The sequence below is a fragment of the Chiloscyllium punctatum genome, chromosome 17 (genome assembly GCF_047496795.1).
Source record: "Chiloscyllium punctatum isolate Juve2018m chromosome 17, sChiPun1.3, whole genome shotgun sequence".
NCBI lineage: Eukaryota > Metazoa > Chordata > Chondrichthyes > Orectolobiformes > Hemiscylliidae > Chiloscyllium > Chiloscyllium punctatum.
The window spans coordinates 64,332,508-64,620,865 of NC_092755.1; the positions used below are offsets into that span (position 1 = coordinate 64,332,508).

The 288,358-nt window shown below is 39.3% G+C and overlaps 1 protein-coding gene across 2 annotated transcripts; it reads left to right on the top strand.

The window, feature by feature from the left end:
• Positions 1–3,678: 3,678 nt before the first annotated feature.
• On the top strand, positions 3,679–243,532 carry LOC140487907 (mediator of RNA polymerase II transcription subunit 13-like). 2 transcript variants are annotated; one of them, XM_072587324.1, is made up of 31 exons: positions 3,679–4,325; positions 5,635–5,872; positions 124,891–124,975; positions 149,336–149,419; positions 164,339–164,484; positions 166,407–166,598; positions 169,537–169,722; positions 176,885–177,047; positions 181,976–182,077; positions 186,189–186,923; positions 189,619–189,856; positions 194,912–195,014; positions 195,140–195,261; positions 201,162–201,255; positions 201,536–201,756; positions 201,959–202,164; positions 202,576–203,516; positions 220,277–220,453; positions 222,437–222,660; positions 224,011–224,203; positions 224,483–224,945; positions 225,643–225,862; positions 226,118–226,306; positions 226,956–227,179; positions 228,636–228,778; positions 229,988–230,146; positions 230,286–230,453; positions 235,842–236,017; positions 241,047–241,220; positions 241,823–241,929; positions 242,016–243,532. In XM_072587324.1, exons 1-31 carry the CDS (start codon positions 4,257–4,259, stop codon positions 242,146–242,148), a joined length of 6,675 nt encoding a protein of 2,224 aa, XP_072443425.1. In that variant the 5' UTR covers positions 3,679–4,256; the 3' UTR covers positions 242,149–243,532. The 2 variants fall into 2 exon arrangements, with proteins under 2 accessions (XP_072443425.1, XP_072443426.1); XM_072587325.1 differs by having other exon boundaries at positions 3,680–4,325; positions 176,888–177,047.
• Positions 243,533–288,358: the final 44,826 nt, after the last annotated feature.

Sequence of the window (288,358 nt, forward strand, 5' to 3'; positions counted from 1 at the left end):
TCCTCCCACATTCCAAAGATGTGCAGGTTAGGTGATGTGGCCATGCTAAATTGCCCATAGTGATCGGTGCATTAGTTAGGAGTAAAATGTAGGGGAATGGGTCTGGGTGGGTTGCTCTTCAGAGGGTTGGTGTGAACTTGTTGGGCTGAAGGGCCTGTTTCCACACTGTAGGGAATCTAATCAGAAACACTAATATAGCAGTTTTAAGTATAGTGCAAAGGATGATTCTAAAGTAGGTAATTGTTAAAGTAATTTAAAAAATAGATTTTGTTTTACCCTGCAGTTAGATAGATGTTATACAAAAATAGTCTGTTTTGTATTTTATAGATCAATTGTTTGCTTATACTTATACTTTATTGATTGAAATTAAAAAACAGCAATTACTATCACTGCATGTGGATAATTAACCCCAGGGGTTTCATAACTGAAATAAAAATCTTCATTGTGTGGAACAAAAATCACCAAAAGCTCTAATGAAGAACATAATTTGAATCCAACTGAATGAAAACTCGAAGTTGATTTAAAAATTGATCTTAAAACATTTAAAAAGTATTACTGAACACAAGAGGAGACAAAAATGTAGTTTCAATATTGTGCATTTGTTGTCAGGTGGCCCATCTTTTAGATTAATCATCAAATAGCAACAGCATCAGTAACAATTGAAGCATAATGGCATCACTGATTACTTGTTTTATTATAGTTGTAGTTGAAAATATTTCTGGATGAGTAATCACAAATCCATTTTGAAAGAACTAGAGTATGTTGTTACAGATGTTTTTTATTTAGCCGTATCAATATATGTCACTTTATAAAACATCATTACACCATCATGATTCTGTTTAAAATAGAACCTGAAGGAAAATGCACAATCTAAAAATTGACATAACACTTTCCATAAATATATTTCAATAATTTGTTATTTCTTTTCACCTCATAATAAAATATGATACTAAGATCCAGTACAGTCCTAATTATAAAATCATGCTCTTTCATATTCATTTTAACTGTGAGATTAATAATATTGGGTAGTTTTTATAAGATGCGGTTTAAGATGTTTAATGTAATGAAATATGATTGAGTGGTGAAAATATTCCCAGCTCTGATATTAATATGCCTGTAGGTATGTAATGGCCTTAATGTAGAAATAGATAGTTAACTTTCCATCAAGAAGCTGCTTGAAACTGAAATATCATCATTCAGCATACCACTCTATGGTTCATATATATGATCACTGAGGTGTTCAGCCTACAACTATTCTTATATGAAATATGGTTGATATGTTTCTTTTAACAGGGTGCAAAGATACCTCAGTTCATTGACATATCCAATTAAATGCACTCAATAGAAACAGACAAGTCGCTGAGTGATATAATATTTACAAGCTGCAAAGTTTCAAAGATATCAAGCTTAATGGATACAGAAAAAGTACCATGAAAAAGTAAGAACGAAGTTGCTAATATGTGGTTCATAATGACATTGAGTTGTTTTTTTCTCAGTATTCCATATTTGAGGAATTAGTTCCAAGATTAAATCTAGATGGATCACTATAGACATTTAAAGTTAAAAGCTTTCTGCAACATATGTTCAATCCCTCCAAAAAATAAAATTATACCATTGAGTAATCATATTGTTTTCCCTGGTAATTGCAAATCCACTTTCAGGTGAATATATGCCGATATGTGTTTCTATAACATTATCATCTGTGCTGGTTCAACAATTGACAGGAACCTAAGAGCAAAATGTATAGGTCAGCAAACTATACACTTTTGACATTGATCTACACCATAAAACCTGAATATTATCATCAATTATGGGACAATTCTTTACATTTTGTAATCATGAATTATTTTCTATTTACTTTTAAGCTCATTTTTTAATGCCTCTCCCCATGCATTGCATTATTCCCTACTGTAAAATCTGTCAAGTCTTCTCCCAGGCATCTGCCAATGGCACTGTGTAACTGCCTGCTCAAAGGTACAAAAAAAACCTTAGACTATTTGCCCTTTGATGTTGTCTTCTCTGAGAGGAATTGCCTAACTGTTTTCAATTCACTTATCGCACTTTCCATATAGGAAATACACTTTAAAGGGAAAATGCAGTGGTTCAGTTTAAAAATGGAAATAAATATTTATATTTTAAAAGTTCCAATTTTAAACCATGGAGGTACTGAGGACTGCAGATGCTAGAAAGTCAGAGTCGATAACATGTAGAGCTGGGAGAAGCACAGCAGGTCAAGCAGCATTAGAAGATCAGGAGAGTCGACATTTCAGCAGGACCCTTCATCCTGCTGTGCTTTTCCCATTTTAAACCATAACTATTTTGTGTCCAATATAAGCCATTATTGCAAAGAAACATTATCTGAATTGTCTTTAGGAATTAAATATTTGGAAATAGCATTGTTTGAAGTAAAATATTAAAAACAAGACAGCTGTTATCTCTGTAAAAGATATTACTTACCATAAAGTCTGGAAAGTTTAAGCTTATTAGTATAAGTCAATTTGATTGTGTTATTGGGATTAGATTGATTGAAATAAATGCAAAGTACTTTGACAATTCTTTCCTACAAATATCAGGGAGTCTCCTCATTAATACATTGAATTATGAAGATACCTCCTCTACCCCGTCTCACTGCCAAAATTGACTTCTGCTGACGTATCTGGCTGTATTCCAGGTCAAAAAAGTCAGGCTCCTCATTCTGTTATTTCCCAAACTACTACCTGTGATCCTAGATATTATTACTGACATTCAATTTCCATAAATTGAGGAACATATTAAGTAATTCATAGGATGGATTTAATATTATAAAATAGATGTAAAATTCTGAAAGCTCCAGAATATCTCAGCAATCTTTTTGAATTGTTTAACCATGAAATAGACGCCCTCACTCCAAGAATGAATAAGAAAAGACTAAGTATTAGGTTAAAAGGGGAAGGATTGACTCCCATGAGGGACTTCTAAACGATCCATGAGAACTGTGACAATGTAAACAAAGTAACAACACGCCTAAACATTATTTTGGGCTTTGATGAAACAGTGAAGGAGGTTGCACAGAGGCACCGTTTTCAAAGAGAATTTATCTTATTATGCTGTGCATAGATTCAATGTTGTTACTTATTTGATGTACAAGTAAGGGGCTAGGTGCTGGGTGTTCACCTGCTGACACAGTTGGAGCCAGTGCACAGCTACCATCAGCGAACACAGGCCCGGCCAACTCTCCAGTTGGCAAAGGCGCTCATGGGCGCCACCAGTGGGTTGGCAACAACATTGCAACAAGCTCACCCCCTCCCTTCCTCCCTGTCACCCTTGCACACCATCACATTTCACTCCCCGCCCCCACCAAGCCAGGACACCCTCCGCACCCCACATCAACATCCCTTGCGCAGGCGCGGAAAGCGAGGCGAAGGAGTGTGTGTGTATGTGTGAGAAGTACGGGTGGTGGCAGGGGAACGAGACTCGAGTCCGGCAGCTCGTGCCCGACGCGAGGCCACGCCCCCTCTGCCCTCGCCGGGGGGAGGAGCGAGCGGTGAGCGAGGAGGGGGGGGGAGGGGCCTAGCGGTGAGTGAGTCTGTGTGTGTGTTTGGAGAGGGGGGGGGAGGAGTGAAAGCGCGTCGCCCATGTGACGCGGGCGCAGCCAATCCTTGGCGGGGGAACGGCGCCCGCCTCAGCGCTGTCGCCATTACGCTGATTGCCTGTCTCTGTCTCTCTCCGTGTGTGTGTGTGTTATGTATGTATGTGTGAGTGAGTGAGTGGGAGAGAGAGAGGAGGGAGGGGAGCCAGAGAGAGAGAGAGAGAGAGAGAGAGAGAGGAGCAGCAGCAGCAGCCTTCAGCGGATCACTGGCGGCGGCAACAGCAGTAGCAGCGAGTGATTTTTTTTCTCCTCTTCTAACTTGGGAGGCGGACGACGACGACGGGGAAGGACAACAACACACGCCGAAATTATCTATCTCTAAGTCATCATCATCAAAAGCTTGGGGGAGCCTCCTGAAATAAAGCGGCGGACGTCACTCCTTCCATCGCTCTGGAGAGATTTTTAGTTATCATTTTTAAAACCTATTTATTCGTTATTTTCCCCACATCTCTCCCCCCCCCCCCCCTCCTCCACCTCCTGTGGGCGGAGAGGAGGGTATTTTTTTTTGGTGAGGGGAGGTGATTGTTTCATCCCTCCCGGTTCCATCGAGATATTATTTTTCTTTGCAAGGGAAAAAGCAAGACGGAATCTTTAATTCGACCTCCGGAGAGAAAGTCATGCACGGAGCATGACTGCAGCAAACTGGGTGGCCAACGGTGCTAGCTTGGAGGACTGCCATTCGAATTTATTCTCTCTGGTGAGTGAGAGAGAGAGACTGGGGAGAAAGAGAGAGGGGCCTTAGGCTGTGTGGGAGCAGCCATTTTCTACTAATGGTTTAGCATAACCGTTTACATGGCCTTATTTTCCTGTCTGGAGTTTATTCCCTAACCCCCCCCCCCTCCAAAACTATTTTTGATTATGCCCCTCCTCTCCTTCCCCCACCCCCTCCCAAAAGCCGACACTACGTATTGCATATTATTATTGTCTCTTAACAGAGCTGGAAGCTTTTAATCCACCATCTTGAACTGGAAAAATGTCTGCATATTGCAATCCGAATTAAAGCGTGTCTTTTTTTTTCTCTCGGGGTGTTTATGGGGGGGGGGGGGGGGCGGTGGTGGGCAGCGGTGGGAGGTTTGGTGGTGGCGGCGAGGTGGAGTTCAACGTAATCTCTACCTCACATCTGATACTGTTTGCCGTTTACAGGGCATTTATTTGGCATTTTGTCTTACTACCACCACTACCTTCAGATTTTCCGGTGCCCGTCTTTTTAATGCTCCCATGTGTAGTGATAAATCATGCCCCTTGTCTGAAGTTTTAATGTTATGTACTTTTTCTGCAATTACATCGTAGTTGGAATTTTCTCTACGCGAATCTCTTTTGATTGCATCTTTTAATCCATGGTTAATTTTGAGCTTGTCCTCATAATCAAAATATTTAAATGTTCATTATGCATTGCATACAACATGCAATAAGGAAATGTAAATTTTGTAGAAAGGCATTGTGCTCTCGTTTGTTAATATTTTGTGAATTACATATTTTAAAAATAGTTTGTTTCATTCATATAAAAGTACTCAGTAGAAGCCCTTTAAAATTGGTTTCGCAATGTGAAAGTATTTTACATTTTTCTAATGGAAGTATTGCTATACTGTTTAAATAATACATTTTTGATCAGTCAAAAATTGATTATGATAATCAGTTTCCCTTAATTTATATGTCGTAATTGTTTACAATTGTAACTGAAGTTTACAAAAAAACTTCAGAGACTGGAAAACAAAAACAGAAGTTGCTGGAAAAATTCAGCAGGTCTGGTAACATCTTGAAGAGAAATCTGAGCTAATGTTTTGGGTTCTGAAATGTTAACACTGATTTCTGTTCACGGGTGCTACCAGACCTGTTGAGATTTTCCAGCAAGTTCTGTTTTTGTAGTCATGTTTTGCAATTGATGTGACTGTTTATATCTAAGTTCAAAATATCATTCTCAACACAATTAATAGATTTAGATTTAATTGGTGGTCCTTCTAAAATATTTCTTTCGGACTGTTTTTGATATATTTCTCAACCAACAGGCTGAACTAACTGGCATCAAATGGCGTAGGTACAGTTTCCAGGGTCTAGGGGGCTGTGGTCCCATCATCTCAGCACCAGCTCAGGATGATCCTATTCTGCAGACCTTTATTCGATGTCTACAAGCCAATCTGCTATGTGTATGGAGACGAGATGTGAGGCCTGAAGCCAAGGAGTTGTGGATTTACTGGTGGGGAGAGGAGCCGAATTTAGTTGATATAATTCATCATGAATTACGAGGTGAGTTCCATCTATCTTATCCTATAAAATGGCAATACTCCTGGAGTTTCCAAGATTGATTACTGTTGTTTTGGCGTACATGGTCTAAACAATTGAAGAGGGATGTGAAGTGGATCAAATCTTTGAGAATTTTTGCCTCCTTGCAAAGCCATCTTAAATACTTAGTTATAATTTCCAGACTTTTTTAAAAAGGCTTTCATCACTGTTAATTCCTGATAGGTTCCTTTGCAAATGTATGAAATGTTTTTATTAATGTAAATGAAAAATTCCTACTAGGATTTTCACCATAATTTACCTGAACTAGAACTAGTAAGGACTTTGAATGATATCCCTCCTCTGGTCACTATGAAATCCAAAATTGACTTTGGTTGTGTTTTGACAGATATTGTGAAGGAATATATTATAATATGCACATGTCTCGTGAAAATATTTTGTATTATTTGTTAAAAATTGCAGAAATATTGAACACTTGAATAAATGCGTGTTGACCTCCACTGTTTGGAATATTTTGGGTACTTGCAGTTCAGGAAAGGATGCATTGATTCAACAGTGTCAGTGACTGGTCGTTTACAGCTTTTTGGTCTCTGGAAAGATCCAGAGAGGCCAACTGCATGGTAATTTGACTCTGTCAGCAGGATACTTGTATACTATTTACTAAGAAAATTCTTAGGATTCTTAACTATTAGTTCACGTTCTCCTTTTGTTTTAAAATGTTACAGTTTACTTGTTTCGCTTACATAATTTGCTGTTGCTATAGGAAATTATGTTTGCAAGCCAGAAATAGTTAATGCTTTGCTTAATTTCTGTGAAAGGGTGAATATGCTTATTTGCATATTTAAACAGGTAGCAAGCAAAATATGAATATGGTCTGCTTTTGTGAAGATTTTTTGGATAGTGAATTTTGCAACCTGAAAACACATTTTAGCTCCTGGGGAGCCCCCATACCCAGAGATCAAACACAAAACCTGCCAAGATGATGCGGTAGACAGCAGCTGTGAATTTTTGTTGTGCAGTGGCATGTCATAGCTGTGTGTACTTAAATTTGTTGAACACTGCGGTGAACAATATTAGAAGTAACAATGTAATCTAGTTGAATATCCTTGAGTCAGATATTATTAGTCAGTAAAACTATTCTATCACGGGAACTTTTTTTATAAAATACTTAGTTCTTTGTCAACACTTAAGTACTTGTTGTGAATTAAGATTTCACATGTTATCTATGTAATCTGGTTGGAAATGGCTTGGGTGGCTATTTTTAGTTTCGTTTTGATCTTTGAGTTTTGTCTTGAATCTTTGTGGACTTGGTACTTTTGTTCTCTATATTGGAGTTAAGATTGAATGTTTACAAAATAAAAATGATTGCATTATATCCTTTTTTGAATTTTGTGTAGTTTCCGCTTGTAGCGTCATCTACAGTTAGTTTTGTTTTCATATCCGTACAGAAATCTAGGTAGAGGTAAGCTAGTTTATATGTCAGCTGAGTTGTGAAGGAACTTCTGGGAAAAAAAAGCTGAAAATTGATACGTTGGCTTTTATTTGTTATGATTCTTAGCAACTTGGTATCAGTTTTAAAATTACTGCCATAAAACCCCAATGGAAGTATGAAAACATCTGAGAAATAAAGATCATGCTCTCATGAATGATAACCGTTGTAGGAATTTATAATAGGATTTAAGCATAAATAATAAAACCACAATTAAAACTGTTCTGGTAAATACCATCTTTGTCATTAGAATGACACTGACGTAAGCATTTTGTGGTTGAGGAAATATGTCTTTGCTCTTTTCCTACTGTAAACTAGTTTGACTTGGTCTGCATATTTAAAAAATATTAAGGGTCTGCTTTTCAAACTCTATCATGTGTCATTTCTTTACTTGCTCCATACTATGCAGGGTTATTTTATATTTATACTGATTACAGAGTGAAGAGAAAATACTTTTTTCAAGGCTTCAAAGTGAAAGCTTTTTTTAAAAAAGTGATAATTAAAGTATTGGAAGTAACTGCAATTTAGTTTGAGGTATCAAAATTTGTATTATAGTTGCAATATATATATATTCCACTATCTTCAGCCCTGTAGTGTTTTTATTGATGTAGTGTGTGTGATATATATTATATAACAGTCTGACTTAACTATTTAATGGAATGTTATGAGTTGCAAATTAATGCACAGCATTGTAATGTATTTCAATTAAACAAATTGTGCGACTTGATAAATTGGGTTAAATATTGAAATCTGGTTGTATAGATCGTTGTTTGCTTAAAGATGTTGGAGTGAATATTTTTGAGAAGCTCTTTAGTTGTTCATGGTTTGAATTTTTTTTTGAAAAAGTAATGTGTGGGAACCCTTCGCAAAATTTCTTCTTCTCCTCATTTATTACTTTCCAACTGCAGTGAAAATATGTTTAATATTTCCTGAATGTTAATTAGAAACAAGCCATCAACTCTACCCTGTAATACTTATCAGATTTTTGGTCTCGTTAAGCTTTGCACAATAAAATTGCAATTATGGAAACATGGTTTGCTGCAATGAAATATTATGCCTGATTATACCATCTTCCTAAGATTCACAAACCTTACTGCCCCGGTCAACTTTATTGTTTAGCCTGTACCTGTCCCACCGAACTCATCTCTTCTTACCTGGACACCATCCTGTCCCCCTTAGACCAGGAACTCCCCCACCTATGTTTGTGACACCACCCAAGTCCTTCACCTCCTCCAAGATTTTTGTTTCCCCAGCCCCCAGAGCCTCGTCTTCACCATGGACATCCAGTCCCTGTGCGCATCGGTCTGCTACGATGAAGGTCTCCAAGCCCTCCGTTTCTTCCTCTCATGCCGTCCCAAATAGTACCCTTCCACCCTAATCTGCCTGGCTGAACTGGTCCTTACCTTCAACAACTTCTCCTTCCAATCCTCCCACTTCCTACAAACCAAAGGGGTAGCCATGGGCACCCGCATGGGACCCAGCTTTGCCTGCTTGTTTGTCAGATAACAGTCCATCTTCTGCAGTTACACCAGCACCACCCCCCACTTGTTCCTCCGCTACATCGATGATTGTATCGGTGCTGCCTCGTGCTCCCCCGAGGAGGTTGAACAGTTCAACAACTTTACCAATACCTTCCACCCCGACCTCACATTTGCCTGGACCATCTCGGAAACCTCTCTCTCCTTCCTTGACCTCTCAATCGCAGTCTCTGGCGACCGACCATCCACAGACACATACTACAAGCCCATCGACTCCTATAGCTACCCAGACTACACCTTCTCCCACCCTACCTCCTATAAAAACGGCATCTCTTATTCCCAGTTCTGCCTCCACTACATCTGTTCCCAGGACGACCAGTTCCACCTCAAAGTCCCAGGTGGCCACCTCCTTTCATGATCACAACTTCCCTTTCCACGTCGTTGATAATGCCCTCCAGTGCATCTCCTCCACTTTACGCACCACCGCCTTTGAACCCCACCCCTCCCAATGCAACAAGGACAGAACCCCTCTGGTCCTCACATTACACCACACCAACCTCCGCATACAATGCATCATCCTCCGCTACTTCCAAACAGACCCCACCACCAGAGATATATGTCCCTCCCCATCCCTATCAGTATTCCGAAAAGACCATTCTCTCTGCAACTCGCTCGTCAGGTCCACACCCCAATCCTGGCACCTTTCCCTGCCACTGCTGAAAGTGCAAAACCTGTGCCCACACCACTCTCCTCACTTCTGTCCAAGGCCCCAAGGGATCCTTCCACATCCGTCAGAAATTTACCTGTACCTCTACCAATGTCATTTACTGTATCTGTTGCACCCGATGTGGTCACCTCTACATTGGGGAGACAGGATACCTTCTCGCGGATTGTTTTCAGAACATCTTTGGGCCACCACCGACCCCACTGCCCCGGGCTGAACACTTCAACTCCCCCTCTCACTTGGGCATACAGATCCTGGGCTGCATCCACTGCCAAAATATTACCACCCAACGCCTGGAGGAGGAATGCCTCATATTCTGCCTTGGGACCCTGCAACCACATGGGATAAATGTGGATTTCAACAGCTTCCTCATTTCCCCTTCCCCATATTATCCCAGTGCCAAGCCTTCAATTCAGCACCAACTCTGGAGCTGTCAATTACTGCCCCCTCTGACCTATCATCTTCTCCGTCACCTTCATTCACCTATCACTTTCTCAGCAACCTTCCCCCAAACCCCACTCCCTCCCATTTATCTCTCCGCCTCGACCCACAAGCCTCTTCCTGATGAAGGGCTTATGCCTGAAACGTCGGTTCTCCTGTTCTTCAGATGCTGCCTGACCTGCTGTGCTTTTCCAGCACTATACTCTCGACTATAATCTCCAGCATCTGCAGTCCTCACTTTGTCCCTGTTATAATAGCTGTTTGTACTGTTGGTGGAGCTTTAAGCATGTAGAACTGTATGTGTGTTGTATGTCTGTGAATTCTTATTATTTTATTGTCATTTGTTCCAAAAGCCACTTCAGGGTTACTTAGAACAATTGGAGATAGCAATAGTTTTTTTTCTTTGTGAGCTTGTAAAGTAAACCTGAGAAATGCAGTAATGAATCTTTTAATTTCAAGATTTGTTTAGTTTGTGTAGCTTTTTTACTTTTTCATTTTTTCAAAAGTCAGTCAACAACTTAATGAATTTACATGAATCTTGATATTAAGGATAATTGTATATATTGACATTAGCTTCAGGGGACTTAATAACCCTCTTGTATTGAAAGCAAAATCCATTTTGTATATCGTTTGAATTTAGTTAGTAAATCATCTGCAATAATGCATGCACCAAGTCAACATATTCTCACTTTCTGACTTATTTTGCTGTTACATGCTTGCACTCTCGTTCTCCATTCAATCCCTTTCATCTTCTATCATTTTCTTTATTCCTTGTTTACTGTTAGCCACTTCCACTTTGAGCCACCCACCCTATGTTTTTTCTCAGTGCTGCACTTTCACTGACCCCCATTTTAACACTCCAAATGCCATCTTCCACTTGCTGTCTTCATAGGTGGGTGTAACAAGCTTTAAAATTGAACTAAACTGCACAGACTAAAACCTGTATCCATTTCTGCTCTTGAGTTTCACTCTAGCTACTGATGACAAAGATAGCTTTGGTGCCATCAGAAATATTCTGTGGGAAGGGCAATTTCTGTCATGGAACACATGATTATTGCTTATTTCCAGAACACTCTGCAGAGCTGTCAGTTCTCTGTTGGTTAAAATGTATGTTGAATCCATTTCAAGAGGGAATGTCATGAATTGCAGCAATGTTGTAATATTATAGTCCAATTATTGGGAGAGATTTTCTTGCCACCAGCTACCAAAAAAATACATAGTCCATATCAATGAGTATCAAAGTTTTTTTTTCCTTTTCCCCCAAAGTTCAGCAAATATTGTGATTATTTGGCTCCTTCTCAATCTGTAACGTCGTAGAGTTTAAAAAATAAGCAATTCTTGTATCTCTTTCTTGGTGAGGGTGTTGTGTTCTTGTATATAAAGAAAGAAACACACATTTTCATTTGGTGTAAAAGTGGTTGACCTTGGCAGTTATTTCAGATCTAAGCAAGTGTTTTGACAGCACACTTTTTGTATCTACTTTTATCTATTGTGGTTTGAGAGATTTAGATGCTTCATTCTGCAGCTGAAAGGGACTCTGATTTTTCTCCTAAATGACAAAGATTGAATGCATAGCTTCGGTAATAATGTTTCTTAAAAATTTCAAAAAAATGGTTTTGTAGTGTTGTAGCAGATCATTAGCACAGTCTTATTTAGTAGCTTGTCGTATTTTTTCCTTATTTATATCTGATTCCTCTACTTCTAATCCGTGATATACGATTCAAAATTCAGTAATGCAGCATTTAGACTGGACAAGTGCTTTCTTAACATGCTGTTCTAAAGTCATACCTTTCAATTGGCACTTTTACTCAACTGTCAAGGCAGTTTTCCCTCATCTTAGCTGGACTATTTATAAAATTTGTCTTGAATACAGAAATAATCTTTTGTAGGTAATCTAATCATTTTTGTGAAGAGCATCATTAATATCTTAAATTCTGCTGATTTTGTATGCAGGTACTTGACTGCATCCTTAATACATGCTGGTTTTAGAAGAATTTCACTTGTCTTTCCAAACAAAAAGAACAATAGTTTGTAGCTAGTTAATGAGTTTACTGAACTTGGTTTTAACAAGTTGTATCTTGGTACACTGTAAACTGCAGTTATGTTGGTGTTACACACCACAATTTTAATTGTTTGCATTAGCAAAATGTTTATTTCTCACTCTTGATTAACCTTGAAAGTTCCCAAACTTGTAGAAATTATTTGCAAAGGATTTCTGAAATATTTTTAATGTTGAAGAAAATTAAATTCGTTACATTTATGTTGTTAATACCAGATTCTGGTTTTGTATAATATTATTGTATTAACTCACTGACCTTTTGCTTTGGTTTTGTTTGTAGAAATGTTTTGAGAAAAGTAGTTTAGTGAAGTAATTCATTTGTAATTAAGTCTTAATAAATTTACGGTTGATAGAGGAATGCTGCCCAGGGCATTGAGAATTAAGGGGTGGGGCTACCTTTTTTGCTGAAAGTAGCACTTGAGAATTTTGTTAAGCAAAAATGTTGCAAGGTGTGAACTTGATGTGAATGTGGCATAATGTGAAAGTGTTGGTTTATGAAGGTAACTTGATGCATTTTCAGCCTTGATCAGTTTTTCAAAAATGGAAAGCCAATGGAATCTGGACACAATGTACAAATACTGAAATGTTGGCCGGTAAACTGTTTTTTTTTGTTAGCATTGTGCATCGTCTTGTGCATCAAGGACTTGTACTGTCAGCTGTCATAGAGTCATAGAAATGTTTAGCACTGAAACAGAGACTTTGATCCACCTTGTCCATGCCAACCAGATATCCTAAATTAGTCTAGTCCCATTTGCCAACACATAGCCCATTATCCCTCTAAACCCTGTCACTTGAGAAAATGCTGATTGTGTTTGTAATCTATTTCCCAAGTTCAGATGATCAGTACACACAAACCCCTTCTGTGTGTCTTCAGTGATTACTTGAAGCTGTCTCCCAGATTTCTTTATTTACTTCAAAATATTATTTATATTCGCTTTGATGAAAATGATTTGAGTTTTCTGTAAAGGTTATTTTCAAATATTTTGTATTATCAGATAATGCTCCATTTCATTACAATGTATAGTTTTCTTGGAGTGCACTTTAAACAGATTATGTAAACCTACAAGATTTACTGAAAGTCTTGAAGGATCTTAGTTTTTTGCTTACGTTCTGTATAAATTTGATGAAAAGGAAATAGCATTTCTCAGTTGTTCACATGTTCCTGTCTACATATTAGCTACAATAGTTGTTTACTAATTTCTGATTCCAGTGAATAAAGTCCATATGTCAGAGCTGATGGTGTGAAGTCTTAACTAGATTACAATATTGTTTCCAATATAATTTGACAAAAATTGGTCAAACCAGCTCAAAAGATCGAATTTCAGCCACAAATTGAGTTTGTTTTCTTTGCAGACATTGTGTTGAAAGTTAACCTTGCCTACAAAATTGGCCATGCCCTCAGATTAAGTTAATTACCATAAGAAGTTTCTGCTAATAGCATCTGTTTGCTGGCATTTCAAAGACTTTTAAAATTGAGCCTTTCTGGCACAGACAACAGATGCTTTTTTTTAAAAAAAAACTTTGTTCTAATTTATTGAAACATTTACAGCACTGTAATTGGTGAGTGATTTTGTACTGGTTTAAGGACATTTCAGTTATTTAAAATTTACTTACAGCAGGTGGATTGAACATGGATTAAGATTGCTGATTTATAATTAGCCCACTTCAGCTATATTAATAATATTGTACTAGATTTTCTTCAATAAATATTTCAGGGAATTTTTTTTATTATGGACTTTTATACTTTGGTACTGGTTCATAGCAGATTTTACACTTAGCAAGGACCGATTAGTCAAATTGGAACTTGTGAAAGCTTAGATCCCTGAATCTTCCCAAATCAGCAACACGTGGCTGATGTGCTTAACTAAGTTGAATTTTATTTGAGTATTAGACTACAGATGCCTACAGCTTGGTGAGTATTGCGTGAAGTAACACATTCTGACAATACATGGTTGCCTTTTTTGCTGCCTGTTTGTACTCCTTTCAGTCTGTCTGCCTGTTTGAGTATATTACTGTTTTTTTTCATACTGTTTGCATCTTTCTCTGTATTACTGTAATTCTGTCTCACTTGCTACCTGTACGTCTTGTCCTATTGCTCTTAACTTTCTGAATTTTGGCTCTGTGTCTCTTGGTTATGACTGTAATTTTGTAGCAGCTACATGTCGGAAACTTGTGCTTTTTGATGTTGCAACTGGTCTCCTGTCTAGATAATGTACACTTGTTGGAGAAAAGTTGGATGATAGAATAGAATTGCTACCAATGGAATAGTGTGCATGTGAAATGTTAGGTTTGGCTATAGATGAATTAGAGGGTTTTCATTCCTGTCCCAACAACGTGCGCTGCCATGAAGATGGGGCCTTGCAGTATAGAACAGAACTGTTTTGCAATATCATGGGCGGCTAACACAAATTGAAAATGAATGTTGGATGTTGTTTTGGAAGTATAGGTCGTCCTGCTATAATGCATGTTTCATCAACATGAATTTGTTGTAATGCAATTGACGAATAGGGAACGTTGTTTCTAAAGCACAGACTTTTAAAGTTTGTTGGCTAAAGCATGATTGTATCGCCTACACTTTAAAATGGTTTGTATAGTGAGATTTTTGTGTAGCGCAAGTTTGCACAGGAATGCAACTACCATGTAATAGCAGAACTACCTGTCTTGAAATGATTTAATTTTGAATGTTTATTAAATCATTGTTAGTTCTGTTGTTTACAGTTATTTCATAAAGTTTGTGTTAGTTTTTAAACTTACTTGAAGAAAGATAAATGTATTTTTGGGCAGCAATCTTACAAATTTGCAAAGGTTCCAATGCATAAATGTCTAGTCATTGAAGCTTTGAAGTTATTGGAGGGAAGGAAGCAATACATCACTAGAATTTCAATATGATAGAATAGTAGAGCGTTTGTGTTAATTTCATTTGAAGGGCATAATAGCAAAAGAGAGGAACAAACTTCAGGGGAAAAAAACTGAGATGGAAAGCACAATGAAGACATTAGACTGAAAAGTGTTAAGTCCACTTTACCTATGGCCTGCATCCTGGAGTTTTCAAGGAAGTGACTGCGGTGATAATGCATATATTGGTTGTAATCATCCACATTTCCCTGGATTTTGGAATTTTCCAGCAGATTGGAAAACCGCAGATAGAGCAAGTTGATCCAAGAAAGGCTGGATACCACATTGGAAAGATATGGCACTTAGTCTGATGTCTGTCGTTGAAGAAAATGTTAGAATCTGCTATTAAAGAAATAGCAGCAGGACATTGGGAAAATCATAATGCAATCAATCATAGTTTGTGTGTGAAAATGGTTTTTGGCAAGTTTATTAGAGTGCTTTGAGTATGTAACAAGCAGAGTCAATTAAGGGTAAACAAGTGGGTGTAGCATTTTTGGGTTTCCAACAGACATTTGATAAAGTACAGCATTAAAAGTTGCTATCTAAGAACATGCAATATTTGGGTAATATTGACTTCGATCTGTTAACCAGCAAGAAATAGGATAAATGCCTGTGTCGGCAAACTAAAGTGAAATGTCACAGTAATCAGTGCTGGTGCGTCAATTATTTATAGATTATATTAATGACTTGGATGAAGGGGTTGAGTAAAATATTTAATTGTATCATTTGGACTAAGTGCATAGGGGGTGAAGGGTATTGCTTGGAGGGTTTTGTGAGCATTAGAATTTAGGAAATAAATGGTGACCTTGAAACATGTGAAATTCTGAATGGAATTTCATGAGCAAAAGCTGAGACAATATTTTAGCTTGATGGGAATGCTGGAACTTGGGCACTCTTCAAAAATAGTCTATCAAGTGCGGCACTGGAAAAAGCACAGGAGGTCAGGTTACATTAGAGGGTCAGGAGTGTCTTTTTGGGCATTGCCATCCTGCTGCTCGGATGTTGCCTGACCTGCTGTGCTTTTCCCAGTGCCGCACTTTATTGACTCTGACTCTCCAGCATCTCCAGTCCTCATTATCTTCTATACACTTCAAAAATAGATCAATTAGTACACTACAAAGCTTCACCACCTCGTGTTATCACATTATTGTAATTTATGTAACTGTTCCTTGAGGATTTTTCCTGCTAGTTTCAACTACAAAACTGGAAAAACTTTCAGGGCTTTTTCCATCTTACTCTGGTTTGGCCTGAAGTGTCATCTTCAGGCAATCTGTTCTGAAAGTTCTGGGCAGGTTTTGATGGGCGCAAATTACATCGCAACAATTATAAGCAATCCACAATGCGTTAAAACAGTCAAATTGCTTTGTCCTGTTTCCAAATGTTAATGGATCCTTCATATACAAAAAAAACACTAGGGTCTAAATTTGTATCTTCACCAAAATCTAATCTGTTCTTCCTTGGTTCATGTCTATCTGGGTACGACATTTCATTGAAATCTGTCCATTAGGTTTTGAGAGGGAGGATTTCCTAGCAGATTAACAAACAAATGAAAACGTAATGAAGGGACTCCCACTTCTTATTTGAGGATTGTCAGTTTTTGGAGTCCTGTACTCCATAGAGCGGGGTTATCTCATCAAAAATGTTCAAGGCTGAATTAGATTCTTGATCTGCAGAGGTGGTAGGAGGAGGAGAGTTGAGAAAAAATGTTAAGGTCATGATTGGAGCAACAATGATATTATTAGTGGAACAGGCTCAAGAGCCAGTAAAGCTTGCTTTGGCTTCTATTTATTGTATTCTGCGCTCATAATTATAGATGTGTCCTTTGAGCACTTAAAGACTCAATTTTGTGCTTTGGGGCATGAGGTGAAATAATTGTGATGGCAAGATTATTTTTTATTAATAAAGATCACCAGAGGAAATGTTGGCACAATTTAAATGTAATTTGGATTTTTTAAAACTAAATCTTATTCCAGATAGGTATGGTTGCAGCAGTAATGAGCATTGATTTCAGGGGATTCTAGGGGAAATGATGTCAACCAGACTGTTTAGTTAGGGTTAGGAACTGGCAAAAAAGACTGGTAAAATGTAACATTTTCAAAGTATGAGGATGTATACTTGAATGCCATAATCTACAAGGCTGCAAGCTAGGAGTGGGAAAGTGGGATCAAGATGGATGGCTGTTTGTTGGCTTGTGCAGACATGGTTGCTGAAGAGTCCCTTGCCGTGCTGAGATTGCTGATTTTTGAAAGAGGCACATAGCAATGAACTCTCTGGTCCAGTACATTGTTCTATTTTCAAGTTTGATTAATTAGGTTCATGCTCGTGCAAAGTATCCGCCTAACTTTCAAGTTGCTGTATGTCTGAGACAAGTACTTGAGGGCAACATCATATACTCCTCGTGTTTGCTGTTACATTCAGTGCGTTGAAGCTTCACTTGGAATTCAGTTGTGGTTGGAAACTCCTAGGGAGAGTGGAAACGTTCGGCTAGGATTTCTTTAACCATCTGTAGAGGTCAACCTTCCTGGCTGATTCGTTGGTGCCCGAAGCTCCTGACTAAAATAGAGAAGATAAATTTGGAAAGGCACTAAATATATTGAGAAACTTTGAGACCACAGACATATCAGATGTTTTGATGAGTGCAGACAAACCACCCAAGAACACATCTACCCAAAGTCTGACCATCGTGCATTTGGTTCCAAAATGGCCGATAGATCCAATTGACCTGAAACGAAAGCAAGTCATTCTCAATTGTAGGGGACTGCCTCAGTATAACATGTGGTAAATGTGAAATGGACTTTAAAAAATGATCAGATTTCTGTTTCCTGAGCTGAATTGTTTTGAAAAGGTGTGATAGTTTATGTTTACTCAAAATGCCCTTTTGGTCTTTGGTGCAGTTTTAGTTCTACCCAGCCAGTACTGAAAATTGATTTTGCATTCTCAAGTCAGTAGTATTGTTCACGTTGTTTGGTCCTCCATCCTCCCTCCCTTACTTGAGTGTATCCCTACATAGTTGTTGCTGTACTCCTGAGATTCTTAGATGGCAGTGATTCCAAGTAGAGCAGTTGCATCTGATGCCAAATATCCTACCTAACAAAGTTGGTTTTAAGTGATTAGCACCTCATTTTTAGGACAGTTGGTTTGGGAGAGAATAGTGCTGTTAGTTTGCCTTTCTTACCTCTGGCTTGGAGCATCTTTACTACTGGTGGTGTGATTTCAGTGCTTTGTGCTGACTGTTGTCCCAAACTCAGAGCCCAAGGATTGCTGTCCTGGTAAATGATGACCTTGGTCTTGGGTTTGAAATCCTGATTTTCAAATACTGCGGAAAATAATCAAAATAGTGAGAGATTTAGATACTAAAGTTACTTCCAGATTTATGTGGATATTTTTAATCTGCCTGCTTCAGATGTTGCTGGAATACAGTAGCTAGTGCTGAAAGAGTTGGACAGATGGGCAAGGTTTGTGCATATTTGACTCCAGCACTGCATGTGGTTTTGTTGGACTATATATGTTGTTATGCATCCTTTGTTAGTCTGGCTGGAAAAATATATTAAACCTTTTTTGTCTGATCTGGATTAGAAGCTAGGATTCTGACTTAACTTGACCCAAAACTTCTAATGTAACTCAACTGGGACAAAAACCAAACTCTCTTATTGTGAATAACTTAGTGATTATAGTTTGAGCCTTTGAGGCATTTATAAAGATCTTAATTTCGTGTTTAAGCTGTGTTTAAAATTGGTTGTTGTTATTAGTAAGTTTCATGATGCTATGTTAGTTTGCAAGTGCTTACATTAGCACATGTTGGATTGACAGTATATTGAGCTGTAAAGACTGTGACTTAGTGTATTTCATGGTGCAGTGCAACATTAACTTGTCCGAATAATCCAAAATTTGGATGAGATCTGAAGTTCCTGTAGAAACAACATTAGACAACTCTGCATTCAGTTATCAGTTAAACTGCATTATGGCATGTATTGTCAGATAACCGGCACTCATAAATTACCACTTGTTTACGATCAGCTAATTATCCAAACAATCAGTTATCTGAACAAAATACTCCCTGTCCGTCTTGGCCAGATAATCACGGTTGCACTGCATTTCCAAGCTATTTGATTCTGGTGAGGATAAAAGGAAAAAAGTCAGTAGTAAGGAAAAGTGAGAAATTACGAAAGATGTGGTAGAATGTTGAGAAAATTTTGAAGACCAAGGCAAATACTGTGAAACTCATGACTGAGGAAGAAAATTTGGAATAAACTGAACATCACACTTCAGCTGGCTTTGTCATTAGTTGCAAGTGATTGGAGAGTGGACAAGTGACCAGTTTCAAACTGAAGGGTAAATTGCAAAGTGTGAAGGGAAGCCGTGAATACTTTGCTTTGAGATGGGCACCAGAAGATGTTGGTGCTGGCAGGGTTGATGGGACTTGAACAGACTTTTTGGTACTACACTGAATGTACTGCAGCAGGAAGGCAGGTAGGCACCATCACCTCCAAGGGCAACTAGGGATGGGTAATAAATGCTGGTCTAGCCAGGAATGCCCGCATCCCATAAGTGAATTTTTAACAATCTAACGTTTCAAGTGAGAAATTTTCTCTGTTTCATCTTGCATATGATGGTAACAAAAGTAACTAAAGATCACCATCGATATTCTTTTTGAAAAAGTTTGTGTTTACCTGAAGTCATTTTAATTCTGTATAAGCTTGTATCAATTTAAGTTTTGGTGGGCATTGTTTTAATATCGAGATAATTGTAAGCAGTGAATTTAAATTTGAAAGTAATGCTGTGTTGCTCTGTTGATCTTTCACAAACAAGCAAACCGTGATTTTAAATTCCAAAGTTCAGGATCTCGAGGCAAATCTTGCCTCTATTTCTGCGCACTTAAATTTTGACCAAGTCAGACAGTGCGTTGCAAATAAACTATTATGGTCAAAATTGTTTTCTCTGTTCATTAATTACCTTTTAATCTAATTTTTTTCACATCACAATAGCCTTCACTTGTACTTTAGTCATGTCATGCAGTACAAAAATATTCTGGTCAATATTTTGATCCAAATAATGACGACTAAACTTTAAATACTTGGAAGAAAAATAAGCTATAGATGATTTGGTAATTGTAAATACAAAAATGTCTTGAAGCAGGTAGATTTTTTTGAGTCCGTTTTCTACCATGGACTCCCAGCATTTGTAAAAAATACAGCTCAGTAAATGTATGGTTTTCCAGCCAACTTTGCATCTTCTCAGATGTCAGAGATCAATAAATGTTTACCACAGCAAACTAATGGTAAATATATGACCAAGATGAAACAGTAATAATCTACTTCATATGATTTACTAAAAAAATTAATTGACCAGGGCAAATGTGTGCACATCTGTGCCTGTGTATGTCTGTCTATTTACGTGCTTGTGGTTGTAATATTGCTCTTCTGTTCCTGTATTCTTTGTTTAGGTTTATTAGAATCCTATAAAATTCATGAAGGTATATTTATGGTTCTTTTGTCTGATGAAAGATATTATTTTGTTAAGGGTCTTCCTGAATTTTATGAAGTCCTAAAGCACTTTACAACCAACCACTACTTAAGTGCAATCTTTAACATTGGTACTGTGGCAGTTGATCTGCATGCAAGACCATACAAAGATCAATAAAATAAATGACTTTATGATCTATTTCTTTTTTTTTCTTATGATCTATTTCTTAGGTGTTGATTGAAAATTAAACGTTGGCCACAGTCCTGGTGGACCTCTCAAAGTATTCTTTGAATAGCACGTTAGAATTGATAACATTAAATTGATAGTAGTTGGGGCTTCCATTCTAACACTTTTTATTTAACATCTCCAACCGGACACCAGTCTATCCGTGCTGCTGTGGGATGTCAGCTGAAATTATGGTGCACAAATTCTGATAGCCAGATAGTAGTTTCTGCACGATAAATTGATGTGCATGGAGGCTAGGCAGAAATCCTGACACAGTTGACACTAATTACCTAGGAAATTGAAATTCCCTTGGAGCAATTATCTGATGTTTGGAATCTTCTGACAAAGCCTGTCAGAGTTGGAAATTTTGGAAGACGCTGAACTGCTTAACCTTTTTGTTACTCAAGTTACAGGCTTAAAGACCGAACCAGTAAGAATCTCCTAACCACAGTTGATCCAAACGCACATTCTCCTCTACCTTTTCTGAACACTTGCCCACCTGATACCTTGCCTCCATGCTTGCTTTTATTTAGTTATCAGAGCATTAAGCAACAGAATACAGCACGCTGTTAGAAAGAGTAGCTTCCTCACTGATTCTCTTTCTCTGGCTTTGAATATTACTGAATTGGACTCTATTGTTCTGTAACAGGATGCTCAGAAAATTTGAAGGCAGAATTACTCAAGATGCGACATAGGGTTTCTGACCCTGATTGGAAAATCCTTGAGCACGTGTTTAAGATTTGAGTGGAGTTTGAACCCACAGCCTCTTGATTTGGGCAACATCAGTGAGCTGTGACTGAGACTCTTTGTAATGACTTTATGATTAGTTTTTATGCTGTATTTTAATTGATTTAGTAGCCTGTGATCCTGACTAATATTTTTTTTGTTGCTTGTTTTGGTTCAGGAAGTTTGCTGACATCATAAGGATTATTGAAACTATTAGAAAATACTCTGTACTAAAATTGAGCTTCTGTTGAAAACAAACTGTTACTTTGAGTCAAAGTAAAGCAAGTATTTGTGTATATAGTTAGTCCTTATTTAAAGTTACCCTGTTCAATGTTGTTCATTTTAATGTTGGACCTTTTAACCCTGCTGAGTGTTGCGATATTAGTTGTATGAAGTGATGTGTGCCAGGTTGAAGATGATTGGACTAGGCTGGTAGAGGTGGGAAATGAGATTGACAAAGCAGAACCTCCTCTTTCCAGTGGTGTCTGTGTTTGCCCCGTCCATCTGTCTGGCTCCTTCCAGTCAACCTGTGGCCCAATTGGAAGCCTATGCTTTGCGGCTGAGGCTGCTGTTGTGCCTGTTCTTTCCATTCCCACCTGCTGCTCCCTTTGTTACTGTTGAAGGCTTGATTCACCTTCTTGTTTAGATGCCACATTGACTGGTGCATGCACTGACAGGGCCACTGACATCAACTGGTAATGTCAGAGTTCCTGCACATGTATGTTGATTGTTCTACCTGGTGGAAGATTTCACAATAAATGCTCTTTATTTTAATGTTGCTTCCTAGTGATCTGATTGGCAACTCCCCTACCCCTCGACCTTTTTGAGTTGTGACCTCTCTCCACTTTTGAACATAATGACAAATTCAAAACTATAACATTCTTATGTTAATTTTAGCTGAGTAGAGCACAGCCCAATGATTATTTACTTGTTCAATCACAGCCTGTGAATATAATCTTGCATTGTCTTCCAAACTTAAAGTAGCTTACCTGAAATAGTTTTTGATATGTATCTTGGTGATTTTTATTTAATTTTATCACAGTAGAGCAAGTTGTATTTTAATTTTAAAATCTAATGCTTCAATTATTACTCATTTCTTGTGTTTACTAAAATGAGTTTGACAATTTGTACAATATAGGAGAAAGTGAGGACTGCAGATGCTGGAGGTCAGAGCTTAAAAATATGCTGCTGGAAAAGCGCAGCAGGTCAGGCAGCATCAAAGGAACAGGAGAATCGACGTTTCGGGCATAAGCCCTTCTTCAGGAATGAGGAAAGTGTGCCAAGCAGGCTAAGATAAAAGGTAGGGAGGAGGGACTTGGGGGAGGGGCATTGGAAATACGATAGGTGGAAGGAGGTTAAGGTGAGGGTAATAGGCTGGAGAGGGGGTGGGGGGGCGGAGAGGTCGGGAGAAGATTGCAGGTCAAGAAGGCGGTGCTGAGTCTGAGGATTGGGACTGAGAAAAGGTGGGGCGAGAGGAAATGAGAAAGCTGGAGAAATCTGCATTCATCCCTTGTGGTTGGAGGGTTCCTAGGCGGAAGATGAGGCGCTCTTCCTCCAGGCGTCTTGTTGCCATGGCCTGGCGATGGAGGAGGCCAAGGACCTGTCCTTGGCGGAGTGGGAAGGGGAGTTATAGTGTTCAGCCACGGGGCGGTTGGGTTGGTTGGTGCGGGTGTCCCAGAGATGTTCTCTGAAACGTTCCGCAAGTAGGTGGCCTGTCTCCCCAATGTCTAGGAGGCCACATCGGGTGCAGCGGATGCAGTAAATGATGTGTGTGGGGGTGCAGGTGAATTTCTGACGGATATGGAAGGATCCCTTGGGGCCTTGGAGGGAAGCGGAGGTGGGAGGCGTGGGCGCATGTTTTGCATTTCTTGCGGTTGCAGGTGAAGGTGCTGGGAGTGGAGGTTGGGTTGGTTGGGGAGGCGGGGGATGTATCTGACGAGGGATTCGCAGAGGGAGTGGTCTTTCCGGAACGCTGATAGGGGTGGGGAGGGAAATATAACCTTGGTGGTGGGGTTTGTTTGGAGGTAGTGGAAAAGACGAAGGATGATACAATGTATCAGGAGTTTGGTGAGGACCAGTGGGGTTCTGTCCTGGTGGTGATTTGGAGGGGTGGGGTTCAAGGGTGGCAGAGCAGAAAGTGGAGGAGATGTGGTAGAGAGCATCGTCAACCACGTCTGAGGGGAAATTGCAGTCTTTGAAGAAGGAGGCCATTTGGGTTGTTCGGTATTGGAATTGGTCCTCCTGGGAGCAGATGCGGCAAAGGCCAAGGAATTGGAAAAATGGGATGGTGTTTTTACAGGGGGCAGGGTGGGAGGAGGTGTAATCTAGGTAGCTGTGGGAGTCAGTCAGTTTATAGTAAACGTCTGTGTTGAGTCGGTCGTCCGAGATAGATAGAAATGGAGAGGTCTAGGAAGGGGAGGGAGGAGTCTGAGATGGTCCAGGTAAATTTGAGGTCGGGTGGAAGGTGTTAGTAAAGTGGATGAACTGTTCAGCCTCCTCGTGGGAGCTTTACTTACACCTTACACCTTCCACCCCGACCTCAAATTTACCTGGAAATCTCTTTCCAATCCAAACCAAAGGAGTAGCCATGGGTACCCGCATGGGCCCCAGCTATGCCTGCCTCTTCGTCGGATATGTGGATCAGTCCATCTTCCGCAGCTACACTGACACCACCCCCCACCTTTTCCTCCGGTACATTGATGACTCTATCGGCGCTACCTCGTGCTCCCACGAGGCGGTTGAACAGTTCATCCACTTTACTAACACCTTCCATCCCGATCTCAAATTTACCTGGACCGCCTCAGACTCCTCCCTCCCCTTCCGAGACACCTCCATTTCTATCTCGGACGACCGACTCAATACGGACGTTTACTATAAACTGACTGACTCCCACAGCTACCTGGATTACACCTCCTCCCACCCTACCCCCTGTAAAAATGCCATTCCGTATTCCCAATTCCTTCTCCTTCGCCTTCGCCGCATCTGCTCCCAGGAGGACCAATTCCAATACCGAACAACCCACTTGGTCTCCTTCTTCAAAGACCGCAATTTCCCCTCATATGTGGTTGACGATGCTCTCCACCGCATCTCCTCCACTTCCCGCTCCTCCACCCTTGAACCCCGCCCCTCCAGTCGCCACCAGGACAGAACCCCACTGGTCCTCACCTACCATCCCACCAACCTCCAGACACATCGTATCATCCTTCGTCATTTCCGCCACCTGCAAACAGACCCCACCACCAAAGATATATTTCCATTCCCACCCCTATCAGCGTTCTGGAAAGACCACTCCCTCCATAACTCCCTCGTCAGATTCACACCCCCCCACCAACCCAACCTCCACTTCTGGTACTTCCCCTGCCACCGCAAGAAATGCAAAATTTGCACCCACGCCTCCCCCCTCACTTCCCTCCAAGGTCCCAAGGGATCCTTCCATATCCGTCAGAAATTCACCTGCACCTCCACACACATCATTTGCTGCACCCGATGTGGCCTCCTAGACGTTGGGGAGACAGGCCACCTACTTGCGGAACGTTTCAGAGAACATCTCTGGGAAACCCGCACCAACCAACCCAACCGCCCCGTGGCTGAACACTTTAACTGCCCCTCCCACTCCTCCAAGGTCATGCAGGTCCTTGGCCGCCTCCATCGCCAGACATGGCAACATGACGCCTGGAGGAAGAGGGCCTTATCTTCCGTCTAGGAACCCTCCAACCACAAGGGATGAATGCAGATTTCTCCAGCTTTCTCACTTCCCCTCCCCTCCACCTTTTCTCAGTCCCAATCCTCAGACTCAGCACCGCCTTCTTGACCTGCAATCTTCTCCGCCCCCACCCCTTCTCCAGCCTATTACCCTCACCTTAACCTCCTTCCACCTATCGTATTTCCAATGCCCCTCCCTCAAGTCCCTCCTCCCTACCTTTTATCTTAGCCTGCTTGGCGCACCCCCCTCATTCCTGAAGAAGGGCTTATGCCCGAAATGTCGATTCTCCTGTTCCTTTGCTGCCTGACCTGTCTATCTGTAGACTAGAAATATAGGTTATGCCACTTTTATATTTCAATAATGTGACATGACAAGAATTGGAAAAATTGAGAGGGTTAAGGCTGTTTGTTTGTAATTCCAGTTTAAAACTGCCTTATCACAGTATTTGTTTGTTCTGCCTGTTCCTTGTACAGCTGGTGGCAACCTTAAAATGAATTTGTTAGGTTTGGAACCACATCCAGAAGCACCTGTTGTTAATATTGTGTAAAAATAGACCTCTTGGGCACTTAATGAACTGAAGCAGAGCTAGTTTATATGTTGATAAATGTTTGGACACTCCCTCCCATACGCTCAATCATTTTAAAAGTTACCACCCAGGAGCAATGACCTTAATAGCAAAACAGTAAATTTTATTTGTAAATAATTTTGTTGCATTCAGCAGTAAATTTAAATTGCTGTAGTTGACCATTTTACTTTTTTAAAAAAAATTACTGAATGCGTTTAAGTTATGTAAAATGTGTGAGTGAGAGAAAGTATTCCAAGTTGCACTTGATTTGCAGTCAACTAACATAACTAAGTTGCTGTACGCAGGAACCTTGATTATCTGGCATTCGATTATCCAAATATCGGATTATCCAGCAAGATCACAAGGTCCTGAGGCTCGGCTAAACTATATTATCTGGAATTTGATTAACTGAATGAAATACAGCCTACCCATGTCCTTCGGATAATCGGTTTCTCTATCGTGGAGACTAACTAATGATGTAATCTGTAGCTACAGTATAAAGATAAACTTGCTGTTTTGGTGGTGAACGTCTGATTTAATCCTTCTGTAGACAAGTGAAAAGTTGCATAAAAGGCTATTTGAGATAATTTTTGCCTTACTTAGTTTAATAAATTTCCACTTCTATTTTTAAATATACTTTTATTGAAAAATAGATTTTTTATATTACAACAGATGCAAAACAATACAAAGAATACGCAAAATGTAAAAATCCCAAACCGCCCTCATGTACAAATGTATAAATGTATAAATATGTATAGGAAAATACATAAGAGAAACGCCAACTAATTAACTAAATATCTAATAACCAGCAACAAACGAATAAATGATAATAATTCAACTCAGCCAAACAAAACACTCCCTCTCGATATTCGGGAGTATTAGTTTTCACACATTCATACGTTCGCAGTTCCCCCCCTCTGGATATTGGGCTTGTAAAGCACAATCATTACAGCTATATAAAAGCCCTTATTAATGTGGTAGACAAATCTGTGTCCAGGTATTCCAGAAAGGGCCACCTTGTCTTACAGCAATTCTCAGTCTTGTGGTGTACCATACTTGTGAGAAAATCTAAGGGGATATCCTCTATGACAATCTTCCGTCGACTTGACAGGCCCCGGGGATTTTCGGATACCAACCTAACAAGATATTCTTTCTTGTGCAGAAAGTGAGGATGTTGAAAAGTTTTTTCTTATGCGCATCTATAGGGGACACTGGGCAGGCCAAGATTCTTCTCAACCCTTACACCCAAAAGCCCCTCCATTGCAGGTACCACAACACTCCAATATGTTTGAAGTCTACCACTGGACCAGAGACTATGGGTAAGAGTGCCTGTACCAACCTTGCACTTGGGACATCTTGAAGATACCCTCGGTTTAAATTTTGACAAACGATCCTGCGCCAATCAGACCCTGTGGAGAATCTTCAACTATAAAGCATGGGACCTACTGCAAATTGATATCTCTCTTGTGTTTACCCAAATATTTTTCCATGCCTCTGAGGAGACCTCAATGCCGGGCACTCTCTGCCATGCCCTGCAGAGTCGATTGAACTCATCTGAGGGGGCACCCCCAATTGATGATATAAATGCTGACAGAAAGTGTACTCTTAGCACTGAGCCCCCTCCTGTCTCTGTCCGATTTGTAGGGATCAGTTAAAAGTGGTCTATTTTTGAATAAAATCCCTAACTTGGAAAAAAATGAAAGAGGTTTCTGTTAGCTCGTATTTCTGCGCTAACTGACCCCTAGCTGCCCAGTATTTGAATGCTGAATCTATTATTCCCAGTTGAAAATCCAGCATGCCCATTGCAGGTGTAAGAGAAGATGTTTTGCCTAGATTGCCTTCCCTCTGCCGAATCGTCCTCCATGCTTTAACAATATGGATAACTATTAGGTTATGGCAGGATTCCCAAACTGTCCTCATTTTGTCCAAAAACAGCAAGCTAGTAAGGGGGCACCCTGTCTGAGATTTTGATATCTAACCATATTGAAAGCTCAATCACTCATGTCAGATAGAAGCGAGCTATCCGACCTAACCACAAAACCTGAAGTGCCTCCAGCTTTGAAGGTCTTGTTTGCTTTTGTCGAATAATTGAACAAAATTAGCTTTAAACAACTGATCAAGAACTGGAGTGATGAATATGCTCAAATACACACAACCCCCCTGTAACCATTTAAATGGGAATCGTTATTTGACCTCGAAACCTAGCGTTTTCATAAGACCACCCATAGGCATAGCCTCTGATTTACCAAAATTAATCTTGTACCCTGAAAAGGTGCCGATATATTAGGATCCCTATGAATGACCTCCGTCAATGGTTCAATCACCAATGTAAAAAGCATTGACGAAAGAGGACAGCCCTGCCGGCTACCCCTAAAAATGTTAAAATTGCTTGATCGTACTCCATTAGTGATGACTGCAGCGAGAGAGTCACTGGAGATAACCTTTACCCATCTTATAAAGACTTCGCCCAAGCCAAATCACTCCAGAGTATAAAAAATGTACAGCCACTCAGCTCTGTCAAATGTCTTCTCTGTATCTAGAGAAATCACTAATCCCTGTATTGACTGCTGTTGATGTGCTGAATGACATTAAGCAGCCTCCTAACATTATTGGAGTCTCTGCGGCCCTTTATGAACCACATCTGGTCCTCTGTAACAATAGAAGGTAACACAGTCTCGAGCCTTAACGCAAGAGTCTTAGACAGGATTTTGAAGACCACATTTAAGACTGAAATGAACCTGTATGATGCACAGTCCTTTGGGACCTTCCCTTTTTTTTTCAGAATAAGTGAAATATTGGCCTCTGAGATGGCAGGAGATGATCACCGACTGTATGTTGTGCATTGGGCATGACTGGGTTTATAAATTCTTTATAGAATTTGCTGGGAAGTCCATCAGAACCGTGCCTTTCCACTCTGAAGCTGCTTCACAGCCTCCTGCACCTCTTGCTCTGATAAGGGGGCATTGAGAAAAGACTCTTGTTCGGGGGTCACGCCCAGGAGCTCCAAATCCTTGAAAAAGGACTCCACATTGGCCCGTTCCTCCTCCCATCCCTCAGATTGATATAATTCAGAGTAAAATCTCTGGAATGCCACATTAATCTTTTTGGGACCACATGTTAGGTTCCCAGACCCTTCTCTAATTGATGTAATGGCTTGAGGGGCGCTCCTGTTTGTGGCAAGATATGCTAGGTACTTTCCTGGCTTGTCACCACACTCATAAAGCTTTTACTTTGCGAAAGTAAGCTGCTTCTTTGCTGTCTGCATGAGTACAGAAATCATTGCAGCCTGCAGTGCCGTAATCCTCTGTGGTGAGCCTTCTCTGCTATCTTCTGCCACTTCCTAATGGCAGAGTAGGAAATAACTAACCCCCTGGCATAGGCTTTGGCAGTTTCCCAAAGGACGGACTGGCTACTAACTAAGCCCGAGTTGATGTATAGGAATGCCTGAAATTCCCTTTTGAAGTACTCCACAAACTTCTTATCACTAACGATAAAGGAATCCATTCACCAGTGCCTTGGCCCCACTGTAAAGTTCTTAATCTTAACCAGCGGGTATACTGGAGCATGATCGGAGATCGTAATATTGCCAATCGAGCAAGATGCCACCAAGTCCAGTATTGCCACAGGGGTAAAAAAAAAATCAATCCTGGTGTAACATCTATGTGGATTGGAAAAAAATGTAAAATCCCTGACTGTAGAGTGGAGACTCCTCCAGACGTCCACCAACCCTAGCTCCACACACAGATCCATCAATTGTTTAGTTTGTACAGAGGGTATTGGGAGGCCTTTGGGCAACCTGTCTACTGTGGGATCCATGAGACAATTAAAATCTCCCCCTATAATGATATGCTGAGACTCGAGACTGATCAATTTAGAGAACGTGTCGACCAGAAATTTGAGGGGATGGGCCGGAGGGCAATAAACATTTAAAACAGCATATTCTTCCCTGTTTATCAGGGTTTGAGAATTACAAACCTCTTTAACGCACTTTAGTAACTTAAATGGGTGATTTCTCCTAAGCAATATAGGCACTCCCCAACTACTGATATTTAAAAGATGAAAAGCCATTCTGCTGTAGTTTCAAGTGCCGTATCATCCAAGTATGTCTCCTGTTAAGTAGCAATATCCACCTTTTCCTTTCTCAGACTCGAAAGTACCTCCTTCCTCTTAATTGGTGAGTGACTCCCCTTGATGTTCCAGGTACACAATTTAATAAAGTCATTAACCATAACCTTCTGCAGTAACATTTAGATTCCAGGGAGGAGGAATTCGAACCACAAATCGCTGAGCCTTCGTGTCGCAAGATCCATTGAACATAAAAACTACATCAACTAAAACCACTACAATTAACAAACCTACAAAGCTATCAAAGACTATATACGACAAAAAACAAGCCAATGTATAAAGTGCCAGTGGCACTGAATAAGAGAACTTATTCCCTGCCCAAAGGAGGCAGCTACACATCCCAAAGCCCAACTTTCCATCCTGTTGCTACCACTACTGCAGCCCGGGTGTTCAAGTACCTGAACTGGCATAAACTGCCCGTAAGTAGGCATCTAGCTGTCCCAACCATTTTCCTATCTCCTAACTAGAGCCACACTGCATACTCAAGCAGAAAAGAAAGAAAGTGCGTCATGGAATAACGATGTGAATAAAGAAATTTAGGGGGAGAAAAAGGTAGGTTCCCCATCTATCCTTTGGTATAACTTAACATTAGAAATTAAAAGTACACATCTCAACCATCTCCAAACATAGTTTAGAGCAGATTATTACCAATTTAAAAAAAAGGAAAAGAAAGCCCGGACCAGACTTCTTTTATTTGAAGAGAAACCAAAGACTCCCTAAACAACACTACTATTTGTGCATACTAAATTGTTCAGATTAAGTTAATTAGTCCACAAAGTCCCTTGCCTTCTCTGACATGTCAAAGAGATGTACAGATTCATCCAAGGTGATCTGAAGCACTGCAGAATACCTCAGAGTACTGGATCCTGAGCGCTCTCAGTCTTTTCTTGACTCCATCATTGGATTTTCTTTTCTGGATCACTGCCACTGAGAAATCCTGGAAAAGCATGATATTAGAGCCCTTATAAACTAGTGCCTTCAGATCCTTCCCCTGGATTCTGGAAGCTTCCACGATTCTCTCCTTATCTCTATAATGATGAAACCGCGTTACGATAGGGTGAAGACGTTGATCCAGACCTGACCTCCGCACCATGACCCGGTGAGCCCTCTTCAACTCAAGCTTCCCATTCCAGCCTCCAAGTTAAGGAATTTCAGCAACCAGTACTCCAACAAATTCCGCCAGCCGCTCCCATTCCTTCTTCTCTGGCAGACCGACGATCTGAATATTTTTCCTGCCCCTGTTCTCGAGGTCATAAACTTGGTCAAGCAAATTACGGACTTTCATCTCCAGGGCTTGGATTCTATCCTTGGAGGACCTGGTATCAGCTTCCACCACTGCAACTCTGCTTTCTACCTCATCCGTCCTTTTCTCCAGGTCTCCCAGCTGCTGTTCATGCTTCTGCAGCATGATAGAGATCGGGGCCAGCTTCTCCTCTATCTGCTTACCCAATATCTCGTGAGATTTTGCGAGCTCCTTCACTGGGGCCTGGTAAGAAATAGAGTCAGAGGGTCATGGGCCCGGCCTTGGATTCTCCTTCTGTCGTCTTCAGCATTCCTGAACGGTGAAAGCCAAGGTAAGCTGAGTTTGAAGAATTTCCAGGGACTCCACGACCTTTCCAGAGTCCCAGGATATCGCCGCGGTCTGGGTCGGGCGGGTTAAAAGTTTGTCCCTCTTGTGCTGCGGTGTGGAGCTCTGCAGCGTGTTCTTCCTAGATCGCCACCACCTTGGATCCACCAGTTCTATTTTTAAGAACAAAAAGTTTATATATCTCTAATCAGTGTTTCGTCATGCAAATTTGTGCATCACTGAATGAGGGAGTTTCAGCTGTCAAGTCAGGCAACTGTTCCCTGATAGGTTTGTTTCCTTGGTTATATGAACAAACGAATAATGTTTTGAAACCCAAATCTGAACCTTTACACTCGTTGATTACATTTGTTTTTCGCAAAGATACTTTTATGAGTTAGTGGAGGCATTGGTTGAAATAATATTAGAGAGATCTCTGGATTCCTGGAGCATTCCAGCAGATTGGAAAACTGCAAATGGTATGTCCCTGTTCAAGAATGAAAGCAGATGGACAGAAACAGCCAACTATTAGTCAGTTGCTCCAACTGCTCATGTTGGGAGAGTACTCGAATCCATTATTAAAGAAGCAATACCAAGTCATTTAGGAAAAACTCAATGCAGTCAAACATCCAACAAGGTTTTGTGAAAGATATTATGTTTGATAAGTTTCCTACAATTCCTTGAGGATATAATAAGCAGGGAAGCCAGGCGATGTTGTTGAATTTCCAGAAGGCATTTGATCAGATACCACAAACGTTTAGAGCACAATAAAGGAACTCGCTGTGTGGTGGATTTTGTATTAGCATGGAATGAGGATTGGTTAACACGCAGAAGGCAGAGTTGGAACTAATAGATCTTTTTCAGGTTGGAAAAGTTTGACTAGTGGAGTGTTACAAGGATGAACCCTACATTCTGATGTCATTTACCGTTATTTTCATGGCTTGGAGGAGGGAACCATGTAATGCAGACATATTTGCTGCTGATTCAAAAATAGGTGGAAGGGCATGTTGTGGTGAAGACATACGGAATCAGTTGTGTGTGTGGACCAACACATGGCAGACAGAATTGATGTAGGAAAGTGTGAGGTCATGCATTTGGTAAGAAAAATCAAAAGGCAGATTACTTAAATGGAAAGTAACATCAGAAGTGAAACACCGGGATCTGATGTTCTTGTGCATGAAACGTGTAAGTGCAACAGGTGATTAAGGAGACTAATGGAATTTGGCCTTTATCGTGCAAGAATTAGAGTTTAAAAATAGAGAAGTTTTGTTTTAAATGTACAGCATGTTGGTGAGGACACGCCTGGAATGTTGTGTGCATCCCTGTGCTTAAAGAATATGTCCTTATTGGAAACAGTGCAAAAACAATTCACTTAGCTGATTCCTGGGGTGAAGGAATGGACTTACCAAGAACGACTAAACGGTAACAACTTTATTGATTAGAATTTCAAAAAATGACAGTGGTCTTCTTGAAAATGAGATTCTTAGAGAGCCTGAAAAGGTAGGAACAGGAGTAGGCCATTCACTCTCTCGAGCTTGTTTCATCATTCAATGAGATTATGGTTGATTGGTGGTGTAACTCCATGTATCTGCCTTTGACCCATATCCCCTTTATACCTTGCTTAACCAAGCATTATCTGTCATTTAAAATTGACAACTGATCCTACATCTGCTGCTGTTTGTGGAGGATAGTTGTAAGCATCTACCACCCTTTGTATAGAAGTGCTTCCTAACATCCCTCCTGAATGATCTGGCCATAATACTCAGACAACGCCCTCTAGTTCTAGAATTCCCAACCAGTGGCAATAGTCTAACTACCCTGTCCATTTCCATTAATATCTTGAAAACATTGATCAAATCACCCCTTAACTGTCTTAATTCTTTAGAAAACAGGTCTGATTTGTATAATCTCTCTGCATAGCCTAACCTCTGAAATCCAGGTATCACTTGTCAGTCTGTTATACTCCCTCCAAGGTTAATATATTCTCTTAAGGTGTGGGTCCCAAGATCTGCGCTCTCTGCTGCAAGTGGGGTCTAACCAGGATTTTGGTTAATTGCAGCATAACCACTACATCCTTGGACTTCAGTCGCCTAGGTGTAAAGGTCAGTATTTCATGAACTTTCTTATTGATTTTCAGTATGTGTTTGTGACATTCTGAAGATCTATGCACCTGAGCCCCCACTCTCTGGGCATCCACTGTATTTAACTTCAGAAAGTACCCTGATTTCTCCTTTTTGGTCCAAAATGGGTAACCTCACATTTAGTTTCCATGCCATTATCCAAGTTGTTAATAAATAATGTGAATAATTGAAGTCCAAACACAGATTCTTGTGACACATTACCAGTCACACCCTGTCAGTTGAGTACCTACCTGTTGTCCCTACTTTGTAGCCTGCAATCCAACAATTTCCCAGTCGTGTGAATAATTTGCCGCAAATTCTGTGGGCTCCTAAGTTAGTTAGTGGGACTTTATTATTAAATGCTTTCTGGAAGTCCGTGTAAACAGCATACATAGAAATTACCCTGTCCACTACAGTGGTCACTTCTTCAAAACAAAAATTCAGTAAGGTTTGTCAGGCGTGACCTACCTGTCACGAATCCATTTTGGCGCTCCCTGATTAACTAAAATTTCAAGTGTTCAGTTGTCCCTTCCTTGATTATAGACTCCCATCAATTTCCTGACTGCAAATGTTAGGCTAACTGGTATGTAATTGTCTGGTTTTCCTCTTTCACCCTTAAAAAGCATAGTGAGATATGCAAATGGATTGATGTGTGTACTAGTGTTGGGGATGTTGAGATGCATCCACTCGTGGAAGAATCTTGAACTAGAGAATATAGTTGCAGAATAAGTAAACATTCTTTTGAAATTGAGGTAAAGGAATTTCTTCTGAGGGTAGTGATTGTCTGGAATTCGCTACCCCCAGCGAGTTGTGGAACCCAGATCATACAGTATTTGAAGAGGCGATAGATTTTTTTTGAAATATCAAGTTGCGGGCAATGATGTGCTGGTACAAAAAAGTTGACCCCTGGTGCAGATCAGCTGTGATCCTATAACATGATGGGGCAGGCTCAAGGGGATGAAAAACCCACTCCTATTTATGTTCTTGTGTAAGGAACCACTGTAGCAATAACACTCCTCTTAAGGCGTGCGTGTGTTTATGGCTCTACTTCCCTCTGGAAAATGGTGTGAAAAGTGAAACTTTTGGAACTTGATGCTGCATGGACTCCCCATGCCTGGATAAGAACAAGATCCACCGTGCTGCCCATTCAACAGTTTGCTGTGGCCGAGGATTTAACCAGAAGCATAGAAAGGTGATGTTAACTACAATTCACAACCTCAGCTGGCACAGTCCACTGGGAGAAAGTGAGGACTGCAGATGCTGGGGATCAGAGCTTAAAAATGTGATGCTGGAAAAGTGCAGCAGGTCAGGCCTGACCTGTGCTTTTCCAGCAATACATTTTACAGTCCACTGGGACTCAGTATAGACTTGCTGTCTGGGATAAAGTTGACCAGTAGATTTCTCCCAATAAGCACCAAATAGTTTATGATGCCAGGTTTATGATGTAGTTTAGGGTAATGATCATGCAGAAGAGAGTTTCTCACTTTAATATTGATTCAACATCATACACTAGTCTAGAAATGACAGGTTAATTGAAGTGTAGATAAATGGGTCAAATCAAATTATGTCTGATTCACTTTACTGTTTGATGAGATGAATGAATTTTTAAAGTCTGTTTCAAATCTAAGCTCAGACTTTTCGGGCTGTCTTTATCCTCTCCACACATTTTTGAATTTCATCTGTTCTTCTGAAAATGTGAACACTTCGTAGAAAAGAGATGCTAAGAATTCTTGCAAGACGTATGAGGAGAAGATAGTGAAACAGGTGGGTTATGCAATAGTACAAATGTCTGGGGAAATGGAGAATGTAACGAGTAAGCAGAGAGGTAGCATGGGACATGCTGTGAAGAAATGGGAATGAAACTAGGGTTTTTTCAAAGGTGACCATGTGAAGAACATTACAATAAACAGGCTTTATGAATGTTTAATGAGTTTGATTATAAAGCTGGCTACAAGCACATCTGAACAAAGATGGAGTCTGTAGCCAGCCGTGTGCAAAAACTGTTTTTAACAGTTAGCACTGTTTTTGCAATTTGGTCTTTGGAGTGTACAGTAGCAAGGGGTAAGAACTACTTTTTCATGCTTAGTGACAGCATTTGTTATTTCCAACAACTGTTCCCTCTGCAGTGTTAGTATTGCAGGTGGAGTAGTTGCTACTGTGCAAAACATCTTCTGTACAGATTTGATTGATGTGTTAAAGGCAATTTGAAATTATTGAGGCCGAGTGTGCCCGAGGTTTGTTTTTACAAAGAATTATTGTGTGGAATCAACTTGAGGGTTAACTGGATTTTTCTTTAAGTTGCTATATTATCAGAATCAATTGTTAGTCCTTATGTAGTCGTACTTTGGTCGCAAGCTAGCTGTGAAAGTGAATGATTTCCTTTTGTGATAGGATAGCATGAATATTTACATTTTTGGATGTTAATCTCACATTATATGCATTTATTGGAATTTCTCTAGTGAAAAATGTTTGATTGTTTATTCCCTTCCATTCCTTTGTGATGTTCAGAAGTATATTACAAGCAGTGAATAAGTTGAGATGTGCAGCAACTGTTTTTATGTAGTAAACATGGAAGTTCAAGTTATGCATGACAAAGTTCCAAACTTTGTATAATTCATGTTTGACAGTTAGTTGATGAGTAACTATTGCTGAAGACTAGTGAGCACCATGGTACTCTTCAAAGAGTCTATGCAATCCTGTGTCCATCTGATTTCGAAGGTGTGTCTTTGGTTATTGTCTCATTCAATACCAGCTGTAATGTGATGCTGCATACTTTGTATTCTAGTGCTCAAATTTACAATGGACCTCGAACTCCAAAAGTTCTGAATATAATGGAAGACTGAAGTTAGCTGAAATAGAAATATATATTTGTGCATTTTTCCTCCAGATTATGTTTTCCGTCACAATTTTATCTAAGCTTTCCCATTCAGTATCTACAAACAGTTCATAGCAGTGTTAAATGGAAGAGGTTTTTCCATTTGGGGTTCTCCCTCGGAGAGTCCAAATTTGTCTTCAGTGCTAATTTCTAGAATCACTTGTAAAACTAATATCAGTCCTTACCATTATACTGTTTTTGCTGCATTGTGGTGCAAGAGAAGAGATCCAAATTGGATCTTCGCTGATTTGGAAAATGGATTTGAAATTTCGATGAGGACTTTAATGAGAGAAGAAAAATGATGGCATATACTAAGGCTAGTGTTGGTTTGGTAGTTTAACATGTAGTTACATCTGCAGACGCTAACAAATATGTATTCAACTTCATGCTAGATAGGTAAAGGGTCAAAATAATGTGTTCAGATAACTACAAATGTTGAGATGGGAGATGTGTTTAATATTTTACCTTGCAGCACTGCTCAAGTTATTGCACAACAGTTACTACCACCTCTCCTCTTCCCTCCCCCCCCCCCCCTCTGCAACACATTGTTCCTGTTTAAATGGGAAAAAAGTCCTGTGACGTCTTTTTGCAATGTAATTGGACAACCTCTAGTTTCCTTATTTAGGCTAGATCCAATTTCTAATAAGTATTAACAGCTAGAATATGTGAAGTTACACACTGAACAGAGAAATGAGTATATTCACACAATGCATTATCATTTTGCATCATCAGATCAAGTTATCAGTTTGGTTTTGGCTCATGAGTGGGCTATTTTCTTCAGAGTTGCTATACCTTGCTGAGATAAATTGTTCAGTAATGAACTGCAGATCTTCTATAGATCACTCCTCTGTAAAGTAAACATTCATGTCTCACCTTTCTCTGCGCATTAATCTCCAGATTACTCTTGGTATCGTACATTAATGTATAGAAATAAGAGGATAGAGTAAATGAATTTGGGAATAGAGAGTGATCAGAAATGAAGGCTTCATTCATTCTGCAGCATTGTGATTACTTGGGAAGATGGAATGTGTATAGACTGGATGAGTTCTAGAATAGAGGTGGGACTACTGTCTGTATGTGGAGGTTTGCTAGTGCTGGTGAGGAAAGTTTAAAATTGACTTGGCAGGGAATTAGAAATAGGAGGTAATGTTAGATATGAAAAAAACAGCAGAAAGAATTGGGAGAGACAAATAATAACAGTAAGAAATTATTATTAACTGGAGTCACGGTAGGCGAGAAGTCAAGAGGTCTACATTTTTGTTTACAGGAAGTGTATGTATCAAGTGTGGTAAAAAGATTCAGCTAAAGGAACCAAGTGGATTTATCATGGAGATCAGGCTTGTAGAAAGCCAGGACTGTGTTAAATATTTGTAGATAAATGCTAAGGATCAATGTTGTATTCACCTGTTTCCTCATCTCCTCACGAATGCCCCCCCCAAACTTTTCCCAGATCCAACCCTCCAACTCGTCTTAACTGTCCATCTTCTTTCCCACCTATCTACTCCACCCTAATACTCTGAACTATCACCACCACCCCACCGTTACCTACCTATGGCATTCCCAGCCCCTTCTCTTCTCCCTCTCCCCCACCCCACTTCTCGTTTATCTCTCAGTCCCCTTGGGCTTTCCCACATTCCTGCTGAGGAGCTTCTACTCGAAAGGTCAACTCTGCTGCTCCTTGGGTGCTGCCTGAGTGTGCTTTTCCAGCACCACACTTTTTGATTAAGGGATATGGACCAACGACGGGTTTTTTGGAGTTATGCCACAGATCAGCCATGATTTCATTGAATGGTGGAACAGGCTCAAGGGGCTGAATGACTTATTATGGAAGTATTAATATGAAAGTATCTGGAGAAGAAAGATTGAGGAGCAGCATGACCTGCTAAGCCAAAATGGTCATTTCAGAAAATTCTTTGAATAGGGCCCAGGATTCCAGTTTCCATTAGTACTTTCGGTAATACAATTGAAAATCAGATTGTATTTTTTAAGTTCAGAGAGGAAGTGAAATGAACACTAAGTGCAGCAAAGGATAAGTATAAAAAAGAATGGCAGCCAGCATAGGGAATTCAAACAGTGTTTAAAATACTAGGCAAATTCAAGATCAGATTAACTTCGAGGTAGACAATATGGGTGAGGTATTAAAGGAATAGTTTTCGATTGTCTTTACCAGGGAAGATGATGCTGCCAAAGTTTACAGTGAAAGATGAGAGTTGGGACATGGCTTGTGGCAAAAATTGTTAAAGAGCAGATATTAGAAAGCTGACTGCATTAAAAGTATATTATTCCTTTAATACTGCGTAACACATTTAAGTTTATTGAGGGAGGTGGAAGTGGAAATCACAGAAGCACCAGATATAATCTTTTAATCTTTCTTGTGTGCAACAAAAGGACTGGAGAATTGCAGACCTTGTACAAAAACTTTGGCTTTTAATTTACCATTGCAATCAGTTTAACCTTGTTTTGAGAGTTTTAAGAAATAGTGCTTTCGGGTGAAATTAGCAGTCTCTTGGAAAATGTCGACTTAATTCATAGAGTCATAGAGATGTACAGCATGGAAACCCGTCCATTCCGGCCAGATATCCCAACCCAATCTAGTCCCACCTGCCAGCACCCAGCCCGTATCCCTCCAAACCCTTCCTATTCATATACCCATCCAAATGCCTCATAAATGTTGCAATTGTACTAGCCTCCACCACTTCCTCTGGCAGCTCATTCCATACCCGTACCACCCTCTGTGTGAAAAAGTTGCCCCTTAGGTCTCTTATATATCTTTCCCCTCTCTCCCTAAACCTATGCCCTCTAGTTCTGGACTCCCCAACCCCAGGGAAAAGACTTTGTCTATTTATCCTATCCATGCCCCTCATAATTTTGTAACCATCCATAAGGTCACCCCTCAACCTCTGACATTCCAGGGAAAACAGCCCCAGCCTGTCAGCCTCTCCATGTAGCTCAGATCCTCCAACCCTGGCAACATTCTTGTAAATCTTTTCTGAACCCTTTCAAGTTTTACGACATCTTTCCGATAGGAAGGAGACCAGAATTGCACGCAGTATTCCAACAGTGGCCTAATTCAGTGAAGCCAGTATAAATTTAAGAGCAAATCATACTTAATTATTTCGATTTAAGTTTTTAGATTAAGTAAACGGTTCATGTGGACCAAAGACAGGCAGAAGGGATTAGTTTAATTTGGTGTCGGGTTCAGCATGGCATTATGGGCCGAAGAGCTATATAGCACAGAAACAGGCTCTATGATGTTGGTTCATTCTTTAAGAATTTGGATTTCAAATGAGGACTATGTAGGTGTTAGTCTATTTTCATGAAGGGGTTTAAAATGAATTAGGTCAGTCTTTCTGCAACCATGATTTTAAACTGATGTGTCAGAAAACAGATGACTGCAGGAACCTATGGAGTGTTCATCGAAGTTTATTTACATTGTGGGAGAGTTTGTGACAGGAAAGAGAAAATATAAAGTCACTAGCTGGAGCAGAATCTAGGATGAGTGACCTTTTTTTAATAGTTAGTTAAAAAGCTTTTGGGTATAACTGGAAGGAAATCTGACTAGGATCAGAAGTATATATAGTCCCTCCCAGAAAATGGGGTTTGTTTAGAACAGCTAAGCCAGTAAGTTATTTCAGTGGAAGAATTTTTAAGTTGTGAAATTTTCAGGTCAGGGATGTTTGGATAGAACTCTGCAGATTTTGTTTTTTATTTAAAAAAACAGACAAAATGTGTAAGCTGTCTGTTGTGTGGGTATTCCAGTGAAAAGACTTCACAGCTCACAGGATAAGAACAAAGAAGAAATATTTAAATCCATACCTAAACTTTGGACAGGAAAGGTGATCTCTGGTCTTTGATTAATTGTTAAGTGATGGTTTTGGGCAGTAGTTTTGATTTATGTTTGTGTGTATTTTGGAATCCTTCAAACTGTTGTCTTTAGATATCTTGGTTTATTTTATTTCTAGTTTGTTTATGTAATAAACTGTATTGTTGAAACAAAATCTGAAATCTTGTGTGCTTGTTCCAGTGAAAAGCAGCCACGATAAGTTAGAAATAAAAGGAAACTATAATAGGTTAATGCCTGGTTTCATTCTGGCATATGACTTGTTCAAAAGTAAAGTCAACTGTCATCGTAACATGGGTAATATGATTGTTGTGTATATGAACTTCCAAAAGTGCATTTAATCAGCTTGTGAAAAAAGTTGAAACCTTTGGAATAAAAGGATCTGTGGCAGCATGGATTCTAAGTTGGCTGAGTGACAGGAAACAGACTAGTGGTGTAAGTTCTTTCTTAGACTGGAAGAATGTACATTGTGGGGTTTCTGGGCATCAGTACTTGAACCACTTCTTGATTTAGAGTCATAGAGATGTACAGCACTGAAACATCCTTCGGTCCAACTTGTCCATGACGACCAGATATTCCAACCTAATCTCGTCCCAATTGCCAGCACCTGGCCCATGTCCCTCCCAACCCTTCCTATTTATATACCCATCCCGATGCCTTTTAAATGTTGCAATTGTACTAGCCTCCACCACTTCCTCTGGCAGCTCATTCTATAGACATACCACTCTTTGAGTGAAAACGTTGCCACTTTGGGATCTCTTTTTATATCTTTCCCCTCTCACCCTAAAACCTATGCCCTTCAGTTCTGGCCTCCACCACCCCAGGGAAAAGACTTTGTCTATTTATCCTATCCATGCCCCTCATGATTTTCTAAACCTCTATAAGGTCATCTCTCAGTCTCTGACACTCCAGGAAAAACAACCCCAGCCTATTCAACCTGTCCCGATAGCTCAAATCTTTCAACCCTGGCAACATCCTTATAAATCTTTTCTGAACCCTTTCAAGTTTCATAACCTCCTTCCGACAAAAAGGAGACCAGAGTTGCATGCAATATTCCAAAAGTGGCCTAACCAATAAAGGAAAACATACCAAACGCCACCTTCACTGCCCTATCTATCTGCAACTCTTCTGAAGGAGCTATGAACCTGCACTCCAAGGTCTCTTTGTTCAGCAAAAAGATTTGCTTTCCCAAACTGCAACACCTCTCATTTATCCAAACTAAACTCCATCTGCCAATCCTCAGCTCATGGGCCCATCTGATCAAGATCCCGTTGTAATCTAAGGTAACCTTATTTATGTTAATAGTCTAGACTTGGTGTACAGGGCACAACGTGGAGCAGATTATAATGCACTATTCAATGAAAAGGATGAGCAAGGATCTCTTGCAAGCAAGCTCTCAATTGATGCTTAAAGTCACTGTGTCCTTTCATTTGTGACATCCTGGCTGCGAGAGGTGACTCATGTTTTGCTGCCTCGGGAAGGATTGCACCAAAATTACCGATCAGAAATTTATGAACAATAGGAGTATTGAGGTGAAATCTGTGGGATTATGTAATCTACTTGGTGTATGTGCTGCGCATGTCTGTTGTAGGTGAAACATGCAAGTAGTGATATACATTATTGAGAAGTTGCAAACTAGATGTTTTTCATCAACCTGATCAGGGGTGTTACTACACCCCATCTGGAACAGGAACCCAGGCCTCCTAGTAGGGACGTTATCACCATGTCTCAAGGACTGCAGACTACTGGGGTTAGAAGATGGATGACATCTGAAATTAATCCAGTGGGAAACTAGATTTCAGCAAATGAGAAAAATGGCAAGGGTAAAATTTGATATGATATGTCTAATTTGTGTAATGCAACAGAATATGAAGTTTTTATTTATCCCTTCATGAGATATGGGTGTTGGAAATGCTTGTATTTGTTGCCCATCTCTAGTTGTCCCTTGCTAGTCAAACTATAAAACATTCTCAGTTTTTTTTAAATATAGTTGTGATTGCATTCCTGAAAATTGCAACTAAGTGAATTTTTTTAATGAAGCATTGATTGCCATTGGAGTTAATGCTAAAACTGAAGTTGGGTTGCATAGGATCTTCCTTAGCAGAAAGAAAGCATTTACATGTTAGTCTTGTACAGTCATTTCCATTTCTAAATGTTTACATTGGTTAAAAAAAATTATCGTTAAATTAATTTTTTCTGCTATGCTTATAAATTTAACCTTCCACCTGCAGGTTGGCAGTATGGAGTCCAGGATGCCACTACCTGAGGTCTGTTGCTCGCGCAGATTTGTTTTAAAATCCCAGATTTTATTAAATTTTGTTTTCATTAAATTCAAATTTCACTATCCCACCATGATGGGATACAAACTTGTGATGCTACAGCATTACCCTAGGTTTCTGGATTAGTCCAGTTACATTACTAAAATGCCACCTTGCTTTTTTCCCATTTGTATTCCCTTTCTCAAGGTTAAAATTCAGTTCACTTTCCCAATTGCTTTCAGAACCTGTCTGCTCGCTTTTCATGACTCACTAGGACACACTGCTCCACACTGTCCCACAGACTTATGCAGTCTCACTTGATTCAAATGATATTCTGCTCCCTGCCAAGGTAGGTAATCTCCCTTTTCCTACATTCTATTCCAACTGCCAATTTTTGCTTGTTCAACTTGGAAATTCTTTATCCTCACATCTTGCGATCTTTTCTGTCATTAGCTACCATGAGCTAAATTTAACCACCATTCACAAGTCATTACAACAGATTGTAAATAGTTGAGGCCCCAGTGCTGATCGTTATGGATTTGCACTAATTTCTAGGGTGTCACACTGTAACGAGTCATTTATCCTGACTTGCTGCTTCCGTAATAATCAGTTCTCTATCTATGCTAATGTATTATCTTCAACATTGTGGGTTGATGGTTAGTGCTATGGAAAAGTCACAATGGGCAAAGGAAGCCACTGTGCCCAGTGTTTGTGTTGGCTGACTGAACCAGCTGACCATTCTCATCCTACTTTCCAGCACCTGGTCCAGAGCTTTGCGGGTTACAAGTTCCTTTTAAAGGATGTGAGGATTTTGGCCTCAACTGCCAACCCTGGCTATGAATTCCAGATACCCATGAGCCTCTGGGTGGAAGTGTTTTTCTCTCGTGTCATCTTTAATCCTTCTACCAATCACATCATATGGAATGTAGGGAGAATTAGCCATTTGGATTCAGAACTGGCTCAAAGGTAGAAGGCAGTAGGTAGTAGTGGAGGATTGCTTTTCTGACTGGAGGCCTGTGACCAGTGGTGATCAGAACGATCAGTGCTGGGTTCATTGCGTTTCATCATTTATGTAAGTGATTTTGATGCAAATATGAGGAGGTATGGTTAGTAAGTTTGCAGATGACGACAAAATTGGAGGCTGTGAAGAAGGTCAATAGGACCTTGAATGGGTTGGCCAATGGACGGAGGAGTGGCAGGTGGGAATTTAATTTGAATAACGTGAGGTGCTTCGTTTTGGAAAGACAAATCAGGACAGGACTTAGACACTTACTGGTAAGGTTCTGGGGAGTGGTAGACAAGATAGTGAAGAAGGCATTTGGTATGTTTTCCTTTATTGGCCAGTACCTAGAGTATTGGAAATGGGCTGCACAGGACGTTGTTTAGGTCACTTTTGGAATACTGCATGCAAACCTTCCTGCTCTAGGAAAGTCATTGTGAAACTTGAAAGGGGTCAGGAAAGGTTTACAAGGATGTTGCCAGGGTTTGAGCTATGGGGAGAGGCTGAATAGGCTGGAGCTATTTTCCTTGGAGCGTTGGAGGCTGAGGGCTGACCTTAAAGAGGATGATAAAATCATGAGGGGCATGAATAGGGTGAATAGTCAAGATCTTTTCTCCAGGGTGGGAGAGTCCAGAACTGGAGGGCTCAGGTTTAAGGTGAGAGGGAAAAGATTTCAAAGAGATCTAAGGGGCAACTTTGTCACACAGAGAGGGTAGAGTGTGTGGAATGAGTTGCTGAAGGAAGTGGTGGAGGCTAGTACAGTTGTGACATTTAAATGGTATCTGGATGGGTATATGAATATTAAGGGTTTAGAGAGATGTGGGCCAAGTGCTGGAAAGTGGGACGAGATTAATTTAGGATATTTGGTTGGCATGGGCAAGTTAGACTGAAGGGTCTCTTTCCACGCTGTGCAGCTCTGTGACCGTAAATATACGCCCTCTGATAGTTGACCATTCTGTTACTGAAACATGTTTTCCCTGTCCACTGTATCCAAGCCTTTAATATTTTGTGTCCTTTATATTAGATCTTCTGTTCAGAGGAAAACAACTCCAGACTATTCGGTCTGTCTTTGTATCTGTAGTTTTAAAGTTCTTGCAGCATTCTTAGAAATTCCTCTGTACACTTTGTGTAGCAATAACCTTTTCAAGTTGCACCATATCGAATTCTTTTTAGACATTCGCAAACACTGCATCGACTAGTTTTCCATTATCTATCCTGCTTGCTACTTCCTCAGAACACTCAAACAATTTCCTTTTCACAAAACTGCAATAACTCGATCTGATAATATTATGATATTCTGTTTTATCCTTTTAACTGGTAGTTTGTTTAAAGATTTGTACCTCTTGAATAATTTGTAGTTGGGTTTTAAGTCTGAGAAGAAGTGAAATGCAAAGGAATTTGAGTTTCCCTGAGTTTGGGTTCTGGAGGCGAAGAGCGAGGCCTCTGGTGGGGTAAGGGACAGAGGGATAGCAGAAACATTATACAGCTGGGTTGATTTGGAGATCGGGATTGGTAAGGTTAGACAGGATATAAAGATATGTTTGAGAATAATAAAACTTGACCTGATGGTTCATGTTGGCACAGAAAATTGGTAGTTGAATTTTGGATGAGCAGCAGTTTCTAACAGAACAGATGATGCAAAGCTGACCACGAGAAAATCGCATCTCGGGTGATGAAGGCATAAATAAAGGTTTCAGTAGTATGTCTTGAGGCAAGAATGTGATACATTGGTTTCGTAATTGACTGGTGATTGCTGCCACGGAGGACGTTAGAGTTCATAGAGTTCATAGAGTCATAGAAATGTACAGCATGGAAGCAGACCCTTCGGTCCAACCCGTCCATGCCGACCAGATATGAACCTGCACTCCAATGTCTCTTTGTTCAGCAACACTCCCTAGGACCTTACCATTAAGTGTATAAGTCCTGCTAAGATTTGCTTTCCCAAAATGCAGCACCTCGCATTTATCTGAATTAAACTCCATCTGCCACTTCTCAGCTCATTGGCCCTTCTGGTCAAGATCCTGTTGTAATCTGAGGTAGCCCTCTTCGCTGTCCACTGCACCTCCAATTTTGGTGTCATCTGCAAACTTACTAACTACCTCTTATGCTCGCATCCAAATCATTTATGTAAATGACAAAATGTAGAAGGCCCAGCACCTTGTGGACCTCCAGTCAGAAAAACAGCCCTCCACCACCACCCTCTGTCTTCTACCTTTTGAGCCATTTCTGTATCCAAATGGCTAGTTCTCCCTGTATTCCATGAGATCTAACCTTGCTCATCAGTCTCCCATGAGGAGCCTTGTCGAACACCTTACTGAAGTCCATATAGATCACATCTATGCTCTACCCTCATCAATGCTTTTTGTTACTACTTCTAAAAACTCAATCAAGTTTGTGAGACATGATGTCCCACGCACAAAGCCATGTTGACTATCCCTAATCAGTCCTTGCCTTTCCAAATACATGTACATCCTGTCCCTCAGGATTCCCTCCAACAACTTGCCCACCACCGACGTCAGTCTAACTCTTCTATAATTCTCTGGACTGTCCTTACCACCCTTCTTAAGCAGTGGCACCATGTTTGTCAACCTCCGTATTCCGGCACCTCACCTGTGACTATCAATGATATAAATATCTCAGCAAAAGATGCAGCAATCACTTCTTGAGCTTCCCACAGAGCTCTTGGGTGCACCTGATCAGTTCCTGGAAATTTATCCACCTTGACCTCTTTCAAGGCATCCAGCATTTCCTTCTCTGTAATCTGGGCATTTTGCAAGATGTCACCATCTGTTTCCCTACAGTCTATATCTTCCATATCCTTTTCCACAGTAAATACTGATGCAAAATACTCATTTTATTATCTTCCCCCATTTTCTGCGGCTCTGCACAAAGGTCACCTTGCTGATCTTTGAGAGGCCCTATTCTTTCCCCAGTTACCCTTTTGTCCTTAATGTATTTGTAAAAACTCTTTTGGATTCTCCTTAACTCTATTTGCCAAAACTATCTCATGTCCCCTTTTTGCCCTTCTGATTTCCCTCTTAAGTATACTCCTACTTCCTTTATACTTCCCTTAGGATTCACTCGATCTATCCTGTCTATGCCTGACATATGCTTCCTTCTTTTCCTTAACCAAACCCTTAATTTCTTTAGTCATCCAGCAATCCCTATACCTACCAGCTGTCCCTTTCACCCTAACAGGAATATACTTTCTCTGGATTCTTGTTATCTCATTTTTAAAGGCTTCCCATTTTCCAGCTGTCCCTTTACTTGCGAACATCTGCCCCCAATCAGCTTTCGAAAGTTCTTACCTAATACCGTCAAAATTGGCCTTTGTCCAATTTAGAACTTCAACTTTTAGATCTGGTCTATCCTTTTCCATCACTATTTTAAATCTAATAGAATTATGGTTGATGGCCCCAGTGTGCGCCCCCAATGACATCTCAGTCACCTGCCCTGCCTTATTTCCCAAGAGCAGGTCAGGTTTTGCACCTTCTCTAATAGGTACATCCACATACTGAATCAGAAAATTATCTTGTGTACACTTAACAAATTCCTCTCCATCTAAACCCTTAACACTATGGCAGTCCCAGTCTATGTTTGGAAAGTTAAAATCCCCTACCATAACTACCCTATTATTCTTACAGATAGCTGAGATCTCCTTAGAAATTGATTTCTCAATTTCTCTCTGGCTATTAGGGGGTGTATAATACAATCCCTATAAGGTTGTCATCCCTTTCTTATTTCTCAGTTTCACCCAAATGATTTCCCTAGATTTATTTCCAGGAATATCTTCCTTCAGCACAGTTGTAATTCTGTCCATTATCAAAAATGCCACTACCCCTCCTCTCTTGCCTCCCTTTCTAACCTTCCTGGAACATTAAGCTGCCAGTCCTGCCCATCCATGAGTCCTGTTTCTATAATTGCTATGATATCCCAGTCCCATGTTCCTAACCATGCCCTGAGTTCATCTGCCTTCCCTGTTAGGCCCCTTGCATTGAAATAAATGCAGTTTTAATTTATTAGTCTTACCTTGTCTCTACATGTCGCTTCTGTTCTCAACTGTACCAGTCTCAGATTGATCTCCTTCCTCACTGTTTCCTCCCTCCACCTTACTAGTTTAAATCTTCCTGAGCAGCTCTAGCAAATTTCCCTGCCATATATTAGTTCCCTTCCAATTTAGGTGCAATCCATCCTTTTGTACAGGTCACTTCTACCCCAAAAGAGATTCCAATTATCCAAAAACGTGAATCCTTCCCCCATACACCAGCTCCTCAGCCATGCATTCATCTGCTCTATCCTCCTATTCCTGCCCTCGCTAGCTGGTAGCACAGGGCGTAGTCCAGATATTACTACTCTCGAGGACCTCCTTTTTAAATTTCTGCGTCTGTAATATCCCTTCAGAATCTCCACCTTTTCCCTTCTGATGTCCACATTGGAACCAATGACAATGACCTCTTGCTGGCCCTTCTCCCCCGTGAGAACATTCTGCACCCTTTCTGAGACATCCTTGATCCTGGCACCAGGGAAGTAACGCACCATTCTGATTTTTCGCTGCTGGCTACAGAAACGCTTGTCTGTACCTCAGACTAGAGAACCCCCAACACAATTGATCTCTTGGAACCCGATGTACCCTTCATTGCATTAGAGCAAGTCTCAATACCAGAAACCTGGCTGTTGTGCTATGTTCCCCTGAGAATCCATCACCCCCTACATTTTCCAAAACAGCATACCTGTTTGAAGTGGGTATATCCCTAAAAGACTCCTGCACTAGCTGCCGACTTCTTTTACCTTTCCTGTTAATGAAGGGAAAACTGAGTTTGCTTGTGTTGTGGGTTAAAAAGTGGTTTGGCACAAGAGTTTAACTTGAAATTGTGATTCTACACGTTGGAATGTTGAACAAGCATTGTTGATGGGGCAAAGCTTTGGGAAGATTATGAGATTTGATTGAGGAGTGTCATCAGTGTTCATGTGGAAGCTGACCCTATGTCTGTGGAGCAGAAGTCAAGTACTATTCAGATCGGCTTTTGTCAAGGTAGTATGTCAGTGAGGAAGGATCCAAAATTAGGTCCTTGATTTGGAGAGTCATGGAGTCAGAAATGTACAAAACGGAAACAGACCCTTTGGTCCAACTCGTCCATGCTGACCAGATGTCCCAACCCAATCTAGTCCCATCTGCCAGCACCCGACCCATGTCCCTCCAAACCTTTTGGATATACCCATCCAGATGTCTTTTTAAATGTTGCAATTGTACTAGTCTCCACCACTTCCTCTGGCAGCTCATTCCATAACACACACTACCCTCTGTGAAAAAGTTGCCCCTTAGGTCTCTTTCATATCTTTCCTCTCTTACCCTTGACCTGTGCCCTCTAATTTTGGATTCCCCCCAACCCAGGGAAAAGACTTTGTCTATTTATCCTATTCATGCCCCTAATGATTTTATAAACCTCTATACGATCACCCCTCAGCCTCCAAGGAAACCAGCCCCAGCCTATTCAGCCTCTCCCTTTAGCTCAAATCCTCCAACCCTGGCAGCATCCTTGTAAATCTTTTCTGAACCCATTCAAGTTTTACAGCATCCTTCTGATGGGAAGGAGACCAGAATTTCGTGCAATATTCCAAAAGTCGCCTACCCAATGTCCTGTACAGCTCCAACATGACCTCCTAACTGCTGTGCTCGATACTCTGACCAATAAAGGAAATCATACCAAAACTAGCCTTCATTATCCTGTCTACCTGCGACTCCACTTTCAAGGAGCTATTAATCTGCACCCCAAGGTCTCTTTGTTCAGCAACACTCCCTAGGACCTTACCATTAAGTGTATCAGCCCTGCAATGATTTGTTTTCCCAAAATGCAGCACTTCGCATTTTTCTAAATTAAACTCCATCTGCCACTCCTCAGCTCATTGGCTCATCTGATCAAGATCCCATTGTAATCTGAGGTAACCCTCTTCACTGTCCACTACACCTCCAATTTTGGTGTCATCTGCAAAGTTACTAACTATACCTCTTCTGCTCACATCCAAATCATTTATGTAAATGACAGAAAGTAGTGGACCGAGGACCGATCCTTGTGGCACTCCTCTGGTCACAGGCCTCCAGTCTGAAAAACAACCCTCCACCACCACCCTTTGTCTTCCACCTTTGAGCTAGTTCTGCATTGATTTAACTCTCTAACTTGCCTCAAAATTTTAAACAACAATAAATATCATTTTTTGATAACTTCCAGAGCAAAACAGGAATGTTTAAGATTCCTGTAACGACTTTTGTGCATTTTATTCAACACTTCTAGTGGAGTTGTGGTTGAATTCTTTTAAAGCACGCAATAGCCTGGAAATGTTTCGAGCAATTCACGTTTAAAATACTTCGTGTTTTTTTAATGCAAGCTTTGTTGATTCAGTTTGTAAACCACGTTTAGATCTGACTTTGTGATTAATATGCTGCACTTTTACAGCATGGTATCCAGATTGTACCTTTTTCAAGTTTTCCGCCCTTATGCTATTTCTCTTTTGTTCTTTTGTTTTCTGTCTCCCTCTCCCCTCCCAGGTTCATTGTTAAGTTTTGAACCATAATGCTCCTGTGAAACGACTTGTGGCATTTTGGCAAGTTAAAGATGCAGTATAAAATTTGGGGTGGCACGGTGGCTCAGTGGTTAGCACTGCTGCCTCACAGCACCAGGGTCCCAGGTTTGATTCCAGCCTCTGGCAACTGTCTGTGTGGAGTTTGCACATTCTCCCAGTGTGGGTTTCCTCCGGGTGCTCCGGTTTCCTCCCACAGTCCAAAGATATGCAGGTTAGATGAATTGACCATGCTAAATTGCCCGTAGTTAGGTGCATTAGGCAGAGGGAAGTGGGTCTGGTTAGGTTACTCTTCGGAGGGTCGGTATGGACTAGTTGGGCTGAAAGGCCTGTTTCCACACTAGGTAATCTAAAAGTTGTTGATTTGAGATGAAATGTCAAGTGTAAATTGCCAAGCTATTTAGGTAATGACTAAAGAAATGTGAAAATTTCACTTGGGTATTAATTATGTATATAAAGGCCAAATATAGCTGTTAACTCCCATTTGGCACTTGCAAAATAATTTAATCATTTCAGTGATCCAAATAAACCCTTCATCAAGATGGTTGTACGATTGAAATTATGCTACCAGCTAACAAATTGGGTGTTATTTTAAAGAAAAATTGTAATCTGCCTAGTGTGAAGTTTTAGGGTCCATAGTGCAGTGATTTGTAGTACTCCTTTCCTTCTTGCTGAAGTACATGAAGACAGTATTTGTTTGTGGACTCTAAAATTATCTTAATCTTTTGGTTCTTTGGCATTAGGCCCCTCTTAAAGCATGGTTGACTTGCAGCCTGTTAACAATGCCCAGTATCACCAGATGTAAGAAAAGTAGAGGGAGACAATGGCCCAGTCATATTGCCACTAGATTATTAATCCGAGACCCAGGTTCAGATCCCACTATGGCAGATGATGGTATTTGACCTCAATAAAAATCTGTGATTAAGATCTAACTGTGACTGTGAAACCATTGCCGATTGGCAGAAAAACTGCCTGGATCACTAGTATCCTTTAGGGAAGAAAATCTGCAATCTTTACCAGTCTGGCTGACATGTGACTCCAGATCTGCAATAGCATGGTTGACTCTTAACTGCACTTGGGCAATTAGGGATGGGTAATAAATACTGGCCTGGCCAGTGACATCTCCAGTGAATGAATTTCAAAAAAAAAGTAGATACCATCAGATGGATTTCTTGCTTAAAGTCTATTTATCCCTGTATTAATTTTTAAATGTTATGGCCTCCATTTGGTTTCTAGCCCCTCACTGCATCTCTGATCAAGCACTGAACTGGGCATGGATTGAATCCATATTTGCCCTTCACAGGTTTGAATGTGCTGTAATGTTCCTCATGTGAGGAATCTTTAATCGGAGTGAACCACTGTTCAAGAAAGATGATGTGCCAGTGGGGACTATGACTAAGGTCATCTGTTGATTTGTTTATACTAACTTTTTTTCTCTCTGAAACAGTATTAAGCAGTATTAATGAGTGGATAAACGTGCAGCATGAAGTATTTACTTTGAGCAAATCTAATAATTCAGTTCACGAATTTTACAATCATTGCCAGCTGATTAACTGTCTAAAAATGAACCCGAGTATCTGGATTTCATTTCATTGATCTCTTCAGTCTTCAGTATAATATAACCTGATGCAAACCTTTGTGTATAAACAATTGTGTGCCTTGACGCTAATGCAATTAGTGCAATCATTTATTTTTAAGTTTGAAAAATTTCTGGTTAATTTGGTGATCCAGCTTGCTAGTGTTTTAGTTTTTTTCCATGTTAGTTTATCTCAGTAGTGGTTTCTTTTTGAAGTTTGATACTGCATGTTTGTAGTTCTTGTTATTTAGTGCACATGCAATTTTGTTGAATTGTTGAAACAACATCAGTCTTGTCGGTTGTTTTCATGGCTCGATAACTGAAATGGTAATGTGGTTGTTTAAGCTTGATTCAAAGTTTCTTCTCGGCAACTAAGCTAAGAAGTTGTGGTTTTAAGGTAGAGGCAATTTTGTAAGTTTTTGTGACTTACTTTATTTCTGTTTTTATATAAATTTGTTTGATTATTTGGTCTGAATTGTCTGCAGCAATTTGACAGAGCCAACTCCCCATGATGCATTAATTTGCATAATGCTGGTAATGAGCAAAAACAGCTGCGTGTATTCAGTGTTTTCACATCTTCTCAAAGGGAGAGATTAACGATTTTATCGTAAACGGCATGATTAGAGTAGCACGGTTTAATATAAAATGGCATTTCCCATCCAGCAATAAAAAGTTTACTGAATTTATCTTGGAGGTGCTCTTTGCACTGCATGTGAATGTTACAAACTGCTTTTAAACAACAGTAATAATGTTTTTATATGTTAATTGATATTTGAGTAATTTTGTTTCACAGTTGTATTCATCTGACCTTTCAAATGTAATGGAGGGGATGTTTGTCCTATGCTAAATCTATGAGAGCAGTGTTGAACAAATATTGAATGATCATGGAGTAACCTTAAATCAGTCATGAGTGACAGTCAGAATCTTGGTGTAGACCTTTTGCTTTAAGATATAGAATTTTAACCAAAATGTTTGATGCTTCATTGATTAACAATTTTCAGATGGCTTTTAAAGGAGATTTTATTTTGTACAGTACTCTTCTCATATGTATTCACTGGAAGATTAAATACAAGTACCTGACTCTACTCTGCCAGTGGAAGGTTCATTTTCTAAAACGCAACACATGCTAATTGTTAGTCAGTTCTTTGACACTAAAGATAATGTCAAAAGCGTTCAGTTATGCCTGTGTTCAATTATTCTTAAATAGAGCAAGATTAAACAATCCAAACAGATTTTGTTAGACATGCTGCTACACTCCGAAAAGGAAAGGGAAAAAAAGCACAAATCTGCTTTTCTTGTTACAATTCAATCAAACTCCCTGTATTTATTTTCATAAACATCTACTTTAAAACCATAAATAAATGCTGCAATTTAAATATTGTATGTTTTTGAGGATGGTCCAGGTGGAAGGGTACATTGAAGAATTTTTTTTCTCATGGTAACGAAAGGACCTAGCCTAGTGATATTTCATTTTTCTTCCCAGACGTGGCCACAATCCCAACAAGTATCTTGCTTGAAGTCAACTTCTGGGAATTCAGGAATTCCATGCTATGGAGTGACAGATTGTGACTTTGAAGCTTTTGCTATTTTCAATGCAATGAATCTTAATTTTTCCAACACTTGCTGCTGGATGGCTGTCAGAGGCTTAATCAATTCTGCTCTTCAGTGACTTCAGCTGTGTTACTTGTATGCCAGTGATACCCAAGACTCCCTCTTGACCTAGTCATATCTTTGACTTGTTACACTTGCTTGACTGACAAGCAGCCCTCCAATTATTGAGTTTATTGAAGCTAATGCCTTCAGTCTATCACAAGTGCTGTGCCATGGTCACTGGTTCCATCCCCCTCCATTTGACTGTCTGAAGATGCACATTAGTTTGGTGCCTTATTTGACCCTGAGATGATCTTTGACCACATATCCAGTCGATTAACAAAACTGTCTATTTGCTTGTTTGTACCATAGCTCGTGTTTAATTGTGCCTTAGCTCGTCTGAGATCATTAATCTTGCTTTCGATACCTGTAGCTGTTGTTTTGAGTAACCACCTAGTTTCTACCGTGAATAAATTTGCTGTTAAACCCGCCTGTGCCATAGTCCATCCATTTGTTCACCTATCACCTTTGCTGACTGACATGCATCGGCTTTTATTTCAGACGTACTGGATTTTAAAATTCCCCCGTCCTTGTTTTCAAAGCACTGTGTCTTCGCCCCTTCATTTTTTTTTTAACCATCTCCACTGAAATTTGTGTGCCTTCTGTATGTTCTCAATTTCAATCATTGCACCACTTTTTGATAGGTCTCGAGCTGTGAGAACCCTTTGCTCTGAAATTCTATGCATAAACGTCTTTGTTGTTTCATCACTCTTCTTGAAGCCTTCGGTTTCTCACCTCTGCCTGAGATTTTTGGATCTCCGCCTCATTACTACCTTTTATAGCTCTGTCAAATTTTATTTGATAATGCTTCTGTGAAGTGTCTTGTTACATTTTACTATTTTAATGTTATAAATACTATTGTGAACCAAAAGATAGGATAAATAGTTCAATCATGAACAGATCCTTTAATTGCTTGGTAGTAACTGAGGTAACTTGTTTCCTAACATTCCATTGATTTTTTTTTCATTTAGAATAAGAACTGGTGTAAGAAGCACTGCTCTGTTAACAACCCATGTTTGAGTAGCAAATCTGACTAACACCAAAGTTGGAAATAATGACCAAAATACTGTTATACGCTCAAATGTTGTGTCGGTGCGCAATATATTTTAGTCCTTTTTACTACCAGCTTCTTTAATCCAGGCTACTCTATAAGCAAATGTTTATGACTTTTTTATTTATCTGACTGCACCCTCTGTTGTGCTGGGAGACGTTTGTGGAAAATTTTCATGTTTCAAATGTTTTGAACGTTTAGAACCTTGTGAGTTGGTTTACGCTGAAAACAACCAAGTTATAAAATCCAGTTGTGGGTTTCCATCTTTAATCTGGATTTGTGAATTTATGAGTGCATCATTGACAGGAAAGACACCGCTCCGCAGTGCAGTCCTTTTATCCTCAAGTCTGTCAGGAAAAGTTAGGATCAGTTAATGAGAAGTCAGTGTTTGTTCTCTTGAGCTTATTTGAGGCGTTGAGAAGATTTTTTTTTGAATGGTTAAAGTTAAATTTTACTGTGCAGAGAATATGTAATGCAGCACATCTATATTTGAAGGGATATTCTTTTTCCATTCCATTTGTGCAATGTATTGCGCATCTTGTCAAAGATTAGATTGCAATCTTGATTCAGTCTAGGGTATCATTTTAACAGCTTATTTTTGTTACCATTTGCATGTCAATTATATAACCACTATTAGTGCAATAGCATTAAAAAGCCAGCAGTGATAATTGTTCATTGCTGGGCATTTGCTGCTGTGACAAGAGCTGTTTTTGTGTTCTGTTTGCAACACAAGTGATTGGACTCTTGAAGTGCAGTAGCAGTGTTCTACCTCTGGGCCAGAAGGTCTGGGTTCTAGTCCCTCTTGTTTCAAAGGTGTGTCATAACATGTCTGTACAGGTTGATTTTAAAAATATCTATAACCCAAGTGCTAAGAACATGTGAAAATTGTACATGACAAAATTAAATTAATTTTCAGAAATATACCTTCTCCTTGATGTGTATTTCTCAGTGTAGCGTGTAGCTAGTTTGGCATTCAAATATCTTGATTTGGGGCATCTCTATCTATGAACTTGATCCCCCAGAAGCTTTAAAAGCGAATTCTCCAAAGCATTTTATTTGGATAAGTTTTGGGACAGCACTTTGCATATGGGATAGATATCCTTTGTTACATAGGGTGTGTCTCAAAGGCAATTATGATGGAAAACAAATACTGGTTTTGTCAGCAGCATGTCCCAACTGAATGAGTGAAAGTTAAACAGGCAGCCTGAACTTCTTGTAATTCTTTTTCCCCCAATGTGGAGAAGTAGAACCTATCGACAATCCTTTTATTGAAGTTTTTATTGTAACACCTGAGGTTTTGAAATAATTCATACTTGAGGATTTTTTTCAGTAGACTTCCTATTAAATAGGAATTTTGTTTTGGAATTGACACATGAAAGTATGTCATGGAGTCTTAAAGATGTAAAACACAGAAACAGACACTTTGTTCCAACTTATCTATGCTGACCAGATATCCTAAATTAATCTAGTCCCATTTGCCACCATTTGGCCCATATCCCTCCAAACTCTTTCTATTCATATACCTATCCAGATGCCTTTTAAATGTAACTGTGCCAGTCTCCACAACCACCTCTGACAGCTCATTGCACCACCCCCGTGTGAAAAAGTCTCACATCTTTCCCCTCTTGCGCTGCACCCTCTAATTCTGAACTTGTCCTCCCCAGAGAAAAGAGCTTGTCTCCTTACCCTTATCCATGCCCCTCATGATTTTATAATCCTCTATAAGGCCACCCTTAAACCTCTGACACTCCAAGGATAACTGCCCCAGCCTATTCAGCCTCTCCCTATAGCTCAAACCCTCCAACCCTGGCAACATCCATGTAAATCTTTTCTGAACCCTTTCAAGTTTCACAACATCTTTCCAATAAGAAGGAGACCAGAATTGCATGCAATATTCCAAAAGTGGCATAACCAATGTCCTGTATAGCCACAATGTGATATCCCAACTCGTATACTCTGTGCTCTGAACAATAATGGAAAACATACTAAATGCTGCCCTCATTATCCTTTCTACCTGTGACTCCACTTTCAAAGATCTATGAACCTGCAATCCAAGGTTCAGCAACATTCCCCAGGACCTTATACACTAAATGGTAACTCCTGTCCTGATTTGCCTCTCCAAAATGCAGGACTTCTCATTTTTCTAATCTGCCACTTCTTGGCCCATTGTCCTATCTGATCAAGATTCTGTTGTACTCAGAGGTAACCTTTTTTGCTGTTCACTGCACCTCCAATTTTGGTGTCATCTGCAAGCTTACTAACTATACCTCCAATGTTCACATCCAAACCATAAATGACAAAAAGCAGCAGACCCAGCACCGATCCTTGTGACACACCACCTTTCTTAAATTGTGGCACCACGTTAGCCAACCTCCAGTCTTCTGGCACCTCACCTGTGATGATTGATGATACAGATATTTCAGCAAGGGACCCAGCCAGCACTTCCCTAGTTTCCCATAGCGTTCACCTGATCGGGTCTTGAGGATTCATCCACATTTTATGCATTTTAAGATACCCAGCACCACCACCTCTGTAATATGGACATTTTTCATGGTATCACCATCTATATCTCCACATTCTGTATCAACCATGTTCTTTTCCACAGTGAACATTGACGAGTAATACTCTCCTGTGGATCCATACACAGGCTGCCTTGCTCATCTTTGAGGAGCCCGAATCTCTCCCTAATTACCCTTTTGTCCTTCATGTATTTATAAAATCCCTTTGGATTCTCCTTGTAATCTGGCTAAAACATTTTCTTGATTGAGTTCTATTTGAAGATTTGAGATCTTTGAATTCTAATAGCAAACTTTTAGGTGCTGTCCACACCATGAATAACCGGTATAAGTAGCATTTTGGTACTTTTATCTTGTGCACAACACTTTGCCACACTTGTCTGTGTAAGCCACAGATTCCGAGAATTCATGAATAGTGAAGTTTTTCTGAGTTAAGAAATGTCACCATTTCTTTTTAAATGAAGGTCTTTGTCTTTTTTGTCACGCTGCCTTTCTGGTTGAAGGGTGGTCATACTTTTCGTTACTTCTCAAATTAGTTACAACTGTAAGAACTTTTTTGCACTTAATTTCTGACTCAACTAGAGACACCACTGAACTACAGAGAAATTAATTAAGTGCAATGTATCTAACTAAAATGGAAAGCTTTACTTCTCAATTTTCAACTGTTCTGCGAAAATAAATTAAGTATAAGATAAGCTGATTGACCTGTGAGCATTTGGTCTAACGATTAATCAGCAGATAGTGGGCTTCAAGCTCAAATGGCCTTTTATCTTTGTGTTGTACAGTTTTTGTTTTTATATACAATTTTTGCTTTTGTGAGTTTGGTGAGCAACAAGAAAACAATGGTGAAGGTATGCATTCAAGACATTTTTGCCTTTTGCTACTATAATTTATTAAAATTACTTCTAGGGTTCTACACCTAAGTTAATATTTGTTGAGTCTAGCATGCTCTGCTATGAAAGCTATTGGAGTTGTATGTAGTTTAACAGCTCCTTGATCTCTGACCTCACCACAATTGTGACTAGACTTTCCTCAAAAGTAAATAATTTACAGCTATGATTAGATTAGACTCTGAAATTTTTTCAGTTCTTTTTCTCGACCAAGAGCATCCTGTAATTACTGTAAATACTCGAGTAAAGGTTGATCTCATGTGAAAGTCAACCCTCTATTTTTGGCCAAAAAATCTGTCATTATCCATATAGCTTGTGTAAAAGTCAACCCTAGTTCTTCACGTAATCCACACCGACGTCAGGCTTCAGATTTCTTCAGTTCAATATTGAGCGAGCACTATAATTATTCACTTTTTGTACGGCTGTCCCACTCTGCTCTGGGACTCTGTTCTGTCCCTGTCCCACTCCAGTCTGGGATTCCAGTCTTTCCCTCAGCTGCACCAGTCATATCATTTGTCACTCCACAGTAAGTTTTTTTTTAAACAAAAGAGAGACTAACAAGAAAAAATCAGGTGGATGGAATAATCATTAATTCATTTTATTTTCTATTCTGTTTATCTGGTAATTACTATAATTCATTGTGTCTTTTTCTATATTCATTTAGAGATCAACTGGGCTTCTAATGGTACAGAATCAATTTTGATGGGCATGAATTTCAACCCCTTAAAAGTAATGTCTATGTGATAGTCGACTCTATAAATTTCACCTTAAAACAGTCTAAAAAAATTGACTGTTACACGAGTATATATGTTAAAATAATAGGCCATACATCTCCTCCTTAAGCTGCTCCCCATTCAGTATGATCTCTCAACCTTCAGCTTCAACTCTGTTTCGCTGACTGCTCCCATATTCCTGAGGGAATGCTCCAAGTACATTTGCACTGAACTCTGTATCAGCAGCCAACTTGGATAGATTAGTCTGTCTTGTGTAAGTCTCAGAATAAGGGAAATGTTATTCAAAAGGAGGCTATTCAGCTCATCGTCTCTGCACTGGCTTTTCAAATGAACATGATTACTTATGTCATTGTCCTGTTTTTTTTTCCACATAGCTTTGCTAAGTATTTGTAGGCGTATAATCATCCAGTGCCCTCTTGAATGACTAACTCAATTGAATCCTGCCTCTACCACACTTCAGAGCAGTGCTTTCCATATCCAACCTACTTGCCATGTGAAAAAGATTCTTTTTCTGTTCAGATTTGCTAACTTAGTGAACTGTAAGTACCTTAAAGCAAGCTTTTTTTAAAGCATGAAACTAGTTGCAACTTGCTGATACAGAAATTGATTGATTTATTCCTCTCTGCTTCCTAACTGTTAACTATTCCTCTGTCCATGCCAATATATCACCCCTAAACTCCATGAGCTCTTATGTCTATTAATGTTTTACATGGCACCTTGTTAAAAAACCTTTTAGAAATCCAAATGCACTACTACATTTGATTCCCCTTTTATATCTGCCCTATTATTTACATCCTGAAAAGACTCTTAATAAATTTGTCAAGCACGATTCCCGTTCCATGAAATCATTTTGACATTTTGATTATATGCTAAAAGTCTCCATTATTGTGATCCCATGCAATGGGTGTCTGAGTCTAAAGGGGGAATGCCGGGTGCTTAGGATCTGGACAATGAGATCTTTATTATTGGAAAGGAATAATGGATTAGATGCTTTATTCAAGCTATTTGAAACTGGTTTCAAGGCGGCTTCTTGGTGCTAGCAGTGAGCATTCCCAGATTCAGATGAGAGCTGTTGGTTTGTTCTGCCCATTAAAAAAAAATACATTCGTCCTGTGGCAGTGGTGAGTTGAGTACTCCTTGTCAGCACTAATATTTCTTAAGCAACCAGCAGATTTAGGTAGTGAGTGTTTGAGCGCGTACATACTATTTCCATGCATGCTGGATATTGGAGGAAGATTCCTTTATTATGATTTTGAAGTGTTTTTAAGACTTCAATAATAACAAATTTCATCAATTTTCTAATGAACCCACTATCAGGCTAGCTGGCCTGTCAGTAATAGAGCATGATGTCAAGGAGCCCATAGCAAAACTGGAGTTAATAAGAATTGGAACTAGGTCTAGCATGAAGGAAGACTAGGTTCAGCACCGTTCTCTATTCAGGTTACTGAAGCAGTTTTTGTCCAAATGCCACCAGACCTGGAATCCTGGAACTCCCTTCTGAACAGCACAGTGAGTATGCCTACATCACAGGAACTACAATGGCCCACTACCCATTTCTCATTAACAGATTTTGTTTTAAAGAATTGCTCGGTTCTAGATCCTAAATAACTTTTATCTGAAGTTTCCACAATGTGTTTCAAGCAATGCTTCAGGAATTTGTCGTCCAGAGATCATTCCACAAAACCAAATTTGACACTGCCAATGACAATTGGACTTGTCCAGTCTGTCTGAAGGTTCAAGTTCCTGATAATGTTGTGGCCACTTGTGGAGGTACAGTTACTGTATGAATACATCTTATGCTTTACCCATGTTATAAAAATTACAGTCAATAAAAGGCCAGTTTTCAATGTCATGTGCTTTTCGTATAGTAAATATATTTCTCGTGGGAGCTTCTGATTTTATAACTTAAATTTTATTTGGCACCATTCTTCACCACATATTGTGCCTGAGCATTTGTGTTTAAATTAGCGTTAGAAATATTTCAATCATGAAGCATTTAATTGTCTGTATGCAGATTTAAGAAATTATTTTTATTTGGGACTTTATATAGGTAATTTAACAGGTGATGCTTCACGGAAGGAATGAGCTTGTTTGAATTATTAGCTTAGTGTTTCTCAAATATTTTGTACTGTAGTTGCTGTTGAATGTTGGCAAACTTGGCAGACATTTTGTGTGTAGCCCACAACCAATGATGAGATGAATTACCAGCTCATCTGTTTTTTGTATTAGTGGTTGAAGAAAAAATGTTCAGTAGGAGACATTAATTTGTTTTGGATAATGCCACTGTACCTATTATTGTCCCTTTTTTCCCTTCAATCATATTCAAGTTGTCAGTCTTAACATAGTAGTGCACTCTTAATTTATTTCAGTTCTTGGAGTGGGAATTGTTGCCACAGCCTTCTGAACTTGAGGGAGCAGTACTGATTTTTTGGTGTCATTTGTGTGTTTTGATTATGATTTTCAAATTCGTAGCAGCTAATGGTAGAATATAAGTTAAAACTTCAAATTCAATAGTTTGTTAGTAGTTTTTGGCTTCCCACTATATTAATATTATTAATTTTGGGGGAAAAAAGTCTTAAATTGCAGTTATTTGCTGTACTTGATATAATTACAAAATGTATAGTGCATTGGCATGCGCAAGTGTTAGTGCTCAATGTAAGCCCCTTTTACTCGACTGAACTTTATCCTTTTACAGGGTATTCCTTTCTCCTTCATGTACCTATTCTTTAAATGTATCAATTATATATTTCAGCTGTGCCATTCAATGGCACATTTTATATTATGGGCTGTCTGTGCAGCAATGTTTATCCTGAATTTTTTTTATTGAATTTATTTGGGACCAGCATGTCCCTTAGGTTTGGACTCCAAGTAAAATATCTTCCATAATATAAATATCTTTAAAATATCTAACATATACCATGTCAAACCTATTATCTACCAAAAGGTCTCTATTAGATCTTCCCTCACATTTGTTAGAAATAAAAGTCTTCCAGCCATTGAATCTTTCCTGATTAGTTTTAAGTCTTCCATTCTGCTAATATCCTTGTAAATTGTCTCCTGCAAATGTATATACTTATTTAATATGAAGAGAGAACTGTCCACAATATTCTGACTGCCTCCTAACCAAACCATAAGCAAATTTTAACATGACTTTTGTAATTTCTCAATAAAGAGTTTCCCAGTTTTCACATTTGTATTTTTAAAGGCTTGTTAAGTTGCATTGCTACTTTCACTGACTTGTCATTTTTACCCCTAGGTGTCGTTGTAGTACAGTTAGACTAATTTTCCAAAGCATATGTGGTGGTTTTGTTATTTCTACCATAGTGCGTCATTATAAACTTCAATATTTTCCTCAAAATAATTTTGCTATTTTCTGTAATGCCATTATGTATTTGAGAAAGTTTGTTCATTTGCTTCCTCCAGAAAAGTACTTGATTGAATTATAAAGCACAACTTGACTCATTGTTTGAGGAATTGCAGTTTAAATTACACGTAGGTATGGTGTTTTCATTTTGCAACATATGATGTCTAGCAGATATGTGAATGTGTCATTTTTAGTGTGCCATGCCACACTTATACATTTTCCCCAGGGATACTTTCTATCCTCTTAATTGTCTATTACAGGTACTATATGTGTTAATGCTAAGGGATGTCAATTTGCAAAAGATAGTGACATCTGAAGGTAACTTTGATTTGTCATCCAATAGTATCTCTTTTCAGGCAGGCTTCAGTGATTTGAATTCTCAAAAGTTAACCTTGATTTAGCTTTATGTCCATTCATTGTCCAGTCCTAATTGAACTTGAGAAAGTGGTCAGTTGCTGCCTTGAGCCTTTATGGATTTGATTGATTTATTGCTGTTATGTATACCAAGATACAGTGAAAAATGTTGTTTGGAATGCCTTACAGGCAGATTGTACCACACCATGTCCCTCAGGGTAATAGAATGGGGTAGAATGCAGTATTGCAGCTGGAGAGAAGGTCCAGAGAGAGAGAAGGATCAGAATTAACGTTTGAGGTCCGTTCAAAAATCTGACAACAGTGGAGAAGAAGCTCTTCTTGAATTTGCTCATAGATGTATTCAAACTTTCATATCTTTCGCCCAACAGAAGAGGGTAGAAGAAAGGATAATCTGGTTGGGAGGAGTCTTTGATTATGTTGGTTGCTTTCCTGAGGCAGTGGAAGTATAGGTGGAATCAATGAATGGAAGGCTGGTTCATGTGCTGAACTGGGCTGTGTTCACGACTCTGTTTCTTGTGGTTTTCGGAAGAGCAGTTGCTATACCACACTGATGCATCCACATAGGATGCTTTCTATAGTGCATCTCTAAAAATTGCTGAGTCCTTGTAGACATGCTGAATTTTCTCGGCGTCCTGAGGAAGTATAAATATGGTTGTGCTTTCTTGACAATCCTGTCTATGTGAATGGATCAGGGCTGATTGTTGATGATCATTACTCCCAGGAACTTAATGCTCTCCACCATCTCCACTTCAGTACCATTGATGCAGACAGGGTTGTGCACTCCACTCCACTTCCTGAAGTCAAAGACCAGCTCCTTTTGTTTTTCTGATGGTAATGTAGAGATTGTTGTTGTTTTTACATCATGCCACTAAGCACTCAGTCTCTTTACTATATTCTGTCTCATGGTTGTTTGAGATCTGACTTGCAACAATAGTGTTGTCAGTAAACCTGTAAACGGGGTTCTGGCGGAATCTGGCCACATAGTTGTAAGTGTATGAGGATTATAGTACGGGGCTGAGTATGCTGCCTTATAGGGCACTGGTGTTGAGAATTTATGGCAGAGGAGATGTCACCTATTCTTACTGATTGTGGTCTGTGGGTCAGGAAGTCAGATCCCGTTACTGAGGGGACAGCTGCAACCTAGGTCTTGGTGTTTAGAGGTGAGTATGTTTGGAATTATGGTATTGAAGCTGGAACTGTTGTCCATATATAGGAGCCTGACAAATGTTCCAGGGATGAGTAGAGGGCCAGGGTGAGGGGTCTGAGTGTGGACATGTTGCACTGATAGGCGAATTGCAAAGGATCAAGGCAGTTTGGTAGGCTGAAGGTGATGTGAAATTGACGTTTCGGGCAAAAGCCCTTCATCAGGGCTTTTGCCCGTAAACGTCGATTTAGCTGCTCGTTGGATGCTGCCTGAACTGCTGTGCTCTTCCAGCACCACTAATCCAGTATTTGGTTTTCAGCATCTGCAGTCATTGTTTTTACCTTGAAGGTGATGTGAGCTATGACTAACCTCTCGAAGCACTTTATAATTATGGAGGTCAGAGCTATTGGGCAGTAGTCATTGAGGCATGTTGCATGATTTTTCTTTGGCATAGAGATGGTGGGTGATCTTCTTGAAGTAGGTGGGGACTTGATACTGTAGTAAGGAGAGGTTAAAGATGTCTGTAAATATTCTTGCCAGTCGGTCTGCATGGGATCTGAGTGCACGGCCAGTCACTTTCTGTGGGTTCGTTCTCAAGAAAGCCAATTTAATGTTTGTGACATTGGCCATGTGCATCTGAGGCTTTTGGGATAGCTGACTTGCTTACACTGACCTTCTGTTCAGAGTGAGTTTAGAATGCATAAAACTCATTGGGTAGAAATATACAGTTGCCCACTATCCTGTTTGACTTGTTATGTTGTGTAAGCCTTGCCATAAATGAAGGGTGTCATGTGGTTGGTTAGGGTGAACCGGATACAGTCTTTGTGGTGTGGGTACACCCACGGTACTACTAGGGTTGGAATTCCAGAATATTGACCTAGTATCAGTTAAGGAATGGTGATATAGTTCCATGCTGGAATTGTACATGACTTGTAGGCAATTTTAGATATGGTGGTATTCCCATGTACCTGTTGCCTTATTCCTTCTCGGCGGTAGGGGTCATGGTTTAGAACATTCTTTCTGATGAGCCTTGGTGAGTTGTGGCAGTTATTAAAACTCACTGGAGTAGCATGCTCGTTATCAAGCCCTGCCATTCCCAAAGTTGGACATTTTATATTTTAAAAAAAATACAAAATTCCTCCACTGAGCTGCCTTTTTAGATCCTGGGTGACAAAAGCAGGGGCTAGTTTTCAGTACTTAAGAATTGCTATTTATTCCAATTAAATAGATCCTAGCTGCAGCTAAGCAAATATAAACTATTGGCATATAACTATTAGTTCAAGCTTGAACACCTCATAGAATTCAGCCTAACCACTCATACAGACAGACAAAAGCAAAAGGGTGTAATGAGCTGAGAGACTGGGAAGGGGTTCAATGGTCCTGTCCCTAAGATTCACGGAGTTGATCCTTTTGGTTTTTTAGGACTCTATCCTCCTCAATCTTCCTGCTGGAGGTACTTTGACTTGTTTGTCAGGAGGCACAGGGTGACTGGTTCACACTTAGAATGTTTCTGACTTATTAGTTTGAAACCACAGCTTACTGCAATTGAAAAGAGGAAGTAAACTGTCTCTCTTCAGGATGGAGTTTTTTTTACTTTAAAAAGGGCAGCCCTTTCCTATTGGAGATCTGACAGCGTCTGACCAACATTCACACCCATAATTGTTCAGCTATCTGTTAGTTGTTTGCAGGCAGAAGGTTTTTGTCGTTGACATTTAGTCGTCATTCCACAGACCAATTAACTACTTACTGCCAAATGAATCTCTCTTTGTTGATATCCATTGGCTCCAGCTCTTCTCTAGTAACTTCCCCCAGTACTTGAACAAACGGCATTGTAAAAAACACTTGCAATCAGTGTTGGTAACCTGCTTTTAAAATTGCAGCAATACTTTCCACAGTCCTTGGTTCTTAAAACTGTCATTTTTCCCACTTCAGTCCAGAATCAAAAGTACAGAAAAGTTAAAAGGTACAGTCTTGACATAATGCATCTTGTAGTTGGTTCATATTGCTACTGTGGTGGAAGTGGGAGTAACAGGTTAAAAGTGTTATGAGGTGTGAATTGAGTGGTCTGTTTAGCTCTGGATGGTATTGAGCTTCTTGAATGTTGCACTCGTCCAGGCAAGTGGAAAGTGCTCCATTGCATTCCTGACTTGTCCCTTGTGGTCAGGCTTTATGGAGTTGGGAGATGAATTAATCACTGCAGAATTCCTGGCCTCTGACCTCCGTTTGTAGCCATGGTCTTTATATGTTCCACTTCTGATCAGTGGTAACTCTCAGGATGTTGATTCTGGGACGATTCAGTGATCGTAATACTGTTGAATGTCAAGAGGGGAGGGTCGAGTGTTCTATTGCTGGAGATCATTACCTGGCGTTTGTCTGGTGTGAAAGTTACTTGCTTTTTCTCAGCCCAAGATTGACTGACTGTTGATCAGATCTTACTGCATTTGGATATAGGCTGATTCAGAATCTGACAAGTCATAAATGGTGCTGAACATTACGCAAAAATCCGTGAACATCCCCACTTCTGGTATTAGAGGGGGAATGATAATGAAGCACGTGAAGATGGTTGGGCATAGGAAACTAGTTTGAGGGATACTTGACCTCCAGCAACATCGACCACTTCTGTTGTGACTCCAGTTGTGCTCTGGCTTCTTGATGCAAATCTGAGCATCTAATGGTGTGCTTTTCCAATTCTCCAAGTGTTGTAGGCCTCGGGATTAACCCATGATTTATAGCCTCCCCAAACTGGTTCCTTCAAGTTTCTATGTTTTACCCTTCCAGAAATGGAAATGGAAAGGAATAAAATTGGTCTGCAACCCTGGCCTGTGTTTAAATACAAGTGTGCTGTAGAGTTTCACAGTCATAGACCCACCCAGTAATCACCTCTGCATTTCATGTAGGTAAAAACAATGACTGCAGATACTGGAAACCAGATTCTGGATAAGAGTGGTGCTGGAAAAGTACAACAATTCAGACAGCATCCAAGGAGCAGGATGAAGGGCTTTTGCCCGAAACGTCGATTTTCCTGCTCCTTGCATGCTGTCTGAACTGCTATGCTTTTCCAGCACCACTTGAATCCAGAATCTGCATTTCGAGTGAATGGGCTTTCTCAATTCGCATCTGAAAAGCCAGCTAGTTAACAAGCTATTCAAAAGGAAATAGGACAGCAGAAGCATTCCTCACTGAGTGCTGCCAGCCAACCAGTATTAAATGGAAACAGCGCAGCAGGATTTCAACAAACCTGTGAAAACCAATAATCCCAAAGTTGACTGTTCAGTTACCAACATTTCCACTGTCTGCTCTCCTCAAACAACGAAAGATACTGAGACATTAGGAATAAGCCACACTTAAGAGTAGTGCGTATAATTCTGGTTGTCTTGCTACAGAGGAACCTCGATTATCTGAACAACACAGGCGGGGAGTATTTTGTTCAGATAATTGAATGCTGGATAACAGTTTAGCCAAGCATCGGAACCTTGCAATCTTGTTTGGATAATCCAAAATTCAGATAATCGAATGTTGGATAGTTGAGGTTCCTCTGTAAATGAAGGATGTTATTAAACTGGAAAGGATGCAAAAAAAGACTTACAAGGATGTTACTGAGATGAGAATGTTTGAGTTATAAGGAGAGGCTGGGATTTTTTTTTTCCCTGGGTTGTAGGAGGCTGTGGGGTGACCCTGTTGTGGGTTATAAAACTGAGGGGTACAGATAAGGTGAAAAGCATAGGTTTTTTCCTTAACATAGGGGAGTCTTAAACTAGAGGGCATAGGTGTAAGGCGAGAGGCAAAAGATTTAAAAGGGGCCTGAGGGGCAACGTTTTCACACAGGGTGTACATGTGTGGAACAAGCTGCTGGAGGTAATGGTAGAGGTAGCTACAGTCACAACATTCAAGTCATATTTGGGCAGGTACGTGGACAGGAAAGATTTTCAGGGATATAAGCCAAATGCAGACAAATAGGATGAGTTCATTTTAGGAAACCTGGTCAGAGGGCCCTGTTCCCGTGTTGTATGCTTTTGTGACTCTGAAGAAATTTATTAACTAATAACATGCCTTTTCTTTTAAACTGAAGCCCAGTAGCCTCCTTTTAAAATATAAGTCCATTTGGTCTGGCAGTAAGTCATCCACAAGAGAGGAATGTTCTGTAAAGTAACATTGTTGAGACCAACCAAGAGGACAGGTGAACAAAGGGGAGCTAGTTCAGTCCTTGATACGTAAGAGATTAATGATTTGTGTATCCTGATTGGGGCCATAATAACTTGGGGAATCTTGCCTGAGGTCGGCTGTACCAAGGGGAAGTATAATCTGGTAGCTGTAGGCAACTCACTAATTAAAGAAACAGGTGACCTCTTTTTTTATAAAAAAAAATTGAGGATCATTTTGTAAATCATTGACCGGAAAGTAGTGTCAGATGAAATATTCCTAAACTGGCTGAGACCAGCAACAAAGCAGAAACAATATATAAGCAATCAAGAAGAACTTAAGGTAAATTTGGATGGGGCAAATGTGAAGAAAGGAGGGCTAAGGTGAAAAAGTTTGTGTCAATTATAGTTGTATAGAAGGAATTTAAGATCTTAAAGTTTAAGACTAATGGAAATTGTATATAGGCACCCTGGTACTGAAGTGATAGGTTATGTAATGCATTTGATTAGACCAGTATGTATGAATGGGAGAATGGTTTTGATAAGATGACTGGGAAGGATTTGAATTTAACTTTTATAAATTGGAAGTAGTCGAAACCATCAGAAAGGTAGGAAGTTTCTGGAATTTATCCAGAATGATTTTCTGCAGTAAAGTACCTTGGAGTCAACAAAAGCACGCCATATTAGATTTATAAACAGAAATTGCTGGAAAAAGCTCAGCAGGTCTGGCAACATATGTGAAGAAAAATGAAATTTTAATGTTTTGGGTCGAGTGACCCTTCCTCAGAACTCTTGCACCATTCGCAATTCTTTCGATTTTTATTCCATATTAGATTTAGATTAGATTATTTAGTGTGGAAACAGGCCCTTCGGCCCAACAAGTCCACACCGACCGGCCGAAGCGCAGCCCACCCAGACCCATTCCCCTACATTTACCCCTTCACCTAACACTACGGGCCATTTAGAATGGCCAATTCACCTAACCTGCACATATTTGGACTGTGGGAGGAAACTGGAACACCTGGAGAAAACCCACGCAGACACTGGGAGAATGTGCAAACTCCATGCAGAGTGTCGCCTGAGGTGGGAATTAAACCCAGGTCTCTGGCGCTGTGAGGCAGCAGTGCTAACCACTGTGCCACCGTGCTGCCCAGTTGTTAATGAGTCAGACTGATATTTTATAGTAGAGATCATAATATGGTTGGGTCCAGCATAATGTCTAAGAGCAAGAAATGCAAAGAAACGACTAAAATTTCAAACCGTGTTTAGTTAATGCGGACTTATTTCTGATGAGATGGAAATGGCCATTGTAAATGGTCCATTTATCCATTCACTTTATGGGTAAATTCCTAGATGATCAGCTGGAGATGTTCACCGTTTTACCAGGCCACTTTGTATCCCAAAGGAGTAAAAGCTTTACTTGCCGAAAAGACTATGGGTGACAACTGAGCTGAAGGATGACGTAAAACTAAAAGGAAAACACCCAAAATAATTTGGCGAGGAATAAAGAATGAATGATGTGTTGCAAAAAGGATTGTAAAATTAAACATGAAAAGAAAATCAAAATCAGCACTGTGAGCCTACGCAAAATAATTTTATTGCTATTGGGGATGGAGAAAAACAAGCAGCAGACAAGGTTGGTTAATTACTCTGTGCTAGTATTTCTGATCGAAGGAGAGGATAGCTTTCTTAGCCAAAGGAAGCAAATGTTTGAATCAGGAACAGGTTTTGACAAAGTAGGTGGACTAAAGATTGATAGGCTCCCCGACTAAGTTGTTTCCTTTCCAAACACCTGAAGGAAGTAGGGAAGAACATTGCAGATGCCCTGACTAAAATTCTCTCAGTTTAGGAGCTGTTTCATTAGCTCAAAGTTTTGCACAGCACTTTTTCCAAAAAGGAATTGTGCAAGGAATCCAAACATCTGTTGGAGAAAGTTCAGATGACAGAACACCTTAGATTTTCAGCTGCTTAGAGAGCTAACACTGAATTCTGGGGCCTGTTAGAACTATTGTGATTTTTCATAATTTTCTTCTTTTATCAATTTTGATTTGGGGCTGTGAGCTGACTGCTGAAAAGCACCTTGGACTGTGGGCAGCAGCTTGTTTCTCTTTCCAAAAGAAAAGAGCAAACAAGCTGTCTGTTTGAGAGGCCAGGTCTGGAAATTAATTGTACGTCCGTCCTTGATCGAAAGGTTCCAAACATACTGTGCTCCCCCAGTGTCAAAGTATGTTTAAACAGATAGTAGATGTTGGCCATTAACAAGATCAGGATCTGAGAATTGGTTCCAGCAAATCTGGGAGAGACCTACTGCTCAATGGTGGATGTTGACTGGTAATTGGGATCTTTTTAGATTAGATTAGATTAGATTAGATTAGATTAGATTACTTACAGTGTGGAAACAGGCCCTTCGGCCCAACAAGTCCACACCGCCCCGCCGAAGCGTAACCCACCCATACCCCTACATCTACATCTACCCCTTACCTAACACTACGGGCAATTTAGCATGGCCAATTAACCTGACCTGCACATCTTTGGACTGTGGGAGGAAACCGGAGCACCCGGAGGAAACCCACGCTGACACAGGGAGAACGTGCAAACTCCACACAGTCAGTCGCCTGAGGCGGGAATTGAACCCGGGTCTCCGGCGCTGTGAGGCAGCAGTGCTAACCACTGTGCCACCGTGTGGGGAAATGATCTGTCGAATGGAAAGGCCAGAGTTTGGCTGGGTTTTGGACTCTTTGCTCATTGTGAAGGAGTTTAACTGTTCATGCTACAGCATGAAGATTTGAAAGCTCCCTATCTAACCTCTAGTTATCAACTCTTGGAAGTTTTAGAGAAGACAATCTATTACTGACATCTGAGCTGAAAATGTGGTCCTGATTTGATTTTTCAAATGTAAGCCAAGAAATAATCATCTGTGCCTGTGGAAATACACATCATAAAAACCACTGTTATTTTTTATTTATCCCTTAACTGTGTTGTCAGAAACTTCAAATTTAGTGGTTGCAAAGTTATATATGCAACTCGAAATCACAAAGACAGGCAAGCATTTGTTTCACTCTATTTTATTCCACGTAAATGCAAATAGCCTCCCTACACATCACCACCAGGAGCAATGATCATAAGAATATGAATAGAGACCATCACCTACCCTATTAATATATTCAGCTAAGTTGGTATTTGGATGTGATCTCTTTTGACATGGGATTCTGGCTATGAGAGGAATGCAGTCATCTAAGCTGGACAACTGGAAACCCCCTAGCCATCATCAGTATTTGGGTTTACTGGACAGTTGAGAGAAGGGTCATGGGGCAAGCCAGCTATTCTTTGTGTTTTAAGCACCAATTTTTACTGCAGACAGGGCAATCAGTGCATTCTGCTGACTAACATCTCCGCCTCTTGTCGTCTTGCTTACCCTTCCACAAACTCTCCCGTTGCCCACTTGCTCTCTATTGCTTTCTATTTCACCGTCTCCCACTCTCTCGTGCACACACTCTGTCTGTCTGTCTCTCCCTCCCCTTTTTCTATCTCTATTCCCTTCCCCTTTTTCTTTTTCTCTGACCCACCCTCTTGCTTTGCCCCCTTCCTCAATCTCACTCTCACTCTCTTCTCCCCATCCGTCCCTTCTCTCCTTTCCCCCTCTAACCCTCACCCCTCCCTCCATTGTGCTTGCTCTCTGTCTGTCTGTCTCCCTCCCCTCCCCTTCCCAACTCTAGCACTCCTCATCCAGCTTGCCTCCTTCATGCCTTGTTCCCCATAAGCCCTTGAAGTCACGAATATTGAAGACCTTACCCCCTTTACATTTAGTGGCCATCTGTCCCCTTTGTCTATAAACTGCGTATTTGCATTTAAATCTTTTACTTAAGCAAGCTTGATGCAATTGAATTTTTTTTAAATCTCAAGGAAACTTGTAAACACCTTCGTTGAATGGTAAGCAACTTCCTTTAAACGAAAGCCTGATGTGATTAAGTGAGGAATGAGAAAGAGGGAAGCCTTCCTATCCTATCTCACATGACCAAACCAGTGCTGACAATGAATCTAATTCAATTTTTTCTCACTAAAGAGGTGACTGAGTTAGTGGAAAGGAAATTGTTTGTAGATGTTTATCTGGATTTCCAGAAGAATTTGATTAACTGCCTCCTGTAAGCCACCATTAGCTCAATTTGAAGCTTATGGAATTGAAGGCAAATTTGTGATTCGTTAGGAGTTTGGTCAATGGCAGGTGACACTCAGGTATAATGAGCAGGTATTCTAAATGGTAGAATGTGGCAAATAATGTCCCACAAGGACCTATAGGAACTTAATTGTTCAGTTTATTAATTTCATGACTTGGATAATGGGATACAGAGCTGCATATTCGGTTTCACTGATGTCATGAGGATTAGCAGAATTGAAACCATGTGGATGGAAGTATAAATTTAGAAATTTAGATGTCAAATTAGAGGTAAAAATGGTTTAAATGAATGAGCAAAACTGACAAACTTGTTTTAAAGTAGGCAGGTATGAAGTCTTGCCATTGGACCGAGAAAGGACATCAACAGATATTTCCTAAATTATAAAATGCTAGAATCTTTGATAGACGAGAGACTTGGGGCTCCATGTGCATCAGTAAAATTAATAATTAGATTCAAAGTAACAAAGAAAACCTATGCATCAATTGCCTTTTTGGTTGATCACATTTTGGTCAGAAAATCAAGGAGAGATAAAATGAAAGATACAGTTCTAACAGCGACACAGAAACAGAGGGCCCTAGGATGTGGGCATTCATTCGTAATCACTGAAGATAGCAGGAAAGATTGATCAATAAGGCATTGGTGATCCTGTTTTCCTAAATAGAGGCTGAGAATGCAAGATCTCAGTATGATGAGCTTTTTATGTAAAGTCTGGTTTGGCTTCAAGTAGAGTTTTGAGTTTCAAGTATCAATCTGAGAAAAGATCTAACAGTTATGGAGAGGGTCCAGAAAAAATTGTGGAGAGTTGTCATGTTTAAGTGACTTTCAGTGATCAGTATTATTTTGACAAAGTGGGTTATTGCTTTTAGATGAATTTGAAAGAAGATTTGTTTGTGGTGATCAAAATCTTGAGGGGTATGAGCAGAACATTATTGTTGTGCTGCAGATCTCTAGGAGTCTGGGTTGTTCAGGCAGCATGCAGCTCTCACATATTGCTGTCTAGAGCTATGGATAGTGAGGATAGAAGCTCTAGCTCTTTGCCGTCACATGCCAAAATCAATCTGCCTTTCTAAAGGGATTGACTAATTATTTCTAAAAGAGGTTCGCAAACTTGTGGAGGGAAAGATGGGAAATTGTGACTGAATTTCTGTTGCTTGTTGCTTCTTCCTATGCTGTAATGATTCTGAAGTAGCTTCATTATTTTTAGTTAATTTTATAGCAAACGTTTTTTAAGCTGTTAATACATTGATTTTTGTGATCGGTATTTTGGTAAGACGTTTGACAGAAAAAAATCACTTATTGTGTATGACAGTTTTATGAACATTTACTGCTAAAGCAATTTTATTAACTTCAGGGAACAGCTTTTTAATCATTATTCAGGTGTTTTCAACATGAGTCTATATTGAAAATGTAAATACTGAGAAGAGTTGCTTTACAAAAATCTTTGTGCAGACAGAACTAATAATAATGTAGTTTCATTCTTAGTGCTTAGTTAGCCATGACAAAGGCTGAAGTTAGAGTTCTTGCTGTGTTAAAGATGTAATTCAGTGATTTTTCTGAAAAGGAGGCTTCTCACAGCGAAGCTTTCAAGACCTGGAGGATTATCAAGCTTTTTTTGATACAAAAGATCTTTTTGTGGTGCAAGTTGTATGTAACAAGGAATACTTCCTTTAGAAAGATTGACTTAAGATTAGTAGTCACAGTTGATGTTTGTGATAAAATAGACGTTGCAATTATGAAGTTCAACTTGCTTCATTCCATAACTGATCTCTCTCTCAACAATTCATGTCAGAATCCTGAGCTGTTTATATAAATAATCAGCAGTAGGAGGAACAAGTTATATACAACTTCATTAGCTTTTTATTAAACATTTACATTTGTTTTTCCTGAATAAATTGAAGATAGCTATATCAGTACCTTTTTAAATCCAGGGTTTCCAAATTGAGGTTAACCAATAGCGGGTTCACTAGTTTGAGACAACAATAATGACTGCTGAGCAGCGACTGCCTGAAATGTGACCTTTTTTTTTGTCTGACAATTTCTCAATGAGAGAGAGCATTTTTTTCTACCCTGATTGGTTGTTCTTTAAATCCTCTGGCTGTTCACTTCAGCACCAATGGGACCATAATGGAAGAGATACTTTGAGTGCTTGTTGCAAGCTTGGATGGTCTTGGGAGCATGTATATATGCATGTTTATTAGCTGTAATGTGGTCCTCAAAGCTGCTATGAACAGAATCATTTGCTCCCACTCAACACCCATGCTCTTTCCCCAACAAAAAATACCCAAAGCAATAATTTGAAGTTGTATGGAGTGCCAGATTTGTCTGGATAGGTTTGTTTACTGTGTTGCCAAGTGTTGTCCTTTGTTCCAACATTAAATTCAAGTTGAATTCAATATTTGTTCTCTGATTGCTTATGTTAGCAAGTAACTTTGCTTTTTAGCACAAGCTTTTTTTTAAATGGACACTTGGCTTCTGAGTCTCATCTGTATGGCTGTGGGGATGGTAATTGGGAAGTCTAAATTACATTCTGAAAGGGTGCAAGCCAACAAAGCTAATTGACAGTGAAGTTTAATTGTTGTTCTGTCTCCAGGACAATGAGCAAATCGCAGAATGAATTGGACTGTTGCAAGGATGTTGAGCTTGAACTTGTTGACCTGTTTGGCTTGGAGGTGTGTTGGTAGCTTTACATGTCAGATTCTTACTAATAACCTTATACAGCAACTATATCTGTAGAAATTTATGGATGTTTTGTGTCAGCTTTTTAACCAATACAAGCCATAAGAAAAGAAAAAAAGTGACTCCATGTGAAATGTCAGTGCTGAAAGGATTGACTATGTCAAGCCAATTATTGCCATATTTGTTGGGGAAATAGGAAGTTGGAGTTGTCTTCAGGAGACCGTTATTACTGGCTGTATGAGAAATGAGTTGGAAGCTGGTTGAGGGTACAGTGCTGGAAAAGCACAGCTGGTCTGGCAGCATCTGAGGAGCAGGAGATTTGACATCTCACGCATAAGCCCTTCATCAGGGATGAGGCCCTGATGAGGGGCTTACGCCTGAAACATAGATTTTCCTGTTCCTTGGATGCTGCCTAATCGGCTGTGCTTTTCCAGCATCACACACTCTACTCTGATCTCCAGCATCTGTAGTCCTCACTTTCTCCTGGGTTGGAAACTATCTCGATCTGAGGGTAAAGCGGATATGGAATGGGTGCTATACTCTGGTGAGCCTATTTGAATGGTCTGGTCTTACCATACAATTTTTTTGATCCTAAGTATGAATTTACCATTGTTTGAACTGCCTAGAAATGCTGACCTCTACCGATTTACTACAAAAGCTGTGGTTGGGTGCAGCTTCAGGAGTAGCAGGTATGGGCTCAATGAATCCACTCCAAGTGAATGTGCAGTGTGTGCTGGCTGATGCTGGATAAGTGTCATGGCTAAGGAACCAAGTGAGAGGATATGTAGGTTCTCTTTTTGGGAAGGTGTGGCACATTGTGGGGAGGGGAAGGTTATTAGAGCTGCTCTTCCTGACTGCTTCCTTTGCAGAGCAATAGGTCCCTCAGTAAGATGCCCAGAATCATGTATTCCCTTTCTCCTGTTGATTCTTATCACCCGAATTTACTGAGAAGCAGCAGTGACATTCAGATTGCTACTTTTTTTGCATTAAGAAAGATCTCTTTAAATGTGGCAGGAGATTCCTATCACTTATTCAGAAATGTGTAGCATCCCTTAAATCTAGCAATTCCTCATAGTGCAGGATACTTGTGACTCTTCTCCCCTCTTTTCCCCCCCCCCCCCAAAAAAAAAGACAGTAGCAGCTGTGTTCAGAGTTTCAAGTGTCTAACTTTGACAGCTTCTGTGAAAAGATGTGTATGTATGAGTGAGGTTAAAGTATCAGGTGGGTTGGTAAGGGCACAAGGTGGAAAAGGTGCCTGGTAAGTGACATAGCAGTTTAGTGTAGGGTGGGTATGGTCATATCTGGCAATGGAATGAAGTGTTGCCAGTTTAGGTTCTGGGAGGTGAGGCACCTGCCCACTGATATTGTCGTTGGACAATTAACCCAGAGACCCAGGTTTGAATCCTGTCAGGGCAGATTTGAATTCAGTAAAAAGAAATCTGGAATCAAGAGTCTAATGATGACTAAGCATCCATTATTCATTGTCAGGAAAAACCCATCTAGTTCACTAATGAACGTTAGGGAAGGAAACTGCCATCCTTACCTGGCCGGACCTCGATGTGACTCCAAACCCACAACAATGTGGTTGACTTTAATTGCCCTCTGGGCAATTAGGAATAGATAATAAATTATCGCCTAGCTGGTGACAACCTCCGCATTTCTACAGGGTCCGAACAATCCTATATTCACTGCAGAAATGATTATCTGGCTATTATGAAATCTGGGTCAGTGTGTTCATTAATGTTGAGCAATATTTCTCTTTCTTAATGAAGTCCTTGAGTCTTTTGCTTCACAAAGAACTATTAAAGACTTGACAGTGTCCCATAATGTTTCTTGATGTACTCCCAAAATTACAAAATGGTATTGGGAAGTTTGCCATCTCCACCAGTAAATGAACAGCAAGAGGTGATAAATCTTTAATCCACCAAAAGCTTGTTTACTCCTCAGCAGGTTGCTGTGTGGAGATATCGTTGAGCAAAACACTATTCAGCAAAATGCTATGCATCCTCATTAACCATTAGTAGATGATGTCCCTTCATTCCTTAATTATCCTTTGGTTGTCTGTTCCTCATGCAAGCCTCAATTCCACCTAGACTTCCTAGCTTCTTGCCAACGGTGTTTTCAGTTACCAATGTTGTATCCCTTGGATTTTTTAAGCCATCTACCTCTGTGGTACAATAAATCCACTCTTAATGCTTGAATCTTTGATCAATTGTTCAGTCCATCCTAATACATCTCTTGCATGTTTCATTTTGTCTGCACATCATGTGAAGCTTTTCTAAATTCTAGCGAGTTTTGAGAGGATTTGTAGCTTTGCTTGCTGAGCTGCAAGGTTCATTTTCAGTTGTTTTGTCACCATACTAGGTGACATCTGCAGTGAGCCTCCGAATGAAGCACTGATAGTGTAGCCCGCTACACTACCAGTGCTCCATTCGGAGGCTCACTGAAGATGTTACCTAGTATGATGACGCAAAGTCTAAAAATGAACCTTTTCGAAGTTCTATTTGAGCTTCTGCTATTAGAAGTGGGGTTGATGCAGTGCTGGTTAATAATGCTTCATAACCACACTTTTGTTTAAATTTAGCAGGTGAGTGATCTTACAGCCAGGTGTCCTTCTTCCCATTACCTGTCCCATTTGTTTGCACTGGGTATCAGCTCTATTATATACTGTTTTGCCTGCAGCAACTGGGTCATACTTTTTTTTCTAAAAAATGAAAGGCACTGTGCACATCATCTAAGTGCTATTAGAGTGAGAAAACTATGCTCGACTTTGCCAGAGGAGCATTGTTTAGTTGGCACTTTAGCTAATCAGAAAGAACCACTGGAACACCAGAGGCTTCCCAGTATTGTTCTGATTAAAAGTAGAACTTAAATTCTTGCCTCCTCAAACCATAGGACCTGGCATGGGTAAGAACAACTTGGCCTTGTGCATGGACTGCCACCTCTCATTGTTGCAGTTAAGGAAAGAGTTATGAAAGGAAAATTTTGGATGACTGTTGAAATGTAGTTCAATGAATTGAGTGGAGCAGTCCTACTTTGTGTCATGCTTTCTTATTGGAAAATACTTTAAAACTTGGTGTTTTTAATATTTATATTTCCTTTTACTGCAGTCACGGAAAATAATAATGTTGACAGCATTAACAGTGGAAAGCAGAAATTCTTCATTTTAATATAATTGTACTTGATTTGTGTTTCTTTTGTAATTGAATAAAGATGTTCCAAAATGTTTTCTCAAGAATGGGATTAGAGATGTCACAAACTGATTGCTTAATAGTGAAAATCATTCAGATATATCTCTTCGATCAAAATAAGTTGATGCCTCATGTCATGGGGAAGACACAAGCAATCTCCCTGAGGTAACAGTGGCTGGAGGACCTGAACTTACAGGAATTTATATTTGCCAGGATTTCGTGTTGGAGAGACTGTTAGGTCTGAAGGTTGATAAGTCTCTGGGGCCTGATGGTCTACATACTACGGTACTAACGGAGGTGGCTTGGGAAATCATGGATGCGTTGGTGATTATTTTCCAGAGTTCGATAGATTCGGGTCGGTTCCTCAGGATTGGAGGGTGGCTAATGTTATACCACTTTTTAAGAAAGGTGGGAGAGAGAAAGCATGAAATTATAGACCAGTTAGTCTGACCTCAGTGGTGGGAAAGATGCTGGCGTCTATTATAAAGAATGAAATTACGGCACATCTGGATAGTAGTAACAGGATAGGACAGAGTCAGCATGGATTTATGAAGGGGAAATCATGCTTGACTAATCTTCTGGAATTTTTTGAGGATGTAACTTTGAAGATGGACGAGGGAGATCCAATAGATGCAGTGTACCTGGACTTTCAGAAAGCTTTTGATAAAGTCCCACATAGGAGGTTAGTGAGTAAAATTAGGGCGCATGGTATTGGGGGCAAAGTACTAGATTGGATTGAAAATTGGTTGGCTGGTAGGAAACAAAGGGTTGTGATAAACGGCTCCATTTCAGAATGGCAGGCAGTGACCAGTGGGGTACCGCAGGGATCCGTGCTGGGACCGCAGCTTTTTACAATATATGTTAATGGTATAGAAGATGGTATCAGCAATAACATGAGCAAATTTGCTGATGATACAAAGCTGGGTGGTTGGGTGAAATGTGATGAGGATGTTAGGAGATTAAATGGTGACCTGGACAAGTTAGGTGAGTGGGCAGATGCATGGCAGATACAGTTTAATGTGGATAAATGTATGGTTATCCACTTTGGTGGCAAGAACAGGAAGGCAGATTACTACCTCAATGGAATCAATTTAGGTAAAGGGGCAGTACAGAGAGATCTGGGTGTTCTTGTACACCAGTCAATGAAGGCAAGCATGCAGGTACAGCAGGTAGTGAAGAAGGCTAATAGCATGCTGGCCTTCATAACAAGAGGAATTGAGTATAGAAGCAAAGAGGTGCTTCTGCGGCTGTACAGGGCCCTGGTGAGACCACACCTGGAGTACTGTGTGCAGTTCTGGTCTCCAAATTTGAGGAAAGACATTCTGGCTATTGAGGGAGTGCAGCGTAGGTTCACGAGGTCAATTCCTGGAATGGCGGGATTACCTTACACTGAAGCGACTGGGCTTGTATACCCTTGAGTTTAGAAGACTGAGATGGGATCTGATTGAGACATATAAGGTTATGAAAGGATTGGACACTCTGGCAGCAGGAAACATGTTTCCGCTGATGAGTGAGTGCCAAACCAGAGGACAGCTTAAAAATGCGGGGTAGACCATTTAGGACAGAGATGAGGAGAAACTTCTTCACCCAGAGAGTGGTGGCTGTGTGGAATGCTCTGCCCCAGAGGGTAGTGGAGGCCCAGTCTCTGGATTCATTTAAGAAAGAGTTGGATAGACCTCTCAAAGATAGTGGAATCAAGGGTTATGGAGATAAGGCAGGAAGAGGATACTGATTAGGAATGATCAGCCATGATCATATTGAATGGCGGTGCAGGCTCGAAGGGCTGAATGGCCTACTCCTGCACCTATTGTCTATTGTCTTGCAGCACTAGCTTTCCTGTGCATGGAAATTTTTTTAACCCAGTTTGAAATTTAAGCTACATTTCAGTTTCATTTTCTTGATTTTATTTCTCCCATACTTTAAAAAGGAAGCTACTTCTGAGATGTATAATGTAAGAATGTTGTATATTGAATTAAATTGAAAAGTGTAGAATCTGGAGTAAATCATTGGCTCGTCACTATATGTTTAGATCATTGTGGAAAACAGACTAAAATTGCTGACTGTACAGATATGTAGCTTAAAATGTTGAGTAGAAATCTAGAAAGTGGTTTTCTGGTTTTATTGACACTAGTGAGCACATTTTGGAGTGCTTTCAGATCTGCTATAATGGTGTATAGCTTTGTAACGGTAATGAAACATGAAAATGCCGCTGAGGAAATGGGAAATACTGGATGTTCGAAGTTTGTAGGTTAAAGGGAAAGCCTGTAAAGCTATATGCGCTAATTAGTCCACACAAAATCGGAAGGATGTTGCTAAAACCAAATTAAATCTGGTGAAAATGAATCTAGAACTAATGATACATGAAAAGTTAGTTTACTCAAATTTCTGGAATACCTACTAAGCAGGATAATAGAAATGTACCTTTTTAGAGTTGTTTAAAATAAGCTGAGGGATAAACAACGAACTAAATTGACTATTAATGATCTTGTTAATAGTGGTTTGAATGCAGTAGGAGGACAATTGCCAGTAAATTCTAATTTGAAATAAACTGAAATGAGAGATTAGTTATCAGAATTGAGATGTTGTCAGTTTAGTTCTACAGGAAAATAATTGCTTTCATCGACACCACAAACTTTCCCCGTTATGGGGAATAACGCAAAGAACTAAGTTAGTATAATGCGGCAGTACGATTATTTGCCACAAGAGGGAACTATAGCATTATTGTAAATTGCAGTACTTTTGTGGACAATCTGATACAGCGACGTAATACCTGGGGGCAGATCTTCCGATTAAGTTTGAAAACCCTACTTCAAAAATACGATCTCCTTGAAGAGGAGTCCTGAGTCAGGATTCTTCTCAGCTGAAGCTGTCAACGCAGTTAGTTCCAGCAACGAATTGAATCGGCATTTTAACTGGGACCATTTTTTTAGTAACACTTCGAACTCTATGGGACTTAATGGTCTAGAAACCACTTCGGTACCGAGGGAAGGTAAATGAGACGGCATGGGTGCTAGGTGGTAGGAGGATACGCGTGCCAAAGCGGAAAAATCGGGTCTGGTAGTTAGGGGTGTGTATGTTGGGTTGACATGTGGTGAATGCTGAGTGGCGCGGTTCCAGTTTTAACAGTTATCTAGGAGTTAAAACAGGTGCTAATTCCTTTACCTTTTCCGAGTTAACGCTCAGTCTCTCCAAAGTCTCAGAATTGGGTTCGAGGGTACCCAGCACAAGATAATTTCCTGGCACAAGTTTCAACTTTTGAGTTTTGCCTGGGGAGTGAGCTGCGTGGTCCCGCCACTCAACTCCAGCCTACCCTGCTGCACCTTACATAATATAAACGATGAAAAGTAAAATAAACGATGAAAATCCAACAGTCAAACTTTTGTAAGATGTATGAAATTTATGAAGGACGATTATCTGCAAATAAGTCTCTTTAGCAAATGTAATTTGTTCATGTAGGTAGAACTGAAGAAATCATCTCAAAACTGATATTTCACGGTCATCAAGCATTAATCAATATAAATTTTGTTTGACTGTAGTTGTAATCTCCACGATGGTTTGTTTTAATTAATGGCATTTAACTGCAGGATGCACAAACTTGTGTTCCAATGGCAGCTTTTTTTGGGCAGCTCAAACTGTCTTTTCAAGTTAGTATAGGACTAGACCTAATAATTGTACAGTGCTATGAAGCTGCTCAGTTAGTTAAAATGTATGAGCATGAAGTCCTTGTTCCATAGGACCAATTTAATTCCAGGATTATGAGAATTCTTAAGTGTAGCATTAGCCACAAGTTGGGCACAAAGCGAATTCTATATTTTCTATTGCTCACCTAGCCTTAAACTACAACATAATTCTAATAGTTGAGAATGTCCCGCTGGAAAAGCACAGCAGGCCAGGCAGCATCCAAGGAGCAGGAGAATTAACATTTCAAGTATTAGCCCTTCACTAGGAATTCCTGATGAAGGGCTTATGCCTGAAACATTGATTCTTCTGCACCTCATGCCTGACCTTTTCCAGCACTACAGTCCCACCTCTGATCTCCAGCATCTGCAGTCCTCACTTTCTCGTAATTCAAATAGTGCAAGTTCTACTTTTGAGGATTCAGTACAAAAATTGTTAATTTAAAATCACAAGCTTTTGGAGTTTCTTCGTCAGTCCACCCCAGTCTAACACTGGCCTCTCTACATCAAAATTAGTGTTGATGTTCCACTTCTTTATTTATGAATGTTGCAGTGTTTGAGGTGCTGTCTTATGGATGGCGCATTAAACCAATTCTGCTTCATAAACTGGATATAAAAGATCCTGTGGCAACATTTCAAAGCTAAACAGGCCTGCTATCCCATTGTTGTGTTCTGGACAACATTTATCCCTTAATTAACATTATCTAATATAGATAATCTATTCATTATCACTTGCTTTTAGTGGGGCCTTTCTTTGCGCAAAATTGGCTTTTGTGCTTATCACATCATAACCGTGACTGCAGCCAAAATTACCTTATTGGCCGCAAAGTACATTGAAAGTGTCTATGGTTGTGTAAGATATAGTATAAATTTGAGACTTTTAAAATGTTAACAGCTGAGTATTTGAGACATCCGTGTAATGAAAGGAAAAAGAAAATTAAACCAAATTTGATTTTTAAAAAAAAGTTCAAATGTAACTTGTCACGCAGCCAATAACTACTTCTACAGTCTAAAAATGTGTTGGAGCTGTAATTGATAGCTGCGTAGTTTTGAGCCAATTACGTTTACCAACTAAATTTGGATTTGAGCAGCCATTGTGGAAAGAAAGGGATGACAAGTGATAACTCGATTTCCCATTTTGGTATCACTGTTGATCACTTCTGTAAATGGACTACACCATATAAATAGAGTAGTATTTCAGATGTCTATCAGGTCTTTTGGCAGGAACTGCTCTACATTCATCAGGGAGTCTGAGTGTAACTGCTACAGCCTGATCCTTTTTAAATAGGGCTTTGACAGGAGGCTGTCACTTTATTTGATATGTTACTAGTGCTTTCTCTTCTCACCTCATTACATCTGAGTTGGGCACCTTGATGGAACTTTGCAAAGCTCCATAGTTAAACTGCTCCTTGCCAATTATTCAAGACTGTGTTCTAGTTTCTGTGGGGAAATTTGGTTTGTGATATGGCTCCTTTCACAATATTTGATCTGTCTGGGAAAATAAAATCACTTAGCAATATTTGTAATTATGCTGTAAACCTTTTCCAGACCGTTTTTAGCTTCCAGGCAAAGCACGTTCATGTTATATGCCAAGATTCTGTAGAATTTTTTATTAGTGAGTTTTGAAAGGATTTGTAGCTCAGGTTGAAATTCCAGATGCAAGTTTGCTTGCTGAGCTGGAAGGTTCGGTTTCAGATGTTTTGTCACCATGCTAGGTAATATCAGTGAGCCTCTGGTGAAGCACTGGTATTATATCCTGCTTTCTATTTATGTGTTTAGGTTTCTTTGGGTGTATGGTGATGTCAGTTCCTGTTCTTTTTCTTAGGGGGTGGTAAATGGGATCCAAGTCAGTGTGTTTGTTGATAGAGTTCTGGTTGGAATGCCATGCTTCTAGGAATTCTCATTTGTGTCTCTTTGGCTTGTCCTCGAAAGTTGGATCTCTGTTCAGAATATAGGGACACTGCTGAATGTTGGACGAAACAACTTGTGCAAACAGTATTGAGCTATTTAAAATAAAATCCCAAGCAACAACTTGAAAGGTAATTTGCAATATTCTTGTATCGCTGGTATTCAGTGGGGCATGTAATTTGTCTCTTATCTTTACAAGTAAAGACTGTCAATAATGTTTACAGTTTTGCATTTCAGTGCACATTAAAAATAAATGTCTAGCATGTTCACGGTGTCCTCTATAATGATTGCAGCATTTATTCTCATTGTATACTTTTTAAAAATATTTGGCAAGTAAAAGCAGAACTTTCCAAAACCCTTGTGTATCTATCTTGATGCACAAGTCCCTGTTTAGTTCCTATTACGATTTTAAAATTCAAATCTTCTGCCATTGCCCTGGGCTCAAAAACAAAGCAATGCAGTAAAATGATAACACACATTTGGATATGTCTTTTGTCATCCAGCTATAACTACCAATGCTTTTACAAGTTTGAGAGGAAGGAAGTTACACAACGTTGCAAAAATATTCACTGTCTTCTTTCCCCCCTCTTGAATATCTGGTCACCATTGTTCACCTTGACCACTTTGATGTTTGCAGCTTGAAGGTGTTTGAGAAGCCCACATTGTCCACTTGTCAAAAATTAAAATCATCTAATCATCAGCTAAAGCCACTTAAAGTGGAGCCAGGTTATGCCATTTTATTATTTTTAAGTTAGACTGTCTTTGTTTTTTTTACATTGCAGCAAGATGTTATTATAATTGTTATGTCTTTCCAAAGTTTAAAGAATCGATGGAAAAACAAGTTTTCAAGCTGGCAGGAGCTCTAGAGGACATGAGAAGGTACGAGGATGGCAGAGGGGAAAGGATTTAATGACAGATTTGCATTTTAGCTTCCAGAATCCTATTCAGAATGGGGCAACTTCTGGTCATGACCTGCTCTGGCTATGACATTACATTAATGTTATTTGCTGATCTATTTGACTATCTGGCTAAGTGAAGGAAATGTGTTCGAATGGTATTCTTATACACTTCCAAAACCTTTTAATTCACAAATTTCCAAGGCCTTAAGTTTTTCAGTCACACTGAAAACTATTTCCGCAACTCTCTGCAATTTTTGTTTTGGTAATCGCTGGATTTTGCTGTGCTCCTATTTTCAAATTTCCATTTCTTTTAATATTGCAATGATGTTTCAAAAAACTAACTGCTTTTAAAGTTCTATTAAAATAGACAATCTCTTAAGAGGGCTGCAGGTTAATTGAAATTTGGATTACAATTATGCGCTTGGCTAGGCCCTTTTAAATCTAGCCATGTTATTATCTGGCGGATGTTGGTGTTCAGCACAACTACAGCAAAATGCTTGATTTGGCTAAGAAGTAATTCAGCATGTAGCACTGTAGTACCTTGAAAAGCAACAGAATTGATTTTTTTTTTGTTTTGAATATTTTATAGTAGCAACATGTTGCTTGCAATTGGGTCTTTACCTCTCCAGGTTTGTGACTTGTGTATGTAATTGAGTTGCCGTATCTGATTGCACTGGTTGCCAAGAAAGGATTAGAACTATTTGGAAGTTAAACATGATGTTGTAACATATGTCAGACCCCTTTTCAGTTGTGTGTTACAGAATGCGTTCTTGGCATTATTAGTCAAGTAAGGAGAGGAAACAGTTTCTTCCAGTGTTGTCATGTGGACAGTATACTGAAAGGTGCTTGAATCAGCTGTTGGAAAAACTTTTTAAAAAAAAAAGTTTGGATTAATAAAAATGTGTTTTATGGCTGCTGTGTGGTACTTTTTTCTTTTGTTGAAAATGATCTAACCTAGCCAAATATATCAAGACATTAATGTACCTCTCTGCAATATGTATAAACCACAACATAAATAGTAAATGAAATAACTGGTACCATATTTCCCATCTCTTTTAAACTGGTGAAATGATGGATGTGGTGGGGGAGATGTGTATGTCCATTAGCCTAGTTGGCTGGATGGCTGGTTTATGGTGCAGTTATGCCAGCAGCGTGGGTTCAATTCCTGCATCAACTGAGACTGTCATGAAGGACTTTCCTTCTCAATGTCTCCCCTTCTCTGAGGCATGGTAATCCTCAGGTGAAACCATCATTAGCTTTCTCTTTGAGAGAGCAGCTCTATGGTCAGTTGAGTCTGTGGAGATTTTACCTAAACTGGTAGGCAAGCAGTTAAGTTCTCAGTTGTGATATAAAAATCTGATATTGCTTTTGGACTTCAGTTGTCCCTATTGTCTTTAATTTAATTAATTGTTGCATGAAAGGGACAAGTTTGTATATACTTATGAATATAAGCTACTGGAATTTAAAGCAGTGCTATTTCAAGGGCCAGTTTCTCTGGATTTTACATTCCAGCCATTTTTATATCTTTGGAAATGAATTTAATGGATATATTTTTGTCTACTAATGATAGGTAGGAGCAAGACTGGAATTGGAAGCCAGTGATATTCAAATACAACTTTAATAATATAAAGCCATGAACTTAAATGAACTGCAAGATTTTCCTGTACTGAGAATGGGGGCATTAAATGCAAGGCTATTGAATTTGTAGAAGCTTGCAATAAAATGAAACCCAAGGCACAATGTTAGCTTGCTTAATTCGTCAACTCTGAGAAGCATGTAGGTTCTTGGACTTGAATACACAGCTGGCATTTTGGTGTGAAGTTCTGCAGTTTTGGCTGCATTATATTCAGTATTAAACCAATAACTGCATGAATAGTTTCAAGAAAATATTTAAGAAAGAAAAGCGAGTTTTGTAGTTCAGGTCAGAATTAGTCTGAACTATCATCTGTTATTCACTTTATCAGCTTCTGTGTTGTACATGAACCTGAACTTGTTTTTGAAATCATGATTAAATGCAAAATGTGTGTAGATGCAAGTAATTAAACTACTGCAGATGTTGAAAATTGGACATAAAAACAGAAATTAATTGTGGAGATAGAAAAAGTTGATGGCCAAGGTTTACTGCTAGTGTGTTTATATATGTGTGCCTGTTTTGAGGTGGGAAGATGTTAATCTGTTTATTGCTGTTTTGGAGCTGGCCATCCTATTTTCCAGCATTTTCTTATTTTATTTCAAGTTCTTGCTTATCTTATCAAGATGTGCAGTAACTGAATATCATTGGTATTCTGTGTGACAGGTCAACAAATCTTACATTGTTGTGTGTACTCTAGCAAATAGCTTACCAGAATGCATTCTGTTTCTAAGCACACTTTAAATTATTACAACAGTAAAAATTTTGAAGTCTAAAAAGTTTTGATAAATACTAAATTCTCCTTTTTAATCTCGTGTAACAAAAAATGTTTTAGAAGATATATGCATTGCTTCATAAAATCCTGTTTTTATTAAATTCCCTGCTGTTGTTTTATCATCAATAGGCAGGACTCAGCAAGTAAACGCATGGAGGCATTAAGAGTAGATGCAGCAGCCTTGATGTTATTTGGAACCCATGCTATCTTTTCTTGGGATTCCTGATGATTGACGTACGCCCGAAACGTTGATTTTCTCTCCCTCTCCCTCTCCCTCTCCCTCTCCCTCCCCCCCGCCCCCGATGCTGTGTGACCTGCGATGCTTTTTCCAACACCACACCTTTTTAGCTCTGACTTTCCAGCATCTGCAGTCCTCCCTTTTCTCCTTAGTAAAATATTTGTCACAACATTTCCAAGTAGGATTTAATTCTTTTCACAACCATGCATTGAAGTTTAAAATAAATTTCAATTTTCAAATAACTACTTAATCACTGCTTCATTTTGGTGTCGGCCAGCAGTGAGCATGATTGAACTCTGTTCCATTGCCAAGACAGATCCTGTCTGTTTGCTTGCTCATGATTGCAGTGCTGGGCCATGAAAAAGTTTTCTCGCCCCTCCTGACAATTTTAATACATTTGCTTCCATTCTTTCAACTCCATAAGACTTCAGCGGTAATCAGTGTCTTGCATGCATTGCTGAAATGGTGTGAAGCCAATTGTCTAAACACTATCTATATGTGAAATAATATGTACATATTTACTGCCTGCTGGGAGAAGTAAGAGCATGGCACAAGATGTTCAATTTCTGCATGCTGCTGCCTTTTTGGCTTTGTTGTTTTAGATCCAAAGCTGTATTTTAAGAGTAGTTTTGTCTGGCATTTCATATGAGTAGCCTTCAATTTTGTGTAAAGGTTGTCAATGTTCTATTCAGCTTAAACCATTTGTGCAAGGGCATATACTCAAGAAAAGGTGGCATAAGGATGTGTTTCAATTAATGTCAAGGCTGCTGAATCTACTCTGATGCCTCCCTGTTTTTACTTGCTGAGTCCTGCGTGGTAAAACAACTAACTTAATGCCTTAGCCATGGCCTTGTTAATGATTGAGTGAGTACTGCAGAAACGCCAATAATGAAAATTGGATTGAATATGAATGTGCTTGGGGCAAATTATATAAGAATTCAAAAGACCAGGAATATATCCAATTTTGGGGGAAGTTGATGAAGTAAAATGATGGAAAGATTTGCATGCTACCTATGTGCAGCCATGTATGCTTACCTTGGCTGAAGAAAGTCAGGGCGATTTTGGAGAGAAAATTGGCATGGCTTGTCAACGTGTTGAAAATGAGTGTTCGATGAAAGATTGGGTGAAATTGGGTGGATGCTTAAAGGAGGAGCAAGTGCAAGAAGAATTGGGTGAGCATCAAGCTAGTAACTTGGTGAGTCATGTTGAAAATATGCATGCAGGTGAAAGGTTTGGTGCTTGTATCCTAAGTTTGTCAGATGAATTTGACTTTAGTCGACTTAAGCAACAGGATTAGTCTGGTGTTTAATCATTTGGTGCTACATTAACAATCCATTTGTAAATATTTTCCTGATGTGTTTTCACTTCAGTGAATGAAATGAGACATTTTACTTTATTGGAGAGAATCATGCCTATTCAAAGGCCTTTAACATTATGTTGTGGGTAAATGACTGCAAGCTACTTTTTTAATTTGGCTACTTGTTAAGAATTGTCTCAAATATTGAAACAATGATTTAAACTTTATTGCATGAAGCAACCAAAATAAGATCCCTCAATTTAAGCAAGTTTAGTCTCATAACCCAACTTGGCTATTGCTTGATGAATGGTAGAATTTAGCTACGATTCCAACCATATCTAGATCTCTTGAGTTCGATCCATGTGTAGTGCTTCTGCTGAATATTGCTGGAGTTGAATTCTTATACAGTTTTTCTCTTGTTCATGTTTGTAGTGTGGCATTGATCCTTTAGATTCTTTCATTTATAATATTGACTACCCCTTTGGAGCTATCACGTCTGCAGTTTGCCTCCTTATTAGAAGTAGCTTTCCTTTTCCTTATTACATTTGGCATTGACGGTCTGTTTGAAGACTCACTGCTCCTACGATTAACTCCTTAAATTCTTTTCCAGGGCAATCACTTGCCCTAGTGGCATAAGACAGGCAGTTATCAAGCAGCTGTTAAAATTCCTTCACTTCCCTGGCATGGATTTCAATTCCGGCACAACAGTTTATTCTTGTTCCATAACGGTTTATTCCCGAAAGAGTTATTGCTGCTGCTTTCAATCCATGAATAGTTACTAAATTTGTGAAGTTTACATTAGAAACAATTTATGAGAAGTAACTATCAAGTCTGTGTTCTACCCTTTCCCAAAAAAAAGTATGAATTATGAATCTTTGAATGTTACTTTTCACTTTGTAGTGTTGTTGGTAAACCAGCATGTATTCTGAATCCCTAATTCCCTTGAGAAGTTGGTGAGCTGCTGCCTTGAACCAATCTTGTCTATTTGATACAGATGCACCAAGTGCTGTTCGGCAGGCAGTTCCAGCTTTTCTAGGTAGCGGTGGTAGAGGTCATAGATTTAGAAAGCGTTGTGCAAAGCATTATAACATGGAGACGAGCTCCTTAGTTAATTAATCCAAACACCCAGAAAAGCTCGCCTTTCCTTGTAATCTGTTAAAATATAAGTGACAGAGAACGGCTGTTTTCCCAGGACCGTCAGAGGCTGAGGGGTGCCCTTATAGAGGTTTATAAAATCATGGGGGCATGGATAGGGTAAATAGGCAAAGTCTTTTCCTTGGGGTGGCGGAGTCCAGAATTAGAGGGCATAGGTTTAGGGTGAGAGGGGAAAGATGGAAAAGAGACCTAAGGGGCAACCTTTTCATGCAGAGGGTGGTGTGTGTATGGAATGAGCTGCCAGAGGAAGTGGTACAATTGCATAATTTAAAAGGCATCTGGATGGGTATATGAATAGGACGGGTTTGGAGGGATATGGGCCAAGTGCTGGCAAATGGGACTAGATTAGGTTGGGATATCTGATCAACATGGATGTGTTGAACTGAAGAGTATGTTTCCATACTGTACATCTCTATGACGCTATAACTCCCAAATTTCATTATTTAAAGAAAATAACATCAGTTTATTTTCTAACTCTAAAAGTGAACATTAAACAAAATCTATCCTCAAATCTAAGCCCCCCCTTGCTCTTAACTGCTTACTATCTGCTTCCAGCTCTATAACAGTATCCTGTTCCAGTAAGACACTTAATAAAATTACATCAACTTAATATCAAACCCACAAAGTTTCTGTCATCTTCTGAGTTATCACTCTTTTGGCTGTTGGTCTCCCTGGGTCGTCATCTTTCTTTTTACTGTGAGTGTGTTTCACGTGAAAAGCTACATTTGATAGAGAGTGTTGCCTAATTTCTTGGAGAGCAAGATGTTACATTGGCAGTTGCTCTCTAACCATTTTTCACAATGTCAGCATTCTTATAACCCTCAACATCAGATCGTCTTATTGGTTTCATGTAGGAAAAACCATAAGTTCAAACTCGATTTGGCTTTTAGTATCCTGGGGCATAATTTAAAGTGACTAAATTTGAATTGCTGCCAAAACAGCAACCAAAATTCAGGTTTCCATTTCACAGCCAAATGTTACATATTTCTAACTTTCCAATACACTCTAGGGCTGCCATCTACTCATAAACTGGCTTGTAAGCTCTCCGTTCAGAACCACATTCTCTTTCTCTTAAAACCTTCACCTTCATAACAAAAGAGACTTGATGGGTTGCTGCAGTGCATCTCGTTCTACTATCTGCTTGTGTTAGAAGGTTAGAATTTTTAAAATAGTGGATAGTTTCCAATCCAGTGGGCTACTTTTTCCTGTGTGAAGTTCTTGAGCATTGTTGGAACTGCACTTATTGAGGCACACAGTTTTTTTTTTAGATTGTACTTCTGACTCTCCAGAATGATGAGGGATTCAGTAATGGTAATGCCATGGAATATCAAATATTATTCCCCACTTTATTAGCCTGTTCCTGAATGTTGACTTTTTTTACATGCATACATTGACCTCATTCCGTGAAAATTTGAACTAACGCTGCAATCGTTAGTGAGCCCTCCTGTTTTTGCTCTTAAAATGGACATGAGATCACTGAAGAAAAAAACTGAAGATGATTAGATCTAAGATATTGTGTTGGCAGAGATTGGACTGCCAACATCATTCACAATGTCCACGAAGTATGAGTCCAACCGTACTGGAATGTGTCCCCTTGATTTTCGTTACCTTTGATTTTGCTCAGACTTCTTGACCAAGTGTGACATCAAGTACTGCCCTGATGCCAAAGGCAGGCAATCGCTTCTCTTCTGGAATTCAGTTCCTCTTTATGTTGGACTAAGCTATACTGATGTCTGGAAGCAAGTGGCCCTGATAGAGCCCAGTCTGAATGAACATCAGCGTGCCATGTTACTTGAGAGCACAGTTGCAACATCTTCCGCAGTAGTTCTGTTTTGTAGGTTAATAGGTGACACAGCAAATTTTTTTCATCTACTTGATGCTGTTTCTAAATATAAACATTGTACTCCTGTTCAGATCAGGAGTAAAGATCATGAAGAGTAGCAGGCTAAGGATTGATCTCTCAGACACTCCACTAGTAACATGTGTCCTTTCGTGTATGGAATTGGGGCTGCTTTATAAGCCAATGTTGTTACTCAAATGCTTTCTGAAAATCCAGATAGATGTCTAACAGATGTTCCTCACGTGCTACTCAAGATTTCCAAAATAAAAAGTAAACTCAGTATTTGTTATACATAGCCTACCTTTTTCTAAATGATCTTTTCCATTTCCTGTTAATCATTAAATGCATCTTGTCCATTCTAGAAATTTTCCATTAGTAAATTTCACTTTGTTAGGTCAATAGTTCCTTGTCTCTGATTTATCTATCTCTTCAGTAAGACAGTACACCACCATGAAATCCAGGACAATTGGGATGGACAGTAAGTGCTGGTGTAATCAGCAATATTACATCCTGTGTATGAATTTTCAAAACACATAATTTGACTTGGAGGGAAAGTCCATGAGTTCCTTAGTATGGCTCAAGTATTGAAGATGGGGTAAGTGACACTCAGAGCATCAGCCCATCTCTTATTACTTAGCCTGACCAAACAATTTAATTCCCCCACCTGCATCTACCTGTTGGCTTGGTAGCTATTCTAGCTCCTGCGTGTGTGCATGCGCGTTTGCTCTCTTCCCCACCTCCTCTTTCCCCCGCCCCTGCAGTCAAGGGCTTATGGCTAAAATGTCGTCTCTCTTGCTCCTCGGATGTTGCCTAGCTTGCAGTGCCTTTCCAGTGCCACACATTTCAATGGCTAACAATTTAAATATCAACAAAATTATCCAAAACATTACCTAATAATGCTCGTAAAATGCTACCTTTAAACTGCTTCTGGAATGATGAGAATAACAACCACCTGCGCAACATAACATAAAGAGATGTGATGGATTTACTAAGCAGTTTTTCAATAACCTTGAGAATATTTCAGATATGCCCTTAGTGGCCCTATATAGCTGTAAGAGACAACATACATTTTCTATATGGCTATAAACTGAACTAAAAGTTGCACTGTTATATAGCTGAAATATGAGGAAGGTTTTGCAGCTTGGAAGATTCAAAGTGGTGCACATTTTTAACTGTGTAAGATGATACTGCTTTTAGAAGCAGTGAAGGGTATCGTTTGAAACAGAGTGGTGCAAAGAATCTGAATTAAGAAAGTTCCGTCTGATAACAGCCCTTGGATTGGCAGAGCTGCTTTTTTTAAACAAAGACCTCAGTGCAGAGCAGGAATAGATGCAAACCTCTGAACGAGAACAGACCCCCTCCACCTAATAATCCAGAAATTGACACTAATACTCTAAGTACATGAGCTGTGGGCCGCACAGTGGCTCAGTGGTTAGCACTGCTGCCTCACAGTGCCAGAGACCCAGGGGTTCAATTCCCGCCTCGGGCGACTGACCGTGTGGAGTTTGCACATTCTCCCCGTGTCTGCGTGGGTTTTCTCCGGTTGCTCCGGTTTCCCCCCCACAATCCAAAAATGTGCAGGTTAGGTGAATTGACCATGCTAAATTGCCCGTAGTGTTAGGTGAAGGGGGAAATGTAGGGAAATGGGTCTGGGTGGGTTGTGCTTCGGCGGGTCGGTGTGGACTTGTTGGGCCGAAGGGCCTGTTTCCACACTAAGTAATCTAATCTAAATCCCTCCATGGAAGATAGCAAAATTTTGAATTTAATAAAAATCTGAACTGATTTTTAGGCTGTGTACACACAAGATTGGCATTTACTACAAATTCTTAGTTGTCCTCGACTTGCTATGTCACTTGAAGCATCAGTTCAGCATCAGCCGAATGGGAGTCACTTTAAGGCCAGACAGGGCGATTGGTAGGTTTCCTTCTCCAATAGGCATTAATGAGCTAATTGGGTTTTTACAACTATTTGACAGTTCTAGGTTTTGTTTGAATTGAGAGCCAGTTATTTCCAGTTTATTTTCAACAGATTGTATTCAAATTCTTAAAACACCCATGATGAAATTTGAATTAGTGCTCTTATGCTGTTACTGGACTAATAATCCAGTACATTACTGTACTCCCACACCACTTGAGAAATGCTCACTAACTATTTCTGTTTAATCATTAAATAATAGAAGCCAAATACTCAGCAAGAATTGTTATCTCTGCAATGGTGCAGTGTAGGTTACTTTTTATGTTTATTTCAATTTATATAGGTATTCCAGTATTGTCGCTTTTACAAGTTGTGAATCAGATTTCAAAAGACAGCTGAATGGAGAGTTGCATTACTGTTGATTGAAGAAAAGTACAAAAGGACAACAGACTTCATTCTTAGTTGCGCATTGAAGCTGATTTGTGTAATAGCTGCCAGACCAGCTAGAATGAGAGTATAGATTCATGTAATCTTTCAGGTTTCCATCATGTCACCTTTGGTTCCTCAATATATTTTGTTAACTATTTCCAGTTTGAAGTGAACATTGATTTTAATTTGTTTTTGTGCTGAATTTATTTTTGGAAATTGTACTAAATTTGCAACCGTTGATGTGTTTATGTTTTGGCGTGTATAAAGAAGAATTTATAAGTTGCTTGTAAAATTTACACAAAATACCAGAGATCTTTGAAAAGTGTGACCATGTGTTTTGTCTAATTGATTCTCAGATTTGATTGCATGAAACATTTGCCTGATCTGATGGGTGACAACAATGCAAAACACAATATTACTTTTTACTAGTGGTTGTTCTGCTGCCTCAAACAATCCATATTTAATTTAATACTGTTGGTCAAGATAAATGCTATTGAGCAGTGTTTTATTCTGCCATAAATCAATCTGTTTTAGTAATGATTGACTTCTTAAAACAGCCAAGAAGTAAGTTAGGTGGTATTACGATCCAAGTCCAGACTGTTCAATTTATACCAAGCGTAGTGAGAGGTCAGAAGACTTATTAAAGCCACAGATACCACTGTTTTGAACAAGTACCAATGAAGTTTACAAGTTAGAACAGAAATGTAATCTACGTGTATGCAGCTGGCTTCCTAACACCTAAAACTAACTTAGTAAAAGTGGGTAGTACATTGTGGTTGAACACCACAAAGCGCACTTCAAATAGCAGATATGATTAAGACAGTTCCCAAGATCTCTCAGCAATTCTTCCCTCCCCCCAATTAATGACAGTAGATCATTAAATCTCATGAGGCTTCAGGGCTTACAATTCTTCACTTTTGCAGAAATTCCCACTCGTGGCTCAATCATGAAATGTCCTCGCAACTGATCTGTTCTGGACGGTTGCTCGCCTTTCCTCGAAGTATAATAATTTGAGTATAAATACAGATTTGATTGAAAAGCATATAGTTAACTAGGTCGGATACAGAAGCTTAAAGTTTCATACAGGAGTTGAGCATAAAAGTGTCATCACAGCTAGCAAAAAATGGAGATACTAAAAGGTATCTAACAGATACTAACAGACATAATACACGTGCTGTTTATTATATAATCACATCCAACAAACAAACATAAACAATAGTTTAATTTTTTTTTAAAAAAAAGCGTAGAAAGATGCACAGCAACATCAAATGTGGACATGAAGTTAACCTTATTTACAGAAGAAGAAAATAAACCAGGATATTGCAATGTCCATAAAGACTGGGAAATGAAACCTCGTCATTGCTAAATCTCTAATGAGGGATCATTTTAAGATTAAAAGAATAAAGAAATGATGAAAGGAGTATAAATATCACAAATGAGTGGATAAACCTCAACTTCATAAAAAAATGAGTAGTTAAGAAATGACGTTCAATGATATAACATCACGTAAAAGTGGGAGGAACCTAAATGCCCCTCAAGACCCATGACCTTTCTGCTTTTAACAAATCCGAAGATCTCGTGTGTTCTTTAAAGTGAAACTTTTCTACCAAGACTTGTGTATGTAAACCTTGAAGTGTCTATTCTTTAACCCTGTTGATGATAATCAATTTGTAATCTCTTTGCATTCTTTCTGCTGACATGTACCATTTTAGACTTGTGTAAAAATTTATCAGCTGCTTCTCCCAATTCATCAATGTTTTAGTGAACTCTGTTTCTGTGCTCCTGGTTTATTACAACATTAAATTTTCTGTCTTATGTAGAATTTAAACTTGTATCCTCTATATACAAAACCAATTATTAATACATCCTTTACAAGAACACCAAACAAAGAATTAAAATAATTGCAGATGCTGGAATTCAAACAAAACCAGAAATTGCTGGAAAAACTTAGCAGATCTGGTAGCGTCTGTGGAGAGAAAGCCGAATTGACGTTTCTGGTCCAGTGACGACTCTTTAGAACTGGTGATAGTGAGGAAAAGTTAGTATTTATGCAGAAAATGTGGGGGCAAGGAAGGGAGAAGAAGTACATGATGGTGGAGATAAAGCCCAAATAGAGAGAAAAGCAGCTGGACAGACAAAGGAGTGGATGAGCATCAGCTGGGGAGAATGAGTAATTGCTAATGAGTCATGTCATCACATGAGCTGCTACTATACAAGTCCTGTTGTGTGGAAGTTAGGGCAAGGATCTGGGAGAAGGTGCTCAAGCCCTAAAATTGTTGAATTCCACATTGAGTGCGGAATTCTGAAGTGGAAAATGTGGTGCTGTTCTTCTAGCTTGTGCTGAGCTTTGCTGGAGCACTACAACAAGGATGAGACAGAGATTCTGGCCAGGTAACACAGTGGTGAATTGGTCAGCAATTGGAAGCTCAGGGCTATTTTGTAAAGTGAACATAAGTGTTATGCAAAGCAGTCACTTCATTTCCCCAGTGTAGAGGAGATCACTTTATGAGCAATGAGTACAGTAAACTAGGCTGAATGAAGTGCAGGTGAAGCACTGCTTCACCTGGAAAAATATGCTTGGGCATTGGTTAGGAGGGAGGAAGTGAACAGACTGGAGTCGCATCTTTTGCTCTTGTGGGAGAAGGTGCCGTGGCCATTAGGGAAATATTATAGTGAGGGAGGAGTGGGCCAGGACATCCCGGAGTGAATGGTCCCTGCAGAATGCTAATAAAGGAGTGGAGAATATGTTTTGATAGGGACATTCTGCTGGAGGTGGTGGAAAAGGCAGTTGATGATCCTACGGATGTGGTTGCCGGTGAGCTGGTAGGTGAGGATAAGGAGGAGTCACAAAATGTGGCTGTGGAAAAGCACAGCAGGTCAGGCAGCATCTGAGGAGCAGGAGTGTCAGCATTTGGATTGTGGCTCTGTAGTATCTGCAATCCTTGCTTTCTCAGAGAGGATCGGGGGTAGCTGCTCTGAGAGAGAAGAGGGGGATGAGGGCAGAGGTGTGAGCATTGGGTCAGACCTGTCTGAGGGCCCTTCAACCAAGGTACTAGTAAATCCTCAGTGGAAGATGGCAGACATTTCAAAGCCCCTTGTCAAAGTAGGCATCATCAGAACAAATGTGACAAGAGACGAAAGAACTGGGAAAATGGAGTATGGAGAAAGGGATGAAGGTGATAGGTCCGAGAGGAGGGTGGAGTGGTTAGGTGGAAAGGATGATAGGCAGGTAGGACAGGTCATGAGGGCGGTGCTGAGCTGAGGTGAAGTGGGGGAAGGGGAAATGAGGAAACTGGTGAGATCCACATTGATGCCATGGGGTTGAAGTGTTCCGAGGCGGAAGATGAGGTGTTCTTCCTCCAGGTGTTGGGTGGTGAGGGAGCGGCAGCGGAGGCGGCCCAGGGCCTGCATGTCCTCCGGCAGAGTGGGAGGGGGAGTTGAAATGTTGGGCCACAGAGCGGGGGGTTGATTGGTGTGGGTTTCCCAGAGATGTTTCCTAAAGCACTCTGCTAGCAGGCTTCCAGTCTCCCCAATGTAGAGGATACCACATCTGGAGCAGCAGATACAGTAAATGATATTGGTGGATGTGCAGGTAAAACTTTGGATGTGGAAGGCTTCTTTGGAGCCTTGGATGGAGGTATGGTCAGAGATGGACCAGGGGAAGACGAGAGCTTGGTAGAAATTGGAAATTAAGTAGACAAACTTTTCCATTCCAGACAAGAGAGATAAGTAGCACTGATGATGTCATTGATATACCGTAGAAAGAATTATGGGTTGGCATAGGAGTTGGACTTGAACAAGAAATGTTCCATGTACCTCAAAGAGATAGGCATAACTGGGGCATGGTCACACCTTTGACCTGAAGAAAGTCTGCGGAGTTAAGAAAAGTTGTTCAGTGAAACGAACTCGGCCAGGCCGAGGAGGGTGATGGTGGCTGGGGACAGTTTAGAATGGTTTAAATGATTTGAGGGCCTCTGTGCTCATGGCTGCCTAACTACCTTTTCTGGACTCGTGTTTTGTGTATTTTACATAGCTAAGGTGCTCACTAAGAAAGACACTCTCAAAGTAGAAAGTCTTTGTGAAATTCAGTGGTTAACGAAAGTTAATGGGAATCTGAAGAAGTTTCTAAGTATCAATCATTTTGACGACCTTATAAAACCTGGAAAGCTGGCCTAGAGCTACATTTCAAAGCCTCGACTCCAGGGTAATTACCATCAGAATTGAACATCTTCCAAGACTATAATGGCTGTTGGCAGTTCAGTTTCATTGCTAGGAAGCCGAGCAGACCATGAGTCGTCATATTCTGGCCTTTTGCGTTCTAGACACTTGGTCAAAAGGGCTTATTTTTCCTTTAGCTTTTCTTAAAAAAGACCTTTTGCAGAGACTCTGTTCTCTACTTGTGTTGAGTGTATGTGTCTGCCTTTGGGGTTAAAGTATATAGCTTTAATTCTGGATCATAGTTTTGAAGTGTTTGCCATTTGCTTAAAGAAGTTTCTTTGATAATAAATGTATTATTAGGACTTCATTAAAGAAACTGATGAAAATGTTTTTTTTTGGATACAAAAAGAGGCAATTGGACATTTTGGTAATTGAAGCAAAACATTTATGCTGATAGTGTGATTGGTAGATTAGAGGCTTCATTTTCAGTATTGCTACAGTTCCTGTTGTGTCGCAAGATCAGTCTAATATTATTTTCCATTAATTTCTGCTTTTTGTGCCTTACCAGTTTTGTGTCTAAGCTGCTACTGCCTGCTCAACCAATAAGAGGTTTCACTACAGGAGAGATTAATAAGATTAATAAACCAGTATAGAAATGAAAAAATAGGTATGATTAACATGTGGCTTGAGAGATGGTGTAGGAGGGAGGGGTTCAGATTTGTTGGACATTGGGACCGGTTCTGGGGAAGGTGGGACTATTACAAAAGGGACGGTCTACATCTGAACCAGACCGGAACCAATGTCCTTGGGGGAGTTTTTGCTACTGCTGTTGGGGAGATTTTAAACTAATGTGGCAGGGGACTGGGAACCAGAAAGGAAAACAAGTAGGCAGCGAGGTGGAGACTGTAAGAATTATGAAGATAGCATTAATAAAGGGAAAAATAGGCAGAGTGCAGGTGAGCACAAAAGAACCGGTGGCCTGAAATGCATCTACTTTAATGCAAGGAGTATAGTGTGTAAGGAAGATGAACTTAGGGCTTGGATTGGTGCCTGGGAGTATGATATTATTGTCATCACAGAGACTTGGTTGAAGGAAGGGCATGATGATTGGCAACTAAATGTTCCAGGACAGGGAGAGAAGTAAAAGAGGGGGTGGAGTTGCATTGCTGGCGAGGGACGATATCACGGCTGTGATAAAGGAGGACACTATGGCGGTGTTGGATAGTGAGGCATTACGGGTGGAGCTGAGAAATAAGAAGGGTGCAGTTACACTGTTGGGGCTGTATTACAGACCTCCCAACGATGAACATGAGGTAGCCGAACAAATAGGTAAACAGATTATGAATAGATGTAGAGGCAATAGGGTAGTGGTGATGGGAGATTTTTATTTTTCCAACATTGACTGGGATTCACTTAGTGTCAGAGGTCTGGATGAAGTAGAATTTGTACGAAGCATCCAGGAGAGTTTTCTAGAGCAGTATGTCAATAGTCCAACGAGGGAAGGGGCAATATTGGACCTGGTACTGGGGAACAAGCCAGGACAAGTGGTAGAAGTTGCGGTGGGGGATTTCTTTGGAAACAGTGACCACAATTCTGTAAGTTTTAGAATACTGGATGACAGGAGAAATTGTACGACTAGCCAAGAGGAAAAGGAAAGCGTACGTCAGGTCTAGGCAGCTAAGAACAGAACGGGCCCTGGAGGAATAGCAGAAGAGTAGGGCAAGTCTTAAACAATGAATCAAGCGGGTTAAAAGAAGTCATGAAATAGCTTTAGCAAGCAGAATTAAGAAAAATCCCAAAGCATTTTATTCTTCCATAAGAAGCAAGTGGGTAACTAGAGAAAGGATTGGTCCACTTAAAGATAATGAAGGAAGGCTGTGTGCCGAACCTGAGAGAATGGGTGTGATTTCTGAATGATTACTTTGCATTATTGCTCACTGAGGAGAGGCCCATGATGAATGTTGAGATTAGAGATAGAAGTTTGATTTTAGTCTGGATCACGTTGGCATAAGTAGGGAAGATGTGTTGGGTACGCTAGAGGTTATTAAGGTGGACAAATCCCCAGGATCGGATGGGATCTATCCCAGGTTGCTGAGGGAGGCGAGAGAGGAAATAGCTGGGGCCCTGACAGATATCTTTGTGGCATCCTTAAACACAGGTGAGGTGCCGGAGGACTGGAAGGTTGCTCATGATGTCCCCCTGTACAAGAAGGGTAGCAGGGATATTCCGGTTAACTACAGACCAGTGAGCCTGACGTCGGTGGTGGGAAAGTTGCTGGAGAGAGTACAGAGAGATAGGATCTATTTATATTTAGAAAAGAATGAGCTTATCAGTGATGGGCAACATGGTTTTGTGCGAGGGAGATCATGGCGTACCAACTTAAGAGTTCGTCGAGGAAGTGACCAAGTTGATAGATGAAGGAACGGCTGTTGATGTCATATACGTGGACGTGGAGAAAGTGAAGTCACATGGTGTGCAAGGTGTTCTAGCTAGGTGGATAAAGAATGGTTGAACAACAGGAGACCGTTGTAGTTGAAGGGAATTTCTTGAAATGGAGAAAGGTGACCAGTGGTGTTCCACAGGGGTCTGTATTGGGGCCACTGTTGTTTGTAATATACATAAATGATCTGGAAGAGGGCACTGTTGATATGGTCAGCAAGTTTGCAGATGACGCAAAGATTGGTGGAGTAGTAGAAAGCATAAGGGACTGTCAGAGAATACAGGAGGATATAGATAGACTGGAGAGTTGGGCGGAAAAGTGGCAGATGGCTTTCAATTCAGACAAATGTGAGGTGATGCATTTAGGCAAGTCTAATTCTAGAGTGAATTATACAATGAATGGAAGAGCCTTGGGAAAAATTGGGCAGAGAGATCTGGGAGTGCAGGTCCACTGTATCCTGAAGGTTGCTGCACAGGTGGATAGAGTGGTCAAGAAGGCATATAGTATGCTTGCCTTCATTGGACAGGGTATTGAATATAAGAGCTGACAAGTCATGACAACAGTGTACAAGACATTGGTTCAGCCACATTTAGAATACTGTGTACAGTTCTGGTCGCCACATTACCAAAAGGATGTGGGCGCTTTGGAGAGGGTGCAGCGAAGGTTTACGAGGATGTTGCCTGGTATGGAAGGCGCTAGCTATGAAGAGAGGTTGAGTAGGTTAGGTTTATTTTCACTAGAAAAAAGGAGATTGAGGGGGGACCTGATTGAGGTTTACAAAATCATGAGGGGTACAGTTAGAGTGGATAGAGACCAGCTTTTTCTCAGGGTGAAGGATTCAATAACGAGAGGTCACGCTTTCAAAGTGAGAGGTGGAAAGTTTAAGGGGGATACACACGGCAAGTACTTCACACACAGGATGGTGGGTGTTTGGAACGTGTTGCCGGTAGAGGCAGGTACGGTAGATTCATTTAAAATGTGTCTGGACAGATGCACGAGTAGGTGGGAGCAGAGGGATACAAATGCTTAGGAATTGACCGACAGGTTTAGACAGTACATTTGGATCGGCTCAGGCTTGGAGGGCCGAAGGGCCTGTTCCTGGGCTGTAAATTTTCTTTGTTCTTTATGATGCGAAAGCCAAGTTAGTAGTGGATCTTGTAAGGAGCTGAAAAGTTCTACCCAGATAATGTGCGAATAGCTGTGTAGTAGCCATCTGAATGCAACAAAAAGGGATTAAAAAAGAAGAAACCAGCAAAATTAAACAAGGAAAACATCAAACAAAAATCCTGTAAAACCAAACTCAACAAACCTAGAGGCAGAGGTTGTCATCAAAAAATTTTTCTCAGTCCAGAAACTATAACAGTGCTGAGATGACAGATGAGTTGCTGTTCCTGGAGCTTGCATTTGGAATACTATAGCAGACTATAGACAGAAATATCAGTATTCAATGGCTGCAGCTTGATTGCTGTTCCTTCAATCCCCCCAAAAAAGTAGTCATGTGCTGAACATTTTGCCTCAACCACAATGCAATTCTGAACTGTTAGTGACTTCTGTTTTTACTGTTAAATGGATGAACATGTAAAGGTTTATTTAATGTTGTTTTGTTTGTAGTCTTTTATTTATGAGAATTGAGTTAATTATGGAATTATCAGTTTTTTGGTGTGTGGGTATAATGGGCAAAACTGACATTTTATGCTAATTCTATTATTGATAAAAATGTAAAATGCCAATAGATAAGCTAGCGAGGCTGAAGTTGAATTATGATGTATCAAACTGAATGTACCCACCTGTAAATATCTCATCTTTGTTATTTATCTTGATTAAATTAAGTATTTCCAGCGTTGTTTTTCCAGATTTTCAGCATTGGCATCTTATTCCCTCTTTATTTCACTCAGTATGCAGCAAGGCATTAGGAGTAATAGGGTTTTACAGTTCACTGTACTGATGGAATTCTTTGAGAAGTACAGCTATTTCTCATTCGAAGCTTTTAATGTTCCCAAAAAGCATGTACTAAAACACTCCCATAAGAAAGCACGTAATAAGGATGGGTTATGTCCCTTACCAGTAATTGAGTTAATGTGTTTCAGGCAGAGAACTTAGACTACAGCACAGCAGATATACGATTTTTAGTCAATGTTGCTTAAGATGTTAAGTAAGTGAAACTAATGCACCAGCAATATGCAGTCTTCCACAGAGCAGTGTGTTTCTAACCGTGTTTTGACTGTAGACGATATTGGCACACTTATTAATGCAGACTCAGTGATGATTTTACCAAATGTTTTTGTTTGGCTATGTACAACAATGCTTGAACAATAAAATGAAAATGCTCAGGAGATTGTCAGGAAAGTTCCCTACTTTTAAAACATCTGTGAAACAAAAACATGTTTGCAAATTGGAAGTTATCGGTAGTTTTAAAAAAAAGATAATGGATAAAGGCGCATCAGGTGTTTTTCAGACGTCATTTCACACTCTCAAGAATGGTTTAATCACTGAGTTTGTCCAAATGAGTTAGCTCATCAACAGAAGACCGTGTGAAAATTACAAACTTCACCCGAAGTAGTAATTGATGGTAGCTAACAACTGGTTACTTGCATTTTTTTGTGATAGATCTGAAAAATGATGACTGGAATAACATTAAATTTGCTTGAGACCTGAAGTTATTTGGACAAATATTACATTATACCTTGAAATCTTGAAATCTGTTTAATAGATGTACTGAATTGTTCAAGTTACAATATAGCTGGTGAACAATTTTGGCTGTTACTTAAAAAAAGAAGTGGCTGAATTGATTTTGGGTTTCACGGAGTCCAAGTTCGGAAAATAAATTGAAGACAATCTGTATTAAAGACTTGAAATTTAAGTGACAAGTGTGCAACTTGATGAGTTTATTAATTTATTTAAAATATCTAAAAGTATTGATATTCGAAATCATTCTCTCGATAGTGAACATGCAGTGCTGTTGTAATTATGACATAAGTTGGACTGTTATCAATTGATAAGGGTGCTAAAGAAGGAAATGAAGACTTGCATTTATACAGCGTTTTTAATTACTTCAGTGTGCCAGGGAAGGCAGGTGATGTTGATAAGTCATAAAATGGGAATATTCTGCCATCAGATTTTTGTTCAATCCTGGGATGCTACTGAGAGATTTGTTGTCCATCTTTGAGTTGATATGTAGTAGTATCTAGGATATGTGAGCTATTCTTAAACAGCCAGTACTGGTGTACTAGATGTATTTGCAATGTGCTGTAAATAAAATGAGGTATTTACTTTAAGGATATTCATAGCAGATGATATGATAACTTATTTTAGCTTTCATAACATCAGAATGAGATGTGAGTAAATGCCACTGATGGATTCATTGGATTTTCATTACAGCTCCTTGTATCTACATATGTTACAGTCACAGACATTTGCGTCTGAGCTCAAGCTAAGCAATTTTAAAATGTAAAATTTTGTAGCACACCTTGCTCAGTGTGTTTTGTAAGATAGAATTTGAGACATCAGATTACCTACTGTAATACAATGACATGAATAGCAAAAGCTTTTTTTGTTGTATATAATTATAGAAAGAGTGGCTAAAATAAACATTGGTCCTTTATGGGATGAGAAGGGGGATTTAGTTATGGGATACGTGGAAATGGCTGAGGCATTGAATAGGTATTTTGTCAGTCTTCGCAGTGGAGGACATGAGTAACGTGCCAATAATTGACAAAGAGACAAAGGTAGGTGTGGACCTGGAAGCAATCGTTATCATGAAAAAGAGTGTGTTGGGCAAGCTAATGGAGCTAAGGTTAGACTAGTCTCCTGTCCCTTTTGCAATGCATACCAGAATGTCCTATTCATACAATAGAAATAGCAAACACACGTGTGGTAATTTCTCAAAATTCACTGAACCGAGGCAGTTCCAACAGATTGGAAAACAGCAAATGTGACGCCACTGTTTAAAAAGGGAAGTAGTCAAAAGATGGGCAATTATTGACCAGTTAGCTTAACTTCTGTAGTGGGAAAGTTTAGTGGGAAAGAGAGTGCTTGGGTCTATTATCAAGGAAGAAACAGCAAGGCATCTGGATAGAAAATGTTGGGAAGGGCAGGTCATCCTGAACAAATCTTCTGGAATTCTATGAAGGCATTAAGAAAGCAATGGACAATGGGGACCCAGTAAATGTGTGTCTAGATTTCCAAAAGGCATTCAACAAGGTTCTGCAGAAGACTAAGATGCAGGGTGTTATGGGCAATGTATTAGCATGGATAGAGGATTGGTTAACCAACAGAAAATAAAGTGTGGGAATAAATGATTGCTATTCAGGTTGGAAATTAGAGACTAGTGGTGTGCCTCAGGGATCAGTGTTGGGACCACAATTATTCACAGTTTACATAGATGATTTGGAGTTGGGGACCATATGTAGTGTGTCAAAGTTTGTGGATGACACTAAGATGCGAGGTAGAGCAAAGTGTGCAGAAGACTGTGAAACTTTGCAGAGGGTTATAGTTTGAGTGAGTGGGCAAACGTCTGGCAGGTGGAGCATAATGTTAATAAATGTGAAGTCATCCATTTTGGTAGGAATAATAGTAAAAAGGGCTATTACTTGAATATTAAGAAATTGTAGCATGCTGCTGTGCAGAGGGATCGGGATGTCCTTGTGCATGAATACCAGAAGGTTGGTCTGCAGGTGCCACAGGTAATTAAGAAGACAATGGAATTTTGTCCTTCATTGCTCAAAGGATTAATTTTAAAAGCAGAGATGCTATGTTGCAGCTGCATAGGGTGTTGGTGAGGCCACATCTGGAGTGTTGCATTTTGGGAAAGCAAATCTTAGCAGGACTTGTACATTTAATGTAAAAGGCCTGTGGAGTGTTGCTGAACAAAGAGACCTTGGAGTGTGGGTTCATAGCTCCTTGAAAGTGGAGTCGCAGGTAGATAGGATAGTGAAGAAGGCATTTGGTATGCTTTCCTTTATTGGTTAGAGTATTGAGTACAGGAGTTGGAAGGTCATGTTGCGGCTGTACAGGACATTGGTTAGACCACTGTTGGAATATTGTGTGCAGTTCTGGTCTCCTTCCTATTGGAAAGATGTTGTGAAATTTGAAAGGGTTCAGAAAAGATTTACAAGGATGTTGCCAGGGTTGGAGGATTTAAGCCATAGGGAGAGGCTGAACAGACTGGGGCTGTTTTCCCTCGAGCGTTGGAGGCTGAGGGGTGACTTTATAGAGATTAATAAAATCATGAGGGGCATGGATAGGTAAATAGACAAAGTCTTTTCCCTGGGGTGGTGGAATCCAGAAGAATCCTAGAGGGCATAGGTTTAGGGTGAGAGGGGAAAGATATAGAAGAGACCTAAGGGGTAACTTTTTCTCACACAAGGTGGTACGTGTATGTGTCAAAGCCACCCCGAGAGCTCCCTACTGGAGTTTACTCAGCCTTCCCTGGTTCTTTCCCTGAGGTCATTCAATTGCCTGAAATAAAATTCTTAGAAGCAGTCCATTAAAGGTTTAGTACATTTATTTAAATATTTACTACAGTGTCATTGTTACAGAGTTAAAAAGATACCAAGCCTAGTCTAAGTAGAGGTTCTAAAACCTCAGCAGAGTAGCGGTACTAGCACTTAGCAACCTCGTGCTCTCTCAGACTACTCTGAAAATGGCACACTCAATCTTTAGTATTTATGCAGTTTTTGCCCACTAATCATGTGAGTCAAACACCTGCTGATGAACACGATGTCCTCCCCACATTCCTGATGAGCTTGTTAGTCTTTTGTTGACCAATCACATTACTAGAATAGCAATAACAAAACTGCCCTTGTACTGACTCGGGTGATGACATTAAATGTTGATATCCTTTAAAGTTTGGTCACATACTCATCACCTCATGTCCTTGTTTCAACCTGATCACTGTTTTTTATGTCTGAAACCCATTCCTCATTGTTTTCCACCTCACATGCTTGGTCAGTAAACTCTTTATTCAAACGCCTATTGTCTTTCCTTATGGTTACTTTCAGTTTGAAGTGAAAGGCTTTTATTCCTCCTTAATGACGACGAATTTTTAAATTTCATGGCTGCATAAACTTGTTCTTGTACAGAGCTGGACTTCCTGCTTTCCCCAGCAAAGCTTTCTTGCTTTTCCTTTTTGCTTTATCTCTAGCATTCTTTGGTTTCTTTAATTCTATGCTTTCCCTTTGTGTCTTTTCTCCTATGGAATGAGCTGCCAGAGGAAGTGGTGGAGGCTGGTACAATTGCATCATTTAACAGGCATTTGGATGGGTATATGAATAGGAAGGGTTTGGAGAGATATGAGCTCAGTGCTGGCAGGTGGGACTAAATTGGTTTGGACCATCTGGTCAGCATGGACAAGTTGGATCGAAGGATCCGTTTCTGTGCTATACATCTCTATGACTCTATGCTGAAACAACCTTTATACCAATCTACTGTGTAAAGGATACAGCTCCTAGTGGAGCATTTTCATTGATTTCCATTTTTGCTGGGGCTTCTTGATCCCACATTTAGTCAAATCCTTGCTTGATACAATCATAGTATCCCTACAGTGTGGAAGCAGGTCCTTCAGCCCAACAAGTCCACACTAACTCTTGAATATGTTACCCAAACCCATAACTCTACATTTACCCCTGACTAATGCACCTAACTTACACATCCCTGAACACTGGGCAATTTCACATTGCCAATTCACCTAACCTGCACATCTTTAGATTGTGGGAGGAAACCAGAGCACCTGGAGGAAACCCACGCAGACACACTAAGAACGTGCAAACTTCATGCAGACAATCACCCAAGGCTGGAATCGAACCCGGGTTCCTGGTGCTGAGAGACAGCAGAGTTGACCACTGAGCCACCGTGCCACCCCACCCTTGTTGAATACTGTCAAAATTTGCCTTCCTCCAAATTAGAACTTTGGATCTGGTCTATCCTTTTCCATAAATATTTTAAAACTAATGGAATTATGACCCCCAAAGCGCTTCTCCACTCAGAGGACATTCCCTTCACATCACCTCTGAAGTTCATTATTTTTTCAATTTAGACTCAGACCAGAATGAGGTCCAGAGTGGAATGTCCTTGCCAAAACCCAACTGAGCACCTATAGGGGATATTTGAAAGAGATGGTTAAAATTTCCCATACCAACAATTTGGAAAACTATTTGTTAAATGCAATTCCAGGAACGGATTTGATATTTGTGATTGTAATTATTTTGAAATAAACTTATATTTCTGTCAGGCATGTGCTAAGTCTCATTGTGTTTTTTTTTAAGGAAAAAATATGTTGAGGGAGTAATCCAATTTGTAAAATAAAAAAAAATCACCTTTATGCAAGTTTAATAATTTAATTGGAAGTGGGAATTCCTGAATACACTTGCACCCCTCTTAGAAGATTGCCAGATTCTTATCAATAACTAGTGATCCAGTTGTAGCTGATCTGAATAAGTTAGTCTATATAAATTCAATGTGATGAGAATTAATTTTCTCTTAAATGTAAATGTGATTCAAACAGCTTTTTAAAAAGCAGGACTTCCTAAATAGACACTAGATACATTTTATATGTATTTGGTGGCAATATTTCCTCAGTGAAAAGGCAATGGATTGAAGCTACGTTCCAGAAATGGCAACATAAAATACAGTCTGACCCTTCAGTACAAAGCGAAAGAGGTTCTTCACTATCGTTGCTGTATACTTAGTTTATGCCTTAAAAGAAAACCCCATCCACCCATTCAGGACATAAGTTTTGTCTTTGACATATTTCAGGCGGCTTAGAATAGAGAGGTGCTGCTGGTATCTTGACCAGAAATAATCCTTTAACCGGCAGCAACAGAAAACTGGGTTTCATACCAGTTGGAGTTTCCTTTACGTAGTTAGCTACTGCATTGTTGCTTGTTCCTGTGTGTAATTGGCTGCTGCAGTTCCTACATAAGATTTGACACTTCAAAATTACTTTGGACGTCCTGAGACATTGCAATTTTTTTTTTTCTTTTGCTTCCCCTGTCTTTGGGGCAGTGGTTAGCACTGTTGCCGGAGTGTCAGGGACCTAGGTTCAATTCACCCTCTGACAACTGTCTGAGTTTCCTTCCACAGTCTAAAGATGTGCAGACAAGGTGGATTAGCCATGAGAAATGCTGAGTTACAGGGCTAGGATGGGGGAGGGTCTGGGTCTGGGTGGATGCTCTTTGGAGGGTTAGAGATGCAGTGTTCTTGGTGATGACTGAGGATTGAATGCTGTCGTACGGATATGCTTTGAACTGACATGTCCTATTGACAGTTGAGTCTTGATACTGTGAGCAAGCTGTTGGACAGTGTCAGTTGTGATGTTCTCTGTCTAGTCTCTATCAATGACCTGCGCACATACTTTATGTAGATTAATTGAGAAACAGGAATGTTTGCTGTTTTGCTTCCTTGCATGCAGTAATATCCTCGTAGTAGCATAGTTTGCAATCAACGAGCACCACATATTATAAATTAGAAATAGGTTTTATTGTCACATGTACTCAAATACAGGGGTACAGTGAAAAATGTACAAGTTGCCATTTCCAGTGCCATCTTGGGTACAAAGGTGTCAATGTGCAAAATCTTAGAAAGATAAAGAAATAAAGTTAAAAATTCAACATTACAGACCTTCAAAAGCAGAGGAAGGCAGAGGGAAGAAAAAGCAGATGGAACAGACAAGTCAATGGTGAGATTCAGCTCGTGTCTGTGCTGGGCTTCGACTGGAGCCCTGAAGTCCACAAGTTCACCTCTAGGCCAGGAGTCAGTGCTGGGCTAAGCCTCCAGTCCGTACTGGCACAACTTGCCACCACTGAGGATGGAGGATAAGTAGTGAGAGAAAAGAGGAAAGCAACAGTCAGAATGGAGGAGCTCTGGCTCGAAGCCCTACTCCACTGCCACCTTGTACCCATTCTGAATGGAATCTGGGACTTTTCTGTTGGTTGTGGCTAAAATCTTAGTGAGCCAACAGGAAAACTCTGTCAACACTTTATGTGAGCAGAAGTACCTTTTGAGTGTAACTCTCCACCTTGTCTACTTCAGCTTAGCTAACCATCTTCTCACAACGTTAAAAATCTCTCAAGCCTAACAGGTATTTTTGGAAGCATTCCAAATCAATTCCCCCTCAGTTGACTATGAAGTGTCAGGTGAAGAAATCTAAAATTAATTATATTAATTTTGTTGATGAGTCATTGCCCATGTATTAATATTGTGTGCGCATGTTAAGAATCCTCAATCAATACAAAAATTACTTCAGGATTTGTTAGTGGTATGTACATTGATTCTCACTATAAGGTAATTGTGGCACAAGGCAAAGTTTATTGAATGTATTGTGACAAAATAACTTCAAGAATGGTAGGTTTAGTAGCTTCCAAAAATTAGAATGACCTTAGTAATATTCTAAATTTCCCTTCAGAAGCAAATAATTACATTAATTTACTTTAAAACCTGCTGGAATGGAGACCACGGAGTTGAGTCATTTAACTGCTTCAGTACCATCCATCATGATGAGCTCCCCAGCGTTTTCTACTGGAAACAGAAAGATGAGTAATTTGAAACCAGCCTCAGGGTTGTTGGAGAGATGTGGCACTCTGCGAATTAACACACATGCAGAGTTTTGTAAGGTGCATTGTCTCAATGGCTTCTTCAGTGGGAACTGAGCAAGCAGTGGATTCTTGTAATACTGTTTCAGATCCAGATGGTCTGAAATTTGTTGGCTTATTTAAAAGATGTAAAGTTATGTATTTTTTTTCTCACAATAATTGAGAACAAACTTAATATAATAGCAGATTAAAATTTCAGAATGTCTTTGCAACCACTGAATCACTTTTATAATGCAGCCACTGTTGCAGCCTGAACAATAATTCACAAATGCAACTGAATGAATGACCAAAACTTGATGGTGAGTGTTATCCAGGACCTGATGGATGTGGGAGAAGGAACTTTTTTTTTTGTTTGGCAGCAGAGATGTGGATTCTTTAAATGATCTCCTGAGTTGATAGGTCTTAAATAAAAGATGACATATATTCAGTAATGCAATACTACCTCAGTCTTAAACTGAAAGTTCAAGCTAGATTATGTGCACAGTTCTGTGTGTTGGAACTCCAATCTATATTTTTCTGCCTCAAGTGTGAGCGCTCAAACTGAACCAATAAGTGAAATTACCCACCAAATTACTTCATGGCAATTTTACCCCACAGAGTGGGAAACTGGATCAGATGTTATTTCTAACTTCGCAGTCAGTTTGACATAATCTCTTCTGCAGAGCAGTATTAATTAGAATTTATACTATTTGTAACTGAAGAAATATGTTAAGAATGCTTAATGCCGATATAGTCATTGTGGGTGCCATTTCCTCCTCCTCTATTCAACCTGTCACAGTTTCTATGCCATTTAGTAGCTGCTGAGTTCATCCATACTACAAGAACCCAGCATTTAATGCTAGTGTAAGTTCAGTAAATTCATGAGCTTTTGTTGTACTGCAAGTATTCATCTCTGGAGGGGAGAAAACTGCATGTGGTTTGAAAACCCATCTTCTTTAATAGCAACTAATTGTCATGACACTTTCTTTTGTGCAAGTATGAAAATTGTCATCAAATCATTTTAGGAAGATGACTTAATTTGGGTAAATTTTTCTCACAAGAGTAAGTGGTCTTGCTAACTTTGCTTTTTCCATATTTGATCCGTACCCCCTACGGTGATGACCCTGTAAAGTAGCTGTTGAGCAAAGGCTGGCATGTGCCCTGTGACTCTTTGGTCATTTTTCCTGTAGCAGCTAAAATGTGGAGGCACGTGAAACTCGCAAGAGGAGAACGGTGTTGGTGAGGTGATGAATTATTTTCACTAGGATTTCAGTAAAGCTAAATATTTATGTGAAATGAGTTTCTGCATTTCATTTTGAACTGTTGGACCATGGGGGAAAGATTATAGATTTTGATCTTTGAAATGATCATCATGCCTGTAAACAGCATTCTGAGAAATCTGGGGATTGCTCTTTTCCAGATGACCAATATCTTTGGGAACAATTTGAAGTAACAAATTGCAAATGCAATGTATGCTGATTGTTTCTGCTGCCCATTCCCCTGAATAGAGTAGATGAACCAGCATATTTCTAACACGCTGCACATAATTTTCAATTTTTTTCTTCCTTGTCATCGCCCTTTTTGAGGTACGTTTGGTTCATGACAGCAAAGTGAATTGACCATCCTAGTGTATGATCTACGACAAGATCAGTAAATGTAGTGTTCTGAGATGTCTTTTGGACTTCCTAACTGCATCCAATTTAAAATAGTCAACCAAAATTTTGTATGAATGCTAAAGATATTACACTGTAGTGTGCCTGTCCAACAGATTAGTGTGGTGAGCTGTCAGGTATCTGTGAGTTAGTTTCCTTCTCTCGGTTCTGCTGTGACACAAGGAATGAAATCTCACGCAAAGACTTGTCTCAGTAGTGATTGATCTTGCAAGTCCTGGATTAGAATATGCTAATATACGAGATCCATTATCTGAAGAGTAGAATAGAAGGAATATAAAGGATACATGAGCAACATCTTTTGCAAGTCTCTTTGTGTGTGCATATGAAATTTCGGAGACAATCTTCCAGTAAGTCGTTACAGTGGATAGTTTGTGCTTGTGGGTTATAATAAACACTTTCGAAATGTGGTATGACAAGATTGTTTGCAGTATTTTGTCTTTTGGTATTTTGTCTGTCTTCAAGCTTTCAAGGGGAGAAATTGCATTGGCATGTCACCGTAAAAACTCCAGATGAACTGAGCATACCCCGACCATCCAAATGGAAAAATGTAGTGTATTTATTAAGTATTAGTAAGATAATATTGCAACTTGTTATGGAACATTACAATTTCTGAAAGAATGGAACTATTCAGTTCTTTATCTTTGCTGCCTGAGAAACAGCTTTCCAGCTTAATCCCACTTTTTAGTTTTCGTTTAGAATTTTGTATGTTTCAGCAGTTCAAGTATATATCCAAATACATTTTAAATGTGAGGCTTTCTGCCTTAATTGTTATGACCCCAGTTGATATCATTACTAAACTCTTCAGAGCCAGACTAAAATTTGGCTTACTGCATTATAGTTTTTATCTAACATGGTCTTTTAGTGAAAGACAAGTATGTATTGCTGCAGATTTGGTTTTAATAATAGCTGAAGTTAATAACAAAAGACTAAATAGACCAGTCTATTTGAACACACTATATAAACAGTTTAAAAGATTTCAAACACAGCAAAATAAAATCAAATCTATTCCCGACTATCACTTCACAGTGCACAAATATCAGAGATCCCCCCGCCCCTCCAACCACCACAAATCCAATCCTCACAGTTTCATGACCCTTTTCTCAATAATGCACAGAACTGCACTTAAATGTACTTGGCTTCAAGGCCTTCAGGGCTCTATCTAAATAGTTCTGGTCTGGAATGTTTGAGCTAAAATCCTTGCACAAACCCTTGAGGCAAACTATTTCTAACTATTTTCAACTTCCTCCTTTCTACAGGAGAAACTATTCTTATGTCTGTCTCTGTGCTCTCTAATCTTAAAACTCTCAGTTCAAACAAATTACGCACACTATCACTGTCGGAGGGCCCTGGTCTCTTGCTATCTGACAGATGCTGGTTTAAAATTGTGGCTCCAAAAAGACTGATATATTAGTTATTAAGCTACCTCTTACATGTAGACCAAAATCCCCATGCCGTTAGTTCAAAATTCACATACTAAAATGTTTTTGTGTGTGTGTGTGTACGTATGTGTACACACGGGCACGTGCACACAAAAACCAGGCGCACACATACACAAAAACCATTCATTTTTAAATTCCTCAGAAACAAACCCAAACAAGTAGACACAATACAACCAAAAACGATAGCCACATTACCTTACATCAAAGACGTATCCGAAATGACTTCCAGACTGCTCAGGCCCCTTGGTAGCCCACAAACCTACTAACACACTTAAGCAGTGATTAATGTCCTGAAGGATCCATTAGGTACTACCAGCAAAACTAACGCCATTTACCAGCTACCATGCAACTGTGAAAAAAACTATATTGGACAAAGTAGCAGGAAACTTGCCACCAGGATACATGAACACCAACTAGTCACCAAAAGACACTACCTACTATTACTGGCTTCTATACATACAAAGAAGGACACCACTTTGGGACAGGACACACATTCTAGGACAGGCGAAACACTGACACACTCAAGAATTCTTAGAGGCATTTCATTCTAACCAGAACTCCATCAATAAGCACATCGATTTAGATCCTGTCTATCTTCCCTTTTTAAAAAAAACCCCTTAAATGACATTACACCTCTTAAGAAACCGAGACTTATAAATAAAGAGGCAGGGCATGCCACCAGTGCCTCACCGGAGACACTCACGATGATGTTACCTAGTATGGTGACAAAACATCTGAAAACAAACCTTCCAGCTCAGCGAGCTAACTTACTTATATGTTATACCCATATACACATGTGCAGACTTCTTAAAAATATATTTATGTACATGTGCGCGCACACAGCCATTACCCTTTCAGACAGTTGGGCCCAGACTTTCATTATTATCTGGATAAAAAGTCCAATCAATTTTCCTTTAATCAATCTAATAAGTAGTATGTGCCTTTTTAAATGACAGCTAGATAGCTTTCAATTTTCCAATAACTTTTCACGACTACTTGTAAACAGAGAATATTTGGAAGTCGGGCTTCCACTGTTGCTTTGTTCAACAGACTGTAATTAATTTCATTTGAGAGTTTATGTACATTCAAAACTTCTGGTTTCCCTCAGTGACTCCTTTTCCAACTGTCATCACTTCCTGAACTACAATGTCTGCAATGTCCCTTTCATTTGTGTGAACAGCTGGACAATATTCTTGACTTGTGGTGTGCAAGTTGATATGTTTTTCTTTGAGGAGTTTGAACCTTGTATTATGTTGGTGCTGTAAGAGACAGGATTCATGATGGAACGGAAACAAGTCATTGGAAAAGGTCAGCAGGAAGGGTCCCCGGACCCGAAAAGTTAACTAGAGTTCTCTTCATGGATGCTGTCAAACCTGCTGAGCTTTTCTAGCAAATTATTTTTATTTCTGATTTACAACACTTGCAGTCCTTTTTTGGTTAATATTTTAGGATTCATGATGGAATTTGGTTCTGTGGGTAACAATCTTTCCTTGCTCTCAAAAACTGTCTTTTTTTGTGAATTTGCCAGCTGACAATTAAACCTGGGAAACGACTTGAACCTAATATCTATACAAAATTTCTAGAAGGGATCATTAAAGAAATGTAAGCAGAAATAAAAGTTGCCAAGCTGATTTGTGCTCCAAATTGTTGTGACCTGTCCAACATCTGATGAGATAGAGACTAATCCCTTCTTATGATTGTTGTCGCATTGATGTCAATCAATGAGTTTGAGTTGAAAATGGGCTTGCATTTTTGTTGGAACTTCCAGTCTGTCCCGATGAAGGGTCCTGCCCAAAATGTCGACTGTCCTGCTCTTTGGATGCTGCCTGACCTGCTGTGCTTTTTCCAGCACCACACTTTATCCACTCTGACTCTCCAGTATCTGCAGTCCTTGCTATTTCCTCATTGCTGCTAACCATACCACAAAGCCTTTTCCAGGGATACCCACTTTGAACTAGTTTTACTCCTCTTTCTGCAAAAATCTGAGAGTCTCTCTCCCACTGCAACCCCTGGTTGTCATCTCTGCCTTGAAGCTCTTCAACCATATCCTGAAACGGTCCTGTTGCTACAGCCATATCTCCTTCCTCAGTACCTTTCTATGAAACCGACTTATTCCCCCATGGACTCAAGATACAATCCTGATGAAGGGTCCTGCCAGAAATGTCAACTCCCCTGCTACATGGATGCTACCTGACCTATGTTTTTTCTGCCGCGATGCTTTATCGACACTGACTCTTCAGCCTCTTCAGTCCTCCGTATCTCTTAAATTTATATCATGCTCCATAAACAGCAAAATTCGATTTGAGGTTTGATTACAACAAACGGTTTTGTAGAACCTTCTAATGAAAGTGACATGATTTCTCCAGCAAATTACATTTGAGTGGAAGCAGTTACGTAATGAAAGTTATGTAGTTTGTGTAAAGTTAGTGACTGTCATTGATGATCTGGGGCTTATTGAAGAGTAACCAGGCATTTTTAATGTGCAGTGAGTAAGAGAATATTCACAAAACTCTTAACCCTTAATTTGGCATACCACTATCCCTCTGACAATTTCCTTACTTATTCTCCTTAATTCCATGTGGTATGCAAATAAATCAACTGTGGTTTTATCATCACTGTTTTATACTGCTAAAAATTCTAAACTTGGCTAGGCACGAATAGACTCTTTCAAATTCTCTATGTCTACGATTAATTTGATTTGTCAAATAATTTCATGCAGTGTTACAGATCTAGTAATTTACCAATAATTGGAAGAACATTAACTGGCCTACAATCTCCTCACTTCCAAAGATTGTTGAAGAGGGAAATATTTGTCAAGTGACTCAACTTTGCTTGGTGCTATATTGTGGAAAAACTATAGTGAGAACTTTGTTTTCCACAAGTTCCATTAACTTTTACCTGTTATGATCAGTTGAGAAAAGTGTTCCCTCTCTCATGCTTGACTGCAGCATGTAGTTTGAAAGGAGGCATTGCCAATTTATCAAGTCCTAGACTATTTGTCGTGTAAAATACACAATCGGGCATGTTTTCTTGAAATAGTAATTCTTGCTTTTTAACCATTTCCCTTGTTGTCCAAGGAACCAAACACTGCTTCTACTTTTACTTCAATTTAACATACTGTATTCACAATGTAATCCCCTGTATGTTGGTGATATGAAGTTTAAGTTGATTACTTTGACAAATATGATCCTGAACTTCTGAATTTGTCATTTTATTTCTGCAGCTTGCTCCCACACTGACTATCCTGCCAATGGCCTGATATGGTGAAGCTCAGTGCAAGCTTGGAGCAATGCATCTTTTGACTTGCACTTTATTCTTCTTGATTCAACATAGAGTACAAAAACTTTAGATCATTACTGCTCCCTCCATTCTGCTCTGTGATTTTGTTTCATTCCTTTTCATTTCTCCCCCTTTTTGGTTTGTGTGCTTAATCTTCTCACTACTTTATTACTCCATGTTGCATTCAAAAATTTATTTATCTAGCAAATTGAGCCTAATTTGGATACAACTTTTGCTTTTTAAATATATCCATCCCACTCTCTTTGATTCCTACATCATGAAATATTTTTTCTCCCTTGACCTCTAGCCCATCTCTGATGATCATCTGTTTAGTTCTCTCCCTTCCCCGTCCCTGTCTTAAAAGTTCTTGCATCTTTCTCTTCAGTGCTAATTGAAGATCATTGATCTGGCACTTCATTCCCCACAAGTGTTGCCTGACCCAGTGAGCTCTTCCAGCCTCCTGTTGTTCTTTCGGATTTTCTAATTTTTCTTTTCATGTAAAAGGATATCTTTTATTGTACTTAACCAGGTACCATTTAAAAACAAACTGACTTTCTCACCTACCTTAGCTCTGAAGTGTTTTCTCATCCATTTTAATAAGAGTATGGTAGGATAGATTTAAATCAGAGGTTGTGAGGCACTAGGTTATAGTCCCAACAGGTTTATTTGAAATCATAAGCCTTCAGAGTGCTGTGTTTCAGGTGGAAAGACGAAGGCACAGTGCTCCGAAAGCTTGTGATTTCAAATAAACCAGTTGGACTCTAACTTCTGACGTGTGACTTCTGACTTTGTTCACCCTAGTCCAACATTGGCATCTCCACATCAAGGATAGATTAAGTAATTTAGAGTTCAGTGAAATTAAAGGGGTTTCTGGCTCTTGAGTTTTGCCTTAGCTGGTTTCATGCTGTTTGGTATTGAGGAGGTTTGTAGCAGCCAGTTTTTGTTCGAGGTATGGTTGTGTTTTATTTGTAAAATCAGTGGCACCTAGTTAATCAAAATTAGTAGATCTTGTTTAATAGAATATTTTGCAAGTTGAATGGCAGTATAGAAAATGGACGACTTAGGGATCTTGTTCCTCCAGCAACTCAGTTTGTGTCTTGTTCTACAGAGAGCAGTAGTTAAATATTTTAAAGAGCTGGCTTGCCCCATAACTTCACCTGCCCATTTATCCAAATATAGTCATGGTTAATGTACTTCAGCTGCCTGCTTTACATTTTTAGATATCTGAATGTATCTTTTTCATGTCCAAGTGATTGTCTGTTAGTGAGAGGGATCATGGATTGCAAGAACAAGATATAGAATGGGTGGAACTAAAGGAGTTGTTCATAAATTACCCTGTAGTGGCAGTACAGGATCCAGTTCAAATCAGGAAATTAGAGGTGTATGTAACAAGAATAATGCAATAATTGTGGATTACTTAAATCTGTATAAAGACATGGCATATTTAATGAGCACCAATACTGTGAAGGCAAACTTCATGCAACATATGTGACATGGTTTCCTAGACCAGTGTCTTGACCTTGAGAAGCTAGCTAATAGTCATGTCAAAGAAACTTTTGAACTTGTCTTTAAGTTTGAGAATTATACAGCTCAATCCCAAATGAGGTCTTGAATCCAAACAGAGGAAACAATTAAGTTATGACAGGCAAGTTGACTCTGGTGGATTGGAAAAGTACATAAAATGAATGGTGGTAGATACGTAATGGCTAACGTTTAAGTAATTGACATATGATTTGCAACAAACCTAACACGACTTTTAAGCCCAACAGGAAAAGATTGTATTCATTTAGAAGTTGCCAAAAAAGGTTTTCAGCCTGAGGTCCAGGCACATTTTAGAATTTAACACAGAAGGACTAAAACTGCTAGTAAAGGAGATTAGAATATGAATGTAAACTGTAGTAAGAAACATAACCGAGCTGTAGATATGAGTCCATTGTAGGCAAAGACAGGAAATTTGTAATGAAATGGCAGAGAAACTGACAAATGACTTGGTGTTTGACTTCACAGAAGATGTACTCAATCTCTCAGAAATAGGGGATTCAAAGGAACTGGAGAATCAATCACTGAAAAAAGTAGTGTTAGTGTTTTCAAAAAAAAGCTTCGCGAAATTGAATGGGACTGAAACTGCATTGTCACTTGGGACCCAGATGTTCTACATCTCATTACCTGCATAAATGATTTGGATGTGGGGATGAAATGGAATATTTATAGGTTTACAAATCATATAATACTAGATGAGTAAGTGTTGTTGGAATGATGCAAAATGACTTTGAGGATATGGACAGGTTGAATGGATGACAACAACATTGCAAATGGATTATAATGTGGATAACTGGTTATATACTTTGGGAGGAACAGAGGTATTCCTGAAATAGTGAGTTTGGGAAATATTGCTGCCCTCAAGAACCTGTGTGTCCTTGTTCAAAAGTTACTAAAAGCATTCGGATGCATTAAGCAGTTAGGAGGGAAAATGGTACGTTGACTTTTATCACAAGTGGTCTTGAATGCAGGAATAGGATGCTTTGCTTCAATTGTACAGAAGCTTGGTGTGACTGTACCTGAAGTATTGTGTGCAGCTTTGATTCTTTACCTATGGAATGGTATTCTTGCCATAAAAGGAATGCATGGAGGTTCACCAAGCTAATTGCTTTGATGACAAGACTGTCCTGTGGGAGATATTTGAGGAAATTGGAACTGTGTTCTTTAGAATTCAGAAGAACAAGGTGTGACCTCATTCAAACGTACAAGATTCTTGAAAGGTAGTGAAGGGTTGTCCTAGGAAGGATGTTTCTGTCTCAAATTGGGGAAGAAAGTCTCAGAATAAAGGGCAGTCCACTTAAGAAGGAGACAAGGATTCAGTTACTGAATCCTTGGAATTTTCTACTCCAGAGAAAGGTGGCAACTCAATCATTGAATGTGTTCAAGATAAAGATGAATAAATTTCTAAATACTAGCAATATTGTAAGGTCTGACATGTTCAATTTAATTTTAATTCTAAGACTTAAAGACAACTGCAATTAGACTAGCTTAGGAGAGGTGTTCACTCTGGGGATGGTGTGTATTCATAAGTTCCACAGAATTTATTGCATTTCTAGTGAGAACAAAAGAGCAATGCAGTCTAGCTTTTTAAAATTCATTTAGGGGATGTGGGCATTGCTGACTGGACCAGCAGTTATTGCCCATTCTTAATTACCCTCCAAAGTGGTGGTGACTGCTGCCTTGACCCACTGGAATCCATTTGTTGCAGATAGGTCCACAATGCTATTTGAGAGGGAGTTCAAAGATTTTGATGTAGTATTGTAGGAAATTATAAAGTTGATTTTAAAAGCAGTCCATATAAGGCAACAAGGTGCTCAATATAGATATGTGATATAAATGTCTGTTTACTTTAAAATGAAGTGTCTGTTACTCTTTCAGGCACTTTAACTAACTTAAAAGGATAAAACAATTTAAAGAAAACTATTTGTAACAAAAAGCTTTAGCTTGAGATCCAAAGCTGTTTTCTCATGCTGTTTGCTTTGATAAATAAGCTGCAAATTAGCCTCTTGGTTGTCCATAAATAAACATAAAATCCAAGACCCAAGGCAACTGTGGCTTATCTCACTTTATAAGCAAAAAAATGTACTGACATACAAAGGCCCACATGATATGATACTCAGGTCGTATATCCGTAAGATATAGGACCAGAAGTAGGCCATTTGTCCCATCCTGCCTGTTCCACCTCTCAATGGGATCATGGCTGATCTGATAATCCTCAACTCTGCCTTCCTGCTTAGTTCTGTAACCCTTGAATCCCTTACTGATTAAAAATCTATCTATGTCAACCTTGAAAATATTTTGTTATTTTGTGACATAGTCTCCCACCCAACTAAACTGAAGCTAATTGTGAGAAAACAAATTCAGTTCAACGATGTGAAGCAATATGGGAATAATGTGGGAAAATTGACATTTTGAAGTCTACAATCAACCATGATCTAGAATGATGAAGTGGGCATGAAGTGCTAAATGCCTATTCCCATTCCTGTGTTCCTTGAATATCAAACATTTGGAATCCACCTAATGGACCATGCCACGTGATTGTGTGGATTTTTTTTGCAGATGGTGTGAGAGATGTCAGCTGTTCATTCTCTTTGAATTCTCATTGTTCCTAATATGACATATACAGGAAGGTCGTCTTCTTTTCACTGGTTTTGAAAAAGACCGATTGATGCACTCCTAATCATATTTGTGGACACAGCTTTTTCAGGCATTTCAGAAAAAAAAAATCAACCAAGAGTTTCCAACTGGTAGCTTCAAAAGACATTGATGTGAAGCATGGTTTCATAGAAAACCGTATAATTTCTACATTCTGGAAATTTCGAACAACCTCTTTGTATCTTTCTTTGAATGTAATCTTGAATTTGGTGATTGGTGAAACTTTCAAATTAGCCGTTATCAAAGGCTGTGAAAGTTTAAACTTTCGGTTTTGAGTATTCATGAACAGAGATTTCACCATCTTCACATATTTTCTCCTTTCTTTCCCACTGCATCATCAGCATACATAAACCTTTTCCTAACTAATATCAGTTCTGAAGAAGGGTCACTGGATTCAAAATGTTAACGGTCTTTTCTGTCCAAAGATGCTGCTGGACCTTCTGAGTTTCACCAATTTCTGCAGATGCACACTACTACAACTGAGGAGGGAATGTAAATGGTGATATGCAGAAAAAAATGTAGCAGATGCTTCTGTCATTAATATTGATGTTAAAATTTAGTTCTGTTGAGATTTGATATACAATAAAATGGTAGTAAGTGCCTTGTTAAAATCTCCCGGCGTTACATTTTTCTTTAGCAAATATATTGACTATACCTTTACCAGTCTGTGCAAGCAGTGCTTAAGGTGATGGTTTTTTTTATATATGTTCATTATTTTGAAAGAAAGTTTCATTACTAACTTTATGGCTGTTGTCGATGCCAATTTAAATGCAGTGCTGTCTAAAAAATTTGATGCTTTCGTTGTGTTTTGTGGCTTTAAGTTTAACAGAAGTTTGATCATTTCTTGAGGATAATAATGTAATCTCCTAATTCTTTTGTATGAATATAGATGTTTACACAAATATAGAAGGTGTTGTTATTCTATGACTACATCACCTATGCAAATTAATTCTTCGTAATGCAAAAGGAGTGCCTGGAAAGTGAAAAGTGATCTTCTAGAAAATTCCAGTTAGAGCCCTTAAAGATGAATCCAGGTTGACTTCAGGACACTTTTTTAAAAAAAGGTAGATAAATCCACGTGCAATTAAGCAATCTGGACTTTGAGTGAATTTGAGTGAGAAATGCTTCATCTGAAGCTTCATCTAGGAGTGGGACAAGAGCTTGCACTTGCAAATAAACCTGTTACACTATTACCTCCTATCATGTGATTTTTGACTTCATTTGAAGGAGGTCGATCATAATTGCAATTGGTTAGAGTTGTCACTGCGAGGAAGCATTGCTGTGTTCAATTAATAGAGGCAAATAAATAAAAGCTTCCCCTCTCGTTGACACAACAGGCTGAATGGATTTCTTCTGTGCTATAGCATGCTGTCTATTCTATTTGCAGGTTGCATACGTGGATCTTGATTGTTGATATTTTTATAAAAGGTTAATTTCTGTACTTGATTCTGCCGAGCTATAATTCTTGCTATAATTTTGACTTTTTAGTTACTGTTTTCCTTATTTTCTTAGTGACTCCTTGAAGTGATGACCCATTAACATTTGCACAATTGTTAAGTTCTCTAATTCTCCTTTGCTCAAGCAGGCATTTTCTCTGTATTTTGGTTTTGTCTCATGTTAAACTTCCCTGTTAATATTTTGGCTTATATGCATTGTACAATAGGTATGACTTGATGAGTGGAGCAACATGCTAATATTGCCAATTTATCTTTTTTTGTGTGTTCTATCCTTTTAGGTATTAAAAGCAAAGTACCAAAGGCCTTTTTTAAAAAAAAATGCTTTTATCAACTTGTGGTTGCAATTTTATGGGTGGCCTATTTGCATAAATAAGTGCCTCTGTTGCTCCACATGCTTTCAGTGCTTTTTCATTGTTAACTCTCCCATTCTTGTTTTTCTTTAGAGAGAGAATTTTAAAGATTACCAGATCCAGATTAATTTTAATCTGCAGTCTGTTTGCCCACTTTGCTATTCAGCTCACCAGTTAATGACCAGCTGAAGTCTGTTTTATTGGCAGATTGCCATGTGCTCTATTAAAATATGGACTGAACAGTGAAAGAAATAAATTGCTCTTGGGCCATTTTTTAGTTTTGATGCATGCCCAAGGCTCCTCATTGGATCATTATTGTTCAGTATCAAACTACATATCGTCATAACTATGGGTTTTAAGGCAAATGTGGCAAGGATGATTACTAAACATGCTAGAGTTTTAGGTTTTTGATAGCTGAAGGAATAACCAGCAGTGGTGATACAGTCAACGGCAGAGATGATAAAGAAGCAACAATTGGAGAAGTGTATACATCCTGGGTTATCAGCCAAGAGATATTAGTGTTGGGGGTGCTGAGGAAATCCCTACAAAGAATCCCTATAGTGTGGAAGCAGGTCATTCGGCCTATTGAGTCCACAGCAACTCTCTGAACAACATCCCATTCAGACCTACCTCGCTGCCATGTAACCCTGCATTTCTCATGGCTAATCCACCTAGCCTGTAAATCGCTGGACACTATGGGCAATTTAGCCTGGCCATTAACCTGCACATCTTTGGAATGTGGAAGGAAACCAGAGCATTGGGAGGAAATCCATGCAAACACAGGGAGAACGTGCAATTTCCACACGGTCACCCAAGGCTGGAATCAAACCCGAGACCCTGTCGCTGTGAGGCGATAATGCCAAACACTGAGTGAATCTGCCACCCCATGAGGAACAGAATTTTAAAATTTGAGGAATTACTTAATTAGAAGCCAATGCAGCTCAGCAAGCACAAGGTTGGTGGGTGTGAAACTTTTGAGATAGTTAAGACATGGGTAGCAGAGTTTTGGATAACTTTATTTTTGAACTGAGGATAAAATGTACAGTAGTTTTGCTTCAGGAGGTATCCAATTGGGTTATTTCCTGAAGTAGCATACTAATTTTTTTTAAAACAAATATTTTGGGACATTTGAATTGTGCAAATGTGATTCAACAAATATTTGATTTCAATGCTCTTTTCCCCTACTAGATGACTGCAACAGTGCAATGTCTGTGGTTAATGCAGTAATGTTTAGTCCAAAACAACCAATGCTGTCATGCTGTCACTTTGCTTTACTTCTGTATCTGTTAAGAATTATCAGCTTGCAATTACAAATAATCTGTTTTTCTTTTGATCAACTTTTCTTCAGTGATAACAGCTTGGATCTTAAATCGCTCACTGTTAACGGTGGCTTCTGTATGAATTTCCCTATGCTCTTTTTAGAAATTCAGACCATCAGTGTCTTCTCTATATGAGACTGATTATATAAATTTGTACAAAATGAAAGGTGAATGCAAAAATGTGTACCATTTGTGGCTTTAGCAAATGTGGTTAAGATAATTTCAATGAATTTTATTAAAATACTGATAATGGAATGCTGATATGTTAAGGAGTCAGCGTTCTTATGGTTGTTCAGTTGTATCTTTGTACACAGTGAATGCAAACTTAATTTGATATATTTAATAGTTATTTGTGCAGGGAAATAAAATACAAATGGTAATAATGGCTAACAATGTTAAAAGATTGAAGTACAGAGTTTCTGCAGATAATTGTGAAACATTTTGAGTCATGGAATTTGAATGGAATAAAGTAGGTATTTTAATTTTTAAATTGCCACTTTATTAACGTTATGGGCTATGCTGCAAATTTTCTGTTAAGCTATTTAAATTATTTTGGCCTGAAAGTGGAAGGAATGTTTAAATACTAATATGGCATGGGAAAGAGAAGCCAAGCAGCTAATAACATCTAACTGTCCCATGTTCAAATATTGCTCAATGCAAAGAGCACATTCTGCATCTTTCAATAATAATTGAACATTCAGCAGAAACTATTATTAAACTATAAAATGTGGCTCAGTGGTGAGCACTGCTGCCTCACAGCACCAGGGTCCCAGGTTTGATTCCAGCCTCGGGCGACTGTCTGTGTGGAGTTTGCACATTCTCCCCGTGTCTGCGTGGGTGTCCTCCGGCTCCAGTTTCCTCCCACAGTCCAGATGTGCAGGTCAGGTGAATTGGCCATTCTAAATTGCCCATAGTGTTACGTGCATTAGTCGAGGGGAATGGTTCTGGGTAGGTTACTCTTCGGAGGGTCAGTGTAGACTTGTTGGGCCGAAGGGGCTGTTTCCACACTACAGGGAATCTTAAATTTCATCAACTATTTTTTATATCATATGGAGTCCATGCTTAAAGCATGCTGAGGGCCCTTCTAGTGGGGACCACTGAGGACACTGAGACCACAGGTGGACCACTCCTCCCAGTAAGTCCACAAGGAAGCCTATTTGATAGTATCCATGTGTATAAGTGCATGTGCATTAGAAAAATTCCTGCAGCAGGAGAAAGAAATCTGTGAGGAAACAAAATCCCATGGGGCCAGTGCGCTGAATGGAGAGTTTAGATTAGAGTGGTACTGGAAAAGCATAACAGGTCAGGCAGCATCCGAGGAGCAGGAAAATCGACGTTTCCGGAAAAATCCCTACATCATGAAAGGCTTTTGCCCAAAACATCGATTTTCCTGCTCCTTGGATGCTGCCTGACCTGCTGTGCTTTTCCAGCACCACTCTAATCTAAATTCTGGTTTCCAGCATCTGCAGTCCTCACTTTTGCCTCTATATATGAGACCCTATTCTATCGTTCCATTTAAAGTGTGTTCGGTTTTTGTGGTGGAAGTGATTTAACACTTTTGCTGACTTCAAGTACTTTCTTTAGGTGCCATTTAGAAGTTATAACTTTCAAACTTTTTTATTGTATATCACTCCAATGAATCAATTCAGTTTTTAGATTGAAGAATTAAAATAGTGCCAATTTTTCACAGTTAAGTGATGTATGCAAGGCTTTCTGTATTGCTGTTTAGTTGAATTTAGTTTCTCATGAGTAACATGGTAATTTTTTTTTGCTTTCCAGTGGTGGAAGATGGTCTCTGGGAAAATGGACTTACATATGAATGCCGAACACTGCTCTTCAAAGCTATTCACAATTTGCTAGAAAGGTAAAACTAAATCAATAATTTACCAGAGAATATTTTGTACTTAATGGAAATGTGCAAATTGTTTGTACAATATTTGTATTATATTGTTATCTAGCAGTACTTTTGCATTTAATGTCCAGATACTTAAATCTAAATATTAAACTGAATGCAGTATTAATGGGGCTATTTAATCAGTTTAACCATTGTGCTGAAGTATTCTATCATATTTACTAGTATGAGAAGCATTTATTGAAACAGTGTAACACTTGGAAGACACACTTGCAAGTTTTTTTTGCAAAATGTAGAAGTACATCTGCTTGCAGAAATATTCAGATACTAAGAATATTCCAAAACTTTTATAGCACACAATGGAATCAACTATTACTGAGCAGAGACTATTTAGCCCATTGTGCCTGTGCCATCTCTCTGAAGAGCTATCCAGTCTGTCCCACTCTATCCCCATAACCCTACAAATTTATTTTATTCAAGATGTCACCTAATTTCATTTTGAGATCATATTCTCAACTTTTGCCATCATTTCAAGCAGTTGGTTCCAGCTGATTGCTTCTGAGTATATGTGTTTAGATGACCAGTTCATAAAAATACCAGTAGTAATAAAGTTACTAGCAGTGCCTTATTAGTTTTCAAAACATTGTGGGACAAATATTTTTGTGCTCCTTGTTAGAATGATCAAATTAGTTCTTTACCAGTTGAACATGTAACCATTGGGTATTTTCTTATCTCTAACCAAATTATGTTGTCATCCATCTTATTGTGACAATCGACTGCTGTCATTTTGATTTGCATCAAAATTCAAAATAGTAAATATAAAATAAAACTCCCAAAGACGTAATATCTCCCTTTTTTTTGTTAATTCAAGCAAGTACATTCAGTATGTTTGGCAACTATTTTCTATTTAGTTCTGTAAAGTCGTTCTAATAGTGTCACAGTCCACTTGGGGAAAGCACATTGACACTTGAGCCCCACTAGACACAGGATTGTCACAATCTAAAGATGTAATCAAATTATTCAAGTTCTCAATTTTCTTGTTTGATGACTCTGTTTCTGTTCTTAAGAAGAAACTGCTATTTATTACAGATAAATCACCTCTGACCACAGGCAGGCAAGATACCAAATATCAACTTTACAGCTCCTTAAACTCCTACACATGTGCAGACAGATATAAACAAGGAAAACACAAGTTAGGGTGGAGAAAGAAAATTAGAGGAACACAGTTCAATAGCACTCAACCACAGGATTCCATGCGACGTCTTTCTGTTTCTTGCAGGTTCTTCTGATCACCTTCTTTTCAAGTATTTTCACTTCTTTACTGCAGATGCAGGGCGCTTGGCACACTACTTCTGCAGTCTGTCAATCTCTGGTTGGAGCCAAGAGCTTATGAGCAAATGATGAGTGGAAATTACTTGTCTGTGAAGAAAGGTGCCATTTTTTTGAATCTGAAGGCTTTCTGCCATGTTATTGTTCACACATAGTTGTGAACCTGCTGAGCTAACCAGAGTTGTTTCAAGCTGAGCACTCTTGACCCCTGCAATCTGACCTGATTGGTTTTTTAAACTCCAGGCTGTCACTGCGCAAAACTGTCCTGAACACACACACTTGATGCTGACGGGTGCAACAATTTTTCCCCACTACTGTTTGAAGAAAGCGACCATAGAAGTATAACACTGTGATGAATTCCAGTAACTCGTTTTAAAACTGCAACATATCCTTCCACAATTTCTTCAGTTTAAATTCATATCCTTTCCCCATTTTTGTCCACAAAATCCAGCATGAAGTTTTTTTTTAAAAAGAAGTGATCTTACTGCTACATGCCCTCCTGTCTTTTTCCTTCTCTATTTTACATGAATTCTTGATAACCTGGAGTGCTATCATATTCATGATTTTCTTTGAGTCATTATCTCTGTTAATGGTTAAATCAAATTTACTAATTATATATCATTCTGCAAGTTTAATTATTTTAATCTATTAACTAAACTTTTAATCTATTTCAATCTTTCAATCTAACTAAACTTTCAGTCTTTCAAGCTATTAACTAAACTTACTCCCAATTTGATGCAGACTGCAAATTTTGAATTTTCTGGGTCCCCATCATCAATATGAATTGAGAACAAAGTGGTTTCTCCCCCCCAACCTTATCTCAGGAAGATCCCTTCCCAACTTTTGTCAGTCAGAGTGGCAAAGCCTTAACCTACAGAACTATTTCTAAAGTGTCCTTCATGAACTTAGCTTTCTCAGCCATAAGTAAGAACTCTGCTTTTAAGTCAAAATAGTAGTCCACTTGCTATCAGTCCTCTGATGCTGCATGCTGGCACATTTTTCTGCTTCAAAGTCCTGCAACACTTCAGACACAGGCTATTCCCGTTGGACCTTCTGAAGAAAGGAGAATCACTGAATCAATTTAGTACTACCATACTTTTAGATGCATGCAGAAAATAGAGCAATGCTTTGAGGTAACAGTCTATTAGTACAGTTTATAGTTTTCTATTTTATCTTGACTAAGAAGGCATTTAATATGCTTTCCTTTATTGATCAGAGCACTGAATGGGAGGACTTTGGAGGTCATGTTGCAGCTGTACAGGACATTGGTTAAGTGATTTCTGGGATATTTTATGCAATTTTGGTCTCCCTCCTATAGGAAGGATGTAGTGAATCTTGAAAGGGTTCAGAAAAGATTAACAAGGATATTGCCAGGGTTGGGGGATTTGAACTATAGGGGTAGGCTGAATAAAGTCGGGCTGTTTTCCCTGGAGCGTCAAGTTGGAGGGGTGACCTGAGAGAGGTTTATAAAATCATGAGTATGGATAGGGTAAATAGATTAGGTTTTTTCCATGGAGGTATGGGAGTCCAGAGCTAGAAGGCATAGTTTTAGGGTGAGAGGGGAGAGATTTAAAAGGGACCTAAAGGGCAACTTTTTCACACAGCGTTTGGAGTGTGTGTGGAATGAGCTGCCAGAGGAAGTGTTGGAGGCTGGTGCAATTACAACATTTAAAAGGCATTTGGGATGCGTATATGAATAGGAATAGGTGAGAGGGATATGGGCCAAGTGCTGGCAACTGGGACTAGATATTTTAGGTTATCTGGTTGGCATGGACGAGTTGAGCTAAGGGGTCTGTTTCCATGCTGTACATCTGAGTGAATGTCCCTATGATACGACTTTTTATTTGTACATGTCATGAATTAAAATCAGATTAATTCCCTAAAATCTTCACTTTTCAATTACTCTAGTAGTTTCTACACATTACAGTCCTACTTTCTACACATTTCAGTCCTGTGCTTTGGACCATGGCTACTATTGCTCTGAAGAAGGTCTGTCTGGTGACTGTGGCTTGGTATGAGCTTTACAGTCCTTGACAAAGGCTTATTCTGCTCCTTGCTCAATTGTGTTCAGATTGCCTCATGCTGTCAGTAGTCCACTATAGCTGATATTTCAAAGGATGGCACCACTTCTAGCTTTTATGCATCAAATGTAATCGCACAAATCATGACGTTTTGAAACCTGAAGTGGCACAGGTTTGTATTCTTCTAGCAGACTTGTCCCATGTTGAATATTATACTTGAGATCTTGATGCTGGCAAGGTTGCACTTCAATAGGAAATTACATGCTAGGATATGTATGGTATCAGCATGGCTTGTGTTTGTCCTGAAGTAAGAATGAGGTTTGTCTTTCAACCATTGCAGTATAAGTAACCTGACATTTCTCTGCATAACATTCCCAATTTGTATTTAACTGCACTTAGCCTCTCCAAATCCCCTTGAAGCACCTTTGCTTTCTCACAACTGTCACTTCCACCTAGTTTTGTGTCATCTCCATATTTGAAATTTTGCATTTGATTCTTGCAACAAAGTATTGTGATATAGATTGTGACAATTGGGGATCTCCAGCTGCTTCAGCCTTCACCCATTATTGTAGCTGTTGATATCACGGGAATATCTTTTGCCTGGATTGACTTTATGGGGTCACACTTAGTTTAGTTCTTCTCATCCAACTTAAGTGTGACCCCATAATGTCAATCCAGGCTAAAGATATTCCTGTGATATCAACAGTTACAATAATGGGTGAAGGCTGAAGCAGTTGGAGATGCCCAGTTGTCTTAATCTTTATCACAGTCTTGAATGCAAAATTTCAACTAAGGAGATGACACAAAACTAGGTGGGAGTGACAGTTGTGAGAATGCAAAGATGCTTCAAGGGGATTTGAAGAGGATAAGTGCAGTTAAATACAAATTGGGACTGTTTTGCAGAGAAATGTCAGATTATCTACACTGCAGTGGTTGAAAGAGAAACACTTTGAGCTTCTCTACTGCAGCAAGGTGGCAATCCATGGAAAGGTGGAAATTACCAAAGGATTGCCTACTCTCCCAGTTGCTGGGAAGATCATTGCCTGAATCCTTGCTGATTGCCTTCTCCCAGCCTCTGGGGAAATGCTTCCTGAAAGCCAGTATGACTTTTGACCCAGTCCTGGAACAATGAATATGATTTTCACAGATTGGCAACTCCAAGGGAAATGGCAGGAACACCACCAACTGCTATACGTGGCTTTCATTGATCTGACTGAGGCTTTTGAGTCCGTCAGTCAGTCACGGAGTGTTGTGGAAAATTTTAAAGGCTAGCTGACCAGAAAAATTCATCAACAGCTCCACGACAAGATGTTGGTGATGGTCCTCCCAACAATGGTAATATTGATAAGAACGTTTTGAGAAAAGATGAGGACTGCAGATGCTGGAATCTAAAAGTGTGGCACTGGAAAAGCGCAGCAGGTCAGGCAGCATCCGAGGAGCAAGAGAGTTGATGTTTTGGGCATAAGCCTTTCATCAGAAGCATTTCTGATGAAGGGCTTATGTCCAAAACGTCGACTCTCCTCTGATGCTGCCTGACCTGCTGTGCTTTTCCAGCACTACAGAATTCTTTGAGGTTAGGATGGGTCAAGCAGGGATGTGTCACTGTGCACATCTTTTTCTCCATCTTCTTCATTGTTTGCTCTTGACAAGATAAACATACAAGTGTTGTAAATATTGTGTACAGACTGGATAGAAATCTTTTGGACCTTAACTGGTCAAAATCCAAGAAAATGACAACAACGCAACTTATGGAACTTCAGTATGCAGATGACAATGTCATCTCTGTGCTCTCAGGACAACCCCCAGACTTCACTTTGGGCCATCACAGAAGCTTACCAATGAATTGGTCTCAGCCTCAATCTCAAGAAGACTCCAATCCTTTACCATGCTGTTCCAGGTAAAGTTCCGTTGCATCCTGCCATTAAGATGGCAGAGTAATCCCCTCAAACGTGGAAAATTTTCCGTACCTGGGAAACTACTTATCGTCTCAGGCTGATAACGATGCAGAGATACAACATTACATCCAGTCTGTGAGAGCTGCCTTCAGATGCCTAAGGGTGGGTTTCCAACTGTGACATCCGTACTGATTCCAAGATCCTTGTTTATAAGGCAGTCATCCTTACGACTCTGCTTAATGGTTCTTAAACATTGGGGGACATATACACGCCACGTCAAGGCTCTTGAAGTGCTAGAGGTGTTGTTTGAGTCGGGTTCTTTGCATCATTCAGATGGACAGGTGTACTAACATCAGCATCCTTGAAGCAGCCAATAGCACCAGCACCAAGGCTGTGATCATCCAAAACCAAATCTGCTTGGCTGACCATGTGCTCAGGATCCTTGAGTACTGACTGGCAAAGCAAGAGCTCCAGGAAAGCACTCAAAAAAAAAAAAGAGGACAACAAGGGAAGTGTTTCAAAGACTTCCTGATGGCATGCCTCAAAAAATACGACATCAGTGTTGACACGTGGGAGACTAGTGTTCAGAAGAAATCAGCTTTGAAGAATCTTTTGTATCCTGGGACACACTTCTTCGAGAAAAGTCGTTGGCAAGAGAAATTATGAGAAAGGAATGCCAATGATCTTGAGGTCAAAAACCATTTCCACTTCACAGAAACACCAGCCAAATATGTAATGAGATTTGTGGCTTTCTGGTCATGCTCATCAGCCACACAAGATCCATTGAACCCATTGCTAGTGATAAGAATTTCTGAGGTGGGCAACCCTACTTGTTGGTCAGTAAATGCGGATGATGATGGATTGTAAATAGCTATGGCTCAAGCAACAATCCTTGCAGGCCCTCCTCCAATCACAGCCTGTCAATCTGCACTTCACCGATTTATTCGAGCTATTTACTGTCTGTTAATTAGTTCCCGATCCTTGTTTGTATTTTGTCCCCCATAACAGGATCCCAAAAGCTTTAATCTTGTTTACCAATCTCTTATCTGGGGGCTAGTAAAACACCTTCTGAAAATGTAAATATACTTTATTTGCCTTTATCCATTCTGTGAGTTACGTGCTCAAAAAAACTCCATGACTTTTATATGAAAGTTCCATGTTGACTCTTCACAATCTTCTTGTTATTTCCTGAGTGTCTTATTCGGGCATCCTTTTATTATAGATTCTGGTATTTCCCTTCGACTGATATTAGACACTTGAATTTTTCTACAAATTCATAGATCTGTATCTTCAACTGTATGCGACCCTTTCTTCTGAGGCGCAGGCTTAATTCAAATTGGTACTGCTTTTTGATTTGCCTTTTGCACTCTGCATTAGAGCTTATTTAATTATGGAAATGTATATCCTTCTATTCGTTTATTTTGCAGCCACATGGATTAATTGCAGTTTGAATCTGGAACATGTTTTCTAATGTTGCTTGCTTTTGGTATTTCACTTTTATTTTTAAATTTGAGCTGCAGTTAATGGTGTAAAATGCGTAGTATTCAAGCAAAAGGTGATTGAATTTTGGAAGTATAAAAAGTATTGTTCATTCTCTGTCAGCTGTCTGTGTGTTAAAACTTCAGAAAAGTCCAGGTCTACCTCATTTCAGAAACATCATCCAAAGACATTCAGATTTGCTGCTTCTAAATTTTGAGTGTAGTGAATGCATGATTTTTTTTCCCTGGGGCCATGAATACTCACCTCCGCTCATGTGGCCTAATGAAAAAATGTCAGTCCTGCATTACTATTAAATTCCCACATGGTTATCGGAATGCATTTGGTGGTTACCCACATTTATTTTGAGTTCACATTGATTGATGATTCTAGGATACTGCCACCTCTTCTGATATAATGCGACAGTACCATTCCTGTGAGATCCCACTTTATAAGAAAATGACATAATAGCAGCACCATTTAAACCAATGGGACCAGAATCATGTTTTAGCTAATACAGGTAAGAAAAGTTTGCATTCGGCAAATAATGGTCTAAATTCTTCAATCATATGAAAGCCAATTTGTGTTGAAGAAATGTGCATTATAGCAGAACCAATTGTATTTGATGAGCATAACAAATTACAGCATTTCAAAAAAATGATCAATTGATAGGATGGCAAAGGATGATATCAATTGGAAATTTGAATTTTAAAGCAGGACTTTTCATTTTAGATCAAATGAAGATTACTCTTTTCTTTGACAAAAGGTCAGAAAGTCAATTATGAACAGTGGTCGTTCCAGGATTAATTTTTAAATAAATTACACAACTTAATCTAAATAAATAGATGAGCCAGTCTGAATTAATTAATAACTGTTTACCAAGTTGAATTTTAATGATGAATGAAAAGACAGATCAGAGAGCATAATCCAGTTTCATTTGAGATCAGATTCACACCAGCAATATGTCTATTTAGGCTTTCAGTGCTGGAAAGAAGTCTTGGAACTGCTGTAGCAGTTTAAACAGGGGTGTTCTTAATGTTCCATTAGGAAAAATCAGTGATGTAGCCAGTGATTCTATTCCTGTGAAAGAATGGAGAGAAGCATCCAGTGAATGTACAGAAAGTTGCTGAAAGGAAACATTGGCAAATGATTTACAGTGAATTTTAAAGTTAGATTTAAAGTGGATGATTACTTCAGTCTGGTTGTCTATATTTCAGAAGTGTTGAATTCTTTTGTTGCTTATATTAAGAGCTTTCTACGTTTTTTATACACTGCATATACACAGCAGAGTAACAAAAGTGTTCTTTTGTTCAAAACAAATTTGTCAACCTTGTGGAAATTTGTTTGGGGACTGACTACCACACTAACCAAACTGTAAAAGAAACTAATTTATGATCTATTAGATCAGGTTTCACTCTAAGATCTGACTTGTCTAGTATTGCCATCAAAAGGAATCATTGCAGTTTTGAAGCACTTTTGTGTCACTTGCCTTAATGCCTTAAATTATGTCTTAAGTTGGAATGTGTTTGCATGGACTTAGATTTTTCTGGGGGCAAGGTTGGGGCCAGGGCAGGTGTGGGAGTAGAGATCTAAAAAATATCAAAGAAAAAGCACATGCTTAATTTTTCTGCTTGTGATGTAGTTTGATGTATATGGTTGAGCATCAATGTGGTTTACGCAACATTTCACTGAAGAACATATACCCAACAACATTCTCAGAAGTCTTATTTTGTGGTGTTGAAGTTAGTACTTCCAAATAAATTTGTTGAACTATAACTTCATGTTTTGAGATTTTAAATTTGTAAATAGAGAAGCAAAGCGTTTTGAACTGCTGCAATTTTAAATTGTGCTATTCCTCCTCATCCCCTCAACCCCTCCTTCAAGCTAACCTATCCTATCAATGTCATTGAAGAGAGAAGTATAGTTAATGCCTGGAGTCTGATATTAATTTTTCTTTACAGCATAGTTTATCAGTTTGGGTCTTGCTGCAGAGACTTCAGCAAGCATCGTGGAGGTTGAGTGAGTGCAGTACTGTCCTTCAGATGAAGCATGAGGCTAAGACCCTAGGTTGGAATGTGAGCAGTTCTGACTTGAGCAGGATTCAGTAGGGCTTCACAAGATAACTTTTAAGAAGAACATGGACGTTCTTCTGGTATCCTCATTATTTCCTTCATTCATTTTCGTTAAAGTTTAGACAATCTCATTGTTTATTTAATTGCTGCTAATGGGGACTTGCCAAGTACTAGTTGATTACCACTATTGCAAGATTAAAAAAAACTCAACAATGTTTGAGAAGTAGGTTGCCTTCATCATTGACCTCACTTGATGTTTTTGTAGCTACCAATAAACATCTCCATATATTGCTTTTATTTTAGTCCTAGTCGTCATCATGATCATTACCATCTCTTACCCTGCAATGAGCTAAACCTCTACTCCATTTAGTCCAGGGGTACACATGAAAATGGATACAGCAGTCAATTAGTTTATCAGGTGGATTATATAAAGCATTATTGAGTCCTACTCTTGTCAGTCGAAACTGTTCAATATTCACGATCAACTGAGCTTCTGTTATCTCCTGCAAGCCCCACTCCTCTGTCATGTCCAATCGCACTTCCAACAAGTGAGAGGAGTTTGTCTACTTTGTTTACTGATGTCAATTTAATTAGTTGTCTTGGTCATTTCCTGTCCCTTACCTTGGTTCCGAGACAAACTTTCTTGAAGGGCTTTTTGTCTTTTTCTTGTTTCTCTCTTCCCTGAATCTTCTCTTTAAGCTCATCTTGCCCGAAAGAATCTCTCACTATTCCCACAACTCGATTCCACAAGAGCTGCTGAACACCAACTTTCCTTCTGGATCCCATAATAGCTTATATTGTTGATAGTGCCCTCATCCATACTAACCACCTCATCAAAAATCCCAATCCCTCAGTTCTTGTGGACTACTTGAACCTTTCATCCTTTTGTCTTGGCAAACTACTATCCTACCTTCAACCTTGATACTATCCAAAGTCCTTGTGTGTTGCCACCTCCCAAATACCTGCCTTTCCTTTTAACAGAACCACATGTTTGAAGCCGTACATCAAGTATCTTTCATGCTATAGCACTGAGACAAGTTCTGTTAAAGTAATGAAGCACAACTTACTGCCTGTAGCTGCTCCCCCTCTTCTGCGTCCTGGCAGAATTTGAGGTTTTTTTTTGAGAGCTATCTTGGAAACCCTTACCTTGTCAAAGCCCATCTCTATAAAAACATGAACCTTGTAGGCTTTTTTTTCAGGAAGCAATGCTGATTTTAATTATGCTTGACCTTCTCTTGACTTGGAAGTAAATGAACTGTTTAAAGTACAACTGCTTCCAATCCAGATACTTTTCTGGGACTTTGAAGAAGCAACCTGTACAGTTCGAACACAGGCTCCTGCCATTGCTGCAAGTTTTAACATCTTGTACCTTTGACTAATAAAAACTATTCAGTTCCCCTTTACTGGCTAATGATCAAACCATCGAGTTGGCTGTGAAGCAATCTTCAAAACATGACACGGGGATGGGGGACAGGTTAATAGTTCATTGAAAATGGAGCTGCAGGTAGACAAGATAGTGAAAGCGTTTGGTATGCCTGCCTGTATTGGTTAATGGTCAGAACATTGAGTATAGGAATTGGGAGGTCATGTTGCAGCTGTACAGGACATTGGTTAGACCACTTTTGGAATTATACATTCAATCTGGTCTCCTTCTGGTAGCAAAGATGTTGTACAACTTGAAAGGGTTTAGAAAAGATTTCCAAGAATGTTGCCAGGGTTGGAGGCTTTGAGCTGTAGAGGTAAACTGAATAAGCTGGTTATTTTCCCTGGAGCGTCAGAAGCTTAGGGGTGACTTTACAGGCATTGATAGGGTGAACAGCTGAGGTCTTTTCTCAGGGTAGGGGAGTCCAAATCAAAAGGGTTTAATTGAGAGGGGTAAGATTTAAGAGGGACCTAAGGGGCAACATTTTCTTGCAGAGATTGGTGTGTGCATGGAATGAGGTGCCAGAGGTTATAGTGGAGGCAGATACAATTACGCCATTTAACAGATGTCTGGTTGAGTACATGAATAAGAAGGGTGAGGAGGTATATGGGCCAAATGCTGGCCATTGGAACTACATTAATTTAGGATATCTGGTCAGCATGGGCGAATTGAATGGTAGGGTCTGTTTCCATGTTGTACATCTGACTCTGCACTCCCACTTCTTTTTACATTCTATTAAAGACCGTCTCAAAGCATAACTCTTCATGTTTTCACCAAGTCTTTCAAAGGAAAACCGGTTATTATTTGCTTTGGTTTTGCACATATTTTTATACACATGTTATGTGGATGTGATCCGCCATTCTTTTGAAGAAAGCCTTAATGTGTTTAGTTTTGGGTATTCAAATCATATATCTCATTCTTATTCAATCTTTGTATTTTAATGTGTGTGTATAGTGTGTGTAGGACATCAGTGTTTCACATAGAGTGACAGCTTTGTCAAAATAGAGTCTTTAGCATATTAAAGCAAGTTTTGGCTAAATCCATTGCAAAGCAAAAAGTGGAAACTGTACCAAGGCAATAGAGCTTATAGTAGGCATTGCTTAAGTAAATAGTCAGGATACAGCTTGAGGGACAATTATCGGTGATTTGTATACTGGTGTGAAACACTGTTCTCCAACACCTTGGCATAACTGTTCAAGCCCTTGTTGATTTTTCTCACTTTTTCCTTATCTTTTTTGGTTCAGAGTTGAGCTGAGAGCTGAAAGGTAACCTTTAGACTATTTGTGGTAGCTTATGTTTGTTTTTCTCAAAATAGCACACATGCATACTCGCAGCCACGCACACAACTTTTTACTGCAACATTTTGATAAGTTCCACCTTTGCCCTGTACAGGCCACTGTTGGAGAGAGGGAAGGGAGATTTCGGGGTACACGCCTGTGTAGAACTCCAGGGAAAGTGTGGGGAGAGAGGGCAGGCGGTCAGTCATTTGGAGACAGTGCCTGGGCTCCCATCAATGTCCAGGGCTGTTCTCAGCAGCATTTCCGTAAACCAGGTTCACTTTTAATCACTGTAAACAAAAGACCCGATCTGTGTTGAAACACCTCTTTGGTGTAATGTTTCTATCAGGACCTTGAGATCTTCGGATAATCCGAAATTCGGATAATTGATACTTGGATAATCAAGGTTCCTCTGTATTGTGAATATAGAGATTATGGAACTGATTTGATTTAGCTGTCTGTCTCAGTGTCATGACATAATGAATATTTGGAACTTTGGTACTTCAAACTTCATCTCTAATTTCTTACCAATTCTTTCAAATACTTGGTGCAATCTTGATGGAAGATATACCAAATCAGAGAGGTTATTAGATTTTTCTATATTTAAAGATAATCATACTCATTCAAATTAAACTTTTTTGCCTTAGAGGATTTCTCCCTCCTCTAGTTTCTTTATTGTAACTGACTTGGAGCTTTCATATTCATTAATTAAAGCTTTGTTTGCCTACTATACTTTGGATTTCAATGCTTGCTCCTCTGGGATAAGAGTTGAAGACGAGGATACTCCATTTGTGGTGACCTGACTGTTGAAGGGGTAACTTAAATGGAAACCAAAAGAACTGTGGATGCTCTAACTCAGAAATTGGAAGTTTACTGGAAAAGCTCTGCAGATCTGGTAGCATCTGTGGAGAGAAATCGAGTTAATGTATTGGGTCGAGTGACCCTTCCTCAAACTTCTTAAATGTATACTTGGCACTGATTGCAGTGATGTTTGTGGAAATATTATTGAATGGTAAAATAACATAATACATTGCTTCACTGCACATGTTTGTGCTCATCAACTTCACAAGAAACTGGTGATTCAAGCACCTGTAATTCTGGATTAATGATATAAGTGGGGGAAGGGTAGATGGTTGCTGTGAGAGGGAAATTATTTGAGTTGAAAAAAGAAAATTAGAAGTCACACAACACTGGGTTATAGTCCAATATGTTTATTTGGAAGCACTAGCTTTCGGAGTGCCGTTCCTTCATCAGGTGGTTGTGGAGAACTCTCCACAACCACCTGATGAAGGAACGCCACTCCAAAAGCTAGTGTTTCCACATAAACCTATTATGGACTATACTTGGTGTTGTGTGATCCTTAACTCAGTCCACCCCAGTCCAACACCGGCACCTCAAAGTCATGAAAAAAGAAAGCACACTTCGCATGAGAGCAGAAGTAAAATTTTGACTCAGGACTGTGCCTATCCTAGCCTGTGCTGAGAGTATTGCCCATGTTCTCGGTGACGTACAATAAGAAATTTTAAAAATCTCTGATCCTGTTGAATGGTTCTATGGCTTCTGTCTTATTTTCTCCAATCCAAGTCCACCTTTTAAATCTTGCACTCTTGCATACACTCCAACAGCTTGCAGATCACTGATTACACATCCTGCTGCTTAAGTACCACTCCAGAAATCTATTTTTTTAATCTCTCCACTTCTTGGGGCCCTCCTTAAAATGCATCTCCTTAGTTGACCAAGTGATTGTAATGTTTTTCTTTTGGATATGGCATCCTCCTTTTTTTGATTTTTCTGTAAAATTGCCTTCATAATTAATCCTAGATACTTCTGGTTCTGCTGCTGATTGAGACAAAGTTTCCTGGACACCTGATGAATGTTTAAAATTCTTAATCTTAGAAGTAATCTTGATACAGGTATTGAATGATCACTGATGATACCAGTGTTCTAAAAAATGCTGTTTTGAAAACTGGTCGAAGTCGCATCATCCATCATGATTCATAACTGCAATCGAACTTGCAATCCAGTACCAGAAATCGCAACAGGCCATTGAGCTTGTTCTGCCATTCAGTTAGTTCATGGCTAATCTGTAGCTTGACTCCACTTATCTAATTTTAAAAGCTAATATAGTTATGTAAAAATGAAACATTTGTCTAATACAAATGTTGGTCCATTGCAGAGTCAGGAGCAGAATTTACAATGGTGAATAAAGAAATGCCAGAGAAGCTGTACTTTGTATGTTTTATCACCGAGGAAGGCATAAGAAATCTCCTTGAATTAGAGTTTCACATGACTAGGGAGAATGAGGAGTTGAAGGAAATTAGTGTTGGAATGTTGCACTGGAATTAATGGAGCTGAAAAGTCCCCAGGACCTGATATTCTGCATCTCCAAATTTTGAAGGGACTAGTACAGAAATAGTAGATGCATTGGTGATAATCTTAAACTCTGCAGATTCTGGAATACTTCCCACAGATTGGAAGTCAGCAATGAACACGGAACATTACAGTGCAGTACAGGCCTTTCGGCCCTCCATGGTTCCACAGGTTGCACAACAATCTGAAGCCCATCTACTCTACACTATTCCATTCTCGTCCATGTGCCTATCCAATGACCATTTATTGCCCTTAAAGTTGGTGAGTCTGCAACTGTTGCAGGCAGTGCGTTCCGCGTTCCACGTTCCGACTACTCTGAGTAAAGACATTACCTCAGACACCTGTCCTATATCAATCACCCCTCAAGTTAAAGCTATATCCCCTCGTGCCAGCCATCGCCATCCGAGGAAAAAGGCTCTCTCTGTCCACCCGATTTAACCCTCTGATTATCTTTCATGTCTCTATTAAGTCACCTATCAACCTCCTTCTCTCGAACAAAAACAGCCTCACGTTCCTCTGCCTTTCCTCATAAGACCTTCCCTCTATACCAGGCAACATCCTTATAAATCTCATCCTAACCCTTTCCAAAGCTTCCACGTCCTTACTCTAATGCGGTTACCAGAACTGTACGCAATACTCCAAATGTGGCCGCAGCAGAGTTTTATACAGCTGCAGCATGATCCCATGGTTCAAAAACTCAATCTCTTCACCAATAAAAGCTAACACACTGTATGCCGCCTTAACATCAACCTGGGTGGCAAATTTCAAGAATCTATTACCTGGACAGCCAGATCTCTCTGTTCATCTACACTGCCAGGAATCTTACCATTAGCCCAGTACTCTACATTCCTGTTGCTCCTTCCAAAGTGAATCATCTCTCACTTTTCTGCATTAAACTCCATTTGCCAGCTCTCAGCCCATATCTGCAGCTTATCTGTGTCTCTCTGTAACCTACAGCATCCTTCCTCACTATCCACAACTTTACCGACTTTAGTGTCATCTGCAAATTTACTAGGTAAAAACAATGACTGCAGATGCTGGAAACCAGATTCTGGATTAGTGGTGCTGGAAGAGCACAGCAGTTCAGGCAGCATCCAAGCTACTGCCTTTATTCCTGATGAAGGGCTTTTGCCCGAAACGTCGATTTTGAAGCTCCTTGGATGCTGCCTGAATTGCTGTGCAAATTTACTAACCCATCCTTCTATGGCCTCATCCCAGTCATTTATAAAAATGACAAAACAACAGTGAACCCAAAACAGATCCTTGCGGTACCCCACGAGTAACTGAACATTTCGCATTAACCACCACCCTCTGTCATCTTTCAGCTGGCCAATTTCTGATCCAAACCACAAAATCACCTTCAATCCCATGCCTCCGTTTTTTGTGCAGTAGGCCACCATGGGGGACCTTATCAAACGCCTACTGAAATCCATATACACCACATTAACAGCATTGCCCTCATCCATCTGTTTTGTCACCTTTTCAAAGACGTCAGTAAGGTTTGTGAGGCACGACCTACCCTTCACAAAACCGTAATGACTATCCCTAATTAACTTATTCCTTTCTAGAGTCTTATCAATCCCATCTCTTTTAACCCTTTCCAACAGTTTGCCCACAACTGAGGGACGGCTCACAGATCTATAATTACCAGGGTTGTCTCTACTCCCCTTCTTGAACGAGGGAACAACATTTACTATCCTCCAGCCTTTTGGCACTATTCCTGTTGACAATGACGACATAAAGATCAAAGCCAAAGGTTCGGCAATCTCCTCCTGGGCTTACCAGAGAATCCTAGGCTAAATCTCATCCGGCCCAGGGGACCTATCTATTTTTACACTTCCCAGAATTGCTAACACCTCCTCCTTATACACCTCAGTCCCATCTAATATTGTAGCCTGTATCTCAGTATTTTCCTCGACCATGTTTTTATTTCTAGTGTGAATACTGACATAAAGTATTCGTTTAATGCTTGCCCTATCTCCTCTGACTCCACATGCAACTTCCCAGTACTATGCTTGATTGGCCCTAATCTTAGTCATGTCATTCTTTTATTCCTGATATAGCTATTTAAAGCCTTAGGGTTTTCCTTGATCCTTTCAGCCAAAGACTTCTCATGTTCCTTCCTGGCTCCTCTTAGCTCTCTCTTTAGGTCTTTCCTGGCTAAGTTGTAACTCTCAAGTGCCCTAACTGAGCCATCACATCTCATCCTAACATATGCCACCTTCTTCCTCTTCCACCTTCTTTCAGCTTCCTTAGTAAACCACAGCTCCCACGCATGACAACTTCCTCCCTGCCTGACCGGTACATACTTATCAAGGACACGCAGTAACTCTTCCTTGAATAACTCCACGTTTTTATTGTGCCCATCCACTGCAGTTTCCTTCCCCATCCTGTGGATCCTGAATCCTGCCTAATCGCATTGTAGTTGCCTTTCCCCCTGCTGGAGCTCTTGCCCTCCAGTATATACCTAACTCTTTCCATCGCTAAAATAAAGCTAACTGAATTGTGGTCACTATCACCAATGTGCACACCTACCTTCAAATCTAACACCTGACTGCGTTCATTACCCAATACCAAATCTAATGGGCCTCGCCCCTTGTTGACCTGTCTACATACTGTGTCAGGAAACGCTTCTGCACACATTGGACAAAAACGCTGCTCTACTGTTTAAAAAGGAAGTGAGAGAGCAAGAAGGAAACTGCAGACCTGTTACCTTTACGTCAGAAAGCGGGGAAATTCTAGAATCTATTCAAGATGATGTAATAAATGCACATTAAATTGTAGTGATCTATTTGGACATAGCATGGATTTTGTAAAGGGGGAAATAGTGCTTGAATAACCTTTTCTGAGAATTTTACGAATAAAATTGATAAAGGGAGTTGATACACAAAGTATAATTGGTTTTTCAAAGGCTTTTAGTAAGGTTCCTCATAGGCTGGTGAGCAAAATATAAAGTGTCTGAGATATGAGGTAATGTGCTATCATTAAAGATTGGTTAGCAGGCAGAGTTGCTTAAGTGTGGTGCTGGAAAAGTCACAGTAGGTCAGGCAGCGTTTGAGGACCATAACCCTTTTCACAGTAGGAATACATGTGTAGACTAATTGTGACGAGCATGGTATTGAAAGGATCAGTTCTTGGATTCAAGCTGTTCCCAAAGTACATTAGTGATTTGGAAGTGGAGTTCAAATGTTTCTAAATTTGTGGATGATACAAAGCCGACTGGGAATATGTATCGTGAGGAAGATGTAAAGCATTTATAGAAAGATTTGGACAGACTTAGTGAGTGGGTAAGAACATGATGGGTCTAAGTGGTTCTTGTGGTGTACTGGTAATGTTTCTACCTCTGGGCCAGAAGTCTTGCGTTCAAGCCTTACCTACTCCATACATGGGTTGTAACATCTGAAGAGATGGTCTTTTTTTAAAAAAAAATATGACTGGTGGGATATAATTTGGAAAACCTGAGAAGTTACCTATTTGGTAGGGGCAACTGAATTGCAGAGGTACCTCCATGGTATGAGGATGGAGAGTGCAGACATACAAAGGGAGCTACGTGTCTTTCTCTGTGAATCAGTGAAGGCTTGCATGCAAGTGCACCACGCTATTCAGAAGACTAATGGGACGTTAGCCTTTATCACAAAGGGTTGAGTACAACAGTGGAGTCTTGCTTCATTTGTGCAGAAGTTTGGTTAAACTACACTTTTGGTTTCTCAGGAAGAATAGAATTGCTAAAATGGGTGTGCAAGTAGTTATTTCCTTTTGTAGAGTTGTGAACCAAGGAATACAATTAAAAATAAGAGGATTGCCATTTGGGATGAGATGACAATTGTTTTTTGCTCAGAGGTTTGTGAATCTTTTCAAAGCTGTATCCCAGAGGGCTAAAGAAGTTCAGTGTTTGAGTACATTTAGAGATTGACAGATTTCTGGCTACCATTGAAGTAGCCAGTCTTCAATCTGCCATGATTGCATTAAATGTCACAGCAAGCTCAACAGTCTGAATGGCCTACTGTTATTCATGTGCATTTGTTCTGTGATCCTCACTATATTTTCCTATTCAAAATTTAATATGATTTCCTTAAGATGGATATTGTAATCTCATAGTTGCATTCCCAAAAAGTGTCTGACATGTGTAACTGAATATTACATGGGCCCTACACTATGAATGTTCTTTTCTGTCATTAACTTCGGGTTCATGACTGATATTCATCTGTGAACTGGAAAGATTTTGGATCCTATTTACTCTTGGGAACCAAATTACACAGTAGTTAACACCAGACTCGTCTGATCAGGACCAAAAGTACTGTGGCTGCTGTAAATCAGAAACAAAACCAGAAGTTGCTGGAAAAGCTCAGCATATCTGGCAGCATCTGTGAAGACAAATCAGCATTAATGTTTCTGATTCAGTATGAGGGCAGGGTCAGTGTACCCAAAACATTAACTCTGATTTCTCTGCACAGATGCTGCCAGATCTGTTGGGCTTTTCCAGCAACTTCTGTTTTCAGCTGATCAGGACATTGGTATCTTTGTTTAGAGTCATAGAGATGCACAGCACAGAAACAGAACATTTGGTCCAACTCATCCATGCTGACCAGATACCCTAAATAAATCTAGTCCCATTTGCTAGCATCTGACCCATATCTGTCTCAACCCTTCCTATTCATATGCCCATCCAGATGCCTTTTAAATATTGTCATTATATCAGTCTCCACTCCTTCCTCCGGCAGCTCATTCCATGCAACACCACCCTCTGTGTGAAAAAGTTGCCCTATAGGTCCATTTTAAATCATTCCCCTCTCACCTTAAACCTCAGGCCTTGAGTTTTGGACTGAGGGAAAAGATCTTGTCTATTTACCCTGTCCATGTGCTTCATGATTTTGTAAATCTAAGTTCACCCTGAAGCTCCAAAGCTATAGGGAAAACTGCCCCAGCCTATTCAGCCCCTCCCTATAGCTCAAACCTTCCAACCCTGGCAACATTCTTGTAAATCTTTTCTGAACCATGTCAAATTTCACAACACCCTCCCTATAATAGGGAGACCAGAATTGAATACAGTATTTCAAAAATGGCCTAACTAATGTCTTCTAGAGCTGCAATATGACCTCCCCCCAGTTGCTATGTTCAATACTCTGTCCAGGAAAGACAAGCATCCCAAATGTTGCCTTCACCGTCCTCTCTATATGTAACTCCACTTTGAAAGAACTGTGATTCTGCGTTCCAAGGTCTCTTTGTTCAGCAACACTCCGCAGGACCTTATCATTAAGTATATAAGACCTGCCCTGATTTGCCTTTCGAAAATGCAGCACCTGACATTTATCTAAATTAAACTCCATCAGCTATTCCTCGGCTCACTGGCCCATCTGATCAAGATCCCATTGTACTCTGAGGTAACCTTCTTTGTTCACCACACCTTCAATTTTGGTGTCATCTGCAAACTTACTAACCATATCTCCTATGTTCACATTCAACTTATTTATATAAATGATGAAAAGCAGTGAACTCAGTACTGATCCTTGTGCCATGCTGCTGGCTACAGGTTAACGGTCTGAAAAGCAGCTGTCCACCTCCACCCTCTGTTGTCTTTCTTCAAGCCAGTCAGTGTCCAAATGGCCATTATTTCTGTTTAGGCATGTTTATTTTAGAAAACATCTTGCTCTATAGTTTAGTGTCTACCTGACAAATTGCATGGGAGCGGAAACCATTTTCGCAAAAATTGTCTGCTAGTAATAAACTTTTGTTTTCAAAAGTGAAACACCTTTGAGCAATGGACCATCAGTTGCAGTAAAATTCTTTTCAGAATTCAGCCAGCAGAGAATTCTCACTTAGTACCCAAATGGAGGGATCTTTAGTATAATGAAAGGTGACTGTTTTATGACCTGATGGGAAACCATTTTCAGCATTAAACATGAGATTAACTTCGTTTGTGCTAGCTCATCACAAAATAAATATTGGTATAGCCATTTAGTGCATTGATACAATCAGGCTGATGCAAAATATGACATGCATTAGTGTTGATTATTTTTGCTGCTTATGTGGGGATTAGTGCTATGTTTATAAAGTATTTACCTGGTTTATATTGATTCTCCACTTTTCACGTTTTTCCATTTTGTACTTTTGTTCTCTTCTGTAAAAGTTTGGTGATTTCAATTGAAGATGCAGCATGCTCTTAAGTGGGAGTCATATTATTTTCTTTGCAATTGTGATTATAGAGCTGGTTTACTCTCACCCACCAGGTAACTTCTGGTTACTTTATGATAATGGGGTAAATCTTTCCTCCAAAGGATAATGAAGCATTTTTGGTCTCACTGTAGCCAGTATTTCACTCTTAGAGTATTTTGGACAATATCTCCCTTTTATCTGCATAAGAAGTATTTTAGCCTAAAAATGGATTGTTTTACCGTTCAAATCTGTGAGGAAAATTCATTGAGCTGCAAGGTTCATTTCCAGACGTTTCATTACCCTATTAGGTAACATCTTCAGTGGGCCTCAGGCGAAGCAGTGCTGTAAATTTCTGCTTTCTGTTTACATGTTTGGGTTTCTTTGGGGTGGTGATGTCATTTCCTGTGGTGAAGTCACTTTCTGTTCCTTTTCTCAGCGGGTGGTAGATGGGGTCTAACTTGATGTGTTGAATGGTTGAACTTGAAATGTTTCAGAAAAGATTGAACATAGAGTTAGACCTCATCTTCTACCCCCTGAGAATAGGAACAGGAAGTGACTTCACCACAGGAAATGACATCAACCCAAACCTATAGATAGAAAGCAGGAATTTTCAGTATTGCTTCGTTGAGACCCACTGAAGAGGTTACCTAGTAGGGTAACAAAATGTCTAGAAGTGAACCTTCCAGCTCAGCGAGCAAACCTTCATCCAAAACCTCAACATGCACTACAAATCTTCTCAAAGCATGAGGAAAAGTTACATTAATTCTAGTGCGTTGGTCCCTATATGCTTGGGTTTAGTGACAACCACGTTTCAGAAGGAATTGCTTAGATACTTCAGGGTAAAAATGGCAGCTTGTTGGTTGGTTTTCCAATGAAGACTTAGCATTTTATCAGAGGCGACGTTTCCTGTGTTAACCAAGCTATTGCACTAAGTAAGGAGCAGAAATCATTCATTTTTGGAAAGAACTATTTTTAAATGTTTATATGGCACCTTTCACATTCTCAGGGTAAGTTCAAGTGTCTTATAGTTAGCTTATGGTCAAATGTATTGTGAAAGTCATATATTTTCTGTGTTAATTAAGATAATTAGGTTTATTCATTCATTATTGTAGATTATGGCCAATTTTGATGGTATTAGGCAAGAACTTTTGAAAGCTGATTGGAGGCAGATGTTCGCAGGTAAAGAGACAGCTGGAAAATGGGAAGCCTTCAGAAATGAGATAACAAGAATCCAGAGAGAGTATGTTCCTGTCAGGGTGAAAGGAAAGGCTGGTAGGTATAGGGAATGCTGGATGACCAAAGAAATTGAGGGTTTGCTTAAGAAAAAGAAGGAAGCATATGTCAGGTATAGACAGGATAGATCGAGTAAATCCTTAGAAGAGTATAAAGAAAGTAGGAGTACACTTAAGAGGGAAATCAGGAGGGCAAAAAAGGGGACATGAGATAGCTTTGGTAAATAGAATTAAGGAGAATCCAAAGGGTTTTTACAAATATATTAAGCACAAAAGAGTAACTAGGAAGAGAATAGAGCCCCTCAAAGACTAGCAAGGCGGCCTTTGTGTGGAGCCGCAGAAAATGGGGGAGATACTAAATGAATATTTTGCATCAGTATTTACTGTGGAAAAGGGTATGGAAGATATAGACTGTCGGGAAATAGACGGTGACATCTTGCAAAATGTCCAGATTACAGAGGATGAAGTGCTGGATGTCTTGAAATGGTTAAAGGCGGATAAATCCCCAGGACCTGATCAGGTTACCCGAGAACTCCGTGGGAAGCTAGGGAATTGATTGCTGGGACTCTTGCTGAGATATTTGTATCATCGATAGTTAGAGGTGAGGTGCCGGAAGACTGGAGGTTGGCAAATGTGGTGCCATTGTTTTAAGAAGAGTGGTAAAGACAAGCCAGGGAACTATAGACCAGTGAGCCTGACATCGGTGGTGGGCAAGTTGTTGGAGGGAATCTTGAGTGACAGGATGTACATGTATTTGGAAAGGCACGGACTGATTCTGGATAGTCAACATGGCTTTGTGCGTGGGAAATCATGTCTCACAAATTTGATTGAGTTTTTTTGAAGAAGTAACAAAGAGGATTGATGAGGGCAGATCAGTAGATGTGACCTATGTGGACTTCAGTAAGGCATTCGACAAGTTTCCCCATGGGAGACTGATTAGCAAGGTTAGATCTCATGGAATACAGGGGGAACTAGCCATTTGGATACAGAACTGGCTCAAAGGTAGAAGACAGAGGGTGGTGGTGGAGGGTTTTTCAGACTGGAAGCCTGTGACCAGTGGAGTGCCACAAGGATCAGTGCTGGGCCCTCTACTTTTTGTCATTTATATAAATGATTTGGATGTGAGCATATTGCAGATGACACCAAAATTGGAGGTGTAGTGGACAGTGAAGAGGGTTACCTCCGATTACAACAGGATCTGGACCAGATGGGCAAATGAGCTGAGAAGTGGCAGATGGAGTTTAATTCATATAAATGCGAGGTGCTGCATTTTGGGAAAACAAATCTTAGCAGGACTTATACACTTAATGGTAAGGTCCTAGGGAGTGTTGCTGAACAAAGAGACTTGGATTGCAGGTTCATAGCTCCTTGAAAGTGGAGTCGCAGGTAGATAGGATAGTGAAGAAGGCATTTGATATACTTTCCTTTATTGGTCAGAGTATTGAGTACAGGAGTTGGGAGGTCATGTTGCAGCTGTACAGGAAATTGGTTAGGCCACTATTGGAATATTGCGTACAATTGTGGTCTCCTTCCTATTGGAAAGATGTTGTGAAACTTGAAAGGGTTCAGAAAAGATTTACAAAGATGGTGCCATGGTTGGAGGCATGCTATTGGGAGAGGCTGAATAGGCTGGGGCTGTTTTCCTTGGAGCATCGGAAGCTGAGGGGTGACCTGAAAGAGGTTTACAAAATTGAGGGGCATGGATAGGGTAAATAGGCAAAGTCTTTTCCCTGGGGTCTGGGAGTCCAGAACTAGAGGGCCATAGGCTTAGGGTGAGAGAGGAAAGATATAAAAGAGACCTAAGGGGCAGCTTTTTCACGCAAAGGGTGGTACGTGTATGGAATGAGCTGCCAGAGGATGTGGTGGAGGCTGGTATAATTGCAACATTTAAGAGGCATTTGGATGGGTATATGAATAGGAAGGGTTTGAAGGGATATGCGCCGTGTGCTGGCAGGTGGGACTAGATTGGGTCGGGAAATCTGGCCGTCATGGATGGGTTGGACCAAAGGGTCTGTTTCCATGCTGTACATCTCTATGACTCTAACCTGTTCAGAGATGTTATTACACAGCACTGGAACAGGTGAAACTTGAACCCCGGCCTCCTGATCAAATGGTAGGGTCACCACCACTACATTTCAAGAGTCCTCATTCATTTTGTATCCTTGTATCATGTCTAGTTTGTTCTGTCTCTGTAGGTTATATTAAGTGTTAAAAAATGCAGTTTTGGTTTCTGTTCAAAGTGAATTAGAGGTGTTTGCTTTCAATTTCTTTCAGTGCGCCTGTGAGTGATTATCGTGTTTGCATTTTGACCTAGTTTAGAGACTTGTAGAGGCAAGAAAGCTTTGAGATTACTGTGGATAAAGTGGCTAAGTTGATGCTATGCTGTTCATAAAAACCAAAGAGTTTTTTTAATGTTAAAAAGCATGGAGAGGAATACTGACTTGGACGCTGCATGAATGTATTCCGTTGTGCTTAGTTATTCAGTTTTGTGAGTTCTAAAGAATTAGGACGGGCCAGGTAGCTCTGTGAAGAGACATTCAGCAACAGAATAGATGCTCATAGGTCTGTTGATGGGTTGTGGCACGTAATTCCCAGTGAAGCTTATACTTGGACAGCAATTCATGTTGGTGGGCTTCACTGTAAACCTGAACTTGGATTTACACAGCCAGATCCAGAAGAAAAGGACCAGCCTTCCACTGTATGAATGAATATGTTGAAATACCTATCAGAATGAAGGATATCGTAAAACCAAAATTTTACTGGGTTAATCCATTAGATTTGTCTATTTGACTGTTAATAATTAGTATATTTCATGTTTGGTGTACCCATATAGTTATTGGTTATGTTTGTTTTGTTCCAAATTTGTATAGTAAAGATTCTTTTGCTATTTTGGTATTATTTTGGAGTCTTATTTTAAAAACCTTTTGATTTTTCACATATTATTCTTTTAAGTATCTCAGGGGTCTCAAAACCGATCCTAACATGCCAGGGGTATTTAGTATTTTCATTGTCTGGGGTCATAACAAGATCTAATAGTAAAGTCAGCTTGGCTGCAGAATGCAATATTAGGGTCAGAAAGTGAAAGAAATGTTTTGTTTAATTTTATTCCTTATCATTTTCCTAGGTGTCTGATGGATAAGAATTTTGTTAGGATTGGAAAGTGGTTTGTCAAACCCTACGAGAAAAATGAGAAGCCTGTCAACAAAAGGTAAGTATTATCTTATTGATGCCTCTATGCACAAAAGTATGTTTATTTGGGTTTGGTATCTATATATTTCTAAACTACAAAGAGAAGATTATTCGTGAAATACAAAATGATTAAAACTGCATGGTGTACTCGAGCACAAGGCTAAGGATGACCGTCTGACTGTTGTAGGTTGTCAGAAAAGCCCTTCTGGTTCACATATGTCCTTACTTGGTCTGGCCAATATGCGACTCCAGACCCACAGAAATGTGGTTGACACTTAAATGTCCTAGATATGAGCCATAAATGCTGGGTAGTCAGTGATGCTGTCAACCTATGAAAGGATTAAAGAAAATGCAGTTTGTCAATTGATATTAGGATGTCACTTCTCTAAAAAACCTTGGCATTGTTTCTTGCAGACTGTCGAAACTCTCCAGCATTATATAAATTCCGCCTAGTCTTCAGAATCAAGTATTATTTAGCCTTACTTGTAACCAGCACAACGCAAGTGACTAGAATTAGAGCCAAAAATAGCTGGCAAAACTTAGCAGGTCTGTCAGCGTAAGTGGAGATGAAGCTGAAAGAGAGAGAGATATATGAAAGGAGTATGTAAACAAGAACAGTATGGATAGCTGGCCAGCTACTGCTCAGAACCTGCCTGGGACAAGACCTCATCTTTAGTAGTACCACGTTTTCTTGCTGCCAAACCTGTGGAGGTTTGCCAGCATTTTCTGTTTTTATTTCAGATCTCCAGTATCTGTGGTTCTTTGTTTTATTATATCAGGATTTAAGGACTTAATTTAATGGGCTTTTAAGGTTTTCAACACAGTTTTTGCCAAAACAATTTCCTGTGTTTTACAGTGCACTGCAATGAAAATTATGGAGACTAGATTTACGTGACTCTAATGTGTCAGTGCTTTCATCAGTAATGGTAACTGTTGTGAGCCAAAAATGTGCAGACATTGTCCAAATGGTGCACTTCAGCTGTGCAGTGCAATTAGTCTTGGCCAGCTGATTATTTCTACCTTACAATTCAGATCAGAAGGAATATGAGCAAGTACTCTTAAGTACAGAGTATAAGATGCTGAGAGAAAATAAGGAAACTTTATATAGGCAAAGCTACAGGTAGATGTAGTCTGACCTGTTTAATTGTATTTGGAATAGGGCAGAGTTCATTTGGAATAAATAGAACTTGATGGGCTCTTGTTGTTGTTGTCAGTGCTATATGTAACAGTTGAGTTCAGAGTTAAACTTATAAATATTACAACTTCATTCAGCGTGATTCAAGAATGTCCTATTTATATTTTAGGCTATGAAAATCTTAAAAACAACTTGAAAAGCCCAATTATCACAATTTGCCTCCACATTGATGCGGCAGTGCATGTACAGTTTGTAGTTTGATTTTTGACTGTTGGGTAACTAAATTTATTCAGCCTCATTATTTAATGGTTAGGAATGAATAATTAATAATTCTGCAACTGTGATTTCACACTCTATTTAATGCTGCAAGTGATCTATTTCTGATTATTGAACTTCACATACTGTTTGTTCCACAAATCTTTCAAACTATTTTTGCAGTTGCTAAATTCTGAGTTACAATGCCAAAAAAACAGTAGTGCAACACATCTCCACAGACCTAACGGCAGAGTACACCATTTCCTCACAATGACATTGAAAGGTTTCATTTAGTTATTCACTTCAGACCTATTCCCTAGTCTAGTAATTCAGGACAGACCCACCACAATATGGTTCACTAGTCAGTGTCCTTTGTAAAAGCCTGGCAAGCCTCTCATTTGTATGAAACCACTGCATAGTTTTAATAGAGGAATGAAACTGAACACACTACCTGGTATCAAGGTAAACTTTGGGAATGACATTGGTAATTCCATTCCCAGTAATCCTGCGAAGTCCTCCATACTATCTACTCTGGGTTTGTGCTGACAGTCCCAACAATTCATGCGAAGCCTGACGTCTGTGTGATTCCATGAAAATGTCTTTGCCAACACCATCCCTGGGTCTGTCGTGACCCACTGTCAAGAAACATCAAAGATGGTAAGGGCGCAGAATATACTCGAGGTCAGGGATTTCAATGTCCATTAGCAAGTATAGATTGATATCACCATCTACCTGTTATAGATGCAGCTGCCCATGACAGTATTGGCAGAATTAACCACCGCGCTTCTTTTGTTGAGATTGACTTACACCTTCTTGATAGCGATACCTTCCATTGTGTTGTGTGGCACTATACCTATGCTGAATGGAGGCACCTAGAATAAATCTAATAACTCATTACTGAGTATCTGAGAGGTAAAATGGGGTTTCAATAGAATTGAATTCAACCACAATCTGTGACCTCATGACTCAGCATTGTATTCCATTTTACCATTAGCATTAAATCAGGAGTTGCAGCATTGATTCAGTGAAGTGTGCAAAAGGAAATGACAAGAGCAGCAATAAGACACATTGAAAATAAGGTATGACCCTGAAGAAGCTGCAACATAATTGTTTTCATGTCAAATAGCTAAAACAGCATGCAGCAGGCAGGACTTAGCGATCTTACAGATCAGATCAAAGCTGTCTTGACATGCTCAGTTGTGATGGACATTTGAACAACTAACTGAAAGGGCTGCTGCTCAGATATCCTGAACCACAGTGATGTAAGAGCTAAACACATTCATGCAAAAGATGAGACTGAGGCCCCAGAATTAGCTGTGACCCCAGCCAAGTGTTTCCAATAAAAGTACAATATTGACTGTACCCAGCAATATGAACACGGAATGAGCAGACCACTTGGCCCTTTGCCCCTGTTCTGCCATTCATTAAGATTGTGCTTGATCTAATTTTAATTTCTATGTTTTTGCATCCTTGGTTACCAAGAATCCATCTACCTCTATCTTAGAAATATTTAAAGATTCCACATCAATGCCTTCTGAGGAAGAGAATTCCAAAAACATTCAACTCTAGAAAAATGGTTCCTCATCTCTGTTTTAAGAAAGTGTCCCTTTATATTTCAACTATGGCACTTAGTTCCAGATTCTCCCATAAAAGGAAATGTCCTTTAGGCGTCTATCTGGTCAAATTCTCTCAAAATCATGTGGTTTGATGAATCATCTCTGACTCTTCTGAACTCAAGATGATAAAGACATTGCCTGCTTGGCCTTTGCTCGTTCTGCCCAACCTAGGTACTAGTCAAGGAATCCCTCTCTGAATTGCCTCCAACACCTGTTGGCCAGGCATGACCCACCCACAAAAAGTAGAATGCATCCAACAACCACTTATTATTCCATCAGTCTGTTCTTGATCATCAGCAAAGTGGCTGGTGTGCTTGTGGTGGAGGGCATGAATGTTTAAAGTGGTAGATGAAGTACCAGTTAAGCTTGTTTTTCATGGATGCTGTCTAGCTGCTTTGCATGTTTTTGGCACTGCTCTCATTAAACACTGATTTATATCTTGTATACAATGGTTAGGCTTTAGGAATGCAAATAGTGTTTTACTTGCTGCATGAATTCCAACTTCTGACCTACTCTTGTGGCAACTGTATTGACATGGATTGTTCACCTACCTTTCTGGTTAAAGGTAGCACTCCAGGATATTGATGGGAATGTCAACAGCATGTGGTTAGAATTTCTAGTTGGAGATGGCCATTGTGTGCGGTGCACATGATATACCTAAGCAATGTAAATCTTTGAAAGCTTTCCTTGTTTCTTTATGATTAAACATGTACGGTTCATCTTTCTATACAAGAGTGCCAGTAAGGTTGACTAATCTGTAGGAGACCTCTATGAGCAATTCTGAAGTGAAATCATTTGGACATTGAGTATACTTGTCCAAATTTGCAAAGTTTGATCCAAATTTTGGTGATAAGCAATCAGCAATTACTGTCATTATTCTGAATCTGTGTGCCATTCCTTCATTATTTAACAGAAATGCATATTAATGAGGAAATCATTAGAGATAGAGGGCTGCCATTCACTAAGCTCTCAAGGTATTTTCTGGGAGCCACTCAAACTAGAAGACAACGATTGATCTTAAGAGTGGGTTTTTATTCCACGCACTTTTAGTAACATCATGATTTAATGAGGTGTAACTAACTTTTTTTCATGGAAAGCTGAATGACTACTTCTGAACAACCAATCTGGACCTGAATAATTTATGAGATGCTGTCTGCGTTAATGATTGCTAATTTCTTTAACAAACTGATAATTAAAATTTTCTTTTATCTGTTTTGAGTTTCATCCCAGTGTTTTGCTGTGTATATGTGTAAATATATTTTGTGCATGAAAAAAAGTCCGAATTTGTGTTTCCCCGTTTTTCTTTCTGAAAGTACCTTATTTTGAGCATGAATGCAATTCAACTCATGTACTGTAAACCATTGTACATAAGAATAGTTAAATTTGTCATCACTGAGATACTTGGATCTCTTAGGAAAGTTTTCTTTGAGGTCAACAGAAGTGTATTTTTTATGAAAAATATTCCTTTCTGCACTTTTGTTCACTAATTAGTTAAATGTTACATATAAATGCAGAGGCTATTTATTAAAAGGAATAATAGTGTTTAAGTATATTTAGTTATGTGCCAGTGGTAGATATTAACTGGGACTCCTTTTGTGCTGCTTAACTGAAACCATGGCTGTGTTAGGTACAGACTTGTAATAAAACCAGAAACTGTTGAAGTATATTTGTAATATTTATCTTTTGTAAATACTTGAGATAAATTGCAGCATTTAAGGCGATTCAATATAACTGGATTTGAAAATTGTGTTTTTATATGTGCTGATATGTCGGTCAGCCCTATCTTTTAAATCCTCCCTATCTTTTCAGCTATTGCATGCCTTATTCACTGCAGCACTCAGGCCTAATATTTCAATCCAGAATGCATATTTTGCTTAATATTACTTTGCACAAGCAATCAAATGGGAGCTACAGGCTTTGTTAACAAAAATGCATGGGTGTTCAAGACATGCTCACATTTGTATCAGTTGCTGATAACGTTTCAAAATGCTGCCCATGTATACCTTGGAATGTAAGTTGACACCTTTTTGGAAGGATTTTTCAAAGGTCAGCATCTAGTGTATAATAGGATGTAAGATTGGCTCATGTTTTTTTCCTTCAAAGCTGTCTTTTCTTATGGAACATCAATTCCTTTCAATTGTTGTGACAAGACAGAACTCATTAATGATGGACATGATACATCACCCTGTCTAACGTGAAGTAGAGAAGGTCTTGTGATAGTTGTGGGGAAAGATGGTTCTCCTTGTGGATGAGTCTAGGGCGAAATGGTTTAATGTCAGAATAAGGGTTTGAAGAGGGATGTCTTCTGAGTATTGTGAATCTGTGCAATTCTTTACTACAGAGGGCTGTTGGGACTGAGCCTTTAAGTATGATTCAAAACCTTTCTCAGTCTTGAACAATCAAGGATTATGGGGGAAAAGGCAGGAAGGTAGAGTCAGATCTACCAAGGTCTCATTGAATCGCAGAGCAGACTCAGTGGGTTGAATGGAATACTTCAGCTCCTATGTCTTATGGTCTTAATAGAATGTTGAGTAGAAATTATGAAGTTATCAATGAACAAAATATTTTAAGTGTTGAAAGAAAAACAAGGGTGGGAATATGGCCTCAAGGTTGTAATCAGGATAAAATCACGTAAGATTCCAAAATGGCAGAAATCTCAAAATTACTTTGGTACATATATAAAGAAGTAATATCTTAATTGTTGAAACTCATTATATATGGAGAAAACTAGTGAACATTACAGATGGTTAGGACTGGCATGATCTCATTTAAAAATAAGCATAACTATTTAATAACCCAATTAATTCAAGGCAAATAAAACCATGATCCTGCTGAATTACTTTCAAAGATTTTAAAATAATCTGGAAAAGAGAGAGAGAATTTACAAACTTGCTTTTCTTTTTTAAAAAAAAGTGCCCAGCTAGAAAACAAGCAGTTAGTTGACATTGCCTCGATATGTTGGAGAGAAGAAACATGTCTATGAGTCTAAAGCTTGACACTATTATGAAAAGTAATTGAATCCGTACTAAAGGAGAAAGTACCTAGAACAGAAAAGATTGATAACTTAGATCTGTGTTACCAACTCAAGATTCTAAAGGGTGTTTATCAAAGAGTATCATAAACTAATGAATCTGATAAAAGCACACAAGGCTGGGACAGTTCACTGAATTGGCAGTCGGAGCTGCAGGAAAGAAAACACTGCGCATGCTTAAAGGGAGCTTCTCTGTGATAGAAATTGGAAGGTGGAGTGCTAAGAATCTCAGCGCAAGAGTCATTTGATAACTTGTATTAACAATTTAAATTTCTGAAACCATTTTGAAATTTTGTAGATGAAGCCCATTGAGTGTTTGAGGTGCGTGGGTGGTGTAGTAGTGAAGGATAATCAGTACCGAAAAGAATAAAAATAAATTACAAGATAGTATTTTAAAAAATACACAAATGATTAACTTATGCTTGGCAAATAAATTTCAAAACCTCATACTGTCTTTATACAAAAAAATTGCATGTTACTGGAAAAGAAATGGGAAAAGAAATGTAATTGCATTCAGCGTCCTTCAGAACATCCAGTGCACTTTACAGCTAACTATGTCACTATCATATAGCTGTTTGTGGGAATATGCATATTACCTGTATATTTCCTACACTTCAACAGTGACCGTACCTAAAGTATAAGATTCAGCTATTTTGATGGTGTTGATTGATGGGTAAATACTGGCCAAGTCACCAAACTTACATTCATATCTGTCACAGATGGCAGATGGGGTCTAACTTAAATAGCTCAATGGAAAGTTGATGGAGGCATCTCAATAGGGCAGCATTCCCTCAGTAGTGCACTGGATTGTTAGCCTGTATTTTTGTGTTCAAGTACTGGAATGGAAGAGTAACCAAATTTGTAAGTAGAAACACAAATCATTAAAAGTCATTACTCAGTTTAATAAGACCTTTTTAAAAATGTCGCATCAAAACCACATGGAATATTGTGTATAGAGGGCAGAGAGACATTTGAAAGAGTGCAAATATAGTATAAAAGTTGTACCAAAAAAAGGTTATATCTGTCAGGAAATGAAGTCGAGGCTGGGTGCGATTTTTTTTTAAACTTAAGGGTGCAAAGTGACTGAACAGATCTTCAGTTAGAAAAGCTCTTTCAGAGGAGACAAAGAAACGTTCATTTCATTTTGATGTGAACAGCTAAATTAGGAGTTACCAATGTCGGATGATCACTAAGAAATCAATTGGTTCAGAATTGTCCATTTCTGAGTATTGAGGCAAGTACTTTTGCTGTTAAGGGGTAGTTAGGTAAACATAGGGATGAGAAAATAAATTGGCTGATTGTTAGATGTGGAAAAGTCGAAAGAGGTTTGAAAGGAGCATAAAAACCACAAGTTTTACCATGTTTGTTTACAAACAGAAATGTTTAGCAGCTAGTGTTTTAGATAAGATATGAAGTGTTGGAATTGTCGCCTTTACAAGGTAAACCTTTGAAAGTGAAATTTAGTGGTCCTTAAAACAGTAGCTGGAAGTCTTAGTAAAGTGACTTGACTGCTAAGACTCCTGATTGTCGGAAGAAAAATTGATAATATCTTTTCAGCACATTTGTGATATAAACACGGAGAAGGAACAAATGTGCTCAGGTGATAAGAGCAATTGAAGATGACAGTGATAGAGGTAGAAGGAGGTGTAAATAGTTCTCAAAGCGAATCTCCTCCAATTTGACAAGCTGATGCAGAAATACTGGGACAGTTAGACTCTGTTCTCATATTTAGAGAATGGACAAGAGGATCTTGTAAGACTACTGAGAAAGGATGAAACAATCTGTAAAGGTAAACCAGGATGAACTGTACTCGCTAACCATGATATAAATATAGGCGAGTTACCTTTATATAACTATACACAGTCTAGTTGATCCATCTGGTTTGGCATCTAACACTGTTGTTGAACTCCAGCTGCTCTGACTAGGTTCAATCAGGTAATCCTCTAGCATGTACCGAAATTCTGTTTCCACCTGAGCTTGTTTTTCTGGGTTCAAGTGAAAAGTCTTTTTTTCAGTAGTGAGGAAGAGTCACTGGACTTCAACACATTAACTCTGCTTTCTTCCAGCAGATGCAGCCAGAACTGCTGAGTATCTCCAGCAATTTCTCCTCTTGTTCTAGATCCTTCAGCATCTGCAGTTGTTTCTGTTTTTATTATACTTTGTTCCTGTCGTAGTTTGTGATAACACTTCAAAAGTGAATGCAAGATAAGTCAAGACCTGTTCAAGAAATTGCAGTTACTGGTTTAGTGGTAAATTTAACAATAACTTAATTTGTGAAAGCAAGAGTGACTTACTTGGGACATGTGGTTGGAAAAGGACTGATGTTGCCAAGGATAGCAAAAGTGAAAGCTTTAATAGAACTCCTTGTTCCTTAAACTAAATGAGAAATCATGAGGTTTTTAGGAATGTGTGGATTTTCCTAGAAATTTGTGTGTACTTTAAGGATGATAGCTATCCCTTGAACAAATTTGTGAAAGAAACTAGCGAAAGTACCAAGCAGCATTTGAGAAGCTAAAGGCAACCTTAAATGAATCAGCATTGGCCTCCCCTGATTTTTCCACACCTTTTCAAAATAGCAGTTTATGCTTGTGATTTTGGGAGTGTGTATTGTCATTTTGTAGGATGATCAGTCAAGAATAGAGAAATAAGTTCCTTATTTTTGCCTGTAAAATCTATGGACTACAAGGAGAAGTTGCTGTTTTCAAAAACAGGGATTTACCTTGATGACTGCCTAATTTCTCAACTCTGTTCTGTGGATATTAGTTCTTGTAACGTGCAGATGATCGGGGCAGAGGAATTGCTTACAAGTGAAGCTGATTGAACTTCAGCTAAGAAAGCAGGCTGAAACTGGAAGCAAGCTACAGAGTGGATAGAGAGTTGAGCTAGAAAAAACACAGCAGGTCGAGCAGCATCAGAGGAGGAGGGCAGTTGACATTTTAGGTTGGAACCTTTCATCACTGCTCCTCATGAAAGGTTCCGACCTGAAACATCGACTCCCCTCTTCTGATGTTGCTCGACCTGCTGTGTTTTTTCCGACTCAACGCTATCCATTCTGATTCTCCAGCATCTGCAGTTCTTACTATCTCCAACAAACTACAGAGACATAGACAGAAAAACACAAAAGTGTGTCGTTGTTCTCCCCAGCAGAAGTTGCCTGTTTGCTGTTTAAAAATAAACTCAGTTTAAACTTGAAGAAAACCTTTCCTGCAGCAGTTGCTATGAGTTGTGACTTTTGAATTGACAATTTGAAGACATTTTCCAAATGAACTAGTCAATCTATTACTTACAAGTCAGTAGAAACTTCCAGAGAAAGACAACAGAATACCAAGGACCCGGCTAACCGAAATAGGATAATCTCAAAATCTGAATTTACAAGCAAAGATGATTGACCCGACTTTATGATTTTTTTTCTACCTCTGCCAATAATCAATTTCTCCTCATTTGTGTGTGTTTGTCAGGGGCAATTTATCAGGCAATTAGAGTGTGTGTTACTACATGTGCAGTGATATTTTAAATTATCCTGTCAGGGGAGTCTATTGGAATAATTAATTTTAGAGAAAATGGGTAAGAAATTGAGCAAGGGTAGGGACATTACTGAGTGGAAGTAAGCAATCTTCGTGATGGTACAGATATGTAGTTGGAATCTGAATCCATGGTCAATTATGCCACCAAGTTTGGAAACACTAGTTCAGTTGCCAGGAAGAGGGATGGAGTCCGTATCTAGAAATTGGAATTTGTGTTGGGGAACTCAAAATAGTGCCAATAAAATAATTAACCCCTTGTCTAATTGGAGAACGTTTCTTGCTTAGTATTAGATGCCCAACAAGCAGTTTTGACAATTTGGTGTAGAAGATTAGTTTTACCACTGTTTCAGTGTTCAATGATCTTACTACTTCAGAATGAATGAAACACCTTAACATCTTACATTTTTGAACAGCCTACATTGTTAAGAATGTACCTCGTCAGACAATTCTATGCTAAAATTAATAGACTAGGACAAACTTAGATGGCTTCACCTTTTGCCTGGTATTGCGTTTTTAAATGACCTAAAGTAAGGTGACATGTGACCATGTTAAATATAATTTTTTAAATGCAGTTCCTGATGTATGATCAAGCAAGATTTATAGATTTGCGTGAAAATAGCTAAGCCTAGTTTTGCTCCATTATGTTAGCTATGCTTTTATTTCAGGCTTTTTGTTTCTTGCTCAATTTTGATACTACTGATTTCCAAAATGTTCCTGGAAAAAAGAATGAGACCAATGCACTTTGATTATTGCTCAACTAAATTTAATTCCAGTTTTCAAAGAAAAGGAATAAATAATCTGTAAAGAAGCTACGTTCCCTTTAGGTAGGGACACACAGCCAACAGTTCTTACTGCAGTTACTTTTCTGTTTCATCAGTAGTAACATGGTGAATAACATTGACTGTTGCTATGAAAGCAAACCTTTAAGTATTGTGTATAAAATGCTTTTGTGATCTTTTCTGCTGTATTTTGGCACTGAAAGCTTCAAAGTCGTCTTGTGGATGCATGAAATGAATGACTTTCAGCAAAGGAATAGCAATAATTTGTGGGGGGTTTTTTTAGTAGGCAATGCATTTTAATACCTCAGAGTAAAGAGAGAGCAATTTGGGAATGTCTTGGAGGACACAAATGTACTAGAGCTTGTTTTTCTCTCCCTCATTCCCCTATAGTCCCAACTCCACCAGTGATGAAAATGAGCACTTGATATTGGATTTAGATTACTGCAAATTTCTTAAGTGATATGCGGCTGGAGAGGGATTTGAAAACATGAATGAGAATTTTAAAAACATCCTTAGACAGCACCTTTTCAAACCCATAACCATTTAGATGGACAGGGACAGTAGATTCTTCAAGAACACTGCCATTTGCAAGTTTCTCTCCAAATCACTCACCATCCTAACTTGAAATTGCATTGCTGTTCTCTCATTGTTACTGGGTCAAAATCTCTCTCATGACATTGCAGCAGTTGAAGAAGGCAGCTCACCATCACCGTCTCAAGGCCAACTATGGACTGGCTAGCCAGCAAGCCCCACATTCCGAGAATGAATAATAAACTAAACAAAATCTGGAACCAGCGTGCTTATTTTTCTCCATATAAATTGAAAGATGAATTTCAGTGTTATAGTATCATGCTGCAGCATAATGGGTAGTTAGTGTGAAAATGTTCACTGTGTACAGATAATACGTATCTCTGGAATTGGTTAGCTCAGTTGGCTAGATAGCTAGTTTGTGAGGCAGAGTGATGGCAGAATTGAACCCACACTGTTGTCTTTGGTTGAAGGGCTGTCCTTCTCAACTTCTTCCCTCACCTAAGATGTGTGGTTAAACCATGACCAGTCATCTCTCTAAATGAGAAAGTAACCCCATGGTCCAGTAGGACAGTGGCAACTTTACTGTTACCTGATAAGTGAATGGTGACCACGAAGTGTAATTTGTTAACTCCCCCCCCCATCGTTGTACTCTGGGCACCTCCAAACCATTTTCATTTCATCTAAATTAAACTCAAATGTGTGGAAATCAATTTCAAACTAGTTCTGAGTTAATTTGAGGGTTTAGCTCTGTAAATAATGCAACCAATATTCAGATCAAATTTTCCATTCTCCTTATGATGTAACATTGTGGAATCTAAGTTTTATGAAATTAGTATGGTCACTTTATTAAGGAAGTAAGATTAAGTTGTACTTTTAAGACAAAACAGATCCATTTCATTGTTTTTAAATGAATTCAATATGATGGTTAATTTGACTGCTTGTGAATTTATTGCATCTAGAATATGCTAAAGATGACGATATAAATTGGACATATTATCAAATATGGGTTAGCTATAGTTGACATTTACTGAATAAATTTTGTAATGAATAAAAATTGTGAATAATTCAAGAAAAATAAATGGGTTCACAAAATCTAAATACCTTTCCTGGTTTTGTCTCATTAATGTATATGTGGCATTGTGTGTGAATGTTGTTTCATCATTGGCAATAAGCTATTTGCGAAGCTTCATCAAGGTGCACACTAAATTCCTTTCACTTAACAAAGTCTTACTTCTCAATGCTGTAGTGGAGTTTCTGGGTTTCAAAGCAAATACTGGTCAATCTTGGAGTTGCGGGACTGAATAGTCTTTCTGGATTTGAGAAAATCTTTTGATTTAGTGCACAAGATTCTGCTTATATTTTTTTAAAAAGCTCTTACTACAAAAGATAAAATTACAGGTGTTGACTGATATTCTCAGATTTAATATAGGTTTAAATAAATTGATGCATAGCCATGGTCATTATGGCACAGAAAACCGTTTGCCCCGTCAAGGCTAATTTGTATTGGTGCTCAATATTAGAGTTTTTGGGGGCAGTTTTTTAAGATGCAGTTTTGTCTTTAAAATCAAAATGTATCTTCCTGATTGTGTTTCCATTATGGATGTTGGAACGCTGCTAATCGATGAGAGAAAATCCAGAACAACTTGGTGCAATTCAGGGCAGTAGGGTGGTGCAGACATTGTATTTGTGAACTCCATATTGTAGGGAATTTTTTTTTTCAAGTGCAACAATTATGCCTAAAATGAAATAAAACAAGAGGATATTTGATGCACTTAATTTCAGGTCAGTGGCTTTTCACCAAAAGTAGAAAAGGTTAGATATCAACAGGAGTTACACAACTACAGAGAAAGAGAAGGAACAAAAGGCCTTTGTTAGGGTGAAGGGCAAAGAGTGCCAAAGCAAAGATGGTGCAAGACAAAACCAGATTCTACTCTGAGGTAAAGAAACAATAAAGGAGTCTGGAAAAGGTGTAATTGGGAGTGGTACAGTATTACCAGTAACAACTAACTGGGTTTTGGGGTGGGGTTGCACCAGAGAAAAAGAACTGGAGGAGTAATTACGTACATTTTAAAAAAAAATTAGACATGTTTGGGACAGTGATATCCAACTAACGCAGAAGGTCAAAGATCATGTGTTCTTTTATAGACCGTGGAGAAATATCGTTAAAGGGTGATAATTTTGAAAAATTTGTGAAGTTGACCAAAAGAAGAGTTCCTGTGTTTATTCCACTAATTTCAATACTGTGAATCTGCCATTTTGTTTTTGTAAAATAAATAAACCATTTTATATTTTATAAGGGATTAGAATATTGTGCCAAAAGATTCATGAACATTGCATAGTGTTCACATTTTTAAAATGCTTGAAATCTTATGTAGCTGGGGACTGATGAAAGATAAATCAGTGCTAAAAAGAGAAAACCTATTGACTGCCATTATGAAGTAATGGTAACAAGCAATTTTGCTAATGTGTGATATACTAGAAATTTGTTCAGTTCTGGAGTAACAGTAATTTATGATTTTACTTAACTGTTTTGAATTAGATTGTGTAGCTGTATATTTATATTGATCCAGAGCTGTGATTATTGACTTGCTAAGGTAAACCACTCTGTTGCATTATTGTATGTGGCTAGATGCATAATAATATAATATGTCCATATAATACAATATTTTAAAAGATGTGTCTTGCTTTTTTTTAAATAACACTTGTAAAATGAACATTATGTATCAATATATACATATTGTAAGTATTTTGAATTTAAGTATTCCATCAAAATGGATTTTAAAAAATGTCAATCCAGTTCACCTCCAGGAATAAGCCTAATAATCATGTATCAATGTAGAAATAGTTAATGACAGGTTTGCTTGCTTTCATCGTTATTTACAAAATGGCAGGGCTAAGCTGGAAATTGGCATGAAATTAAGGAACTTCATGTCTTCCTGCATCCTTGTTGACTTGCTTCCAGATGAATCCTTTAAATGTCATGCCAGTCTTTCTTTTGATCTGCCAAGGCAAAAATTGTGTTGACTATTTTGGCAGCAAATTCTATACATGACACGTTAAATGCAACTTTGCACATCTATAGCGTGGTTCTGAGTTAAAATTCCTTTTGGCTAGAATTTGTTTTGAATACATTGTGTAGTTTTATTATTCACCAAAGTCTAATTCTACTGTTATTTCCAGCAAGGTTGGCATGTACATTGTGAACAGTCACTCTTAACAGACGACATTCAATCCAACCCCGTAGAGGACTGCAGTAAATCTGTAATTTTGAATGAGACAAATTGGCACCTGTTCTAAACATTTTATATAGTTGTGGAATTTGAGACTTCGCCAGAACTGATGAACAGGCGATTCGGAAACCTAGATTTTGAGTTCCAAGCACAATTGTAAAGCAACCTCCAAGATTTAAAAATAAATCTTAAGTTTTGCTTTTTTGATAGCAGGACTTAAATGCCAGAATTGGCTATATAGAGCTGCATTTACTACTGAGCTACAGCTCATCTTTGTGCACTGCAAACAAAACTGATTTAGTACAAGATTCTTAAGATGTATGCCAATTCCATTCTACAAGTATCCGTGGTGATCTGTTTCAGTTTTTACCATCCTGTGGAAATATCCTTAACCAAAAAGGTGCATTGCTCATTTTTAGGTTTTAATTTCCCTTCGGCTGCAATTGAATAAATTATCTGCAGCATGTAAATGTGTAAAAGATGACTTTAGAAATTTCATTTTAAAATAACGTCACTTTCTTGATGGTAAGCAACTTATAAACTTGCCTCGTGTTCTGTATTTGACTTGATGCCTGTATAGGAACTTTGAAGCCGTGCCTAGATTTTTACTGGATCACAGACAATCTTTGCATTGATCGTGGGTTATATGACACTCTCTTATGTTCTTATTCCTCTCCGGTTCTCTCTTTTATTGCGTTAACTTAGGAACTGTAACAGTCCTCCATTTCTTTATAGCATTTCTTTCTCCATTTACCATTACTTGTTTCCTTTTGTTCTTGTAAAAATAAGTATTAAACCATAATAATGTGTATTGATTTCTCTTATGTTCTTTCACAGTGAACACCTTTCCTGTTCCTTTACCTTCTTTCTGCATGGAGAGAGCAATGTCTGCACAAGTGTTGAAATTGCCCAACATCAACCCGTGTACCTTGTCAATGAAGAGCACATCAACATGGCACTATCATCAGCCTCACCTTTCCAAGGTTGATTACTGCACTATTTTACTATAACACATTAAGTTCAGCCTTGCAATCTGAAGTGCTGTTTGTGATAACAATACTTTACAGATATTTATGCTTTTTTATCATTTTTTAAGATTGATGTAGAAGTTTGAACTAAAGTTAGACTCAAAGTTACATGTTGAATATTTTGTGCCGTTCAGAGGTCTTGCTTCTCAGATGCATGCCTATTTTCCTCCTTCTTCTTTAAAACTTTGTGCTGTATTTGACTTCATGCTATACTCAAGGAGCAGAGGAGGCTGGGTCATCAATTATATTCATGTTGAGTTAGATTTTTGAGTAACAAGCGAATCAGAGTATATAGGTAGATAGAAAAGTAGATATGAGATGACAATCCCATCAGCCATGTTGTTGAATGGTATAGCAGGGAATGAATGGCCTTTTCATGATGCTAATTGATATGTTCATATTTATGTTTAAGCACAGTGCATTAGCATTGTGTGCTGAGTGTAAATCTAATAGCGTTTATGTTGTTGTAGAATGAGATTCCAAGGGTTTCCAAGGGTCTTTGTCTAAAGTAGAGACCATGCCAAACAAAGAGATAGAAGGATGACCAGAAACTTGTCCTCGGTACTTTTAAGGAGGAAGAAAAGGACAAACTGAAGGGGGAGCTTTTAGGCAGAGAATTTTAGATGTTTCTGCTTCCGCCAGTATTTTGAGATGTTGGAGGGAAATATACAAGAGCCCAATGTCAGAAGAGTAGTGAATTAAAATTTGAGAGCATAAACAAAATAGATCGCTGGAGAAACACAGCAAGTCTGGCAGTTTCTATGGAGAAAAAGAGACAAAAGGTGTGGCACTGGAAGACGGAAAGTCAACATTTCAGGCATAAGCCCTTCATTAGTTCTTATGTCAGAAACATTGATTCTCCTGCTTCTTGGATGCTGTCTGATCTGCTGTGCTCTCCAAGGGCCATACTTTTTGTGTCTCATCTCCAGCAACTGCAGTCTTTACTTTGTCCTCCACTATGAAGAGAAAGCAGAGTTAACGTTTCAGGTCCAGTGACCCTCCTTCAGAACTGGAGAACTTCATTGGATCTGAAATGTGAATTCTGCTATTTCTCCATAGATGCTGCCAGTTTTGTGTTTTTCCTGCAAATTCTGTTTTAGTTTGATTCCCAGCATCCAAAGTTCTTTGTTTTTGTTTTTAATGTTGAGAGCATGACCGGGTGAAACTAGCATGGGATCTTAATCGATTCAAATTTTTAATTTTGAAATATAGAACTGGGAACCTTGTTGCTGGAAAAGATGCAGACAATAGGTTCAATAAGAGTCTAGATTAGAGTGGTGCTGGAAAAACACAGCAGTTCAGGCAGCATCCAAGGAGCAGGAAAATCGACGTTTCGGCCAATAAGACAAATTGAAGGTTGGATCAAAGAGGAATGGGTTTGCATACATTTGTAAAATGGCTGAAGAAGTTAGGTGGTGTTTACAATAGAGCAAATGTTCAGAAGCCTCTTTAAGATCACTTAACAAACCAAGGTTGTGAATAGCCTTGCTCAAACTGAGACAGTGGCCAAGGAAAGATATTGATGCCAAGGGTTTGATGATTTATTTCAGGGTATAGGAGGTTTTAATCCTGTTAAAATGGTCATTGTAGTGTGCTAGAAACATGCTGCATGTATTTGGTCTTGGCGCTAAATCCAGATTCAGTGATGGTACCTACAAAAACCTTTTTTGTTTTTGAGAGTTAAGTCGGTCGCCTGAATGTAGTTTTAGAATGACTTTTCTTAAGCTTTGAAAACCAGACTTCAGTCTAATGCTGCAAATTTCTGGACTATTTTGAGCACTAGTCCACGATTCTCAAAAAAAAAGCTAGATTGGGCATCAATAACAAAATATTACAATTTTTCTGGAAAAACATTCAAAATATCATCTGCTTTTCAGTCATCATTAGTCCGTTTGGGCTGAATGGCACACTTACAGGCCAGACATACAAGATGTCTGATCCAGCTACAAGGAAATTGATTGAAGAATGGCAATACTTTTATCCAATGGTACTGAAAAAGAAAGAAACAAAGGAGGAAGAAGAGATGGATTGTGATGATGACTTCCCTGTAGCTGTTGAGGTTATTGTAGGTGAGTGTGGAATAGTGTTACTAATGCAATGTCGTTTCAAGACTATTTAACTGTGTGTATAGTTAAAGGATTGCATTAATGCAATTTCTGTTCACTGTTGAATATTACAGCCATCGTTGTTCAACCACCTTTCACTTGTCACAGGCATAATTTTTGATAATACAGAAAGCGCTCTGTTTGCATTGTTGTGGCAAACAAAGGTCTATGTTGAATGTCTCTTTAAAACAGCCTAGTTACTTTGGAATCATAAAACCAAAATTCCTCTTGTATTGAAAAAAGCTTTTATCTTCTGATTAGTTACAAATTAAATTTTTGTATGGAAGTATGTAGTCATTTTACTCCTCAATTTTAATCAACTACAGTTAAGTAAACTAACTTTTTAAAAAAAAATTAGCTGGAATTTTCACTGTGCTATAACCCTGGGTCTTTGGTCAAATCTGCGATTAAATTTATGGGCAGCATCATGAGCTGCTCAAGTCTTGTTTAAATAAGTTTTGATTGCCTCATTGCATTGCCCCATTGAGAAAAACAAGTATTTTTAACGAAAAAATGTTTGCCAAATTAAATAACACACACACTTCCTATTTTTATCCAAATTTGGCCTTGTGCTTCTTAAAAGTGAAAACTTAGTTGTCAGATCTCTCTTAACCTCTGTGAATTATTCACATTTTCCACATAGTTTAAAACAGAACTTTGATAATATGTAAGATTAAAATTAAGTAATTGTGCAACATACTATTGCTTTGCAATAATAACAAGTCTTGACTCATTATGATCAACAGTTTAGTAGTAACCTATGGCTGCATGCGCACACGAAGAGAACGTTTTGAGTATTTTGAGTTTGATTAATCATCAAGTCAGAATTGATAAGGTATAATCCTTCTGTAACTTGAATACTCACAAACTTTCTGTTTATGTTAATAGCTTTTATGGCTTTTGAGCATGATGCATGCAAGATCTGCTTTAAAAAAAGCAGTTGTGATGAAACTGTGCATTTTGTCTTGTTTGTGCTTTTGGCTGAAAAGAATGATCAGTTACTCAGTACGACTTGTATAGTAGCACCCCTATAACTGTTAGACTGAACTCCCTTCAAATGTATTCAGAGATTGTCTGGACTCTAACTTTTTCTTAAAGGCAAATGTAAGGTGCTGTGTTTTAGGTGTCATTCAATTGGTCTCACTACTTGAAAGCAAAGCGCACTTTACTCTGAGGAAGGGTCACCGGACCTGAAAGGTTAACCCTGATTTCTCTTCACAGATGTTGCCAGACCTGCTGAGCTTTTCCAGCAATTTGTTTTTGTTTCTGATTTACAGTATCCGCGGTTCTTTTGTTTTACTCCTATCCTATACTTAAAAGATAGAAGGATTACGATTTTTAACTCTTATTGTGTTATGTTTTCCAATTGATTATTTAGCTAATAAATGGCAACTGTTCCAATGTAGTAACATGCTGTAAACACCCCATTGGAGAAAGTAAATTTTGTCAAATAGATTGTCTCACTTGTAATGATTCTCCAATCCAGGAGGAAAGAGCATCAAGACAAAATTCTGGCAGAGGGAAAGAAGTCAAGCTTTTAATTGTAGCCAAGAAATGTATGCCAGCTTTGAAACACCAATAACTACTGAAAGTTAACTTCTGTGGGAACCTGACTCTACCCATTCATGCTGCTTCACTTGCTCCAACCTTTTAAAATAAAAATTCGAGGTGCCTCAAGTTTGCTTTATTGTCTTGGAACAGACTGCTTGGGGCCTCTGTCTCAAGATCGCTTCATAAAAGAAAACCAAGACAAAGCACACTTCTTAATTGCCATAGTACCATCACATAATGAATAATGCGTTTCAAGAAGGTTTGTAGCTCAGGTTGAGGTTCTGGATATACGTTTGCTCACTGAGTTGGAAGGTTGGTTTTCAGACGTTTCGTCACCATGCTAGGTGAGCCTCTGGGTGAAGCCCTGGTGGCATGGCCTGCTTTCTATTTATATGTTTCAATTTCCTTGGGTTGGTAACGTCATTTCCTGTTCTTTCTCAAGGGGTGGTAAAAGGGATCCAAGTCAATGTGTTTGTTGATAAAGAGTTCTGGTTGGAATGCCGTGCTTCTCTGAATTCATGTGCGTGTTTCTGTTTGGATTGTCCTACAATTAATGTGTTGTCCCAGTCGAAGTAATGTTCTTCCTCATCTCTGTGTAAGGATACTAGTGAGAGTGGGTCATGTCTTTTTGTGACTAGTTGATCATGTATCGTGGTGGCTAGTTTTCTGCCTGTTTGTCCAATGTAATGTTTGCTACAGTTCTTGCAAGGTATTTTGTAAATGACATTAGTTTTGCTTGTCTGTATAGAGTCTTTTAAGTTCATTAGCGTAGTCTGAGTAGTCTGGCGGTCATTTCTATGATGTTTTTGATGTCAGGGAGAGTGACTAAGGTTTCTGGACATTTTTTTGCCTGCTTGTTGAGGTTTATTGCTGAGAAATCGGTGGACCGTGTACATTGGGTACCCGGTCGTTTTGAATACACTGTATAGGTGATTTTCCTGTGCACTGCGTAGTTCCTCTGAGCTCCATTGTGTGGTGGCTCGTTGGAATAATGTTCTGATGCAGCTTCGTCTGTGGTATGGTATGGTGTGGTGATGAAACATCTGAAAATGAACCTTCCAGCTCAGCGAGCAAACCTACATCCAGAACAAATAATGTGCATACTTTTGAAATTATTTCTATTTTGATGATTGTTTTCAAACCTTAAGCCTCTAATGTATATAATTTCTTATGAAATGAAGGTGCTTTAAGAATTTAAAATATTTTACTTTTAGCCAAGAAAAGGGGGAATATTTCTTTTTTTGTGAATCAAACATATTACCTATTATTTTCAGATGAAGTTGCACTGTAATGTTCCAGTGAATAGCTTTAGCACTACTTCATATTATTATTTGTGTTTGCGTTTTTGTAGGTGGAGTGAGAATGGTATACCCATCAGCTTTCGTGTTGATTCCTCAGGGGGATATCCCTGTAGTTTCAAATGCTGCTAATGCAGGAGGCCATACAAATCCAACACAAGGATCAGTAAGTGTGAAGGACACCTTAAGTTGTGGATTGCCACTCACACCACCCACCTCTCCTGAGCAGACCATAATAGGTATGTTTTGCATGCATAATTAGTGGAATTAACTATCTTAACTTCAGTGACTTATACTTTGTAACACAATTATTGTGCGATAAAATCTAATATCATCCAGCAGATGCATATTAAATGTTGTTGAGTTCTGTGCCTTTGATTTTTGAGTTCAGTGGTCTACTTTGGTGTCCAATACTTGTCCAAAATATTCCTATCTGGAATGTAATTTCATTTTTCTTCTTTCTTCCCCCAGTTCTGTTTATAAGCCATTTTTGTAGATTTATGCAATGTCTCTTCATAATTATCTTTCGTTATAGACTAACTTTTGTTATCTTGATCATAATTTTTATTTTGAATGTCTATAAACAGATCTAACAAAAAATTGTTTTCCTGATTGAACCCATATTTGATGTTATCACATGTAGTTATTCAGTTTTAATTATGTGTTGGATTATAGAAACCATGATCACTGGTGTGTCCTTTACCCTATAAAATAAGATCGCAGGATTTAATTGGAGGGTAGGGGGATGAGTTTTATTTGTTATACATGGTGCAAGGTTTCAGGATTTGTAGAGTACAGAGAAAATAATTCCTTTTGTAAGCATTTTGAAGTAATAACTTTAATCATTTCTGCGTTTCTCTTTCCCTCCCAACCCCACTTTGTGGAAATTTTAATGCAGTTCATTCGACTGTAGCAAGCTACGTAGATGAATAAATGCCAGAAGATTTGGACAGTTTTAGCCAAGTTTATTAAATGGTCATAAGTATTTTGGGGTTTGACTAAATAAATATTTAGGTCTGTCGCAAGATGTGTATATTGATTTATTTGATCTTAATGCTCTGAAAGTTGCTTTATCATGATTCAAGAGGATGTACCATTGGTGTTTTGTTTTCTGATTTGTTTTTTTTCCCCCATCAAGTACAACATCTGTTTTTCATCTATTTGTATTTACCATGTGATACAAAAATAAGTGCAAAATATTACAATTTCAATGTGACTACATTGATGTTTTAAATTGTGAAATTCTTCCAGTGAACTTTAATGTCTAACTCCTTTAATGGATGGTGATAGAAACTGCACGTTTTCTAACATTTATAAAGTGTTGAGTAAAATGTGAAAATAGAGACCCTTCTGTGTTTGGAATCATTCTGTAACTTGATGAACTGTTCAAACTTATCCATTAACAAAACTGACATAATATTTTAATCTCTTTGAAAAGTTACTTTTAATAAACCAGAGACGTTTGGGTATTGGACTAAACAATTTAGTATCCTGTATAAGTATTACCCCTATGTCAAATCTAACCTTTTAAGAAAAACTGTTGTCAATAGCACTGAGAGTTGTTAACAATGTTGATATAAATACACAATACCTGACTTTACTGATGCACTAAGACGGACGTTTAAAAATATAACTATTTAAGTATTATCTATTTTCTTCTATCCTGTCGCTATGTTTAAAATAAAGTACATTAAACTGCTTGTCCTCAAAATCTGCATTTTAAAAAATGCAAGTTGAGGCAAATACTTTAATTGGCATATCTTAAAAAGAAGAATCTATTGAGTATATTCAGTTTGTTTTTCTGGACATGGTGCACTGTAAACATTTGATTAAAAAGAACTCCAGAAATAGCAGTGACCTGTATACTTTAATCAGCTTTTTGGAATCACTGCGCAAAAATGGGTTGGCTTCATTCAATTTTGAACTCTGAGCTCCCCCTACTGATATTATCTGGCAATTGCAGGTATTTAGAATGTCTTTTGGTGTGGAAATTGGACAAATTGCGTTTGACTTGCACTTTTCATTTAGAATACTTTCTTCATGTATACTAATAGTATTTATTTCTATGTTTCAACTTGCAAATTGAGCCATGCTGAATGCAAAACATCAATACCAAACTGGTCCAATTAATCAGCAGCTAAATTCTGTAATGCCATAAGCAAATAATTCTACAGAATGGCGATTAATTATGGATTCTCTTTTTAAAACAAAATGAGGAAATTTATTTGTTTTTAAACCATCATCCAATTCCATAAATAAAACCTGGGATTTGTAGAGTTGCAGGAAGATTTTCTGTTTACTATTTATGTATTTTTCTTTGATAGGAACAGGAATGGCCCGTTAGTCCATTAGGTCTGATCCACCATTCTAGACCATGGCAGATCATGTCTTCAGTGTCAATTTTGGGATTATTTCCATATTTCTTCATGTCAATAGTCTCCAGAAATCTGTCCATTTCTGTCTTGAACCTGCTCAATGGTTGTGCCTCCCTAGCCCCATGGGGTAGAGAATTCCAAAGATTTGCAGCCTTCAGTGAAGAAGTTGCACTGTGTTAAATGTATCAGTGTTAAATTATCTCCCCCTTATCCTGAGGTTAGATCCTCAATTTTAAGAGGCACAGCTAAGGCAAACAGCCTATCTATATCCACACTGTCATGCCCAGCATGACTTTTGTAAATTTCAATGAAATCATCTTATTGTTAGAAATTCTACCCAAGACCGTCCTGTCGCCTCAGGGAGTAACTTGTTGACCCTTTGTAAAAATCTCACCACATCAGGATATAGTCCAACAGGTTTATTTGGAAGCACTAGCTTTCGGAGCACTGCTCCTTCAGGTGGTTGAACCTTTGTTGCATTTCCCCGGCAAGGATATATTTCCTTAGGCAAGGAAACAAAAAGTGTACACAAGACTCCAGGTGAGGTATCATCAAGGCTGTGTGCAACAGCAGTAAGACATCTTTGCTTCTGTACTCTCATTTCCTTGAAATGAATGCCAAAATACCATTTGCCTTTCTAGTTGCTTGTTGCACTTGTATATTAACTTTAAATGGCTCATGGACAAGGGTACTGAGATCATGTTGGACACTTGTACTTCCCAGTCTTCCACCACTTAATAAATATTCTGCTTTTCTGTTTCCTTGATCAAAATAGAGATCTGTCACACTTACTTACATTATATTTCATGTACCATATTCTGTCATTCATTTAACCTTGTCCAAGTCCTCCTGAAGCCACCTTGAACCTTCCTCACAATTTGCTTTCCCTTAACAATGATAAATGTTAGCCCATAACAGCTGGGGATAGGAGAATTTATAGTGGCAATTCATAGTTTGATATCATAAAATTTGGAAATATTATTTTTGATCCCCACATGTAAATCATTTACAAAGATTGGAACTGTTGTGGATCTAACACTGAAGCTTGTTATATGCCTCTCGTAACAGTAAACATCATAAGAATAATATGTTTATTCTCCCATTTGCTTTCTCTTCGCCAGTTTTCAATCCATGTATATTCCTTCAAATCTCTCGAGGGACTTTATACAACAAAAAACATCCTTCAAAAAAAATTGTCAAACATTATTTCCCTTTAAATCCATGTTAATTCTGCCTATCTTTTGCTGTTATTTTCCAAAAGTACTGTTATAAAGTCCTTTATAACAGATTCTAACACTTTATCTATGGATGGCATGTTAACCAGTCTTTTGTCCTCCAATATTCCTTTTCCTGTCCTTGAGTAGTGAGGTATTTGCTACCTACTAGTTAGCAGAAACATTTCTAGAAACTGTAAAATTATGCAAAATAAACTCCAATGCATTCACCATCCCTTTTGCTACTTCCTTCAAAACTCTGGGGTGATGGCAATCTGACCCAGGAAATTTATCAACTGAAATTTCATTAGCTAATTTTTCAAATGCTCCCTGTTTACAAATATTAATTTATCTTAGCTTTTCAGTTGCACACATTCCTTGGTCATCTGGTATATTTGAGAGATGCAATGCATTTAAGTTTCTCCACCATTTCCCTGTTTGCCACTATAAATTCTCCTGTCCCTAGTTCTTGTAGGCCAACATTTAGCTTTGTTAAACCTTTTCCCCTCTCACGTTGATAGAAACTTTTGCAATCTGCCTTTATGTTCCTCACTAGCTTGCATTCATGTTCTCTCTTCCCCTTCCTTATCAGTTTCTTGGCTGTTATTGCTGGGTCATGAATTGTTCCCATCTTTAGCCTCATCACTATTTCTGGCATTCTTATAATCAACTTCCTTTGATCTGATGTAATCTTTCACTTATTTTAGGTAACTTAACATCGGATTTTTCATGTCTAGGGTCATGGTGCTTAATTATTTTGAGAATTCGAATTATTAATTTAGATATGCGTGTGCCTAAGGAAACTTACCAAATGTGCTCAATTTAGGTGCATTGTTTTGAAATTTAGATTGAAGTTAACTCTACTCTGCTTCAGCAATCTGATTCATCTGTTGAAAAGAATTAACAATTTCTCCATTTGTCACTTGGAATTTGACACTCCCTGATTAAGATTTGTTACCGTTTTTGTGTGTGGTACTTCTATTTGTACACTCAGCTTTTATTGACTACCAAAACCTTTTGATATGGCATGTTATTAAATATCTTCTGTAAGACTAAGTGCATTGCATTCACTATAACCACTTTAGCCATGTCATTTACTCAAAGATCTCCAGTAAATTGGTTACTTATAATTTCTCTTTTGCAAAACCACCCTGACTCTGCCTGATTATCTTGAACTATTCTGTGTATCCTGCTATAATGGCTTTAGTAATGAATTTTAACATCTTTCTTACAGTAAATGTTATGTCAACAGGTCTGTAGTTTCCAGCTTTCTATCTCTCACAACTTTAGAAGAAATGTGTTGATTCACTATCTTTCAATTTAAAGGAATGGGCGGCACGGTGGTTAGCACTACTGCCTCACAACGCCACAGCCCCGGGTTCAATTCTCGCCTTTGTGCAAACTCCACACAAACAGTTGCCTACCTCCCTATGCTAAATTGCTCGTAGTGTTAGGTGAAGGGGTAAATGTAGGGTAATGGGTCCGGGTGGGTTGCTCTTCGGAGGGTCGGTGTGGACTAGTTGGGCCGAAGGGCCTGTTTTCACACTAAGTAATCTAATCAATCAAATGTACAAAATTTTAGAAAATTAACACCAATACATCACTTATTTCTAGTTGCTTCCTTTAAGACCCTAGAATAAATTCCATTAGGACCCAAGAATCTGCAGCTCCAACAATTTACTCTTACCACTTCTCTGGTAATTTTTAGTTTTCCAGAGTTTGTTCCCCTCTTCCATTTCCTGATTTAGAGCTATTTCTGGGATGTTACCTGTACCCTCTAAAGCGAAGCAGATGCAAAATACCTCTACGTCGCCTTATTTTCCATTATTTATTTCCCACATATGATTTAGTGCTCCCTTTTTATAATATCCATAGAAATGCTGATCTCCTTTCTATATTTATAGCTGTCTTTCACTAATGTTTCCCTCATTAATCTTTGCCATTCTTGGCGGTTTTCTGTATTTTGTAAATGGTCTGATTTACTACCCATCTTTCTGAAAATATATGCCTTTTCTTTAAGTTTGCTACAATCTTTACCTTTTATTTAATTAACCATAGGTGTAGATCTTCCCATCGGGACTTTTCCTCTTTGTTAGAGTGTATCTATTCTGAGTATCCTGAAGTAAGTGTGTTTACGACTACGTGTTATGACCTGTCCCTTAACCAAAGTTTTCATTACACTTCAGTTCTATTTTTATGCTTTTGTATTGCCCTTATTTGATTTTAAAGTATTATACTCTGACTCTCTGTTCAACCCCTCAAACTGGACTAAATATCAATTATAATATGATAATTACCACATAGGAGTGTCTTCACTATGAGGAAATTAATTAATTCCATTTTTTTTGCACAGTGCTAGATCTGGCCTGGTTTCTGAACAACTCCAGAATTTCCTATTTTCAGAATCTTTCCCAAAACATGCTATAAATTCTTCAACTCGGCTACCTTTACACAAATGATTTTTCTAAACTCTAGGTAGATTAAAATCCGCTATGATTAACACCGTATGTTTGTGACATGCTTTCACTGTTTTTCTTTAATCCATCCAACCATATATTTATTATATCATTTCTGCAAGTGACTTAATTACCTTTATCATTTCCTGGTTTACTATTTGCGAATTCTACACTAAGATTGACTGCTTAACCTACTACATGACACAGCTGTTAGTGTATGTCAGGCATCTGCTGATGCGATGGCAGAATGAAATGAATATTATGAAAATGAAATTAACAGCACAGTGTTGCCACTAACTCTCCAAAGTTGCCTGCACTTTGAAGGCAGTGGTGAGTGCCATCACTCTGCTCTCAACAAAAATTATGCAAACCAATGACTTAAATTTTATGATTAAGCATTAGAGGTTTCCCTTTTCGGGCAGAGATAAGAATGATTTTCTCTGAGGGTTGAGACTTTGGAACTGTCTGCATCAAAAGGTGGTGTGCATTGAATGTTAGTAAGACGGACATAGCTATGGTCTGGTTTGACAAGGGAACCAATATTTATTCGGGATGGGTGGGAATGTGGAATTCAAAACGCAAACAAATCAACCATACTCTGAGTGAATGGTGGAGCTTGCTCAAAGAACAAATGAATTCTGTTTCTTATTCATTAAATTGTGAAAATTCATAAAATGTGCAACTATTCTAGAGTAAATTAGTCATAGGGAAAAATGTCAGAAAAGAACATTCTGGTTGAGGTGAGTAATAGTAACTTCATACTGAAAATTGCCTATCAAGTTCAACACTGCAAGAAACAAAAGTACGTATCCTATTCATGATAATTGGACAGAAGTATGCTGTGTACACTGCAACAGGATGGCTAATACACTGAATGGCCTGATTAAGAAAGATTTTTGGAAATGCTGAAGTCGTCTGCTCTTTTTAATGTGCCACGTTGGTTGTCAGGAAACTTGTTCAACCAAAGTTGCCAAAAAAATACCCTTGTGGACTACTTAAACTTCATTACCTTCTCTTAGTGCTATGGTACATGATGAGGTTTCTTTCTGGGGAATGTAATGTTGCAATGTGTAAAATTCCACAACATGTCCTTGAGTTTAAGAAGCTTAGTAAAATTATTCTTGATTTAAAAACTTTCTCTGAATATTGGAAGCAAAATATATTTTACAGTAGTGGAGAAGTTTGGCAAGTTCCACTTTTGAATTATTTTTAGACTTCTCATTTAGGAAAAGTGTTTATCTCCTGTTAGCTTGAGGGAAGTTTTATCATTTAATAGATACAAAACCTTTAACTGAAGTCAATCTGAGGATTGTTATTTGGATGCTGTCAGGACTTTCCATGTTTGCTTTTTTTAAGCAGGTGATGGGATTGCATCGACTGTGACTGGTCAAATGAGTGGACAAGAAGGAGTGGCAACTGCATCAAGCCCAAAACACACTGGTCGAATTCCTCAGAAAGTAACCAATCAGATGGTTCAGAATGTCTGGAAAGAATGCAATGTGAACAAAACACAACTGAAGTAAGTTTAACTAAGCACGATGTGCCACAAAATGGTAAAATGTTAGGTGTGCACAATTCTGTTAGCAGGCAGAAATTCCTGTATACTTATATCCTCATACTTAGTGTTGTGGAGTCATACAGCATACAAACAGACCCTTTGGTCCAACTTGTCTGTGCCGACCAGACATCCCAATCTGACCTAGTCCCACTTGCCAATATTTGGCCCATATTCCCCAAACCCCTTCCTACTCACATACTCATCCAGATACTTTTTCAGTGTTCTAATTGTACCAGTATCCTCCACTTCCTTTGGCAGTTTGTTCCAAACACACACCACCCCGTGTGAAAAAATTACCTCTCCGGTCCTTTTTAAATCTTGCCCCTGTCACCATAAACCCATGCCCTCTAGTTTTGGACTCGCCCACCGTAGGAAAAAAGAACTTGACTATATGCCATGTTTATGCTCCTCATCTTATTAAACTCTATTGGTCATACCTCAGTTTCTGATTCTCCAAGGAAAAAATTGCTCCAGCCTATTCAGCCTCTCCCTTTAACTTGAACCCTTCAGTCCTGGCAGCATCATTGTAAATTTTTTTTCTGTACTGTCTCAAGTTAAACAACCTCAATCCTGTAAAAGGCCGACCAGTAGTGAATGCAATATTCTAAAAGTGGCATCACTAATGTCCTATACAGCTGCAGCATGATGTCACAACTCCTGTACTCTCAATTCTAACCAGTGAAGGCAGGCGTTTCAAACACTGCTTTCACTACCCTGTCTACCTGCAGCTTCACTTTAAAGGAAATTTGTACCTGCATCCCTAGGTCTCTTTGTTTGGTAACACTCCCCAGCACCCTATCATTAAGTGTATAAGTCGTGACCTGGTTTGTCTTACCAAAATGCAACACCTCACATTTATCTAAGTTAATCTCTATCTGCCACTACTCGGCTTATTGGCCCATCTGATAAAGATCCTGTTTGTCTGATCCACTACACCACCTATTTTGGTGTCATCTGCAAAGTTTATGAACCATTCTTCCTGTATTCTCATCTAAATCATTTTAGATAAATTACAAAAAGCCAATGGACCAGCACCAATCCTTGTGGCACACCATTGGTTACAAGCCTCCAACCCAAAAAGCAATGCTCTACCGTTACTGTTTTGTCTTCTGCCTTCAAGCAAATTTTGTATCCAGTTGGCTAGTTTCCTGATCCCACGTGATCCTATATTATTAACCAGTCTACCATGCAGAACCCTGCCGAGCACTTTACTAAAGACCGCATAACGTGTGCCACTCTGACATCAGCCTTTCCTGTCATCTGTTCAAAGAAAACTCAATCCAGTTAGTGAGGCATGATTTCCCATGCACAGTGCCATGTTGATTCTCCCTCATTAGCCCTTATCTTTCCACATGCTCATAAATCCTGTCCCTCAGAATTGCCTCCAATAACTTATCCACCACCGGCGTAAGGCTCACCCATCTGTGGTTGCCTGGCCTTTCCTTAGTCGTCTTTAAAAAATACTGGCACCACATTAGCCGACCTCTAGTCTTCCGGCACTGTACTTGTGGCTGTCGATGATACATGTATGTCATTAAGGGACCCAGTAATCTCTTCCCTTGCTGTGGTGTGCAGTCAGGATACAAATTACATAGGTGACTTCAAAAATGGCTGAATTTACACATTATTGAGTTTTACACACAAATTAGAGGTAACTTTATTGTATTATACTGTTTTACATGTGAATCCGTCCACTGTTGTACATGTCCACCCTAACTTAGCTCTACAAACAAGTTTACTGCAATTTCTGATCATCAGAGACTGTCCAAGTTAAGACTAGAGAATTAGGTCAAACCAGAAGGAGATAAATAGTGTCTTTTGATGTCAGAAATAATTTGGGTACAAAATTGATTTTTTTTTCCCAAAATAATAATAAATGATATCAACTGGCCTCCTATGCAAAGGAAGCCCTGTGGTTTTTGTCATTATGTTTTGGAACTTTGACCAACTTTAGTTTAACTCAGTAGTTTAACTAATGCTCTTGTAGTTGTTATAACTCTTGCCCCTCTTTTGATCAATTTAGAGCTAGCCTTCTCCCTAACAGCATCTTTGAAATCACCGTAAAGTACTTGTTAATTATCCATGTTAAAGAGTTTTTATTCTGGACTTCATGTGTGTTACTTTGTTCCATTTCAAGGTTTACAAATCAATTCATCAACAGTTGCAGAAAGGTCATAGTAAAATGATAATGCCCATTGTTGACATCTATTTGGAGGTATCATCGAACGTCTGTAGAATGGATCAATAATATTAAGATCAGGAGCAATATGCTACTGTGTTAGTTGGATGTGCCTTATAGATTAGCCCATTGTAGTTAAGTAAACCAGAGTATAAGTTTTAGTTTCACACCATCATGCGGTACTGTTAAATTTAATAAGAAAGCATACTGTTAACATGTAACATTGTATAGATGGTAACATTGTTTTTGTGACTATTTCATCAATATGTTCTGCATTTGCACCAGTGACAGTAAACTCATTTGGAGAAAAGATTCAATACTAGTGCTTGCAACCTAGAGAAATGATAAGATCTAGAAGAACTTCTATCTTTTTTTCTGATACTCTTTTGTGTACTTATTTCATGCAAGGGTGAAATCCTATTTTAAAAGTAATCTTTATAGGGTAAAAAGGTCAAATGACTCCTGAGCAATAACGTGGAATAAATGGACATCACGGGACTTTACTGTCAGAAGCCTTCGAGCTCACAAATGTCTGTCTGTGTATATATCTTTTGAGAGTCTATAATTAAATCTGTTTCCTTGATCAGCAAGTCTGAAGTCTTCGTGGTTGTTGCTGCTCACTCCAGTATATTTTCAGTATGTATTGCACAGTACATTATTGCAGTATTTCAATTCTTCAAAAAATCTCATTGATGTACCAAGATAGAATGAGATAATAGGTACATGGGCAAAAGGATACAATTCAAGTCAGTCTAAAAGACCCTTAAGAATCATGTGCAAGGTAAACCTTGTTACTGATTTTACAATGAGCTTTTTTGTCCTAGAACTTTATCTGCTCACCATGTATTCCAGGTTGTATCAATTCACTGTGAAAACAAAGACTTTTACTCATCATGCCTTTTTTCTTTAAATCTATGCCCTCTGTTCTTGATTGTTAAACAATACTTCTACCAAATCATCTTTTCTGTAAGGAAAACAGTCCTAACTTATACCATCCATCTTCATAACTACAGATGGTCATTGCTGAAACCATTTTTTAATTGATCCTTTTTACACCCCCTAATTGTCTTCAGACTATGCAGAACAATAGCTGTATTTAATTTTGTGGTACTAAAACTTAATACCCAACCTTATGCAGCCAGTGGCTCTAAAATGATACCAGGGATATAGCTTCACATTTTTGAATCAGATTTTCAAAAGAAACACATTCCTGATGGTTGCTGCAGGCCTGCCAAAAGGAACTGATGGTACGAACTTCACAACTTTGTGGCTTTTGGCAGGTGTTTAAAAAAATAAAATTTGAATCTCAAAGTTGCCCAAAGGTCAGAAGCAGCAGCACAGCAACTGCCTTTCTTTCCCTACACCTGAAGCAGAAATTGTGCTGTTTGTCACTGTTCAACTATGTGTCAGGTGCTTAACACCGGTTGCTGATTTTTATGGTTTATTACATTTCACCTATACCAGCTCACTTTCCTGGAACTCTTTGTCACATCATTCAGCCTAATGTGATCTGAGTATTTGCCAATTTTGTGTGTTTATAAGTTAAAATCCTACATTCTTGACATTTGCGAACAGTTATTTCCCAGGAAAACTAGATAAGCTCATCTAGTCTGAATCTTCACATTTGATCCACACTTAGGCTTTTATAACATGCACGGGAGGGTAATAGTGAAATGATAATGTCAGTGGACTAATAATGCAGTGGAATATGTTCAGAAAAATCTGGAGTATAAAACTAGCCTCATTAATGATGCCATGAAACTACAAAAGGTTGTCATAACCCATCTGGTTCACAAGGCAGGGAAGTTTGCTATGTGACTCCAGAGCCAAAGTATTGTGGTTGATTCTTAATTGACCTTTGAAGTGAGCTCACAAGCTACTTATTTCAACAGCGATTGAGTGGGCAACAAATGCCAGCAACACCCACATTCCATGAAAGAATAAAGAAAAAGTGGACAGTTCTAATGATTTCAATTTGGAATAATTACCTAGAGAATATTGCATGCATCTTTGTCTTCACTTATGAAAATTTACTTTAAGCAAAAGATACCAAAATTTCTTGTGCCTACAAGAAGAAGCATTCTTAAGTTTAGCCAATTTCCATTTCATTAAAGTATATAAATGAGATTAGATTAGATTTCCCGACAGTATGGAAACAGGCCCTTCGGCCCAACAAGTCCACACCGGCCCTCTGAAGAGTAACCCACCCAGACCTAGTCCCCTACCCAAATTTACCCCTGATTTATGCACTTAATGCTATGGGCAATTTAGCGTGGCCAATTCACCTAACCTGCACATCTTTGGAATGTGGGAGGAAATAGGAGCACCCAGAGGAAACCCACACAGACACTGGGCGAATGTGCAAACTCCACACAGACAGCTGCCCAAGATGGGAATTGAGCCCAGGTCCGTGGCACTGAGAGGCAACAGTGCTAACCACGGTGCCACCATGCCGCCCTAATTAGAAACTTCATATAATTTAATGAAAAGAAAATTAAATTGAAGAATCTCTAATTTTTAAAATTTTAGAAGGCATTTGCCAACAATGCCAGCATTGGTATCAATGGAAGATAATTCATAAAATGAAACATTAAATCTTGAGCAGCAAAATTTGATCATCCATGTAATAATGTCTTAAGTTGGGAAGTTGAATATTTTAAGAGGCATGAACAGTGTCACTGACTTGTTTTTTAATACGCATGTATTAAAGAAGACATTCAACTAGTGAAAATTCTGAGGAAGAGATGGCCAGCAATGCTGCTTCCTGGGATTTTACAGAGCCTGGCCAAAGAGTGAATTGTTCTTGTTCAAGGTAGGATATTGCTTCATATTTAGCACACACATTTTGTGCATTGCTCTGCTTCTGAGAGTCCGAGGATGGCATTTTGAATATTCCCTGACCCCAGACTGTCTTGTTGAAGCCGAAGCACCATATAGAAATCTCCAACTGGATAGATGAGGCTGGATTGCACAGCAGATGTTGCTATTCTCCCCTCCCCTCCAAATCTTGCAACAATCTTCTGCTTGTCAAATAATAGCACATTATGAATCAAGTGAAAAATGCTAGTCAAGGTGACTTTCCTCTTCCTTCTCGCTCTTCTCACCTATTCCATCCCCATTCCCAAAATAAAAACACTCGGTCCTAAACCACCAGAAGAAAGGAACGTCACCCCATTGTGATGTAAGAAGTATCACTTCAGGTAGTTACGTACAGATCTTCGGTAAACTCAGGGTTCCATTCACTACTTCTGGGTGGTAAATTTTCAACTGCTTGTCCCAAGTGTTTGTTTTGATTAAACCTAAACTGCCAAATATTGCAAAATTTATACATCACTGTTATGATAATCATCTTATTCTTTTATCAAATTTAATTTGTCTGTCCAACGTAGCTAGACTTGAACTACAACTAACTGTTTCTTATTGATGGAGAATGCTGGTCAATAGAATTATAGTTATAACATTCACTTTGAAGTAATATTTTGACCTAATCTTGACTAGACCAGGTAAAGTATAAAAGATATTTGAAACACTGTAGAGGTTTTAAGCAGTGACATGACAAAGGATAACTCTCGGGAGAAATCATTGTAGCATTTGCATCTACGATGACCATTTTCTGAAAGAAAAACTAGCACTAAAATCAATTGACTGTTGTGCTTATATTAAAGATACAGGTTTGATGGTATCAGCCAGTGTTTCACAAGAGAGGGGATTGTAGTTGACTTTTAAGAAACCTGCTTTACTGTGTTCTTCATTTGGGTCAGGTTGCCTTCCATTTGCCATGATGCTTTGTTGTAGTTAGAAACTGAAAATGGTATCCCCCGCATCTTCTGTCTATTATTTATATAATTTAGTACTATTTTGATCAGTTGTTCAAGAGAGTTATAGAAGGACGGCCATCAGTTTTTGGAAGTTTTGCATGAAATATGTACTTGCAAAAAAAAATTCCCAAAATATTTAATTTCATGGTTTTTTTTTCCCCCAACCCCTTTCTGACCTTTTGCTACTTGGAGCTGCTTCTGAAATTGCTATTTCCTTCCAACATACTTTTCAGGGTTCAAGAACTCAAGGTGTGGTGCAAAGTGACATCTTTCTCGAATAGAATGCAGGGAGATCTACCTCAGGAGACTTTGTAGTACCATTAACTTTTTGGGAGACAATTTCTTCTCTTGGCCCAAAGTTAATTACATTCATTTGTGTATAAGAAAGACTTTTTAAAAAAAAATTCTATGTCTTTTAAACTATGCTTTTCACAATTATAAGACAATCCCTTATGCTGTACAGTTAATTAAATGTTTTGAATGTTCTTCTCTGAAATAGTGCCTTGTTGTCTCAATGTAAAGATTCTGAAAGTGCTTTCAAGATTCTGCCACACTCTTAGTACAGTCCTGGAGTTTAGCTTTTTTTTGTGCTCCAGTGTTCGAGTGAGTCTTTAACCCATAGTCTTCTGCCCAATGATAATAGTGTTGCCAACTCTGTTAATAAATCCATCTCCACTGCTGTATGTCAGACATAGTGTTAAATAACGTAATTGTCCAACATAGTCAGAGAACAGACGCTCGCATTTTGTCTGTACAATATTCGTACTGTGGATCATCAACCTTCTTTCAGCTTCAGCCACTTTGCAGCGTTGATATTGGTGCAGACTCTACAATGTAATCAATCTAATTTTGTTTTGCAATTTTTGGTATTGCTGTTTCAATATTGGGTTTAAATAAATGAGGTTAACTGTATGTGGAGTCTGTGTGGGTGGAATTGAGGAACCACAAAGGCAAAAAAACCGTAATTGGAGTTGTGTACAGACCTCCTAACAGTGGTCAGGACCAGGGACGCAACATGTACCGGGAAATAGAGAAGGCATGTCAGAAAGGCAAGGTTACATTGATCATGGGTGACTTCAATATGCAGGTGGACTGGGTAAATAATGTTGCTAGTGGATCTAAAGAAAGGGAATTCATGGAATGCTTACAGGATGGCTTTTTGGAACAGCTTGTCATGGAAATAGGAAATAGCAGGAGAACTTAACAAGTACTTTGCGTCAGTTTTCACAGTGGAAGACATGAGTAATATCCCAAAAATTAAAGGGTGTCACGGGGCTGAGTTGAGTATGGTTGCCATTACAAAAGAGATAGTGCTAGAAAAGTTAAAAAGTCTTAAAATTGATAAATCTCCTGGCCCCGATGGGATACACCCTAGAGTTCTGAGAGAGGTTGCTGAGGAAATAGCAGAGGCATTGGTTGAGATCTTTCAAGAGTCACTGGAGTCAGGAAAGGTCCCGGATGATTGGAAGATGGCTGTAGTAACCCCCTTGTTCAAGAAAGGATCAAGGCAAAAGATGGAAAATTATAGGCCAATCAGCTTAACCTCGGTTGTTGGTAAAATTCTAGAATCCATCATTAAGGATGAAGTTTCTAAATTCTTGGAAGAGCAGAGTCTGATTAGAACAAGTCAACATGGATTTAGTAAAGGGAGGTCATGCCTGACAAACCTGTTGGAATTTTTTGAAGAGGTAACAAGTAGGTTAGACCAGGGGAACCCAGTGGATGTGGTCTATCTGGACTTTCAAAAGGCCTTTGATAAGGTGCCACACGGGAGACTGCTGAGCAAGGTGAGGGCCCATGGTGTTCGAGGTGAGCTGCTGGGATGGATTGAGGATTGGCTATCTAACAGAAGGCAGAGAGTTGGGATAAAAGGTTCTTTTTCAGAATGGCAGCCGGTGACGAGCGGTGTCCCGCAGGGTTCGGTGCTGGGGCCACAGCTGTTCGCATTATATATTAATGATTTGGATGAGGGAACCGGGGGCATTCTAGCGAAGTTTGCCGATGATACAAAGTTAGGTAGACAGGCAGGTAGTACTGAGGAAGTGGGGAGGCTACAGAAGGATCTAGACAGGTTGGGAGAGTGGTCCAGGAAATGGCTGATGGAATTTAACGTGAGCAAGTGCGAGGTCTTGCACTTTGGCAAAAAGAATATAGGAATGGACTACTTTCTAAATGGTGAGAAACTTAATAAAGCCAAAGCACAAAGGGATCTGGGAGTGCTAGTCGAGGATTCTCTAAAGGTAAACATGCAGGTTGAGTCTGTGATTAAGAAAGCGAATGCAATGTTGTCTCTTATCTCAAGAGGGTTGGAATATAAAAGCAGAGATGTACTACGAAGACTTGAGAAAGCTCTGGTTAGGCCCCATTTGGAGTACTGTGTCCAGTTTTGGTCCCCACACCTCAGGAAGGACATACTGGCACTGGAACGTGTCCAGCGGAGATTCACACGGATGATCCCTGGAATGACAGGTCTAGCATATGAGGAACGGCTGAGGATACTGGGATTGTATTCGTTGGAGTTTAGAAGATTAAGGGGAGATCTAATAGAAACGTACAAAATAATACATGGCTTTGAAAAGGTGGATGCTAGAAAATTGTTTCTGTTAGGCGAGGAGACTAGGACCCGTGGACACAGCCTTAGAATTAGAGGGGGTCATTTCAGAACGGAAATGCGGAGACATTTCTTCAGCCAGAGAGTGGTGGGCCTGTGGAATTCATTGCCACGGAGTGCAGTGGAAGCCGGGACGCTAAATGTCTTCAAGGCCGAGATTGATAGGTTCTTGTTGTCTAGAGGAATTAAGGGCTACGGGGAGAACGCTGGCAAGTGGAGCTGAAATGCGCATCAGCCATGATTGAATGGCGGAGTGGACTCGATGGGCCGAATGGCCTTACTTCCACTCCTATGTCTTATGGTCTTATGGTATGTTATGAATGCAATTTTTCTGTAATAGTTGGAAAAAGTATTTAGACTTTTCAAAGGAAGTTTTCATCAGTGTTCGTCTCTCAATTATGTCTGACACACTGCTACACATAGTCATGTTTGAAATTGTGCTTTATTCATTCCATTGTTGTCAAATATGACCTCTGACTATTGGTATTTTTCAGGCAAAAGCTTCTAAAACAGCGAAGTACAACGGGCGCAAACCGCCCTCCACCCATCTCTCAGCCTGGCTTTAATGCTGGTCTCCCTTCCGCTTCTTCTTTGCCATCATCTGCGTCTTCTAAGCACAAAACAAATGAGAAGCAGGAAAAGGGAGATAAGCAGCAGAAGCGACCTATGACTCCATTTCATCATCGACCTTCGTTAACTGATGAGCTTTGCATGGAGCAAGATCCAACAGGACAGAAGCTTGGATTAGTTGGTATTGATGTCTCCTTGGAAATGCACAGCAGCAGGAAGTATGGCAAGCCAGCATCTGGACATCCAGGAAACCAGAGCAAGCCACTAAATTTGAATCCTATGGATTCTCCACATTCTCCCATCTCTCCACTTCCACCAACGCTCAGCCCCCAACCGAGAGGTCCAGAAGCAGAAGGTTTGGAAGGTGCTCCGGAGCCCATTAATCCATTACTATATAGTAATGGTCTAGAACTTCAGGCAATCCCCAGCCTTGATGATAAGACTGGGCTTTTATCACAAAGACTACCACCAGTGCCGGAGGTCAGCGAGACTACTCTATATAGTGGTATCACTGCACAAAATTTGGAGTCATCAGACAGAATCTCATGGCAGTGTTATAAGACTCCGACCCATGTAGAGGGAGAGTTCAGGCCACCAGAACTGCACTGTGACAGATGTGACAACAAAATTGATAATCCAGATGGTTCAGCACTAAGACGGTAATATTTGTGGTATATTGTTTCTTTTGTTTATTTCGCTTGTTTCTTTATTGCATCCAAGTTTTTCAGTTGATCCATTGAAGTTTGATTTGAGGTTATTTTAAATGGAGGTAATCCATGATCTACCCATTTATAGGGGTTCATTTGTTTTAAAACTAAGGTTTAAAGAGTATTTGATGCATTATTTAAAACTACTATTTAACACGAGCTAAATCGAAATCAAAATCAAGATGGAGGCTCAGTGACTGATAAATAGGGCAATGGACCGTTTAGGTGAAATGGTCAGTAGGCATTTGGACTCTGAATCAATTTGTGTCTTGCATGATCAAATTGTAAACTTAAGGGCAGTAGACGCAAGCAATTTCTCAATTGTCTTCCTGAATCCAACTTTATAGTTGAAATGATACTTAAAATTCAAATATGGTTTTTTAAAAACAATTGGATTGCACTGCAGGCTCTGTTGTAGTTAGTTTTTTTTTGTACTTTGGTCACTGATAAAACAGTATCTACATATTTGCACACCACCCAAACCTTGAGCATGTGCATGCACCCTTAAACATTTCAGTGGTATTGCGTAGTGGACCTTTTCACTTTCTCAAATGCTAAACACTTCGTTAACCAGTACCTGATCAGTTCAAATTCAAAAATTTACCAATAATTAAGCATATTTACCACATTCTTCTTTTTAAAAAAAACTATAAAATGCAAATTGCATTGTTTAGCAATTTGGGCTGTGTAAGTGTCAGGCTGCTTTTCAATAAGTACTTTAGTCCTGAATGTTTTGAGTGAATTTGAGAGAGTGCGTGTAATATGATTTTGTTTTTCCTTTATTTTTCAAATGTGATGCTGCAAAAGACTATATATTTCATCAAGATTATTTCTGGAAAATAGAGGCTTGAATTTCTCAGGAATTCTATAAATCTGGAGGATGAATGAAATTGAATGGGAAAACTGAAATGGCATTTAATGGGATAATAACTGAAGATTAATGAGAGGAAATTGAATTAGTTACCTTTCTTGCGTAGGAAGTATGGAACAAAAAAAGGGTGAAAATATAAATGAAACCTAGTAAAAGAAAGGAGGAAAAATAGCAAAGGAGAGTGACTACTTAGAACTGATATGTAAGTGGATATTTTTGAAGAAATGGGATATATATTACTTCATGAACTACAGTACTAAGGAACAAGGTTACTATGAAATATCTTACAAAATTTTAAATTATTTGTGCAGGCATTCTCATACTGGTGCCTCAGGTATTATTCAAGATTCTATTTTTGGACACCACTAGTTATTTACATGCCATCCCTTGGTGACAGCATCCAAAATAATTCGGGTTTTGCAAGTATGCTGACAACATCAAACTCTAGCTTACCAACCTCTTGTGCAACTCTTACTGTTGCTAAATTATAAAAGTAATTTAAAATGCACTAGTGCATAATCAGAAGTTTCCTCCAGTTGAACATTGCGAACAACTCCCCTGTTTTTGGCCGCTGTTCCATATTTTGACAAGCTTACTAATTCCATTCCTCTTGTGGCCAGACTCTGAAACTGAACCGATCTGTTCACAACCTTTATGTTACATTCCTGATAAAGGGCTTATGCCCGAAACATTGATTCTCATGCTCCTTGGATGCTGCCTAACCTACTGTGCTTTTCCAGCACCACACTCTCGACTCTGATCTCCAGCATCTGCAGTTCTCACTTTACATTTGACTCCTGGATGAGCTGTCTAGTTCTAGAACTCCTGTCTAGTTCTTCATCTGCTAAAATACTCATTCATGCTTATGTTTTCTTTGCGCTTGTGTATTCCAATGCAATGATGGTTGGTCTCCCATGTCCTGTCCTCTAACATAGGCATTAACCCTCCCTATCTCCTGTAACTCCCCTCCACCCCCACAACCATTTGAGATGACCAAGATCCTTTAATTCTCGTCTCTTGAGTATCCCCAATTTTAATTGCTGTGCAATTTGTGATAATGCCTTCAGCTCCCTCAGTGCTAAGCTCTGGAATTCCCCCTCTGTCTTTTCATCTCTATCTCACCCTCCTGGAAGCTCACCTTTTTAAATCTATCCCTTAGGTATAGCTTTTGGTCTTCGTGCACTTCATATTTGGCTTGGTTTCATATTTTGTAATAATTTAGTGAACTTCTCAAAATGGTTTATTATGTTAAATATGTTGTATAATCTCAGGGCAGGCATGGTGTCTCAGTGGTTAGCACTGCTGCCTTTCAGCACCAGGGATCCGATTCCAGCCTCCGATGACTGTGTGGAGTTTGCACATTCTTCCTGCGTCGACATAGGTTTCCTCCGGGTGCTCTGTTTTCCTCCTATACTCCAAAGATGTGCAGGTTAGGTAATTGGTCTTGCTAAATTACCCACAGTCTTCAGGGATGTGTAGGCTAGGCGCATTCGTCAGGGGAAATGTAAAGTAATAGGGTAGGAGAATGGGTCTGGATGGGATACCCTTCAGAGGATCGGTGTGGACTCGTTGGGCCAAATGGCCTGTTTCCACACTGTAGGGATTCTACGATGAGAAAACTTGGTGATCTTTGCATTTTATATTTCTAGTTTAATTCCTCCAAATTGCCTTTTCAACCTCTTTTCTAATCTGCTCATAATCTTTACTGATGTTGACTGAGTTGTTTATTTCCAATATTTTCTGCTTTTCATGTAAAATTCTTTGCTTCACTTTTAGACTTCTAGCACAGCCTCATAAACGTTTCAAAGTTTCAGAAGAAAGAATACAAATGCAAATCCAGGAAATGAATTATCTGGATCCAACTAGACTTATCCAGCAGCATAATGAAGGTCCTGGAGAACTTAATGACCCTTACACTTTTGTGGATGGTGATATTGAATACAGCTTCACTTCAATTAAGAAGTCAAAACTTGGATCTGAGAAAGATCCATCAAAGAAATCTCAACCGAACAAGGTAACATTTTAAAATCATTATGTAATAATGTTTGCAGGTGTGCATCTTATCTTGAGATGCATTTTCATCATATATAATTTTTTGTTCATGATTGGACTGTTTATATCAACATTATGAAAGATGGAACATTGATTAAAAGCAGATGGTTCCTGAATGTTTGCCATTATATCACAGTGGGGACAATTATTAACTTTAGAATCTTATTTCAGTGCTATAATTTATTTTCCTTTGAATCTACTTTTACTATTTTATGTATCTGAGCCAAATGCCAAAAACTTTCATCAGTACAATATTGTTCTCAAATTTGGCACATCAGCATGTTTCCATATTGTGGAAATTCTTTTAAACCTCGAGACATAAATGATTCTGAGACTGCGTGCATGCAGTTCTTGGGTAGGAAAGTCTATGTTTATTTTGTACAAGTCTAATTTAGTTCTGAGTTTGCACTTAAACTAACTACAGTTTAATGCCATGCAGTTGCCAGCCTTAAACCAGGTTATTTTCAAGAATTTCAGTGAAAGTTGCTGAAACTGATCCTTTATTAAGCGCATCCGATAGGCCTTTTGTGCTAGGACCATATAACCTTAACCGGTTTAAAGTGGTTCAGCACTTGAGTGTGACTGAAAGTTCTGGAGCTAACTGCTTCAGGAAGTTGAATGGAGAAAGGGAAAGAGGTTTTCTGTTGTCTTTGCCAAAACATTTTCAGCCTCCAGGACTTGATTCTTAGTCCGTTACAAAAGAAAAATCTAATTAATGAGTATCTAAGTGATTAAGGTTTTTTTCATTCCTAAGGTTCAAAGTCTATAGCAGCTAGTGGAAAGGCTAATGAAATATATAGAAATATATTTAAATACAAAGTTACATGTAATAATTAAGCAGTTACTTAAAACAAGTTAAAGATGGTTTCAAGGTATGTGTGTTCCTGGATACCTGTTTATTTCAGAGCTAATACGTTGTAGCCAGTGTTTAAAGATTTCACTCAGACTTTCAATTGGAGGCCGAATTGCAGACACTGCATCCTAGAAGGGGAAGTTACCTGGATCTTTTTGTGCCAGAAGGCAGTCACACCTCTTGGAGTCGGTACTCTGGTAGAGGGATAATAGGGAGCAGTGTATTCAGTGTTCAGTACAGCACAGAACATGAGTCCTTGCAGTTGTAATGCCTGCCTAGTTCTAGGGTTAAGAACCTTTGCTCAAGACTGGAGAGCTACCTGATGAAGGAGCAGCGCTCTGAAAGCTTGTACTTCCAAATAAACCTTTAGGACTATAACCTGGTGTTGTGTGAATTTTAACTTTGCAGTAGAAAGGGGAGGAACCAATAATTGTGGTCCATGTAGTTACCAGCAATTCAGGCAAGATAAAGGAGGAGATTCTGCATAGTCAGCGTGAGGAGCTAGTTGCCAAATTGCATAGTAAAGCCTCAAAGTTCATAAATACAGAAAGAATTGCAGATGCTGTAAATCAGAAACTAAAACTGAAATTTCTAGAAAAGTTCAGCAGGTCTGAAGCATCTGTAAAGAGAAATCAGAGTTAACGTTTCAGGTCCTCTGAGGGTTCTGAGGTCTTCTGTTTTTGTTTCAAAGTTCATTATCTCTACATTATTGTGAGAGCTGCATGCACATTGTCATAGGGCACTCGGATTAGGCAGATCAGGAAGAAATGGCTTCCTGTTCATGAGACACTTTTGCTGGGAAAAAGTGGGATCTGTACCGATTGGTCGGCCTCCACTTGAACCATGATGTGGGCAATGTTGTTGCCAACTGCATCACTAAGGAGGTGGGCAGGATTTTAAACTGAATGGTGGAGAAGATGTAATATATCAAAGAGTGCAGTCAAGGATAAAGCGAAGGATATAAATACAGGAAATGATAAACAGCTTATGAATCTGAGTCTGCTAACAAATAGGAACTAGAATTTACAAAGCCTCAAATGATAGAGATTTTGTATCTGAATGCAAATAGCATTCGAAATGAAACTGTGTGTAATTAGAAATGAAGTATAATCTGGTAGTTGTTAGAAACTTGGCTGCAGAATGATCTAAATCTTGAATATTACAGGACATTTGGGAATAACAGGAAATTAAAAGTGGCGGGATGGCTATGTTAGGTAATGATCGTATTAGCACAAAAGAGAAGGGTGACCTAAGTTTAAGAAACCAAACCATGGAAGTGGTTTGGATAGAATTTAGAAATGCTGAAGTTAGGAAGTCAATTTTGGGAGTGGTGTACAAGCCATAACGCTAACCCCACAGAAGGATGGGCTTAAAGCAATAAATAATGAGAGCTTGTCAGAAACTGTAATCATGGGGAGATTTTGGGCAAAGTCAAATGCACAATGGAAGCATAAATGAGTTGGCATTTTAGAATGGCACATTTGTAGCTGACTAGTGAACAGGCTATCTTTGACCTGGTATTGTGAAATGAAATCACATTGATTAGTGGTCTTGGTCAAGGTGTCCCAAGTAGCAGTGATTACGATATGATTGAATTTTACATTCTGTGATTTGAGTGAAATGCTTTTAAAGCTCAAATGCAAGTGGAATGGAAGTTTCAGACTATGGTTATGATCTTGTTTAAGGCAATGGTTCATTTAAATGTGCATTTAATTTATATTACTAACATTTCATCTCTAAATAGTCAAAAACTGTCGACTGTATATTGTTCACAATGAAGGACATTTCATAAGGATAAGATCATCTTTGTGTGAAAAGTTGCAGGGATGATTATGGTTTTAAAAGCCTAAAACCACTTTTTTATAAAAAGCTGGCATGCTTATTTGAATCAAATATTTGAATCGTTCCATTGATTTTACTGAAACATTATTGTCACTTAACAGCTTGATCTATTCAGTGCTGTTATTTTTTAGTTTAGATCTGTGTGCCATTTGATCCATTGGTCAAGTTTCAAATTTTTCTTTAAAATTTAGTTGTAAGTTAGTTACTTTTGGGAGGAATTATCTGGTTACTTGCCTTCAGCTTTTAAACAGGGCACTCTGTTATGGGGACAATATTATTAAGCTCTGGTTGCCCTGTTATAGGAAGGATACTATTAAGCCAGAGAGAGTTCAGAAGAGATTTACTTGAACGTTATTAGTTATGAAAGTTGAGTTATATTGAAAGGCTGGATAGGCTGGTACCTTTTTCCACTGGAGTGTAGGAAGTTCAGAGGTGACCCGATAGATATTTATAATATTGTGAGGCATATGGTTAGGGTTAATGGTAGGTATCTTTCCCTGAAGGGATGGGTGATTTCAAGATTAGGAGGTGTATTTTTAAGATGAGAGGAGAGAGATTTAATGAAGACGTGAGGTGGTTCACGTGTGCAATGAACTTCCTGAGGAAGTGGTGGATTGGGCACAGTTACAATAATGAGAAAGAAATAGATCTAAGGCTATTTTTAAGAATTTAAATAAGGTACTAAAGCAGATCTGGCTAAAATGAATGGGCAAATTAAGTTAATGGGTAGATCAATATCAAATGTAACTTCTTGTCCTCCTTTTGAACCAAAAAACAAGAAAATGTGGGCCAGTTATTTTAACATCACAGGGAAAATATTAAAAGCTTTTACTTATGCATTTGTTAAGTAAAGGCAGACCATCCTTTGAATGTGTTCACCTGTAACAGATTGATGACTGCAGAGGTAAATGTGTTTTTACTTTTAGTTTTTTGGTAATTTACTTAAAATAGAACAGAGTAACTTTTGAACAGTGTTCAACATCATTTCCAAGAAGCCATGTAACATGAGCTCAGTGGTTAAATGAACTGTCGAGAGAATTAATTGTTCAATGTTTACCAAGTTCAGCTTTATGATATCCAGAAACTGATGGCTTGAGGCCACTGACAGGTTAAGTTTAGAAAAGAAGTTGTTAAAGCAGCAGAGCAAATTTATGTTTATAGAAGCCTGATGGCTGAGAGAGTTAGCCTGTCTGGCCATGTCAGAGCGGAAAATAAGTAGTGAGCTATTTCAGCAGTCTAGGAATAAAACGGGAACGAGTGAGTTAGTCTGCATTTGTGTGTCTCTGGGAGAATGAGAGCTAATCCTATCTGACGAATGTGCAGAGAGTCAGTTAAGTACAATGTCTTAAAAATGAAGATGGTAGTGATACTTGAGTTTGAAAAGGGTATCGCTGGGAAAAGAGTTGAATTTTTATTTTAGTTGTTTAAGATGGCACTATTCTGAAATATATGAAGTTGCATTTTCTTTTGTGAAATAAATTTGTTATTTTCTTGAAAGAACATTGGTACTGTTATGTAAATATGTTCAGTGACTGACATCACTGGAACCAAATTGCCAAAAACAAACTTATGAACTAATCAGCCTGGTTTCACTCTGGGATCTGACCTATCCTAAAATTCCATTTGCTGGGTTCATAACACCGATGACGTGAACAGGCCGAGGAATAGCAACAACCTTGGATGCAGCTGCAGCATTTTCAGACTTGAAGTTTAAAACCTATATCTTGATGTCTGGTGAAACTGTAAATTATTTAGTTTGAAGCTATTAATAGTAATATGAAAACATTCCAAGTCAAAATAAACTTTTCTCTAACTATCCAGATTGCTTGTGAAACACATTTAGGATTATTTGACAATCCAGTTTTGTGGAAGATATTTCTTTAAATTATCATCTTTTGAAAATAGACCAGTATATTTTGAGATTGTTACCTAATTATTTCACTTGGACCATGACAATCTGATTCTAAAATTGGTGAAATGCAACAAAAATTGTTTTAGATCGTGGATAATCCAAACAAATTCATTGTAGTTGCACATAGTCTTTTTTAAAAAAGAATTTGATTTGGAGTCCAGATTATAAATATAGATTAATAGGATGGAATAGAACTGATTTTTTTTTTTCCCTGAGCCTGTGTTAATTACATTCCAAAAAAAAGAGTTGGATTGAATGTTTAATCTGAAGGAAGTGTGAGGAGAAAAATATTCTGGAGTCCTAAACCCTGCTTGTCAGATAGAATTTGCAAATTTTTTCTGTCATTGCATAATTGTATAATGTTATAAACAATCTGAAGATATTTCAGGTTATACTGATTTCCTTTTCAGCTCGAAGATGGATTTGGTACGAGGGAAGCTGCATCTAGTCATGCTACACAGTTGCCTGATGGAAAAGATGCCATGTCTATTTTTAACACTGCTCCAAAATCAGGTATCTGACATTCTTGACATTTTGAAGAGCAGCTGCTGTTTTCAAGTGACACTAATGCAATTTTAACAAAATCCTACAAATCATCTAGTTGGTAAAACTATTAGAAAGATTTTTTTTCTCTTTAGAAACACGACAATCTCCAACAGGGCGGATAGTTCCTGCAAGCCTCACACGAGAGACTGACCTAGTGGTATCTTTGAATGACCTGGACAATCTTTTTGACAACTCTGATGATGAGGAAAATGGGGTAAGTGCAATTATATTTGCAGAAGACAACACAAATTAAACAGTGCATCATATTTGAACATCTGTTGCTAATGAGATCTAAATGTCATCAATTTATCTCTGTTGGCTTGATTCAAGAGTTTGGAATGCTGCTTACTCTTAATTTATTGAGCTCCCAAAGATTTAACAATTAAGTGCTACATATGCGTATGAATGAAAACATAAACTAATGCAGCAATCTAAAAAGCTTTGAACACTTTTTTTTGATTTAGTCTCCCAACAAAATATTTTGTAATTTTGTGTTGAGCTTTTAGAACGGAGTTACCCAAAGTAAATTTCTCTCAGGACTAGTTAGTTAAAATTCTTGATTTAGCCTATATTTCTCAATTCAGAGCATATATATAATAGCTAATCAGATTGTTTTCATGACAGAATTTTATTTCTTGCGTGGAACATTCAAATTGTCTTTTTATCTGCACATTTCTAATTTTATGAAGTAATTGAATTGTTTTGAACAGAATTTTGAATAGACTATCAAATCTGATCTCTCTCTATATAGTGGTTATTTGTTTTAATAAAGTTTCATACATCTGAATTAAAACTTGCCAATTTTTATGATGGTTTTGCAACTCTAACTTTTATTTTCTACGATGGAAAGTTCCTCTCTTCCCTTCAGGCTCTTTTGATATTCCAATGAAAAGAATTACTTAAAAATGCACGTGTTGTTCTTGGCATTCAAATAATAGGTCCAACATCTGGTTTCATTGCTCCAGCATGAAACCTCTAAGATAGATTCTCTGAAGCAGTTGTTAACAAATCTCAGTGAAAAAGGAATCCTTATTCGAGCCCCAACCGTTCGTGACTTGTGAGCATCAGGAATCCTTGTCCTTTGATACATATAATTTCCTGCGCTTAAGTGTACCATCTCCTTAATATTATCGATTTTACAGAGCAACATGGTAAACAAGGATTTACAAATGTAGAGTCAATTCCACCTGTTTGTTTTATTCAAAATGAGCACAAAAAGCTCAAAGTCATGTTTGGATGTCTCAATTCACAGATTACAATGCAGATGGCGACCATTTGGCCCATTGTGTGTGCACTGACTCTGATATGGGCATTATTAAGTTTTTTTTGCCATTCGCCTCTTCCCCATAACCTTGTACATTATTTGTATCCAAGAAGTCATCTAATACCCCCTTAACCCTTTGAATGCACCAACTGAATTGCCTCTACCACACTTTATGGCAGTGCATTTCATACTATGACCACTCACTCTGTGAAAAAGTTTATTCTCAATTTACATTTGGTTCTTTTGCAAATCATTTTAAATCTGTGCCCTCTTTTTTTTATATCCTTATTACAAATTGAAACAGTTCCTCCTGATCTACTCTATCCAAATCTCTCATGGCTTTGAAAACCTCTATCAGATCTCCTCTTTGTCGTCATCTGTTCAGGAGAATAATCCCAACTCGTTTAATCTATCTTCATAACTGAAATTTTTCATGCCATGAGCCATTCTTGCAAATCACTCCTACATACACTCCACTGCATTTACATCTTCCTATGCTCTGGTGTCCAGAATTGTAAGTCATCAATGGACACCGCACAACCAGCACCAGCCAGGAGTGTTCCCTCTCAATTGGGAAATACTTCAGTCTGGGACATTCTGCCTTGGACCTTCAGGTGACCATCCTCTAAGGCATTCTTTGGGACAGGCAACAACGCAAAGTGGCCGAGCAGAGGCTGATAGCCAAGTTCGGTACCCATGGGGATGGCCTCAACCGTGACCTTGGGTACATGTCGCACTATAGGTGACCCCACTGCACTCTATGTATCTATATGTGTACAAGCACGCACACACATATGTCCATGTAGGCTCTCTCTCATACACTGTCACATACATACACACTCTCCTAGGCACTCACACCCCCACATGCATGCACACACACTGTGATATATATATATAATGTATAAGTTTGTGGGATAAATATGTACACTCAGAATTACAATTTTGTTTTTGCTCAAAAACTGCATAAATCAATGTAAAATTCTGTAGATCCCACTTTAGAAATAGAATCAGTCTGACCTAACATTGGAACATTGAAACAGACTTTAATTTCACACCTTCAGTGAGCTGAGCTTCTCTGAGCTGAGATAGCTTTTAACAATAGGTGCTATCTTGAGAATGTAATTTTAAAAGAATTGTTGGGATTTACATATGAAGGAACCAAAACTAACATGCTGACTCTAAAAGGTGAAAAACTTGAACTAAATTTGACGTGCAATCACTTTGTTATAAATTCTGTGTTGTATGATTCTACTCCACAACCACCTGATGAAGAAGCAGCACTTTGAAAGATAGTGCCTCCAGATAAACCTGTTGCACTATAACCTGGTGTTGTGTGATTTTTAGAATTGTAAATAGTAGGTTAATAAGCGATCTAACTGGTGATTTGTAAAAGTTCAACGTCTCTCTTTGTCCTTTTGCTCTATGTCCCTATTAATAAAGCTGAAGGTTCTGTATGCTTTACTAATGGCTCTCTCAACCTGGTCTGCCAATTTCAGTGATCTGAGCACATTTACACCCAGGTTCCTCAAAGTCCCACACCCCCATTGGAATTGTACCCCCTGTTTTATATTGTTTGTCCCTCTTCTTTCTATCAAAGTGCATCACCTCACACTTCTCTGCATGCCTTTTTGTTCTACACAGTCTTCCTCTCAGTTTTAAATTCTTCCACTCGCAAATTTTAAAATTGTCATCCACAAATTTTAGCATTGTCCCTTACAAACGAAGATCAAGGCCATTAGTATATATTAGGTGAAGCAACAGTCCCAATACCAGCTACTGGGGTGCTCTGCTGCAAATGTTCCTCTAGCCTGAAAAACGTCTATTCACACTGCACTCTGTTTCCTTTCTTTTAGCTAGTTTTGTAGCTACCTTGCTACTTTCTCTTTTATTTCATTATCTGTAACTTTCATCACAAGCCTGTTTGGCACTGTGTCAGATGCCTTCTGGAAGTTCATATGCTCCTCATCCACAGTGCTGTCATAATTGAGCTTTTCTCTTATTTCTTCAAAAAGCTTCAAGTTAGTTAGACGTCATTTCCACTTCAGACATTCATTCTGACTCATCCCAATCAACCCAACTTTTTTTTCCTATGTCACTGTTAATGCTCTCCTGAATAATTGTTTCTTGAAGCTACAACACCACCAAAGTTAAACTGACTGGTCCATAATTAGTGTGTTTACAACCATTTTTCAACAAGGCTGGAATATTTGCTATTTTAGACCATAAGACATGGGAGCAGAAATTAGGCCATTTGGCTAATTTCTCAGTCTTTCAGCCCTTCACTGTGTCTAAAGAAGACAGAGAGATAATGGCCAGTGCACCTGCAGCCTTCACTCACTCCCTTTACTTGGATGCATCTCATCCAGGTATGGTGTTTTGTACCAACAGTCTGTCCAATGCAATTTCTGTATCAATTTTTTAAACCCTTCCAGTGACAGGGTTTTGTTCTCAGTCACTATGGCCTGGTAGTATTTCCCTCCTTGGTAAAACTAAATCTAAAATATTCATTTAATGCCTCAGCCTGCCTGCTGCCTGCATGTGTAAAATCCCTTTCTGGTCTCTTATCAGCCCCATTCCTCTTGGTTTCCTTACCAGTTATATGCTCTAAACCTTGAGGCAATCCTTAATGTTGGCTGCCAGACTTTTCACATAATTCCTCTTTGTTTATCTCGTTTGCCTTCTCACTTCCCGTTTCAACCTTCTATATTCTTCTTGGCTGTCAATTATATTTTCTACCAGACACCTATCATAAGCACTTCTTTATCTTAATTTCTGTTTCCTTTGTCAGCCTGGGAGCTCTGGATTTATATTTCCTGCCTTTGACTTGAGGCAGTATACCCTAACTGTACCCAAACTATCTCCTTTTCAAAGGTAGTCCATTGCAGTGCAACAGTTTTTCCATCAGTGTCTCATTCTAGTTATTTCTGCCTTGCTCAGACCGCGAGTGACCCTTCTTAAGAACTCACTTGTCCCTTAACGTTAAGTGATTTCTCTTCACAGATGCTACCAGACCTGCTGAGCTTTTCCAGCAACTTCTGTTTTTGTTTCTGATTTACAGCATCCACAGTTATTTCAGTTTTTCTTATCCCACTGAAGTCAGCGATCTGCTGATTTGTTTTTCTTATTCTGATTGATGTGTATCATTCTCCACCATTATCCTGGTCTTGTTATCACAATTGCTGTCTTCAAACTATTCCCCCACTGACATTTGATCCACTAGGTCCACCTCATTTTCCAAGAACCAGGTCAAACAGTACATTATTCTTTTTTGAACTGGGCACAACGTGCTGTAGGAAACTTCCTTGCACACAATCCAGGAACATTTAAAGCCCTTGCTTAAAAAAAAACTAACAAAACAACCCACAAGGTGCTTAATTCCTTCTTTGTACAGTTGCCATCATCTCCAGAACAAATCCAAGTGTCCCAGGAATCTGAAGAGTCCTCTCCTGGCCATGCATTCTCCTATTTCTAGCTTCATTTGACCACTTGGCACTGTGCATGATCCAAAGATTATTGCTTTGAAGTCCTGCTTGCTAACTTTTATACCCACTCCCTAAATTCTGATTGTGGGGCTACATGTCTTTCCCTGTGCACGTCATTATTACTAACCAATACCTCTGGCTGTTCACCCTCTCCAGAAGAATTCTACCAGCTGCTCTGTGACATACTTAATACTGGCACAAGGGAAGCAATGTCACATTCATGGCAACAGAAATACCTGTCTGTCCACTTAACAGTTGAATCCTCTATCGCTGTTACTCTTCCTTTCTACTTCCTTCCCCGCTGTACAGCTGAGTTGCTTGTGATGCCACAAACTTGAATCTGACTTTGATTCCTAAAAGGGATTAATTTCCAAAACGGAAAACTGATTTGCGAGCAGGATCCCTGGGGATTCCTGCACTACCTGGCCTATTTCTCTGGGACTGCCTGAAGATCATCCATTTCCTTCCTCTGGACTCATAAGTTGCAGTGTGACCACCTTTCCACTTAACTCTGAAACCCAGAGCTCAGATTTCCACAACTGAAAATGCTTCCTGCAATCTGGTCATCTAAGACATTGATATTTTTCTGGAATACATAGCAGTTAATGAGAACTTATTGTTTAAAAACCAAAACCAGAAAGTTTTAGTAGTGATGGCAATCCTGACATATAAAGACAACATTTCCCCCCTCCTACCAGAAGAATGTTCATCCTAGTTTTAAGTTGCAACTAGTTTCAGATGTTTCATTCTTTTACAGGATATGTTCTATGTTGCTAGTCAACATAGGAATGTCAGCTTCATTCGACTTCTAACCATCGCAACTTTGTTCTCATCATAATGTTGTATTGCTCTCTGCATACTGCTGTTAAAAACCACAAATTCTCAAATATGCCTTCAGAATGATCAGTCACTTGAAACTTAATAAAACTGCATCACACTTGGATAACTCCAGTTCTGCTGAGCATATGTAGGAGTATGTAGTTTTGCAATTATTTCCATAGCTTGCTTTCTTGAATTATTGGACGTTGAGAATTAAATTTCTACAGAGTTTTCAGTTTTAATTTTGATAGAGAAAGGAATTAAGTACACGTTTAATATTTGTACTTCTAGTATATTTTACTGCAACTAAAAATAAGTCAGTTAAGCCATGATGTAAAACTATTACAGTGTACGTACATGCTTGTGAGAATGTACGTGAAGGTATAGTGAAAAATGTATTCATGTTTTTCAATTATCACACTACAAACTTTCCTCTTGATCCATAATTCTTAGTCTCATTCAAGCTAAGCCTAAAACATTACTAAGATATATTTGCAGAAATAAAACAACCCAGAAAGTTTATTAAAAGAAGACAACTATTTATTGCAGACATCTTCCCCAACACGCTCTAAGCAAGCAAATGCAGGATCAGAAGACAAAGCTGTTGGAAAAGATGTGAAGACAACTGGGCCTTATCCTCCAAGTAAGTGTTTACGGTAGTGCTACTGTTTTCCAGGATGTCATAGGGCTTAGTACTTAAAATATTCAAAAGAAGTAATTTTTAAAAGAGAATTTGAAAATGAAATCCTGCCATTTATAAACATCGCTTTGGGGTGATTTTGACATTGAGTTTGACAAAAATAAACTGATGTTGAAACTGAATTTTTGAGTAGTTCCAGAGCATGATTCGAAATGAGCAAATATAAATTTGGATTTGTTTGCAAACAGTGAACGAGAATTTGATAAAGCTTAATTTCTTCCAGCTGTCGCAGATCTGCAAAGAATGTTTCCAACCCCTCCATCTTTGGAACAGCATCCAGCATTTTCTCCAGTAATGAATTACAAAGATGGTGTTAATTCTGAGATGCCTGCAGGGATGAGTAGCATGGAGAATCCAGTTGGTACTATGATCGCAACTCAATTCACAGAATTCAAAATGCAAGTGGAAGATCGACTGGGCAGTCCTAAGCCTGAAGAAATAACAGTTAGTAAATGAAAACAAATGTTCATATTAAGGCAGTTTGGAAAGTTACTGTCAGAGTTGTGTATTCTTTTAATATTTTTAAAGGGCTTTGTTAATATTTTAATAATGTTTTAACATATCCTGAAGTTTTATTATACTTTTGTTTGACTGCATGATGTCTGTTTCAAAGGTAATTTTTTAAAAATGATTTTTTTTAATATAGGATTTTTCTTACGTGCACAAGCCCCCAAAAGCTAAGGCTTTTGTTGGGTCTTCAATGTTTGCACCACTAAAGGCCGTGCCCAGTCAATGCCTTGCTCCACTGAAAATACCAGATGCCTGCATATACCGACCATCATGGGCTATTCCTCCAAAAATCGAACAATTGCCTGTACCACCACCTGCTTCATTAAATCGGGATGGATATGTGTAAGTGCTGGAAAGCCTTTGTTGCAAGTTACGTGCATGGAACTGAAAAGGAACTATCAAAGTTGAGCTTAGTTAGTATCTAAACCCAACTGTGTTTCAAACTAATGACAAGAGTAAAATTAGTTAAATGGATTAATATTTGAACATTATTGTTGGAATTGTTGGCAAATTTTCTGTAGTTAAGTGACATTCTGTAAGTTAGACAAGCAATGACTGGTTGTAACAATGGAGTTTCCTTGAATGTTACAAGTAAGGTGGTAAATGCAACATTTTAAGTAATGTTTATTTTGATATTTTGACAGTGTCAATGCATTTATATTTGGTTGTTTCCTGCAAAGCATACTAATAGCTACAGCAGTTTATACTCGAGCACAAATTAATATTTTTCTAAAACTGCCCTTGTTCTTACAGCAATGTGCCTAGTGTTGGGAGTCTGACAGAAGATTATATTCAGATGAGCACTCCTCAAATGAGCACACCTTTGGCAGTAAGTTCTACTGCACCTGCTAGCAACAGTGGTGCTGGTGTGTTGCCATCTCCTGCAACCCCTCGCTTCTCTGTCCCAACACCTCGTACACCAAGGACACCACGAACTCCACGGGGTGGGGGCACTGCCAGTGGACAAGGATCAGTGAAGTATGATAGTGCTGATATGTGTTCCCCTGCTTCAACACCTTCAACCACACGACCATTGAACTCCGTGGAGCCAGCAACCATACAGTCAATTCCCCAGGCGCACAGCTTGTACGTTACGCTAATCCTTTCAGATTCGGTGATGAATTTCTTCAAAGATCGCAACTTCGATAGCTGCTGTATCTGTGTTTGTAATATGAATATCAAAGGGGCGGATGTTGGTTTATACATCCCAGATCCAACCAATGAAGCCCAGTTTGGATGCACCTGTGGATTTAGTGCTGTCGTAAACCGCAGACTTGGATATAATGCAGGTCTCTTTCTCGAGGATGAATTTGATATTTTTGGGAGGACATCAGAGATTGGTCAAGCTGCAGAAAGACGATTGATATTGTGTCGGAATTCTGTTGTTCCTCAAGGATTTGATGGGTCGAAGAGGCTACAAGACCTAACAGCGAACTTAATTTTTCTTGTACAGGATCAGTGTACAGGACCTTTCACTTCTCTAAGTTCTCTGGACTATATTTCCTTAGATAGATCAGCACTTCAATCAGCAAATTGGAACTATGACAAGCTGAGAGCAGATAGTAGCGATTCTTGCACAGAGTGTTTCAATGCCCTGGAGCAGGGTCGACAATATGTGGATAATCCATCTGGTGGAAGAATAGATGAAGCACTAATTAGAAGCAGGAGTTTACACCCATGGCCCAATAGTAATGGTAAGTTTTCTGTAGCATTTAAATGTAAATTAAGTGAGATTACATAAATTGGTCAGGAAGTGTAATTAACTCTGTATCAGCTGAGATTGTGGGCGGCACGGTGGCACAGTGGTTAGCACTGTTGCCTCACAGCGCCAGAGATCCGGGTTCAATTCCCGCCTCAGGCGACTAACTGTGTGGAGTTTGCACGTTCTCCCCGTGTCTGCGTGGGTTTCCTCCGGGTGCTCCGGTTTCCTCCCACAGTCCAAAGATGTGCAGGTCAGGTGAATTGGCCATGCTAAATTGCCCGTAGTGTTAGGTAAGGGGTAAGTGTAGGGGTATGGGTGGGTTGCGCTTCGGCGGGGCGGTGTGGACTTGTTGGGCCGAAGGGCCTGTTTCCACACTGTAAGTAATCTAATCTAATCTAATTAAAATAAATGCCATTTTTAAATTTCCTGTGAATTTTGACAAAAATGTCTTCCATAGGACTTTTAATCATTGTAACAAAATGTTTTTTAATATGTTGAGCAAGAAAGGCTTTAAAAAGGCAATGCATTAGCATGGATAGAAGATTGGTTAACCAGCAGGAAGCAAAGTATGGGAATAAATGAGTGCTATTCTGGTTGGAGATCAGTGACTAGTGGTGTGCCTCAGGGATCAGTGTTGGGACTGTAGTTATTCACAATTTGCATATTTGATTTGAAGTTGGGGACCACATGTAGTGCGTCAAAGTTTGCGGATGACACTAAGATAAGTGGTACAGCAAAGTGTGTAGAAGACTGTGAAACTTTGTTCTCCATCTACCAGACCTTTGCCACTCAAACTTATCCCTTTGCAATGTTAATGAATGGGAAGTCCTCTATTTTGGTAGGAATAACAGTAAAAAGGGCTATTACTTGAATGGTAAGAAATTACAGCACGCTGTTGCTGGGTGTCCTTGTGCATGAATCATAGAAGGTTGATCTGCAAGTTCAACAGGTAATTAAGAAGGTAAATGGAATTTTGTCCTTCATTGCTAAAGGGATTGAGTTTAAAAGCAGGGAAGTTATTTTGCAGCTGTATAGGGTGCTGGTAAGGCATTGGAATTTAGAAGAATGAGGGGGCATCTCATAAAAACATATTAAATTATGAAGGGAATAAATAAGGTAGAAGTAGACAGGATATATCCATTGGCGGGTGAAACTAGGACAAGAGGGCACAGTCTCAAAAATAAGGGGAGCAGATCTAGGACTGAGTTGAGAAAAAACTTCACCCAGAGGGTTATGAATCTGTGGAATTCCATGTCTACTGAAGTGGTTGAGGCTTCTTCAGTAAATGTTTTCAAAGCTAAGATAGATAATGTTTTGAACAGTGAAGGGATATGGGTTACAGCGAAAGGGCAGGTAAGTGTAGCTGAGGCCTCAAAAAGATCAGCCATGATCTTGTTGAATTGTGCAGCAGGCTTGAAGGGTCAGATGGCCGCCTCCTGCTCCTAGTTCTTATGGTCAACATTTTCCTGGAATCATCAATCTGTACTATCCCTTACTCAGGAAAATTTCATAAACATAATTTATGTTGAAATCAGACATTGCCATTATTTCTAAACAAATATATGAGGATGGGAGTCTATAATACAGGATATCTAAAAATTCTATAGTTTTCATGTTGCTAACAGGAAATTCATTGATATTTTATGCATGTATTGGGAGTTATGTCTCAATGGAGAAGCTTAGTTCTGAACTTTAGTTGGATTTTGTTTGTAAAGAGAGGTCTTGTTTGATAGAATTGTTGGGTTTGAGTATTGTTCTGGACTGGGTTATTAAGGAAATTTTTGATGTCTCTGTTTTCTTGCCATGTTAATCTGTATGTTTTATCTTAAGATTTATACGAACTAATTTTTGGGAAGCTGTGAAGAGAAGGTTGAATTTGATTTCTTAAGCGTTTCAAGATCAGGGCAGGGTAGTACTTTGTTTATGGAAGTGAAAAAATAACAACTGACCTGCCATTTAGCTGCTTCAATTATGAATGTACTATCCTTCATAATTGGAGAAGCATCTTGCAGCTAAGACTATTATATTCAACTGTATAGTTTGCGAGGGTTAGAGAATTGGAAAGAGCTTTGCATTGAAACATTTGTCTTTGTGATTTTTGAACCTGGTGGGATCATGAGGATATCATTGGCCTGTTTTGACTAAAATTAGAATATTGGCTTGAGAGTATAATTGGCAAGAACATAATTTCTGCAATTCAGATGACAAAATAAATTTTAAAAATTTGAGACAGGCTTGTATAGTAAAGTGAATTGACACTTACCTGGTCTCTTTAACTTTGGAATATAACTAAAATAGATTGCTGAAAGCCACTTTACAACGATTGGGATTCAAGTGCAATGGAAAATAAGGTAGAATTCAATTAAATGAACTCTTCCTCAGACCTAGTACTGACTATTGTGTTCAAATCGCAACACATCCCTCAGGAAGGAATTATTAATTTCATCAAAGGTATAGCAGATTTCCTATAATGAGACCACACTTTAAAGTATTTAGTTTGAGGACAGGGTATATGCATTTAACTTGGGTACATGGGATCAATGTTATGTAATTGAGGTGTTTTGAAAAAAACATAGACCTGGATTTTGTGGGTAATATTTGAAGAAAGCAACCTGCAAAGATCTTGAGAGCTCGGAGCCCTGGATTTTGTAACATTAAATTCACCAAGAATGTATCCAGCAGAAAAGATGTCATCGAAACAGCTCAGCAGCTAGTGACTTTGGAAATGTTCTCAGACAACAAGTTGAGGCACTGATCAGCCATGATCTAATTCATTCAGAAATAAGTTCAGAACTGAATAATACTTTTTTAATGACCAGCTGTAAGCATCTGTGGTGAAGGATATGAAAATTGCAGCATAGAAATATTCCAATCCCATAAAGTGATTATCTGTGAGCAGGCAAAATTAGCCGGCCTATTCCTATGTCCCATCATCCTCCTCACTTTTACTCATCTGTCAAATTTTATCCTGAACTATTCAACCACAAACCATGGAAAATAATTGCTCTTTGTGAAATCATAATTACATAAAGCTTATTCTCGTAATTTCAAAAACTGTTGAGTCTCTGGTCCTTAGCGACTGCACCGACAGCCATTAGAAACATCTGTTTCTACACACTTCATCTGAACTGTTTGAAGTTTTAAGCAATTCTTATATTAACCTGTAAATTCTAACATTTTAAAAGAACAGCTCCAATGTTTTAAAACAAGTTAGTTAATATTTGCAATTTGCAATTTCTCATACCAGACAGCATTCTTCTAATAAATTTGTGTTGCTGCTGCTTCAGAGCTATAATATTCTCCCTATAGCACTTTGATGTTGTCATAAAGAATGGTTTCAACAGCGACTGTAACAATTTGGCCCTTCATGCTCATGTCCGCTTTTTGCAAGAGCAACTTAGCTAGCCCCACTCCCCTTTCCCTGTAGCCCTGCAATTGTACTTGACTGTAATCTTTAATTGGTGTCCTATATTTCCATTGCCAAAAAAGAAGAATCATTTTATACCTTTTATGATTTTAAATATCCTTGTCAAATTCCCTCTCCAGCATCTTTGAGGGGAACAACTCTCCTTTTTCCAGTCAATCTATGTTACTTAAATGCCTCTACTCTGGAGCCATTTACAAATCTCTTTAAAACCTACTCTAAAACCTTCATATCCTGCTGAAAGTGTAGAGCTTAGAATTGGGCATGCTACTCCACTTGAGCCCAAACCATCATTTTTAAAGGTTCACCATTAAATATTTACTACTTTTTAAAAAATTACATACCTCTGTTTTGTTATGATTTCTGTAGAAATTGATGACTTTTTAAAGACTTAAATCCCAGGGACTATCAAAAGGATCACATGACTAGATGCCCAGTTTTAAGACTTGCAATAATGAGCTAAAAGCAGCATTGATTAATGTTAGGAACACAGGAATAAACTGAATTTACCAAAAATTGAAATCTAGCAGTTGAGTATGAGCTCTAAACAGTCCCTAATTGCAGCAAGTCAAGTAACTTATGAAAAACATCCAACAAACTGTTAATAAGACAAGAGAGAACTTATTGTCCTTAATTGCTGGAAAACCTGGGTTGGAAGGAACTGTAGGCCACTGTACTGTTTGCCTAGCAACACTAGCCTGTCACAACCACCTGATGAAGGAGCAGTGCTCCGAAAGCTAGTGCTTCCAAATAAACCTATTAGACTACAACCTGGCGTTGTGATTTTTAACTTTGTACACCCCAGTCCAACACCAGGCACTTCCAAATTATCTCTCTAGCCTTTGTTTCTGTTTCAAAGTCCAGGGAATTGGAAGGAACAAATCTTCCAAAACCTGCTGTTGCAGGCAAGTACTCTCTCTGTTGAAATTCTCTCTTGGGTGAAGTATTTAGGAACCTGTTCAAGTTTCCATATCACAATATCTTGACTACATTGCTAACCCTGAAATACTGAGCTCTCAGCTTTCTAAAGACTTGGGACAAGCTCAATTTCTCTCATAACCAAATTTGATCTATCAATTTATGCTTGTCAGCGATTTGAAAAAGTCAGCAAGAAAACTGGTAGGTTGTGTTTGGCGAGTTATATCTTTTATTTTTCAGACTGTTGGTCACTGCGATGTTTTATCTTTTTGCTCTTTATAAATAATACCTCTGTCAAGTTGTGTGTGTTTATTTGAGATTAAAGTGGGATGTTTTAATTCTGGATTAAATTGTAGTTGTGGGCCAGTTTTACAACTTGATTTGAGAAATGAATTTGCTTTACAGCAGTTTATTTTTGAGGTCATTAAAGAAACCTAGTAGAAGTGTTTTCTATTCTGGATAGCAGTACAATAGTGAAGCACTTGGCCATTTTGTTGATTTGAATCTAAACAGTAATACTATTGATGCAAAGGGTAGAATTCAATTACCAGCACTTTTCTCATGTCTCAGTCATGACACTAAACATAGTTTTGTAGGCAACTTATACTCCCAATTGCAGGGCTAATGATTTCCCCATTCCAACTTGGAAAGCAATCGAAGGGAAATCATGTTTGAATAATTTATTGGTGCTTTTGAGGAAGTATCGAGATAGAGGGGAACCAAGGGCTATACTGTATTTGGATTTCCAGAAGGTATTTGTCGAGGTGTGACATCAAAGGTTATTAGACAAAATATAAGCTTATGGTGTAGGGGCAACTTATTAGCAAACAATTCTATCTATGCTAATCAGCAACAGAGTGGCATAAACGGTTTTTCACATTGGCTGGATACTAAGGAGAATCGGTGTTGGGATCTCTATGGTTTACAATCTGTATAAATGGCTTGGATGAACCAGACACCAAATGTGATACAAAGATAGGAAACTGAGTTGTCTCAAAATCTTAATTCTACCAGGGCTGTTGATAGGTATAATGAGTGGCAAACGTTTAGCAGATCAAGAACCGTATGGCAAAATATGAATCTATGAACTTTGGCGAGAAGAGACAGCAGTATGTTATTGCTGCTGTGATAAAACTTGATGTGGAGAAATTTTGGGTGTACTGGTGCACGAATTACCAAGTCAACATGCATGTACAGTAAGTAATGATTAGGAAGACAAATGGAAAATTATTTATAATCAGAATAGAATAGAAGGTTAAGAATATTTTGCTGTAGTTGTGCAGAATGTTGGTGAGGTTGCATCTGGAATGCTGTATATAGTTTTAGCTTTGTGTAAGAAATGATATAAATCCATTAGGAACAGTTCCAAGAAGTTTCTTCTTGGAACTTGACTGATGCTGGATGGAGGGATTATTTTATGTGAAAAGGTTAGTCAGTTCATTCTCCAATTGATACAATGGACAATGTTCTTATTTAAACATGTAAGGTCTTGGAGGAGCTTGACAGGGTGAATGTTGAAAGATGCTCTCCCTTTGTTGGAGGGATTAGCATAAGGTGATATAGATTAAAAACAATGGGTCTCCCATTTAAGATGGAGATAGGAAGGGAGTTCTTCCTCTCAGGAAGAGCAGCAGAGGTTGGGATCATTCAATACAATTAAGGTAAAAGTACGATTGTATAACACAGAAGCAGACTTTTCATTCCAACTTGTCTGCACTGATCAGCCATCCCAATCTGACATAGTCCCATTTGCCAGCAATTGACTCGCATCCCTCTAAATATTTTCTATTCAGAAATCCATCTAGCTACCTTTTTAAATGTTGAATCGTGTCTGCTCCTATTACTTCCTATGCATTAGAAAGTTACCTCTCAGGTCCATTTTAAATCTTTCCCCTCTCACCTTAAATCTATACTTTCTAGTTTTGGACTCCCCCACCTGGGAAAAAGAGCTTGGCTATTCACTTTCAACTATGTCCCTCATGATTTCATAAACCTCTATAAGGTCACACCTTGGCCTCCAACACTCCAGAGGAAAGATGTTCCAGCCTATTCAGCCTCTCCCTATAACTCAATCCCTCCAGTCCTGGCAACATTGTTGTAAGTTTTTTCTGCAACTTCTCATATTTAACAACAACCTTCATCTGGAATGGTGACCAAACTTATATGCAGTATTCCAAACTTGGCTTTGCAAATACCCTGTACAGCTGCAACACAATGAGCATAGGAGCTGAGACAATGTTCTGACCAATGAAGGCAAGTGTGCCAAATGTTGCCTTCACCACCCTGTCTACCTACCTACAACTCCATTTTTAAGGATCTATGCACCTGCATCCCTAGGTTTCATTGTCTGGCAACATGCCCCATTGCTCTACCATTAACTGTTAAGTACTGCCCTGGTTTGCATTACCAAAATGCAACGTCTCACTTTTATCTAAATTAATCTCCATCTGCCACTTTTCAGACTATTGCCTATCTAAACAAGGACTCCGTGTACTCTGAGATAAACTTATTCACTGTTCACCATACCACCTATTTTGGTGTCATCTGCAAACTTATTAACCCTGTCTCCTATATTCACATCCAAGTCATTTATACAAATGACAAAAATTAGTGGAACCAGCTCTGATCCTTGTGGCACACAGCTGGTCACTGGCTTCTGGTTTGAAAAGTAACCCTCTACCACCACCCCTCTGTCTTTTACCTTCAAGCCAATTTTGTATCCAATTTGCTAACTCATTTAGATTCCATGTGATCTAATCTTACTAATCAGTCTATCATGCAGAACCTTGTCAAACCATGTAGACAATGTCCACCACTCTGCCTTCATCAATTTTCTTTGCAACCTCTTCAAAAAGCTCTGTCAAGTTAATGAGACACGGTTTCCCATTCACAAAGCCATTCTATCTCTAATCAGTCTTCGCCTTTCGAAATGCATGTATATCGTATCCCTCAGAATCCTCTCCAATAACTTACATACCACTGACATGAGGCTCAGTGGTCTATACCTCCCTGATTTTTTTCCTTTCAGCCTTTCTTAGATAATGGCACCACATTAGCCAACCTCCAGTTTTCAGTTACCTCACCTGTGGCTGTCAATGATACAAATATCTCAGCAAGGGACCCAGCAATCACTTCTCTAGCTTCCTACAAAGATCTGAGAAACACCCAATGAAGCCCTGGAGATTTATTTATCCTTATGCATTTTAAGATCTCCAGTACCACCACATCCACATAGTACAAACTCTTTTCAAGACACCACTATTTATTTCCCCAAGTTCCCTAGCTTCCACTGTAAATACTGATGTGAAATATTTGTTTTGTATATCCCCCCATCTCCTGTGGTTCCATACGTAGATGGCCATGTTGATCTTTATGATGCCCTATTCTCTCCCTCGTTACTCTTTTGCCCTCTCTCTCTGGATTCTCTTAATTCTATTTGCCAAAGCTATCTCATATCCCCTTTTTGTCCTCCTAATCTCCCTCTTAAGTCTCCTCCCATTGCCATTATATCCTCTAGGGATTCACTTAATGCCAGCTGTCGAAACTTTTTTCTTGACCAGAGCCTCAATTTTTCCAGTTGTCCAACATTCCCTATGCCTCCAAGCCTTGCCCTTCAAACTGATGGGAACACAAGGTCTCTGAGATCTGGTTATCTCATTTTTAAAGGCCTCCCACTTCTCAACAGACCCTTTACCTGCGAATAGCTTCCCCCAATCAATTTTTGAAAGTCCCTGTCTCATACAGTCAAAATTGACCTTACTCCAATTTAAGTTTTAACGTTTAAATCAGTTCTATCCTTTTCAATAACTGTTTGAAAACTAACAGAATTATGGTCACTTGCCCCAAAGTGCTCCCCCAATGACACCTCAGTCACTTGCTTCTGTAGTATATGTCATCCAACTATGCCTAGGTGAGCCTTTTTCTGTTGCTGTCCACTTTGCTTGCTAGAAGAGGCTTCGAACTATTTAGCTTTGACCAAATATAAAATGAAGTTCACCAAAACAACTGCAGGTATGAGTCAGGATTTTGAACTTCACAGAAAATGAGCAAACCACAAAATATTTTTACTTTAATGAATGATCCAGTATTCAAATATATGTGGGTAAGTTTAACCTCAAAATGTCAGTGGGTTTAGGATAGGTGGAATGTTAAGATTCTAAAATTTTGTAACACATGTCCACTTAGTTTTGAAAGCATGCAAGTCAGTTGTAAAACAGAGGCAAGGCAAGGGATAGATGAGCAGCATGCTACTTTAGTGGAGAGAGATTAGAGAACTCTGTGGGATAGAACATCTGGGTGTCCTAAAGGCTAATATTCGGGTACAAGTAAAAGATCCTTTATCCAAACATCCGAAGACCGAAAAGCTCCGAAATCCGAAGGCTTTTGTGAAGTTTTTTTTTCTCATTAGCAAGATTGTTTGGTGAGCAAACAGTTAACTTAAGTCTACACCCACTCGATGTACCGTCACTCAGATGTGATGTGGGAAGGCGCAGCCAAGCACCAGCAGGCCTGGGGTTTCTCTCTGAGTGCTCCCCAAGTCGACACACACTCAATTGTGTCACTCAATTGTGTCACTCAGATGTGACATGGGGGCGTGCCCAAACACGTTCTTTCTTAGAAGTCTGCTCCTCAGATAAGATTTGTAAAAAATTTCACCATTAAATTGTCACTTATTCTGAAAACCGAAAAATTCCGAATTCCAAAAAGCAACTGGTCCTGAGCATTTCAGATAAAGGATCTAACAACTATACTGAGTGTGGTTTAGGTCGATTCTTGATTAACAAGGAGTCATCAGCGATCAGGGATGAGTGGACATGTGGATCTAAGACCACAAAGATATCAATACAATCTTATCAAATGGTCGAGCAGGCTAAGGTATTAAAGCAGGGCCGATTCCCGCTTAGAATTTTGTGTTCTACATGATTGTACTCACACCATGCTTCCAGGGCTTTGATCCAGTGACCATGAACGAGCAATTGTTTTAGTTCCAAGTCAGAATGATGCGGCTTGGAAAGAAACTTGTATATTGTGGCTGCATCCCTTGCCCCTCTGAGTGAGAGAGGTCATGGTTTTGTAACATGCTGTCAAAGGAGCCTTGTTAAATTCTGCGCTACATCTTGTGTCTGCTGCATACTACTACATTGGTGGAAGGAGTGAATATTAAGTTGTTGGATGAGGTGTGATCAAGCTGACTGCTTTGTCCTGAAAGGAGTCCAGCTTCTTGAGTTGGACATGTATACCACTTGGAAATTGGAGAGTTTTCCATTGCTTTTGTTGTTTGCAATTTATACTTCAGCTTTGATTCAGGAGATAAGCTGCATGCTTCAGAATTTCAATGTGATTAATTTTTGCCTGCCTTCTAGGCAATCATGAATGGTCTGTATAGAATAGATGGGGAAGAACTGTTCCTGGTCATTAAGATGGATCGAGAATGAGATGACTGATTAATTTAATCTGATTTTCAAACACTGCACATGTGATGAGAAAAAACTCTCAGTGCATGGTTGAATTCTGGAATATCTGGAAATGTGCTGGAGGCAGAGTCAGTTGAGGCGTTCAAGAGGGCATTAGCTGATTATGAATAGAAACATCTTGGAAAGGTACAGTAAAACATAGGACAATGCCACAAAGTCAGCACTGGTTGGAGAAGCAGTGAAACATGATGGTCCGAAAGACTGCCTGCTATGATTCTGTGACAAGAAATAATGCTCTTATTGGCCAATGGTCTGAAAGTTGAGAGACAATTTGACAAATTCTATCAATCCACCAGTTTATTTTCATTAAATCAAATTACTGATCACTGAAGACCGTTTTAGGTTTTGGCTTGGATTGAAATTGGGCCGTTTTTAAGTCTTGAAGCATTCGCAGTTCAGCTTCTCAGGGTGTATAAAGTAGTCATAGAAATAGAATGAGGTATAGAAACTTAGTGGTTTCCAAATGGTTGAACCAAGACACAATTTTAGGAAGGGAAACTTTCCTTCACATGTTTTAGAAATTTTTTCTTTATCGACGGAGGGTGGTGGTGGAGGATTGCTCTTCAGACTAGATGTCTGTAACCAGCAGTCTGCTGCAAGAATCAGTGCTGGTTCCACTGCTTTTCATCATTTGTATAAATTACTTGGATTTGAATTTAGGAGATCTGGTAGATGACACCAGAATTGGTGGTACAGTGGGCAGCGAAGAAGGTTACCTCGGAGTGTAATGGGACCTTGATCATATGGGCCGATGGTCTGAGGAGTGCCAGATGGAATTTAATTTAGATAAATGTGAGGTGATACATTTTGGTGGGGAAAATCAGGACAGGACTTATACACTTAATGGTAAGGTCCTGGGGTGTTTGCCAGGCAAAGAGACCTTGGAATGCAGGTTCATAGTTCCTTGAAGGTGGAGTCGCAGGTAGATAGGGTAATGAATACAGCATTTGGTATGCTTGTCTTTGTTGGTCAGTGCATTAAGAATAGGAGTTGGGACATTGGTGAGGTTACATTTGGAATACTGCATTCAATTTTGGTCTCCATGCTACAGGAAAGATGTTAAATCTTACCTGAAACCTTTTCAAGTTTACAGCAATGTTGCCAGGGTTGGAGGGTTTGAGTTATCAGGAGAGTCTGAATAGATTGGGGCTATTTTCCCTGGAGCTGAGGGGTGACCATGCAGAAGTTCATAAAATCTTGAGCATGGATAGGGTGAACAGCCAAGGTCTTTTCCCCAGGGAGGGGAATCCAAAACTAGAGGACATATGTTCAAAATGAGGGGAATGGTTTAAAAGGGAACGAAGGAGCAACATTTAGTGCATAAGTAGGTGGGGAGCAGAAGGATACAGATGCTTAGGAATTGGGCGACAGGTTTAGACAGTAGATTTGGATCAGCTCAGGCCTGGAGGGCTGAAGGGCCTGTTCCTGGGCTATTAATTTTCTTTGTTCTTTTTAAATGGGACTAGGTTAATTTAGGATACCTAGGTAAAAACAAGGACTGCAGATGCTGGAAACCAGAGTCTAGATTAGAGTGGTACTGGAAAAGCACAGCAGGTCAGGCGGCATCCAAGGAGCAGGAAAATCGATGATTCCGGCAAAAGCCCTTCATCCTGATGAAGGGCTTTTGCCCGAAACGTCGATTTTCCTGCTCCTCGGATGCTGTCTGACCTGCTATGCTTTTCCAGCACCATTCTAATCTAGACCCTAATTCAGGATATCTGGTTGGCTTGGACAATTTGGGCTGAAAGTTCTGTTTCCATGCTGTGCATCTCAATGACTCTCTGACTTCTGATGTATTTCACCTAAAGCAAGACTAGAAAGGGTTCAATACAGGGCTCTGTAGTCTCTCCCAAGCAGGTTTTCAAGCATTTAAAGGCAAAAACCCCATTCTCACCTCCTTAGAGCTGTATTTAGCTGCTTTAAAAGTCATGAATTTCAGTTAATATTATGTGGGTAACAGCCTACATTAAAGTGTTGACCTAAACCCTTTTCCATCCACAGCATGTCAAAACTCTTCTTTATCTTCCAGTTTTTTTTCCATATTCTATGAATATAGAATAGAGTCTCAGCCCTACCAAATAATGTTAGTCTCAGTCTTTTGCTTGAATTTCATTTCCTGCCTTCTTCAATTCCAAGTTTCAATTCCTCCCCCCTTCGGCACAAAAGAAAGTCATATTCTGTGGTTGTTGTGCACTTATCTCCTAGTCTGTCTTAACAGCTCTCGAGACTTCAACCATATAATTCATCTTCAGTACCCCTCCTGCGTTGGCACGCTTCCTGCAACTGTCTATGCGCATATTGGATGAAACCTGAGCATCTCTTCAATACTTTCTCTTCACACCGCGAGAATTCTCCAAGAATTCCTCTTTTGTAGTTTCTTTTTCTTACCTCCATATTACTGCTTATTGGCATCATTCACAAACATGAAGTCTGATTCTGTATGAACCAGTGATATTCCGCTCTTTCTCCACACCACAGCAGCAATGCCTAACCATTTCTTTCTACTGATGCTTCTGATTCATTCCTCTGCATCTGTGTTGTGATACTGTTTATTAATATTCAGACTCAGGTAGGCCTTACTTTTCTTAGCACAGCATTGGAATAGTTGTCTCAGTCAGCTGTGGGGAATTTGGTGCTTCATAAGTTAGTTTGTCACCTTCCCAGGTCTGTTTGTTTGATGGCATGAGGTTTATGACTTTGGCATTGTTTGTGATGCATTAAAAATATGATACTTAATCTGGACGGTATTGCAGCAGTAGTTGGACTGATATTGACACATTTTGAAATTAGATACATTTCATATAAATAATACATTCAATTGTTGTAGAATGGACACTGAGCAAAATCTTTTAATGTGTGCATTTGTTGGCTTTCTGCTAGCTTCACTTATAGTCTCCTAGAAGACTCATCATGTAAATCCCCTGGTTTCGAAATTGGAGTGACAGGAATGGAGCAGGAGGTGTATTGTTTTGATCCCAGTTGGATGGGGGGGGGTGGAATTTGGGGGAAGGGCGCTGGGAATACGATAGGTGGAAGGTGGTGAGGGTGATAGGCCAGAGAGGGGGTGGGGGCGGAGAGGTCGGGAAGAAGATTGCAGGTCAAGAGGGTGGTGCTGAATCAGAGGGTTGGGACTGAGATAAGATGGGGGGAGGGGAAATGAAGAAGCTGGAGAAATCTACATTCATCCCATGTGGTTGGAGGGTTCCTAGGCGGAAGATGAGGTGCTCTTCCTCCAGGCGTTGTGTTGCCAGGGTCTGGCGATGGAGGAGGCCAAGGACCTGCATGTCCTTGGAATAGTGGGAGGGGGAGTTATAGTGTTCAGCCACGGGGCAGTTGAATTGGTTGGTGCGGGTGTCCCAGAGGTGTTCTCTGAAACGTTCCGCAAGTAGGCGGCCTGTCTCCCCAATGTAGAGGAGACCACATTGGGTGCAGCGGATGCAGTAAATGATGTGTGTGGAGATGCAGGTGAATTTGTGACAGATATGGAAGGATACATTGGGGCCTTGGAGGGAGGTGAGGGGGGAGGTGTGGCTGCAAGTTTTGCACTTCTTGCGGTTGCAGGGGAAGCTGTCGGGAGTGGAGGTTGGGTTGGTGGGGGTTGTGGACCTGACGGAGTGGTCTCTCTGGAACGCTGATAGGGGTGGGGAGGGAAATATATCCCTGGTGGTGGGGTCTGTTTGGAGGTGACAGAAATGACAGAGGATGATATGATGTATCTGGAGGTTGGTGGGGTGGAAGGTGAGGACCAGTGGGGTTCTGTCCTGGTGGTGATTGGAGGGCCGGGGTTCAAGGGCGGAGGTGCGGAAAGTGGAGGAGATGGGATGGAGAGCATCGTCGAACAAGTCGGAGGGGAAATTGCTGTCTTTGAAGGAGGCCATTTGGGCTGTTCAGTAGTGGAATTGGTCCTCCTGGGAGCAGATGCGGCGGAGGTGAAGGAATTAGGAATATGGGATGGCGTTTTTACAGGGGGCAGGGTGGGAGGAGGTGAAATCTCGGTAGCTGTGGGAGTCGGTCGGCTTTTAGTAAATGTCTGTGTTGAGTCGGTCGCCCGAGATAGAAATGGAGAGGTCTTGGAAGGGGAGGGAGGAGTCTGAGACAGTCCAGGTAAATTTGCGGTCGGGGTAGATGGTGTTCGTAAAATGAATGAACTGTTCATCCTCCTCGTGGGAGCACGAGGTAGCGCCACTACAGTCATCGATGTAGTGGAGGAAAAGATGGGGGATGGTGCCAAGTGTAGCTGCGGAAGATGGACTGTTCCACATATCCGACGAAGAAGCAGGCATAGCTGGGCCCCATGCGGATTCCAATGGCTATTCCTTTGGTTTGGAGGAAGTGGGATGATTGGAAGGAGAAGTTGTTCAGAGTGAGGACCAGTTCAGTCAGTGGAAGGAGGACGTCAGTGGAAGGGTACTGGTTGGGTCGCAGGAAAGGAAGATGCGGAGGGCTTGGAGGCCTTCGTGATGGCGGATGCAAGTATATAGGGACTGGATGTCCATGGTGAACATAAGGCGTTGGGAGCCAGGGAAGCGAAAATCATGGAGGAGGTGGAGGGCGTGGGTGGTGTCCCGAACATAGGTGGGGACTTCTTGGACTAAGGGGGACAGGACAGTGTCAAGGCATGTAGAGATGGGTTCGGTGGGGCAGGAGCACGCTGAGACAATGGGTTGGCCGGGGCAGTCCGGTTTGTGGATTTTGGGCAGGAGGTAGAAATGGGCGGTGTGGGGTTGTGGGACTGAGGTTGGAGGCGGTGGATGGGAGATCCCCTGAGGTGATGAGGTTAAGTATGGTCTGGGAGATAGTGATTTGGTGGTGGAAGGTGGGGTCATGGTCAAAGGGGCAGTAGGGGGAGGTGTCCGCGAATTGGCATCTAGCTTCGGCGGTGTAAATATCGGTGCGCCAAACTACCACTGCGCCTCCCTTGTCTGCCGGTTTGATGGTGAGCTTGGGGTTGGACTGGAGGGCTGTGCATTGTGAGGGTGAGAGGTTGGAGTGGGTGGGAGGGGTGGACAGGTTGAGGTAGTCAATGTCGCAGCACTATTTGGATATGACAGAGGGCCCCAGCTATGCCTGCCTCTTCATCGGATATGTGGAACAGTCCATCTTCCGCAGCTACACTGGCACCACCCCCCACCTTTTCCTCCAGTACATCGATGATCGTATCGGTGCTACCTCGTGCTCCCACGAGGAGGTTGAACAGTTCATCCACTTTACTAACACCTTCCACCCCGACCTCAAATTTACCTGGACTGTCTCGGACACCTCCCTCCCCTTCCGAGACCCCTCCATTTCTATCTCGGGCGACCAACTCAACACAGACATTTACTACAAGCCGACTGACTCCCACAGCTACCTAGATTACACCTCCTCCTACCCTGTTCCCTGTAAAAACGCCATCCCATATTCCCAATTCCTTCGCCTGCTCCCAGGAGGACCAATTCCACTACTGAACAGCCCAAATGGCCTCCTTCAAGGACTGCAATTTCCCCTCCGACATGGTCGACGATGCTCTCCACCGCATCTCCTCCACCTCCTGCACCTCTGCCCTTGAACCCCGCCCCTCCAATCGCCACCAGGACAGAACCCCACTGGTCCTCACCTTCCACCCCACCAACCTCCAGAAACATCGTATCATTCTCTGTCATTTCTGCCACCTCTAAACAGACCCCACCACCAAGGATATATTCCCCTCCCCACCCCTATCAGTGTTCCCGAGAGACCACTCCCTCCGCGACTCCCTTGTCAGGTCCACACCCCCCACCAACCCAACCTCCACTCCCGGCACCTTCCCATGCAACCGCAAGAAGTGCAAAACATGTGCCCACACCTCCCCCCTCACCTCCCTCCAAGGCCCCAATGTATCCTTCCATATCCGTCGCAAATTCACCTGCACCTCCACACACATCATTTACTGTATCCACTGCACCCGATGTGGTCTCCTCTACATTGGGGAGACAGGCCGCCTACTTGCAGAACATTTCAGAGAACACCTCTGGGACACCCGCTCCAACCGCCCCATGGCTCAACACTATAACTCCCCTTCCCATTCCGCCAAGGACATGCAGGTCCTTGGCCGCCTCCATCGCCAGACCCTGGCCACACGATGCCTGGAGGAAGAGCGCCTCACCTTCCGCCTAAGAACCCTCCAACCACACGGGATGAATGTAAATTTCTCCAGCTTCCTCATTTCCCCCCCCCCCCCCCCACCTTTTCTCAGTCCCAACCCCTGGATTCAGCACTACCCTCTTGACCTGCAATCATCTTCCTGACCTCTCTGCCCCCACCCCCTTTCCGGCCAATCACCCTCCCCCTCCCCTCCTTTCACCTATCGTATTCCCCCCCAACCTTTTATCTCAGCTGGCTTGGCACACCAGCCTCATTCCTCAAGAAGGGCTTCTACCCGAAACGTCAATTCTGCTGCTCCTCAGATGTTTGGCCTGCTGCTCTTTTCCAGCACCACACTTTTCAACCCTTGAAACAGACAAGGGCAATCTTGCTCAGCCAGACCATTGCTGGATGAATTGGAGGAGGATATTGTAAGTTGTATTGGAACTTGCAGATGTACTGAGAATGATAAATGTAAATAGTGCCATCGTGATTACATTGACATTGGATTTCATTTAATTTTGACCTCTGTCAAGGTCATTGAAGCAAATATGGAAATCTGATTAAAGTTGACCAAATTTCAGTTTACTGGAATGTGATAACACCTACATGGGAAATATCAGAAATATGTGTCAAACATTGGAGAAGGAATGTTGGGGATTGGAGTGCAAGGCTTCAGAAATGGGTTTTATTGTGGATGGGGTTAAGATGACAGATTTCAAATAGTGAGGAAGTCTTTAAAAGCAAAAGCTGGTTTGTATATTGACAGTGGTAAATTTGTGCCCAGGACATGACTTTTGAATGCATTGCAGTAACAGAGTTTTTTGTTTGCAGTTCTGGATATTAGCATCCTTTCATCCCAGGATGTGGTCCGCATGCTGCTATCACTGCAGCCTTTTCTCCAAGATGCCATTCAAAAGAAACGGACTGGAAGGACATGGGACAATATCCAGCATGTGCAAGGACCTCTCACCTGGCAACAATTCCACAAGATAGGCAGAGGATCCTATGGTAAATTCCAGTTTTCATTTTTATACATAGTAAAAGAAAATTCTGAACAATGTTTTGATTATTGCTATTCCTATTTAAGTTGCTTTTCTTGAAGTAATACGGCATTCAACAACGAAGCTTTCAATCCTTCTGTTTCCTGATGATAACAGGAGATTGTTATGCAAATTAAAACATTTTCTAAATTTTGAAGATTCTGCGTGCTCATTTTCCTACTATTTAAAGTATGTACTGTAGAATTATATGAACATGAATGTTAAATAAGACAAATGTTTACAAAGCTCAACATGTGACAAAACAAATTGTGTGGAAAAGTAGAGTTCCATTTAATAGGAGAGTAGACTAATATTGGGAGTTGGATCATTGGGATATTTGTACCTAAACTCCAAAAAAATTGGTTAAACATGATTTCCCTTTCACAAAACCATACTGACTGCCTGATTAACTTGAACTTATCGAAGTACCCTTTTTTTAATATCACTTCTGATTTTCCTTATGTCAAATGTTAAGCTGATTGGCCTGTAGTTCCCTGATTTTTGATATTATGAACAGTTTTCTGCCCCATATATGCGGAAAGACGTGCTGGAGGGAGTCTAGAGGTTTACAGGAATGAAGGGCTTGTATTATGAGGAACTGTTGAGAACTCTGGGTCTGTACTTGACAGAATTTAGAAGGATGAGGGGGGATGTGATTAAAATGTACAGAATATTGAGAACGCTGGATGGAGTGGACGTGGAGAAAATGCTTCCATCCGTAAGACAGACTCCGAATGAAGAGACGACTCTAGAACTGAGATGAGGAATTTCTTCAGCCAGAGGGTCGTTAATCTGTGGAATTCATTACCACAGAGAGTTGGAAGCCAAGTTATTGAGTCTGTTTAAGACAGAGACGGATAAGTTTTTAATTTGGTAAGGGGTTCAAGGGTTACTGGGAAAAGGCAAGAGAGTGGGATTGAGGAACATATCAGCCATAATTGAGGGCCGAATGGCCTAATTCTGCTCCTAATCTTATATTCTTTTTGTCTGTGCCCTTTTTGAATGAAGGAGGTACATTCTCAATTTTCTAATCTAACAGAACCTTCAAAAAAAACTAATTTAATTTTGGAAAGTTTAAATCAGTATATTAATTGTCTCATTCAGTACTGCTTCTAAGACCCAAGGATGACGTCCATTAGGACCTGGGAGCCTGTCAGTTCACAGCTGTCTCAATTTGTTCAGTACGCTGATGATTGTGCTTTCTAAGGTTCCTCCTTCCATTCCATTTCCTGACTTAGAGCTATTTCTGAGCTGTTACTGGTATCCTCACCAGTGAAGACTGATGTAAATTGTCAGTTCAATTCATGTTATTTCCTTTATTAATAATGAGATAATTCTGTTATTAATTCTCCAGATACATTTTCCAAAGAACCAGTGCTCACTTAATGTTTTTGTAAACATTTGCAGAAACTCATAGTTTCAGAATTTATATTTCTAGCTAGCTTTCTCATCTTTTCCCATGCCCCGTTAGTCTTTTGACCATTATTTTCTGTTTCTTCTGCCTAATCCTGTAGCCAGCCATTCACCATTGCATAATTGTGTTTTTTCTTTGTATGATACTATCTTCTAAGTTTTTTAGCTCATGAGAGTGGTGACTATTGTAATAACCCTGGTAGGTTTCGATAATTCTAAATAAACTGACAGGAAGAAGTAGAAAACTTCTAGTTATAGCCTAGAGGAATGTATCTTAGTAGTAGTATTCATAATTTAGTACGGTTGAAGATTAGAATAGTGAGATGATAAGGACAAAAGACTAAGGTAACTTATTCAAAAACTGGGAAATATTTTAATCTGCGATGTTCCCAACTATAAGTATATATTGACTGTTAGAAAATTGCATTTAATTGTACCATAATATGAGGCAAAATGGTTGTGTGAAAGTAGCCCTGGTATTTATAAAATTCTGATATTATCTCAAAAATTAAATGTTCCATAATTGTCTTTTGTTCAGGTTCAGAAGAATCACCAGAGCCACTTCCCATCCCCACACTGCTTCTGGGCTATGATAAAGACTTCCTGATGATCTCTCCTTTTGCACTGCCCTTTTGGGAGAAGCTGCTTCTCGAACCGTATGGTTCTCAGCGTGACGTAGCCTACATTGTGGTCTGTCCAGAAAATGAGGCCTTGCTCACTGGAGCCAAAAATTTCTTCAGGGATCTTAGTGCTGTATATGAGGTCAGAATAAATGCTCAACAGCAACAATGAAATGTATGCAATTGTCCAATGATGCTATTACTATGGAATAAAAACTTAGGATATTGCAAGAATTTTGATTGTTACAAATAAATTAATATCCTTATCTAGTTTTTCAGTATCACTGATGCAAAAAAATTAGTTATTGGTAATTCAGCATGGATAATTCACTGTTTTGGGCTTTCAGAAACTTCTACTAGTGTATTTCACTTGAAGTAATCTTCAGTATTTCAAAGCAAAGCTGAAAAATTGTAATTTGAACCAAGGCTAAGTGGGGAATGCACCTTTTTATATAGTAAATTCAAAGTTGTTCAGGTCAAAATTGCGGATGATTTTTTAAATTGTTACAATTGTGAAGTTCCCCAATTCATTAGAGTTCTCAATTAGATTCCTCAAACTGTTAAGCTTCCAGGATAGGATGGATGAAGACTGATTCTTTCTCTGTTAACCCACCTCTTAATGGTTTGTAACAAGGTTATTTTAAAAAGGATCCTTTGTTCCAGACCTAAATGTCCCTATGTTTTAAAAGGGACGTATTTAACCAGGATATCTTGAATTAACAAATAGTGTATTTATTAATTACTATCTATTTTACAAGAATTAGTAATGCAACAGATACACGCAATCAGATTAGAAATGAGATGAGTTAAAAAAGATAAAAGTTTAATTTAAAAAAAATTAATCTCTGAATAGTTTGCCAAGAGTGGAATTTTGAGTTTTGCAGCTGATGTGGTGGAAGTTGCTGGTGACATTCTTAGTATGTGAACCATTGATATCATGAACCATAATTTTGCAGATTAGTCATGTTTCTGTAGTCCTTGATACCTTTCAATTGTGAATGCAATCCACCATTTGAGCTTTTTGTTGTTCTATTTCCTTTTTAACTGGTTTGAGTTGAGGTGTCTCTGAGGTATCACAGAGGTAACGAAGGGATAGTTCTTTAACTATGATCCTCACAAAATACTAGTTTTAGTCCTCCTTTTAGAAACAATATATTTTGTAATTAAAAGTTTTTTAATAAGTCCATAAATACTTTAGGGTTCTGATCCATCTTCATAACAAAATGTAAACACCATACATGATTAAACAGGAGTAGAATATATCTAGATTTACAAAAGGATAGAAGTTAACATTTTATCACTTGAATGTTTCAAGTGCTTAGTAAGATTTTGTATTGATAATGTAAGGTATCTGTTTATGGAAAGCAGCTGATGAATTTTGAATATATTTAGAATTTCAGGAAATGCAGGTGTGATCAACAATTGTTTGCAATTTAATCAAAAATATTCTAAGTATTTGCATATTGACTTAGATGCTTTTTTGTTGTAACAGACATGCAGACTTGGTGAGCATAGACCGATCTGCAAAGTATTGAGAGATGGAATTATGCGGGTTGGTAAGAGTTCTGCAAAGAAGTTGGCAGATGAATCTGTTGATGAATGGTTCTCCCAAGCTTGGGTTAGCGATGAAAATGACAATCTTGCCAAGTTAAAGCTATATGCTCAAGTCTGTCGCCATCACTTGGGTAAGTAAAATAATTGATATCAATACTTCTGAAAAGAATGAACGATCTGTTCTCATTTAAAGAAGAGCAACCTTGTTCTTGTAATTGATTGATTTTATTTACAGCTTTATTGTAGGGTATTACATTGTATGATACTGACATTGATTTGGTTTTTAGTTTTTTTTAATCAGTGAAGTGCAATTTATGTACATGTTTTCATAAGAAATATTGCTGAAAACCAATTTGGACTTGGTTCTTCAAAGTCTCTTTTTTTTTAATGCCTTTTTCCTTATAATCCAGCACCTTACCTGGCTACACTTCAGTTGGACAACAGCCTGCTGATTCCACCTAAACACCAGCCAGCATCATCTTCTGGTACCCAGGGGCAGGCAACAACTGGAAGCGGTGGGCCGTCATTGGGAACTGGGGTTACTTCTGCACCAGTGACAACTGGCACCACAGCTACTGCCACAACCAGCACTGGCAGTAGCAATGCAACAACTGGCAGCACTGGTGTTGGAAGTGGGTCAACAGGTACCTGCTCCACTTCTACTACCTCCACTACCACCACAACCACTACCCCAGTTTTGCATCAAACAGGTACAATCCCATCCTCTTCAGGATTTGGTGGGACTGTTGGAGCTGCTCAGGTGCAGAGTGGTAGCTCAGGCACCAGTACCGAGAGGCCTCCAGCAAATACACCCAGTGGCAGTGGAGACTCAGATGTCCAGAGTTCTGCACAGCAGCAAGAAGTGCAAGAGAGGTAAGTGTGATGTAAAATAGATATTAGTGACAAACGAATCTATTTATAGGGATTTGTATGCACCTTATAACTCCAGTTAAGAGCTTGTATAATTACTTATTGGGATTTGTGAATAGGCAGCCTAAGGACTCCTGTATTCACAGCAGTGTGAAGTATTTGAACCATGCTAGCTGGCATACTTGGTGTATGTGTGATTTGTAAAATTTGAATAAATAATACAGAGAGATGTGTAGTTACACATAGCTCATTGCGTACTTTCAAAATTTGGAAGCCACCAAAATTTACTTAATCATCTATTGGATATACGTTTTAACAAAATTACACAGTAGCAAATTGATTGTGAAGTACATAATTGGTCTTTGAAAGTTCTTTCTAATAGTTGTTCAATTGAGAATTTTATCAACTCCCTTCAAAGGGAAATACACTGGAGCACATTGGGACACTGAGACCTTGGCGACTGGCTAAATGGAGAAAGATGAGGACAGGACAAGACCAGGCAAAAGCAATCATTGAGGAGCCAAGTTGTATCTGCACCTTGCTCATAGTAATGCCATGGGAGACTGCTAATAACAGAATTATTGCTTTTGAAGTGTGCCTTTTCATTTCAAATGGGACAATATATTAAATTATGGGAAATCATAAATTAATTGAGCAATTGTTTGACTGTAATTTTGTATCATATGTTTTACTATTACAGTACTACAGAAAGGGAACGGATAGGAATTCCTACCGAAGCTGAGTCGGCTGACAGCAATGCATATCCACCAGCTGTCGTCATTTATCTTGTTGACCCTTTTACATATTCCTCAGAAGGCGAGTCATCTTTTACTAGTGGATGGCTGTTAGGCCTGTTAAGGTGCTACATGGAGATGCTGGATAATCTACCAGAGCATATGAGGAATGCATTCACTGTCCAGGTAAATTGAAATTTAATTTTTTTTATACATTGTACAGCAATTTTAAAAATTTGCTAAATGGTCCATAGCACTTCAATTTTTGTTTTTTATTCAACATTTTGGACTAATGCAGAACATTGGAATGGCTAACCTTCATCATACAGAGAAATTAAGTTGTAAATGAGCATGCTTCCCGCAATTTGAAATCTTCTATCATTTAAAGTTGTTACCTAGCAATATGATGCATAGAAGTGTGAAACTTCTGTTTCATTTCAGATTGTGCCTTGCCAGTATCTACTACAACCAGTGAAAGATGATCACACTTTCTATATCCAGCACTTAAAATCACTGGCATTCTCGGTTTACACACAATGTAGACGGCCGCTTCCCACACAGATCCACATTAAATCACTAACTGGCTTTGGTCCTGCTTCCACAATAGATATGACCCTTAAGCATTCAGAGGTGCGTATTAGTTTGTAACTTCTGTTCCTGTTTACTGTTCATGCACTAATTATTGCACATTGCCAGTCTTACTGTATGCATTTTGAGTAAAATTCTTTGAGTAAAAGGTCAGGTGTATACCATTTATAAAATTATTAATTATTCTAACTTTTTGACAACTTGCTGTAGAGTTTGTTTCCATTTACGTCCTCTTTTGATATCTGCTTGTTCCATGCTATCCTAAACGCAAGAGAAATCATCAATACACTGTTTAGTCTTCAGTTCTATTTCCTTCATACTTACAAGTATATTCTAAGCTGATATAGACTGCTTCTGAATCGTCTCATTCCACCCTCACCTGAAATAATTATTTTGTTATAGTGCTGTGGAACCTTTTATCATCTGTAATAATTTAGTGATCAATTATGATTTCTTCTCATTGTGGCCTAATTTGTGTTGAGAGAATAGTAAAACAGCTCGCCTCATGTTCTCTTCTGATGTTGCGTTAACTAATAGAAGCTGATATATACTTTTCTTTAATTATTCCCTCCTTATTGTTAAGAATCTAGCTGTTGTTCAATCTGCTGTCTAAAGTTACTGTTTCTTTAACTATAAAAAGGAGAAACACATTTTCTTTGTACAGGCTGTCAATTTTATTTTTCAATTCCAGCGTCCCCATCCTATCCAGGTATACTCGCCACCTTATATCTTAGCACCAATTAAAGACAAACAAACAGAGCTGGGTGAGACATTTGGAGAGGCAAGCCAGAAGTACAACGTGCTCTTTGTTGGTTATTGTTTATCACATGATCAGAGGTGGCTTCTAGCATCATGTACCGACCTTCACGGGGAATTACTGGAGACATGCATCCTGAACATTGATGTCCCAAACAGGTAACAGTTTAAGTTCAAGTTGACTTTACATTAAGAATCAAATTTACTTCAAGTAGGTCAAAAGTAGTCTGCACAATAGCAACATATTCACTATTTTTTTAACGATTCTTTCCTAAACTGACAAATACTTCAAATTATTTTTTTAAAACAACAATCAGCAGACATTGAACATAAAATAACTGCAACATAATATATTTTGAACATGCTGCTGTGCTGGCAAAATTACAGTTTAGCTTAACATCTATCTTGGGGAAGATGTTAGAAAATATTATTAACAATATCCTAGAAACATCAAGATAATTGGGCAGAGTCTACGTTTTTTTTCTGAAATGGAATAGTGTTTAATCAATTAATGGAGTTCTTTAGAAAGTTATTGCTGTGCATTTATTGTTCTTGGATATCCATGAGGCATTTCGTATGTTATCACATCAAAGATTATTATGGGAAATAAAATCTCAATGTATAGCGGACAATATTTTGGTATGAATGGAATATTAGCCAGTTAACTGAAAACAGTACATTTAAATGGGTTGTTTTCCAGTTGGCACAATGTGTGCCACAGAAGATGTGCCACAGGGTTCAATTTTGGGGCCTCAACATTTTGTAATCTATATAAATTACTTAGAGGAACCAACAAAGGTATGGCTGTTAAATCTGTTGTTGACACAAAGGTAGGTAGGAAAGTCAGTTGTGAAGTGGAAGTAACTAGGCTTCAAAGAGATCAGGATGAGTGGGCAGATAAAGGTCTGCCAAATAGAGTATACTGTGAGAAAATGTGAAATTGTCCATATTGGTAGGAAGAATAAAAATATGTTCTCTCAGATGACAGATTAGAGAGCTCTGTGTTCAAGTAATCAGTTTATTTTTGATCTCATTGAATGACAATAGACTTGAGGGGCCAGGTGACCTACTCCTCCCAACTTGTATGTTTGTTTGTATGTGCTAATTACAGTATGAATCTGTTTCTTTGGAGTTTGGTTTTTGTCACAGTCTGTTTGATAGTTCCTTTCTTTTCAGACTATGAACAAGAAGCTTTAACCCGTTAGTGACTAAATTGACTCAAACATATGAGAGTTCTGGGGCTTGTGTCTAAATGCAGCACTATTGGATTGACTCATAAGCGTTCTGTCTTCTGTAGATGATGCATTTTTATAATGATAAGCAGGTAGTTTAGAAATAATGAAAAGGTTAGAGAGATGTGGCCTCTGCATGCACAGTACAATTCTGTGCTTAGTTTCACTTAAAGAATAGTGTGAATTTATCTTTTAAAAGCAACTGTGGTGCATTCACTCTGAATTTTAATTGATGAGAATTTGGAACGAAATCTGTGTGATAGCACATTATAATATTCATCCGTGTCTGTGCACACTAACAGATACAGGGAGCAACTTAACTTTGCCAGAAATTGTAAGGTACAAAGCTGAAGCATTGAACTAACACAACATAATGTTTTCAGGTCAAGGAGAAGTAAAGTGCCTGCTCGTAAAATTGGCTTGCAGAAGCTATGGGAATGGTGTGTTGGAATTATGCAGATGACATCACTGCCATGGAGAATTGTAATGGGGAGACTTGGAAGAGTAGGTCATGGAGAACTGAAAGGTAGGAAACTTTGAATTAAAGCTGAAATTATTTTTTGACATACCTTAAAACTTCAGAAAATATTTTCGGAAATCATTGTCCATCCTTATTTCTTGTCATGTAACAGTCTTCAAATACGCCAATAATCAGTCAGTTTGTTTGTTATGTTCAAGCGTCAATGAATTTGTACATTCAGTTATTTATCAGACAGTTAAAATGAGAATAAAGTCCCTATATTTGATTCATTTTATACAGTTTAACAAATTATGTATAAAGTATTTGGCAAGTACTTTCTTGCACTTCACTGCTCTACCAATTTGTGATTGAGAGAAAAATGAGGACTGCAGATGGTGGAAAGTCAGTGTCGAAACGTGTGGCACTGGAAAAGCACAGCAAGTCAGTCAGCATCCGAGGAGCAGGAGAATCCATGTTTCAGGCATAAGCCCTTCATTAGGAATGATGAAGGGCTTATGCCCGTAACACTGACTCTCCTGCTCCTCAGATGCTGCCTGACCTGCAGTGTTTTTCCAGCGCCACCCTTTTCAACAGTACCTATTTGTGGGCAGTCATTTTTAAACCATGATGTGGAGGTGCCAGTGTTGGACCGAGATGGACAAAGTCAGAAGTCACGTGGCACCAGATTATAGTCCACCAGGGTTATTTGAAATCACAAGCTTTTGGAGCTTTGCTCCTTCATTCACCTGATGCTGAAGTATTGCTCTGAAAGCTGTTGATTTCAAATAAACCTCTTGAACTACAACCTGGTGTCATGTGACTTCTGACCTCCTTTAAACCAAGCTGTTTTATTCAAGATTTTAAAAAAAGATGTAACGAATTATTGGTTAGAATAGCAGTAAAGTATCCTCAAGTTATGGTGTGTATTAAATGTATGAACAACGATGTGAGTTCTAAAGGGACAGTAACACATTGTTTTGCAAATTGGAGATGTTTTTTTTCCCCTCAAATACATGTCTGACTCTGTGAAGGGTACATTTTAGACACTCAAATGCTTATTGCAATTATCCACCCGTTCATTTTATTGCAAAGTTGTGCTCTTAATTTTCTGATGTATGTGCCCAAAAGGGAAAGTCTTGCATTCTTCTAAAATGCAAAAATAGCTCACTGAGTTTGGCATATATATGGCATTTTAGGTAAATTTGTTTGCTAAATACAGCCTAAAGAAAACTTGGGTTTCCTTTTTTTTACTTAACAAAATTCATCTTTTTGCAGATTGGAGTATCCTAATTGGGCGACGCTCACTACAGTCTACCAGTAAGCAATTGAAGGAGACTTGCACAATGTGTGGTATATCTGCAGCAGATTCTCCCACAATTCTCAGTGCCTGCTTGGTTGCCCTGGAGCCACAGGGTTCATTTGTTGTTATGCCTGGTATGGATTTTATTTTGAAAAGAAATTTTGAATATTTACTGGAACGTGCATTGCATAATAGTTTCAAAGTAATTTCACAATTGGTATCTCATTAAGTTAAACTCGAATTGACAATTATTTGTGTTTTGGAATTCTTAAGATGCTGTCACAATGGGTTCTGTGTTTGGGCGTGGTACAGCTCTCAACTTGCAAACATCTCAGTTGAACACCCCACAAGATGCATCCTGCACGCACATTCTGGTTTTTCCAACATCTGCTGCTACGGTTGTTGCCAATACTGAAGCTTTGGAAGCTCTTGGTAACCAAGGTGAGTTGACCTATTTAATTACTGTAATTGAGTTTATTACAGCTGCAGAATGTGCAATTCCCAATTAACCGTGCTTTGGTGAAGAAGCTGGTTGCAACCAAAAGGTTTTATTATTGTGAAAAGTGAAGAAAACTGATTTGTGTAAAAATATATTCCTGTCAGTTAATGGTGATAGACTTTTCTGCTTAGTGCAAGGACAATACTTTCCAACGAGGACTTGTGTTTTCAGTGCAGAATGAGAAGTAGACAGATTTTTCACTCTTTCCACTCCTTGTTGGACAGCAACAGGTTATTGAATTTTAAAATTGAAAATTTACAAGGATGGTGTATTAGCAGTTGAGTCTGTCCTTGTCACTCTAATTTTTAAGGATTAAGCCAGGCAGGTGAACTCAAATTTAACAAGTTAATTTTATTGTGCTATAACCTATCCAAGTTCCAAGAAACATTAAAAACAAAAATTTGTAAATGCACTCTACTTCTCACTAACAGTTCAACTGAAAAAGCCAAAAATAATATCAAAGTATCAGAGATTAAACAGGACAATGTTTTAAAAATGTATTTTAAGAAAAGGAAAAATCAGTAAGGATTCCTTGTATCCCAATGTGCTAGTTCTTCAACTAAAACAGTGGTTTGATCTTGTGAAACAAGCACAGAAAATGCTCGAGAAATTTAGTAAGTCTGACAACAAATATGGAGAAAGAATCGGACTTCCTCAGAAGTAATATTGGACTCCACGTTAACTTTGTTTCTGTCTCCACAGTGCTCACAGACCTGCTGGGTTTCTGCAGCACTTTGTTTCAGATTTCCAGCGTCCTTAATATTTTGCTTTTATTTAGTTTGGTGTTGTAGCTGGTATGTCTGTTCTCTTATGAAGGGTATATCATTGTAGATCTTCAATGGCTTTCAGTAAAGTTCTGTCTGTTGGAAGCCACTAGACATGTCATATGAGCTTTTAGAATCATAGAGATGTACAGCATGGAAACAGGCCCTTTGGTCTAACCTGTCCATGCCGACCAGATATCCCGCCCCAATCTAGTCCCACCTGACACCATATCCCCCCAAACCCTTCCTATTCATATACCCATCCAAATACCTCTTAAATATTGCAATTGTACCAGCCTCCACCACTTCCTCTGGCAGCTCATTCCATACACGTACCACCCTCTGTGTGAAAACGTTGCCCCTTAGGTCTCTTTTATATCTTTCCCCTCTCACCCTAAACCTATGCCCTCTAGTTCTGGACTCCCTGACCCCAGGGAAAAGACTTTGCCTATTTACCCTATCCATGCCCCTCATAATTTTGTAAACCTCTATAAGATCACCCCTCAACTTCCGACGCTCTAGGGAAAACAGCCCCAGCCTGTTCAGCCTCTCCCTTTAGCTCAAATCCTCCAGCCCTGGAAACACCCTTGTAAATCTTTTCTGAACCCTTTCAAGTTTCACAACATCTTTCCGATAGGAAGGAGACCAGAATTGCATGCAATATTCCAACAGTGACCTAACCAATGTCTTGTACAGCCGCAACATGACCTCCCAACTCCTGTAGTCAATACTCTGACCAATAAAGGAAAGCATACCAAACACCGCCTTCTCTATCCTATCTACCTGCTACTCCACTTTCAAGGAGCTATGAACCTGCACTCCATGGTCTTTTTGTTCAGCAACACTCCCTAGGACCTTACCATTAAGTGTATAAGTCCTGCTAAGATTTGCTTTCCCAAAATGCAGCACCTCGCATTTATCTGAATTAAACTCCATCTGCCACTTCTCAGCCCATTGGCCCATCTGGTCAAGATCTTATTGTAATATGAGGTAACCCTCTTCGCTGTCCACCACACCTCCAATTTTGGTGTCACCTGCAAACTTACTAACTGTGCCTCTTATGCTCGTATACAAATCATTTATGTAAATGACAAAAGGTAGAGGACCCAGCACCGATCCTTGTGGCACTCCACTGGTCACAGGCCTCCAGTCTGAAAAACAACCCTCCACCACCACTCTCTGTCTTCTACCTTTGAGCCAGTTCTGTATCCAAATGACTAGTTCGCCCTGTATTCCATGAGATCTAACCTTGCTAATCAGTCTCCCATGGGGAACCTTGATGAATGTCTTACTGAAGTCTGTCTAGATCACATCTATGCTCTGCCCTCATCAATCTTCTTTGTTCCTTCTTCAAAAAACTCAATCAAGTTTGTGACATGATTTCCCACGCACAAAGTCATGTTGACTATCCCTAAACAGTCCTTGCCTTTCCAAATACATGTATATCCTGTCCCTCAGGATTCCCTCCAACAACGCCCACCATTGACGTCAGGCTCACTGGTCTATAGTTCCCTGGCTTGTCCTTACCACCCTTCTTAAACAGTGGCACCACGTTTGCCAACCTCTAGTCTTCCAGCCCCTCACCTGTGACTATCAAAGATACAAATATCTCAGCAAGAGGCCCAGCAATCACGTCTCTAGCTTCCTACAGAGTTCTCGGGTACACCACATCAGGTCCTGGGGATTTATCCACCTTTACCCGTTTCAAGACATCCAGCACTTCCGCCTCTGTAATCTGGGCATTTTGCAAGATGTCACCATCTATTTCCCTACAGTCTATACCTTCCATATCCTTTTCCACAGTAAATACTGATGCAGAATACTCATTTAGTATCTCCACCATTTTCTGTGGCTCCACACAAAGGCTGCTTTGCTAATCTTTGAGGGGCCCTATTCTCTCCCTAGTTACCCTTTTGTCCTTAATATCTTTGTAAAAAGCCTTTGGATTCTCCTTAATTCTATTTGCCAAAGCTATCTCCTGTCCCTTTTTGCCCTCCTGATTTCCCTCTTAAGTATGCCTCCACTTCATTTATATTCTTCTCAGGATTCACGCGATCTATCCTGTCTATACCTGACATATGCTTCCTTCTTTTTCTTAACCAAACCCACAATTTCTTCAGTCATCCAGCATTCCCTATATCTACCAGCCTTTCCTTTTCACCCTGACAGGAATATACTTTTGGATTCTCGTTATCTCATTTCTGAAGGCTTCCCATTTTCCAACCGTCCCTTTACCTGCGAACATCTGTCCCCAATCAGCTTTTGAAAGTTCTTGCCTAATACTGTCAAAGTTGGCCTTTCTCCAATTTAGAACTTCAACTTTTAGATCTCGTCTATCCTTTTCCATCATTATTTTAAATCTAATAGAATTGTGGCCCCAAAGTGCTCTCCCACTGACACCTCAGTCACCTTATTTCCTAAGAGTAGGTCAAGTTTTGCACCTTCTCTAGTAGGTACATCCACATACTGAATCAGAAAATTGTCTTCTACGCATTTAACAAATTCCTCTCCATCTAAACCTTTAACACTATGGCAGTCCCAGTCGATGTTTGGAAAGTTAAAATCCCCTACCATAACCACTCTATTTATTCTTACAGATAGCTGAGATCTCCTTACAAGTTTGTTTCTCGATTTCACTCTGACCATTCGGGGGTCTATGATACAATCCCAATAAGGTGATCATCCCTTTCTTATTTCTCAGTTCCACCCAAATAACTTCCCTGGATGTATTTCCGGGAATATCCTCCCTCGGTACAGCTGTAATGCTTATCCCTTATCAAAAATGCCACTCCCCCTCCTCTCTTGCCTCCCTTTCTATCCTTCCTGTAGCATTTGTATCCTGGAACATTAAGCTGCCAGTCCTGTCCATCCCTGAGCCATGTTTCCGTAATTGCTATGATATCCCAGTCCCATGTTCCTAACCATGCCCTGAGTTCATCTGCCTTCCCTGTTAGGCCCCTTACATTGAAATAAATGCAGTTTAATTTATTAGTCCTACCTTGTCCCTGCCTGCCCTGACTGTTTGACTTGCTTCTGTTCTCAACTGACCCAGTCCAGATTGATCTCTTTCCTGACTATCTCCCTGGGGTCGCGCCCCCTCCCCCCAACCTTACTAGTTTAAATCCACCCGAGCAGCTCTAGCAAATTTCACTGCCATATGTTAGTCCCTTTCCAATTTAGTTGCAATCCGTCCTTCTTGTACAGGTCACTTCTACCCCAAAAGAGAGTCTAATGATCCAAAAATGTTATAGAGAAATGCTTGTGTGGTATCCAGTCCAAAATTCAAACGTTCACGTAACAGGTTGTGACACATGACTGTTATCCCATTTTTGCTCTGTATTCTAAAACATAGTTGATCAACTTTTGTCTGGCCCAGGTCCTTCAGCCATTAAGTCCTGAATGATCTGTTTTCTATTTTGATAAGAGTGAGTACCACTGTCTCTGTCAGGGTCTCCAAAATGCTGATGTCTCCATAACATGGAATGTGGTTTCACAGATGGAGATTGCTGGCCATAAGCCAGCTTAAGATAAAAACCACCTTTTAAAGAAATGTTGAATCTTGGAAAACAGATGTTGAAATTGCAATTTATTATTTGATACCATGACAGGGTTTGTAAACGAGGCATAAAACATAAAAACAAAGAAGTTATACTAAACTTTATAAGTCAGAGGTTAGCCCTCAGCTGAAGTATTGTGAGCAATTCAGGCCACCACACCTCAGCAAAGCAAGTGTTTTGGGAACGGTGTGGGGTGGTGAGCCAATCAGTTACCAGTGATGAGGTCTGTCCATTGTGAGGGAAAACTTGATAAATTGTGTGATAAGGTGAATAACTGTAAATGGTTAAGAAGTGACCACTGTGATATTTTACATGCAATGGGAGGATTTGACAGAGAAAACAAGTGCATCAATAACTAAAATTCATAAATTTGACACTTGGCAAATGATCTGAAAGGAAGATGAATGTTTTTCAGGGAATTGTTAGGATCTGGAATGCTGTATCTGAAAAGGCAGTAGAAGCTGATTCCACTAATACTTTTTAACAACAGATTAAATAAGGATAAAAGCCATGAATATTGGACTAAGTATAATTGCTCTTTTGAAAGGCCAGTAGAGGCACAATAGACAGGATGGCTTTTGCCTGTGCTTTAATCCTCTGGTTATAGTGCCAAGATTATCTTAACCCCATGATTGCAAAGACATCTGGGAGAAATAATAGTTAGGTACCAATCTGTTGAACCATTCTTGCTCACACCGTAGACTTCCTGATCTTCCATCCACCCATATGAAGAGATGTTTAGAAGCTGAGCACGTGCACACGAACAGCAATGGCCAGGCAACATTTGTGGACCCCTCTACAACCAATGCACCACAACATTAAAGTAGACCTTGGAAAGTTCAATAGAATGATTAGAGCATTACTTTGATTACTTTGTTTGAAATAGCTGGTTCAGAAAGTCAAGCATGCAATATTGATTAGTAACTTTTGGTTAAAGAAAGTGATTTTGTGTCTTTTTGCCTTTATTTTATTTGCTTCCTGTTTATTTTGTTTCTGTTATTATGAACAGATGGTATAGGAATTTTGGAAGAGGATATTTTTGCTGAAGACTTTGACAATGACATTCGGATCCTGATAACTGGTAATCTTCACCCATCTCCCACGTCGTCTCCTGTACTGTCTCCTGGTTCACCTACTGGCACAGGAGCAGGCTCTCATTTTCAACACAGCAGTGAAGCTGGCAGGGTAAGATGGTAATATCAAACCAAAAGCCAATTTTTCTAGGAGAAATGTTCATGACTTTTACGTTCAAAATTGAGTCTCCTTTCAAGTCAGCTTAATGGATGTTTGTGTGGATTGCTTCAGGGTTCTTCGAAAATTTTGTGCACTCTGTGGCAAACATGTTTATCAATATTTTGTCTATCCAAGTTTAATATGATTTTTGTTTTAGTATGCTACTCAACAGTTTCAGATTTTGGAAGTGAATTTGAAATCTTGGCATACTTAGGTTGGCATTACTGAATCATGTTATCTTAGAACCTTAAAATGGATATGCCAAAGACTTTGGTCAAAATGCAGGAGTTTGAAAGTTGTGAAGGACAAATATGAATTGCTTGGTTTTTGTTTTGTACTTGTCCAGTCAATTGTTGAATTTTTACCATTTAAGAGATAAAATATTACCAATATTGTAAATGCCAACTCCTACAAAGTGTGCACATGACAAATTTGCATTTCAAATTTGGTTTATGTGGCATTTTGTTAGGTGCATAATGTGAATTTTAGAGTTCCAATCTGCTCAAACAGGGGATAAACCCCAAATACTGTGTTCTGCATAACATTTGAATATTCACATGCTGCACACAGTAAAAGTGTGTGATATTTGTTTGGTCCTAATTTTTCTGTGTTCCTTATATTTTGCCTGTTGAGAGGTGCATTTTGGTGGATTAAGTAACAACCCAATTAGGGCTAGGTGTAAAGCCAAAAAGGTGACAAAAAAGGTCGTATGATGGACGATAACAGTAATTTCTGAATAATCTAGATAGGCTTCTTTTAAGTTTTATCCTTAGAACAAATTTTTGTTTAAATCATTGCACAGATTTGGCGGAGCGTGTACCATCACAAAGTATACCATGCACAATTTTCCTTGTTTGGGATACTAAAAGCACTAAAGTGGCCATAAAAACTGCTTTTTATTGACTCACTCCTTGCAATTTTGTTTCATTTTAAATGCATTTATTTCTAAGTGTATAATTCAGCTTTGCCAGTCGGGTTCCTCAGACAACTTAAATTCAGATACTGTTCACGTAAGATACCAAAATCTCAACCATATTTCCAAAAGCATCGTGTCGTGTTCAGATTTGAAGAATAAATATTCTTTTTCCTGGAGCAGCGCCACCAAGTGGTATAGTGAAATAAATGCAAAAGCAGTAAATACATAGGAACCTTGATTATCCGGCATTCAATTTTCTGAATTTTGGATTATCCGGCAAGATCACACGGTCCCGATGCTTGGCTAAACTTGTTATCTGGCATTCGATTATCTGACAAAATACTCCCGCCCATGTTGTTTGAGGTTCCTCTGTAGATATTTGAAGAAGTTAAAAAATCACGCAACACCAGGTTTATTTGAAAGTACAAGCTTTCAGAGTGCTGCTCCTTTAGGTAGAACAGACATCTTGTTTCTTAAAGAAACTGGATTAGAAATTATTCTGCAGACACAATTCTGCCTTTTAAATTTAATTAAATATTAAATTATTTCAAAAATTTAAGTGTTAGCTATTCAGAAAACTGTAAGCAACCAAATTTGCTCATTTGAAACTATATTGACTTGTATGCAAATATTGGATCAAATGATGATAAATTACTGGATCTTCAAAGCTAGATTTAATGTGTTAACCCTCCACGCCAAAGCAAGTTCAACAAAATAAGAAACGCTACAAATGCATTTCAGGCCTGCATGGATCCAGGGGGGAGAAAAGTTCGACTGTTTAGTGGAATTTGATTCCCAGTTAAGCAAGATAAAGTGCTCAGTGCCATGTTTTTCAACATGGCAGTTGGAATTTAGTCCTGAAAAGTGAGGTGACAAGTACTCTGTGAATGGCAGGGCACTGGGAAGGTTAGAAGAAGAGATTTTGGCGTGTTTGTCCACAGATCCCTGAAGTTGGCAGGACAGGTTAATAAGGTGGTTATGAAGGCATACAGGCCACTTGTCTTTCTCAGCTGTGGCATAGATTTATAAAAGCTGGGAGGTTATGTTGGATCTGTACAATACTTTTTTTAGGCCACACCGGAGAACTGTGTAACTACATTTCTGGTAACTACAATATAGCAAGGATGTAATTGCATTGGACTGGGTGCAGAGGGGATTCACAAGCATGTTGCCTGGGTTGGGATGTTTTAGCTATGAAGAGAGGCAGATTGGGGTTTTGTTGTCATCTTTAGAGCATATCAGGCTAAGAAGTGAATAGGATTATGATGGGAATGTACAGGGTAGATAGATAACAGCTATACCCCTTAGTTGAAGGATCAATAATCAGAGGGCGTAATTTTAAAGGGCACGAAGTTCAGAGAGGATTTGAGAAATCTTTTTTTCACTGAGGGAATGCATCACCTGAGAGGGTAGAGAAGAAGGGAAACCTTGGAATCTTTAAAAGAAAACATGGATGAGCACTTGAAATGTAGCAACATTCAAGGTTATTGGGGCAAGCATTAGAAAATGGGATTAGTGTAGATTGGCACAGGCTCAGTGGACCAAGGGCGGCTTCTATAGTGTATGACTCTATGCAGATGTGGAATGGGTGAATGGGGTACAGAGGGGGAATTAATTTAGAGAGTAATGCCTGAGCTGACCTTTTACACTCAATTACAAGTGAATTTGTCTGCAAAATATTGACCGGCAGAATATAAAACGTGTATTACACATATCAAGAAATTCAATGAATTGAATGGATTTGAATCACCTGGACAAACTAAATTTAACTCTGACTTGAAATGGATCATGTATTGTTAATATTTTAGAAGTTCAAAAAAGTAAATGATGCATGCAACTCGATAGTAGCAAATTAATTCTGTATCGAGTTGGACCGTACTAGAAACCATCTAACAGTGCTAACTGAAATAATCAAGCATTTTGCAGGATGCCTGTTGATGCCAGCTGAAAAGCATAGAGATTGTTCTGTTAAATTTAAGCTGTGTCTTACAATGTATTGCAATCTTTTTTGGGATTCTGAGAGTAGGTAGCTAAATGTTATTGGGAGAGTGAACTTGATGAATGTTGTCACGGCTCACTGGGGTAGTTCTCTGAAAATCAAGCCCTGTTGTTGCCAAAGTCAACATGAGTTAAATATTTTAAAATAAAGTCCAAAAATTTCCCAATTGACCTGATTTCACTTCAGGTTGCTGGGAAACGCGGGGACCACGTTTCTGGACTTAACAAGAATTACTATTTATTACAAGAAATGAGACTCTAGTTACAGGTAAACAGATATAGACCATCAGCACGGCAAATTAAATTGCTGACTTTCTTTTTTTAAACTCCCCCTATAAACACACACAGAAAATAGGTTATGTGCAGAGGAAAACTGGGAGGCATTTTCGTAGTGTCGGTTCATGTGTTGCTGAGATCTGTATTTTTATGATGGTCCAAATGTTGCTTTTCAGTTGACCTTCTTCAGATGCTCCACTTGCGAGAGATACAAGGTGGCTAGTTAATTTATAAAAGGTTTCTTATCAGTTGAATGTCGCAACTTAAAATAACTGCTGAAGGAAAGATGAACTAGTTTTTTTTTCAGGTTGAAAATGGCTTTTAACTGCAGAGAATAGAGAAACAGTTCCTGTGCAGGTGGAGATCAAATTCTCCTCTGTTACTAGCCCCAAGTTATTCGATTACCTGACAATCAATCACAAAGTTGTTGGAAAGCAAAAAGGCCCTTGTTGTTAATAACTGGTCAGTAGTCTTTGTTATCAACCAAAGCCTCATCTGAATACACACCCATCTGCCCAGAGAATTGCAACAGTTTGCATGTCTTGAAATGAGGTTTTAGTGGTGAAACAGTGTGGGATGTATTGGTATATCCTTAAAATCAATATTATTGGAACTGCAGTCAATTATAGCACCTCTCAAGAATGTTATGATATTTGCTTAGTTCACATCTGATCTGTACCCTAATTCTACCTGCCTTCCTTTGTTCCATATGCTTGTTAGGTTTTTACTAAGTATCACACTCATCCATGGGTATTTCCAAAACGAGTCTCCTAACTAACCAGTTTGGCTTCTTGTTCTGGATGCTATCACAAGAAGAAAAGGTTACTACTACTCCACTAAAATACTTCAGCAAATATCTTAATAATTTTTGGATTAGATTGCCCCAGAGCCATCTAAACTCTAAGGAGTGCAAATGAACCTTGTGTAATTTAACATGTTAAACTGTAGTATGATCCTGTCTTCACGCTTACTTCTTCCTCGGCCAACGTAACTGAGTTTTGTGGCAAAAACTGACCAGTTACATCAGTGGGGGTTAACAGTATTTTGTTAGTTGAAGCATGACTCTATGGTATTCCAAAAAATATTGATTCAAATGAGATCACATTGGGAAACTGTATTTTCTGTAACAACTCTGGTGTTCCAATTGCAAGGGCTCATTGTTTTAAGTAGTATGTCAAAACACATTTATCGTTAAGAGTTTTTTTAGTGACTCTCGTTTATAAGCAATTTCTAAACCTGTTCAACCTCAAAGTGAAAGTAAATGATTTAGTAATTGATTACAAAAGTATTGTTTGTAGATCTAAATGTATAGAAATAAATTAGTCATAATTTAGTCATTTCAGAATATTTGTATGCAATAATAGGGTTTTCTAGAAGTGAAAGCATTGATTATGTACTATTTAATGGAGCACTAACTTTGTGAAAATGCATGTCACGTTATGTTGTTTGAAAGTGAAGCAGAGCATTCAGTGTTCCTCTGTTTAATTGCAGTCTGGCATTGTCTTGTATGCTAAGCAACCCATGTTTTCATAAATGTGTCTTTGCTACACCTGCTCATGATGAATATTACCCATTTGAAATATTTATGACTAGCTTTGTAACTAAGCCTACCAAATATCAGAAAAACACAAGAATATACTTTATTTTCACAATCCAGTTAGACTGGAACTCCATCGACTGCAGTGCATACTACATGAATTGGTAACACATTAAAGAAGGTGTTTCGTAAGTAAATAATCTAATCAACATTATCTTAAAAGTTGATCTTTTTAAATATCTGCATTCTTTCAGGGTCAAGGAGGTGAACGACTCCTCTCCACAGAAGCTCATGAGGAAGTAGCGAATGTATTGCAGCAACCTCTTGCTCTTGGATACTTTGTTTCAACTGCCAAAGCTGAAAATCTCCCTCAGTGGTTCTGGTCTGCCTGTCCCCATGCCCAAAATCAGTGCCCGTTGTTTCTAAAGGTGATTTCTGTGTTTTTCAAATTCAGATTTATCAATCAATCATTTGAAGTGTCTGTCTATCTATCTTTAATGTTTGCCACGGAGCGGAGTAAGATTGTTAAAATGTACATATGGAGGTAACTGTTTTGAGTGCAGGCAAAATATTGGAACATCCATTTGTTTCCATGTTATAGAATCATTCTCACATATTATATACTCTGCTGTCATCAACCTGTACTGATGAGCATTAGTAATATTTATATGCAGCAAATTGAATGAAAGTGTGTTCACTCGCTGGTCCCTCCATTAACTTGTCCTTCGGCAGAAGGAGCATTGAAGACCTTTTCTCACACTCTTCATCCACGTTCTCTGGATCAGATTTGAACTTGTTGCCAGATTAAAGTAGGGCTGAAATGAGTTTGAGCAATAAATGAAGCTTATGTGCACCTTGGCTGGTTCATTATATAAAACTTCCATAAACAATAAACACCTAAAAGCAAATTAAAACCTGCTGGCATTTGAGTTTGAAATAATTAAGTCTATGGTGTTTCACATTGTTTCAAAAACTATTTATAGTTACTATGCTAAACTCGGCTAATCTGTTGTATTCCTTTTTATTTTAGGCCTCATTACATCACCATGTCTCCTTGGCACAATCTGATGAACTACTTCCTGGCAAGCACTCTCATCCTCACCCTCTGGATTCCAATAGAACTTCAGATGTTTTGAGGTTTGTCATAACTCTGTCACCTACTCTTTAACAAAACTCCTCTATTACTAAAATGAATACTAATATGTTGGCTGTTCCTTTTCCAGATTTGTACTAGAACAGTATAATGCCTTATCATGGCTCAACTGCAACCCTGCCACACAAGATCGCCAGTCCTGTCTACCCGTCCACTTTGTGGTGCTTACTCAAATGTACAATGCCATTATGAATTTACTTTGAGACTAGGAGTCGTGTTATACACGGACCTAATCCCTTTCCCTGACCAAGAACATGATGCATCATCAGCTGTATTGCAATGATATGAAGATCTTGTAAGGGAAATTATCAAAATTTGAGCAAGTACCATTTCCAAGAGAATTGAATTCACTCCGTCTAATTTTTTCAAAAGTGTGAGCATTACCTTGCAAAGAACTTTCCTTGGATATTGGTGCATCAGCGGCAAACATTGTAAAGCTCTTCCACATCAGTAAATTTTTTGGAATTTTTATGTTACAGCTTCTGAAACTATACTTGTCATCATTGCTACGACACAGAATTTATTTTTCATGATAAATTGTACATTCTTTAAAAAAAACACAGTATTGTGAAATTGAGGAAAATATAGTGGAGAATATCAACTAGCTAGTGCTTGTAAATGATATTTTATTGTGCATTTGAGTCACCTTTGGTGGCTTCCTTTGTATTGTAGATATAAACCAGATATATGAAAACAGTTTGTATCTATTGTGTACAGTGTAAAATTGACAAATTGCAGTACTATTTTTTCTTAATCAGAAAAATTTCACAAGGCCTTTTGAAGAGGAAAATCAAGATTGTAAAATTGTACAAAAAGTTAACTTGGTGAGAATTGTAAGTAGAAGTTTGTAATTTTTCCATTTTATTGTCATTCTCCCTCCCAAAATTCATCAGCTATGGATGAAAATGGGTTGTTTCGATTTCAAGGCCATTTTTATCTCGGACTTTACTGATGAAGATAAATACTCATCTTCATATTTTTGGAGGTGCAAACTCAGACCTCTGTCATTTTATTTAAGATTTAAGTTAAAAGATTCTGGTGAAGTAATATTTATAGGTTTTTGTGCAAAAAAATAAATAAATGGCAATAGATAAAATCCTATATTATGTACTTCAATGTGAGAAAGTTGTATGTATATTTCTCATGGATATGCATATTTTAGTTGTGGATTTTTAAAAGTTTGAGCATACAAGCCCCAGTTGAACAACAGAATCCCTTAGCAGAAGATTTTCATTTTTCTTCTGTTAGAACACATTTAAGGTTCAGAAATGGCATACCAGTTTGTCTCCCGATAACCTGGATTTGCTAGCATGCTTGTATGTATATTTCAGAACATTTTTAAATGTAAAAGCTGTACATTTCACGCCAATATGAAGTTTTTTCTTCTGAGCATTTTGCTGTGGGCTTCTTTTATATAAAATAAAATAAGTGAAGTTCATTTTAATTCTGTATTGCTGAAACAAATACACTAAAAGCGAGTTTGATAAACCTGCAGGCATTTTAATGTCATTCATATATCTTGTGGATGAGAGCTATACTTTTACACACTTTTCTAGATTAATAAATTATTAAATTATCGAAATACAATCTCCGGGTACATTTCCTTATAGAAACTTTTTTAGTAAGTTACAGTAAGGAGTGCATGATTCAAGTGGATACTTTGTGAATATTGGAAACTTGATGCTGTTCTGTAAGATAAGTCTATTACTGCAAACAACAGAGAAAATTATTTCTTAACTTCTGTGACCTGAGGGTTTTCATTTCCATGCTGGAGTTAGTGCCTTTGTGCTCTGCAGTTGAATGTTTTTATTAATAGATTATTCTCCTAGTTTTCGCTAATTATGTAGAATCTATTCAAAAACTGTAGGATAGTTTTTAAAAAAGCTTTTTTAAAAGATGATCACTTCCTTAATTCAACATAAAACTGAGGTTTTTTTTTGCTAGTAGGTAAGTTAAAATACATGCAAGAAAATTGTTTTATATGGCAGCAGCAGCCTTTCTTCCAGCAGTCTTTATTCAAGCATCCTTGGTGAACTTTCTGTCAGGTTTCACTAGAACGACTAAAATGCGATTCTGCATTTCTGTATACCCTAGGGCATGTGATTTCCAATCACTGGTGTAAAGGTACCACGGGGTAAATTTCACAGCTGAGAAACATACTTCTGAATTGGCAACTCAGGAGTCTTTTCATTAGCAAGTCTATTGGGCTGTGAACACAGGAATAATATATCCCATGAGAAAACTGAATCTGAAACTAGAATGCCATCATAATGTTTTTTCGCTCCTAATTAAGCTGGAGTTCCCTATCCTGATGGCCATCGTGAACTGTGATGAATGGAAAGGGAGAGAAAATGAAGCTTGCAAAAATAAATGTTCATGCGCTTATTGCAGAAGGATACTTATACTTTGCAACAGGATGCAAATGATCTCACCAATGCAGTTACTTATTACCAGGTAAGCAAAATACTTTAATTTCAAAAAGAAAATTTAAAGTATGTTGATGGGCCCATGCATTTCCTTGTTATTTTGCTCTTGACATCAATGTTATATAAATAGAAATGGAAGTATTTGGAGACCAAGACACTTGATAGTCTCACAATTGACTGCTGTTACATCATTTTTGTCTGCATACCATATTTCTGCCAATCTGCCAAAATTACCATTGCAGAAGCGGAGTAGGGCATAAGAATTCCTGGTGTATTTTAAATGAAAGGATATATTAGCCATTCGCCTGTATTAGTTTCAAGAACATGATGAAAGAATGTTCTTTTAATAGATAATGTGCTGATCCAGAGGTGACTACCTTTGATAAAGGCAAGTTCAAAAGCTAAAGATATGATTTTTAGAGATTCGGTGAAATCTGCAGGAGAGCTAAATTTTTCACAAATTTCATGAAGATTATTTGGACCACTGCATGGCATGGTGGTTCGTAGTCACAAAATATCTGCTTTGATTTTCCTGTATCCATCTCAATCTGAAATGTTTAACACTAGATTTTACAAACAGCTGAAAGTTGAGGAAGATGTTCTGTCATTAGATACCAGTGTCCTAAACCTAGCACAATAAGGTAGGTAAATAGTTGAAACAAAAAGTAGAATCTCAGCAATAATGGTATTTCTATGCAGCAAGTCCATCTATATTAAAGTGGGCAAATTTAAATGCTATCCAGTCAAAAGTAAACTACACTGGGCTAACAAATTATGAAACTCACCAGATGAAACCTAAGAAATTGCAAGTCACCTTCAAAGAAAATCAGCTGTCCAAGCCAGTGCTGGAAGGGATGGCAGCTTACAGAGTTTACCTAATGAATGTTTTGAAGTTGGTTGACCTTCTATTGAGAGCACAGATTTTGAATTTATCTCCACCTTGAAGAGATTGCTACCTCATTGACCCACTTTACTAGAGCATTTGTCTAGCAACACGTTTCTTTTTATTGTACACTGCTGGGGGGGTCAGAGCTTTTAACAGATATTTCTGATGCAGCTATTTGTGTCTGTCATCTGAAGTATAAGTTTAAAATCATTTATAGGAAAAAAAGTCTGCAGAGAGCAGTCAAAATTTGCATCTTCTATAAATATATTTTGAATGTTGTGACGATTAGATTAGATTAGATTATTTACAGTGTGGAAACAGGCCTCCACTGCACTCTCCGTGGCAATGAATTCTACAGGCCCACCACACTCTGGCTGAAGAAATGTCTCTGCATTTCTGTTCTGAATTGATCGCCTCTAATTTTAAGGCTGTACCCACGGGTCCTAGTCTCCCCGCCTAACGGAAACAATTTCTTAGCATCCACCCTTTTCAAGCCATGTATTATCTTGTAAGTTTCTATTAGATCTCCCCTTAACCTTCTAAACTCCAATGAGTACAATCCCAGGATCCTCAGCCGTTCCTCGTATGTTTGACCTACCATTCCAGGGATTATCCATGTGAATCTCCGCTGGACATGCTCCAGTGCCAGTATGTCCCTCCTGAGGTGTGGGGCCCAAAACTGGACACAGTACTCCAAATGGGGCCTAACCAGAGCTTTATAATATCTAACACTACTGGCAATTTAGCATGGCCAATTCACCTAACCTGCATGTTTTTGGACTGTGCGAGGACACCGGAGGAAACCCACGCAGACACTGGGAGAACGTGCAAACTCCACACAGACAGTTGCCTGAGGCGGGAATTGAACCTGGGTCTCTGGCGTTGAGGCAGCAGTGCTAACCACTGTGCCGCCCGTGATAGTTGTCCACTTTGCAGAAATGAATGGGAGAATCCTTGGCTAGACTTGCTTCAAATCTTGTCACCTGGAATTAATGACTCCTGAATTGATTCTATCTTTATCTTGGGAAAATAAATTAATTGTAAGGTCATGATTTGTGATTCATTACGTGGTGGAGTCAGACAGAACAGTTTACTTATAACTTCGATTGTTCTTTGGTATCATGGATGTCTAATATATTATTGGCTTCTTGAGATAATGTGGCTGAAACTTCATGTGGTATTCAACAAACTGGTTACATGCACATAAGGCATTGGACTGATCAGTATTGCAGAGCTAGTCGACTAAATGTGGAGAAACTGGTGGAGGTGGTGGAATGCAATAGGAACTTAAAGCAAGCAATGCTGCTGATAGTGTATGCATCCATTTCCAAAGCTCTGCTAAGTTTGTAGCTTTTCACTATATTTATGAAATGAATTTGAAAGGTAATAGCCACATATTCAAGATTACTGATGATACTTAGGTGTACAGTGAAATGTGTATATTTGCTGACAATTGTGCAAGTATTTTCTTTGCTAAATTGAGTAGGTTCGAGATTTGCTAGAGGCATTACATTGAGGTCGTCATCACTATTTTTAAATGGTGAAGATAGGAACTATGAAGATGCAGAGAGATTTGAGGTTCACGTACAGATAACACAAAGTTAGTCAACAGAAACAAAGTTAAAAGCTGAAATGGAATATTGGCTTTTATCTCACGAGCTGCAGTTCTGAAGTGTTCTGGGGAATGTTAATTATATTAAAGTTCTAAACAATGTTTAATTCTGGGCACTGTGCCTCAAGAATGTTATCCTTGGAAGGTAGAAAAAGCAGATTTTACCAGAGTGATATCTAAGATTGCAAGTTAGCTTTCATTAAAATCTTTTTTTAACCAGGTCTGTGTTCACTTAAATAATGAATGGTCTAATTGAGGTGGTTAAGATGATTAAAGAATTACAGATTGGATGGAGAGGAGCCGCCTTCTGTTTTGAACTAAGGTGGCATAATTTTCAATATTTAGAACGAGGTTGTTTAGTGTGAGGCCAGGGTACACCATAAGGATAATGCAGAAACACATTGTCTAAATTAGATCAGTTGACAAGTGCAAAACTGAGATTTCACAATATTTGTTTTGCAGTTATCTCAAGTGTTTTGGAATCAAGCAGAATGACCGCTAAAGCCATAATCTAATTTGAATGTTCAAACAAGCATGGGCTGGATGAGTCTACATATCACTCCACAGAACCCTTGCCAGGAATTATACCAATTTTGTTACAACTAATGATCCTTAGTAATTGTGTTCATACACTATGTGAAAATGAATATAGTGAACAAAAAAAACTTTTATTTTCGAATCAATGATGATAATAATCAGGAATCCACTACCCAATGACAAGGGACCCCTGAAAGATTAGATGTCGGAACAGAAGGAGGCCATTCAGCCCATAAAGTCTGCTCAGCCATTCCGTGAGATCATGGCTGATTTGATCATCCTTAACTGTACTTTCCTGCGTTTTCCCTATAACTGTTGATTCCCTGACTGTTTCAAAATGTATCTGTCATAGCCTGGAATATACTTAATGACCCAGCCTTGACAGTATAGAATTCTACAGATTCACAACCCTCAGAGAAGAACTTACTCCACGTCTAAAATATGCAAACCCTTACTCTGAGATTATGCTCTCATGTCCTAGCCTCTCTGCAAGGGGGAACAACCTTTGTGTCTACCCTGTCAAGTTCCAGAGAATACTGTATGTTTCAATAAGTTTGCCTCTCCTCCTAAACTCCAAGGAGTACAAACCTAATCTACACAACCTCTCCTCATAAAACAGCTCCTCCATACCTGGTATCAGCCAAGTGGACATTCTGTGAACTGTCTCCAATGCCAGTATATCTTTCTTTAGGTATGGTGTTCATACCTTCACAGTATTCCAGCTGTGGTCTGATTAGTGCCTTGTATAATTTTAGAAAAATCTTCCTACTTTTATACACCACATCCTTTGAAATAAAGGCCAATAATAGACCATAGGTGCAGGAGTAGGCCATTCTGCCCTTCGAGCCTGCACCATCATTCAATATGATCATGGCTGATCATCCTTAATCAGTATCCTGTTCCTGCCTTATCTCCATAACCCTTGATTCCACCATCCTCGAGAGCTCTATCCAACTCTTAAATGAATCCAGAGACTGTGTCTCCACTGCCCTCTGGGGCAGAGCATTCCACACAGCCACCACTCTCTGGGTGAAGAAGTTTCTCCTCATCTCTATCCTAAATGGTCTACCCTGTATTTTGAAGCTGTGTCCTCTGGTTCGGAACTCACCCATCAGCGGAAACATGTTTCCTGCTGCCAGAGTGTCCAATCCTTTAATAATCTTATGTCTCAATCAGATCCCCTCTGTCTTCTAAACTTAAGGGTATACAAGCCCAGTCGCTCCAGTCTTTCAGCGTAATGTAGTCCCGCCATTCCAGGAATTGACCTCGTGAACCTACGCTGCAATCCCTCGATAGCTAGAATGTCTTTCCTCAAATTTGGAGACTAGAACTGCACACAATATTCCAGGTGTGGTCTCACCAGTGCACTGTATAGCTGCAGAAGAACCTCTTTGCTTCTATACTCAATCCCTCTTGTTATGAAGGCCAGCATGCTATTAGCCGCCTTCACTACCTGCTGTACCTGCATGCTTACTTTCATTGACTGGTGTACAAGAACACCCAGATCTCTTTGTACTGCCCCTTTACCTAAATTGATTCCATTTAGCCTTCCTGTTCTTGCCACCAAAGTGGATAACCATACATTTATCCACATTAAACTGCATCTGCCATGCATCTGACCACTCATCTAATCTGTCCAGGTCACCCTGTAATCTCCTAACATCCTCCTCACATTTCACCCTGCCACCCAGCTTAGTATCATCAGCAAATTTGCGAATGTTATTACTAATACCATCTTCTATATCATTAATATATATTGTAAAAAGCTGCGGTCCCAGCACTGATCCCTGCGGTACCCCACTGGTCACTGCCTGCCATTCCGAAATGGAGCAGTGTATCACTGCTTTGTTTCCTGTCAGCCAACCAACTTTCAATCCAAGTTAGGACTTTGCCCCCAATACCATGTGCCCTAATTTTGCTCACTAACCTCCTATGTGGGACTTTATCAAAAGCTTTCTGCAAGTCCAGGTATACTACATCTACTGGATCTCCCTCATCCATCTTCAAAGTTACATCCTCAAAAAATTCCAGAAGGTTCGTCAAGCATGATTTCCCCTTCATAAATCCATGCTGACTCTGTCCTATCCTGTTACTACTATCCAGATGTGTCGTAATTTCATCCTTTATAATAGACTCCAGCATCTTTCCCACCACTGAAGTCAGACTAACTGGTCTATAATTTCCTGCTCTCTCTCTCCCACCTTTCTTAAAAAGTGGTACAAATTAGCCACCCTCCAATCCGCAGGAACTGATCCCGAATCTGTCGAACTCTGGAAAATAATCACCAACGCATCCACGATTTCTCGAGCCACCTCCTTCAGTGCCCTAGGATGTAGACCATTGGGCCCCAGGGACTTATCAACCTTCAGACCTAACAGTCTCTCCAACACCAATTCCTGGCAAATATAAATTCCCTTAAGTTCCGGTCCTTCAGCCACTAACTTCAGGGAGATTGCTTGTGTCTTCCCCAGTGAACACAAATCTGAAGTACCAATTCAATTCTTCTGCCATTTCTTTGTTCCCCGTAATGTATTCCTCTGTTTCTGCCTTCAAGGGCCCAATTTTAGTCTTAACCATTTTTTTGCCTTTCACGTACCTAAAAAAGCTTTTACTATCCTCCTTTATATTCTTGGCCAGTTTACCTTCGTACCTCATTTTTTTCTCTGTGTATTTCCTTCATAGTAATCCTCTGTTGTTCTTTAAAAGCTTCCCAATCCTCCGTTTTCCCACTTTTCTTTGCTATGTTATACTTTTTCTCTTTTAACTTTGTTTCTTAACTTCCCTCGTCAGCCATGGCCACCCATGCCTCCTCCTAGGATCTTTCTTCCTTTTTGGAATGAACTGATCCTGCATCTTCTGCATTATACACAGAAATATCTGCCATTGTTCCTCCACTGTCATCCCTGCTAAGGTATTGCACCACTGAACCTTCGCCAGCTCCTCCCTCATAGCTCCATAGTTCCCTTTATTCAACAGAAATATTGTCACTTCCGATTGTACCCTCTCCCTCTCAAATTGAAGATTGAAGCTTATTGTATTATGGTCACTACTTCCCAATGGCACCTTCAGTTCGAGGTCCCTGATCAATTCTGGTTTGTTGCACAATACTAGATCCAGAATTGCTTTCTCTCTGGTAGGCTCCAGCACCAGCTGTTCTAAGAATCCATCTCGGAGGCACTCCACAGAGTCTCTTTCTTGAGGCCCAATACCATCCTGATTCTCCCAGTTTACCTGCATGTTGAAATCCCCCATAACAACTGTAGTAACATCTTTGCAACAGGCCAATTTCAGCTCCTGATTCAACTTACATCCGACATCCAGACTACTGTTTGGGGGCCTGTAGATAACTCCCAAGCGGGTCTTTTTACCCTTAGAATTTCTCAGCTCTATCCATACTGACTCTCCATCCCCTGATTCTAGGTCCCCCTGCGCAAGGGACTGAATATTATCCCTTACCAACATGGTCACCCCACTCCCTCTGCCCGTCAGTCTGTCCTTACGACAGCACATGTAGCCTTGAATATTCATTTCCCAGGCCCTGTCCACTTGAAGCCACATCTGTTATCCCCACAATATCGTGTCTGCCAATTTTCAAAAGAGCCTCAAGCTCATCCATCTTATTTCTAATGCTTCGTGCATTCATATATCGTATTTTTAATTTGTTACTGCCCTCACCCTTCCCATCAACTCCTATTTCACTCAACTTTACAGCACGATCCCTTTTTGAGTTTTCTGCTTCATTGATACAGTTGTCTTTCTTGACTTCCCTTGTTCTAACTTTCCCTTCAATTTCCTTCTTAATCCGCACCCTCTTTCCCCACCCCCGCCCCCGCCCCCAGCTATTTTGTTTAAACGTAGCTGTGTTGCAGTAGCAAACCTGCCTGCCAGAATGCTGGTCCCTAACCTATTGAGGTGCAAACTGTCTCTCTTGTATAATGTATGCCTACAACAAAACATACCCCAGTGATCCAAGAATTTAAATCCTTGCTTCCCGCACCAGTTCCCCAGCCACATGTTCAAGTCCATTATCTCCCTGTTTCTGGCCTCACCAGCCCGAGGAACTGGAAACAAATCGGAGATAACCACCCTGGACGTCCTGCTTTTCAGCCGCCTTCCTAGTTCTCCGAAGTCCCGCTGTAATATGATCCTCCTCTTCTTCCCGACATCATTTGTGCCGACATGTACCACCACCTCTGGCTCTTCACCCTCGTCCTTGAGGATTTCCTGCACTCTGTCTGTGGTGTCTTTAACCCTGGCACCAGGAAGGCAACGCACCATCCTTAAGTCCTGCCTGCTGTCACAAAAACCCCAGTCAGTTCCTCTCACTATGGAGTCCCCTATTACCACGGCTCTGTGTGATGTCCGACTCTTCTGCTCTGCCTCCACGTGAACGTTTGATTGACAGACCTGGCCGTCTCGCGGACTGGTAGTGTCATCTGTCTCTACTGTTTCCAAAAGATTCAACTTGTTCCTGACAGGTACTTCCCCTGGGGTCTCTTGCACCCGTCTCCTCTCTGCCTTCCTCATTGTCTGCTCTCTTCTGGTATGGTCGGTGTAATAACCTCGCTGAACGTCTTGTCCAGAAAGATCTCATTCTCTCGGATGAGCCTAAGGTCCTCGAGTTCTTTCATCAGTGCTGCAATATGCTCGGTCAGTAGCTGAACGTGCACACACTTTCCACACTGATACGAGCCAGACACACCAGAGTCCTTGACCTCCCACATCAAGCACGTAGCACACTGAACCAGCTTGACAGTCATGTCTTCACCCTCTTCAACTGTGGCATAATCACTTCACTCAACCTCCTTGTCAAAGACTCCTGAGCTAAAGCCTCACTCTTCAATACACAGCAACTTCCTTGGGCCCTCTTTTTGGGGCAAGTCTGTGGACTTTTAATTTAGGTTAGAGGAGGAGGGTGGGAGGGAGGCCCTACTTTGTAGGACCTGGGGTCTAGAACACACCCACTCAAATAACAATCACTTACCTTCCCGACCAGCTTTGCGCTCTGACTTCACTTCCGCCCAACTCCCACCGCTCTCTGCTGCAAAAAAGCTATTTGCTTTATTTACCTGCTGATCCTGAATGCTAGTTTTTTAGAGATTCATGGGCAAAGATGCCCAATCTTGCCGTTCTGCAGCTTTCAGCAGTCTTTTTCCATTTTAAAATAATATTCAGCTCCTGTATTGTTCCAAAGTGCATAACCCCACACTTTCCCACATTATATTCCATCTACCCAAGTTTTGCCCACTCATGTAACCTGTCCATATCCCTCTATAGACTCTGAGCTGAAACATGTGTTGCTGGAAAAGCGCAGCAGGTCAGGCAGCATCCAAGGAGCAGGAGAATCGACGTTTCGGGCAAAAGCTCTTCTTCAGAGCCAATAGATTCTGCCAACCTCACCATTTGCCTTCCCATGTATTTATGTTGGCTGCAAACCTAGCTCTAGTAACTTAACTTTTCTAAATCATTCATATATGTTGTAAATAACTGATTCCAGACTATCTGTCACATTTCATAAGTCACAGGTTTCCATCCTGAAAATGTCCCCTCTTACCGCAAATCAGTTTTAGTTGCCAATTTTCTATCCATGCTTACGTGCTACCTCTACACTATAGGCCTTTAAGAAACTGAATGTGTGATACTTTGTCAAACATCTGAACATCCAAGTACATTACATTTGCTGCTGCTTCATATCTGGCCTACTTGTTACCAGCTCAAAGAATTCTGGTAGATTTTATCAGGCATGACTTTCATGAAGCCACGATGACTGCTTAGTCATTAGTATACATTACTAAATGCTGTGCTATTGCACGTTTTATAATAGACTTAATATTTTCCCTTGGAATAGACATAGGCCAGTTAGCGTATCTTCCTTGCTGATCCAAAGGACTGCAGTGGTTCAAGAAGACAACTCATTCACCACCTTTGAGAGCAATTACGGATGGGCAATAAATGCTGGCCTAACCAGTGTTACCTGCATTCCATAATAATTTTCTTTACAAGTCAAAAGTAATATCTTGAATGAATGTATTCGTAATTCCTACTTTAATTGCTCTTACCAGGTGTCAACTGAGAAGGAGGAAGCCAGCAAAACAGTCAACGGCTGAATAGATCTGTGGCCAAATACTTATGTACACATTTTATTACATATTGTGAATTTGACATTTTTATTCTTCAATACTTCACGTTCATACTGAGAATGTGGTTTGGCTCCTATGTCTTAACATTTTCAAGGAACAGTCCGAGATATTAATCTTTATGCTTTCAGATTGTACCATACTTTTGCATAAGCTATGGACAATTTAGAGGATGCTAGTTGAACTTCTGTAAACCAAAAATGAAATTTGACAGTGTAGTAGATCATGTGCAGACCTGTGGTAACCTCTGCACAACTGGAACAGACAAAGAGGGAATGTGGTAGTTTCTGAAGAGCTGGGAGAGTGGAAGCAGAATTCCACAGAGGACAATGAGGGCATTGAGAAGGAGGAGCATCTCCTTCAGCATGATGTAGTAATGCAGTGTTGTTCACAACAAGCCAGGCACAAGTTAATTGAGACCTGGTTCCAGTAGACATCATTCAGGACTATAAATATGTTGTTTGAAAGCCAAACAGCCCGTTTGTTCCCAGCAACAAATGTGGCCTTTTTTGTTTGTCTTTTTACTTTGTATTTCCTGTTATTCAATAAATGGAGGGCTGTAAATTGCGGAGCAAAAAAATGAATAGCATTGCAATGGCACAAGAGATCATAGGTCCAAATGGAAGTCAGCAGGAGAAGTAAAACTGCCAATGACCATAAGCTCAGCTGAATTTATGTACCAGGGAATGTTGAGATGTGCAAACAAAAAATCTGACTGAATCTTGTCTTCTACAGTATTTTAACTCTCATGTCTGTAACCACATCCAACAAAAAAGTTCATCAACTGTCAGTATGTCGTCAAAATTGCCAGACTGGATATTGAGCAAGTTTAGAATTTGTAAAGTGCAAAGTAACTGCATTTTATATGTTCCCATTTTCAATATGTTTAAACATGCAAAGAAGGGTGTAACAAAATGGAAAAGAAAGGATATTACTCTTCAGGGTTTACAAAAATGCTCAGAATTTTGATAGCGTATTCTCTTATAAATTTAATGAATACTGTTCTGCTGTTTTGCTGAAATATTACTCAAAATTGCAAGTGTTGAGAGATTTGCATTTATATTGCACCTCATCTTTCACAAGCACCACGTGTCTCTGCTTTACAGGGAATGAGCCTTTATTACACTATGGGTACACATCAGGGAATGACTACATATTACCTTGAAAGAACTTTAAAAATAGTTCTGTGATTTCCCAAAGTCCATAACATGTTCATTGTCCCTGGAAAAGTAAAATGTTGCTTTCCCATTGAAAGTTATATGTTGAATGAGTTTTAGAATACATCAAAGAGATCCTTTAGTATACTTTTTATTTATAGAGTGTGGGTGTCTATAGTGAAAAAATAAATGCAAGCTATTTTAATCTTTTTTTGCCCCCTTTGAGATATAAAATGTACTGTTGTAGACTTTAACGTGTTAATTCAGGTTAAAGTTTATTTGCTTTAAGTAATTGAAACAGAACAATACAGGATTTTTTGCACTCAATAAATTTAAGTTGAGCAATAGAAAAGTAGCTTATTAATAGGTTTAGTAGATTTTATATTGGGCTTGTATTCATAACTAGACAAATTTCTGAATAAATCTGAACTTCAGAAGTGAGCTGAGAATAATTGCCAATTACATTAAGGCTATTTGTGCCAGACACTAATTATTTCTAATGAGAGAATCTAGCAATCTCCTTTGACATTCAATTACATTTCCATCACTGAATCCCCCTATCAACAGCTTGGGGATTACTATTGACCAGAAACTGAACTGCATTCAGCCATATAAATATTGTGGCTAAAGAATAGGTCAGATGGTAGGAATCTTGTAATGACTAATGCACTTCCAAACTCCCCAAAGCCTAACTAGTGTCCACAAAGAACAGGTCAGGAATGTGATGGAATATTCACTTGCCAGGATGCATGCAGCTGTAACATCACTCAAGTTTGACATCCTGGACAAAAAAGCCTTATTAGTATTTGCTCTATCCATCACGAAAACATGATCACAGCAGTGTGCGCCATCTGTAAGATGCACTTTAGAAATTCACCAAATGTTTCTAGGCAGCACCTTCAAAACGTATAACTTTGCCATCCAGAAGCACATGGGCAGAATGTGCATGGGAGCACCACCACCCGTCAAGACACCATCTAGACTTGTTAGTATATCACTCTTCCTTCAGTGTTGGTGTGTCAATATCCTGAAACTCCATAACATCTTTGTGACTGGACCTACAGCACATGGACAACAGTTGAAGAAGGCAGCACACCACCACCACCTGAAAGGCAACTAAAGGTTGGGTAATAAATGCTAACCCAGGCAATGATATGCACATTGAATGAGTGATTTTTTTTTCGAAAAACTTATTTGGGTTATTGTTACATTTTTGATTCTACCAAAAAACAGTAGCTAATCAAAATACGTTGCAAAATATAAAGAATCTAATGTGTATGTGACTTAACGTGACTTTATAGACAAATAGAACACATCAACCGAACCTACAGGTCTGCTGTGTCCATGTAGCTTCCAAATAAGGAATCCACATTATTGTTGTCCCAAATATCCTCACTGAGTATATTTACAATCAACTATAATGCAACAGAACCCAGTATGAATTTGTCCTGTATAAAGCTTAATGCATCTCATTTATAGAGTACTGTACACTGCTCAACATGGCAGCACTTTATCCCATGGGCTTGATATAACTGTACACAAATCCACTGTGGCAGCAGAATAAATGTATAATGATTTACAGTTACAATAAAATAGTTGCTGCACCTGAATTGGTGAAAGGCCATCAGTGTCATAGTGTTATCATGTCAGTCAAATGTTTTTCATTGGCTATTGAAAACTGTGGTGCTAGAAAAGTACAGTGGATCAAGCAGCATCAGAGGAGCAGGAGAATCAACATATACCCTTACTGGCATAAAATTCACTGAAGAGGAGGAAAACAACAACAAACTGCCATTCCTAGATGCCACAGCAGAGCGGACATCTAATGGGGAACTTCAAACCAGCGTCTACAGGAAAACAACACATGGACCAAATACTAAACTACTGAAGCAATCACCCCAACATCCACAAACAAAGCTGCATCAGAACATTAATCCAATGAGCCACCACACGCTGCAGCACAGAGGAAGTATGCAGAGCAGAGGGAAATCACCTATGCAGTGTATTCAAAATGAACGGGTACCCAATGAACACAGTCCGCAGATTTCTCAGCAACAAGCCCAAACAAGCAGACAAAATGCATCCAGGAACCTTAGCCACTCTCCTGTACATAAAAGACAACTCAGAAACTATGCCAGACTACTTGGCATCCTGGTAGCCCACAAACCCACCAACACACTAAAACAGCAGCTAATGAACTTGAAAGACTCTACACAGACAACAAGCAAAACTAATATCATTTAGAAAATACTGTACAAGGACTGTAACAAACACTACGTTGGACAAACAGACACAAAACTAGCCACCAGAATACAAGAACATCAACTAGCCACAAAATGACCCTCTGTCACTAGTATCCTTGCATACAGATGAGGAAGGACACCACTTCGACTGTGCCAACACATCCATCCTAGGACAAGCCAAACAGAGACAAACATGAGAATCCCGAGAAGCATGGCATTTCGGAATACTATCAACAAACACGTTGACTTGGACCTGATTTACCACCCCATGAGAAAATGAACAGGAAATGTCAGCACCACAGGAAATGACATCACCAACCCAAAGAAACCCAAACACAAATAGAAAGCAGGAATCATCAGTGCTTTGGCCAGAGGCTCACTGAGGATGCTACCTAATATGGTGATGAAGGGTCTGAAAATGAACCTTCCAGCTCAGCAAGCAAACCCAGAATCAACATTTCAGTAATGTGAAACATCAATTCTCCTGTTCCTCGAATGCTGCTTGACCTATTGTGCTTTTCCAGCGCCACATTTATTTACTCTGATCTCCAGCATCTACAGTCCTCTCCTAGTTTTTCATTGGATATTGAGTCTTGGGATACCCAGAGGGGTGTTATAGGCATGTATCAGTGCAAAGTCTTTTTCTCTCCTTCATACTCCAGAAATGGATGAGCACACCTCAACTTAAATTCGATTAATTGTTAATGACTTGCAATTTTAATTCTCCATCCTCTTGCACTTAGATCCCTCTGACCTTAGTTTCCTGCTGTGTTGCAGTGATGCTTGTCTTTACCTTCTGGCCTCAAACCAATCAACTCCAGTCCTTGACCGCAGTTCTCATTTTCTTGTAAACAAGTGCGAGTAATGTTAGAGTGGATACACCAATGCTGCAAGGAATTGGTGGGAATCTCCTTTGAATAAAGAGTCAGGGGATGGTCTCCGTACTATTGACTGACCTTCAATTTGAAGATGTCAACTTGGGGCATTGAGTTTCTACCATGGGTGTTCATGTGCCTAAAACAGGCTGTTTCTGGACCCTATAGATCATTATATACACAGGCATACAGCATGGAAATAGAACCTTTTGTCCAACCAATCCATGCTGAACATAATCTCGACTAAACCAGCCCTGCCTGCCTGCTCCTGGCCCCAATCCCTGCAAACCTTTCCTATTCATGTCCTTATAAAAATGTCTTTTAAATGTCCACATTCACCACTTTCTCAAGAAGTTCATTCCACACACAAACTACCTTTTGTGTGAAAAAAAACTTGCCCGTCATGTTTTTTTTTGTTTCTTTCTTCTCACCTAAAAATGTGCCCTGAAAATCCACCACCCTAGGGAAAAGACATGTAGCATTAATCCTATCCATACCTCATGATTTTAGAAACTTGTATAAAGTCACCTCTCAACCTTCCACTCTCCAGTGAAAAAAAGTCCCAGTTTATCCAGTCTTTCTTTATAACTCAAACCTTCCATACTTAGCAACAGGCTGGTAGACCTCTTCTGAACCCTCTTTAGCTTAATAATATTCTTTCTATAACTGGGTGACCAGAACTGGACACATTATTCCAGATGAGGCAAGACACTAGGTTCCAGAGTGTAGGATTTGCATCTCCTTCTGTTCAGTGCTGCTGCTGCTCTTCCTTAAGTTGTGACTGCCCTTCACCATTAAAGCTACCTTCATGTAGCTGGTAAGATCTTTGATTCTTTCCATCCTCCAGGTGGAAAATAGGTTGAACTATTGGCTCACCCTCTTTTACGTACTTTGTCCAAGCAATTTTTGAGAAGGTTTGCAGCTCAGGTTGAAGTGCTGGATGTAAGTTTGCTGGCTGAGCTGGAAGATTTGTTGTCAGACTTTGTCACCATACTAGGTAACATCAGTCAGCCTCCAGTGAAGCACTGGTGGTATGTCCCGCTTTCGATTTGTGTTTAGGTTTCTTTGGGTGGGTGATATAAGTTCCTGTTCCTTTTCTCAGAGGTTGGTAGATGGGGCCCAAATCTGTTTATTAATAGAATTCTAGTTGCAATGCCAAGCTTCAAGGAATTCTCGTGCATGTCTCCATTTGACTTGTCCTAGAATTGATATGTTGTCCCAGTTGAAGTGTTTTCCTACTTCATCTGTATGTAAGCATACTAGTGATAGTGGGTCATGTCTTTTTGTGGCTAGTTGATGTTCATGTATCCTAAAAAGCAGGAGAACAACAGCAAACTGCCATTCCTAGTTGTCACAGTAGAACGAATACTCAATGGAGAACTTCAAACCTGTGTTTGAAGGAAAACAGGAAAACAACACATGGACCAAATACTTATCTGCAGAAGCAATCACCCCAACACCCACAAACAAAGCTGCATTAGGACATTATTTCAATGAGCTACCACACACTACAGCACCAAGGATCTATGCAGAGCAGAAGACCCATACCTATACAGCATATTGAAGAAAAATGGGTACCCAGTACAATCTATCAATTCCTCAGCAACAAACTTAAACAAGCAGGCGTAACACACCCAGAAACACTAGCTACTCTACAAAGACATCTCTGAAATGACATCCAGACTCATCAGACCTCTTGGCATCATGGTAGCCGACAAACTTATCAACACACTTAAACAGCAGCTAATGAACTTAAAAGGCCCTATACAAACAACAAACAAACTGAATGAATGTCATTTACAAAATACCTTGCAAGGATTGTAACAAACACTACATCGGACAAACAGGCAGAAAATTAGACAGGAGGACACGAACGTCAATGACCCACTACTACTTATATACAGACAAAGAAGGATACCACTTTGACTGGGACAACACATCCATTCTCTGACAAGCCAAACAGAGACACTCACGAGAATTCCTTGAAGTATGCCATTCCACCTAGAACTCTATGAATAAGCAAATTGATCTGGGCCCCATCTACCATCCTGTGAGAAAAAGAACTGGAAATGACATCATTCATCCAAAGAAACCAAAACACACAAACAGAAATAGGACCATACCACCAGTGCTTCACCGGAGTCTCAGTGATGATGTTGCCCAGTCATGGTGACGAAATGTCTTCCAACTCAGCCAGCAAACTCACATCCACATACTTTTTCCTCCCCACTTCTCTCCTATACAACTCCTTTAGTCATGCATAACCATTTACTCATCTGTGTTTTCCCTAATTGTGGATCATTATTGGTACTATGAACTTCAAGCGCTATATTATAACTTCCTAGAGTGTTGTCTGGTCTGCTTTCTTTTGATTTAACATTTATCCAGGTCTCCAAGTCTAAATGTCATAGGATACCGATTTAAGTGGGTGATAAACCTATTGGTGACATAGATATAACTGGATAGTTGAAAAATTGTATCCATTTATCAATCAACAAAATCTAACTATTTCACCAGGTTGTTTTATTGGCACACTGTACATTTCATGCCTAAATATGCAATATCTTATTGCTAATAATCATTTTTTCCCCTAGATATATTACTATTATGTTTCGTCCTCTACAATCCATTTTGTGAAAAAGTTACGAGTAGATCAGATGCAATGGATGAAAATAAATTCGTGGGAGCCTTTCAGAATGACTGTGTTCTTATGAATAATGCCACGTTGTTAATAGCCGGATTGGCCTCGTTCGGTTTCGAACAAGATTAATTTGCAGCAGGTTAATGGTCCACTTAAGTGTAAAGTGTGCTATTTCTGCGTTCTTAATGTAATCTCTAAGGGAAGGGAAAAGTGTATGCCTTAGAGGCAAGTGTTAGGGATTGTGGCACAAATTAAGAAGTTAGTCATTTTTATTGCAAACACTGAGCAGAACACGTAAACATAATGAGATCATTAGAGTTCTTTAATTTTACTGACACCAAAGGTGTCTAAAGTTGTTTTTTTTCGCATCAAGGTTCTGGCGAAATGTGTTCGCGTAGACAGGATATTGTACTTCACACCACTTCTAGTTAGAAAAAAGAGCACTGCAGCATTTTAAACAGAAAAAAGGAGTAAAACGCGTAATTTAATTCATTTTATTATCGGGTAAACGAGGTAAATAGTTTGACCTTGGAAGCCGAAGTGTTGAATCGATTACCGTTTTCAGGATGGCTGTGGTGGGAACGCAGGGTGTTCAGAGGGAATTGCAACGTCTTTATTTTCATTAGTTAACGATCTCTAATGTATTCTTTTTCTGGATATGTTTGATTTGAATAAATCAGAATGTTCAGTGTTATCAATAAACAACTCACATCCTCAAAGAATTCCCAACCAGTGAAAGTGAGTATTTTCTGAGCGGACTGGACTATGCTAACCGATATATCACACCATCTCGATCCATTTCTTTCTTCTAATTAATAACTTTACCTTTCTCCAACAAAATTTGTCGTTCCTGTGTCTCTTCCCCGCCCCCCTTGTTTATTATCCAAATCCCCTTTATTCCCAACTAAGTTCCTATTCTAGGAGTTCTGCATTTCTGCCTGTGTTTTTCTCTGGTTGGACGTTTACCTGCAGCTCTACATGTGACACTTAAGACATTGGGCAACACCACCATCCCACCCCAATCCGAAAATGAATTGACCCTTTGTTACCCCATTGGGTGGTTCATGATAGTTAGGTGGCAGTTTCGTTGCCAATTTCTTTTTATAGGTAATAAATAGAAGTGTTAAAAAAACCGAAAAATGATTGCTTAATAAGCCCATGAGTTGCTTACAGCCTTGACCGCTATCTTACTAATCCTGAGACATTGACTGTCCTTTTTGTAACCTTTGGGTTTCTTTGCTTCTATTTATTTCTCTATAATGCTCGGAAGTTATGAATATTTCCCCATTTGTATAATAGCATGCATTGTTTGACAATGAGAGAGATTATGCAAAGATCTTTAGATTCGATTTTTACTTCACCTTAAAACCCTGGAGAGCAAAGTGTCAATGAATTACACCAACAAATCGAACAATGCATTGTTGCAGTTGCTATATTTTTCGTTGTAAACTGCCCGCCTGCAGAGTTGCACATAGGTTTTCAAGAGACAATCTGGCAAACTTGTACCCCTTGTCCAGAATTATGTCCAGTGTGTTAGCATTGTACATTCTTCTGTAATAATCACAAAGGTGACACTCTTTTTAAATTATCCAACCGTGTATAACATATCAAACAACAAGTGTTGGAAACTCAAGTCACTCTTTCTCACTCAATGGACACTGACGGATGCGCTGAGTATGTCTAGTAGTTTTGTTTTTATTTCAGCTTTCCAGAAACTACATTGCTTTGCTTTTATAATAAAATATTAACTGGAGTCTATTCTCTCTTTCCCTGTTGTAAAATGATAATTCTGGAGGAAAACAGATTTTGTTTATCTTCATAATGAAAGTTTATAGAATTTACGCATGGATGACTTTAGGCTTTTTCATTTGGATCATCTATAACAATCAAAAACCAGTATCTCTCCAGAGCATATGCTAAACATTGTGTCCAAAAGTTATTTTCTGTTCATATTCTGTCGTCAGCAAACGACTTGGCACATGCCTCAGACTCCTTTTCAATAAGAGACTTTTGTTTTCTGACTATGCATAATAAGTTCTTTGGGAACATTTTTATAAATTTAAAATTGGAAAAAAAAATCAGAAATTGCAGATTTTAAAAGGCCTAATCTGTGATTTCTGACGTGTCAGTCTGGAAAATAAGCACAAGTTTTACATCTGCATCGAAACTCTCTAGAGACTAAATTTATTTGTATGGGATACTTGTTAGTGTAACTTTAAAAGTTTTCATGCATACAATCACGCCATAGAATATGATATATTGTGATAATTGGTGTTAAATGAATTTTCAATCAAGTCAAAACTTCTACCTTTTTTTCAATTATGCTTTGAACTAAAAAGAGCCCATTTAATTCTGTATACTTCTGAGTTTGAGGTTCTGATGCTAAATTTTGCAGAACACATATCCTGCATTGGTACAGAGAGTACTTTTGGTGTACAGATTAAGTTGACCCATAGTGTTGCATTAAGAACTGAAGATCTAGTGCAGCATTGAGAGTGAAGGGGCATGGGGTGGCAAATTGGAGGAGGAGCTGGGAGAAGGGAAAGCGGGTCAAGAAGCAGGTGGATTGGAGGAGAAGTTTAGGAGATGAGGATGGAATGGAGAGAACAAGGGGGATAGAATAGGAAGGGGAGTTGTGAGTCTGAACAAGGATCAGGAACTTGGAAGCGAATATGAAGTGCAGGGTGCCTGCCTGATTTATGTTGATGGGGAAATTTCCTCAGCTCTGTTTTAATGTTGCATGATTGAGGAAGGAGCAGCAGAGTTGAAATGCTGCCATGCGTAAGTTCTATAAACTTTAATTATGAAGATAAACAAAATCTGTTTTCCTCCAGAATTATCATTTTACAACAGGGAAAGAGAGAATAGACTCCAGTTAATATTTTATTATAAAGAGAGAACCAAAAATCTGATTAATAATGTGAGACATGGGTGAAATGCTGCTGAAGGACATATGAATGTACAGGGATCAAAATGCGTGTGTGTGTGTGTGTGTGTGTGTGTTTGTTTGTGTGTGTGTGTCTGCATGTGTGAGGGGTTGAGAGAGTGCAATGGAAGGTAAAAGAGTGAGTGTTCTTTGCAATGATAGGAACCAAGGGTCAAAAGCAGGACAGAATGTACTGAGGGGGTTTGGATGATTAGGAAGTTTCTGGAGGTTGATGACAATTACTCCAATTAGTGGGGTTTAAATTCTAATGTTTTGGGGTGACCTTAATTCTTCTGATATGAGACAGAGGTTCCTGCGCAGTCTAAATTGAATGATTACAGGAGCCTAAAAGCTGCTGGTTTAGTGATGGCAAGGATACTGAGAGGATTCGCAGGAGGGAAATCATTAGTGGGAGTGAGGAAATGGGTGTAATTGACATGGGTTTGGGGAGCACAAACATGAAAGTATTTCTGACAGGGTCAAGAAGATTGCAGAAGTTGGCAGTGTGGGAATTGATGACAGAGTGCAGTGAGTACTGCAGATTTCAGAAATTAAGCTAATGCCACCTTACTGTGTGGAGTGGACTTCCAAATGCACAAGTTGGAGGCTGCTGTTCTCATGAGTGATTGGACGGGCTAGGCAGAAAACAGGCCAAAATGGGCAAGAGGCTTGACAAGTGGAATGGTGGGAGCAATCATTACATCATGAAAGCCATAGGGATGGATGACTGGGCTGCTACAGAGAAGAGGCCATTGAAATCATGGATCCACTGAGGAAAGCAAACCATGTTCAGTGAACTGAATTGAGAGGAAGACCACGCGAAAGGGGGGAAAGAAAAGGCTCGAACAAGTTTAAATCTACTGAAATATCCAGACATACCATGTGTGCACCCATGGCAGTTGTTGAGAAGCCTAAGCTGTGATTGGATCCTCCAGCAATCAGTGCTAGGCTCCTCATTGTTGTTTGTTTAAATAACTTTTTAAAGAGAAATTGAAAATTTGCTTTAGTTCCAACTAAAACTGCAGCCTTTTTCAGTCGTCATTCTTTTGGCTGTAAAAGCAATTTTCTCAGCCAGTTCTTCCTAAGCCAATGACAAACAATAGACAATGACATGCTAACCCTTCAAATATTTTGTAAGGGGAACATACTTTTCCTTGAATTGAAACACCAATTCTGTTTACACGTAACATCAGCTGCTTCTGTTTTATGAAGTGGTGGAAGAGCTCTGTGAATTCTGCCAGTTGTTTGTGGGTGGTTGGGAGGCAAGAGGTCTCTTGTTTTGGCAGAGAAAAGCAGCAGGAAGGGAGCCCACAGCTTCCTGCCACCATGGTAGTTGGAGACTCTGTGTACTAGAGCCCATTAGGTGGGAGTTGAGTTAACCAAAGGTGCAATTAAGGGGCCACCTCCTCCCAACATGGGAATTTATGCTCTGTCAGGCAAACCCATCAGCATTTGGGAAAATAGGTTCTGGGGGAGGCTGGTGATGGAGGGGGTGACAAGCTATCTTGGTGGGTGCTCTATAGTTCACAGTCACCCCAGCAGCAATGACTACTCTTGGACCCAACTTACTGCCTGTGCGTTAAGGCCATCCCAGCACTGGGAGCTACCTGCACTAACTTCCTCCTACCCCCCCCCCCCCCCAAAAAAAATGCATTCCTTGAGGGCACCTTGGTATTGATGTGCCCCTAACCTTGAGCTGCAAGGTCAGTGAGCTGCCAGTCCTCTGGTTGGGCAATTTAGAGCTGGGCAGCAGCAGACTGGCCAGATTGTTGGCTATTGCTGATGAAATGCCACCCGGTGTCTGACCTGCTGCAGTGGGGTTAGCTCCCATGCCCAGCTCTGGCAGTGGGTCTCAGTGTACAGTGTAAATGTTCAGCCCATTCTTGTTTCGTCAATATTCATGTTTGGCATTAAGTCAGGGCTTTGCAAACTGTGGGGCGTGGAGCCAGATTTTATGGTGACGAGCTGTGATGTACCATTGCCTGTTCTCACGCTCAAACTGATCATGGGAGAATCTCTGACCAAAGGGCATAGCATCAGAATAACAGGGGTGCTAACTGAAGATGGAGATACAGAGGGATTTCGTTTGAGGGTTGAAAGTCTTTGGAGCTCCTGCCCCAAAGAGTTGTGGGTGCAGTGTCCTTGTGTATATTTAAGGCTGAGGTATTTTCTTGATCAGGAGGGGAATCAAGGTTAAGGGGATGGAGCAAGAAGGTGAATGTGAGGAATGTTGGATCAGCATGATCCTACTGTATGGTGGAGCAGGCTTGAGGGGCTGAATGGCCGCCTCCTGTTCCTATTACTTAAAGTCTAATAAATGCCTTGTCCATTGAAAAAGTTTGTGTTTTTCTATAGGACAGTGCAGTCTTCACTGATGCCTGATTTCCCCCCCCCCCCCCCCCCCCCCCCAATTTTGAGAGTCATGGGCAAAGGTATCGGTTTATCCACTTTTTCACCAACCGCCCCAATAGAAAAATGGGAGGGGAAGGAGGGTGGGATTTGGGGAGGTAGGGTTTGTGGAGGTGGGGGGGGGGGGGGGGGGGGGGGGGGGGGGGTTGGGAAGAGTGATGAAGGAGAGGGGGAGCTACTTCAAATAAATGTGTTGATCTGTTGATGGATGTAACTAATTACCTAGCAGGTTCAAATTGTAACCAGCTACCAATGACTTTAAATTGCTGATGTTTTTACTTTGAAAATGTGTATTTTCTCCTCCATATGTTGTACCTTAATTAGTTAATGCTTAATAGGTGAGGATTTAGCAATCTTAAATTGTTGGGCTTTTCATTTGTTTTCTGTAGTAAACCCATTGCATAAATTTTTTTGTTATTATTCTTTGTGTGGTGATTAATTGAAATTGTGAGAGTGAGTAGGGGAAGTCAGTCACCTCAGTTGACTTGACGTTAACATTTCTAGAAGAATGCAGAATTCCAGCCCCGTACTAGCAAAGGGGCAGCACGGTGGCTCAGTGGTTAACACTGCTACTCACAGCGCCACGGGCTGGGTTCGATTCCAGCCTCGGGCAACTGTCTGTGTGGCATTTGTACATTTCTCCCTGTGTCTGCGTGGGTTTCCTCCGGGTGCTCCGGTTTCCTCCCACAGTCCAAAGACATGCAGGTTAGGTGGATTGGCCATGCTAAATTGCCCATAGTGTTCAGGGATGTGTCGGTTTGGTGCCTTAGTTAGGGGGAAATGTAGAGAAATAGGGGAATGGGTCTGGATAGGTTACTCTTTTGAGGGTCGGAATGGACTTGCTGGGCCAAACGTCCTGTTTCCACACTGTAGGGATTTGAATTGTAAAAAAAGGTAGGCTTCAAATCTCTCTCCTTATGTTGTCCCATAGTAAATAATTGCGTAAGCCATGGTTCAACAAACCGTGAATAATTGGGGATGTTTATTTGAAGAGCCTGGCTGAATTTGGCATTTTCTGCCCATAATTTGATGAAGCTTGAATAGGTGATGAGCAGGACACTTTTTGCTCTCACACTTTGTGAATTTTCCTGTGGATTTGTGGAGCATGTTGAATCTCAGTGCCCACTATGGCACTGTATTTGGTGACATTGTGGTGACTTCACTCTGATGAACTGGAAGGAACTCCTTTTCAAATAACCAGCAGATGGCAGAAAGGCACTGTCTATAGTGTCTAAAGTCAGTGTAATGTGTTGTCAGAATCTCTACAAATAACGATTCTGAATGTGTAGGCAGGTTGTGAAATGCTGATATTTCAATTCTAAAATGACTTGCACACTACTTTTTCTGTAAACATATTGATCATTTTTCCACAGCCTGCAATCCATTACGTCAATGTTTTTTTAAAAACCAGCTTCTTGCATAACTACAAGCATTCCAATCTCATTGTATCGGGGGGAAGCTGCCTCTGGTCGTGGATTCCACACTTTCAGACACTCTGAGAACAATTGGCGATGAGAGATGTCTATGTTAACTTTTGTGGTACATCCCAGTGACAGTTTTACAACTGATATTGGAAGGTGCTGCTGGCTGGTTATCTGATCACTGGACACGATGTGGGAATGGAGCGACCCAAAAATGATGGAAAACCATTACTTTTGAACAATGTCAGACGTTGTGGGCAACTGGCATGTTTATTAAAGTTCAATGACTAGCATTGGTAAGACAGTTCACCAGCAACATTCAGCCATGAAAAGCTCTTTAATAATGCACAGATGGCCTCACAGCTGAATGCAATTAAGAATGTTGCCACCCTGTTTGTGAAAGTTTCACCACTTTCTTAGCGATCAGTCAGTGGTCTACATTTCAAAGTGGCAGATAGAGAATTTTCATTTTATCGTCCAAACGTGCTCACAGAGCACAATGTTATTTTTCCTTGCTTGGGATTTTGTGGGCATTTTCGTGTCTGTGAAAATAATGTCATACATCATGAAAACTGCTCACTAAATCATGGGTCCAAACTTCAGGAATCTTTCATTTTCACGTGCACACAGTCAGAAAAGCAGCAGACGTTAATATTCATTCTCTCAAAGGTTTAACTCTCCATGTGATGGTGAGCCAAGCTCTGGTGAAATGGGTTGATTGAGCAAGAGAAAGATCTGACCGTAGGTCTCGTCAAATAGGAGCCCCACCTTTTGTGTCCCCTTTTTGATTTTAAGAAATAAAAAGGCACTTGTTTTCATTTGGTTTTGCTTTTCTTCTCTTCCTTCCATTCACAAGGAAGAAAAACAATTCATTCTCAACCAATGCTGCTTGGGACGAAACTGTTGTAGTCTGGAGTGATCTTGTTCCCCCTGCCATGACAGTCCTTCAGAGCTAATGTTCTGTTTTACACTCATCCCTGATAGCAAAGCCCAAGCTCTTGCCACCAGAGTGCAAGGGAGCACAGCAGTACATCCAAGCCTAATACACTGCCTTTAAACAGCAGCGTGCTCCCTCAGCGTGTTGCCTAGTTTCACACCCCTTCAATCAAACAGCAGTTAAAAACACCTAGAGGGCACAACATGCTGCACTGCTCATATCCAACTGCTAGTGTTTGAGTGTAACTATTGCTGTAGAGTAAATGTAGCATGACCGTAGCTGGCTAGATTACATCTTGGATACAGTGAATCACTACTCGCAGGAAGGAAATTCCTGTGCTCCCCTGGGGCGGGGGGCGGGGGGGTGAGGTTACCTGACAAAGGAGTTAATGCAGTATATCACCTCAACATATGAAACTTAAAATGAGAAAATTCATCTCCAAAACATATCATATGTTGTCTACATTTAGTTTTGATCGCACCATTTTGAAGTTGTGACGTTTTGATGGTATATGGCCTTGTAATGGAACATTTCCATTGATCCAATCTATGTACACGTTTGGTAAAGAACGGTTAGTTTTAGCAATTCCTTGGTGAATTTCCCGAATTAATATCTGTACTTCACTGTTCTGTATATCATTTTAGGTGTTTTGAAGAGCGGCCTATGGTTAGTATTTGACTGATTACGAACAAGTGTTTACAACATGTAGATAAAAAAGTCTGTTGGATTGTTATAAATGACAGGAAGCTGAGTTTGCAATATATATCAGCACTGTATCTGGTGGTTTACTTGATTTTCTACAAAAGCCCAGTTGCCTTCAGAGCTCAGAGCTATCCATAAAGCCACATCATCAGCACCCTATCAATCAGGGCACTGTTTCCGTATCCATAATTTGTAAAATGCCCCAGTGGGCTTGATTAATGGAAGCAAAAAGATATTTCTCTGGTGTATACATCTGGTAACCATATTTTGTTCATCTGGAGCACATACTATTGGTATAATAAATGTATTTTTTCATTTTCATAGTGATGCTGTTTGAGCTAACACTCGTTTCAGTAGAGGTTACATGAAAAGGTGTTGAAATTAAATTCTTGAATAGAAGAATCTAAATTGCAGCATTAAACTAAGCATAGATTGCTATCAATCCAAATGTTGTTGAATTAGATGTAACCTGAGAGGTCAGAAAAGATGGTGTAATATTAGTCATCTTGGTGCAACTTTTACTATGTGGTACAACAGATTCTCTGCACTTTTTTATAAATGCTATTTTAAATTTTATAAATGCTATTTTTAATTGTAATAATTGCATCAATGAATGATTATTTTTGTAACTCTTGAACCAATCTTTAAATCAAACCCAGATTAATGAAACACGAGCCTTATCACAGTGTTTGCTGCAAGAATTGCAACAAATGATTAATTTTGGCAGTCAACAGAAATTTTGCTGCACTTATGTTTGAAGTGCAAATTAGTGACACTCCTGTAGTCCCTGAGGAGTCTGGTGTTGGAATGGAAAAATACACTTTGATTTAATTTGGGAGGGAGGTAGGGGTGCTTGTCTAATGTTTGGATTAGAGGAAAACTTTTGAGAGTATAGAAGGATTTTTATTTCTAATTCTTGTACCGATCCAAGAGTGTTTCATTCTAACATTAATGTCAAAGGTGGAAATTTCAACCTTTACTTTCAGCACAAAAAAAGCTATTTCAAGATGACGCAACATGTTGATGCAAACAAACGATTGCTGTGTTGTCATAACATGTCAGCAATTGGGTTCTGCACAGTTGGTCATTCTGCAATTGTCACAGCGTGTGGTACCAGTGAGACAGATCACTCTGAAGGACAAGGTACCATTGCGCTGTGATTTTTCTAATCTAAGGGATGTAGGAGCAGAGCAAGTTGGGCTTATCCATTCTTCTGTCTGAAGAAAGAATAAATGTGCATTTGTACTTTGTCTTTCAGATCTTTTGAAAGCCCAAAGCACTTTGAAGGCAAAGAATTATTTTGTCAGTGTATAATTATTCTTGTATGTAGCATCCCACAAGCACCAAATAAAATGAAGTAAAGGGCATCCTGCGGTACTTTGAATAGTGTTAAAGAATCTTTCCGTACTAACAGGACCAAACAGTTGAGGGTCTAATGCCGTATCCAAAATAAACCACCTCTCTACTCAAAATGTCAACTCAGAATTACGAATGATGTGGGGTGCTGGGATGGATAAGGTCAGAAGTCACATGATACCAGGTTATAGTCCAACAGGTTTATTTGAAATCACAAGCTTTTGGATCACTGCTCCTTCATCTTTTCACCTGACAAAGGAGCAGATTCCTGATGAAGGGCTTATGCCTGAAACGTCGATTCTCCCGCTCCTCAGATGCCGCCTGACTGGCTGTGCTTTTCCAGCACCCCACTCTTGCCTCTGATCTCCAGCATCTGCAGTCCTCACTTTCTCCTAATTCAAATTAATTGTTGGACTATAACCTGGTGTTGCAACATCTGACCTAGAATTAGCAATGGAGATCAGATTGCTAATAATGGAATTGCCTACTTAAGAATGGCAGATCGCTTGGAATAAGCTGACCATGTCGATACTTACTCAGCTGTGAGGGAATAGGGAAGATTCAAAAATACAGTTTGTAAATAAATATAGGGGAAAGCAAACTGATTAGGTTTCTCGAAAATTTTTTTAAAATAAAATAATATCTTAAAGGAACTATATGCTATAATTTGAATAATACTAACAGATTCACAAAGATTCCTTTATCAACAGGATAAATAAAGCTCTACCCAGCAACTTGACTCAGTTCTCAGGATATACACAGTGCTGGAGAATACAATTGTTCCAGTACCTCATCCATCACTGCCAGACTTAAAGATGAAGTGAAAGGAAATTGAGACATTGCATTCCAAGCCCTTAAATCAAATCTTAATTGTGGGTACAAAATATTTTCTTCTCTAGGTCTGCATGGCTACAGAACTCCCATTGATGAGAAGTCATTTCGAGTAACTGTCACCAGGCAACCTCCTAAAGTTGCTGTGAGGGTCGCGAGCAGACCTTTCTCCAAGAACCCTCCCACCGCACGACCGTTGTGAACTCAGCCAAGTGTGAGTGAAGCAGAGTTCCTTTGCTTCGTGGTGATGGTCTTTAGTGAACCAAGAACTGTGCCAGCCAGGCCACCCATAACATAGGAAACTATCCAAAGGTGCTGCAAAAGAAATCCAGTCAAACGAAGGATTGACACCAAACCATGTAACAAACTGTTTAGAAGCATGTTCACTTCACCCTTAGCTGTACAGTTAGTTTTGTGAGGGGGGTCTTAGAGGAGTTTGGAAACCAAATTCCTAAATTCGGGCCCAGTTGGATGACTGCATGGTTAGAGTCTAAAGGACCTACAGCACAGAAACATACCCTTTGGTCCAAACCAACCAGTCCCACCTGCCCGCTCCTGGCTCAGGAAACCTCCCTCAAAAGCTTTCCTATTCATGTAGTTATTGAAATCTCATTTAAACATTGTACCTGCATCTATCACTCCCTCTGGAAGTTCAATCCACTCATGACCCACTCTGTGTAAACAAAAAAAAGTTGCCCCGCGTGTATTTTTAATAAAATCTTTCTCCTCACACCTTCAAAAATGCCCCCTTAGTTTTGAAGCACCCCGACTCTAGGGGCAAAACAAAAATTAGCCATTCACCTTTTCTATGCCATTCATGATTTTATAAATCTTTATAAGGTCAACTCTCAACCTCTCACACTCCAGTGAAAAAATCTCCCAGCCCATTCGGCCTTTCCATACAACTCAAACTCTCTGTTCCTGGTTGCTGATTGTTCAATGAAGTGGATGGAGATGCACAAGAAGCTAGAATTAGAAAAATGCAAAGCCCTTGTAGAATTTTTACAAAAACAATTTATTGACAGGATGTGGGTGTTGCTGGCTAGACCAGCAATTATTGTCCATCCCCAATTGCCCAGAGTCAGCCATGTTGTTGTGTGTTTGGAGGTATACATCGCCAGACCGGGTAAGGATGGCAGTTCCTTTACTTAAAGGACATTAATGAGCTGGGTGAGTGTTTTCGACAATCGACAGTGATTTCATTGTCATTATTCAATTCTTAGTTCCAGATCCTTTGTTGAATTCAAATTCTACCATCTGCTGTGATGGGACTTGAACCTGAATTGCCTGAATATTATCTGAGTTTTTGGATTAATAGTCTGGCAATAATAGAGACTGGGGAGGATGAATTCACGAATGGATTTGATGAGAATTTTAAATGGGTTCATGTCTGTGAATGTATTAAGCATGGTATGTGAGGTTTGTGAATTGCGGGCACAGTTCAGTGCCTATAGGAAAGGTGTGGAAGCTTTTGAGAGGGTGCAGAGGAGATTTACCAGGATGCTGCCTGGACTGGAGGGTGTACCTTATGAAGAAAAGTTGAGGGAGCTAGGACTTTTCTCATTGGAGTGAAGAAGGATGAGAGGTGACTTGATAGAGGTGTACAAGATGTTGAGAGGCGTTGATAGAGTGGATAGCCAGAGACTTGTTTCCCATGGCACAAATGTCTCTCATAAGGGAGTATAATTTTAAGGTGATTGGAGGAAGGTTTAGGGGAGATGACAGAGGTAGGTTCTTTACTCAGAGAGTGCCAGGTATGCGGAATGCATTGTGAGCAGTGGTGGTAGATTCTGATGCATTAGGGACATTTAAGTGACTCTTGAATAGGCACTTGGAAGATAGTACAATGAAGGGTATGTAGGTTAGTCTGATCTTTGATTAGGATGAAAGGCTGGCACAACATTGAGGGCTGATGGGCCTGTACTGTGCTTCTACATTCTATGTTAAGTGTGTAGGAATGTGCTGCCCTCAGTAACAGAGTGGTAAGACTATATAATGAATATTTCTTGTAGGCAAACAAAGACAAGTATTATTGATTAAGTAGTGCAATAGAATGCTAAAGAGAAGGACCAGGCCCAATTCCATTTTGGTTAAGAAATGAAAGATACAAAAACATTGGCTATACTGACCAGTCAGAAAAATGTAGAGGAAGTAATCTGCAGAAAGTTAGAGTTTCAAAAATGATAATGGGGGGTTTTGAATGGCCTGATATAGATTTGAGATAGGGTGGAGGGGGAAGAGCTGCAGAAGTGTTTTCAAGAGAATTTTCCTGATCAGTATGTGCTTGGCTGGACAGTATAGGGCCTGATCGATTGCTGGATCTGGTTTGAGGAATGCAGTTGGTCACATATCAGGAGAAGATCATTTAGGGAAGAAGGTGTGCATGTTAGTCCCTGTCCATGCAGCAGTGCCTGCTCTCTCTAGTTTTCTTGCCCTCATTGGAAGGATTGAGTAACTGGACGTCGATATGTCAGTATGCTGTTTGGATTGTGCAGAACCTTAGAGAAACTGTGGAGTGGCTGTGCGGCTAATAGGAACCATTGGCTCTGACCCTATAGGCAAAAGATAAGGAATTCTCTTTGATCAGCTTTGGTCAGCTGTTGTCCCATGTTACAAAGGACAGTGAGCTGGTTCTCTTTGGTAACTGTCATGCCAGAGTTGGAAAGGATGCAAACGTCTTGAAAAGTGTGATTCAAGTTTCGCAAACCTGGTCAGTGTGGCCGAGTGGGGCCAAAAGGTCTGTTTCTGTGCTAGATGACTGTATGGAAGGAGGGGAGCAAGGGATCTCAAACACTGGCATTGTGACCTTTTTCAAGAAAGACCAATTTCAGAAACTACATATGTGTTTCCCTGCTGTTCATTACTATGGTCATTAAAGGAAAAGTGATCCCGGTATCATAAGATTTTGTTTAACTGTGGTAAAAGACAGGGAACAATCTGGCGTAAACGACTATATGGAATTTGGATTAATTGTAGTGCAGTGAGAAAGGATCTGTCCCAGGTAAATTGAAATCATACATTGGTAGGAAAACTCAATCAAACTAATGGCTGACCTTAGAGGGATTGATTCAGATACTGTTGAGGAATAGTCTATGGAGGAAATGTAGCGCAACCAAAGGCAGAGCTCCCTGGATGATTGAAGAGATGCACAATAAGATAAAGCAGGAAATGGACGGGTACAATATGTGTCAGATGGCTAATCCAGTTGAAGACCAGGATGAATCAAGTAAGTTCAGAGGAGATGTGACAAGCAAAGAAGTAAAGAGACTGTGTTAAGACACCAGCAGTTATAAATCTAAGTATGAGACAGCAACACATAAGGAGACATTACATCTGATGCAAGAAGTAGGTTCTTAAGAACATCTTAAAAGAGGATAGAAGGGTTTAGGGACAAAATTGCAGAGGTTGGCAGCTCAAAGCACTGTCACCCATGGAGTTGCTGAAAGGGCTAGAATTCGAGCAGTGGAGCATATGTTTTGGTGAGACGCATTGGCTTGCATGGGTAAAGAGGGTGAGGATTTGTAAATGAGACTATGAATCTTAAAATGGAGGTCATGCTGGTCAGAGGGCAGAGATGATGAGTGAACAGGATGTGACCTGAATTAGGATATAGACAGAAAAGTGATGGATAGCCTTAGATTTATTGAAGATGGAGAAGGTGGTAGACTGGCCCAAAGTTGATTGGAAATATTTGAGACATTTTTCATACTGCAATGTTTGTGATTTGTTTTGTTTAAAGGGGCTGGGTGGGTAGTTAAGTGTAGATTTAATGGGCTTTGGATATTGGGAAAATGTACAAGGTCAACATACCCAAAGTTCGTGTGTGAACAGATCAAAGAAAATGCAATAGTAATGCATTTCAGGTCAAATCTCATTCTCTGTGTGTTTTTGATGGTCACTGACTAGTGGACTGTAGTTTTATCAGTAAAAGTAAAAAATTAAATCCAGAACACTCAACGTTTTATATGTTCCACGCAGAAAAAGCAAGTGATTACACTTTCCACTGTTTCACAACCAAAAAGTGGAAAATGTGACTATTTTTTTCACTGAAGAGAGCAGTGAATCTGAGAAAAACATTGGATCCATCATGAGGCAACATTCTCTTTATAAATGGAAGTTCCACCTTTGGTGTGATTTGAGAGAGCTTTCAAATAACATGAAGCACTGATATAGTGTTTCAGCTTCATTATGATCCACTTTGTATAGCATGTCAACAAAAGTGGGACAGCTATTATGGTGCTGTAGCCCATTTCACAAATGGGAAGCATGCCTTGTCAGACGCTCCAGGAACTTTCCCATGTTTGCAGTTCTTTCATTATCTCAGGCACAGAGATTTTAGAGCTATTAGCTAAACAGCCTAGGACAGCCAAGCGATTTTTTTTTCAACAAACTGCTGCTCAAAATGGCAGAACTGTGTGAATAGAGTTGAACTAATAGGTTTCTTGAGAGGCAGAGGATTGTGCGGTGGTCTGTGCATTGATCAGAAATGTAAGACACCGACATCAATGCCCATCTGAACTGTAACACCCCCCTGAATATAGGTCAAGTTCAGAAATTAAAACAAAAGGGCAGTAGGTGTGGGGGCAATGGCCAAGATCTTCTGGTTCTACAGGGCTGATGTCAGAGGTTTGGAGAATTCCAAACGTTACCCTTTGTTCATTCTCAGCAACAGGCCAGCCAGTTCCTCCTTAGTAAAGATCTTTGAAATGGCCATCCGAACAAAATTAGCAGCGAGTTGGGTAAGTATAGAGAATTTAGAGACAGCTGGCATGGATCTCTAAAGTGCAAAGCATTTTTGGATGAGGTTCTCAATGAAGTAAGAGAAGGGTAAATAGTGATTATCTGAAAAGCAAAAAATACAGGATTACAGGAATAAGATGGGAGTGGGCCTAGCTGAGTTATTCTTGCAGAGAGCCAGCAAGGACAAAATGGCTGAATGTTCTCAATCCACACTGTGCGGCAGTTCTCTGATACGTTTCAGAGACCGTTACTGCTGCATGAGGGCTATGCATCCTTAACTACATCACTTACTGATAATTTTAACATTGAAATCTGGCCAATAGCTAATTACACAAGCACAAAATATGCGACAAAACTGTTTTAAAATAAACTGCTGCACGTCATCATTTCTTGAACCTTATTTCCTCCCCTGAGTTTCCCCTTCTCCTGAAAGCACTGACTAAGGTCAGGGTTCAGGTCATAACAGCTTGCAACTTCCAGTTCCTTCAATCAGTGGCTGTTCTTTAGCCTCGATACAATTAGTATTGAATACTGGAGGGGAAGCACCACAGCTAAAACATGAATGTTTTCAACTCGTTTTTGGGCAACGATCAGAACAGGGAATTGTCTGTTATTATTCCACCACTGTGTGTTCCTTTTGGGGATACAGAAGCCAATTGCAATAATATTGTGTAGCTGAGGTCTTCTAACTATGCAGAACAGAGACAGTGCCTCGTAATTGTTTCCTCCATATAAGTTCATACCATCAGCCACTCAGCTTGAGCATTGGAGCTCCATAATTTTTTTCTTAAAATGTGTCAATTCTCATTGTCTATTCATATGGTCTGACAGCATCTATGGAGACAAAGCAGAGTTAACATTTCGCGTTCATTGGCCTGTGGATCTTCTGAAGAAGTGTCACTGGACACAAAATGTTAACTCTGCCTTCTCTTCAAAAAATGTCAGATCTGCTGGGTTTCCCCAGCATTTTCCGTTTTTGTTTTAGATCTTCAGCATCTGCAGTTCTTTGTTTTTTATTATGCATTCACGTCTTTGATTCGATTTGGAATCTACTGTCTTTGGATGCAGAGGAGGGAGTGCAACCAACTGACCCAAAACCTGATGAACAGAGTAACTTATCGCAGGAGTTTAGTTTTGTTTAAGAATACATTTGGAAAAGCAAGGACTGAACAGGAAACAGCCAGTCAGCACTTTTTAAAAAGGAGCAAGTGCGCAGTTGTGTACAGGATTCTAGATTTGACAAATGTGGACTGTCTGAAACTTGTATTCATTCGGTGAAGGCTAATATCGTCTGTTATTGTTATTTTTCTCTTGATTCCTTAAATGCTTCTGCTGTCATCTGTGGCACCATGTATGTTTGCCTCTAATGAATTAACAGAAGATGGTTCAAATTTGAGCATATTCAAAGTCTCAGAATATTTATGAGAATGGAAGTTGTTAATTATGTCAAAAATCAACACCGTCATTGGCAGCAGGAAAAACATTGTGACCTTTGGTCTCTCTCTGTGTTGCTGGATGTTTGGTTCGCAATATATTTAACTGTGTCTCCATTTTATTTTTACACTTTTGTTCTTTCAAAGAAATAACTGCCAAGGAGAGAGTGTATAATTTTATTTAAAAGGTTAGGCTTCCAGCAAAAAGTCATATTTCACAACTTAAGAGGGGCCCTTAATATAAAGATTTCCTTTTAGCTGTCCATTGAGAAATCAGCAGTTAGTGTGAAAAATTACTTGGGTTACTGATTGTCAAGATTCAATGTCCCAGTGAATACTGGAACATGCTGCTAACACTTTTCAGACAAGGTGTTTGGGAAAGTTCTGTCAGCACACAGTGCAAAGGTTACAGATGTCAGTAACAGTGTAACCAGAGCATTCCCAATGATATTTGTATGGAGATTGTCATAAATTGTTTATTAGTATGTTTCTCTTTATTCCATTTCTTAATCATCATAGATGCACATTGTGTCATTATGGATTAATACGCCACTAATTACTAGGTATTTTGGCTATTCAGCAATAATTGTCTTTATGGGGCTGTGAAGGAGAGTGAGTCATGGAGTCATAGAGATGTACAGCACGGAAACAGACCCTTCGTTCCAACCCGTCCATACCAACCAGCTATTACAACCCAATCTAGTCCCACCTGCCAGCACCCGGCCCATCTCCCTCCAAACCCTTCCTATTCATATACCCATCCAGATGCCTCTTAAATGTTGCAATTGTACCAGCCTCCACCACTTCCTCTGGCCCATTCCATACATGTACCACCCTCTGTGGGAAATGGTTGCCTCTTAGGTCTCTTTTATATCTTTCCCCTCTCACCCTAAACCTATGCCCTCTAGTTCTGGACTCCCCCACGCCAGGGAAAAGACGTTGTTTATTTATCTTATCCATGCCCCTCATGATTTTATAGACCTCTATATGGTCACCCCTCAGCTTCCGAGGCTCCAGGGAAAACCGCCCTACCCTATTCAACCTCTCTCTATAACTCAAATCCTCCAAGCCTGGCAACATCCTTGTAAATCTTTTCTGAACCCTTTCAAGTTTCACAACATCTTTCCAATAGGAAGGAGATCAGAATTACATGCAATATTCCAACAGTGGCCTAACCAATGTCCTGTACAGCCGCAACATGACCTCCCAATTCCTGTACTCTATACTCTGACCAACAAAGGAAAGCATACCAGACGCCTTCTTCACTATCCTATCTACCTGCATCTCCACTTTCAAGGAGCTATGAACCTGCACTCCAAGGTCTCTTTGTTCAGCAACACTCCCTCTGACCTTACCATTAAGTGTATAAGTCCTGCTAAGATTTGCTTTTCCAAAATGCAACACCTTGCATTTATCTGAGTTAAACTCCATCTGCCACTTCTCAGCCCATTGGCCCATCTGATCAAGAACCCATTGTAACCTCGTTCTGTGTCCACTACACCTCCAATTTTGGTGTCATTGGCAAACTTACTAACGATACCTCTTATGCTCGCATCCAAATCATTTATATAAATGATGAATAGTAGTGGACCCAGCACCGATCCTTGTGGCATTGCACTGGCCACAGGCCTCCAGTCTGAAAAACAATTCTCCTTTTGAGCCCATTCTGTATCCAAATGGTGAGTTCTCACTGTATTCCATGAGATCTAACCTTGCTCACTAGTCTCCCATGGGGAAATTTGTCGAACACCTTACTGAAATCCATATAGATCACATCTACCGCTCTGCCCTCATCAATCTTCTTTGTTACTTCTTCAAAAACCACAGTCAAGTTTGTGAGACATGATTTCCAACGCACAAAGCCATATTGACTATCCCTAGTCAGTCCTTGCCTTTCCAAATACATGTACATCCTGTTCCTCAGGATTCCCTCCAACAACTTGCCCATCACCAATGTCAGATTCACTGGTCTATAGTTCCCTGGCTTGTCCTTACCATCTTTCTTAAACAGTGGCACCACGTTAGCCAACCATCTGGCACCTCACCTGTGATGATTGATGATCCAAATATCTCAGTAAGAGGCCCAGAAATCACATCCCGAGCTTCCCACAGAGTTCTAGGATACACTGATCAGTTCCTGGGGATTTATCCACTTTTATGCATTTCAAGACATCCAGCACTTCCTCCTCTGTGATATGGACACTTTTCAAGATGTTACCATCTATTTCCCTACATTCTATATATTTCATGTCCTTTTCCACAGTAAACACTGATGCAAAATATTCATTTAGTATCTGCCCCATCTCCTGCGCTTCCACACAAAGGCCGCCTTGCTGATCTTTGAGGGACCCTATTCTCTCCCTAGTTACCCTTTTATCCTTAATGTATCTGTAAAAACCCTTTGGATTCTCCTTAATTCTATTTGCCAGAGCTATCTCATGTCCCCGTTTTGCCCTCCTAATTTCTCTCAAGTGTGCTCCTACTTTCTTTATACTCTTCTAAGGATTCACTCGATCTATCCTGTCTATACCTGATATAGGCTTCCTTCTTTTTCTTAACCAAACCCTTATTTTCTTTAGTCTTCCCTCTACCTACCAGCCTTCCCTTTCACCCTAACAGGAATATACTTTCTCTGGACTCTCATTATCTCATTTCTGAAGGCTTCCCATTTTCCAGCCATCCCTTTACCTGCGAACATCTGCTCCCAATCAGCTTTTGAAAATTCTTGCCTAATACCGTCAAAATTAGCATTCCTCCAATTTAGAACTTCAACTTTTAGATCTGGTCTATCCTTTTCCATCACTATTTTAAAAATAATAGAATTATGGTCATTGGCCCCAAGTGCTCCCTCACTGACACCTCAATCACCTGCCTTGCCTTATTACCCATGAATAGGTCAAGTATTGCACCTTCTCTAGTGGGTACATCCACATATGAATCAGAAGATTTTCTTGTACACACTTAACAAATTCCTTTCCATCTAAACCCTTAACACTATGGCAGTCCCACTCTATGTTCGGAAAGTTAAAATCCCCTACTATAACCACTCTATTATTCTTACAGATAGCTGAGATCTCCTTATAAATTTGTTTCTCAATTTCCCTCTGACTATTAGGGGGTCTATAATACAATCCCAATAGGATGATCATGCCTTTCTTATTTCTCAGTTCCATCCAACTAACTTTCCTGGATGTATTTCTGGGAATATTCTCCCTAAGTACAGCTGTAATGCTATCCCTTGTCAAAAAATGCCATCCCTGATCCTCTCTTGCCTCCCTTTCTATCATTCCTGTAGCATTTGTACCCTGGAACATTAAGCTGCCAGTCCTGCCCATCCCTGAGTCATGTTTCTGTAATTGCTATGATATCCTAGTCCCATGTTCCTGACCATGCCCTGAGTTCATCTGCCTTCCCTGTTAGGCCCCTTGCATTGAAATAAATGCAGTTTAATTTACCAGTCCTACTTTGTCCTGACCATTTGACTCGCCTTTCTTCTCAATTGTACCAGTCTCAGTTTGAAATCTTTCCTCACTATCTCCCTGGGTCCCCCCCACTTTACTAATTTAAATCCTCCCAAGCTGCTCTAGCAAATTTCCCTGCCAGTATATTAGTCCCTTTCCAATTTAGGTGCAATCCACCCTTCTTGTACACGTCACTTCTACCCCAAAAGAGAGTCCAATGATCCAAAAATGTGAATCCTTCTCCCGTACACCAGCTCCTCAGCCATGTATTCATCTTCTCTATCCTCCAGTTCCTACCCTCACTAGCTCGCAGCACTGGGAGTAATCCAGATATTATTACTCTCGAGGACCTCCTTTTTAAATTCCTGTCTAACTCTCTGTAATCTCCCCTCAGAATCTTAACCTTTTCCCTTCCTATGTCATTGGTTCCAATATGGACAATGACCTCCTGCTGGCCCCTCTCTCCCGTGAGAACATCCTGCACTGTCTCTGAGGCATCCTTGATCCTGGCACCAGGGAAGCAACACACCATTCTGATTTTTTGTTGTTGGCCACAGAAACGTCTGTCTGTGTTTCAGGCTAGAGAGTCCCCTAACACAATCGATCACTTGGAACCTGACATACCTCTCATTATATTAGAGCCAGTCTCAATACCAGAAACTTGGCTGTTCATGCTACATTCCCCTGAGAATCCATCACCATCTATATTTTCCAAAACAGCATCCTTGTTTGAAATGGGAATAGCCACAGAAGACTCCTGTACTACCTGCCTACTTCTCTTACCTTTCCTAAGTTAACCCATCTATGAGACTTGCCCCCCTTCCTAAAATTGCCATCTAACACATCCCCTTGCTCTTCTAAATTCCTCATTGCCTCTAGCTGCCTCTCCAACCGATCCATTTTAATCTTAAAATGATTTGCAACCAATGGCATTTATTGCAGATATAATCCTCAGTAACCCGTAAACTTTCCCTAAACTCCATATCTGACAAGAAGAGCATATCACTCTACTAAGGGCTATTTTTGCTTCTTTCAATCTACAGACCCAGAAAATAGTACTGTCTTATTCCTCTGCAAAACATTGCTCCAGGTTAAATTAATACTTATGGCTTATTTTGTAAATTTAATCAAGAGACGTAACTCAATAAAACATATAATCAAGAAAGTGCTCACTGCAGCAGACTTAATTTATTTTACTGAAGTTTTGAGAGATGTTCCTTTGAATGAATATTCTTGGTATTCATTGCGCTGTTTGTTAAATTTAAGATGACAGTAAGATAATATTACTTAGGTCAGAAAACAGTAATTACTGTTTTGCTAACATTTTCATCTATGAAACTGATATTTTCCCTATCTTCCACAGCCATAACACCACAGACCATTCTCACAGTGACATCCTAAAACTAGAACCACAGTTTCTCCTGTTGCAGATATAAGAACATCTCAGTGTGAATTTTCCTCCTCCCTCTGACTGCTCCAGTTTGGCAGTATACTGCTGTATCCTGGTGTACACAGTATTCAAGTTCATGGGCTAATAATGGGGCAGTTCCATTACATCTGCAAACCTCCAATATGGGATCCTAATGTTACTGTGCTCTTACCTGAAAACTCTGTAATCTGGTCTCATTTAGATAATTTCTGTCATTGTACGACTGGCCAAGTTCATTTGCTGCTTGTAGTTACTATTTCTCATGATTGTCTATATTTAATTTTTGCATTGTGTTCTGTAATGATTGGATGTGAAGTCCGAAGGTTAGCATTGCAAGGAATTGCATGAAGGTGTGACCATTGACTCTTGTTCTTAAAAAAAAAAAGCTGGGTTTCAACAATTTTAGTTTCAATTCACTTCCCACACCTTTCCTCCTCCCTCAATCTCACTGCCTTTGGAAGATGACTTTTGCTTGTGTAAGTTCTGTAAATGCTGGTCAGCTTTGGGAAATTCCTCCGTGTGGCTAATCTTTGTGTGAATATATACATGTATGCACACCAACAGTCAGCATGAGTTGACTATTCAACCAGTAAAAGGTATCAGAGTTCTCTCAATCCTATTCTCAGCTGACTGCCACATGGGTAGTTTTTCTGCTTGGAGGTTGTCAAGTCAATGCAAAACTGTTATTGATATTTTCAAGCTTTTAATTCCAAATTGCATTTTTGAAAAGAGGATTTCTGCAGGCAAACAAAAGAGTGTGCACTGAATTTATATGCTTTGTGATAAAGTTCTACATGGAGACCATGGAATGTCATAGCTGTGGACTGTCCGGCAAAAGTCAACAAAGAGTGAGATGTAACCAGAAGAAACAATGAGCAGCCTGACTAATTTCCTCTCTCAGAAAGCCACCTCTTGCAGACTTGTTTTTCTGTTTTGTCCTTCCATGGATATTCAAAAATGAGGGTTGAAAAAAAACTGCAACCTTGGTTTTTGTGTATTTGTGGAAAAAGGAATGTCAATGAATTGAGAGACCCATGTGTTCTAGCCTGAGTTAGAGCACTAGTGTGCTGTGAAATTGACAGTCCAAATCCCACCCACTAATCACCCCTGTGTTGTCGGTAAAATAAAGCTCTCACTCCCTGAGTGCTGGAAGCTAACTTGCCAGCAAGACATTGGACTATCAAAAGAAACAGGACAAAACATTTCAATGAACCTTCAAAAACCACAAATTCTGAAATCACCTTTTCAACTACCAGCATTCCAATATCTACTCTTCATAAGCAACCCAAAAGGATGCCTCTACCTATGTTTTTAAAAACTTTTTTTCTTGGACTCCCTTCTTTTTCTCTGTATATGTTGCATTGCTAATTAATTATTTTTGTATTTCATAAGTAATAAGCTCAACCTTTTGCTAACTTGAGCCTAATTCAATTTTTGTTTTATTCATTCTCGAGACGAGGCCATCACTGGTTGGTCAACATTTACTGCCCATCTCTAATTGCCCAGAAGGCAGTTAAAGTCGACCAATCACCACATTCTAAAGCATAACTACATTTGGTCTGGAAGAAAGGCATAGACAAGGGAGGGAACCTTTTCTAAGTTATTGACTAAGTGAATGGCAGGCTAGTAAAGGAGAGAGCCAGATCCTCCTCCTCCTCCTTCGTCTTCGTCTTCGTCTTCGTCTTCGTCTTCGTCTTCGTCTTCGTCTTCGTCTTCGTCTTCGTCTTCGTCTTCGTCTTCTTCTTCTTCATCCTCCCCCCCACCGGGGAATAGCAACGTAGCATTCCATGTCCGGGATTGCAATAACCTGAATGCTGTTCAGAGTCTAGTTGGAAAATGCCCCTTGTCAGTACCTGATGGAGGAATTCCAGCAGATGTCAAAGGATGAGAGGGTCATCACATTGGAGACCGGTTAACTTATGAGTAAGTAGGAATTGAAGCCGACATTATTTGTGCTACACCATCTAATACTCTTCAGATGCTGCCTGACCTGCTGAGCTTGTCCAGTGCCACACTGTTTGACCCTGATCTCCAGCATCTGCAGTCCTCACTTTCTCCCATGAAGATATGTTACAGACATGGAGCAGATGATCGAGAACCACAGGACTGCCTTTAATGTCTTTTATTTTGCTAAATGTGGAAGTGTGGTGAATTTAGGAACAATGTTGGGGGTTTTGTTGTTTTTCAATGGGAAAGAGATTAAATGGATTGCTGTATCATTCACATATTTAACAAGTGTGAGCAACAACACCACTATTACAGGACAAGCCAAACAGAGAACAGCCAGGAAATTCCTAGAGGCATGGCACTCATCCACAGATTCAATCAATAAGCACATCGACCTGGACCCAATATACCGACCACTGCAACGGACAGCTGGAACCGACAACCGGAAGCGGCAGATTCAAACCACTATAAATGCCGGAGGAAACATCACAGAAGTGCTTCACAGGAGGCTGCCAGGCACTGAGGACATCACCTAGACAGGGTACGAAATGTCTGCAACACAAATTCCCAGCTCGGCGAACAGAACCACAACATGTTTTAAACTAGTTGCATTTTGTTTGCATCTCAGCATCAGTGCAATTTCAGTGCCATTCTTTAAAACTCGCCTGTAAATTAACTGAATGACTTGTTTGCCTGAACTAACACGCTGTCGAAGTTCCAGACAGACAGCCTTTCTCAAGGAGGGGGAGGGGGGTGGGTGGTGGCTGATAAGAATCGTGGCTTGGATTGTTCAAGTTTATATGCTTGAATTGAAAAAGATATTTGAGTGAATTGCAATTGGGTTTGTTGTGCAACTTTTCATTTTAAAATCTGAACCTTTTGAAGATGCTCTGAAACATCAGTTTGATTTATTCAGTGCTCAGAAATCCATAGGAATTGCAGGGAAGTGTGTTTTAAGACAGTGCACAGTAGGTCTGTATTTAGTGTTTGGTTTCAGAGGTGATGCCCTGTAAAAAGATTAATTCTAAGAAGAATGAGGAAAAGACTTGTAAAAACAAGATACAAAGAGAATTTCTCTCTCCGGAATTAAATGAAGAGTTTGTTCAAATTGTCGTAAATCATATTTGAAGTCCAGAAGGTTTCTTCATATCTAATGGAGAAAACATCTCACTAATTGGTCTTGTTTGGTAAATGGATAGGTTCACAGGAAACTCTGTTAATATGTTGGCTAGTTTAACCCAAAAAATCATTGCTAGTCTTTCTGAAATTTAAATAATTACATGATGTATGTGGACAATGATAGGCTAAACCATTGGGAAGCCTGTTTAACTCTGAGAGCACAACAAGTGTCATCCTTTGGGGATTGTCTGATTGCTGTGTTTTCTGTGCACTCTCACTGTAATGCACAATTTCTGCATTGATTACACTGACGTTGCCCTTTGCACGTTAGAGCAGAACTGGGGAGCTCGTGGGGGTAAACCACATTTACCAGGGTTTCTCAGACAGGAAGCTTTGATGGCAATGTCCAAGAGAAAATATGCCTCTCAGAAGTAGTTTATACATTTCTGTTTAAGAATGAATGAGGCTATGTTGTGTCACATTATATGTTTTTTTTTCTCAATTCATCTTGGGTGATTTACATTTCCGCACCAGAAAATCCAGAAAAAGGAATAAATAAATGTTTCTGCAATTTAAGATCTAGCGAAAGTATTAATTGCATTTTAGTCTGTTATTTTTCTCATCCTTAACGTATTTCTGTTCCATAATGGATGCTTTTCTTTTCCCGTACGGCTGCTTGCACTTTTGTTTTATTTTCTTTTTTGACCACAGTTATTATTTTATTCCCCCTAAAACTGGTGTGATGCATGTGTAAGGTTGACTTGGCCAGCTGATCTTAGCCTCTGCTCTCATCTGTCTAATTGAGCTAGCCTCGTCTGTCATCCAGTAAATACCAGCCTGAGACCAGAATTCAGTGTTGCTATGTTAGCTGACAGTCCTTGTCTTTGAAAGGGCAGATCTGAGTCTGATGCGATGATGCACATGTATAGAGTTTGTGTGATCCTTACCCATTATTAACTCCCCTCTTTCCCCCTCAGCAGCTAATTTCAGAGCATGGAGATGGTGAGTGAGAATCTTCACTTTGTCCCATTTTGAGCAGGATTGTTTCTAAACTCTTAAAGTTACCTCAAGTACACATGATCAAGTCCTTTTAACATTGGCCTTCAGATTTGGAGTTGTGCAGCAACTGGTGCTAAACAATTTGTCTGAGCTGGTCTTGCTTTGGTTAACCATTGGCTGTCTGTACTTTGATTTTTAAAACTCATTTCATTTTATTCATGAGCTCATCACTCCTTATTTCTGTAACATCCTCCAGCCCAATAACTATACAAGAACTCTCTGCCTCTCCTATTTATTACCTTATGAACCTAAACCTGTACATATTCTGTTCTCTTTTCAGTTACTCTGTAAAATCTTGCTTAGCCTTTAGTCCCCTATTGTATTCTGCTAAAGGCTCTTCCTTTGTAAACAGACAAGAATTAGCACTGAAACGTTCCTGCGAAGTACCTTGGGAAGTTTGTCTCTGTGTTATTGGTCCCTGGGGAGGATTTCACTTGGCTTTTATAGCTAACTTCTTCACCTCAGCCACAATGAGAAATGGCTATCCATCTTCTTGTTAAAGGGGCAAACAAGTCAGATTGTCGGTAATGCCTCTTAGAGTGGAATTTGCTGCTGTATGCCTACCTTCCAAATGATTCTTTTCATGATACCTATTTGAAACCACTTTCCTTCAACATAAGTTGTGGTTCAACTGCAATTGATGAGGTACATTGTGGTGAACTGTTCCCAAGAAAGTTAGAGATGAGCTAATAACTTGGGGTCTCTCATGAATTGTTTTTCTTACCTTTCATACAGGTTTCCACGTGTTTTTATCTTCCTGTACTCCTACTTGGTCTGTGTTTATGGGTCTTGATTGTGTCTAATGGTCAGTTGATAAAATGTTGGACACATGGGGCTACTCAATCTCCAAAGCCTGTGAGGTTATTCCATCTTCAGAAAAGATAATTAACTTCATCTGTAACTTGTGCACTCCAGATAAAATCTTAATCATATGCTATAATTTGGCAATTTAGCTGCCAGTATTGAATTTACAATGCCCACCATTATATTCAAAAGAACTTCTCCAAAGGGCATATGCATAATTCTTCAACTGTTCAGCTATACAAATCCACAAAAAAACCCTGCAATTTTCAGACTCTCAAACATTTAACACAGAATTTTTTGAAGTAATTTTGGTTTGTAATATAACCAAATTAATACTAAAGTTCGGTTAGAAGTTTGAAGATTCAGTGTTTAATTGGCAGAAACCATTTTGTCAAGTTCAGTTTAAATGTTGGGCACAGTTGTGTAGAATGGATGCATTCTGCAAGAAGGGCACTTGGTGTGAAGCACATGGCCTAAAACTCTAACTATTTAAGTTCCCAGGCCCAATATGCAACTACGTCACAGAAATGGAAAAACACGATCCGTGACTCCAGGCTGAGGGTACATCTTTGAAAGACATGCAGGCCCAGTGCGTTTCTAGTTCAGTTTTCGAAAACCATATAGAAAGCAAAATGAGAAATTATATTTATATAACACTTTTCACATCCTTGGGCTGTTGCAAAGCACATCAGGCCAATGAACTAATCTGAGTTTCAGCCACTTATGAAACAACTATGGCAACCAAATTGTATAAGCATGATTTCAAATCACCAAAACAACAGAATGACTAATTAATCTGTTCATGACTGTGGTTAAAAAAAATGTTGATTAGGATATTGGGAGATGTTACATTCACCTTTGAATCTTGGGACCTTCTGCATTTATTTGACCAGGCTTCCATATAACAGCTTATTGAAAGGAGTTCAGAATCCAGCAGCTCTATGTTTTCTGCACAAAAGTAAATTTAGATCAATGGCTTGCAGAAAACACCTTGAACACACAATCTTCCGACTATCAACCAAGTCAATATGACAATGTCTATCTGTCTTGTTTGCTGGACAAGTCATTGTAATGAATTATCCCTTCCTCCGTTGTCAGATCACCAAAACAGGCACCAGCACAGTGCTGAGATACTAGGACTCCAAAAGTAGCCAAGCACATTGTCTTCCCACAAGCATTGTTCATTTACAAATATCTCCACTTTTGTATTCATGCTACATACCAGCTGACATTAAATTCAAATAGCTTCTACTCACCTACTGTCTATTTCTGGTGAAGAACCTCTCAATGAAGTCAAGTTGCTGGTCCTCTATTGCCTAGGTTTT

Bases quoted from the DNA above. Each gene is read 5' to 3' on its own strand.
- LOC140487907 (XM_072587324.1), top strand. From the start codon at position 4,257: ATGACTGCAGCAAACTGGGTGGCCAACGGTGCTAGCTTGGAGGACTGC. The intron at 149,420-164,338 runs GTAAGTATTATC...GTTCTTTCACAG, and splicing joins GAGAAGCCTGTCAACAAAAG to TGAACACCTTTCCTGTTCCT. The intron at 224,946-225,642 runs GTAAGTGTGATG...TTACTATTACAG, and splicing joins CAGCAAGAAGTGCAAGAGAG to TACTACAGAAAGGGAACGGA.